The sequence below is a fragment of the Manis javanica genome, chromosome 3 (genome assembly GCF_040802235.1).
Source record: "Manis javanica isolate MJ-LG chromosome 3, MJ_LKY, whole genome shotgun sequence".
NCBI lineage: Eukaryota > Metazoa > Chordata > Mammalia > Pholidota > Manidae > Manis > Manis javanica.
Window position 1 is genome coordinate 176,884,079 of NC_133158.1, and position 288,358 is coordinate 177,172,436.

Here is a 288,358-nt window from a genome sequence, read left to right on the forward strand (position 1 = left end):
ATTTTTAAAGCCAGCACTTACTCATTCTCAATGTATGGAATGGAGGGATATGATGTCTCCTGCATGAAACATAACTATCTGTTGTTTAGGCAAACAAGACAAATAATTTCTTCATGAGACTTCTTTTGTTTTTTGGTATCTAAAGTCTCCTTTAAAAATGTAGCCAAATATTGACATTTGTGCAATAAAGTGGTTTACCAGCCAGCATTTTTTGTTTACCTAACATATCTGTGATTTCTGACCTGAAGCCTTTAACAAACTATGGAAAGACCACTGGACATGTCAACATCAGAAGCTAATCCCGAATACTGTCTACAGGAGCTGATGAGGGAGAAGATTCCCAAGTCTTTCATTAGCTTTAGCTGAAGAATATTTTACGGAGGTAATTTTTGATTTCAAATTGTGTTTAGAATCCTGCTCAAACCAATTAAAGCAGACCATTGTATACTCAGAATTTTGTCCATATTGAAATTCCTCAGAAGTGGCCACTATAAACTATTTCTGTTGAAAGTGAGCCACTAGAAAGTTATGCAGAGGTGTTAACATTACACACAGTGAGAAAACATTCAGAAAACAGGTGTTTGGTCTGAAAGAGGCAGAGTTTCAGATAAGACAGACCCTGGAGAATGGGGTTGTGTTCAGAGGTTGGTGCTCATGTAACTTTTTGTCTTGGAGCTTGTCAAAGACCAGTCATCACTAGTCAGTTTTCAAATCATTCAAGAAAAAGCCTTCATTAACACATTTTTCAAGAGCTGGACACCATGGCAAGGAAAAGTGAAATCTTACGCCTGGTAACATTCACAGCAAGCTGAGTTTCCAAGATCAGGTGGGATGAGGTAACAGAATGAGTTGACATTTCCAGGGCACCCTGCCCTTGTGTGGACAGAGGTGAGGTACAGAGGAAGGAAGCGGGGAGGCTCGCTGGGCCTGGACAAGGAGCAGGGGAGGATGAGCAGAGCCAGGCAGGGAGGAGTCAGAGGGCTTTCCCCTCACCTTCTCAGGAGCCTCTTGCTAGGGACGAACCACAGCAGTCCCTGGAAGAGTCAAGGCCACAAATGCCAATGGGGAAAAGTTGCTGGTGGCAGGCTGCTGGGCGGAGAATACTTGGAGTGTAGAGATTAATTTATCACTTAGATTGGCAGTGCTCATAGACTGCCAGACATCAGGTGGGCAGTGCCAGGTGGGTGAGGAGAAAAGCCCTGTTGGAAGACCTGGCCAAGTCTAAAAGGATGACCATTCCATCTCCTGTCAGCACCCTATGACCCAGGGCAGATGCTGGTCCGCAGAGTGGGTTACCCAGGCCAGAGGCAGTCTGGTGAGGATTCAAGGTGGGCCTGGGCTGGAGCAGAATCTCGGTTAGCAGATGGCAACCTGGGAACAGCTCTAATTCTCAGAGAGATGAGGCCATGAAGAGTGAGACCTAGGCTGAGCCAAACCCAGCGGGGTGGGGGGTGGATTTGGGACAAATTCCCTTCCAGCCCAGTAACTCCTGGCATCTATGCCAAAAATGAACTAACAAGCCAGAGGATGACATCTCCCTTGTTCCTAAGTTCTAGAAAAAACATGCTGCTCGTGGGGCCATGCAGTGGGCCTGGCAGTCAGGAGCTGCAGCACGGGCTGGGGTGGATGCCAGGGACCCCTCTGGGCTGGGGATATCAGGCACTGACACGGGGCTGGCAGAGGTGCGAGCTGTGGGTGTGGCTGCACCAGAGAGGCCTGTGATCTTGGGTGGAATCTAGCCTGGAATTGGGTAGGAAATGCTTATGCAATTAAGGTCAGGTTGCTAGGAGCCCTCAGTCTTCTAAGGCTTCTTCTCCACTCTGGAACTCCCTCTACAGACTCCTCCATCCCAGCCTTCCGACAGGTGAGCTTCAGACCCTTCACAACTTCCCAGCACACTTTCCCCGCCCCGCTGCCTAAGTATGTCCCCTGGTTAACGGCAACCCTGGTGCTGGGAACCCGGGAAGGGCGTGCTGTCTTCCCATGGCCTTGTGGACCACCGGGGCATGGTGGGGAAAGCCCTCTGCCTGGGGGCAAATTCGAGCTCCATGTAGAATGCAGGTGTCAGGGACTTGAGAGCTGGCGGTCCTGGTCGTGTGCCTTGGCATGTCTCTGGGGTGACAGTCACTGTCCGTTCTAAAGAAGGTGAAGCAGTTATCAAGCTTGACACAAAGTAGGACGAGTCCCCCACATTGGTAACAGGTCCACGCCAAAGGGGGACCTGCCCCAAGTTCAGGGAGCTTCAGCTCTGCAGCCCCTCCTGCACTGATTCTGGGAAAGTGTCCACATGGTGATGAATTTCCTTTTGCTGCTGTAACAGTGGCCACAAATTTAGCTGCTTGGGACAAGAGCCATTTATTGTCTTACAGAGCTGTAGGTCTGGAGTCTGGCAAGTGTGGCTTAGGGTCTCCCAAGACCAACATCAAGGTTTTGTCCATCCTGGTCTCTTATCCAGGAGCTCTGGGGGAAGATACACCTCGTTCATTTTGTTGACAGAATTAATTTCCTTCTTTCTCCTTAGCTCCTGTCCTCATCACACCCAGCATGGCCGGCGGGTTCTCACACTAGGCTCTCTTACTCCTGCTGCAGCACTGCTCTCACCCCGGCTAGAGGAAGCTTTCTACAGGCCTCAAGTAGATAGACTGGGCCACCTGGATAATACAGGACAATATCCCTAGTATAGGTCTTTAAGTTTCATTACATCTGCAAAGTCCCTTTTGTCATGTAAAATAATGAAACCTATTCACAGGTTCCAAGGACTAGGAAATGGCCATTGGTGGAGCATCATTCTGCTGACCACACATAGTCCTTTTTTGTAGAATTTTCGAGTGATTCTTTGTAGAAGATCCAGAATTCTCCATTCTCCTCTTGTGTAAGAGTGTTTTTCAAGCCATAGTTCATTAATCATTGTTGCTTCCTTTATAATGAGTTTAAGGAGTGGCAACCAGCATTTTTGTAAGGAATATAGTAGAATTGAGTTGCATAGAAAATATCAAGACTGTTGCCTATAACTATGATCCGTGAAACTGTTATTTACACACACACCCACTGAACAAGGTCAGGTCATAAAGCATACTTCTTAGGATACTTAAAGATTAGAAACTTTGAAAAGAAAAATTGAGAGAAAGACCCCAGCATTCACCTGGAGCCCCCAGTCAGGCTTGCTTCCGGTTCCGGGGGAATTTCTGGAGGGTGTGGAGGTGCCGTAGCCCAGGCGGATCGCAGAAGCCCAGGGGGCTGGCGGCTCCCTTGCGCCCTGGTTGCGTGGGTGACCCTCCTCGGTTCGGACGACCGAAGATGCCCTTGCCTCAGTTTCCTCCCTTGTGGCTACGTCTAAGAGTCCGTTTGGATAGGGAAGGAAACCTCTAAATACATTTTTCTGGGTAAACGAGGTACCTGGCGGAATCACCTACCCCGCCCTGAAGGCGGACCTCCCTGCGGCCTCTCCGGCCTCTCCGGCCTCTCCTGCCCAGCTCAGGGAGAGGCCCGGAGCTCAGCCCGGGAGCCCGCAGGCGTCTCCTCCCCGGCCAGGAACCTGCCGCCCTCCCTGCGGGCCCTCCCGGCCCTGGGGCTTCACCGGCAGGCTCAGACGTGTCTTTACTTTTGTTTATCCCAAAAAGAAATTTCTTTGAGCCTGAGAGTATTCGCCGGGCCGCCTCTCCCGGTCCCTACCCCCCACCGCCGTGCCCGCCGTGCGGCCGTCCGTCGCCCTCCTCAGACACTCGCGGGCCTCTCCGCGGCACCAAACGCTTCCAGACTCAATATAAATTTCACTTAAAATTGGACCCATAACGTGATCTGGACTCCCTTACCTCCCCAGCCCTCTCTGTGTTTCATGCTCACCGCTTCGGCGTCCGAGCAGCGCCCGCAGGTCCCGGCCGGAGCCCGACGGAGGCCCTTTGGCCTGGGGGGGAAGAAGCCGGGATGGACGGGCCACAGAGGCCTGGGTCCCCGGGCATAGACCGCGGGCGCCCGGAGCCGCCCTCTAGCCGGGCGGCCCCGCCGGAACGGGCTCCGGGTGGGGCTGCGGTGGGCAGAGCGCCCCTCCCAGCGCCCCGGGAGCGGAGAGGCCGCTTCGGAGCGAACCGCCCGTGTGGGGCCAGGAGGCCTCCGGCGGGGTCTCTGAGGCCCTGTTCCAGCCCGAAGTCCCCGCGAACTAAGGCCTGAGGTCCCACCCTGATTCTGAAGCCAGTGCGCCCCATGGCCCCGCCTCTCTTGCCCCAGCTTCCCTCCCTGCACAGCGCAGGGTGGGTAGGCCCGTTGGCCAGGCCTCTTCGACCCCGCAGTCTTACTGCGTTCCCAGGAACCGGGGCTGCGTGGGGGTCTGGGTGGGGCCCCCACCCCCGGGCTGGGAGGTGGCCTGGAGGGCAGGCTTAGGGTGGGCTCGGGCTGCATGTTGCAGGGCAGTGGGGAGGGCCTGTGTGAGCACCCCCCAGGCTCTACAGGGCGGCTGGTGGGCAGCGGGACGTCATCGTGCCGTGTGTCCCTGGCGTCACTGTTCCAGGACACCCACCCTCCTGCATGGTCACCCAGCCGGCAAACGATGAGCAGGTCAGGCTGAAAGGCAGCGGGGTGGGACCTTGGCGGAAATCCGGATCCCTGTGTCCCTGGTGGGAAAGGCTGGCAGAGCAAAGCTGCTGGCCTCTCAGGCAGAGTTGTTGGCCCTGGCCCCAGTCCTGACGTGGAATGGTCTCCTAGCCTCACTCTCATCCAGTCCCTGAGTCCCAACAAGTGTCTCGGAGATGCCCAGATTGATACAACTCAGAGGCAGGGAGCAGGGCTCAGTCTGTACCATCAGAGTCCCCAGGGTAATGGTGACTGTTATAAATCCCCAGGACAAACCACCCAGAGCCCTTCTGGAGCAGCATGGCGTGGTCCTCCGCCTGGTGACTTAGCACTGGGGCACTTCTGCTTCCTTGATGACTGGAGGAGTGGTGGGTAGGGAAGCTCAGGGGGCATGTAGATGCTGCAGGTCACTGGGGATCCCGGACCGACAATGCCTGTTGGGTCTGGGCAGGTAGGGTGCCTAGACCACCCATTCAGCAACCTCACTAGGTGATGTTTGGGGCAAAGTTTTTGCACAGGTTTTCCTGTTTCCCAAGCAGAACGCAAATCAGGGTGTGGGTGCCTACTGTGGGAGCTAAGGGCATTAGTAAGGGGCTCAATGTTGTTTGAGGGGTATGTCATCAGGAGGTGATTCTAAGCGAAGAGCTGAGGGTCCTAGGACTGACAGGTCTGGAGGAGGGAACACCAGTCTTCCTGTCTGTCCCACAGGGACCATGAAACCAGTGTGGGGCTCAGGGGCAGACCCAGGGGCATATTTCAGCTCCATTCATGAAGAGCTTCTGATTGTTCAGAGCTGCACCCCACCCAGGGCCTGCCTGGGAAGGCAATGATATCTCCACCACTAAAGGTATGCAAGCAGACTTTGGGCAAGCCCTGCCAGGGAGGGGGAAGTGGTGAGCCTCAAGCCTCCCAGCCTGCAGGTGCCCCTGGGGTCCTACCTGCCCCTACAGGTGGGTCTCTGCATGGGGTGGGGGTTGATCTGGGCCGAGTACCCTCCCATCTAGGGCAGGATGCCCCTGGTGTTTTCATGTGTGGCCAAACGCCTTTCAGCTCAGCCCCAGGTCACTCCTTTCACTTGCCTGCCTCTGCCCTTGCCATTTCTCCCAACCAAATGCTGCTTCTCACTCTCTCCTCCAGGCTCAGGGCCTGGGACAAGTTTCAGGTCATAGTTCTATGCCTCGGAGGCTCAAGGAGGGCTGGGCCAAGGAGCTCTCAGGAGGTGAGGCTCACAGGCACTCTGGAGACAGGCAGAAGGAAGTCCTTGTGGGACAGCCTGAGCAAGGCTGTGGAGGGAAATGGCTCCTCAAGCAGGTCAGGGTGCTGGCCCACCTGTGGTCTGGGAGGTGAAGTGAGGCAGGCAGGAAGGGCTTTGAGGGGCTCACTAAGGAGCCGCAAAAGCCCCATAGGTCCTGGGGGCCTCCGAGGGTCTTTGAGCAGAGAGTGCAGGGGAAGCTCTGGCTCAGGGGGCAGGGGTGGGGTGGGGGCGCTGCGGCTCAGGCAGGCCTATGGCTGAGGTGGTGCAGATATCTGGGAAACAGCTGGTCTGGGCTGGTGGAAGGCAGGGAGAAAGGGGGGTTAGCTGGGGTGGGGCTGACATGGAGGCCTCTGTCACCACACTCTGTGCAACAGCGCCTTTCACAAGCACCTGGGTGTCTGTCAAGGCAAGTACAGTATTGGGGTGGCTGGAACCTGGCCTGGCACCTGCCCTGGCTGTCTGTGCTCATGGTGCAGTAGCAAGACCCCAAGGCCTGTCCTAGCTGGTGGTGGGCCCTGGACTGCAGACCTTGGAGAGGCCTGTGGCTGTGAGTGGGGCTTTGCTGGGGAAGCCAGTGCCAGGAGGAGCTTTTCCTGGGTCACCCAGTGGGTGCTATGGAGAGGACACATGCAGAGAAGAGGCAGTGTGACCCCCAGAGGCAGACTGGAGGGATGTGGCAAGGCCAAGGAGCACTGGTGGCCACCAGAACTTGGAGAAGGCAGAGAAAGGAATGTTCTTCAGACCTTCTGGAGGGAGTGTGGCTCAGCAACACTGTAATTTTGGACTCCTGGTCTCCAGAACTGTGAGGGAATACATTTCTGTTTTTTTATGCCACACAGTCTGTAATTTATGTCAGCCACAGGAAACCATACATGAAGGGAAGGCTAAGTGACATTTAATGACGCCGAAGTCAACTCCTCGAAGGCAGCTGTCTTGTCTGCTTGGTCCCTGTTGTGTTCCCATACCTAGAAGCACACAGTAGGTGCTTCCCAAGTGTTTGCTGAATGACTAATAAGGAAAAGATTTTAAGAAATCTCACAGGAAAGATTTTACCTCCAAATTTAAATATCTTGCTTTTTTTGGGTGTGGATAAAAGTGAGGTACCAGGGCTCATGTGTTAACCCTGCCTCCCCATCATATTGCTCTACCCACAGCCTCTCTGCTCATCCTGCTGACCCAAAGCCTCCAGCTCAAGCATGCTGACACCAGGTTTAGGCCAGTGCCTGTGCTAGCAACAGAGAAAATGAAAATGAAATGCTCTCTCCAGAAGATTCTGAGGGTGAAATCCCACAGCCTCCTCCAGGGAGGACTATCCCCTGTGCTGAACCAGTTTCCCTCAAATGAGCTGCTGTGATGGGTTTTGGGGCAGATGTGTGCAAATGTCACTCTAAGAACAAAGATGGCAGGCACCTGTGGGGTCCCAGTGCATGCCCTGGCCTGGCTGGAATGAGAGCTGCCGCCTGGGAGTGTGGGCTCCCCTCTACAGGATCTGTGGTGAAAGGCTGCCAGGACCAGAACTGGGTCCTGCCAGGCTCCACAGTACCGATCTGACTGGTTCGTTCCAGGGAAGCACAGACAGATCTGTCCAGGGCAGCTGGGGTGGAGTCAGTGAAAGAAGCCGGGCAGTACACGGGAAGCAAGGACACCAGGATGCTGGGTCAGTGGCCTGAGTGGAGCGTTTCACCTCTGTCCTCTGAGATGTACACAGAGTCCTGAGAGGCTCTAACCGGGGCTGGCCATGATGCCCCTTGCTCCAGGCCCACCACCTCATCAGCTCAGAGGGCTTGGAGGCCGAGGCCTTCAACAGAGAAAGGAAAACAGACCAGAGAGACCTGGCCTGCAGATGAATGTGAGCACGTGCCTCCCTGACTAGGCAGACTAGGCAAAGGCTGAAAGCTCCAGGGAGCGCAGAGCCTGGTTCTCCCTTGGGGCAGCTCTGCCTGGGTCTGAAGCCCAAGCCCCTTGGGAAACTGCTTCTGACCTGAGGCTTTGTAGGTACAGGAGCTTGATCCTGTGCCAGTTTTCAGAGGTGGGACTTTTATGTTAGACTTGGAGAGAAAGTCAGACATACACAGGTCACCGATTTCTTGTTATTTCTTATTACATTGCAAGAGTTGTAAAACTATTCATAACTTGATAACAAGAAAAACAATGATCTGATTAATGTATTATTTATTATATAATAATTAGGTCTGAATCAAAGTCCAATCTAAAACATAGTACTTGAGGATCTATATTAGCTGGTTTTAGAAACGGCAAAATCCAAATCTACGTTTCCAATACATTTTCTCAGATAACCTTTAGGGAATTTTTCACTCCCATTGTTTGGCTCTGGAAAATCTTTATAGAGAACAGCATCTGTTACATTAGAAAAAAACCCCTAAGTACAGTGGTTAGGCACAGATTAAGGGGGACGATATGCACAAACTATACTAATTACAAACCAGTGCTTCTTTTAATCACACACTTGAATTTTAACAGTTTAAATAATCAGTGTTTCAGATAAATTTAAAATATACATCAAGAGGGTTTTTTAACATCTCCTTTCCTTTCTAATGCACCGTGGAAAAATGCATCAAACATTTCTTCAGTAGTAAACTAGAGCCACCAAAAATGGTGTCCTAAACTAGGACTCACCTTGTCCTCTTGAGAAAGAAGCAGAAGAGATTCTGGGTCAGGTTAAAAATAATATCCTAAGGGAATTATCTGTGGAGAGAAGTCCTGATCGTTCCCCTGAGGTTGTGCTGTGCTGTGGCTTCAGGGAGGCCCACACAACTACTGACAAGGGGGGGCTCAGGGGAGCTTACCCAGCACTCCCAGCATTGGTAGGAACAGGAAGGCCAGGGCTGAGAGGGGTAGACGGAAGTCCTGAATGGTCTGGACCATTTTATACTTGACCATCTTATTGGAACTCTTTGGGAAACAAGCATTTTCCTGCAAAGCGTTTGTCTATGAAAACAAATAGTCAAATCCTTAAATGGTTCCAAAACATTTACTGTCTGTTGGTTTAAGGCTTATCAGTACTTAACATTTTAATGAGCAGGAAAACATATGGGTTTAAAACTAAATTCTCTGTTGTCACTAAAGAGTTTTAACAAACTGGTACAGACTGTTTATGACAATGTCAACAGCATACATTCATTCAATTGTTCTTTTTCCTTCTACTTTTCTTTTAGGCAAAATTAGATTTTTGCTACCCAATAATCACCTGTTTTGGACATCAACTGTCCATTACTGGTTACAAAATACACGTGTGTACTCATATGTGAGCTGTAACTATAAAGTTGCATGTTGAATTGAGTTACATGTAGAAAAGCGTTCCATTACTTCAGAGCTAAACTGAATTCCACCTGCTGATGCCTAACCCACATTCACTCATATAAAAATAGATTATCTTTAACTCTGTAGAATCTCTCGTTTACACACCACTAATAAGGTTCTTTCATTCTAACATCTTTTTACCTAGTCTTTCCAATAAGATAAGAAACACAAGATTGGGAGATAAAACCTTTTTTAAAACACGTTGCCTAGCAGAAATTAACATTAAAAAAAAGTCTACTTTGAAAGCAGCAGTTAGAAACTTTGTTGTTATAATATGTAAATAATACTATTATGTCAAATTGTGGATTTAAATAAACTTAACAGCTTCTTTCTTATCTCTTTACAAAATAATACAATTTCTGTGTTACTTAATGGCTTCTCCATTCTTCCAATTCCAAGGAATACAAAGGTCTCCATCTTGCATAACAGAGTAAAAATGTGAAATGCATAGGTGCATCCCTTGGAGATAAGGCAGTGATTGTTCTAGAAGTCTCTTACAACACTCCACCATTTGTATACTAGAAACGCTGGGCTCCTTATAAAACTTCTCCAGAGAGAATTTCTTCGTTGAAGCCTGTATTAATTCATTTTCAATAACCTTTAACCTGTTATATTGAAAATAAACATAATATTGGCACAAGCTGTAATTGAATAAAAACAGAAAATGTAAATATATTTTTATATATTGGGGTACAGCTTTCTACTCTCCACACTGAACTGGTTTGATATCCACAGAGGTCAAATACCCCGCTTAGAAGACATGCCCATAGTTATCATGCAGTACCTATTGAATTATTTCTACATGTATCTCTAAAAGTATTTGTTAAATCTTTTTAGCAGTAATAGAGTAAAAATAATTAATACATTATTTTAGAAGTTCTTAACCTGTCTCACCAAGTAGCTGTTAGCGAATGATGCAAGCAGGTAGCTGAGCGTGTAAAATCCCTAGCTTTAGGAAGCGTCACATAGCACGACGCTGGGTAGCAATGACTTCCAGGATTCCCAATGACCAGCACGCTCAGAAGACCAGGCCCCTGAGGATACGGCTACAAAGTCTCTTTTTCCATCAAGGTCTTGAGGCCTACAAACAACTCAGGGCAGAACTCAGTATCTTAAATACTTTCTCCCGCAGGTGGAAAAAGTTTACGGATATGTTTTAGTAAATGGATTCAATCCCCAAACCTCAGGTGTGTGTAAGAGGCCCTGACTTGTCCTGCCCCACATGCATCACATGGGGAGCCCACGGGGAAAGGGGAGCAGGCAAAACTGTAGTGGTCACAGGTTCCCAAAGTAGTCTAAGTATTGTGCTGCTAAAAATACCCAAATGTGCTGTTTACCCACTCTTAATATTCTGCACAAAGGAGAAAAGTGAGTACCATACAATATCCACAAGCTGGACAACTATTTGGAAACAGAAGTGGTCACTGCAGGCAGGGGGCGTGTACGGCAGTGGTCTGGAACGCCGGCCCCCTTCTTCAGCAGCACCTGGAGCGCTCCGCAGGGGTGCTGTTTCCTCTGTGACATTCCTCCTGCCTTACCATGTTGCTTAGAAATTCAGGGAGGTGACAGTAGTTAGGGTTGACAGGATTCTTAGAATGTTCCAGTTGAACCTGCTTCTAGTCTCTCCAGGATTAGGGAGGTGCCTTGATCTGTAAAAGGCTTTTTTCACTTGCTCAAGAAAACTAAAAGGACGTGAACCATCTGGCCTGGCCGCTCTGTGGCTCCGCAGCGGCCCGTCTTCGCACGGGTCCCTGACGGGGACGCGCGGCCCTCCCACTCCTTTTGAGAGGCCTCCGGCCGACCCCCAGGCGCAGCCTTTGTAGCCCGGGGGCCCCCGCCCCACTGTGGGGCAGGGCCGCGGGCGCACCGAGCCCCGGGTAGGCGGCCCTCTAAGGGCCCCTGCGCACTGCCCGGCATACGGACAAGCCTGCAGCAGAGAGGGCCTCTGTAGTCTGCGGCAGAGTCACTTAAAAAACATTTTTAAACATTGCTTTTTGTCCTTCTTTATAATTTATTTGCTCTATTGTATTCATTCCTAAATAAAAAAAGGAGGACAAAGGGAAGCACGGTGCGCGCCGGAGGCACCGGGAGGCCAAGGGCGGCCCCGCCCCCCTGCTCCGCTGGGAAAGAGGCAGGCGGCTCCGGGGCAATGGCCCTTCCCTCTCTACAAACTCGAAGTCTACTTTTTTAAACATAAAGTCCCACCCCTCTGCCTCTGACGCGGAATGTTGGTCCCCATGCGTGTCTGGGTGCTTGCGTGGTGTCCTGCTGGTGTCTTTGGCGGTGCCTGCTCAGCACCTAAGTACTCAGAAATATTAGCTGGGTAAATGAATGTTCTTTTCAATAGTTGTTACTACTATGTGCAAGTATCAAAATTATTCAACCAATCCTCTATTGCACATTTCTATTGCTTCTAATTTGTCTAAGTGATTCTGAAATTTGTAATCTGTGATGCATGGTAGAAGGGAACATCTGAGTAGGTTCCATGAAAACCCAACACTCTGGAGAGCCTGTCCAGGGAGAGCTGGTTCACCTCTAGGCACAGGCTACTCCCCAGTTACCACCGGCCTGCATAAGAGCTGAAAACGGGTTATGCCAGCCTCCAAAGGTGGGGGGTTCCCCAGAGCACATACTTGATACCTGCCAGCCAGGGGCTATAAGCCATTCAGTCTAGAGAAGATCAGGTGGGGTCTACTCAGGACCCAGGTATTTATTAGCTTAGTACACTGGTTTTTAAACTGCCAGCATGCCAAGGGTTCTACAGAGGTTGTCAGAGGGCCTCTATGGGCATGGGTGGCCTCTAAGCTTCCTTCAAGTAGAGCACCTGTGAGCTTTTTCATTTTTATAAATGGTGTTTTTATTTAAGACTCCACTGTATAAAGAGACATGCAGCTAGAACGTGTCTGAAAACCACCCTCTAACAACACACTTCATCTAAGGAAAGCAGGTCGTCTCATAACCACTATCTAATAGAGCGAAGGCAACCTCGGTAGGGCGGGGAGGACGGCGCAGAGGAAAGAAGACATAATGGGCAGGGAAGGCTCTGGCCTGCATCCCGCAGGTGCGTGGGCACCAGCACGAAGTGGCTTCTCCTCCTGTCGTGGATGGGCCCCGGGGCCAGAGCCCAGCGGGGAGGAGGCCGGGGACAGGCAGGGAGCCTTTCCTGAGGGCCGCCTGTGCGCTGGCGCTGCTCCCGCCACTGGACGGGACAAAGCAGACAAGGTCTCCAGCCTCATAAGGCTTCTGTTCTTCCGGGAGACAGACAATACATGAATAAGGAAAAAAGTTTGTCGGGTTGATGGTGTTAAGTGCAGCACAGAGAGGCAGCCCAGGAGAGGCAGGGCGGAAGGTGCAGGGGAGGCTGACCAGCTGCTGAGCCCTGGGTGGGGTGAAGGAGTAACTGGGTGGACGTCTGGGGCCCAAGTGCTCTGGGCAGGGGAAGCACCCTGGGTGCCTCAGATACAGAGGCAAAACGGGTGAGGGAAGAGGCATAGGAGATGAGTTTGGCGGGGCTGCGGGCAGATGGTGGGCTGGGGCGTGACATGCTCTGACCCGAGTCTGCAACGGGCCACTCACTCGGATGCTCTGGAGTGAACTGACAGGCGTGGGATGGCAGGTGAGTGTGGGAGCTTGGAAACCAGAGGTCACTACGAAATGGGGGGCGCCCAGGCAGGTGGTGAAGGTGATGAGAAGCATTTGGTTCTGGGCCCACTCCAAAGGTGGAGCTGAGGGGGTCCTGAGCAACTGATAGGCTGGAACTTCCAAAAACTAACCTATGTGGATTTTATTTCTTTTTATTTTCTCCCCTCAAAATCTAGCAGCAATACTCCAAAGCTATAAAATGGTCACTAAGAAACAGAAGCAGAGGCTAACAAAATCATCAGCCCTAATAACGAAAGGTTGGCCAGAACTGTTCCCACAGGTTAAAGCTCACTTACAATTGAGAAAAGTCGTATCACAAACAAAATGCTCACCATACGCTCAGGAGGCAGGATATTTGTGACACGGGATGGAGCCAATAGAGCTCCCCCAGCTCCCCAGGCAGAGCAGAGACGCAGCTCCTTCACTCGCACAGAAAATGATCCCAGGTCCTCTTGTTAAAGGGATGGCTTCCGCACCTCTGCCCTGCTGCCACCCCTTCTACTCCATGTGCTTGGCTTTTGAAATGAGCAACTGGGGGGACCAAGGAGTGAATGGGCAGCAAGGCAGGAGAATTGCCTGACCTGCGGAGTACTGGCAAGGGTCCTCCACTGACCAGGCTCCAGTCCCTACCCTGCTCCCTGGACATGTGCTGCCTCACTCTCCTCAGCTTCCTGCCTGCAACTTGGCCACCACAGGCCCTTCCCAGACTCGGCCATGGGTCTCCCTGCTCAGCCCCACTCTGGTCCAGCTATGCCTGGCATGTGTGTGGTGCTCATGTCTCCTACTTAGAGACTGATGAGTCCTTGTATCAGTGGCACCTTTCACAGCTCTGGCACACAACGGTCAGAGCGAGTGACAGCTGAATGAATGACAGATGCTTGGTAGCCAGACCTCCTTAGACAACAACTTTAGAAAAACTCCCTTTTGAATGTAATACCCTTTCTTCATAGATACATAAAACACAATAAGGCCATATCTTACTGTCTACAAAATAGGAACTCTTGGCTATAAGATTCCTTCAAAGACATAAATAACACAAAGACAGAACTGCTTATGAACTAAAACAAATTTTCACTTCAAAATTTCTTCTTGTTTAATTAAAATGCAAATGAAGCTTGCTTTATATTAGGTTTCAAAATAGAAAAAAAATAAGATTCCTGTCATTAAAGTTTTTCCTTGCTGCCATTCTTTTCCATCTGGAGAATTTCTCTCTGATATCATCCTTCCTTCTGCTCCTGAGTTGGCTTTTATATTAACAAGCCCTGCTTCTCAGCTGGATGTATGCAGTGGTGACTTAGGTTATTATACTTAGAAAACAGCCACATCCAATCCCTGGCAGAGCAAGGGGAGGAGTAAATAAACATGCAATATTCACAAGCCAGTCCATTTCCTGAGGATGCAGTTTTACTGTCCTGTATGTATGAGTTTGAACCCCTGTTTTAAAGGCTGGGCAGAGTGACAGGACATTGCAGAGGGCCACCAGCACTTACTCTTCTTTTCTCTTCAGGTTCTCTCTTGCCTGTTGGGCTTTGGTGAGAATAAACCACTGGAGGTTTGCTGGGTCACAGAGGGTGGGGATGTTAAAATGCCCAAGTTCATGCAAGCTTGGAGTGTATCTGTCACTGGAATGAAACATACATAAAAGGGCAAGTCATTGATCTCTCCACTCCCCACTTCACCCCCAAAGAAAACACATTATTAGTCTGATTAATGAAAAAGGATTCACTAAGAAACTCCACCTTGAAAGTATACAGCAAAGTTGACTTAAAGTTTTACCGTCCCTTAAGAGGCACATTTACCAGGATAGCCACAGGCTTCCTAGTCCTGTGACCTTGCTCATCTGTAACAAGCAGGTAGTAACCTGCTTCAGGGTGAGGTGAAAAGCTAAAGAAATCATACATGTAGGCACCAAGCAGTGGTGCACATATACAATATGTGCACAAGAATGGAAAAATAGCAGAAAATAACATGCACAAAAAATGTTGGCTATTGATTAAACATTAGTTTAAGCTTATAAAGTTTTCCATAGGCTTGATTGTGCCCTGTAAGCAGCAACATATTTACAGACATGCCAGAAATTCAATCCCTCAATCCTCTCATGTTGGCTTTTGCTAACACTAAGCAGTGACATTCTTTAATTCCTAAGAATCACAAAATAATTGAATCCACTCACACACACAACCCATGTAGCTGAATGAGCAACGTAATTCTGGTTTTAGACATTTACCTGTTAAGGATCATTTGTAAGCCACGCAGACTTCGAGGGTGAAAAGGTATTCTATTTTTCACCAGTCTACTATAGAATACATTAAGAAGAGAGTAATATTCTTCAAGTGTCAAAACTGGCTGTAATTCTTCAATATAAACAACTTGTATTCCACCTAGAAGATAGCTTATTTGGTCTTCTAAAAGCATCAACCTCCTTTGAAGGTCAAAATAACTTGGTAATCTTTCAAAAAGCTACAGTATTAAAAAAAGGAAAGAAATACTTAGTTTTATGTTACTATAACCATCCAATTTTAGGATTTTAATAAATGATATTTAGAAATTTTAACAAAATTATTTTCCTAGAAGGAAAGTTTATATAAGTGATAAAAACACTTCATGTAATGCTGGAAATATTAATATTCAAAACAAACCATGTAAATCTTAGGGGTTTTTAGGTAGGAATTGAAGTTGAGGAAAAAAAGTATGCTCAGATAAGTCCTAAGTACTAATATTTAAATATTCAGGTGAAAATATTAGTTTACAATGATTAAATAGTATAATAAAGAAGGGTTTTAGAAACAGAGTACAAGTATTTCAACTCCAAGCCTTTTTTTCCAGAATTTACTCTAATTCAACTAAATTCAGTTAAATGCAATAAACATTAATGAGCACTACTATGAACTTAAGCATTAGACTGTGCATTTGGAATGTACAGATTAAAATAATTTGTCCATGGTTGCCAGGCATTCACTGTAGGGGTACAAGGAAACAAAGGTCAGAACTCGGTGTACCAAGGGCCACGCTAGGGGGGGCAGATGCAGAGGGGAGGTCCAAGCAAAGGTTTCTAAGGAAGTCTAATGTGTCCAATCTGAAAAGATAAATAGGGTTTTGAAAGGCTTAGATGCATGTGGAATGCTTTAGGGCGGAAAAAAGAGCACGTGCAGACAGGGAAGCCTGAGAAAGGCAGCACATGTGGGCACAAGGAGTCCGGCATGGCTAGAGTGTGACCCACTGGGGAGTGAGTGGGAAAGGGCTGAACACACAGGCAAGGCTAGATCAGGAAGGACCTTGTGTGCTACGTGAGTGACTCAGATTTTACACAGAAAGCTGGGGTTATACAACTTCAGATGATTTGAAAGGCACCAAAAATTCTGTTATAATAAAAGCAATAACAGTTTAAAAATTCTACACATTATTTATAATGCTTCTAATGCTGTGAAAAATAATTTTACTACCTATATTTTCAGTTTTTCTTTCAATGGGCTATATATATGAAAATGATTACATTAAATAATTTTTCATTGTGAGGTAAGTGTAGATTCATACGTCTTTCACCCAGATTCCCTAGGGTAACACCTTACAAAACTACAATACAATATACCAGGAAATTGACTTTGGTATAATCTACAGACCTTATTCAGATTTCCCCAGTTTTATTTACACTCATTTGTGTGTATTTAGTTGTATACAATTTTATCACATGTGCAGATCCATGTGACAAGACCACAGTCAAGATACAGAACTATTCCATCACAAGGATACCTCAAAGCCTCTCACAGCCACAGACACCTCTGCTCCCCTCCCCAACCCCTTAGCAACCAATAACCTCTTTCAATACTTTTCTTACTTTAAGAATGTTAAATAATAAATAGTCATACAATATGTTACCTTTTTCAGAGTGCCCTTATCTTACATCCCCACCAGCAACGGATGAGTGACCCCATTTTTCTGCATCTCACAGGCAGCTGCTGGTGTCATTATTTTCCATCTTAGCCATCTGGGTAGGAGTGCAGTAGTAGCTCATTACACTTTAATTTGCATTTCCCTATGGCTGACCACACTGAACATGTTTTCAAGTGCTTGGCATTTCTATGTCCTCTTCTGTGATGTCTGTTCATGTCTTTTGCCTTTTTGGATTTTTTTTTTTAACTGTTGAGTTTTCAGAGTTCTTTATATATTTAGATATAAAGATTTTATCAAATATATGGTTTACAAATAATTTTTACCAATTATTTGATTTGAACAGATACTTCACCAAAGATGTGTGGATGGCAAATTAGCACGAGAAAAGATGTTCACCACTATTCATCATTAGAGAAATGCAAATTAAACCTGCAGTGAGATAGTACCACACACCTAAGAGAACGGCTAAAATTAAAAAGATGACCACACTTCAGATGACCATTACAAGTGTTAGCATCTTCTCAAAAAGTTAAAATACCCTAACATATGATCCAACCATTTTACTTGTATTTACCCAAGAGAAAAAGAAATATATGTCCATACAAATGTATGTAGATGAATGTTCATAGCAGCTTTCTTTCTAATAGCCAAAACTGACATGAACCATGCCCAGCAACAGACGAATGGATAAGCAATCTATCATGGATATAACACACATGGTGATTACAAGGGTACATTCTTTACGCATGTAACAGCATGGATGAATCTCAAAATAATTACGCTGAGTGGAAGAAATCAGATTCTTCTCACCCCAAAAGTACATACTCTGTGATTCCACTTATATAAAACTCTAGAAATATAAACTATAGTGACAGAAAACACATGTGTAGAGGCCTATATAAACTATAGGCCAGTTATTGTGTGGGGAGGGGGTGGGAGGGTAGAAGAGAGGGCTTACAGAGGGACGTGAACATACTCCTGTGGATGATGGATATATTCATTACCTGGATTGTGGCAATGTTTTCATGGTATTTACATATGCCAAATATAATCAAATTACACAAATAAAAAAATATACAGTTTATTGTATGTTTTATAGTACTAAATCTGTTAAAAAACAAAACAAAAGGAGGCAGGCCTTTAGGTTGTGCTTCAGAAAGATGATAAAATATCCAAATAAAACTGACTTAAAAAAATCAGTCCTCTATTTTAACTACATTGTATTAGGCATCTGATCTGAAAATAGCCAAAACTATGATTACATTTTTAGTTTCTTTGAAATAAAAGTATGTTGACGACAAATGAGAGATTATTGCTTTTTGAAGCTTTGTCTTACTTTTGTCCAGTGATGATGGACATCCATTGTTCCTAGCATCACATGGCCCACTGCACTCATCCCAGAACGGTCTGTAAATATTAGTGTACATCCTGAAGATAAAACACAAACCCTCTGGTCACTGCCCAGAGACGCTTCATTCTCTTAGCACTGTGCAAATAATTACTTAAATTTAGTGTACAAATTCAGGATTAAATTCTGTTGAAGGGTAATTTTTAAGAAATTCAGCTGTGATAAAGTCACATCTACAAAGAATTTTAACACTTGAAGTTTTCCTTTAATTTCCAGATGTGTATAGCAGCTCAGTGATATTTTAAAAGGAAATAGGAATTATTTACCTTTTGCATTTTTAAGTGTTTCGAAGTTCTGCTGTGCTAAGCGGCCTAAGCTATGCAGCTGGCTACAGCGATGAGCCACGGCCCAGCTCCTCTGCCACCTAGTCCAAGAGAGCACAAGCACGTCACACAGCACCTGGACCCAGGCAGCCTGTATGCACCGCCACCTGCTTGCTTCCTGTGGAAGCCAAAGAGTTTCTTTCCCAAGTAGGTGTACAACATGTGTCTAAACTAGCTCATTTTTCAAGAAGCAACCAAATGGAAGATGAATTGTTTGCCAGAGGGTAAAAATATTACTATGTTCAGGTATCCAAAGATTTACAACAAGCAAATACACTATGTTGTTTCTATTTTAAAGTAAGAGAATGAATAGGAAAAATTTTGAAAAAAATCTTTACCCTTTCCACATTGTTCAAGGATGATGATTTTGTTTTAGATTTAGGTTCCAACTAGGAATTCCAGTTAGGTTTAGCAGATCCTTTTTATCTTTTTCTAGAGAAAGTGATTTTTATGACATCATGCAACCTGCTCATTTTACAAATGAACATTGAATCATAGTGACAAAATGGAACCTGATATTCATATGATGTCACAGGCACTGGTGTGTAAATGCAAAGAGCACTGGTCTTAAATGGGATCAGAAAGCCCACCTTTGAATTCTAATTCCGTGATTTACTAGTTCTGTGCTTCCAGCCTTCCTAAGGTGTCCCTTTCATATGTGCAAAGACATTCTACAGCACAGACAGTATGAATCAAAGAGAATATTCTATATGAGGGAATAAGGTGCAAAAAAACTTAGCTTCCTTCTTCATCCTAGTACTGATTCTGATAAATGTCGTTTCCAATAAAATGAAATCAGTTGTTAAAATTTTCCCTTTAACCCACATCTGAAACTAAGAATTTCAAAGAAATAATATTGTGCTAAACCTTCCAAATGTTGCTCTTATCAATAAATGGTCTTGCATATAGGCTGCTTAGAATTAGAAAGTGTCATTAGTCACAACGTTTCCATTTGTTGGAGACGTGGCTAATTTTCCGGTAAGTGGAGAAGCAGTATACATCCATGGTCCTCAAAGTTTTAGGTCTCAGAACTCCTTTGCACTCTTAAAAATTAAGACCCCCCCACAAAGAGCTTTCATTTATGTGGGTCATATTTATTGATATTTACTGCAGTAAAAATTAAAAGCTGAGAAAATTCTCCAGTGTTGTAAACTAATGCTTATTTCTTTTTATGTTTAAGAAATCCTTTAATTTTTCTGATCCCAGTCTCTTTGAGAGATCTTTTAGAATTTATACGAGAAAAAAGTTTATTTTCTCTATGTAAATTTACAAAACTTAAAAAAGTATCTTATTACTTGATTTTTAGTTACAAAAGTCTGTTACTAGGCTGTGGAATTGGAAGAACCCCCTATATCAAAATTTGGCCTAAAAACTACTGATGCAATGATAAAAGAAAGCTATCAGCACGAATCCAAACATCACACACACTCCAAGTCTAACTGCTTTCCTTTGAAATTTGGATTATTTTAGCAAACTGATTTGAATAAACAAGAGCAGAACGTATACCTGTGCTTTGTAAGCATAGGAAAAAGGTGCTATATGGCACCCAAACAGTAATTTGGTTCAATATAAAAAAAAGTTCTGACAGTGAGGGATAAAAATAAGCCAGGCTACAGCACGTGGCAGCAGAGAAGCCCGAGCTGAGACTTGGTGAGCAGTTTCCAGGGCTCTCGCACTGGGCAGTCCCCTTCCGTTTCCCGTCCTGACAGTTTTAATAGCTTTGTAAGCCTATTTTTACAGTAAACCTGAGTATGTATCTTTATATAACTGCAAGTTCCAAGTACATAAAAACTTATTTACACTTCAGAAGTCATGCCATATAACACAGAACAAAGAATACAACATTGATTTTCTCTCTTCCTCTTTTTAAACTGGAATACCAATCTTTCCTGGTGGGGGAATAATTATTTTTATATATTTATATATTTACATACAAATATATGCAATGTGCCTAGAAAAGGATACTTTTCTTACAAACTCATTGTGCAATAAAGTTCAACTGTTATGCTAAAAGTGTCAGTACTGAAACTATTAACACTATTTTAAAGAAGAACTTAAGAAAACAAGTTTTGGTTACTTTCATAAAAACATAGTTGAAAAACATTTAGTTGCCAGCATAATTAAAGATGAAAATATTTAACTGCTGGAAAGCTTTACCAACAAATACATGTTTATTTTAATCTCTAAATTAGGTTCTTTATGTTACCTGATATCTGAGAGCTGCAACTGATGAGACAGTTCATCTTTCAAACGATCTAGTTCTTTTCTAAGTGGCAAACTACTCTTCAGCTTCTTAACAGCACTTTTTCCATTGTTATCTAACCAGGATCTAGAACAAAAACCAGATATATACTTTCTAATATTAAGTATAATGCAAACACTTCTATTAAAAGATAAATGTACCACCATAATGCAGCCCCAAGGTTAAAGTGAGTTTCTAATCAAATCTTTACCAAATTTTAAAAAACAAAGGTGGGGAGACGGGCGTGGAGCCTGAGGTAATTGAGATGGCCTGAACAGCGAAGCGGCCCGGTGGGAAGGAAGGGAGGTGTAAATGAGCACCACCCCTGAAAGGAGCAGGGGTTTCCGGGGACTGTGCGGTAGAAAGACTAGATCAGGAAGGTCTGACCAACAGAGGAACTTGGATGGAGAGAAGAGGGACTGAACATCGAGAGCTCAGGTAGAATAAGGGAAGAAACTGGAGTCTACCCAGCTGGAATCCACAAAATGATCTTTGCAAAAGTCCCTTCATCAGGATGCACTCATTGCCTTTAACTGTCACCAGCACCATTAGATGTGTCTTTTGAGTCTGACTTTTCCAACTCATTAGCCCTTTGCTCTTCTAGTAGCACTGGCTCTGTCCCTACATGGTCATGACTGATGTAAGTGAAGGGCCATTACAGTTGACTGAACGTTGTAAAATAAACCTATGTGGGAGGTTTTGAAGTATCTTTAATTAAAAAAAATTATCCCATCTATAGAAATCTAGTAACAGATTTGGTGTAATTAAAAATTTTTATATACAAAGGAAGTTGTCATAACTACAAAGGATTTAACAGGTACTCTAAGAACAGACACTTTATTAACATCAAGTTGATAATCCTGGAGATAATGAAGTCATTATGCATTTATCAAATATTTATTCTGAATGCTTAATATTTGCTGTGTTGGGATATAAGGAAGAAAAAGTTATGTGTAAAGAAAGACTCATCATAAGGAATATAGAGATAAATAACTAGAACAGAATATATGAGAACAGAGCAATAATTAATTACGCCTGAAAAGTTCTATAGAACAAGTGGTACGTGACCTGGAACTGGACAGATGGAACAGATTTTTTCCAGGCAGATTAGTGACAGGGAAGGGCCTGCCAATCATGCCAGTGCATTGGAACTACAAGATGAACCAATGTGCCCAAGACTAGAGGGTGCCCAGAAGGAGGGGGGCACAGAGGAGACCAGAGGCCAAAGTCGGGGAGGACAGATCATGAATGGTTTTGCACATTGGGATAAGGAACTGGGAACTTATTCCCTAGGCAAAGGTGTTCAACATTTTAAAATTCACTAACCTTGCCACATAATTAATAATCTTTTCTACTTTCCGTTCAAAAATACTGGTAAAATTTTGTCATCTCTGCATAGTGTGAAATAAGAAAAAAATATCTTATATTACTATTATATTACAAATTTTCAGCATTTTCCTCATTTATTAATACATGCTATTCAGTTTACTTTAAATCTACAAGAGGAAGCACGATTTACTGACAAACGAATTATCAAATGGCATACGATGTTTGGTTTGGAGACCAAATGTCTTAAACTGTAGACTGAAATATAACCTTATAATTTTACATTCATGACTTGATTTTTGGAATTCTTACATCTAGTGTATAAAAGTTAACTGGTCTAGTTTGACTACACCAGTTAATTACTACACAACTACATTAAACTGGTCTAGTTTAATTCTTGTGTTTTCTTTCTGATACTGACATAAAAATGAAGGTTCTAAATATGACATTTTATATGTAGATATAGATAGATAAAGATCTATGTTTCCCAACAGTGGCCTCTGAGAGGTTCTATAGCTACTGAGTACATCTAGCACCCCAGATCTTGGTTTCTAAAAACCATTCTCTGCTAGAAAGAACTGGAGCTTTTTGGCAAAATGGTTGAACCAAATATTGGGACAGGGATACTGGGTCTGGAACATCTTGATGAACCAGAAAGTTAGGGTTCTCAAATGATAATGGGAACATAGGAGTTAGCTGGAAAGGGTGATGATATTAGAAGATTACTGTTTGGCATCCATCAGAGTAATACGTGATTCAGTCAAGAATCATCAATGAATATCAGAGCTAGGCAGTAGAAATTTGGTGAATAAAAGGATATTTACATAGCCCCCTAAGTATCTGCTCAAAAGAAATTGAAGAGAAAAACAGTAACTTTACTATGGAAAAAACTGGGAGATATTCTTGAATCAAATGATCCATGTTAGTATCACTAGTAATGGGATAAATCATCATCATATGCCTCCTATGTAATCCACTGAAAACAATACACCACCACTTCTGGGGTATCCCTGCCAGTTATGAATTACTTGGCTCTAAGGATAGTAAATACCAGATATACTCAAATTGAGGGAGAGTATACAAAATAACACCAAGGTCATTAAAGGCAAGAAAACACTTGAGGAAGCATTCTAGATTAGAGGATATTCAAGAGACATGACAATAGAATGTGGCTCATAATCTGAGATTTTCTTGTCCTAATAAAGGGCAGTGGTCAGAAAATGAGTGTGATCTAAATAAACTCTGGGGATTAGCTAATAGTATCGTTATCAAATGTTAATTTCCCTATTTTTTACAATTATTCTATAGTTGTATAAGAGGTCTGTATTTCAGAAAACACAACCTACACATTTAGAGGTAAAGGCTGCAATTTACTCTGAAATGGTTCAGAAAAAAAATGTGTCCATGTATAGAGAAAATGATAACACAAATGTGGTAAAATGTTAACATTTGGGGAACCTGCATGGAGGGAATGTAATTCTTAGTATTATTCTTGCAAATCTCCTGTAACTCTGAAGCATCACTATTGCCTGAATTTGCCATAAAATCATTTAATTTCTTAGTTTATGATCAGTCACTTATAAAATTTGAACCCTCCATTATTTTTTCTTTTGGTATCATTGATATACAATTACATGAGCTACATTGTGATTACTAGATTCACCCCATTATCAAGTCCCCCCCACATACCCCATTACAGTCACTGTCCATCAGTGTAGTAAGATGCTATAGAATCACTACTTGTCTTCTCTGTGTTGTACAGCCTTCCCTGTGCCCCCCCCACATTATGTGTGCTAATCGTAATGCCCCTTATTCCCGTTCACCCTCCCTTCCCACCCATCCTCCCCAGTCCCTTTCCCTTTGGTAACTGTTAGTCCATTCTTGGGTTCTGTGATTCTGCTGCTGCTTTGTTCCTTCAGTTTTTACTTTGTTCTTATACTCCACAGATGATTGAAATCATTTGGTACTTGTCTTACTCCGCCTGGCTTATTTCACTGAGCATAATACCCTCTAGCTCCATCCATGTTGTTGCAAATGGTAGGATTTGTTTCTTTCTTATGGCTGAGTAGTATTCCATTGTGTATATGTACCACATCTTCTTTATCCATTCATCTCCTGATGGACACTTAGGTTGCTTCCATTTCTTGGCTATTGTAAATAGTGTTGCGATAAACATAGGGGTGCATATGTCTTTTTCAAGCTGGGCTCTTGCATTCTTAGGGTAAATTCCTAGGAGTGGAATTCCTGGGTCAAATGGTATTTCTATTTTTTAAATTTTATTTTGGTATCATTAATCTACAATTACATGAAGAACATTATGTTTACTAGGCTCCCCCCTTCACCAAGTCCCCCCCAGAAACCCCATTACACTCACTAGCCATCAGCATAGTAAGATACTATAGAATCACTACTTGTCTTCTCTGTGTTGCACAGCCCTCCTGGTATTTCTATTCTGAGCTTTTTGAGGAACCTCCATACTTCTTTCCACTATGGTTGAACTAGTTTACATTCCCACCAGCAGTGTAGGAGGATTCCCCTTTCTCCGCATCCTCACCAACATTTGTTGTTTGTCTTTTGGATGTTGGCCATCGTAACTGGCATGAGGTGATACCTCACTGTGTTTTTAATTTGCATTTCCCTGATAATTAGCAATGTGGAGCATCTTTTCATGTGCCTGTTGGCCATCTGAATTTCTTCTTTGAAGAATTATCTGTTCATATGCTCTGCCCATTTTTTAAGAGGGTTATTTGCTTTTTGGGTGTTGAAGAATATGAGTTCTTTATATATTCAGGATATTAACTCCTTGTCAGTTATGTCATTTACAAATATATTCTCCCATACTGTAGGATGCCTTTTTGTTCTGCTGATAGTGTCCTTTACTGTACAGAAGCTTCTTAGCATGATGGAGTCCCATTTGTTCATTTTTGATTTTGTTTCCCTTGCCCAAGGAGATGTGTTCAGGAAAAAGTTGCTCGTGTTTATGTATAAGAGATTTTTGCCAATGTTTTCTTCTAGGAGTTTTATGGTTTCATGACTTACATTCAAGTGTTTGATCCATTTTGAATTTACTTTTGTGTATGGAGTTAGACAATAATCCAGTTTTCTTCTCTTACATGTAGTTATCCAGTTTTCCCAACACCAGTTGTTGAAGAGGCTGTCATTTCCCCATTGTATATCCATAGCTCCTTTATTGTATATTAATTGACCATATATGCTTGGGTTTATATCTGGGCTCTCTATTCTATTTCACTGGTCTATGAGTCTGTTCTTATACCAATACCATATTGTCTTGATTACTGTGGCTTTGTAGTAGAGCTTGAAGTCAGGCAGCGTAATTCCCTCTGCTTTATTTTTTCTTCTCAGGATTGCTTTGGTTATTCGGGCTCTTTTGTGGTTCCATATGAATTTTAGAACTATTTGCTCTAGATCGTTGAAGAATGCTATTGGTATTTTGATAGGAATTGCATTGAATCTATAGATTGCTTTAGGCAGGATGGCCATTTTGACAATATTAATTCTTCCTAGCCAAGAGCATGGGATGTGTTTCTATTTATTGGTTTCTTCTTTAATTTCTCTCATGAATGTCTTGTAGTTTTCAGAATATAGGGCTTTCACTTCCTTGGTTAGGTTTATTTCTAGGTATTTTATTCTTTTTGATGCAACTGTGCATGGAATTGTTTTCCTGATTTCTCTTTCTGCTAGTTCATAATTAGTGCATAGGAATGCAACAGATTTCTGTGTATTAATTTTGCATCCCAAAAACCCTTTATTTTTAATAGGGAGAAGTCCACTCAATAGTATTGAGATAAAGTAAACAAAGTATCTTATATTTATTCTTTTGGAAACCATACTGTTTATACATTATTAGTCAAGAACTTGAATGTAAAATTTCTTATATATAAAAATTTATAAAAAATGAAATTATCTAAATAAATAGTACTTAGTAATCACCAATTATTTTTAAAAAGAGGGGTGATAATTTTTCCAGCAGTTTTACTGAAATGTGGTATACATACCATACAATTCACCTGTTTTTAGTATGTTCAAAGAATAATGCAACTACCACCACAGTTGCAGGACACTCATCATGCTGAAGAGGAAGTATGCACACACTGGTAGTCACTCCAATCCTCCCTTGCAGCCCGAAGCAACTGCTGATCTATGTCTTGTTCCTACCAATTTGCTTATTCTGGACATGTCACATAAATGGAATCAGGCAGTATACAGTCTGTTGTGTCTGGCTTCTTGCCCTTAGCATACTATTTTCAAAGTTCATCCATGCTGTAGCATGGATCAGTACTTTTTGTTTTTATGGCCAAATACTATTCCTCTTTGTGAATATACTACACTTTATCCATTCATCAGTTGATGGATATCTGGATGATTTCTATTTTCTGGCCATTATGAATAATAGTGCTATGAACATTTTGTGAAGACATCTGTTTTTCCCTACACCTTTGTGAATACTGGTTATTCTCTTTGATTTGAACACCGTTGGGTTAGATGTGGAAACTCACGGGGGTTATTTGTTTACCAGACATTGCCTTGGTTTAAAAAATTATTTCATTATAGCTATAACAATAAATATATTGTATGTATTATTGTAAGATCCAGGCAAAGGGAAAGGAACCTGGTAATGGAAAGAAGCCAAAGGAAACTAGTGTAAAAAATGAATTGCAGAGATATATGCATAGGGTCTAAAGGTGGACTGAAAATTTTAGATTTTGATTAAATTCCTAAGGTCATAATGTCTTTGAGATAAAAATATTTCAGTAACTCGAGAAGTTCAGTTTTTCATAGGTTGAAGAGGATGAAAAGGACAGCCATGATCCAAACTGCAGTAAAGTTAAAATGGCATAAATTTCAAACTCCTAGGCCTCAAACTGCATGGAACAAGGTATGACATTTATACACCAGCAGCTTTCAAACTTCTTTGATGGCAGCCCATGGTAAGAAATATTTTAAATGGTGACTCAGGACAGACAGACAGACACACGTTTATACGTATCTAAAACATATTTTGAAAAACAAAATTTACTGACAATATATATTTTAAAAATTTTAAAAAGGAAAGAAGCAAAGCAAAACAATTTTGCTGATCCCATATCACTAAGCTGCGTTATGACTTACAATTTGGAAAACACTGACTTAGCCTATAAGCAAGGAGAGGAGTAAATTAATGGATGATATGAATTAAATGGTGACTATAAAATACCTGTTCTCTATAGTTTCAATGCTGTAGTTGTCCAACAAAATTTTGTGGACACTAAGATTGACTCAGAACTTAAATAGTGAAAATAAGATATAACTGAGCAAAATTCAAAGAGAAAAAAAAGGAAGTCTGACATTTACTGGTATCTTAGTAGCTAACAGAGTAGCATCTCAAGGGTCTTTCTATATATATATTTTTTAATTTTTTAATTTTTATATCATTAATGTACAATTACTTGAACATTATGGCTACCATCCCATTAACAAGTCCCCCCCACATACCTCATTACGGTCAACTGTCCATCAGTGTAGTAAGATGCTATAGAATCACTACTTCTCTTCTCTGTATATACTGCCTTTCCCATGACCCCTGCCTCCCTACCTTATGTGTGCTACTCCTAATGTCAAATATTCCCCCTTATCTCTCCCTTCCCACCCACCCTCCCTAGTCCCGGTTCCTTTGGTAACTGTTAGTCCATTCTTGGGTTCTGTGAGTCTGCTGCTGTTTTGTTCCTTCAGTTTTTGCTTTGTTGTTATACTCCATCAATAGGTGAAATCATTTGATACTTGTCTTTCTCTGTCCCGCTTATTTCACTGAGAATAATACCCTCTAGCTCCTTTCATGTTGTTGCAAATGGTAGGATTTGTCTTCTTATGGCTGAATAATATTCCATTGTGTATATGTACCACATCTTCTTTATCTATTCATCTACTGATGGACACTTAGGTTGCTTCCATTTGTTGGCTATTGAAAATAGTGCTGCGATAAACACAGGAGTGCATATGTCTTTTCAAACTGCACTGCTTTATTCTTAAGGTAAATTCTTAAGAGTGGAATTCCTGGGTCAAATGGTATTTCTATTTTTAGTTTTTTGAGGAACTTCCATACTACTTTCAACAATGGTTGAACTAGTTTACATTCCCACCAGCGGTGTAGGAGGGTTCTCCTTTCTCCACATCCTCAGCAACATTTGTTGTTGTTTGTCTTTTGGATGGTGGCCATCCTAACTGGTGTGAGGTGATATCTCCTTGTGGTTTTAATTTGCATTTCTCTGATGATTAGTGATGTGGAGCATCTTTTCATGTTGCCTGTTGGCCATCTGAATTTCTTCTTTGGAGAAGTGCCTGTTCAGCTCCTCTGCCCTTTTTTTAACTGGATTATTTGCATTTTGTTTGTTGAGGTGTGTGAGCTCTTTATATAATTTGGATGTCAACCCCTTATCAGATGTCATTTATGAATATATTCTCCCATATATGTCTTTTTGTTCTACTGATGGAATCCTTTGCTGTACAAAATCTTTTTAGTTTGACACAGTCCCACTTGTTCATTTTTGCTTTTGTTTCCCTTGCCAGAGGAGATATGTTCATGAAGAAGTTGCTCGTGTTTATATGTCCAAGAGATTTCTACCTGTTTTTCTCTAAGAGTTTTATGGTTTCATGACTTACATTCAGGTCTTTGATCCATTCTGAGTCTACTATTGTGTATGGGGTTAGACAATAATCTAGTTTCATTCTCTTACATGTAGCTGTCTAGTTTTGCCAACAACAACTGTTGAAGGGGCTGTCATTTCCCCATTGTATATTCATGGGTCCTTTATCGTATATTAATTGATGATATATGTTTGAGTTTATATCTGGACTCTCTATTCTGTTCCACTGTCTGTAGGTCTGTTCTTGTGCCAGTACCAAATTGTCTTGATTACTGTGGCTTTGTAGTAGAGCTTGAAGTTGGGAAGCGAGATCCCCCCTGCTTTATTCTTCCTTCTCAGGATTGCTTTGGCTTTTCGGGTCTTTTGTGGTTCCGTATGAATTTTAAAACTATTTGTTCCAGTTTGTTGAAGAATGCTGTTGGTGTTTTGATAGGCATTGCACTGAATCTGAAGACTGCTTTAGGCAGGATGGCCATTTTGATTCTTCCTAGCCAAGAGCATGGGATAAATTTCCATTTGTTAGTGTCCTCTTTAATTTCTCTTAAGAGTGTCCCATAGTTTTCAGGGTATAGGTCTTCCACTTCCTTGGTTAGGTTTATACCTAAGTATTTTATTCTTTTTGAAGCACTTGAGAATGGAATTGTTTTCCTGATTTTTCTTTCTGCTAGTTCATCATTAGTGTATAGGAATGCCACAGATTTCTGTGTATTAAAATTGAATCGCACAACTCTGCTGAACTCAGATATTAGATCTAGTAGTTTTTGAGTGGATTCTTTAGGGTTTTCTATGTGCAATATCATGCCATCTGCAAACAGGGACAGTTTGACTTCTTCCTTGCCAATCAAGATGCTGTTTATTTCTTTGTATTGTCTGATTCCCGTGGCTAGGACATCCAGAACCATGTTGAATAAAAGCTGGGAGAGTGGGCAACCTTGTCTTGTTCCTGATCTTAAAGGAAAAGCTTTCAGCTTTTCACTGTTATGTATAATGTTGGCTGTAGGTTTGTCATATATGGCCTTTATTATGTTGAGGTACTTGCCCTCTATACTCATTTTGTTGAGGGATTTTATCATGAATGGATGTTGAATTTTGTTGAATGCTTTTCCAGTATCTATGGAGATGATCATGTGGTTTTTGTCTGTCTTTTGTTGATGTAGTGGATGCTGTTGATGGATTTTTGAATGTTGTACCATCCTTGCATCCCTGGGATGAATCCCACTTGATCATAATGGATGAGGTTTTTGATGTATTTTTGAATTTGGTTTGCTAATATTTTGTTGAGTATTTTTTCATCTTTGTTCATCAGAGATATTGGTCTGTAATTTTCTTTTTTTGTGGTGCCTTTGCCTGGTTTTGGTAATAGAGTCATTTGGCCTCATAGAATGAGTTTGGGAGTATTCCCTCCTCTTCTACTTTTTGGAAAACTTTAAGGAGGATGGGTATTAGGTCTTCACTAAATGTTTGATAAAATTCAGCAGTGAAACCATCTGGTCCAGGAGTTTTGTTCTAATGTAGTTTTGTGATTACCAATTCAATTTCTTTCCTGGTAATTGGTCTAGTTAGATTTTCTGTTTCTTTCTGGGTCAGCCTAAGAAGGTTGTATTATTCTAGAAAGTTGTCCATTTCTTCTAGGTTATCCAGTTTGTTACATATAATTTTCATAGTATTCTCTCATAATTCTATTTCTGTGGTGTTTGTAGTGATTTTTCCTTTCTCGTTTCTGATTAGTAGACTCTCTTTTTTTCTTAGTAAGTCTGGCTAGGAATTTATCTATTTTGTTTATTTTCTCAAAGAACCAGCTTCTGCTTTCATTGATTCTTTCTATTCTTTTATTCTTCTCAATTTTATTTATTTCTGCTTTAATCTTTATTGTGTCCCTCCTTCTACTGACATTTGGCCTCATTTGTCCTTCTTTTTCTAGTTTCACTAATTGTGAGTATAGACTGTTCACTTGGGATTGTTCTTCTTTCCTGAGGTACACCTGTATTACAATACATTTCCCTCTTAGCACGGCCTTCGCTATGTCCCACAGATTTTGTGGTGGTGAATCATTGTCATTTGTCTCCATATATTGCTTGATTTGTTTTAATTTGGTCATCGATCCATTGATTATTTAGGAGCATGTTATTAAGCCTCCATGTGTTTGTGGGCTTTTTCATTTTCTTTGAATAATTTATTACTAGTTTCATTCCTTTGTGGTCTGAGAAGCTGGTTGGTACAATTTCAATCTTTTTGAATTTACTGATGTTCTTTTTGTGGCCTAGTATATGATCCATTCTTGAAAATGTTCCATGTGCACTTCAGAAAAATGTGTATCCTGTTGCTTTTTGATGGAGTGTTCTATAGATGTCCGTTAGGTCCATGTGTTCTAATACATTTTTCAGTGCCTCTGTCTCTTTACTTATTTTCTGTCTGGTTGATTTGTCCTTTGGAGTGAGTGGTGTGTTGAAGTCTCCCAAATGAATGCATTGCCTTCATTTCCTCCTTTAATTCTGTTAGTAGTTGTTTCACATATGTAGGTGATCCTGTGTTGGGTGCATAGATATTTATAACAGTTATATCCTCTTGTTGGACTGACCCCTTTATCATTATGTAATGTCCTTCTTTATCTCTTGTTACTTTCTTTATTTTAAAGTCTAACCCCTCTGATACAATTACTGCAACACCTGCTTTTTTCTCCCTATTGTTTGCATGAAATATCTTTTTCCATTCCTTGACTTTTAGTCTGTGCATGTCTTTGGGTTTGAGGTGAGTCTCTTGTAAGCAGCGTATTGATGTGTCCTGCTTTTTTCTCCCTGATAGTTGCATGGTATATCTTTTTCCATTCCTTTAAAGTCTGTGTATGTCTTTGGGTTTGAAGTGAGTCTCTTGTAGGCAGCATATAGATGGATCTTGTTTTGTAATCCATTCAGTGACTCTATGTCTTTTGATTGGTGCATTCACTTTTAGGGCGATTATCAATAGGTATGTACTTATTGCCATTGCAGGCTTTAGATTCATGGTTACCAAAGGTTCAAGGGTAATTCCCTTAGTATCTAACAGTCTAATTGAACTCAATTTGTGTGCTATTACAAACACAACCTAAAGTTTTTTTTTTCCCTCCTCCTCCTCCATTCTTTGTATGTTATGAATCATATTCTGTACTCTTTGTCTATATCTTGGGTAACATCTGTTTACCCTTAGGAATACTTCCATCTATAGGAGTCCCTTCAAAATGCAGTGTAGAGGTGGTTTGTGGGAGATAAATTCTCTCAAATTTTTCTTATCTGAAAATTGTTTAATCCCTCCTTCAAATTTAAATGATAACTGTTCCAGGTATTCTTGGTTCAAGGTCCTTCTGCTTAATTGAATTAAATGTATCTTGCCATTCTCTTCTGGCCTGTAAGGTTTCTGTTGAGAAGTTTGATGATAGCCTGATGGGTTTCCCTTTGTATGTGATCTTATTTCTCTCGCTGCTTTTAAAAGTCTGTCTTTATCCTTGACCTTTGCCATTTTAGTTGTTTTATGTCTTCATGTTGTCTTCCTTGGGTCCCTTGTGTTGGGAGACCTGTGTACCTCCATGGCTTGAGAGACTATTTCCTTCCTCAAATTGGGGAAGTTTTCAGCAGTTACCTCAATGACACTTTCTATCCCTTTCTCTCTCTCTTCTCCTTCTGGTATCCCTATAATACGAATATTGTTCCATTTGGATTCATCACACAGTTCTCTCAATATTGTTTCATTCTATGAGATTCCTTTTTCTCTTTGTGCCTCAGCTTCTTTGTATTTCTGTCCTCTGATATCTATTCCACTTACCGTCTCTTCTACGACATCTAATCTGCTTTTAAGTCCCTCCATTATATGTTTCATTTCAGATATGGAATTTTTTAATGATTGAATCTCTGACTTAAATTAGTTCCTAATTTCTTGAATATTTTTCTGTACCTCCATAAGCATGTTTGATTTTTATTTTGAACTCTCTTTCAGACAGATTGGTGAGTTCAGTTTCATTTGAACCTTTTCTGCGGTTTGTGAGATTCTGGTCTGAACCATGTTCTGTTGACATTTCATATTTCTGTGTGGTGCCCTCTAGTGCCCAGAATCTACAGTCTCTGAAGCTGCTCAGCTCCTAGTGTGAGGTTGGGGGTCGTAGGGGAGCAGCACTGGTGCCTGGGGGGAGGAAAGAGCTGTTTCCTGATTCCCGTCTGCAGTGCCTGTCTCGAGTGTCAGAGCCAGTGGGCCGAGCACACAGGTGTAAGCCTCTGTGCTGTGCGTCTCTAGCTGTTGTAGGCGGGGCCTCCCTCTTGCTGGCCTGACGCCTGCGCAGTGACTGCAGGTTTGCGAACAGGTGCTGGCAGGCCAGAAGGAAGGCTCACCAGCCTGCGTGTCACAGTGGGGTGCCTCAGAGCTGAGCAGGCAGCAAGGGGGATGGGGCACCTGAAGCTCCTCAATGTCCCAACCAGTTGGGCAGAGTGTGTTCAGACAACTTTGTCCAGCTCTCCCCTCCCCCGTGCAGCAAGCTCCATGCAAAACCCACCTCTTTAGCAGCCCTCTCGCTGCTAGGAAGCCTCTCAGACCACCTGCCTTTCCCTTGTCCCAGAGCGGCTGGGTGTGGATTCCCATCTTCCACAAATGGCGGGAATCTCAGTCTCTCAAGCACTCCACCTATCTGAGCTCCCCAACGTCCAGATCACCACACAGTGTAGGCTTATGCTCACAAAGCAGACCTCTAGGGCTGGGTGTTCAGCAGTCCCAGGCTTCCACTCCCTCCAGGCTCCATTTCTCTTCCTCCCGCCGGTGAGCTGGGGTGGGGGAAGGGCTTGGATCCTGCTGGATCAAGGCTTTGGTACGTTACCCTGTTCCGTGAGGTCTGCTCTCTTCGTGAGGTCTGTGTGCAGTCTGGTTCAGCCTTCTTTCTTGTTGTTCTTTTAGGGTTAGTTGTATCAATTAAGTACATTTTCATACTATCTGTGGTTCTGGGAGGAAATCTCCATCTCACCTTTCACATCACCATCTTGAATAGCGATCAGCAAGATCTGTCTATATGCTGCCTACAAGAGACTCATTTTAAACCCCAAGACATACACAGACTGAAAGTAAAGGGATGGAAAAGATATTTCATGCAAGTATAGTGAGGGAAAAGCAGAAGTTGCAGTACTTGTATCAGACAAAATAGACTTGAAAACAGAAAGTAACAAGAGACAAAGAAGGATATTACATAATGATAAAGGGGTCAGTCCAACAAGAGGATATAACTGTTATAAATATCTATGCACCCAACACAGGATCACCTACATATGTGAAACAACTACTAACAGAATTAAAGGAGGAAATAGAAGGCAATGCATTCATTTGGGAGACTTCAACACACCACTCACTCCAAAGGACAGATCAACCAGATAGAAAATAAGTAAAGAGACAGAGGCACTGAAAAACGTATTAGAACACATGGACCTAACGGACATCTATAGAACACTCCATCAAAAAGCAACAGGATGCACATGTTTCTGAAGTGCACGTGGAACATTTTCAAGAATGGATCATATACTAGGCCACAAAAAGAACATCAGTAAATTTAAAAAGATTGAAATTGTACCAACCAGCTTCTCAGACCACAAAGGAATGAAACTAGTAATAAATTACTGAAAGAAAATGAAAAAGCCCACAAATACATGGAGGCTTAATAACATGTTCCTAAATAATCAATGGATCAATGACCAAATAAAAACAGAAATCAAGCAATATATGGAGACAAATGACAACAATGATTCACCACCACAAAATCTGTGGGACATAGCGAAGGCCGTGCTAAGAGGGAAATGTATTGCAATACAGGTGTACCTCAGGAAAGAAGAACAATCCCAAATGAACAGTCTATGCTCACAATTAGTTAAACTAGAAAAAGAAGAACAAGTGAGGCCAAATGTCAGTAGAAGGAGGGACACAATAAAGATTAAAGCAGAAATAAATAAAATTGAGAAGAATAAAAGAATAGAAAGAATCAATGAAAGCAGAAGCTGGTTCTTTGAGAAAATAAACAAAATAGATAAATCCCTAGGCCAGACTTATTAAAAAAAAAAAAGGAGTCTACTAATCAGAAATGAGACAGGAAAAATCACTACAAATACCACAGAAATAGAATTATGAGAGAATACTATGAAAATTATATGTAACAAACTGGATAACCTAGAAGAAATGGACAACTTTCTAGTATAATACAACCTTCCTAGGCTGACCCAGAGAAAAACAGAAATATCTGAGCAGACCAATTACCAACAAAGAAATTGAATTGGTAATCAAAAAACTACCTAAGAACAAAATGCCTGCACCAGATAGTTTCACTGATGAATTTTATCAAATATTTAGTGAAGACCTAATACCCATCCTCCTTAAAGTTTTCCAAAAAGTAGAAGAGGAGGGAATACTCTCAAACTCATTCTATGAGGCCAACATCACTCTAGTACCAAAACCAGGCAAAGACACCACAAAAAAGAAAATTACAGACCAATATCTCTGATGAACATAGATGGAAAAATACTCAACAAAATAGCAGCAAACAGAGTTCAAAAATACATCAAAAGATCATACGCCATGATCAAGTGGGATTCATCACAGGGATGCAAGGATGGTACAACATTCGAAAATCCATCAACATCATCCAACACATCAACAAAAAGAAAGACAAAAACCACATGATAATCTCCATAGATGCTGAAAAAGCATTCAAGAAAGTTCAACATTGATTCATGATAAAAACTCTCAACAAAATGGGTATAGAGGGCAAGTAACTGAACGTAATAAAGGCCATATATGACAAACCCACAGCCAACATTATACTTAATAGCGAGAAGCTGAAAGCTTTTCCTTTAAGATGAGGAACAAGACAAGGATGCCCACTCTCCCAAGTTGTATTCAACATAGTAGTGGAGGTTTTAGCCACGGCAATCAGACAACACAAAGAAATAAAAGGCATCCAGATTGGCAAGGAAGAAGTCAAACTGTCCCTGGTTTGCAGATGACATGATATTGTACATAAAAATCCCTAAGGAATCCAGTCCAAAACAACTGCTACATCTAGTATCTGAATTCATCAAAGTTGCGGGATACAAAATTAATACACAGTAATGTGCTGCATTCTTATATACTAACAATGAGCTAGCAGAAAGAGAAATCTGGAAAGTAATTCCATTCACAGTTGCATCAAAAAGAAGAAAATACTTAGGAATAAACCTAACCAAGGATGTGAAAGACCTATACCCTGAATACTACAGGACATTCTTAAGAGAAATTAAAGAGGACACTAACAAATGGAAATTCATCCCATGTTCTTGGCTAAGAAGTATTAGTATTGTCAAAACGGCCATCCTGCCTAAAGCAATCTACAGATTCAATGCAATCCCTATCAAAATACCTACAGCATTCTTCAATGAACTAGAGAAAATAGTTCTAAAATTCATGTGGAACCACAAAAGACCCTGAATAGCCAAAGCAATCCTGAGAAGAAAGAATAAAGCAGGGGGAATTACGCTCCCTGACTTCAAGCTCTACTACAAAGCCACAGTAATCAAGACAATTTGGTACTGGCACAAGAACAGACCCACAGATCAGTGGAACAGAACAGAGAGTTCAGACATAAACTCAAGTAGATATGGTCAATTAATATATGAAAAAGGAGCCATGGACATACAATGTGGATATGACAGCCTCTTTAACAGCTGTTGTTGGCAAAACTGGACAGGTACATGTAAGAGAATGAAACTGGATTATTGTCTAACCCCATACACAAAAGTAGACTCAAAATGGATCTAAAACCTGAATGTAAGTCATGAAACCATAAAACTCTTAGAAAAAAACACAGGCAAAAATCTCTTGGATATAAACATGAGCAACTTCTTCATGAACATATCTCCCCAGGCAAGGGAAACAAAAGCAAAAGTGAACAAGTGGGACTATATCAAATGAAAAAGCTTCTGTACAGCAAAGGACAGCATTAGTAGAACAAAAAGACATCCTACAGTACAGGAGAATATATTCATAAATGAAATCTGATAAGGGGTTGACATCCAAATTATATAAAGAGCTCCCACACCTCAACAAAGAAAAAGCAAATAAGCCAATTAAAACTGGGGAGATGAGCTGAACAGGCACTTCTCCAAAGAAGAAATTCAGATGGCCAACAGGCACATGAAAAGATGCTCCACATTGGTAATCATCAGAGAAATGCAAATTAAAACCACAAGGAGATATCACCTCACACCAGTTAGGATGGCCTCCATTCAAAGGACAAACAACAACAAATGTTGGCGAGGATGTGGAGAAAGGAGAACCCTCCTACACTGCTGGTGAGAATGTAAACTAGTTCAACCATTGTGGAGAGCAGTATGGAGGTTACTCTAAAAACTTAGAATAGAAATACCATTTGACACAGGAATTCCACTCCTAGGAATTTACCTTAAGAATGCAGGAGCCCAGCTTGAAAAAGACATATGCACCCCCATATTTATCACAGCACTATTTAGAATAGCCAAGAAATGGAAGTAACCTAAGAGTCCATCAGTAGAGGAATGAATAAGAAGGTGTGGTACATATACACAATGGAATATTATTCAGCCATATGAAAAAAACAAATCCTACCATTTGCAACAACATGGATGGAGCTTGAGGGTATTATGCTCAGTGAAATGAGCCAGGTGGAGAAAGAAAAGTATCTAATGATTTCAATCATCTGTGGAGTATAAAAACAAAGCAAAACTGAAGGAACAAAAGTGCAGCACACTCACAGAAGCCAAGAATGGACTAACAGTTACCAAAGGGAAAGGGACTGGGGAGGGTGGGTGGGAAGGGAGGGTGAAGGGGGGAAAAAGGTGCATTATAATTAGCACACAAAATGTAGCGGGGGGTGGGAGGTCGGACATGGGAAATGCAGTATATATAGAGCAGACAAGGAATAATTCTATAGCATCTTACTACGCTGATGGACAGTGACTGTAATGGCATATGTGGGGAGGAGTTGCTAATAGGGGGAGTCTAGTTACCATAATGTTCAAGTAATTGTGCATTAAGTATATATAAAAAAAAGATACCAATAAAAAAATTTACACAGCATATCCTAAAATGTAGATTGAAATGTAATTATCAGATATAATATAAAAATGGACTAAGTGGAGTTTCATGAGCTGATAATTCTTCTATTTTGTGTTTTAAAAAACATAACTGATTTATTTTCAAGGTTCTGTGTTTATAGCACCATTGTAAGGCCTCACTTTTCCAAAAAAAAGCAAAACCCTAATTATTAAAAATTAAAATTCCACATTAAATAATACTGCCATTATATTTTCTGTTTTTAACATTATGACCTGAAATCTTAGAAATACCTTATTTCAAGAATAAAGTTTGATAAGGTGAATGCAATTTATATATCAGGTCATCAGTTTGACATACATTTGTAGACCTATCTTATATTTTCCTTTTGGACTAAGATAATTCAGCATGTGCTCCTTATGATTCCCCAATTCAGTGTTGTAAAAATACTGAATCTGTGCAGTAGATACTAGACATAGAGATGATTAAAACATGTCCCTTACTCTTAAAAACTCACTACCTAGTATATTGTAAGAAAACCTGCTTTTATTAAAGACTGAAATACAAATAAAGAAATTATAAATTCTCAGCTTGGACAAGGACCCAGTTGAATACCACTTATCTTACTGAACTGGCTTTTCACAGCATCTGTCTGTTTTCATTGGTTTGCCGGCTGGCTACCTCTGAGTTCTGGGTTCTTGGAACAGTCTTTTCATGGCTGCACATTTAATGCCAGACCAAAATTGTACCCTTTGACACAGTCAGCTCAGCCACAGGCTAACTGATTCTCTGAATTTCTTTAATGTGTATTCTTAAACCCTTTAGGTTGACTCAAGATACAACAACTCTCAGTTTTGCTTTTTTGCCTTGAGTTATCCAATCCCACTTTTTTTTTTTTGCACCCATTAGGCCAGGAATTCCCATACTGTTGTTCACTTGGACACAGTGTAATATCCTCTTCAAGGCGTAAGCAGAAGTTTCATGGGATCAATCTCAGTGGCAGCAAAGCTGGGTACCTCTCTTCTAGTTCATGCTCATAGCAATCTACTTAACTCATGTTGTAGCCTCAAACGTGTAATTTACCTTTAATTCACCCCTTGAGTTTTTCTGCAGCAATTTTAAAAATCATGAATTTCTATCCCATCATGACTTCTTTATTTTTATTGCCCTTAGTTCTTACTGTCTTGTTACTTCTGGCCTATCATTAAATTATGATTCCCATAGCCACATTTCCATCTCAGTTTTGTTTACAGAAGAGAATCTGAACAATTAAAATCTATATATTTAGGTAAGTGATGGGCCCATTGGTTAAACCTAGGGACATATGACGTAGACTGCCACTGCAGATACACACACAGAAACACACACGCCTTCAGATACTTGTCTCCCTTTCTGTACTGGACTTGGCTACCTTCTGTCTCTTCAGCCTCCTTTGGGATCTAGCTAGATAACAAGGGGAGGAATTCCTGAGTTAGTATAGATAATCCACAAAGCAAATGCTCTGCCAGTGGATAATCCAGGATGATTTACCTGGAAGTAATGAGGGACAATCTTCTGGTAAACCAGACTCTTTAGATTCAGCCACAGGACTGGCTATGGCTGGCTTGATGGAGCCCAAAAATGACTGACTAAGAAAACATTAATCGTGACTTTACAAGTAAGACAAATGATAGAGAAATATTTTGAACATGGTTTTTATAATTAAAAATTATTCTTTCTCATTCGTTCACCATGTAAGAACTTGTTCGTTATGCTTCAGAAGATTGGAGACTAGATGAATGATTACTAGAGAATTAGGCTTGAGATGGATTAATGATTGTGCATTGAGCATTGACTCCCCTATACAGAATTTTATTGTTGTTAACAACCATTTGATCAATAAATATGAGAGATGCCCTCTCAAAAAAAAGGAAAAAAAAATTTATTCTTTCTCAATCTATTCTAGGTGATAGTGATATAATTGACATACAACATTATATTGTTTCAGGTATACAACATGATTTGATATTTAAATACTGCAAAATGATCACAAAAGTAAGTCTAGTTAACATCTATCACCATACAGTTATTTTTTTTGTGATAACTTTTAAGATCTACTGTCAGCAACTTTCAAATATCCAGTAATTATTAAGTATACACCCATGCTTATATCCCCATAACTTATTTATTGTATAGGTGAGAGTTTATACTTTTTAAACCCCCCAGGTGATATTTTCAAATGTTGGTTATATGTATTTTTATTATGTGTGTATTATTTCACTAAAGTACATTACTACTACTGAACTATCTGAAGAAATTAGAAATGCTTAACACATGAAGAAGCTTAAATTTTAAAAATAGTTTTAGGTACATCTTTTTATCACATACCAGGGGTAACCTGAAGAGTAGAATTTTAAAAACTTAAAGCAAAACAGTCTTCTGCTTGTGTTTGGTATCAAAAGACCAAAAATTAAATACAGTTGGAAGTATTCTGGCAACTTTAAGAAACATGAAATACCTTTTTCATAATGATTACTAGATGAATTATATCGATAGGATCAGTTTTTCTGGAAAATTAGACTTAGATTTTATACATGAATTACAAATAAGTTTAGTTAAATAAAAACTTTTACATACGTTAGGGATGTTTCCATTCTTGACACTTGTTCAAAGTCTTCGTCAGGGTCCTTGAATCCAGTAAAGGAATAGTAAGACTTGTCCCATTTGATGGGCCTGTCAGACATCCTTTTAGCATCCTTGAGAGTCTGGGAATGCACACTTGTATTCAAGCTTTGGATGTGTTCAATAGATAAACTGCAGGCGTTGAGAATATATAATACTGTGCTTAGCAGATCTCTGGTGTGCAAAGTAAATTTGACTGCTCGAAATCCTAGAGAATATAAATCCCCCAAACAATTAATACAGATGAGTATTTGCTTTTATTTAAAAATTTTTTTCATACATTTATAAAATCAAAATCTTTTAAGACATTCCATTACTGATTAAAATTCACCCTATTGGCAAATCACCTGTAAATAGAAAACTATTTCCCTCTTCCAAAACTATGTCACACTATCTTTATCTTCATGAAACCTCTAATTGTCAGGTCCCTTCTCCAGTTTGGCACCAGTGACCAAACCCAATTCACATTCCAGTCCAAGAAGGGGATTCAGGATATTTTCAAAGCTGCCAATAATTCTGGTCTCTATAGTCTAAGAGATGGAAAAGCTCTCCTATGAGCAAGTGTCCACCAAAGATAGTTTCCAGCACTAAGATGGAGCAACAGGAAGGGAGAGGGTGAGGCCGCATGGAGACAGTGGTGTGCATGAGGAGAAGGGCCAGACAATCTAGGCCCAGTGGTGGGAGAAACCCATCTTGAATATTCTCTGTGAAACGAAGAGCCTGTCCTCACCTCACACTTGCACACCCAACTATCTAGTAACTTGTATTTTTGGAATTGATTTAAAATTCCTTCCCTAATAGTTTAAACACTAGTGCTTCACACTCTGATTTTGATACTAGGTAGTCATTGGGCTAAGAACAATAATCTAACTTGTTAAGTCATCAATAGGAAATCCACTGTTTTTTTTTTTTCTTTACTGGGTATTAGGCATGGTTCTAGCTGAATTTACACAACTTCTCAGTCAACACTCCCACCAGCTGTGCCATTATCATCCCTCTTCTCAAATGTGAAGAAACACAGGCAGGAAGGATGCAACCAGGGCTTAAATGTGAGGTGACACCAAGCAAGTATTTTCTCCACATGCCCTCCCTTCTTTTTAAAAAAGTTTTAGTTGGTCTTGAAAATTACGCAAGTATTATATCAGTATGTCCTCAATGTGAAGTTAGAGAGATATCTATTAAAAATAAAAGTCTCCTGTTGACAGGCATACAACCTCACATCCTTTTGATTTCTAAGAGCTCTTTACATACTAAGATGATCTTTTTGTCATATATGCTGATTTTTCTCCCTTTTCCAATTCATTTTTTTCTATGATCAAGTTTTGTTTAATGAATAGTTCAAAGTTAACCATTAACTGAAAGTGGAGGATTTTTGTTTTTACTCAGCCATAGCTGACTACAGCTACTTGTTTTAGCACTAACTTACAGAAGACTTAGTAAATCTTTAACTTGTTTTAAAATTTACCATAATATAGTTTACTTCCTCATAGACCACAAAAAATACGTAGGGCTGAAGAAATGATTTAGACCTTTAATTTCAGCAATGAAAATCACGAATGAATTTTCTACCTTACTACGACTGTAATAATCATTGAAAAGATGAATAGATTTCTAGTGTTCTAAAAATAAAAACTTACAAAAACCACAGTTGATGTTAATTTTATAACCAGACAGAAAGATTAAAATCCTAAAAATATTTTCAATCTTTGTCAGAGTGATAATCTTTGTCATAAAGTCAAAAGAGAAAAATGATTAATAATATTTTTAAAGAAAGTTTTTAAGTTTCCCTCTATTTGTTCCTTCCCTATCAAAGAAATTTGGTTTGTTCTTTAACTCCATGTAAACTCAATATTTAAGACAAATCCAGTTGATGGGTGGTAGCAGACGCAGCAGTTGTAGCTGTAGAAATGAGCTTGAGTCTCTCAAACACATAAAAATAAAAATTGACTGGTGATAATATTTTTAAGAATTATAAAGGATGTAATTTGCCTTTTTAAGTTTCATCTGTCGTGGGGAAATCATGAAACCTAAGTAGATCACTATGTGTAAGTATAATGTTTTTTCAATTTCTGGCCTAATCTGTACCCTGAGCAACAGCAACATGCATCTATTAAAAAATATTTATGAATATTTGGTCTTTCACAAGCAAACAGTGTATCTGTTTCTTAGGAGACTCTCATGACTAAGAACAGAACATTCATAATGATTATTTACACTTTCAAATAAAATCGTGTCGTTTTAGAGTAACAAACACATTTGTTATTACTATTGTTATTTACAGCATTCTTCAGTAGAGCTGGTCCTTCACAATAGGACTATGAGTTGACTTTTTGTCTCTGACTAAGGAAACAGGGTCTATTTTTAATAAAACTTCAAATCAGAGGTAGATGGAGAAACTGCCAAGGAAAGAAAATTATGATTCCTGATCTCCCATATTTAATCAAAGGAGAGCAAAAGATAGGGGGAAATATATCATCACCTGCTGACCACTGGAGAGACTGGGCGGGAAACCCTCTCCAGCAGAAAGACCCTGTCGCACGTGTTAGATTCAGTCCCTGCTCCTCCCGCCCGAGGACCTGAGAGCCTTGTGGGCAGTGGTATGAGAGGGCTCGTCTTCGATGCCAGTGCTTCAGGGACCCACACACAGCATGTCACCCTCTTTCATTTTGATAATGAAGAACAGGAAGTTAAGGCCCCATGCTAGGCACTGGCGGAGCCAGAAACAGATTCTAGGTCTCAAAAGACCATCAAACTGAGTTTTAAAATAGTTTGTCTCAAAAATTATAGTGTATTTTCCAATTGTTTAAACCTTAACTCACAGAAAGCTCTTAGTAAATCTTTAAATTCTTTCAAAGTTCATTTTAAAAATTAAGTTATTTACTAAAGGTTCACCAAAAGGATGCATATTTAGGGAAATGATGGACACATTTGTTCTTAATTTTAAGTATTTCTGGATCATGGCTAAAATGGTAACACAGGACCGGAAAGAAAGATGTATATTAAGACTGATTAGATTTTAGAAACTGCTTAAGGCTGGAGGTTAAAAGATCTAGGTTCAAGACCCGTATTCTCTCATCATGGTCCTGGAAAAATCAGTGGATATGACCAGGTTACACCTGGGCAAACACTACTTACTTCACACAGTGCTTTGAAGACTATATAAAAGAATAGAAGAATATAATGAAAAGTTTTACATATATGTTTAATACTTAAAACAGTACTGAAATAGGAAGTAGGCAAATAGGAACACTTCAGTTTTATGGATAAAAAGCTTAAACAAAAAAATTGGTTTGTTAAAACACATGAAGCAGGAATGGAATCTAATTCTAGCAAAACAATCAATTTAATGATATTATTTTTCTACAATCAAGGCTTCAATCCAAACATATTCTGGCAATGTCAGACTGAATGAATACATTTAACATGAAGCTTGCAAGGGATACTCTACAAATAAAACATACCAGAAGTGCTAAAGGGTTCCTGGCCATCAGAGGAATTCTGGTCTGTTTCTCTTACATAAAATGTGAGGTGAGTTGGTTTCAAAGACTTGAAGCCTGCTTTCTGGAGGTTTTCTAAGTAGACACTTAATCTCTTAAGAGAATTTTCATTGACTTCCTAGAAAAAAATATTAAGGGCATTTACACACAAAATAGAACAAGGAAACAACAGAAATTATATCCTAGCCTTTAACATTATTGAGGGTATTAAATAGTTTAGTATTAAAAAATGTTGGGATTTCATAGCTCTTTGGTAAAGGTAAAATTGGGCACTGGCAGAGTAACAGAGTACTTGCAACTGGCAGAGTACTTGCAACATGTAACAGAATGAAGTCCTATGGCTGAGATGCAAATATAAATGTAACCGTATAAATACTGGAAGATGACATAGCTGAATTCCTTTATAACTCTGGTATGCAAAAAGCCTAACAATGACTAAATATCTCAAAGTAATACATGATTAATGAATCCAATTACATAAAAAATAAAAACATATTAAAAACCACACCCACACCCACAATAAGCAGTCTACAGACAAATAAGCAATTGGGAGAAAACACTTTCAAGTTATTTCATAGCAAAGGGCTAATTTCTTTCCATATAAAGGGCTCTTGATGCCCATCCAGGGGAGATGGGCTGAATTATGGTATTTTCATTCAATGGAATACTGTACAACCAAAAAGAAAAAAAGAGAAAGAATGTGGTGTAGAAGCTAGCTGGGAACTGACATGGAGCGATTTCCAGGATTAAGTGAACAAAGCAATGCCCTTATGTGAAGGAACAGATCTACAGAATGGCACAGATACTCACGGTGCACAGATACTCAGATCCCTTAGACACATTGTCATCTCAGCTTAGAACAACTTATTTTTGTTAATTTATTATAATATGCTGTTTATAGCCAGGAGAGTCTAATGAATAGCAGAGGTATATTTCCTGCTAGTACTAAATTTAGTAGCAGGTATAAATCCTCGTCATTATTTTTTGATTTTTTTATTTATCAAGAAGAAACAGGCAGAACAACTCAGACACTAATAATGGTATCTGCAGGAAGTTAACAGGAATGGGGTAATGGAAATACAAATGTGAGTGAGACTTCTAAGAAAACTTTGTACTTAGTTTCACAGATTTTTGAAACCTATGATTACTTTACATACTTTATAACTTAACCAAAAATTAAGATGAGTAAAAACAGTAACTGTGCTTCAATTTGAGATCCTGGCCTGATGGGATGAATAGGCAGGACCTTATGTCTGTCTCCCTTGACGAGGGGCCAGTGTGTCCTGTGGTAGTGCAAAGAAGACTGGAACGAATGTGAGGGGACAAGAAGGGTGAATGGCCTTCGTGGAGCCTGCATTTTAGTGAGGCAAGAAAAATGAACCATAAGTCCAGTAAAAGAGTAAACAGGGTACCTGGAAAGGGAAGAACACAAGAACAGAAAACGTACTGCAGAATAAGGGGCATAGGGAATGGCAGGCAGGAAGGTGGTGGTGGCATTTTTCAATAGGGCAATCAGGGAGAGCCTCACTCTAAAGGTGACACACATGAGAAAGCAAAGGACAAGCCATCTTTAAGAGACTGAGCCTGGACATCAAGGCTTGGGTGGGCTTCCTGGGGATATCTGGGGGAAGGATGATGGAGCAGAGGGAGCAGCTAGTGCTAAGGCTTGGTATAGAGCAGGCACTGAAATAGGCAAGCTTAGGGAGTAAATAGAAATACATTGCACTAGAACAATTATGTTCCAGGCATACTATGTTGAGGGTTCCGGAGACTGCTCTCAGGTTTGATGATTTGCTAGGATTTACAGAACTCAGAAAAGCTATTAAACTCATGGTTATGGTTTATTACAGCAAAAGCATGCTGATTAAAGTCAGCAAAGGGAAAAGGCATGTAGAGAGGCATCCAGGAGAGCCCAGACACAGGTTCTAGGTCCTTACCCAGTGGAATTGTACAGACAGTGCTTAATTCCCAGCAACTCTGTGTGACAGTGCATGAAAGAGTTGCCAACTGAGGGAGCGCACCCAAGCCTTGGTGTCCAGGGTTTTTATTGGGGCTCAGTCACATAGCCACGCAGCACACATATGATTAACCTTAGCAACTAAGTCTCCAGTGCCCCCAGAGGGCCTCAGACATATGGAAGCAGGCATGTACCATAAATCATACTGTTAGCATAAACCATTTGGCTTGGCCCAAGGCTTCAGACATAGAAAAACATTCTTATCAGGCATGATATTCTAAGGGCTCAGAGCTCATCTCCCAGGAGGCAGTCGAGGGCCAGTATAGAAGCCAGGCATTTCTTTGGTAGGTGCAGAGCTTAAGCAACCCAAGCCTGCTGAGTTCACCTTTTATAGAACATAGAAGTTTTAATAAAAAAAAGATACACTAGTAGAGGAGGGAAAATATTTACCTACCACTAGGCTTAATTTTTCCACATGTGTTGGGTTAAAAACTTTAGGTCATTAACATCCTCAAATAAGTGATATTTTTCTGGTGATTCATTTTGCTAATTATTTAGAAACGCTCTGACTTTGAATAGCCAAGATACATCAACTATCATAATCAGAGCATTTTTCTAGATCAAAGAAGCAAAATTGATTTTTTCCCCACTGGTAAGTAGAAAAAGTAAAATAATAATGTTCTAATTTTCAAGAGCTCTAAAATCCTTTCCATGTTAAACCCCTACCAATGCTAAGGAACCAATGGAGTGACTCCAGAGCATCAGCTTTGTGATGTATTATCCGATGTTAAAAAATACTGACCTTCCTCACTTCCTAAGTTTATCTTAAGTTATTTTTCATACCCATTTGCCTTCCTTGAGCATATATTAGCTGGCATTGTAGGGAATTAATCCAGCAGCAGGCAACATAAGGGAAAAGCTTTGGGGGCATTGAAAAAACTTCCTGTATCATCCTTAAAAAAGGACTTATCATAGTAATAAAGGTCTTACATTTTCTCTCCAACTCTCAATCTTACTCTAAAAATTGATTCAGAAAACATGATTACTAACACTGTAAAGACTTTACACAATAGCTTTTTTGCCTGCATAAAAACTGACAGCTTTCATGGGAAGGAATATCCTAGTTCCATCTATCTTTGTGAATCTCCTTTACTACTCATACTGAATACCTCTGACACTTCTGGTCTCCAGATGTGTGGGGATTTCCCCCCACAATGATCAGTTCTCTGTGACAGCAGCTGGGTGTCCTACAATTTAACTCAATTCTGATAATACCTACCAGGAGAGAATGTCAGATCATACAGGTAAAGGGCTCAGTCCCACAAGACTGCTCCCCCCGCCCACCCCACATACACAGTTCAGACACCAGTTGCAGGCCCAGGCTCTTATCTGTGCTTCTGAACAACTGGCTATAGATTGGAGGCGCCAAAGACCACCTCCTTGGGTCCTACTCATTTGCCAGAGGGAACTCAGGGAAACATTAACCTACATTTACTAGTTTATTAAAGGATATGATAAAGGGTACTATGAACAGCCAGATGAGGAGACAAACAGGTCAAGGTCTGGCAGGGTCCTGAGTACAGGAGCTTCTTTCCCTGTGGAGTTGGGGTGCATCACCCTCCCAAGGTGTGGATGAGCTCACCCTGGGAGCTCTCCGAACCCTGGACTATTGGGATTTGATGGCAGCTTCACCACGTATGCAAAGTCAGCCATTAATCCCACTTCCAGCACCACCTTTCTCTATGGAGGATGAAGGTGGAGCTGAAGCTTCCACACTTATAATCAAGGCTTGCTCTTTCAGGTGATTGTCCCCCATCCAGGAGCCACGCAGGGGCCCACACAGAGCCTTTTCATTAGAACAAAAAGATGCACCTCATGCTCTTATCACTTAAGAATTTACAAGGGTTTTAGGTGCTTATGCCAGGCACTGGGGCAGAGACCAATACATATATTTCTATTCTCTCATATTTCATCATAAACAATAATTATATTTTCAATTCCAACATCTGTATTTCAAATTGGTTCAAAACACTGACCGTATCACCATGACCAGACAATCCAAATTTATAGAGCTCTGTATTGTATTGTGCCAAAGGTAAATAACTAAACAGAATGTAGACTAAAGGTTAAAAAAGTAAATAAATGTTTACCCTTTCTCTGGGGTGCTGTCCAAAGAAATCTGGATGTACTGCAAAATAGAATGGCCTCAAAGCATTGACTGCTTCAGCTCCTGATAAAGCTCTTGAGTAGAGAAACCAGTACGGAAATATCTTCTCTAGACATAACCTTTTAAAAAGATGCGGATTTATTATTCACCAAAGCACAGTCATACACACAGATCTCCAATGCATAAAGTGACAGTAACATTAAAATTATTATGTATGGAAAATACCTTAAAAACAAGACAGAAACCAAAACTTTTTGTTTTTCTGAAATCTACAAAAGTTTTAACAAGCAAACTTCCACTTAAAAGATATTAAGTCATGGGGGTATAATGTATGGCATTATAGTCAATAATACTGGTGACAGGTGGTAACTAGATTTATTCTGGAGATCATTTTATAATGCATCAAAATATTGAATCACTATGCTGTATACCTGAAATGAATAGGATATGTCAATTTTACTTCTATTAAAAAAATAATACATTAAAAAAAAGTTTTAACCAGCAGTGAGTGCCAAGTGGTTTCTAAAAACACTGGTTATAAATTCCTGACACATCAGAAAATAATATTAAGTAATAATAAAATTTCCCCCTCAAAGGCCTACTGTTAACTGGCTTCACTGAAAATAATGGCAATTTTCTATCTCACTGAAAAAATGGCAACTTTTGTCTTTAGATAAAAAAGTCCTTGATCTTTTCTTTATAGTGAAAAATATTTTGAGAATTATAATGCTTAAAAAAAATACAAGATGTCTCTTAATTCATTTCCTTATTACTAGCATGATAAAATTATTCTAGTTGGCTAACTTGACACTCTCATTATTAAATTTTGGGATAACTCACCTGACAGTGTATTTTTTTAAAGTACAGTTCTAAATCCAAATGAAATTATGTCCAATTTGTGGGAAGCATTTCCATGATTTCTATTTCTGAATGTTATACTATACTTTTTCCATTCTGTAATGGAAGAAAGCTCTTCACAGCTATATGTCATGCACATTTTTGTCTCACACATTAGCTGTACTCTTTTGAAAGGTTTTATATTTTTTAAATGGTAGGATTATTGAATCATTTATGGAAATATTTTTAACAATCTGGAAGCACTAACATATTTTCAGATTGCATTTTGTTTTTTCACATCTTTGAACCTTTTCCTCATCAATATCGGCCATGCATTAAGGATCATAACAGGAGTTTGAACAACAAAAGAAACAATAAGCAGGTCTGAAGGCCTCACTATGAGCAGCATAAGTAAAAGTCAGTGATAATTGTTTACTCCCCATTGGAGCTTCAGTTCTCATTTCCAAATGTCTGATAACACTTAGCTAGGCTGCCAGCCTCTCAAATTTTACATTTCTAAAAACAGGAGTAGAAGTTATTATTTCCCTTCTAAACTCAGCCTGGATAAAGAATGCAAGAAAGCAGACAGTTCAATCCAGGTTTGCCTTCCTTATTTCTGTCATTGTGGCACCACTTTTATCAATGTTGCCAAAGCACAAAACCTCAGATTCAGCACTGCCCAAACTGGCTTACCATCCCCACCTCATTTTCAGTTAGCCTTCAAATATGTTGTTCCTTTTCACTTTCCAGTGTCCCTTGAAATCATTCTTTCTTTCCATTTCCTCTGTTACCAATTATCACTACAAAATTGGACTGCATGGCCTCATAATCAGGCTACTTTTCAGTCTCTTTCCCCAATGCACAGTGGGAATCTTCCTATCACTGTATTCCCTACTAAAACACCTCCTGATGGTGTTTCATCTGCAGAGTAAAATCCTCTCCATCTGGTATTTCAAGTCCTCTATAATAATTTCCAATCCATTTTTCCCACTTGATTGCCAACCACTCCTTTTAGACATCGTCAGCTCCAGCCCCCATGATCCCCCTCATTCTTCCTTTTCTTCTTCTTCATTTCTAAGCACTCACACTCCTTGCCTGCCCCGACTTCTACCTACCCAGGATGTACTCACTCACTTAACAATTACTGCATATGAGTCAGGAGGCAATGTACCCATTTCCCCAAGAACCTTCTCTTTGTACCCTAATTAAGAATAGTCTTAGCCCTTCTAAATGCTAAAAAAAGAAACTATGTGCCGCACACATTTGGAACCTAGCACCATGATTTATAAACGACTGTGTTTTCATTTGTTCTTCTCTCCTGCCACCTACCCACCTCCTCACCTATCACTGCACACGTGAGGGCAGTAAACATGTTGTACATGTATTTATTGTTCTGGTTATGTTAGTTTGGATCTGCTGAAAAGCAGAGTCTAAGACAGGATTGGATGTGCAAGAGGATTATTGGGAAGGGAGGAGAAGTAGGGAGAGCTTTCAGAGCACGGTTTAGGTGTGACACCTGTGGGTAGGGAAGGCTAGGAAGCCTTGGACTGCAGAACAGTTTCAAGAAGGGGTCCCGTATGACCATGGGGAGTCCTGAGGCCAAATGCCCCCATTGGAGGAAGCCTGTGTCCTGGTGGAACGAGCCTTAGTATCCTGGCTCTCCTTGGTTGCTGACGACAGCCAAGGGAAGTGTGGCCTCAGGGCAAATACAGTGGTGGACCCAGAGGGGCAGGAGAGTCCAGTGGGTATCTCATGGCTGTCACACTACAGGGATTATTGTTAATGTACATTAAATAAATGTATAGTAGGTATTCAGTGAAAAAAAGATCCTAATCGAATCAAGAAAACTAAACTGAAAACAGTATGGTGTTGCTTTAAATTAAGCAAACTCAGCACAGGAAAACCTGTATTTATAAAAAGATGTTAGGGAAGGATTAGATTTTTGAAAAAGGAATCCCTAGGACGGGTTAGCAAACTTTGTCTATAAAGGATCATATAGTAAATATGTTAGGCTTTGTAGTCCATATGGTCTGTGTTGCAACTACTCAACTTTGCTCCATTTAAGATGTCTTTCTCTATAGGGCTTCTGATCTGTATTTTAATTACCCTATATGTCTATAACATACCAATTAAATTTCTAAATAGCAGGAAAGCAACCACGGGCAATAAGCACATGAATGAGTGTGGCTGAGGTCAAACGTGTATTTATATAAACAAGCACTAGAGGATTTCTTTAAATTATAAATATCTCAGGGACATTTAAAACACATGTACAGTTTACTTCTAATTTTTATAGAACACAGACTACTGTGTAAAATGAGAAATTTGTCAAGTAATTTAGATTTTCCCCAAAAATATTATCCTACTAATAAGAGCAATATTGCTTTAAATGAAATCAAACATACAACTATTGGCAACACTTCGGGGGATATAGGAGATTCACAGCCTGAAGTAACAGAATTAACAATGTCACTGCTAGTACCTGCTTAGAAAAATATGACTTGATTTCTAATTAACAACAAAAGATTTTGCACTGCAATTACTCTCGAGCAGTGTTTTTCATGATTCATGGTGTGTGAAATCAAATTACTGGGCCAAAACCAACATTAAAAAAAAAGAGACACAGAAAATATAACTTGTTTGGCAAAGGCAACTACTGTTACGAAACTTTCATTTCATGGGTCATGATCAAAATACAGTGTTCTGCAGGCTAAGGCCAAACAAGCCGGAGGAGCTCGGCTCCTCCGCGGCCGGACTGCAGGGCCTGGGACCGCACGGCCCGGGGCTCGTCCCTGCCGTTCCCGCGGGCTCTCCTTGGGTCGGGGCGCGAGCACGCAGCGCCTTTGCCCGCGCCTGGACGTCATCGCCGCACTGTGCACCTCCGCACAGGAACGCCTCTGGACGCTGCATCGATTAAGTTTCTCTGCTTCTCTCTCTTTTTAAATAGCTGTGTCATGAATTCAGTCAGAGAAAACCCGCCCTTTGATAATCCTTGTCATATACTGAGTTGGTGGAAAGAGGCTGTTTCCCCTAGAGAACTCCCTTAAAACAGTGACCATTTACTGAAATAAACATGCACAGCATAGTTATTTAAAGGTACTAATCATTGCCAAATAGGTTTTAGAAATCTAAAACTTCACATATCATTTTTATGTAACGGGTCAAGTTGTATTTTAGTTACACAGTTCGAGCCCAACATTTTATTTCCCTTTTCCCCCTTTCCCTGGCTACCAAGAAGCCAGGACTGAAACTGATGCTGGAGTGATTGTTTGACCAGTTCTACTTTTTAACAGGATGTCTTTCTCTATAGGGCTTCTGATCTGTATTTCAATTACCCTATATGTTTGTTATAACATACCAATTAAATTTCTATGAACTCATTAAATCCTTTCTTGAAGTAGAAAGGATTAAGACTGTATATCATAAATAGCAAATATAGTACTTGAATGACCTTACTGTACAATTTAAACAAGGTGTTTCCCATATGATGGCAATAGACTTGAGGGTGACATGGCAAAAGCTGTGCTCAGGACAGACATACCTTTTTTCCTCTTAAACTTCTCACACTGAATTATTCTGAAAGTTGGTTTTCTTTTCATCTTCAGTCCTGAATGGACTTTTATGGGGCATGGATGTTCGTATGAATTTTCTTTTTTTGTTCCCGCCCTCATCATAATATAAAGTAACTTTAGAATTTGAAAAATGACAATAAATTAAAATTAGCCAAATGCATTAACAGATTTCCCCCCAATACTAATTACAGATTGGACCATGAAGCTTACCTCCTCACAGGTCTCAGGTGGCAAAACATTTCTGAATATACATGTATGTCAACTTCCAGGCATCCATTAAGCGCTTAAAAAGCTAAACAGACACCAGCAATGAACAAGTGGAATTTGAAATTAAAAACATTACTACTTACACAGCACCCCCCCAATGAAGCACTTAGTTATAAATCTAATAACATATGTAACAAAACCTGTATGAGGAAAACTACAAAACTCTGATGAAAAAAATTAAGAGTTAAATACATGGAGAGATATTCCATGTTCGTGGATAGGAAGACTCAATATTGTCAGGATGTCAGTTCTTTCCGATTTGATCTACAGATTCAATGAAACCCCAATCAAAATTCCAGTAAGTTGTTTTATGGTATTGACAAACTCTTTCCGAAGTTTATATGGAGAGGCTATATAAGAAGAGTAAAGTTGGAGGACTGACACTACTTGACTTGAAGACTTACTGTTAAACTACAATCAAGACAGTACGGTATTGGTGAAAAAATAGATAATCAGTTCAATGGAACAGAACAGACAGCCCCGAAATAGACCCCCATAAATATAGTCAGTTGATCCTTGAAGAGGAGCAAATGCAATACAATGGAACAAAGATAATCTTCATAACAATGATGCTAGAACAACTAGACATCCATATGCAAATTAATTTTGTCTCAGACCTTACACCCTTCACAAAAATTAACTCAAAATATATGACAGACCTAAATGTAAAACACAAAACTCTTAACAAAGCTTCTAGCAGACAATGCAGGTGAAAACTTAGATGACCTGTTGATGGTTATGTTAGTGACTTTTTAATACAACAGCAAAACTTCAAACCATGAAAGACATAATTATAAGCTGAACTTTATTGAAATTAAAATACTATGCTCTGTGAAAGACTATGTAGAGAGAATAAGAAGACAAGCCACAGATTGGAGAAAATATTTGTAAAAGATATACATACCTGAAAAAGGAGTTTTACCAAAATACACACAAAAATTTTTTTAAAACTCAACAATAAGAAAACAAACAACCTGATTAGAAAATGGGCCAAGCAACCTGCTGCACTAATAGACAGTGACTGCCTTGGGGTATAGGTGGGGACTTGATAATATGGGTAAATGTAGTAACCACATTGTTTTTTCATGTGAAACCTTCATAAGAGTGTATATCAAACATATCTTAATAAAAAACTAAAATATTAAAATTAAAATAAAAAAAAAAGAAAATGGGCCAAAGACCTGAACAGACACCTCATGAAAATGTCCTTCAACAGGTGAAAGGATACATAAACCATAGTATGTCCAGACAATGGAATATTATTCAGTACTAAAAAGATATGAGGGGGGGGGATCACGGGAAGAAGGCGGTGTGAGTAGTTCAGAGGAAATCTCCTCCCCAAAACATATATATTTATGAAAATACAATAAATACAACTATTCCTAAAAGAGACACCAGTGGCTGCAGTACAACAGCCAGGATACATCTACATCTGTGAGAACTCAACATCACACGGAGGGGGTAAGATACAAGCCGCAGCCAGGCGGGACCCAAATGCTCCCCCACCCAAGAACCCGGCGGGAAGAAAGGAGTCGGAACAGGGAGTGAAAGCCCAGGACTGCTAAACAACCAGCTCTAGAAATCTGCACCTGAAACGCAGACACAAGGTGCACGGGGGGCTGAATATTAGAGAAACGGAAAAGCAAAACCTGTGGGCAGGTCCCCGCAACAGACACCCCGAGATAAAAGAAAAGCGAGTGCTTTCTGCAAGCCTTAAAGAGACAGGTACCCCATAGCGGGATGAAGTTGTCCCAGCAGCTGGGAATACTGGGGAAACTTGGGTGCCCTAGACCCCAGGGAGGCGGTGCAGCTCTGAAGCCCCTCACGACACTGGGCAGCCTGCCACTTGTTCCTACAACTGGCACGGACCCCAACACACCGGCCCAGCAGCGGGAGAGTGCAGCGCGCACCGCGGACGGCAGCACTGGAAGGGACCGAGAGCAGATCCGTGCACTGCAGGAGAGGCTTGTGCTAGCCCAGAGTGGCGCGACCGAACAGCCCAGGCATGGCTTGTGTGCACCGGCAGCAGTGAAGCCAGAGGAGCCCAGTAGAAGCCTGTGCGGAAGAGCCCAGTGAGCACCTGCAGCGGAGCCAGATGGAGCAGGCACGCTCCCAGCAGCTGACCGTAATCCCAGCCCAATGCACAGCCACTCGGGCCATACCCAAAGGCCGCTGCTGCAACACAGCTGCCTGGCACGGTCGCCGCTAGCATGGAGGAGTGCACCTGTGTGCCTGCCAGTTCCTGCAGGGCTCCGCGCTGCTCTGACGGACACCCAGCCCACAGCAGCTTAGGGGACCAACCCGGTGGCTGCTCCAGGAGTGCGGGTAACTGTCACAGGCAGCGGAGAAGGGCAAGGCATCCAGCAAGCAGGAAAGGTCTTTCTTCTCCCAGCTGACACACTCGTAACCTGCCTGCAGCCACTGCTATCACCATGAAAAGTCAAAATAATCCGGTCCAGTCCAAGATAGTTACACCTGAGAAAGGATCTGCAGAGGCAGACCTAACCAGTCTCCCTGGAAAAGAATTCAAAATAAAAATCATTAACATGCTGACAGAGCTGCAGAGAAATATGCAAGAGATAAGGGATGAAGTCCGGAGGGAGATAACAGACGTCGGGAAGGAGATTACAGAAGTGAAACAGACTCTGGAAGGATTTATAAGCAGAATGGATAAGATGCAAGAAGCCATTGATGGAATAGAAACCGGAGAAAAGGAACACATAGAAGCTGATGCACAGAGAGATAAAAGGATCTCCAGGAATGAAGCAATATTAAGAGAACTGTGTGACCAATCCAAAAGGAACAATATCCGCATTATAGGGGTACAGAGGAAGAAGAGAGAATAAGGGATAGAAAGTGTCTTTGAAGAAATAATGGCTGAGAACTTTCCCAAACTGGGAGAGGAAATAGTTGTTCAGACTACGGAGGCACACAGAACTCCCGAGAGACGGGATCCAAAGAGGACAACACCAAGACACATAATAATTAAAATGGCAAAGATCAAGGACAAGGACAGAGTAATAAAGGCAGCCAGAGAGAGAAAAAAGGTCACCTACAAAGGAAAACTCATCAGGCTATCAGCAGACTTCTCAACAGAAATCTTACAGACCAGAAGAGAATGGCACAATATATTTAATGCAATGAAACAGAAGGGCCTTGAACCAAGGATACTGTATCCAACACGATTATCATGTAAATATGAAGGAGGGATTAAACAATTCCCAAACAAAAGTTGAGGGAATTTGCCTCCCACAAACCACCTCTACAGGGTATCTTAGAGGGACTGCTCTAGATGGGAGCACGGCTAAAAAGAGCACAGAACAAAACACCCAACAAATGAAGAATGGAGGAGGAGGAAAAAAGGGAAAGAAATAATCATCAGACTGTGTTTATAACAGCACAATAAGTGACTGAGTTCAGACAGTAAGGCTGTAAACAAGCTAACCTTGAACCTTTGGTAACCACAAATCTAAAGCCTGCAATGGCAATGAGTATATATCTTTCAATAATCACCCTAAATGTAAATGGACTGAATGCACCAATCAAAAGACACAGAGTAATAGAATGGATAAAAAAGCAAAACCTGTTCATATGCTGCTTACAAGAGACTCACCTCAAACCCAAACACATGCACAGATTAAAAGTCAAGGGATGGAGAAAGATATTTCAAGCAAAAAACAGAGAGAAAAAAGCAGGTGTTGCAATACTAGTATCAGACAAAATAGACTTCAAAATGAAGAAAGTTACAAGAGATAAAGAAGGACATTACATAATGATAAAGGGCTCAGTCCAACAAGAGGATATAACCATTATAAACATATATGCACCCAAAACAGGAGCACCAATATATGCGAAACAAATACTAACAGAATTAAAGGAGGAAATAGAATGCAATGCATTCATTTTGGGAGACTTTAACACACCACTCACTCCAAAGGACAGATCCACCAGACAGAAAATAAGTAAGGACACAAATGCACTGAACAACACCCTAGAACAGATGGACCTAATAGACATCTAAAGAACTCTACATACAAAAGAAACAGTATACACATTCTTAAGTGCACATGGAACATTCTCCAGAATAGACCACATACTAGGCCACAAAAAGAACCTCAGTAAATTCCAAAAGATTGAAAACCTAGCAGCCAACTTTTCAGACCACAAAGGTATAAAATTAGAAATAAATTGTACAAAGAAAGCAAAAAGGCTCACAAACACATGGAGGCTTAACAACATGCTACTAAATAATCAATGGATCAATGGCCAAATTAAAATGGAGATACAGCAATATATGGAAACAAATGACAACAACAACACAAAGCCCCAACTTCTGTGGGATGCAGTGAAAGCAGTCTTAAGAGGAAAGTATATAGCAATCCAGGCATATTTAAAAAAGGAAGAACAATCCCAAATAAATGGTCTAATGTCACAATTATCAAAATTGGAAAAATAAGAACAAATGAGGCCTAAAGTCAGCAGGAGGGAGACATTAAAGATCAGAGAAGAAATAAATAAAATAGAGAAGAATAAAACAATAGAAAAAAATCAATGAAACTAAGAGCTGGTTCTTTGAGAGAATAAACAAAATAGATAAGCCACTACCCAGACTTATTAAGAGAAAAAGACAATCAACACACATCAACAGAATCAGAAAAGAGAAAGGAAAAATCAGGACGGACCCCACAGAAATACAAAGAATTATTAGAGAATACTATGAAAACCTATCCTATATGCTAACAAGCTGGAAAAACTAGGAGTAATGGACAATTTCCTAGAAAAATACAACCTTCCAAGACTGACCCAGAAAGAAACAGAAAATCTAAACAGACCAATTACCAGCAACGTAATTGAATCAGTAATCAAAAAACTACCCAAGAACAAAACCCCCAGGCTAGATGGATTTACCTCAGAATTTTATCAGACATACAGAGAAGACATAACACCCATAATCCTTAAAAGTTCTCCAAAAAATAGAAGAGGAGGGAATATTCCCAAATTTATTCTATGAAGCCAACATCACCCTAGTACCAAAACCAGGCAAAAACCCCACCAAAAAAGAAAATTACAGACCAATATACCTGATGAACATAGATGCAAAAATACTCAACAAAATATTAGCAAACCGAATTCAAAAATACATCAAGAGGATCATACACCATGACCAAGTGGGATTCATCCAAGGGATGCAAGGATGGTACAACATTAGAAAATCCATCAACATCATCCACCACATCAACAAAAAGGACAAAAACCACATGATCATCTCCATAGATGCTGAAAAAGCATTCAACAAAACTCAACATCCATTCATGATAAAAACTCTCAATAAAATGGGCATAGAGGACAAGTACAACATAATAAACGCCATATATGATAAACCCACAGCTAACATCATAGTGAACAGTGAGAGGCTAAAACCTTTTCCTCTGAAATTGGGAAAAAGACAGGGATGCCCACTCTCCCCATTGTTATTCAATGTGGTACTGGAGGTCCTAGCCACGGCAATTAGACAAAACAAAGAAATACAAGGAATCCAGATTGGTAAAGAAGAAGTCAAACTGTCACTATTTGCAGATGAAATGATGCTGTACATAAAAAGCCCTAAAGACTCCACTGCAAAACTAGTAGAACTAATATTGGAATTCAGCAAAGTTGCAGGATACAAAATTAACACACAGAAATCTGTAGCTTTCCTATACATTAATAATGAACAGGAAGAGAAATTAGGAAAACAATTCCATTCACAATAGCATCAAAAAGAATAAAATACGTAGGAATAAACCTAACCAAGTAAGTGAAAGACCTATACCCTAAAAACTACAAGACAGTCTTAAGAGAAATCGAAGAGGTCACTAACAAATGGAAACTCATCCCATGCTCCTGGCTAGGAAGAATTAATATCGTCAAAATGGCCATCCTGCCCAAAGCTATATACAGATTCAATGCAATCCCCATCAAGTTACCAACAGCATTCTTCAATGAACTGGGACAAATAGTTCAAAAATTCATATGGAACCATCAAAGACCCCGAATAGCCAAAGCAATCCTGAGAAAGAAGAATAAAGTGGGGGGGATCTCACTCCCCAACTTCAAGCTCTACTACAAAGCCACAGTAATGAAGACAATTTGGTACTGGCACAAGAAAAGAGCCACAGACCAGTGGAACAGAATAGAGACTCCAGACATTAACCCAAACATATATGGCCAATTAATATACAATAAAGGAGCCATGGACATACAATGGGGAAATGACAGTCTCTTCAACAGATGGTGCTGGCAAAGCTGGACACCTATATGTAAGAGAATGAAACTGGATCACTGTCTAACCCCATACAGAAAAGTAAACTCCAAATGGATCAGAGACCTGTATGTAAGTAATGAAACCATAAAACTCTTAGAATAAAACATAGGCAAAAATCTCTTGGACATAAACATGAGTGACTTCTTCATGAACATATCTCCCTGGGCAAGGGAAACAAAGCAAAAATGAAGAAGTGGGGGTATATCAAGGTAAAAAGCTTCTGTACAGGAAAGGACACCTTCAATAGAAAAGGTACCCTACAGCATGGGAGAACATATTCTTAAATGACAGATCCGATAAAGGATTGACATCCAAAATATATAAAGAGCTCACACACCTCAACAAACAAAAAGCAAATAACCCAATTTAAAATATAGCTGAATAGACAGTTCTCTAAAGAAGAAATCCAGATAGCCGACAGGCACATGAAAAGATGCTCCACATTGCTAATCATCAGAGAAATGCAAATTAAGACCACAATGAGATATCACCTCACAACAGTAAGGATTGCCATCATCGAAAAGCCAAACAACAACAGATGTTGGTGAGGTTGTGGAGAAAGGGGAACCCTCCTACACTGTTGGTGGGAATGTAAACTAGTTCAACCATTGTGGAAAGCAGTATGGAGGTTCCTCAGAATGCTCAAAACAGAAATACCATTTGACCCAGGTATTCCACTTTTAGGAATTCACCCTATGAACGCAGCTTTCCAGTTTGAAAAAGACAGATGCACCCCTATGTTTATTGCTGCACTATTTACAATAGCCAAGAAATGGAAGTAACCTAAATGTCCATCAGTAGATGAATGGATAAAGAAGTGGTAGATATACACAATGGAATATTACGCAGCCATAAGAAAAAAACAGATCCTGCCATTCGCAACAACATGGATGGAGGTAGAGAGTATTATGCTCAGTGAAATAAGCCAGGCGGAGAAGGACAAGTACCAAATGATTTCACTCATATGTGGAGTATAAGAACAAAGGAAAACTGAAGGAACAAAACAGCAGCAGAATCACAGAACCCAAGAATGGACTAACAGTTACGAAAGGGAAAGGGACTGGGGACGATGGTTGGGAAGGGAGGGATAAGGGCGGGGAAAAAGAAAGAGGGCATTATGATTAGCATGTATAGTGCGTGGGGGGCACAGGGAGGGCTGTGCAACACAGGGAAGACAAGTAGTGATTTTACAGCATTTTAGTACGTGATGGACGGTGACTGTGAAGGGGTATGTCGGGGGGGACTTGGTGAAGGGGGGATCCTAGTAAACATAATGTTCTTCATGTAATTGTAGATTAATGATACCAAAAGAAAAAAAAAAAGAACCTTGTAAAATTAAAAAAAAAAAAAAAAAAGAAATGAGCTGTCAAGCTGTGAAAAGACAGGCAGAAAACTTCCAAGGAGTCATAATTAAAACAGTATGGTACTGGCATAAACACAGATGCATGAAACAAATCAATTTGCTTTTAGTTTGTAGTCCCACTTATTTTTGGTTTTGGTGTCAGATTAAAAAAAGCATTGTCAAGACCTGTGAAGGAGCTTACTGCTAAGTCTTCTAGGAGTTTTATGATTTCAGTTCTTATGTTCAAGTCTTTAATCTAGTTTGATTTAATTTTTGTGTATGGTATAAGTCAGTGATCCAGTTTAATTCTTTTGCATGTGGCTGTCCAATTTTCCCAACACCATTTATAGCAGAGACTGCTCTTTCCTGATGGTATAGTCCTGGACTCTTTGTCATAAATTATTTGGCTATATATGCCTGGGCTTATTTCTGGACTGTCTATTCTGTTCTATTGAACATTGTGCAATTTGTGATGTACTGAATTCTCACCAAACTTCATCTTGAAGTAACCAGAATAACCTAGATTTAGTTAAGATAACACAGATAGAAGGCTAAAACTTGGAAAGAACAGATCACACGCAGGAGATTATATATATATATATTCCTATATATATATATATCCAATCTGTAACTGGCTATCTCTAGGTAGTAGGAAATTAAGTACTTTAATTTTTTTCTTCCCTTCTATAAGAACATGTAACACATGTTAAAAATAAAAAAAAATCAATGCTTTTAGCACGCATAGCAAATGAAGAAAATGAGCATAGCAGGAGTGAGTGTTGTTTATTCATGATTTAAGACAGGCCCCTACCCCTGGGATATCTATCCAAGACAATACTGGACTGTGATCCCAATCTAGCTTTCTACACGCATTGAAAAAAATGAAAAAATACAGTTTCATATTTACTAGTAAGAAAATTTATGCCATTTAACTGCAAAAATAAATGAACTAAAACTGTGGGTAAGAAATGGGCAATGAGATTTGAGAGACATATGATCATCCAAAAACAGGCATGGGGAACAGTTGAAGTAATAACACGCAGCCATTATTTGGCATAAAATGATCCCAAAAGCAGCCTTGAAAACTACTGTTACTGAGCAGTACAAAAGTACCCAGGCCTACTGTGGCAACAAGTGCAACCTGTTTTTTTTTTTAATACAAACAACACATTTATTTAGAAAAATTAACTGAAAATGCTATTTGGTACATTTTCCCATGAAGCATAGATAAATGGCTATAAAAAACTGTTAATGTCAAATACAAATTACAAATGATTTTTAATTAAGAGAACAAATAGATATCTGACACAAATGTTTAGTGTATATAGTTCACTGTATTCGACTTCTTGGCTACTGTGATATAAAAAGATCTTCACTAAAAAAACTAGATCCCTTTTTCATTCATTTGACCACACGGATGCTGTTTCATCATTATTCTGTAGTTGTTTATTAATCTGAAACAAGTTCACTTTTTACTAGATAACTGATCTTTTATAGGAGAATGAGAAACCGACATTTGGAGATTTTTAAATGTTTGCTTTTTGGACTCTTCAAAGAAACTTCTTCTTGTGGTCTCAAAACTCCTGGGACCATCTGTGCAAATAACAGCACACATCATTACCCTGAATGGAAGTGACAGTGCAAATATCAAAGTGAATTGAGAAATAATCAGTGAGAACTGACCTACCCCCTCTCTCCACCAATATGCGGTGAAGGACTGAGTGCAGAAACTTTTCAAGCAATTGACAACAATGATGTTATTCCATTATGGCTTTCAGGGTGTACATGAGCTGGCAAACATCCTCTCTGCAAACAGCAAGATTGTGTCCTAGTGCTGTGCATTGCTGCGATGCTCCTCTGTTGTTTTCTTCTTGTCTACATATTTTGAGATGCTGAGTAATTCTGGCTAGAGATACCTCTCTCTCTATACTTTCACCTTCTTAAAAGATATATCAACTTATAATTTACTAGCTTACTAGCTGAATATACATTTTCTGGGAATTATATCTGAGAATATTTATTTCCATGGTTGAAATAAGATGGGTTTGGTTTGGTTTTGGTTATTTTGGGATTGCTTGTTCAGTCCTACTTGTCATCTATTTTTTTTTTAAATCTCCTTGGTAATTTTTGAGTAAAGAGATTTAAGGCTGTGGTTTGTTTGTCCCCAGGGCACTGCTCATGGCTGTCAGACTAGAGGCAGATGATTTTATGCAGAACATAACAGTCATTATTTGTGCTCCAAAGTTGAGGGATTTGCTTCTCTGTGATGGACGGGTTCCTTGCTACTTCTAAATTAGATCTGGCCTCAAGAAGTCATAATGATGAATCTGAAGTGAGAGAAATGAGCTGACATGCCTCCAAATAAAGATATTCCATCCAACCTGAAGGAGCTTCTCCAGCCCCTCCAGAAGAAAGTCTCCAGGCCTGTCTTGTTTGCTTTTTCATCCTCAGCGGCTGGAATTGCTGCTCTGGTTTCAATTGTTGTCACAGCTTCAGTAAGATTCTATTTGACTTTCCATCCAATTTCTCTCTGTCTGCTCCTGCCTTTATCAAATCAACCCCAAGTGCAATCTATTTTAACTGTCTTCTGCAGCAATATCTGAGATGTTCATGAAATCAAAATGCCTTGAGCTGATGAACAATGTATGTGATCCAATGACGCGTTATACTCCACATTTCAAAAGCAAGACATCCAAACAAATGAAACACTGAAAAGAAACTGTTTTTACTAATTTGAAATAAAATAAATATTTTGAAGGAGTTAAAGCATGCTCAAAAGACAATTTAAAAATTGAAATCAATTTAGAAAAGACTAGTTACTTCAAAATTGATTCATCAAGAATTTTAGAGACAGGCAGCCAACTGATACTGTTCCAGTGTTTATATATCAAAACATTTATGAGTAAGGATAGGAAAAGAAGCTGATTTATCAAATAAATCAGATTAGGGGATAATTGCAAAAATTAGAAAATGTATCCTTAATGATTTTCAAACACAGAGCACAAAGTATGTTGTGCAGAGAATCATGTAGCATGTTTCAGAAATGTTTCCATCAAAAATAATCAGAGTGGGGGGACTAAAGATGGCAGCATGACAGGAGAGACAGAGGCTTCCTCCTAAAACTGGATACAATTAGAAAATTTAATTGGCAAAACGAATCCTGAGAGCAACAGCAAAGAGGATGGCATCAGACTGCACATATCTGGAGAAAAGAGCAGATCTCACTGAATGGGGAAACATACCAGAGCTGTGACTCTGCGGGACCTGAGCCCTTCCTCCACCCCAGCTTACTGGCGGGAGGAAGAGAAACAGAGCAGGGAGGGAGTGGAAGGCTTGGGACTGCTGAATACCTAGCTCTGGAGATCTGCTCTGGGAGCACAAACCTACATTTCATGGTGCTTTCATGAGACTTGCATGACTAACGGGTGGGAAAGTTAATACAGGCAGAGTTCCTGGGGAGACTGGGATTCTGGCCGCTTGTGGAAAGCAGGGATCCATATCTGGCTGTTCTGGGACAAAAACATACCAGCCCAATGGCTTAGGCAGTGGAGACAGGCACAGCAGCCAAGAGGTAGAAAACAGCTCTTTCCTCCCCCCAGGCATCAGTACCGATCCCCTGTGACCCCCAATATTGCTTCAGGGGCTGAGCAGCTCCAGAATAGAGCTTCTGGACACTAGAGGGCGCCATATACAAACATGAAACACCAAAGGAACCAGGTCCAGAGTAAAATTATTAAAACAATTCCTGAGAAAGATGTAAATGATATAGACCTCCTGACTCTTCCTGAAAGGGAGTTCAAAATAAAAATCACCAACATCCTAATGGAGCTACGGAAAGAGATCCAAGAACTCAGGAATGAATTCAGGTCAGAGATCCAATCATTGAAGAACACGATGAAGGGTATTAAAAGCAGGTTGGATACTCTGGAGGAGACAATAAATGAAATATAAACTAGAGAAGAGGAATACAAAGAAGCTGAGGCACAGAGAGAAAAAAGGATCTCTAAAAATGAAAGAATATTGAGAGCACTGTGTGACCAATCCAAGCAGAACAATATTCACATTATAGGGATACCAGAAGAAGAAGAAGAGAGAGAAAGGGATAGAAAGTGTCTTTGAGGAGGTAGTTGCTGAAAACTTCCCCACCTGGGGAAGGGGATAGTCTCTCAGGTCATGGAGATCCACAGATCTCCCAACACAAGGGACCCAAGGAAGACAACACCAAGACACATAGTAATTAAAATGGGAAAGATCAAGGATAAGGTCAGACTGTTAAAAGCAGCCAGAGGCATAAATAAGATCACATACAAAGAAGAGCCCATCAGGCTAACATCAGACTTCTCAGCAGAAATCTTACAGGCCAGAAGGGAGTGGCACGATGTATTTAATGCCATGAAGCAGAAGGGCCTGGAACCAAGATTACTTTATACAGCAAGATTATCATTTAAATTTGAAGGAGGGATTAAATGATTTCCAGATAAGCAAAAGCTGAGAGAGTTTACCTCCCACAAACCATCTCTGCAGTCTATTTTGGAGGGACTGCTATAGATGGAAGTGTTCCTAGGGTTGGATAGCTGTCACCAGAGGTAGTAAAATCATGATAGGGAGGGTGGAGCAGCTGATTGCGAGGCAAGTGCAAAATTAAATTGACTATCCCCAAAGTCAATCAAGGGATGGACAAAAAGTACAGAATTTGTTACCTAATATATAAAGAATGAAGGAGGAAGAAAAAGGAGAAATAGAAAAGAACCTTTAGATTGTGTTTGTAACAGCATACTAAGTGAGTTAAGTCTTAGATAGTAAGGAAAGTAACCTGGAACCTTTGGTAACCACAAATCTAAAGCCTGGGATGGCAATAAGTACATACCTATTGCTAATCACCCTAAATGTAAATGGACTGAATGCACCAATAAAAAGACAAAGAGTCACTGAATGGATAAAAAAAAAAAGACCCATCTATATGCTGCTTACAAGAGACTCACCTCAAACCCAAAGACATGCACAGACTAAAAGTCAAGGGATGGAAAAAAGATATTTCATCCAAACAATAGGGAGAAAAAAGCAGGTGTTGCAGTACTAGTATCAGACAAAATGGACTTCAAAACAAAGAAACAAGAGATAAAGGACATTACATAATGATAAAGGGCTCAGTCCAACAAGAGGATATAACCATTATAAATATTTATGCACCCAACACAGGAGCACCAGCATATGTGAAACAAATACTAACAGAACTAAAGGAGTAAATAGAGTGCAATGCATTCATTTTAGGAGACTTCAACACACCATTCACTCAAAAGGACAGATCCACCAGACAGAAAATAAGTAAGAACACAGAGGCACTGAACAACACACTAGAACAGATGAAGCTAATAGACATCTATAGAACTCTACACCCAAAAGCAACAGGATACACATTCTTCTCAAGTTCACATGGAACATACTCCAGAAGAGACCACAAACTAGGCCACAAAAAGAGCCTCAGTAAATTCCAAAAGATTGAAATTCTACCAACCAACTTTTCATACCACAAAGGTATAAAACTAGAAATAAATTGTACCAAGAAAGCAAAAAGGCACACAAACACATGGAGGCTTAACAACATGCTCCTAAATGATCAATGGATCAATGACCAAATCAAAGTATAGATCCAGCAATATATGGAAACAAATGACAACAACACAAAGCCCCAACTTCTGTGGGTGCAGCGAAAGCAGTCTTAAGAGGGAAGTACATAGTAATCCAAGCATATTTAAAGAAGGAAGAACAATCCCAAATGAATAGTCTAATGTCACAATTATTGAAATTGGAAAAATAAGAACAAATGAGGCCTAAAGTCAGCAGGAGGGAGACATTAAAGATCAGAGAAGAAATAAATAAAATAGAGAAGAATAAAATAGAAAAAATCAATGAAACCAAAAGCTGGTTCTTTGAAAAAATGAACAAAATAGATAAGCCTCTAGCCATACTGAATAAGAGAAAAAGAGAATCAACACACATCAATGGAATCAGAAATGAGAAAGAAAAACACCACAGTAGTACAAAGAATTATTAGAGAATACTATGAAAACCTATATGCTAACAAGCTGGAAAACTTAGAAGAAATGGACAACTTCCTAGAAAAATACAACCTTCCAAGACAGACCAAGGAAGAAATATAAAATCTAAATAAACCAATTACCAGCAAAGAAATTGAAGCAGTAATAAAAAAACTACCCAGGAACAAAAATCCCCGACAAGATGGATTTACCTTGGAATTTTATCAGACATACCAAGAAGACATAATAACCGTTCTCCTTAAAGTTTTCCAGAAAATAGAAGAGGAGGGAATACTCCCAAAATCATTCTATGAAGCCAACATCACCCTAATACCAAAACCAGGCAAAAATAGAAAAAAATCAATGAAACCAAGAGTAGGTTCTTTGAGTAAATAAGACTCTAGCCAGATTTATTATGAGAAAAAGAGAATCAACACACATCAACAGAATCAGAAACGAGAAAGGAAACATCACGATGGACCCAACAGAAATACAAATTATTAGAGACTACTATGAAAACCGATATACTAAGAAGCTGAAAAACCTAGAAGAAATGGACAACTTCCTAGAAAAATACAACCTTCCAAGACTGACCAAGGAAGAAACACAAAATCTAAACAAACCAATTACCAGCAAAGAAACTGAAACAGTAATCAAAAACTACCCAAGAGCAAAACCTCCGGGTCAGATGGAGTTACCTCAGAATTTTATCAGACATACAGAGAAGACATTACACCCATTCTCCTTAAAGTTTTCCAAAAAATAGAAGAGGAGGGAATACTCCCAAATTCATTCTATGAAGCCAACATCACCCTAATACCAAAACCAGGCAAAGACCCCACCAAAAAAGAAAATTACAGAACAATATCCCTGATGAATGTAGATGCAAAAATACTCAATAAAATATTAGCAAACCGAATTCAAAAATATATCAAAAGGATTATACACCACGACCAAGTGGGATTCATCCCAGGGATGCAAGGATGGTAAAACATTCGAAAATCAATCAACATCATCCACCATATGAACAAAAAGAAAGACAAAAACCACATGATCATCTCCATAGATGCTGAAAAAGCATTTGACAAAATTCAACATCCATTCATGATAAAAACTCTCAGCAAAATGGGTGTAGAGGGCAAGTACCTCAACATAATAAAGGCCATATATGATAAACCCACAGCCAACATCATAGTGAACAGGAAGAAGCTGGAAGCTTTTCCTCTGAGATCTGGAACAAGACAGGGATGCCCACTCTCCCCTCTGTTATTTAACGTAGTACTGGACATCCATGGCAATTAGACAAAACAAAGAAATACAAGGTATCCAGATTGGTAAAGAAGAAGTTAAACTGTCACTACTTGCAGATGACATGATATTGTACATAAAAAACCCTAAAGACTCCACTCCAAAACTACTAGAGCTGATATTGGAATACAGCAAAGTTGCAGGATACAAAATTAACACACAGAAATCTGTGGCTTTCCTATACACTAACAATGAGCCAACAGGAAGAGAAATCAGGAAAAGAATTCCATTCACAATTGCAACAAAAAGAATAAAATACCTAGGAATAAACCTAACCAAAGAAGTGAAAGACCTATACCCTAAAAACTATAAGACACTCAAGAGAAATTAAAGAGGACACTAAGAAATGGAAACTCATCCCATGCTCTTAGCTAGGAAGAATTAATATCGTCAAAATGGCCATCCTACCCAAAGCAATATAAAGATTTGATGCAATCCCTATCAAATTACCAAGAACATTCTTCAACGAACTGGAACCAATAGTTCAAAAATTCATATGGAAACACCAAAGACCCTGAATAGCCAAAGCAATCCTGAGAAAGAAGAATAAAGTGGGGGTGGGCGGATCTCACTGCCCAACTTCAAGTTCTACTAACAAAGCCATAGTAATCAAGACAGTTTGGTACTGGCACAAGAACAGAGCCACAGACCAGTGGAATAGATTAGAGACTCCAGACATTAACCCAAACATATATGGCCAATTAATATTTGATAAAGGAGGCATCGACATACAATGGGGAAATGACAGTCTCTTCAACAGAAGGTGCTGGCAAAACTGGACAGCTACATGTTAAGAGAATGAAACTGGATCGCTCGCTGTCTAACCCCATACACAAAAGTAAATTCAAAATGGAACAAAGACCTGAATGTAAGTCATGAAACCATAAAACTCTTAGAAAAAAACATAGGCAAAAATCTATCTGTTGGACATAAACATTAGCGACTTCTTCATGGACTTATCTCTGCGGGCAAGGAAAACAAAAGCAAAAATGAACAAGTGGGACTATATCAAGGTGAAAATCTTCTGTACGGCAAAGGACACCATCAATAGAACAAAAGGGTACCCTATAGTATGGGAGAATGTATTTGTAAATGACAGATCCGATAAAGGCTTGACATATAAAATATATAAAGAGCTCACACGCCTCAACAAACAGAAAGCAAATCATCCAATTAAAAAATGGGCAGAGGAGCTGAATAGACGGTTCTCCAAAGAAGAAATTCAGATGGCCAACAGACACATGAAAAGATGCTCCACATAGCTAGTTATCAGAGAAATGCAAATTAAAACCACAATGAGATATCATCTCACATCAGTAAGGATGGCCACAATCCAAAAGACAAACAACAACAAATGTTGGTGAGGTTGTGGAGAAAGGGGAACCCTCCTACACTGCTGGTGGGAATGTAAATTAGTTCAACCATTGTGGAAAGCAATATGGAGGTTCCTCAAAATGCTCAAAATAGACTTACCATTTGACCCAGGAATTCCACTTCCAGGAATTTACCCTAAGGATGCAGCATTCCAGTTTGAGAAAGACAGATGCACCCCTATGTCTATCACAGCACTATTTACAATAGCCAAGAAATGGAAGAACCTAAGTGTCCATCAGTAGATGAATGGATAAAGAAGATGTGGTACATATACACAATGGAATATCATTCAGCCATAAGAAGAAAACAAATCCTACCATTCGCAACAACATGGATGGAGCTAGAGGGTATTATGCTCAGTGAAATAAGCCAAGCAGAGAAAGCCAAATACCAAATGAGTTCACTCATCTGTGGAGTACAAGAACAAAAGAAAAAGTGAAGGAACAAAACAGAAGCAGAATCACAGAACCCAAGAAGGGACCAACAGTTACCAAAGGGAAAGAGACTGGGGAGAATGGGAGGGTAGGAAGGGATAAGGGTGGGGAAAAAGAAAGGGGGTATTATGATTAGCATGTATAATGTGGGGGGTGGGGGAAAGGGGAGGGCTGTACAACACAGAGAAGACAAGTAGTGATTCTACAACATCTTACTATGCTGATGGAAAGTAATTGTAATGGGGTTTGTGGGGGGGGACTTGGGGTAGTGGAGAGCCTAGTAAGCATAATGTTCTTTATGTAATTGTAGATTAATGATAACAACAAAAAAAGTTATAAAAAAAAACAGTAAGGCTTCACATCCAGAAAGAAAAACTGTCACTAACTGTGCGACATGATCATGAGCTATTTAGTCAACCTGCCCCACACAGATTTTGATCAGTAAAGACATCTCATCTAGAAAAAATAAATAAATAAAAATAATCAGAGTAAAAAAATGCTTCTGTACTTAATGTACAGGTTTTCAGTTGTCCAGAAAAATTATTCACCTTTCATTTTGTAATCTTAAGGTTTAACTAAACTACTACTGAACAATGACTAATAAAGGACATTCATATTTGGAAGTAGGACAACAGGTTCTCCCACTGAAAATAAAAGTCTCAAATAGAAGTCTAAACATTAAAGCTTGTTTTCTAGATTTAGAGAGAACTTTTCATTAAAAAATTAGGCTACTATGCACTGAATTAGGTGTTTTCTGTCTGTTTTATTTGCAAATAGGCTGTTCCCTAAAAAGGTTCACACTGTACTAAGGAATAAGAATCTACGTCTGTGCTGTCTAGTGAGGTAGCTAATAGCCACATGTAGCTACAGAGCAGCTGAAATGAGCTGTGATGTATTTTAAGCATAATATCCACAGGATTTTAAGGATTCAGTGTAAAGAAAGAATATAAAGTATCTCATTAATACTTTGAAATGATAATTTATTAAAATTAATTTCACTCGTTTCTTGTTGCTTTTTTAAAAGCAAAACAGAACCTGATTTTAACTGTCTTTTGAAATTTACTGCTAGAAAACAGAAAACTATTATCTGTGGCTTATATTTCTATTGGACTGTGCTGATTTAAGCCAATACAAGGTGAAAATACTTTAAGTAGCATGACATGGTCAGAGCAGGCAGTATGCACAGTGGTTAGGGAAGGGAGGCTGGCATGTCTGAGATATGTGTTAAAAATCTTAATTCCAGGGAGGCGGAGCCAAGATGGTGGCGTGAGTAGAGCAGTGGAAATCTCCTCCCAAAAACACATAGAGCTATGAAAATATAACAAACAAAACTCTTCCTAAAATAGAGACCAGAGGACACAGGAAAACATCCAGACCACATCCACACATGCAAGAACCCAGCACCTTGCGAAGGGGGTAAGATACAAGCGCCGGCTCGGCGGGACCCGAGTGCCCCTCCCCCCGACTCCCGGCGGGTGGAAAGAAACAGGAGCGCTTTTTTTTTTTTTTTTTTTGGCGAGTGCTTTTTGGAAGCCTTAAAGGGACAGGGACCCCATTGCTAGGGAGGCAGGGCGGCGGGACCGGTGAGCGGTGCCTGGGACCGATGCCTGAGGACAAAGATCGCACGTTTTTCCCTACGGGACTGGTGGGCGGGTGCCTGAGACCGGGGCCTGAGGACAGAGGAAATCGCGCGTTTCCCCCCACCTTTTTTTTTTTTTCTCTTTTTGGCGAGTGTTTTTGGAAGCCTTAAAGGGACAGGGACCCCATTGCTAGGGAGGCAGGGCGGCGGGACCAGGGAGGGGGTGCCTGCGACCAGCGCCTGAGGACAAAGATTACCACGTGTTTTTCCCTACGGGACCGGTGGGCGGGTGCCTGAGACCGGTGCCTGAGGACGGAGGAAATCGCGCGCTTTACCCCCTTTTTTTTTTCTTTTTGGTGAGTGCTTTTTGGAAGCCTTAAAGGGACAGGGACCCAGGTGCTAGGGAGGCAGGGCGGCGGGACTGGTGAGCGGGTGCCTGGGACCGGTGCCTGAGGACAAAGACTATCCCGTGTTTTTTCCTGTGGGACCGGAGGGCGGGTGCATGAGACCAGCGCCTGAGGACGGAGGAAATCGCGCGTTTTCCCTTTTTTTTCTCTTTTTGGCGAATGCTTTTTGGAAGTCTTAAAGGGACAGGGACCCTGGTGCTAGGGAGGCAGAGCAGCAGGACCGGTGAGCAGGTGCCTGGGACTGGTGCCTGAGGACAAAGAATATCACGCGTTCTTCCCTGGGGGACCAGAGGGCGGGTGCCTGGGGTGGGTGCCTGAGACCGGTGCCTGAGGATGGAGGAAATCGCGCGTTTTTCCCCCTTTTTTTTCTCTTTTTGGCGAGTGCTTTTTGGAAGCCTTAAGGGGACAGGGACCCCGGTGCTAGGGAGGCAGAGCAGCCGGACCGGTGAGAGGGTGCCTGGGACCGGCGCCTGAAGACAAAGAATATCACGCATTTTTCCCTGCGGGACCAGTGGGAGGGTGCTTTCTGGAAGGCTTGAAGGGACAGGGACCCCGGTGCTAGGGAGGCAGGGCAGCAGGACCAGTGAGCGGGTGTCTGGGACAGACGACTGAGGAAAAAAAAAAAAATCGCATGTTTTCTCCTTTTTTTTTTTTTTTTCTGTTCCCTCTCTCATTGTTGCTGTTGTTGTTTTGGTTTGGAGAGTGCTTTTTGGAAGTCTTAAAGGGGCAGGACAGGACACTTAGACCAGAGGCAGGGAATCTGGGGATCTCTAGGCACTCTAACCCCCTGGGCAACAGGGAGCACAGAGGCCCCTTACGGAGAAAAATAGCCTCCCGGTCACTCCTCCAACGGGGCTCCACCACTTTGGAGGAGCGGCCCCAGCCAGGCCACGCCCAAAGCAACAGCGGAGATAAACCCCATAGCAACCGGGCAGGAAGCAGAAGCCCTGTCTGTGCACAGCTGACAAGCATAAGCCACTAGAGGTCACTATTCTTCCAGGAGAGGAAGGCCACAAAACAACAAGAAGGGAAGCTCTTCCAGCGGTCACTCGTACCAGGTCTGCAAACTATCTCTATCACCATGAAAAGGCAAAACTACAGGCAGACAAAGATCACAGAGACAGCACCTGAGAAGGAGACAGACTTAATCAGTCCTCCTGAAAAAGAATTCAAAATAAATATCATGAACATGCTGACAGAGATGGAGAGAAAAATGCAAGAGGAATGGGATGAGATGCAGATAAAAATGCAAGAGCAATGGGATGAAGTCCGGAGGGAGATCACAGATGTCAGGAAGGAGATCACCAAAGTGAAACAATCCCTGGAAGGATTTATAAGCAGAATGGATAAGATGCAAGAGGCCATTGAAGGAATAGAAGCCAGAGAGCAGGAACGTATAGAAGCTGACATAGAGAGAGATAAAAGGATCTCCAGGAATGAAACAACACTAAGAGAACTATGTGACCAAACCAAAAGGAATAATATTTGTATTATAGGGGTACCAGAAGAAGAAGAAAGAGGAAAAGGGATAGAAAGTCTCTTTGAAGAAATAATTGCTGAAAACTTCCCCAAACTGGGGGAGGAAATAATCGAACAGACCACGGAATTACACAGAAACCCCAACAGAAAGGATCCAAGGAGGACAACACCAAGACACATAGTAATTAAAATGGCAAGGATCAAGGACAAGGAAAGAGTTTTAAAGGCAGCTAGAGAGAAAAAGGTCACCTATAAACGAAAACCCATCAGGCTAACATCAGATTTCTCAACAGAAACCATACAGGCCAGAAGAGAATGACATGATATACTTAATGCAATGAAACAGAAGGGCCTTGAAGCAAGGATACTGTATCCAGCACGACTATCATTTAAATATGATGGCGGGATTAAACAATTCCCAGACAAGCAAAAACTGAGGGATTTTTCCTCCCACAAACCACCTGAACAGGGCATCATACAGGGACTACTCTAGATGGGGGCACTCCTAAAAAGAGCACAGAACAAAACACACAACATATAAAGAATGGAGGAGGACGAATAAGAAGGGAGAGAAGAAAAGAATCTCCAGACAGTGTATATAACAGCTCAATAAGCGAGCTAAGTTAGGCAGCAAGATATTAAAGAAGCTAACCTTGAACCTTTGGTAACCACGAATCTAAAGCCTGAAATGGCAATAAGTACATATCTCTCAATAGTCACCCTAAATGTAAATGGACTTAATGCACCAATCAAAAGACACAGAGTAATAGAATGGATAAAAAAGCAAGACCCATCTATATGCTGCTTACAAGAAACTCGCCTTAAACCCAAAGACAAGCATAGACTAAAAGCCAAGGGATGGAAAAACATATTTCAGGGAAACAACAGTGAGAAGAAAGCAGGGGTTGCAATACTAATATCAGACAAAATAGACTTCAAAACAAAGAAAGTAACAAGAGGTAAAGAAGGATACTACATAATGACAAAGGGCTCAGTCCAACAAGAGGATATAACCATTCTAAATATATATGCACCCAATACAGGAGCACCAGCATATGTGAAGCAAATACTAACAGAACTAAAGAGGGAAATAGACTGCAATGCATTCATTCTAGGAGACTTCAACACACCACTCACCCCAAAGGATAGATCCACCGGGCAGAAAATAAGTAAGGACACACAGGCATTGAACAACACACTAGAACAGATGGACCTAATAGACATCTATAGAACTCTACATCCAAAAGCAGCAGGATAAACATTCTTCTCAAGTGCACATGGAACATTCTCCAGAATAGACCACATACTAGTTCACAAAAAGAGCCTCAGTAAATTCCAAAATATTGAAATCCTACCAACCAATTTTTCAGACCACAAAGGTATAAAACTAGAAATAACTTCTACAAAGAAAAAAAAAAAGGCTCACAAACACATGGAGGCTTAACTACATGCTACTAAATAATCAATGGATCAATGAACAAATCAAAATAGAGATCAAGGAATATATAGAAACAAATGACAACAACAACACTAAGCCCCAATTTCTGTGGAACGCAGCGAAAGCAGTCTTAAAGGGAAAGTATATAGCAATCCAGGCACACCTGAAGAAGGAAGAACAATCCCAAATGAATAGTCTAACATCAAAATTATCGAAACTGGAAAAAGAAGAAAAAATGAGGCCTAAAGTCAGCGGAAGGAGGGATATAATAAAGATCAGAGAAGAAATAAACAAAATTGAGAAGAATAAAACAATAGAAAAAATCAATGAAACCAAGAGCTGGTTCTTTGAGAAAATAAACAAAATAGATAAGCCTCTAGCCCAACTTATTAAGAGAAAAAGAGAATCAACACAAATGTACATAATCAGAAATGAAAATGGAAAAATCACGACAGACTCCACAGAAATATAAAGAATTATTAAAGACTACTATGAAAACCTATATGCCAACAAGCTGGAAAACCTACAAGAAATGGACAACTTCCTAGAAAAATACAACCTCCCAAGACTGACCAAGGAAGAAACACAACAGTTAAACAAACCAATTACGAGCAAAGAAATTGAAACGGTAATTAAAAAACTACCGAAAAACAAAACCCCGGGGCCAGACGGATTTACCTCGGAATTTTATCAGACACACAGAGAAGACATAATACCCATTCTCCTTAAAGTGTTCCAAAAAATAGAAGAAGAGGGAATACTCCCAAACTCATTCTATGAAGTCAACATCACCCTAATACCAAAACCAGGCAAAGACCCCACCAAAAAAGAAAACTACAGACCAATATCCCTGATGAATGTAGATGCAAAAATACTCAATAAAATATTAGCAAACAGAATTCAACAGTATATCAAAAGGATCAATCACCATGACCAAGGGGGTTCATCCCAGGGATGCAAGGATGGTACAACATTCGAAAATCCATCAACATCATCCACCACATCAACAAAAAGAAAGACAAAAACCACATGATCATCTCCATAGATGCTGAAAAAGCATTTGACAAACTCAACATCCATTCATGATAAAAACTCTCAGCAAAATGGGAATAGAGGGCAAGTACCTCAACATAATGAAGGCCATATATGATAAACCCACAGCCAACATTATACTGAACAGCGAGAAGCTGAAAGCATTTCCTCTGAGATCGGGAACCAGACAGGGATGCCCACTCTCCCCACTGTTATTTAACATAGTACTGGAGGTCCTAGCCACGGCAATCAGACAAAACAAAGAAATATAAGGAATCCAGATTGGCAAAGAAGAAGTTAAACTGTCACTATTTGCAGATGATATGATACTGTACATAAAAATCTCGAAAGACTCCACTCCAAAACTACTAGAACTGATATCGGAATACAGCAAAGTTGCAGGATACAAAACTAAGACACAGAAATCTGTAGCTTTCCTATACACTAAGAATGAATCAATAGAAAGAGAAATCAGGAAAATAATTCCATTCACCATTGCATCAAAAAGAGTAAAATACCTAGGAATAAACCTAACCAAAGAAGTGAAAGACTTATACTCTGAAAACTACAAGTCACTCTTAAGAGAAATTAAAGGGGACACTAATAAATGGAAACTCATCCCATGCTCATGGCTAGGAAGAATTAATATCGTCAAAATGGCCATCCTGCCCAAAGCAATATACAGATTTGATGCAATCCCTCTCAAATTACCAGGAACATTCTTCAATGAATTGGAACAAATAATTCAAAAATACATATGGAAACGCCAAAGACCCCGAATAGCCAAAGCAATCCCGAAAAAGAAGAATAAAGTAGGGGGGATCTCACTCCCCAACTTCAAGCTCTACTACAAAGCCATAGAAATCAAGACAATTTGGTACTGGCACAAGAACAGAGCCATAGATCAGTGGAACAGATTAGAGACTCCAGACATTAACCCAAACAAATATGGTCAATTAATATTTGATAAAGGAGCCAAGGACATACAATGGCAAAATGACAGTCTCTTCAACAGATGGTGCTGGCAAAACTGGACAGCTACATGTAGGAGAATGAAACTGGACCATTGTCTAACCCCATATACAAAGGTAAACTCAAAATGGATCAAAGACCTGAATGTAAGTCATGAAACTATTTAACTCTTGGAAAAAAACATAGGCAAAAACCTCTTAGACATAAACATGAGTGACCTCTTCTTGAATTTATCTCCCCGGACAAGGAAAACAACAGGAAAAATGAGCAAGTGGGACTACATTAAGCTGAAAAGTTTCTGTACAGCGAAAGACACAATCAATAGAACAAAAAGGAACCCTATAGTATGGGAGAATATATTTGAAAATGAGAGATCCGATAAAGGCTTGATGTCCAGAATATATAAAGACCTCACACGCCTCAGCAAACAAAAAACAAATAATCCAATTAAAAAATGGGTAGAGGAACTGAACAGTTCTCTAAAAAAGAAATACAGATGGCCAAAAGACACATGAAAAGATGCTCCACATCGCTAATTATCAGAGAAATGCAAATTAAAACTACAATGAGGTATCACCTCACACCAGTAAGGATAGCTGCCATCCAAAAGACAAACAACAACAAATGTTGGCGAGGCTGCGGAGAAAGGGGAACCCTCCTACACTGCTGGTGGGAATGGAAATTAGTTCAACCATTGTGGAAAGCAGTTTGGAGGTTCATCAAAATGCTCAAAACAGACCTACCATTTGACCCAGGAATTCCACTCCTAGGAATTTACCCTAAGCATGCAGCAATCAAGTTTGAGAAAGACAGATGCACCCCTATGTTTATCACAGCACTATTTACAATAGCCAAGAATTGGAAGCAACCTAAATGTCCATCTGTAGATGAATGGATAAAGAAGATGTGGTACATATACAAAATGGAATACTACTCAGCCATAAGAAGTGGAAAAATCCAACCATTTGCAGCAACACGGATGGAGCTGGAGAGTATTATGCTCAGTGAAATAAGCCAAGTGGAGAAAGAGAAATACCAAATGATTTCATTCATCTGAGGAGTATAAGAACAAAGGAAAAACTGAAGGAACAAAACAGCAGTGGAATTACAGAACCCAAAAATGGACTAACAGGTACCAAAGGGAAAGGAACTGGGGAGGATGGGTGGGCAGGGAGGGATAAGGGGGGGGGAGAAGAAGGGGGGTATTAAGATTAGCATGCATGGGGGGGAGGGAGAAAGGGCTGCACAACACAGAGAGGACAAGTAGTGACTCTACAACATTTTGCTAAGCTGATGGACAGTAACCGTAATGTGGTTGTTAGGGGGGGACCTGATATAGGGGATAGCATAGTAAACATAGTACTCTTCATGTAAGTGTAGATTAAAGATTAAAAGAAAAAAGAAAGAAAGAAAAGGGGGATTACTTCTTGATAGGATAAAACTATTGGTAAATCAAAGATCAAGGCATGCTTTAAGTATCCTTAATGTTGATCACTTAAAGGGTGTCAGATGATCAGCTATGGAGGTACTCTTTTCTGATAATATTCCTTTCTCTTAATAAAAAAAAAAAAAAAAAGCAGTCCCTGTGTGCTGACCTCCAATGAGTTCTGCACAGTGGTATAGAGGGCATGTCAAAGTGTGGGCAAAGGGTCTGTTTGTTTCTATGCAGATCAAGGCCTAGCTTGGATACCCAGAAAATGAACTAAGATACGATATGAGGAGGAGCTTCCAGCATCAGCACTCTCTGGAGGACTCGTGCCGGGGGATGATCATCAAAAAGCCTCCAAAGAGATCCGGGCAATGCTGCGTTCGTGGCTGCATCCACCCCACTGTTTCCTGGACTTGCCATTGGAATGAGGAGGGAGATGTTTAGGCTGGCATGTGCATACAGTGAGACAACGAATTTGACCGGATCTGTTCTGTTGGAACTCAACCAGGAGTTGGGAGGGGTGCAAGTTGTAGCACTCCAAAATCTTATGACTATAGACTATCTACGGTTAAAAGAACATATGGGATGTGAACAGATCCCAGAAATGGGCTGCTTTGTCTGATTTCTCTCAGACTGTTCAAGCACAGCTGGACAATATCCATCATATCATAGACAAATTTTCACAAATGCCTAGGGTGCCTAAATGGTTTTCTTGGCTTCACTGGAGATGGATGGTAATTATAGATTTGCTTTGTTTATGTCACCGTATTCCTATTATGTTAATATGTGTGTGCAAATTAGTTAGTACTTTAAAACCTATACATACTTAAGGTACTCTACAAGAAGATATGTCAAAGAAATAATCAATCCTCCCATGTTTTTTTCCATATGCTACCTCTATAGCTTTTCTTCTTCCTTCCTAATTACAACCCTTAAATAGAATTCGTGCCTCATATCCAAGTTACCGAGTATCAGAAATTCCTCCAGGTGGTAAAGATACCTCGAGACAAGTGCTGGGTATAGAAGCCACAGGGCATAAATCTGCAAAGAAGTAAAAAACTAACCTTTTCAAACAATATGGCTTCTCTCTCACTTACCAACTTTACATTTCCCTGTATGGCCCCGGAAGATGACTGGTTAGCCAGAGACGGGTAAGATTCCTCAAGGGAGGAACAACCTAAGACAGGCACAGTCGCAGGGGGCCATCAGGTGAGAAACTGGGGATCAACAGAGGTGAGGCTCAGAACCTCATCCCCCCTGCTTCGAGAGAAATCTTCTGCATCCGTGGATGGTTTATTGCCCTTGTCTAGCTTGGATTAACCATAGTCTACAGGAACACACCTGATCATCTACAATTGCTCTCCTACAACACTAAACTATGTTTTCTACCTTTATCTTGCATCTACCTACCACTTCAGCATTTTATTAAAAATAAAAATAATAATAAAAAAGAGAGAAATGTGGGATCATCATATAAATCAAGTATAAAAATCAAATGAATATTCATATTTGACCTGATTTTTTATAGTTCATCATGCGTGATCAAAACCGAAAGTTTCTGTGATGAATGCCCTTGTACTGTTCACCATGTAAAAATTTATTCACTATGTAAGAATTCGTTCACCATGTAAGAACTTGTTCGTTATGCTTCAGAAGATTGGAGACTGACGAGAGTTAGGCTTGAGATGGATTAATGATTGTACATTGAGCATTGACCCCCCTATACTGAATTTATTGTTAACAACCATTTGATCAATAAATATGAGAGATGCCCTCTCAAAAAAAAAAAGAAAAATCTTAATTCCATCAGTGACTGGCTGTGTGAGCAAGGGCAAGTTAATTCACCTTCCTGACCTGTTTCCTCATCTAGTAAATTATACAGGTGTCCAAGAGCAGTCTTTTCTGACCCCCAAATTTCTTTAATGTGAATTAGTTTATGTACAGTTGGTTAGTATATGCAGCCTTTTCTGAGCATATTAATAGTTTGGCTTGATCAGAGGGGGATGTTCTAAAATTTAGCTCTACTGAGAATCCCCCAGTAGTTTCTTCCTTTGGTTTAAGAAGCAGATGGCTAGTGGCTTTAAGTAACCCTGCATTTTCCACTATGTCAAGACATGTGGGAAGTTGCCCATGCAGGTGAAGAAGCTAGATTCCTAAATGTTTTGTGTACTTTGCCCCAATAAATCCTGTTATTTTAGTGTATTATTTTGCAGGATGTCAGGAATTCCAGGATGTGTATATGTCATTATAGCAGAAACACCTGAATGGTATGTAGTCAGTCCAAAACTGACCTTTAGTAAGAAATTTAAAAACTTTCATAAATTGAGAGAATACTGTGAACTAATATAACAGTCTGCTAGACAGTTAGTCTAAAGTTATCTTTGTTGTAGAAAATTTCTATTCAGTTAATGAATATTTTATTCAATTGTCTTTATAAAAAAGGAAAAATTATAATTCTAATACTTGCAATAAGCACTAAAAAATTTAGTACAAAAGAAACAATAATAAACATATGTATCATTGTTTAGTCTGTATCTGATCCTCACTAGATTAAAGTCTGCACTATATATTTAAGAAAAAATATTGAAAGATGCATGTAAAATGCTGGAAATACTCATTGAAGACTATTTCTAAAAGCTGAAGTATAACCTAGAACATTATAATTACTTTCTAGCTCCCTGGATATAGAATCTCACATTAGACTTTTGTATATTTTAAGGAGTACATTATATAGGAAAGTAGAGGCTACCTATCTCTATATTTTGTGAAACTTAAGTAAAATAACATAAGGGATTTAGTAACATCTGGCAAATAGAAAATTTATTAAAGTGTCAACTACGTATAAAATAGTGAATTCTTTTTCCCCTCTTAATAAGCACACAGAACTAGAACACGCAGTTAAATATAACACTTTATCTGAAAACAACTTTGTAATGGGAAAATTCATAATTATTGTAATAAGGGATCAGAGACTGAAAGTCTTAAAAAACAGTGCAAGACTAGTCAAAAGTAGAAATGAATTATTTAATTTCACAAACTTTAGGGGAAAAATTGAATCTATCAGAAATAAACAGGCTCTTTATTTTTATTATTCAAAGACAGAAAGTTGGTCTTTGAATTTGCTAAATAATAAAAAATCAGGTTCTCATGGTAGTAGCATTTCTCTCTTTAAACAAAAAGTGGGTAAAATAAGGTTATATTGTGCTGTGGGACTTGCCTTTTCTATGAATTAAAAGACAGTGTTTTTCAACTGGGTGGTGGAGGGCAATATGACAGAGAATGTGACTTCTTTTCCTTTGCCAACAATCCCTCCTCTCCCCCTATGGTATCCAATTCATATTTCTATAGGAAAAATGTCTATATACATAAAAACAATTCATTTGACAATTCTGAAATATGCTCAAATAATTATTCTAAGATGATCAATGCATATTTAAATGAATGGAAAACAATTAAAAATATTTTTTGTGGCTGTGTTGAACAACCAGAAGGGAAATGGATGGCTTCCTCCAAAGTCCAGGGAGTTTGTGTATTTCCCCCAAGACCTGCTTGAAGAATGAGCTCTGACAGGTAAGTGACAGGGAAGGCGTGATCAGATCAGGATCCAGTTGGGAAAAGATGAAAGGGATAAGAAGAGAAGAAAAAGAAACAAGAAACAACCTTCAGGGCAGTGGTACTAATAGAGCAATAGCACAACTTGGGAACTTGTTAGAAATGCCAGTCATCAGGCCCCACACCAGTCCTGCAGAATGGAAACTGGGGTAAGTCCAGCAATCTGTTTTAACATGCCCTTGGGATTCTGATGTAGATTTAAGAATGCAGATTTAAGAACCACTGCTTTAGGGAATTGTGATTCGATCATTTCATAGGATTGAAGTGTTTGTTAGGAAACTTTTAAGCTTTAATTCTTTAAAAATACTTGTTTTAATACAAACTTAGGTAAAGGTCTTTAGATATTTAGTTGCACGCTGAAATTTAAATGATTTTAAGTTTTGCTTGAACTAGTTCTTTTCTGTTTCCTGTATGGTTTACTCACTTCTTGAGATCTGAGTGGACACAAGGTTAAAGTCCAGCTGGCTTGCAGGTGTGGCTGGTTGCCTTTCCATGTGGTACAGATCTAGTGTAAGTCCTTGTCTTCATAAGATCAAGAACCCAATTGTATCACTTCAGCCAGAAAAAAACAGGTCCTGGGTGAAGGAAATCATAAGGGATCTGATAATTACAACATCAAGGTTTTGCTACGAGGCATATAAATGCTAAGACTAGAAGATTCAGATCTGCGGTTCTCTTACAAGACTAGCTACACAGAAAATCAAATTACTATCAGCCGATTGATCCACTGCTTCAGAGTAGAGTTGGGTGCTCTCATTTGCTAGTGAGAAATTGTCCCAAAGTGTTGAACACTCACATCAACAGCAGGGTTCTTTGTCTTCAGACAAATCCTTACGTGGGTAGGTCTTGTATATGTTAGGCTGGAGGAAGGAAAAACAAGGACATGCAAATAGAACAGAGAGATGCCATAAAAGGAGAAAAGACCAGACCCCAAGGTCCGTGCCTTATATGGAAAGGGGACAGCTCTTCCTGAATTCCATCCTTCTGATGTGCCAACTAAGACCCAGATGTCAGCCTCCTCCCTCTTGGAAGGAAAAAAAGTTTCTAGTTGTCTATTATGTCACCTTTAGCCAATCATACCTCTCCATGCCCCTAGGATAGCTTGCCCACTCCTCCCCGTCCTAACCCCTTATAAGCCCCCACCTACCTGACCGGGTGTGACTTCCCCAGCCTGTAATACCCGAACTGGGGAACATCACCTGGGAACTGCGCTCAAAGAAACTGCCTGGCCCTTTGTTGCCTCTTGTTGCCTGCTTATTTCAAGTTAAAATTTATCTTACATTTTAGAATTAATCTTACATTTGGTGCTGAAACCTGGGAAGAAGCGTGAGTGTAGGCCCCAACTGGCCATGGGTGGCCCCGCCCCCTCCTTCCCTGACCCAGTACCTCAGCCTGCTTTCCGCTGCATGGACTACTTTCCAGTGAGTCCCTCAGGTTCCCCCCGTCTGTTTTCCTTCCTAACTCCGTTTCACCTGGTCCGTTAGAAATCATAGCTACATCCAGGTTGGGGCATCCACCCCATCCTCTGCGGGCATCCAGCCCACCCCGGCCCTGCAGTGTGGGAGACATGCCTAACCCAGGCCCCAGGACGTCTGCGGGCATCCGGCCCACCCCTGACCCTGTGGTGGGGGAGACGTCCCTCACCCAGGCTCCCAGGACGTCTCCCCTGACAGTGCACATAGGATGCTGGGTGCTCCTCTCAGCGGGATTAGTGGCACAGACATGGGGAACCAGCACTTGAAAGCAGAGGCTCAGACCCCACTGCAGTGTCTCATTTCTAATTTGGCTGCTCTATATTTGTCCTGGGAAGTTTGCAAATGGTAGCTAGTCTTTCTTTGCTCTGAGGCCGGGCCTAGGTATCCCTTAGACAATCAATCCTGCTGGCCCCCTGAGGGAACTTTCAATTTTGGCCTCCTCACCGACTTGATTAATTATTGACACTAGAGTGGAGAGTGAAATCCCGTATGTGTAGGTTTTTTGGACTTTGCGATCCCACCCAGACCTTTATGTTCAGTGTTCAACGACTCAGGTTCTCCTAGCCTGATCTCCAGTTAAGGCTTGTCAGCCTCTTACTCTGCCCAGACCTTCTTCCTTTTCAGGTCCACCGGAGGACCTTAGTCTCCAGCCTCCCTCAGCTCGCAATCCCCTACCCATCTCCTTCTGCCTTCACCACCCTCTTCCCCCACCAGAACACGTCCCTCCCACCCTCTGGTTCCAGAAGCCATGGACAAAAAGCTGAAAAGAAAGCAATTAAATATCAGTAACTCAAACCTTTATATCAGTTTGTCTGTCTGTGTATATGTTTTTTGTGTGGAGGGTGTTGCTGACTGTAGTCATTGTGTCTCAGTTTGCATGGTTGTGTGTCTAGGTGTGTAGATGAAAAATATTTTCCTACCTCCAGATGGTATTAATAAAAATTTATTTAAAAACAAGTGCTTGTGAAAATTGGGCATTCTAAAACTTTCAGAAAAACTGATAAAAATGTTAAGCATTACTGCTAATTTGGGTTTGGCTGAGGCGGGCATGTCCTTGTGGTTATCAGCTCCAAAATCTACCTAAGGTCGGAGATTGGATTAAATATGGTGGCATGAGAGGAGAGACAGAGGCTTCCTCCTAAAACTGGATACAATTAGAAAATTTAATTGGTGCAACTAATCCTGAGAGAGCAACAGGAAAGAGGATGCGTCAGACTGCACACACCTGGAGAAAAGAGCAGACCTCAGCAAACGGGGTAAAGTACCAGAGCTTTGGCTCCGCAGGACCCGAGCCCCTCCCCCATCCCAGCTCACGGCGGGAGGAAGAGGATCAGAGCAGGGAGGGAGTGGAAGGTTTGGGACTGCTGAATACCTAGCTCCTGAGATAGGCGCTGGGAGCACAAACCTACATTTCATGGTGCTTTCATGAGACTCGCATGACTACCGGGTGGGACAGTTAATACAGGCAGAGTTCCTGAGGAGACTGGGATTCCAGCTGCTTGTGGAAAGCAGGGATCCATATCTGGCTGCTCTGGGACAAAAACATACCTGTGTGACCAGCCCACTGGCTCAGGCAGTGGAGACAGGCACAGCAGCCGGGAGGAGGGGAACAGCTCTTTCCTCCTCCCAGGCACCAGTACTGCTCCCCTGCGACCCCCGACATTGCTTCAGGGACTGAGCAGCTCCAGAGACTACAGCTTCTGGACACTAGAGGGCGCCATATACAAACATGAACCGCCAAAGGAACCTTGTCCAGAGTAAAATTGTTAATACAATTCCCGAGAAAGATTTAAATGATATGGACCTCGTGACTCTTCCTGAAAGTTTACCTAAGGTCATTTAAGTTGATGTTATCTGCTAAATCTTTTAAGAATAAAATGCTTAAAGGCTTGTCTTTGTCTAATATTCAGTAAAGGTCTTGTAAGTAATCTAGCATAGTTGTTACAAATGAGTGAACTAAATAAGTGTGGCAAGTGAACACCTTTTTAATTGTGTGTTACAGTGTGTATACCTACCTACAGCCTGAGAATCTTTGTGGTAACCTAAAACCTTAAAGTTTTGCTAAGTTAAGAAGATACAGATTGTATTTAGTGAGAGATTGTGCTGTAAAGCTTATAGTTACAGAAATCATAAAATGTTCATAAATTTGTCAATCTAAAGAATGCTAGTGTAACAGTTTACAACAGCCTGCTTCTCAGTGTTCACTAAAAATTAAGGTACCTAATAGTTTTAAGTTCTAATTAAAACTACTTAAGTAAGGAAAACATTTCTGCATCCTAAAGAATGTGTCTTTTGATAAAAGAAAGTAATTTTGTTCTAAAGTACAGCTGTTTTTACAGAGAGAACTCTAAATAAAAAAAGAAGGGTATAGAAAGTTTGTAGAAGAATTAATATGGTCATGCTATATAAAATTAGAGCAAATGAGTCTCAGTATCAATTACACAGCAAAATTAGAATTTTGTTTTCAGTTAAAAAGGACAAAGTTTTCTTAACTGTTAGTCTGCTCTTAATATTGAAAGATTGCAATGAGTTCTCTAATTGTTTAATCTAAGTAGTTTCTCATGCTTAAAGTCTCTGAGTTGTAGGAATATTTAAGAAAATGAGATCTTAATATTAAAAGGACTAAGAGCTAAACTTTGCTAACAACTGTGTAACCTTCTTTATTTGCCTTTAAAGTACTTTGTTGCCATTCTAGTTAAATAGATAAGTATTGCTTCATGGCAACCTATAATCCTATTTAGGCAAATGCCAAAGAAACTATCTTCTGACAACTTCCCAAAATCAAATTCAAAAAGGTCCTTTTACCTCTAGTTAACTCTGATATTTTCCAGAGGGCCCTAGAACATGTCAGAGGAACTTTTTCTCATTGGAGAAAATATCTGGCTAATTTGGCTTATTTATCTGATACATATTTACCTAGAAAGCACTGTCAAAAAGAATGCTTTGTTACTGAATGTTTTGTTACAGAAATATCCATGTTTCCTTATGACAACTGTCTTACAGTAAGCTCTCATCAGATCTTTAACCACTGTCATTTGTGAGTCTTTTGTCATCTATACTCACTGTTTATTACTCCTAAACTAGTAAGAAACTAGATTTCAGCAGAACAGGTATTAGTTACATAGGATTAAATAAACTAAGGAAGATGATTTTGTAGCTTTTTGTTTCAAATGTTGATAAAGTGTTTTAAGCTTTTTCTCTTAAGCTGACAATAATTTAGTAAATGACTGCCTTTATAAGCAGAATTGAAACTTTATCTTTCTCTCTACCTGATCCCTCCAGAATTTAAAAACCGTGACTATTTTTATATTTCATGGCGGTTATGTTTATTTGTACAAGTTCAATAAGAATCAGCTTTCCTTGTAAGAGGACCAATTAAAAACACTGGTTATATTACCAAGGCTTTGACTGGAATGCCATACCTGAGAGACACGTGTGTAAACTCAGATATGAACAGACAGCTTTAAGGAACTAAGATTGACTTTATAAAGCTAACAAAGCCCCTTAAAAGAACTGGCCTAGTACCTTGCTTACAGTTTCCAGCAGCCTTACCAGGTGAGTAAGGAAGGTCACTTCCTGGCAGGTGCAGGACACTCAAGAATGTCTTGGGAACCTCAAGAGAAGAATTCACCCAAATGTACAGGTACTGCAGGCACAACCTGATGGCAAGTCTGGCTTGGCTTTCTGGCCTCAAGAAGCCTTTAAAAGTCCAATCTGAAATTCCTTATAAAAAGTTCCAGCAAAGCACATTTAAAAGAGCCTATGTAATCAATTGCTCTTCTTGCTGCACTTATGCTAATAATCAAGCCAACTGTTAATTATTTTCTTAATCTAGCTACTTCTAATAAAAATGAGAGTCATTTTAGAGAAAAGTATTGTTTCAATAATGCAGTCTTATCTATACTAAATCCTAATACTAGTCATTGAGATGTAAACTCGATCCAGAATTCCAGTCCCCCATAATGGCCTGGCTAATGCCCCTACTGGGCCCCTTATTAACACTTTGTGGTTTACTCTTAGTTGCCCCTTATGTCCTCAGGTTCCTCCAACAGCGGCTAACCCAGATGACCCAGGTCGCCACCAACCAGATGTTACTTCACTGTTACGCCCCCCCTCCTTCGGCCTAATACCAGCCTCAAACCCCCATGATGCCCCTTGTCAGCCGGAAGAAGCCAGATCAAGTCGTCGCCCATTATGATCAAAAGGCTGGAATGTTGGGCTGAAGGAAGGAAAAACAAGGACATGCAAACAGAACAGAGAGATACCATAAAAGGAGAAAAGACCAGACCCCAAGGTCTGTGCCTTATATGGAAAGGGGACAGCTCTTTCTGAATTCCATCCTTCTGACGTGCCAACTAAGACCCGGATATCAGCCTCCTCCCTCTTCGAAGGAAAAAAGTTTCCAGTTGTCTATTGTGTCACCTTTAGCTAATCATACCTCTCCACGCCCCCTAGGATAGCTTGCCCACTCCTTCCCCTCATAATCCCTTATAAGCCCCCACCTCCCTGACAGGGTGTGACTTCCCTGGCCTGTAATACCCAGACCTAGGAACATCACCCAGGAATTGCACTCAAATAAACTGCCTGGCCCTTTGTTGCCTGCTTGTTTCAGTTAAAATTTATCTTACATTTTAGAATTTATCTTACAGTATATATTCCACGTAGGACATTATCCTTCTATGTGTAAAGGCCTCAGGCATGCTACAAAATAACTGAAAAGGCTATACTGTCTTCTCAGATTTGGGAGGCAACCTGGGTCCTTAATTCACCCAGTTCACCAACAGATATTTATAAAACACTTTTGTGCAAAGTAGCAGGAAGAGAAAAACTTTGAAGACTATTCCACCTCTTTAAAAATGTACAGTCTAGGAGAGATGGAGTGGAAAAAGAGACATAATTATAAAACAATGCAATGAATGAATGATACAGCCACGCACAGAGTACTATGGGAAACTCCCAAGTCCTCTACCTAGAATTTGTGTTCTGGAAGTTCTTTTCCAAAGACTGAACTCTCTGGACGGCCAGTGGAAGATGGGGAAGGGCACAATTCATTAACAAACCACCCACTGTACACGGCTGCTGTACTCCGTTTAGTAGTGATGTTAACTTCTGCTTTACTAAATGAAAATTTCTGATTTTATCCCAAATTCTGTGCTGAGGCATTACATCTGTGCAATTTCAAATCAAATTTGGTGCAGAGGTATCTACACTAGTGGAAAACCCAAATTGTGGGTCGTTTGTTTTGCTTACTTTTGATAATACAGAAACAGTAACAGAGTTTGTTAATAGCCCTAAGAGTGATCATTGGCCATCTGGCACATTTGAAAGTAATTCAACAAAGTTAATATCCTCAGGCTACTATCATTTAAACTGTGACTTTCCTTAATAACTTCTATAAGGTTTTAAAAAGGCAGTTTGTTCCAACAAGGAGAGTTAAAAGCAGGCATTTTGACTGCTTTTCAGTTGAATACTTCTTGGATAAGGCAAAAAAAAAAAGCAAAAGCAGCAAGTCCTTTGGATAAATTAATTGCAGCAAAGCAAAGCATCTAGATTCTTTAGCTTCCTTTTCTAAATCTTTTGCTGTGAGTTTTGAATCAACAATTTCTATGCTAAGTCAAAGACCTCGGGGAAATATAGTTGGAAATACTACAACCTAATGTTTTTGGTTTCTCATTTCTAAACAAAAGAGATGTGATGCCGGTACTCGGCCCCTGGCACTGCCTCAGTTCAAAAGCTTGCATGTAGAGCTAAGGCGACTGCACGCTCCCGGCCGGGGTCCAGTTTTCGGCTGCTAGGAGCCTGCAGGCACACTCGGACCCCTCCCGGCGCTCCTTACAGTTCTGGAAGCAGTCCGCCGCGAGGACTTTCGGCAACCAGTTCCACCTCCTACCGGAACTGGCAGGAAGAATGGTCGCAGCTCCCGCAGGGCTGCGCGTGCGGCGCGTGCGCACCAGGGCGTTAGCACGGCCCACGGGCGCGCGCCGCAGAGCCTGGCGCGTCCACCCGCCCTGGGCCTGCGGGACCAGCCCTGAGAGGCTCCTGGCCGCGATGCCCTCCGAGCCCTCGAATCCTCGGCCTACCGCGCACGGCTCCACTGGCCCACCCGGCGCCTGCTGCGGCGGGTCGCTGGAAGCGAACGCGGGCACCGGGACGGGCCGCAGACCGCGCTTTCCCCGGCTGAAGCTGCGACCTCGTCCCCGGGGCGCCTGCGTGCAGCCCGCATATGCGGACCAAACCCTTCCGCGGTCCCTGGCCATGCGCGGACAGTAGCGCCCCGGTGACCCCCCCGCCTTCCCCGCCGCTTTGAAGCCTTCGCCCCTCCGCCTTCTCACCGCCGGCCGGGAGGGGCGTCCGCACGCTCCGCTGGAAGCTTCAGGAGGCGCGGGCGAGCTCTCCGACAGATGAACAACTTCGCCGGAGGGAGGCGGAAAATGAGTGGGCGGCAGGTGGCGGGGGCTGGCCCGATGGTGGTGCAGGGAGCGGGAGCGAAGAGCAGCCGAGCACGCGCTGGGGCCCGGATCTAGGGGTGACGGGGTGGAGGGGGCTGCAGGACGCGCGCACGCGCCGGACCGCCCCCCACCCCCGGGGCGCCCTGGGAGGGGGCGAAGCTACCCCTCCGCGCTTCCGCCTGCAGAGGTTACGGAGCCGACCAATCAGGGCCACCTGCCGTTGAGAGCTCCAGATTTTGGCTTAATCGAAGTGTGTCCTTGGGCTTTGTTACATCAATATTGCCAAATTAAAAAATTTTTTTCTCCCGTTTGCATTTTACTTTTGCCTTTGGCCCTTTTGACATCTATTTTCAAACCTAAAGGATACTTTTTAGGTGTTCTACTCTTCAGCTTTTTAACTGTTTGCTTTGTTTTTGCTTCAGTGACTTTGATCTCCCTAGAAACTGCCACAGACGGTTTGACAAATACTATAACCTCTCTTTTCCCTTTTCTACCGTGTGGCACTGTTGCCTGAGGCAAAAAAAAAAGAAGGTCTCCATCTGTTCCAGCCCTAACGGCTCTTGACTTCTCATAAAAAGTCTGGTCACTTGTGACCCATTCCATCCAGTCCCATTTTTCCTAAAAGCTTAATTTATCGCTCGCATCTTCAATCCTTTCAAATGCATCCTTGCCACCAGCAACTAAACGGCCTCAACTTTCCCCTTATTCCTTTCTTTGGGTTCAGTTACCATCCATAGAAAAGAGTAATTTATAGCTGCCCACTTAGCATTCCCCACTTGTCGTCAAACCGATGGTAGTAACCTTCAAACTTAATTTATTTCCTAGATGCCACATTTAGGTAATGGCAGTCACAGTCACCCAGTTTGTTCATACTAGAGAACGGAGCACTTTTCTTTAAGTTTCTTTCTGCTCCACTTGCCTACCCAACCCACATTCATCCCGCATTCCAACACAGCAATAAGGCATTTTAATCCTGGCTAAGTGCCAGGATTTGTTTTTTAATACTGTGAAGTTTTAGACTTATTCCAAGATGCTGTCATTACTGTATTTTGGGTTGAATTCCTCTAAGAAACACTTTGTCCCCCTAGTGTGACTTACCTTCTATTATTCACCTTATTCAGACTTTTTCTCCAAATGATTTTAAGTCAAAGTATCAAATTAAGAATTGAGGATGACCACTTTGGAGAATGCCTGTGCTACAGGATTCTGAAGATGACTTCAGAAATGAGTCTAATTTCCTAAAATGGTTTGAAAGGAATCATCCTTGTCTGGACATTTAAGTTCTGGTATATTTATTTAAAATACTGTTCTCTTTGGTCATAATGTAACATTCATTCACAAATTTTCAAAATACAGTATTCTAAGACACACTAAAGGTAACTGTTCAGAGAGTAACAAACTTTTTTGATACATTTCAGAAGGTATTCTAGAATTTCAGTGTGAGTCATTTTCTGTTCTGGATTACAGATGTAGAAAAGGTTTTAGGGACTGAACTCAGTACACATTCTACCTATTTGATACCTCTAAAGGTTTTCCTGAAAACTCCAGTTAACCTCCTTGCATATTTTCCCTTTTATGTCTCCCTCTTATTAGATGCTGCACAGTATTCAGTTTGTGATTTCTTCATTAATGTTTGGATTTTTGAATAAGTAGGTATTTACCATACTTAGGTTTACCTGAAGTAAAGAGATGTTAAAAAGTAATTTGAAAAATCACTTTTCAGTGTGGTAAAGCCATTATAAACTGCATACATCGATCCAAATTTTTACTCTTTGAAAACTGGTAACTTACTGTAAATCAATAAAGGGCAAAAGCTGAATATAGTGAAAACTGTATTTTTATTGCCTTTTATTTTCAACAATAATTACTTGAACTTAAAAAAAACAATGCCTTTATTAACTAATGGTTACTGAAAAGCCAAACCTTCCCAGCCCACTTCATATTCTCTTTTAACCATTTCAGGGCAGAACAATGTTCCAAACTATAAACCTGTTCTTTATTAACATTGACGGTCATGTGTTTAATGAAAAGCTTTGGATCCGATAAACGAGCAGCCATTATTAATCTTTCCACTGCAGCTTGGTAATCATCCTTGCTCCGAGATTTGTTTTCTTCACATCTACAAAATGAACCTCACAAAGTCAGAAACTAAAAAGAAGCTATATAGTTCCTTCAAAAGATAATTATTTATACTCATTGGTATTATGAAAGTCTTTTTACTATTTTTTTCTAAAACTGGCTTTCAGACATTTGACCATAGCATATAGTAACAAGGACATATTATGATGCAGTACACACCCTCATACATAAAAACTGACAAGTTTCACAAACAAGACTTATCTTTATGACAATGTACTCTATTTTCTTGTCTCTTTCATTTTAAAACAATGGTTACAACCCCCTAAATTGTATTCATCATGCAAATGGACTACAACCTACACTTTGAAAAACACTGCTCTAGAAGAGCTAATAAATTTTTATCTTTGTATTTTCAAAGTTAATAATTGCATAATTATTCATTATCCATAAAAGAATACTGGATTTAAACACGGAGTCACCAACATTTACATATTTACCTTGACATTGGCCATTTTTAATTATAAGTATATACTTAGCATATAGTAACAGAAATTATAGCTTTATCTTTACTAAATTTCCATTATTTTCTTCACCAGTGAAGTACTTCACTAAGTGCTAGAATTTACTTTTCTAATACTTTTTCTACCAGTTCCAAATCTCATAAAATTCATACATTATGGCTGTATATATGAATTTATACATACATTTTCCTAAGGGATAAGGAGGGGGAAGCATTTACAATAGAAATGTGGTTGTTATATTAGGCAACACTTTTTCTTTGTGTTCACTGCAACTCTGCTCCTGGCACCTGTAGAGGCCAGCAGCAAGACCCAAGAATGAGCCTACCCACATTAAATGAACACCAGAGTATGGTCCACAGAATAGTGGTAATGGGAACTTTCATTTGGAATAGGAAAAAATGGTCACAGAGAGAAAAGACTGGTAGGCACCTTCTACTACATTCTGGCTTAGGAATTGGTGCCTGGCATCTGGTAGATGTGGCTTATGCCAACTATATGCAGTTTTTGAAAGTCTAAAGATGCACCAAATTCTCTCTCATGGAGGTTAATGTAATGAGGCAATGCTTAGTATGATAATAACAATAAAACTATATTGGCTTGGACAAAATAAAAAATCTAGTTATGCAATGGGGTCACAAATGATTCTCCCCAAATTTGACAATGAATAAAGAGGCTCCATATATGTGGGAAAAGCAAAACTATGAGAACACCAAACCCTCATTCAGATGATGGGGAGCCTAAATGACTCATGCCATGATAATGCACAATAATAAATAAGGAAGCTCTTAGAAAAGTACAGAGTTGTAACAAGAAGGGTTAATTTCAGTGGATTTTTGAAAAAGGTGGACCTAGGGAGATTCTAGATGGTGGTGTGAGAGGTGAGACAGAGAATTCCTCCCAAAACCACACATAGTTTGAAAATATAGTTAGTACAACTAGCCCTAAGATAGCAACAGGAAAGAAGACTGCACCAGCCTGCATATAGACTTCATCAACAGAGCAGACCTCACGAAACAGGGTAACGTACAAAAGCCTTGATCCGGCAGGACCCAAGCCCTTCTCCCACCCCAGCTCACTGGCAGGAGGAAGAGAAACAGAGCAGGGCAGGAGGTGGAAGCTTGTGACTGCTGAATACCCATCCCGGGAAGTCTGCTTTGGAGAACAAATCTACATTGTGTGGTGCTCTGGAGGTTGCTGGGGTTGGGGAGCAGGGACAGGCAAAGTGCTTGAGAGACTGAGACTCTGGCCATTTGTAGAGGACGGGGATCCACACCCAGCCACTCTGGGACAAGGGAAAGGCAGGCAGTCTGGGAGGCTTCCTAGCAGTGGAGAGGGCTGCTGAAGGGGCAGTTTTTGCATGGAGCTTGCTATGCAGCAGGAGGGATAGGTAGACAAGGTTGTCTGGGGGCACTCTGCCCCGCAGGTTGGAAACTTTGAGGAGCTTCACACACCCCATCCCCCTGGCTGCCTACAAGGAACCGAGGCCCCCCACTGTGACACGCAGCCTGCCAAACCTCCCTCCTGGCCTTCCGGCACCTACTCACAACCGGTCACTGTGCTGGCATCAGGCCAACCAGAGGGAGAGCCTGCCTACAACAGCTGGAGACACCGAGCACAGAGGCTTACATCTGTGTGCTCTGCCCACTGGAGACAGGCACCGCAGATGGGAATCAGGAAACAGATCTTTCCTGTGCCCAGGCACCAGCTCCGCTCCCCTATGACCCCCAACCTCACTCTACAGGCTGAGCAACAACAGAGACTGGAGCTTCTGGGCACCACACAGAATTACGAAACATCAAAGGAACCTGGTTCTGACCAAAATCTCACAAACCCCAGAAAAAGGGCCAAATGAAACTGAACTCACCAATCTTGATGAAAGAGAGTTTAAAATAAAAACCATAAACATGCTGATGGAGGTACAGAAAAATGTTCAAGAACTCAGGAATGAATGTAAGATGGAGATTCAATCATTAAGAAATTCCATATCTGAAATGAAACATACAATGGAGGGATTTAAAAGTAGATTAGATGTAGTAGAAGAGACGGTAAATGGGACAGAAATTAGAGAACAGGAATACAAAGAAACTGGGACACAGAGAGAAAAAAGGATCTCTAAGAATGAAAGAATATTGAGAGAACTGTGTGACCAATCCAAAAGGAACAATACCCACATTATAGGTATAACAAAAGAAGAAGACAGAGAAAAAGGGATAGAAAGTGTTATTGAGGAGGTAAGGAGATAGTCTCTCAGGCCATGGAGGTACACATATCTCTCAACACAAGGGACCCAAGGAAGACAACATCAAGACATATAATAATTAAAATTGCAAAGAATAAGGATAAAGACAGACTTTTAAAAGCAGCTAGAGAGAGAAAAACTATCACATACAAAGAAAACCTATCAGGCTATCATCAGATTTCTCAATGGAAACCTTACAGGCCAGAAGGGAGTAGCATGATGAATTTAATGCAATGAAGCAGAAGGGACTTGAACCAAGAATACTCTACCCAGCAAGGTTATCATTTAAAATTGAAGGAGGGATTAAACAATTTTCAGATAAGCAAAAGCTGAGAGAATTTACCTCCCACAAACCACCTCTATAGTGCATTTTGGAGGGACTCCTATAGATGGAAGTATTCCTAAGGCTAAATAGATGTCACCCAAGGGATAGACAAAGAGTACAGAATATGATTCATAACATACAAAAAATGGAGGAGGAAGAAAAAGGAGGAAAAAAAAAGAACCCTTAGGTTGTGTTTGTAAAAGCACACGAAGAGAGTTAAGTTAGACTGTTAGATACTAAGGAAATTACCTTTGAACCTTTGGTAACCACAAATGTAAAGCCTGCAATGGCAATAAGTACATACCTATTGATAATCACCCTAAATGTAAATGGTCTAAATGCACCAATCAGAAGACACAGAATCACTGAATGGAATACAAAACAAGACCCATCTATATGCTGCCTGCAAGAGACTCACTTCAAACCCAAAGACATGCACAGACTGAAAGTAATGGGATGGGAAAAAAATATTTCACGTAACTAATAGGGAGAAAAAAGCAGGAGTTGCAGTACTTGTATGAGACAAAAGAGACTTCAAAACAAAGAAAGTAATAAGAACAAAGAAGGTCATTACATAATGATAAAGGGATCAGTCCAATAAGAGGATATAACTATTATAAATAACTATGCAGCCAACACAGGATGACCTACATATGTGAAACAAATACTAACAGAATTAAAGGGGGAAATAGAATGGAATGCATTCATTTCAGGACACTTCAACACACCACTCACTCCAAAGGACAGATCAACCAGACAGAAAATAAGTAAAGAGGCAGAGGCAATGAACAATGTATTAGAACAGATGGAAATAACGGACATCTACAGAACACTCCATCCAAAAGCAACAGGATACACATTTTTCTGAAGTGTACATGGAACATTTTCAAGAATAGAACTTATACTAGGCCACAAAAAGAACATCAGTAAATTCAAAAAGATTGAAATAGTACCAACCACGTTCTCAGATCACAAAGGTATGAAACTAGAAAAAAATGAAACAAAGAAAATGAAAAAGCCCACAAACACATGGAGGCTTAATAACATGCTCCTAGATAATCAATGGATCAATGACCAAATAAAAACAGAGATCAAGCAATATATGGAGAACAATGAAAACAATAATTCAACAGTGCAAAAATCTATGGGACACAGCCAAGGCCGTGCTAAGAGGAAAGTATATTGTAATACAGGCCTACCTCAGGAAAGAAGAACAATCCCAAATGAACAGTCTAAACTCACAATTAATGAAACTAGAAAAAGAAGAACAAATGAGGGACAAAGTCAGTTGAAGAAGGGACATAATAAAGATTAGAGCAGAAATAAATAAAATCAGGAAGAATAAAACAATAGAAAGAATCAATGAAAGGAAGAGCTGGTTCTTTAAGAAAATAAACAAGATAGATAAACCCTAGCCAGACTTATCAAGAGAAAAAGAGTCTACACACATAAACAGAATCAGAGATGAGAGGGGGAAAATCACAACAGACACCACAGAAATACAAAGATTTATGAGAGAATACTATGAAAAATTATATGCTAACAAACTGGATAACCTAGAAGAAATTGAACTGGTAATCAAAAAACTACCTAACAACAAAATGCCTGGACTGGATGCTTCACTGCTGAGTTCTATCAAACATTTAGTGAAGACCTAATACCCATCCTCCTTAAAGTTTTCCAAAAAGTAGAAGAGGAGGGAATACTCTCAAACTCATTCTATGAGGCCAACATCAGTCTAATACCAAAACCAGGCAAAGACACCACAAAAAAAGAAAATTACAGACCAATATCCCTGATGAACATAGATGCAGAAATACTCAACAAAATATTAGCAACCGAATTAAAAAATACATCAAGAGGGTCAGACACCATGATCAAGTGGGATTCATCCCAGGGATGCAAGGATGGTACAACATTTGAAAATCCATCAACATCATCCACTGCATCAACAAAAAGGACAAAAGTCACATGATTATCTCCATAGATCCTGAAAGAGCATGTGACAAAATTCAACATCCATTCATGATAAAACTCTCAACAAAATGGGTATAGAGAGCAAGTACCTCAACATAATAAAGGCCATATATGACAAACCCAGAGCCAACATTACACTTAATAGCGAGAAGCTGAAAGCTTTTCCTTTAAGATCAGGAACAAGAAAAGGATGCCCACTCTCCCAAGTTTTATTCAACATAGTAGTGGAGGTCTTAGCCATGGCAATCAGACAACACAAAGAAATAAAAGGCATCCAGATTGGTAAGGAAGAAGTCAAACTGTCCCTGTTTGCAGATAACATGATATTGTATATAAAAAACCCTGAAGAATCCACACTCCAAAACTACTAGATCTAATATCTGAATTAAGCCAAGTTGAGGGATACAAAATTAATACACAGAATCTGTTGCTTTCCTATACACTAATGATGAACTGGCAGAAAGAGAAATCAGGAAAACAATTCTGTTCACAACTGCATCAAAAAGGATAAAATACCTAGGAATAAACATAACCAACAAAGTGAAAAATCTATATTTTGAAAACTACAAAACAGTCATGAGAGAAATTAAAGAAGATACCAATAAATGGAAACACATTCCATGCTCATGGATAGGAAGAATTAATATTGTCAAAATGGCCATCCTGCCTAAAGCAATCTACAGAGTCAATGCAATTCCTATCAAAATACCAACAGCATTCTTCAAAGAACTGGAACAAATAGTTCTAAAATTCATATGGAACCACAAAAGACCCCAAATAGCCAAAGTAATCCTGAGAAGGAAGCATAAAGCCGGGGAGAATTATGCTACCTGACTTCAAGCTCTACTACAAAGCCACAGTAATCAAAACAATTTGGTACTGGCACAAGAACAGAGTCACAGACCAACGGAACAGAATAGAGAGTCCAGATATAAACCCAAGCATATATGGTCAATTAATATATAATAAAGTAGCCATGGATATACATTGGGTAATGACAGCCTCTTCAACAGAAGGTGCTGGCAAAACTGGACAGCTACATGTAAGAGAATGAAACTGGATCACTGTCTAACCCCATATACAAAAGTAAATTCAAAATGGATCAAAGACCTGAATGTAAGTCATGAAACCATAAAACTCTTCAAAAAAAAGCATAGGCAAAAATCTTTCGGACATAAACATGAGCAAGTTCCTCATGAACATATCTCCCCTGGTAAGAGAAACAAAAGCAAAAATGAATGAGTGGGAGTATATGAAGCTAAAAAGCTTCTGTACAGCAAAGGACACCACCAAGAGAACAAAAAGGCATCCTACAGTATGGGAGAATATATTCATAAATGACAGATCCGATAAAGGGTTGACATCCAAAATACATAAAGAGCTCATGCACCTCAACAAACAAAAAGCAAAAAATCCAATTAAAAAATGGGCAGAAGAGCTGAACAGACAGTTCTCCAGAGATGAAATTCAGATGGCCAACAGACACATGAAAAGATGCTCCACATCGCCAGTTATCAGAGAAATGCAAATTAAAGCCACAATGAGATATCACCTCACACCATTAAGGATTGCCACCATCCAAAAGACAAACAACAACAAATATTGGCGGCGAGGTTGTGAAGAAAGGGGAACCCTCTCACACTGCTGGTGGGAATGTAAACTAGTTCAACCACTGTGGAAAGCAGTATGGAGGTTTCTCGAAAAACTAAACATAGAAATACCATTTGACCCAGAAATTCCACTTTTAGGAATTTACCCTAAGAATGCAGTTTCCCAGTCTCAAAAAGACATATGCATCCCTATGTTGATTGCAGCACTATTTACAATAGCCAAGAAATGGAAGCAACCTAAGTGTCCATCAGTAGATTAAAGGATAAAGAAGATGTGGTACATATACACAATTGAATATTATTCAGCCATAAGAAGAAAACAAATCCTACCATTTGCAACAACATGGATGGTGCTGGAGGGTATTATGCTCTGTGAAATAAGCCAGGTGGAGAAAGAGAAGTATCAAATGATTTCCCTCATCTGTGGAGTATAAGAACAAAATAAAAACTGAAGGAACAGAACAGCAGCAGACTCACAGACCCTAAGAATGGACTAACAGTTACCAAAGAATAAAGGGATTGGGCAGGATGGGTGGGAAGAGAGGGATAAGGGGGAAAAAGGGGCATCACGATTAGCGTGTATAATGTAGGCAGGGGGGACACCAGGAAGGCAGTATAACACTGAGGAGACAAGTAGTGATTCTATAGCATCTTACTACGCTGATGGGCAGTGACTGCTGGCTGAGGGTTGTGTGGTGGGTACTTGATAATAGGGGGAGTCTAGAACCATAATGTCCATGTAATTGTACATTAATGGTGGCAAAAAAACAATGGTGGACCTAAAATAAATTATTGCCCAATTCTTCTCCCCTTAAGTATGGACTGGATTAAAGGACTCACTATATACAGAATTAAGCAGAAATGACAGTGCAACTTTGACACTAGGTTGCGAGATGACAATTCTGCATGGTTCTCTGTATTTCTGGAATTTTTGAGACTACCCCTTGTTCTGGATTTCAAGACTGTTTATATAGTGAACAACCTTGAAATACCGTTTCTCCTTCTGGAGCAAAGGGTAGGTCTGTTTAAAGCCTTACAAGATGTAGACAGTGTTTCCCTGCATAACAAAGGAGTAGGCACGCTTATTACCCATTATAAAAGATTTGAGTTCTTTAAGTTCAGGGTTCCTCTCCTGGAATTGAATCTACTACATGTGCAGGTATCCATGTGGGCTAACTGTGGGATTTGGTAGCAAGAAGAAGAGATACAATATACAGATAATCATGCTGCTTGCTGTATTATAAACAATAAAGTTCTCTGTCTACAATCCAGGAATCTTGTGTCTTATGCTACGATTCCTGAAACTATGGCAGGCTAACCTGTAGCCTGCAAATGGGGTACAATCTCAGAGCCTTCACAGTTCTTGATATAGGGCATAAAAGGCCCTGGAGCTTCCTCCTTGCTTCTCTCTGGATCACTCAGTCTGAGAGAAGTTAGCTGTCATGTCATGAAGACCTTCAAGGAACCTATGGAAAGGCCCTTGAGGTGAGGAACTGAGGCTTCCTGCCAACAGGCATGTGAATGAACCATCTAGGAAGTGGATCTGCCAGCCCCAGTCCAGCCATCAGGTCGATGACTATACCTCTGACTACATCCTGACTCCCGATAGCAGACACTGAGTCAGCACCATACTGTGACTCCACTCCAAAATTCCTGAACCACAGAAACTAAAATAACATTTGCTGTTTTAAGCCATTAAGTTTTGGGATAACTTGCAGACAGTAATAGATAACTGACAGAATATTCAGTCTGAGGATCTGGTTTGTAACACCACCACAAAATTCTTGTCAAGAATCTCTCAAACAGGAGTACCATAAGATCTTTATTTTGTAAGTTTCCTAGGTAAGGCTGACAAGAAATTGGAGTGGTATAAGCCAAATTAAAATTAAATTCTAGACCTTTGAACAAAATTATTCAAAGAGATGCCAAGAGCTCCATTATAATATTTATGAATTTGTAACAAAAATTTAAAATATAAGAACTAGGGTGGTGGCGGCTTTATTTTCAACAGACTTCTTGACTAATAAAACTTTCTTATCATGTATTTCCCTTTTTGACCTGGTTCTTAGATCTTCTGTGTTGCCCAGAAAGATAAATAACTTTGTTACCTACCAGAAATCTATCAATTCATGATAAAAAGCGATAGCTAAAGAAAACCTATCCCTTTCAACATCTTAACAGCATCTCTTAAGTTGTTAAAGTGTTTATTAAATGCTACTAGCTTGTTTGGTTTTACATCCTAAACAAGTCAAATCCTTTCTCAATTTTAGTGTTAGCAAAGTTTGCAAATACCCATACACAAGTATATAAATATAGGGCTAATTATATGAATATATAATTAATATGTGAAAAATTATACATTTATATAAGTGAATAAAAATTATTTGTATCCCAGAGCAGGTGTGGAGAATCATGATTGCTTTTAGGATGCAGTTAGAAGTTTTATCAACCAACCTTTTCAAAACTATCTGCAGCATCTGTGTAGAAGTTCCAGGACTCTGAATACTACTAGCATTAGATACGAGGAAGATTTCAATAGCTAAAAGCATTTCAATCTCAGATAAATAAGATGGCATCAACAGAAGTTTTCGGTATAAATTTCCCTTCAGTGGTGGGTAGAAACCCAATGAAAGAGCACCTGAAAATTAAATAATAAACCAAAGTTTACTAAAATCCTAATAAGTCAAAACCTAGACTTCCAAAATAACTATAGGTAATAATTACTTACATTACATAATAATTCTTCACATCAGGAACAGATTCATTAAACAAATTATGTGGCAGTGAGTTTATTTTAGTACATTTGAAATTATTCTTTGTAAAATGCCTTTGAAACATTAAATAAGAAGTATGAAATATATTAAAAAATCTCTCTGTAAAATGACTTTTGAGCCTCATTGTGGCAACTACCCATTTATTTCAAGCCCTGTTCAACAAAACATAATTTCAGAATAACTATAAAAACTGGAATAGCTACTTGGGTTTTGTTTTAAGGGATTTGGTTTGATAAGAACTACATGTATTTATAATTATTGTCTATCTTGAATTATGAACCCTAAGTGTAGAAAGAAATGTGCAACTGTAATAGAAATTAGAAACTGTAATTTGAAAACTTTACTTTCTGTCAAATAGTTACTATAGTATTTTTGGGTGCACTTATTTAAGTGCTGTTATAGTTTGTGCAATAAATATTTACTGCTCCTACTATATATCCAGCATTGAGGTAAGCATTAGATATAAAAATGAAAAAAATACACTTCCATTCTGTAGTTGCTCAGTGTGTTGAAGCTATACTCACCAATTAATGTTCTAAAAATTTTATTTTTCAAAAGAAGAGATTTAACTTTTAAACTGCTTAGGTCCTTATCATAAGTGATGCACAGAGAAACTCCCTTAAGTCCTAGGACATCCCAGTTGTATATAGCAGCAACATTATATTGTTATATTTTACTGAAATCAATTTAAGTCTGCATGTAAAATTTGCTTAAAACATTTTTTCAGGATAAGTTTCTTCAAGAAATCTTTCTAATGTGGATAAAGATGGCTAACTTTGAGGACCTCTTATGTGCCAGGTACCTGTGCTAAGCACATAGGTTTTATCTAATTTTAACTTGACAATTTACTACCTTTGTAATTAGGTACAAGTACTCCCCTATTATAGATGAGGGGCTTTGGGTAAGCACTCTGGTCTTCTGATTCCAGAGTTTGGGTTACTAACCACTAGGTAGTCTCACCTCCTTAGGTCACTTCCAGGACTAACAAACTATGGACACATTAACTTTCCTAGCTATTGATAAGTAAAATTTACATGCATTCCTGTTTTCCTTTTCTGACCAGAAGAGGAAAACAAAAAATAACAAACTGAGTAGAAATTTACTAACATTACTTTTTTCCTCTAAAATCAAACATGAAAAGACAAACACTTCATTTGGTTTTAGGGGGGGAAAGTCGTGGAAAGACACACTGAGATCATTTCCCCTTCCTGACTTTTCAGCTTTGAGAGAAAGGCAGTATTCTTAGGCCTGGGGAGAGCAGGAGTTTCAGGAAGACAACTTCATTGTCCCTGAAAACTTTCCTTCTGATTAGTTTCAGAACAAAAGTAGAGCAAAGCCATCAAGAAAGTAAAAGGCAACTCATAGAGTGGAAAGAAGTATTTGAAATTCATATATCTGACAGGGGACTTTGGTATCCAGAGAGTTATGTATATGTCTATCAGGTATATATGTATGTGTGTGTGTATACACACACACACACTCTTATAACTCAACAATTAAAGAAGAAACCCAACTAAAGAATGTGCAAAGAAAAAAATGGGTAACAGACATTTCTCCAAAGATGATATACAAATGGTCAATAAGCACACGAAAAGGTGCCCAACATCATTAGTCATTAGGAGCATGCAAATCAAAGCCACAATGAGATCCCACTGTACATCCACCAGGAAGGCTAAAGTAAAAAATACAGTAAGAAGTGTTGGTAAGGGTGTGAAGAAATTAGAATTCCCACACATGGCTGGTGGGAACATAAACATAAAGTGGTAGAGCTTCTTTGGAAAATAAATTTTCCTCAAAAATATTTGAGCAGTTCCTCAAAATGCTAAACATAGATTTATCATATGAATGAACAATTCTGCTCCCAAGAGAAATGAAAATACATGTCCTTACAAAAATTTGTACATGGATGTTTTCAGCAGTGTTACTCATGATAACTAAGAAGTAAAAACAACTCAAATATCTATAAACTGATGGATTAAAAAAATCCATATAATGGAACATTATGCAGCAAAAAAATGAATTGATACATGCTACAACATGGATGAACTTTGAAAACACGCTAAGAAGATATCACAAAAACTACACATTGAATGATTCTCTTTACATGAAATGCCCAGAATTGGCACATCCATAGACACAGGAGATGCGTTGTTGCCTGGGGCTGAATCAGGAAATGAGGAAAGGAATGTGTTCAGGGTATCTTTCTCTGGAAGTGCTAAAGCTTTTCTAAAATTTGATTGTGATAATTGCTGTGCAACTCTGTGAATATAATAAAAACGAATGCAATGCATACTTTGAGTTAATTTTTTTGGTATGTGAAATTATCTCAATATTTTTAAAAAAGCAAAACAAAGACACTAGCACCACAGTCTTAACAGAGCCTTGATGAAAAAAACAGCAGCAAGCCCAGAATCAATACTACTAGATGTGATTGTGAAGCATTAAAAGGCTTTTCTAGCAACTATTAAGCTGTGTGTGACGATGAGCTTAAAGAGTGTTCCAATATATTTTAAATGTCAACACTGTCAGGAAATGAGATGTTCTGACGACTGATCAGTGGCTATAAGTTATTTCATTTTATAATTCAGGTACATTTAAAAAATCCCCAATATACTCTTTACCCTATAACCTCATTGCATAAATCCCAGAAGTTTCACTGCATATGAAACTAGACATAGATGCTTTAAAAAAGAGGGAAAGTGCTAAAAAGAAAGGAACTATATTGTACCTAGGCACTCACTGCTAAAAACAAAAAATCTTTAAAAATAAAATATTATTAGGGTTGGAAGGACTTAGGGGAATGGGGAGTGAATGCTAATGAGTATATGGTTTCTTCTTGGCTTGACAGAAATGTTCTAAACTGTGGTGATGATTCACAACTCTAAATATACTAAAACCACTGAATTGTACATGTTAAGTGGGTGAACTGCATTGTATCTAAAATTTTATAAATAAAGCTGTCAATAAGATTTTTAAAAATCAATAATTAAGTTTAGAAGCTTTAATACAAAATTTTATTTCCAACTAAAAAAGAGATTCATAGAAATCTAATTTAAATGTTTCCAAATTTATACTTTGTTCCTATAGCATACAGACACCTTCTGATGGCATTTTCTCCAAATTGCACAATTACCTGAAAAATAAATAACCCTATTAACATAGATTGTACCAACTAAAATCAAGAAGTTATGTAGCAAATAGTACATATGTACTTTTTGTGTGTGATTTCTACCACTCTGCAGGGAAATCGTATAAAGGAGTTGAAACAACCACAAATTGAAATGAGGTGTTATAAACAAACAATTCTACCTTTCCTCTAAATTTCTAATCCTTTAAAAGAAATTCTGCTTTCAAAACTTTTGATTATAACCTATACTATGAATACATTTTACAGAATGGTCCAGTACACACACACATATATATGTATATAACTGAGGTAAAAATTTTATCAAATAATACTTAACCTCTAATGCATACTACCTCTAATGCATATTACCTCTAATGCATACTAATGTTTTCTTCTCCATTTCATTGGGAAAAAAAGGTTACCATCTGATAAATTGATCACAGCTGATAGTGTGAAAAACACTTCCAAGTTCAGAGAGGTTTCTGTACTGGCAGGATTGGCTGGGATGTTTAACTCATCTGGCACAGTGGTAACACACAGTAGGCACTTAAATGTTTGTTATGTATATGACGGTGGTAGAAATGGAAATCTAAGACAAGTAACTGTAGGAAAGCAGAAAAGAACTGTTTTCTAGACCTAGAGTCTATACAGAATTACTTTTTAATTAATTGAGATGACTAGTACTAGACAAATCACTGGTTTTCCAGGCTTACTGGTTAGAGAGAAACAGCTGTAAATAGATTAATGAAGTTCTAATTACTAGAATCCATGTGAAAAGCTGTTATATATCTTGTTCACTGTAATGGCAGCCTCTGTAATTCCTACATGGCTTGCTGTAAAATATTTGAAGTTATAAAGACTGGGAATATGGCAGGGATAAATAACATGTAAATATTCCTTAAACTTCATTGTGCCCAGTTGTTTTACTTCCATGTAAGATATGCCAAAGTTGTTCAAATTCTGTCATTTATTTCCTTTGTGCACTATCCAGTGGACATGCTAATGGGCAAAGAAATAAAGATATGGTAATTAGCAACAAGATAAATAACAGGTTCCAAAAGAGAGCACAAATCTGTTTGGATCACTATCTTTGAATGTACATCAGCTGCTTTTTACATATTTAAGAGCCTGTTGTAAATATTATACAAGGATTCAGGGTTAGAAAATCAAGGTCAAAACCAATATATCAAAAATAAATTTAAAAATTTTAACTTACTTTTGTAGTGGGCTCTGGCTTTGATCCATAAACAACTTCTTCCTAAAGAAGTAATTAATCTTCTAAGAAAGGAAAAATCAATAGGGATGCTCTTTGAAATCATGAATTCTGCTACAGAAGATGACATACCAAGATTGTTGCTTTCTATACAGGCATCTAGAAGTTTATTAAAAAGAAGGCTATACTGTGAGACCTCCACAGCTTCTGAAAAGAAAAAATAATTGATATAATGAAATTGATGTATCTTAGTTTCTCAAATTTCTATCTTTTACACTTTCCTTATCCCTCTGCTCTCCTTGGCACTTTCCTACCTACTCCATGAGTCAACCATCATTAAAATGCAATTGTCTTACATACTTTCTAAGTGACAAATAAAAGAGCATTCAACAAAAGCAAAAATGTTCATTTACTTTACAATGAAGAATATGAAAGGAAGCTTGACAAGGATTTCAGTGGCTGCAAGACACCACACCTGCCTGTGATCCTCACATGTGACTGTGCTTGCAGAGTCCCAAATGGATGACTGCACAATTCTGTTTGCCTTCTATCTAAAGGGCAGACCTCAGACTAAAAGTAATTGATCCCCTCATAAATATTCATCCTCAAAAAAATTATTTATTGGGTATTTTTATTCCTTTCTCTTCTTAACCTAGAAGAAAGTGAAGTCACCTTAGAGACTCCCAAGTCTTTTATGCCCTATGTTCAGTCAGTTTGATCTATGACTTAGACTCCAGGTCTTTATCACTTTAGGAACTTTTAGTGGTCTAGGCCCTATCAGGAAATTAATATCCTTACCTTTAGTCTCTTCCTAAACATTACAACCAGGGGAACTTAACTACAACACCAACTTTGGCTGATAAAGCACTGAGGGGAGGCCCTCAAGTTACCATTTTCACCAAATGTCAACCCATTTCTCTGTGCCCATCCCTCAGCTCACTTCTGACCCAAAGCTTTTGCTCATGTTTCTCTTAAACATGAACTCCCTCTTCTTTTCCATATGACTTGAGCTTAAGCATTCAAGAGCCTCCTCTACCATTGCTCACACTCGTATTCTCTCTGAACTTGCCATCTGCTTAATATCCTCCATTTATTCCATGTCTACCTATGTTTCAACTTAATGAAAACTAAGTTCTCTATTTGTTAATTGACAAAAGTAGAAGTATTCTTCATTATTCCAATCAACGAATTCTTTTAAGATATGAAACTTGCTGGAGGCACTTATTATATTGTTTGCTGATGGGTTGACAGAAGTAGTGAAAGGGGAATGATGAAAATGCTTCTGATAGGAACTGCTGACAAACAACCCAAAGATAAGTATTTCTGATTTTTTAAAAACTATTAGGAAAGCATATTCAATTTGCAGAGAACACATTTCACAGAAAACAACCTGATAAAAATATATGCTGGAATATAAAACAAACAAAACAAGTAGAGAACTGTTTCTTGTTAACAGTTAAACATCAGATGGGCAAGAGATAATTAAGCTAGACTTTAAAAAACATACCTTGAGAATTTTGAAAACCTGGTAGATTTTGCAAAACTTCAAATGTCTGTCTGTAAAGGCTCTTGGCTAAGAATTCGTGTGCAATTGTACAGAGCAGATTATGTCGATTGAGTACATCCAGTCTGTCACAAGGCCACAGTGGTGTATTGATTATCCATTCTGACTCTTCCAAAAAGAAAAAAAGTACTAATATTTTATACTTTGAAAATTACACTTAACAGTGTAATTACAACTAATGTTTTAAAATATCTTTTGGAAAGTGGCAAAATCTAAATATGTGTACTCAGGAAAAATAACCATGTCTCAAATTTATTAGAAAACTTATATAGTGGTGATCATCATCCTAAGAAGACACAAGTTAATGAACACTTTGCTTTATTTACTTTTTCAATTAATTCTTCATTTTTCTAACTGTATGACTTTAGTTGATTCTGAAATCAACATTTATTTTTATATGACAAAAATATTCAGATTATATCCAACAACAAGGAATACATATTTAATTTTGGTATTCTTGGGCAACAGCTTTCTCCCTGATTCCTACCTAGTTGAAAAACAATTTTTATTATAAAATATTTGATATGTACAGAATAATATCTAACATACACATTATAAAAGCATAACAATAAAATAAACTTATATACCTATCACACAGCTTTAAAAAAAGAGAATGTTACCGATAGTGCTGAATTTTTTTGCCCTGATTTTCACATTGAAAAAAAATAGGAGACTGTAGTACAGAACACTGAGATGCTAAAATGTTAAAAATGTCAATAGTTTATTATTTACCGAATTCCCTCAATCATCATACATGAGACTCATAAACAAAACATTGCTATGTACCACTCAAATCACATTTCTGTGTTCTTTTTCAACTGGACCAACTGTAGGAGTCATATAATCTTTCTCTTTTGTGGTCTTCCCAGCACAATGAATACAAACACTATTTAAAAAATTTGATAATTCAAGCACATAATGTCAAAATAAACCCCCAAGTATCCAATATAAAACAGGAACTTGTTTTTAAATTACTTGAGCCCACCTGACTGACTATGTGCTAGGCAATGTTTTGCAAATATTAGTGCTTTGTGAATATCAACTCATTTAAACACTTTCATTAATTTACTCCTAAATATGGGAAAATTTTACCATATAGAGACATTTAAATGAATATCTTCAAAGACTGCATAAATCCTGTTAAATGTAATTCCCAACAAAGTAAATTTGCTAAATCATCATTCTTTATAAAATAAATTTTACTTTCATCAAGTAAACTGTTTTCTGTTAACCATAAGGCTGTAGATACATCAGTCACACTCATAAAAAGTAGACCATGTAGCCTTTTCTCAAAAATTCCTTTGTTTTTTTAAATTTAGTATTCATTCTTTATCCTTAAGGTAGAACAGTGGTCCCATTTTTTGAAAGAATATATGATATTTTTGGGGATTCATTTTGAAATCTTACCAAATTGGGTAGCTGTATTAAAAGATCTGAACAAATTAGTTATTTTATGTATCAAACTGAAACTAATAATTGGGGAATCATTTGGAAATTAACAGGCTTTTAACTAATCCACCAGTATATGACTCTATCAACATAAATACTTCTGTCAAAATTTTATAAGACCTCTTATGAGAATTAAATTCTCAAGAATAAAGACCAGTTTACTTCTGTACTTAGTACTAGTTTTCTGGCAATAAAAGTTTTTACACGTTAATCCTGTTTTTCTCTGTTCCACAGTTGGAGAATATCTTCCTTTTGTCTGATAATCAGAGTTAAAAGGCAAGTGGATATTCTGTAAAAGCCATTCTTTATTTGCTTATCTCTAACATATGCATATTCAATCATTACTCATGCAAGATTTTGAATGGAGGCACTGAGAATATAAACACTATTAAGACAGTTTGCAGGGAATGAATGTCCAGGGAATGAATAATGAGACCATTAGATAACTATCCTTTACCATGGTAAGTACTGATATGGGGGAATATCTAAAGATATCTTTTTCCCCTTAATGTATACATTTTATAAAATCCTCATCAAATTTCTTACAGAACTGTATTAAAACCTGCCTTGATAATTCTGAAATCCATCCAAACACTTGAGAATAGCAAAAAATAGTTTTAGAAGAGTGAGAGGGTACTCTTGCCTAAATAGAAAGATATTATTACATATTCTAAAGCTACCTTAACTAAAACAAGTATGGTGCTAGCAGAAAGAGATCACTGGGAGAGAAGACAAGTACAGAAACAGACCCAAGCAGATACAACATTTCAATATACCATAAAAGTGGCATCTCAAATAAGCAAGTGGAGGGAGACTTGGGATAACATTTTGAGGAAATGACAAAAAATTATGTTCTCACCTTGTATCAAAATTGAAAACTGATCATGGATCAAAAAATTTGAAGAACATATGGATGAATATGTAATTTTGAGATAGCTAGGGACCAAAGCATGATACAAAACAAAAATTATTAAATATTTCAAAAGCAGTTTATGTTAAGTAGAAAAAAATGTCAGTTTGACAAAAGAAGAAAACAAACAAAAATACAAAAATAAATAAATAAAATGAAGGGAAAATGTAAAGCTGAGAATGAATGTCCAGGGAATGTAAATATCCAACAGATCAAGGATTAACAGTTTTAATATGAAAAATTACTATACTATAAAAGGGCATAACTTACAGTGTGTTATTTCCTAAGTGTGATATATATATATATATATACACACATATACAGATCATTGATGGTACATTAATAATGGATTTTAAATGTTACATTATAATTTTAATAATTTGTATATTATAAAAATTATGAAAATATAAAGATCACATTAAATTTAAAATAATTAAACCTGTGATTTCAGAGATTATTGCTTAAGATAAGGCCAAGCTGGTTGATTTACTTTAAAAATGATGCTAATTTTTAAAATGTAATTTTCATTATAAAAATTTAGCAAAACAGAAAAGTACAAAGAAGAAATTAACAAAAATCTAATACTGCATCTCTGAAAATGACCAGTGCTCACATTTGGTGAAAATTATTTAGGGAAGAGGTGTGAATGACCTAAGCAGTGGCTAAATAAGCAGATTTAAGGGAAACTATGTTATTAAAACAGGCTGAAGATGGCCTGGTCTGACAACAGCGTGCTGAGGAGAGCCATCCACTGACTGAAAATGGACACAGTACAATTTTTCTTAATTATTAAAATGATTTATATGCCTATATAAGTATTTGTCCAACTGACATATAAGTACTGTAGTGTATAAGTACATATAAGTATTTGTCCAAGTTTATTTGTCCAACTGACATATAAGTACTGTAGTGACAGTTACTGGTCCAGGTGTTAGAGCTAACCTTTTCCTCGTATAAAAAAAAGAAAGAAAACCAAAGCATACACACACACATGCTTTCAAATACTCCAGTCTGTAACAATATGGATGAACTTTGATAGCATTATGCTAAGTGAAATAAGTTAACAGAGAAAGACAAATACTGTATTATCTTATTTACATATGGAATCTAACAAAACCAAACTCATGAAAAAAGAGATCAGATTTGTTGTTGCCAAGGGTGGGGGGCATTTTGGGGGCTGAGAGAATCAGATGAAGGTGGTCAAAAGGTATACACTTCCAGTTAGAAGATAGTTAAGTACTGGGGAGGTAATGACTATAATTAACATTGCTGTGTAATATATCTGAAAGATGTTAAGAGAGTAGAACCTATGAGTTCTCATCACATGGGAAAAAAATGATTTTGTATTTTTATGAGATGGTGAATGTCAACTAAACTTGTAATACTTTCACAATAGAGTTGACCCTTGAACAATGAGTTTGAACTACACAGGCCCACTTATATGTGGATTTTTTTCAATAAATTTATATTGGAAAAACCTTTGGAGATTCACAACAATTAGAAAAAACACTTTCATTTCTCTAGCTTACTTTATTGTACCTGTGATCCCTAAAAGGACAATATCTGCATAAAAGATAAACCTATGTAATAGTTCTCTAGGATTTTCTCACAAAGGGAGGCTTTCTAATAAGCTGAAAACAACTTGCCACAAATCTAAATGGGAATATGGAAAATTTGCCAACATTTACCAAAAAGCTTTAAACTGCTCTTACCCTTGAACACAGCAATTCCATTAGAATTTATACTAAAGACATAACAGAGATTCAGCAGGAATGTTTAAGAAGGGATTATTATTTATCATAGACATTTGAAAACAAGAACATTTCAAGAAAAGTGGATCAAGGATGTATTTGTATATCTATATATCTGTATATCTACATCTAGATTTATATCTATTTATTCATAAAGTGGAAAATCATGTAGCTTATTAAGTGATGTTGTAGAAGAATATCCCTTTTCAAGGAAAGATGCCCACAGAAAGAGTGCTCCCTGAAAAAACTGCCAGGCACTAAAGTGGTAACTAATTTCTGGGTTACTGAATAAGGAATTTTTATCATCAGTTTTGCTTATTCACCTGTTTTTATTTCTCTGTAATGAATATGTATTACTTACATTAAGGAAATAATAGTTGCTTTAAAGCTCAAGAGCAGTTTCTCATTAATGGCATAACTTTTTACAAAATTTGTATTCTAGGTAGTTGAGACAATTTTTTCAGCCTCCAAATCATGATTATAAAATTTTGGTTTAAAGACTTTTAAAATTTTCTGCTAAGGGGAGAAGGCAGGGTAAGAATTTGTTGCTCATTTACGAGGATACAAGCTACTATTGCTGGGAAAGAGTTTTAAATGTCAGAGCGAAAACCCAAAAGCAATAGATTTCCTCTCACCATAAAGTCTGCCACCCACAAACCAAAAAGTGTACAATATTCTGCATTTTTCAAACATGAGTAATAATATGTAACCCTTTAAAAAGTTTAGTAGGTAATAAATGCACATTTTAAGGGAAAAAATACAGGGAAACATAAAAAGTTAATCTGCCTCTCATCTCTGTCTTCTGAGCACTCAAATTCCTCTTCTAAGAAGCAACCACTATTATCAGCTTCTTGCGTATCCTTCTAAAAATATTTTAAGGGTATGTGAGCAAGTATATTGTATTTGTTTTATTATTTTTTGAACAAATCGTTGCATACTGAATATACTGCTTTACACATTCCTTTCTTTCTTCACTTGTCAACAGATCCTGGAGATCATTCCAAATGAATATCTGTAGATCTGCTTCATTCGGCTCCATCATATGGCTATAACAGTTTAATTAACTGGTTAAAGGACATTTAAGTTATCTGGAATCCTTTGTTATCATTATTGATAGTAAAAAAGATTCCAGCTAACTTATAGTACATACACCTGTAGGAGAAATTCCTAGAAATGGAGTTAGCAGATTCAAGGACAATGCATTCTTAAATTTTAACAGATATTTTGCCAAAAAGCCCCTAAAGACAGCACATGTGAATGGCCATCTCTTTACACCCTCACGAAAAGCATATCACCAAATTTTGGTATTTCCTAGTCTCCCAGCTGTTTTCTAATTTTAATGTGTATTTCTCTTATATGACTCAAGTGAGATTGAACCATTTGTATTTCCTTTCTTGAGAATGTCTTATTCACTGCAGAACCCTTTTAGGAACAACAAAATTCTGGGGAGAACTTAGCATACTTTTGTGGGCTCTTCTTTTCAAGAAATAAAATTTTACTTATGAAAATAAGTTTCAATTGAAATGGTCATTGCAAAAGAGAATCCTGCATTTATAACCTATAGAATTTTTAAAGACAATTTCAAAGTTGAAACATCAAAGTTGTAAAAATTTTAAATCTCCAGACCACTCCATGTTTCTCCCACAAACTCTCCCCCAGTCTCTAGTTTGAGAAAGACTATGCTAGAAACTTTTAAGGCAGAAGTTTTCTATCACAAGATGTCCCAAGCCCATTTTTATGAACTATCTTAACCTTTCCATTTCTTTTCATACCTGTTCTTTCTAACAAAGCTTGTGACCTCTGGCTTGCATTTTGCTAATTTCTATTTCTGTATCTTGGTTACTTTTCCCCACTTAGTAAACCTCACTGGCTGTTTGTTAAGTTGAAGAAAACCTTTTACAACAAATTTTTGATCAGGAAGTCCACTCACAACCTCTGTATTCCATAAAGTCTCGGCACTGAACAAATACAAGGTATTATATGTATATATACACACATACATGAGTATGTATGTGTGCTAGTGCAGTACATGTGTTTGTTAGTGTAAAGGTTACCTCTCTACCTTATGCATGCAGATATTCCACCTTCCCACCTAAACTCTGAGATTCTCAAGGTTTCTTAATTCATCTCCCATTTTATCAAATAAAATCTGCCTGATGGTCAGAGTAGTCAGAGCTACATTAGATACAATGCTGTGCTATTACTGTGCTCTTTAAATGTTTATTCACTTCATAGCAGACTAACCTTACTTGCCTCTGCTGGCTTAACTTCATGGTTATTTCTGCAGATGGACTGACTTACTAGGGAAAGGAAGCTTTACTTGGGTTGGCTTAAAGTCATGTTTGCCGGTACAAACAAAGAGAAAGTTTATGCAGATTGCAACTAGGATTTCCCTGTCTTAGAAGCTGAAGCCTGGGCTGTGAAGCTGGACAGCCTGCATTTGAATCCAGCCTCCACTCCTTATTTGTAACGTCTTTTTAGGCAAATTCCTTAGTGCCCCCAACAACGTTTTTTTTTAATCCACACAAAAGAAAAGGTTGTAGTAATTCTAGACTCATAGGGTTTCTATGAAGACTAATTGAGATAATACAGGTAAAGCATTTAGTATGGTGCCAAGCCCAAAGGAAGAACTACCTTTTCAACAAAGGTTCATACAATTTCTTCTTAAAGTTAGGTTAGTGCTCTCCTTTCATTTTACACAACCCCACATGATTGCTAGGATTTAAACCAAATTACCAATCACAATCAATATAAACAAGGTAATTACATAGACAAGAATTTATAACAACAAATTATTTTATGCTTGCATATATCAGAACTTACCCCTTAGTACCCAAATGGCACCATCTAGGCTTCCACTTTTTAGAAAAATTTCTGCTGCAATATTCACAATTTGACACCTTGGTGCTAACTTCTCGGGTCCTGTAAGTCCCTTTAAACTTGTAAAATGTATTTTTAATTCATAGAGTTTATCTAAGACCTTTCTTCCCTAGAGTAAAAATAAAGGATGCAATTGACTATCAATCATACAGAGTATTACAAAGATAGAAAAGTCACTGATACATACAAGCCAACTATCAATAGGAATCATCATTCTAGACTGAGAGTTCTCAAACTACTCCAAGACTCCTTCCTTAAGCCCTTCCTGCTCACCACCAAGATGGAAGGGGAAGGGGAACAAGCAGGGCTTTGTGGCACATTAGCCAACCCGGCTGCCAGCCTCCTCCAGCAGTATATAAAACTCCCTTCATGTGTTTCATATATCTGGCTTCTGCTAAAGATTTCACCTGGCAAAAGGATTTCACACCTCAATGTGGACAACTACTGATAATAAGTTTTCACACTTCTGTTGATTACCAAAATCCAGAAGTGAGAAACAGTGAAAATGATAATTCATTATCAAATTTAGATAAAGAATGATAGTGGGGAAACAAAGGATAAAATTGTTGCCTAAAAATTGTTTCTTTGATTCAAGAGACTATTTCATATAGTCCCTAGATAAGATTATCTCTAGTCTGGACATCAGAAATTGGATGTATATTATTTTATATCAGGGGTCAACAAACTTCTATAAATGTCCAGATAGTAAAACACTTAGGCTTTGCAGGTCACCTTTGGTCAGCTGTACATTTTTCAGTTGTTGTTGTATTAAATTTCTAATTCTTTAAAAATGTAAAAAATATTCTCAGGTCTCAAGACCAAAACAGGTGTGGGCCAGATTTGGCCCTTAGTTTATGGACCCTTGTTTTATATTATGTTCTATGCTATTTTGAGTCAGATGCATTATTACCACATCAAGGTACTTTCAATCTGACTATATAATGAGTGCATTTTTCAAGAGATAGCTTTAATTTATTTCAATGGTTTTACTTTTGTATTCAAATAAGAATAAGTATCATTAAAAAATTCCTACTGTATAAGATAATAAATAAAATATTTGTTCTAAATAAGATACTGACAAATTTTAATTAAAATATAGGTAAGCCTCCTCAGTTAAATTATTTCTAGGTAAAAATGGAAATAACATTATGACCCAGTAATTCCACTTCTGGGTATTTACCTGAAGAAAACAAAATCACTCATTCAAAAAGATATATCGACTCCTATTGTAGGTGTGCTATCTGCAATAGCCAAAATATGGAAGCAACCTAAATATTCATTGATAGATGAATGGATAAAATAGATGTGGTATATATATATATACAATGGACTATTACTGCCATAAAAAGAATGAAATCTGGCCATTCGTGATAAAATGGATGGACCTAGAGGGCAAGTGAAATAAATGAGAGAAAGACAAATGATTTCACTTCTAAGTAGAATCTAAAAAAAAAAGAACAAAACAGAAACAGACTCATAAATAATAGAGAACAAACTGGTGGTTGCCACAGGGGTGGGGATGGGGTGGTGGTGAAATAGGTGAAGAGGATAATTTATAAGGTAAGTTTGTCATGGGGATGCAAATGCTGCACAGGGAATATAGTCAGTAATATTGTAATCTCTCTGCATGGTGACCACTTCCTAAGTGTTTTCTACACTGAGATTCTACACAGAGCCAGTCTCATGCCACCTCCTTTCCACATTTGCCTAATACTCCATCTAATTATTCACTTAGTAGTCTAGAACTCCTTTTGTCACTTGTAATGATTATTAGCAAATTCCTAATTTGCACAGTTAACTGATATACCATTCAAAATGTAAAATTAACACTATACCAAGCTGAAACAAACATTTAATAAAGTACCTTGGACCACTGCAACAGCTTGTGATAGAAGTACATAACACTGATTCCGATTCTTCCCAGAAAAGCTTTATCTACTTCACTGTTTTGTGGACCTTTGGTAACTGAAACACAAAGTAGGCATATAAGAAAAAAAGTGAGAACAGTCACTTAAAATGACGGCAAAGGTAAATTAATGGGGAATTATTGATAATACCACAAAGACCAATGTCAGCAAACTGCAGCCTGTGGGTGAAATATGGCTTGTGGCCTGTTTTTGTATACCTGTGAGCTAAGAATGATTTTTCTATTTTTAAAGGGTTGTTTGAAAAGAGAAGAAAGAAAAAGAAAAAGAGCAAAGCAAAGCAAAGTAAAACTGTGACACAGATCATATGTGGTATGAGCAAAGCCTAAAAGATTTACTGTTTGGTCCTTCACAGAAAAAGTTTGCTGACTCCTGACAAAGAATATAGCAGTGAAGAGCTCATGTCAAAAATAAGTCTCAAGAATATATGAATTTGGGATCATACACCATGACCAAGTGGGATTCATCCCAGGGAAGCAAGGATGGTACAACATTCGAAAATCCATCAACATCATCCACCACATCAACAAAAAGAAGGACAAAAACCACATGATCATCTCCATAGATGCAGAAAAAGCATTTGACAAAATTCAACATCCATTTATGATAAAAACTCTCAACAAAATGGGCATAAAGGGCAAGTACCTCAACATAATAAAGGCCATATATGACAAACCCACAGCCAACATCATACTGAACAGCGAGAGGCTGAAAGCTTTCCCTCTGAGATCAGGAACAAGACAGGGACTCCCACTCTCCCCACTGTTATTTAACATAGTACTACAGGTCCTAGCCATGGCAATTAGAAAAAACAAAGAAATACAAGGCATCCAAATTGGTAAAGAAGAAGTTAAACTGTCACTATTTGCAGATGACATGATATTGTACATAAAAAAACCCTAAAGACTCCACTCCAAAACTGCTAGAACTGATATCGGAATACAGCAAAGTTGCAGGATACAAAATCAACACACAGAAATGTGTGGCTTTCCTATACACTAACAATGAACTAATAGAAAGAGAAATCAGGAAAACAACTCCATTCACAATTGCAGCAAAAAGAATAAAATATCTAAGAATAAACCTAACCAAGGAAGTGAAAGACCTATGACCTGAAAACTATAAGACACTCTTAAGAGAAATTAAAGAGGTCACTAACAAATGGAAACTCATCCCATGCTCTTGGCTAGGAAGAATTAGTATCATCAAAATGGCCATCCTGCCCAAAGCAATATACAGATTTGATGCAATCCCTATCAAATTACCAACAACATTCTTCAATGAACTGGAACCAATAGTTCAAAAATTCATATGGAAACACCAAGGACCCTGAATAGCCAAAGTAATCCTGGGAAGGAAGAATAAAGAGGGGGGGATCTCGATCCCCAACTTCAAGCTCTACTACAAAGCCATAGTAATCAAGACAGTTTGGTAGTGGCACAAGAACAGAGCCACAGACCAATGGAACAGAACAGAGACTCCAGACGTTAACCCAAATATATATGGTCAAATAATATGATAAAGGAGCCATGGACATACAATGGGGAAATGACAGTCTCTTCAACAGATGGTGCTGGCAAAACTGGACAGCTACTTCTAAGAGATGAAACTGGACCATTGTCTAACCCCATACACAAAAGTAAATTCGAAATGGATCAAAGACCTGAATGTAAGTCATGAAACCATAAAACTCTTAGAAAAAAACATAGGCAAAAATCTCTTGGACATAAACATGAGTGACTTCTTCATGAACATATCTCCCCGGGCAAGGGAAACAAAAGCAAAAATGAACAAGTGGGACTATATCAAGCTGAAAACCTTCTGTACAGCAAAGGACACCATCAATAGAACAAAAAGGTACCCTACAGTATGGGAGAATATATTCATAAATGACAAATCCGATAAAGGGTTGACATCCAAAATATATAGAGTCACGCACCTCAACAAACAAAAAAGCAAATAATCCAATTAAAAAATGGGCAGAGGAGCTGAATAGACAGTTCTCCAAAGAATAAATTAAGACACACGAAAAGATGCTCCACATTGCTAGTCATCAGAGAAATGCAAATTAAAACCACAATGAGATATCACCTCACACCAGTAAGGATGGCTACCATCCAAAAGACACACAACAACAAATGTTGGTGAGGTTGTGGAGAAAGGGGAGCCCTCCTACACTGCTGGTGGGAATGTAAATTAGTTCAACCATTGTGGAAAGCAGTATGGAGGTTCCTCAAAAAGCTCAAAATAGACATACCATTTGACTCAGGAATTACACTACTAGGTATTTTCCCTAAGAATGCAGCAGCGCAGTTTGAAAAAGACAGATGCACACCTATGTTTATCGCAGCACTATTTACAATAGCCAAGAAATGGAAGCATTCTAAGTGTTCATCAGTAGATGAATGGATAAAGAAGATGTGGTACATATACACAATGGAATATTATTCAGCCATAAGAAGAAAACAAATCCTACCATTTGCAACAACATGGATGGAGTTGGAGGGTATTATGCTCTGTGAAATAAGCCAGGCAGAGAAAGACAAGTACCAAATGATTTCACTCATATGTGGAGGATAAGAACAAAGAAAAACTGAAGGAACAAAACAGCAGAAGAATCACAGAACCCAAGCAAGGTTCAGGGACTGGGGAGGATGGGTGGGAAGGGAGGGATAAGGGCAGGGAAAATGAAAGGGGGCATTATGATTAGCATGTATAATGGGGGGGGGGCATGGGGAGGGCTGTGTAACACAGAGAAGAGAGTACAATTCTACAGCATCTTACTAAGCTGATGGACATTGACTGTACTGGGGTGTGTGTGGGGGACTTGGTTAAGGGGGAGCCTTGTAAACATAATGTTCTTCATGTAATTGTACATTAATGATTACAACAACAACAACAACTATATATATGAATTTGTTAACTTGTAATAGTGAAGACAGTAACAACTTTAGAGATTCAAAAATTTAAGTGCTCCCATATAATTTGCTAACAACGGTGATATCAATCTGAATGAAAAGAAAAATAACATGAAATATCTGATATTAAAACACCTTATATCATTATACTCTGACAACAATAAATAGATAGGAAAACTTAGGAAAAGAAGAAAAAGTATCTAAAAGTTGTGATATTATTTTCGGCATGGAAAATAAGAGCTTTACATTCCAGTTAACAATACTGCTGCACACTAACACACAATACTCAGACCAAAATCGTGACATTTTACCTGTTTCAGCAAATTCACAAAATGGTACACTTGGTCTCTTGTCTTCACAGACTTTTGTTAGTGTTTCGGCAATACAAGCACAAAATCTCTGGAAATCTGCAAAGTTTTCACAGCTCATTTTTATGTTAATGTATAAACTTCCCAATTTGGTCCAGTCACCTTTTTCTTTACAATGCTACCAGAATTATTAAAAACAAAACAAAACAAGAGAAAGCTGTCATTTATGCAAAAACATTATGGGGTAGGCATATGTAGGATTCGATATACAAATACTAGTAAGTACAATCTTTGCAAATCTTATCAACTTTCTGACAAGTGTTAGGACATCAATAACCTGCTACTGTATGATCTGCTTTTCTGACTACAGCAAAGCCTCTATAAATTAGAAATGGCAATGTATATTTGTTTTAATTATCTGGTTTCTAATATACTTGATGATGTCACCCTGAAACCTGAAACGCACAGTGGAGATAAATTTTGATGATTTACTGAAACAGATAATTAGGAGCATCTGTTGCTGCAGAAATAATATTTTTTTTATTACATTTAGTGGCTGCATATTACTATTACTTGGCCATTTATGATTTGGGGCCTGCATGTCATTTTGGACATTACATTTCTTTTATAAAAGGTGCTACCAAGTAAATTTCAGTAAACTTACTATTTTCCTATTATTTTCTTTTATAAATTAAGAGTTTTTCACATCAACAATTGTTCCACGAATATAAATATTAACTAAAACAAGGCCAACAATTATAAGATGAGTATAAAATGATCTAAGTTAAAAAGTAAAATCATCTTGCAAGTCTTTTTCTTATACTCTAAATGCTTAGAGAGGGCACACTGATCTTAGCTTTCCCCTCTCATTTCACATACTGCAGCCATCCATGGATCAGAACAAGAAAGACAACTTTCCTGTGCACTTAAGTGAGTCTGCCCAGAGACAATTAAAGGCTAAACTTTAGATTATTATACTTTAACATAAGTTAATTTTGAAACTGAACAACTATTCCAGAATTATTTTTAGGATAGTCCACAACTCTAGAAATTATGTTTACATTTCAAAGTATTAAAGGAATATTAAAGTTCTTTTACTTATGGACTTTCTTTATGTAACAGCCACATTTCTAAAACTTTTCCTAAAATACGGTTACTACTCAAAGTTTCTCATTCTTATTGGTTATCATGGATCCCAGCAATTTATTTAAAAAAATACGTATCATACCTCCATTTCATTCAAGGCTGAATCTAAATCACACTTCCAGTTCTTTTTAAATTGCCTCATTTGCAACCTTTAACAACAGAAAAGCATTAATTATGTTCATCCCCCAAAAGTCACTATTGCTTCTCATTCATTTGTTCTATAGTTTATACCTGAGAGATTGGGGAAAAAAGAATGCAGTAATCCACTATAAAAATTCTTTAGAGCTAAAGAAAATGGCAAATGCATAGATACCTATCTCACACTATTTCCCCCCATAAATCACAGGCAAAAGAGGGGAAAAAAACAAACTGTATGAAACCATTAAGTGCAGTGTAACTTGGAGGAAAAGAATGAAAAGCTTCAAAATAATTGTGAAAAAAAAAGAAAAAATTAAATCCTAGGACCTGATCTCTACTGCTCCCACTCCACTCTCATTTCTCCACAATGACCTGTGGCAAGCAGACAGACCAAAAACAAAGCAAAAGAATCTGTGTGGCACAATCAAAAGGTAAACTACCAGAGGGAAAATATTACCACAAATACTAAGTCCACACTACGCCTGAAAATGCCTTAAAAAAAAAAAAGTGTCTGAGTGACTGTAATGGGGTATGTGGGGGGGACTTGATAATAGGGGGAGTCTAGTAACCATAATGTTATTCAAGTAATTGTACATTAATCATATAAAAAAAACACAATGTTATCCAAAAATAAATAAATAGACGAACAAATGAACGAATAAATAAATAAATAATCTGCCTTGTGGGGTGGGGAGTAAATAAGTGTCTGGGTATATTAAAACACAGACCACACAGAAAGAACTTTTAAGTTTGTGTGATTTAAAGAAGGCATTCTGTGAAATGCACAGATTCTGGGGCAGAAAAATAGACAAACATGACAACTAGAATGAGAAAAAGAAGAAAAAGGGAATAGGGTGCCATTTAACTGACTATTGCATAAAAGTCAACTATGGTGTCAATTTTGGCAATCAGTCCCAATGTTCTATAAATTATTCCAGAGCATTGAAAAGGAAAGACAACTTCCTAATTCCTTTCATGAACCAAGTATAACATTAACACCTAACTAAAAACAATTTCTTAATTCCTTTCATGAAGCAAATATAATATCAATACCTAACTAAAGACAGAGCAAAGAAAACTAAGAATGATATCACTCATAATGGTGATGCAAAACACCAGATAAAATATTAACAAACAAATCAGTTTTACAAGATGAAGAGTTATGAGGGACAGGTGGTGGTGGCAGTTGCACAACAATCTGAATGAATTTAATACCAATGAAATGTACACTTAGAAATGATAAAAAGGGTAAACTTTATATTATGTGTATTTATCACCATAAAAATTTTTTTAAATATTGAAAAACAGAACGAAGACCATCTTAAGAAAATAATACACCATGGCAAAGTGGTATTCAAGTGGTATTTGAAGAATGCAAGGTAATTCAGTATTAGAAAATCCATCATATTAACAGATCAAAGGAAAAAATAATTTTTATCATAATAGATAATAAAAAAGACTGATAAAATTCAACATCAGGAAAGAGGTGCTAAACATGACGGTGTGAGTAGGGTGGTAGAAATCTCCTCCCAAAACCATAAACATTTTTGAAAGTACAGCAAATACAACTATTCCTAAGAGACCAGAAGATCCAGTACAACAGCCAGGCTACATCTACATCTGCAAAAACTCAGCATCCCACAAAAAAGGGTAAGATACAAAGCTGTGACCGGAGCACTGCCACCACCCCAGCTCACCAGCAGGAGGAAAGGAGTCAGAGTGGGAAGGGAGTGGAAGCACAGGACCGCAAATAACCAGCCCTAGTAATCTGCATTGGGAGCACAGACACACATCACATGCTATACTGGATACTGGAGAAATGGAAAAGTAAAATCTGAGACAGAAACTGGGCAGGTCCCCACAGTCAGCTCCCCTGGGACAAAAGAAAAACCAGCACTTTAAAGTCTTAAAGGGAAAAGGGTTTAACAAATCATCCTGGTGCAGCGAGCGCACCAGGCTGGGAATCTTGAGGAACTTCAGGTGCCTAATCCCCTGCGTGGCAATGAAGCCCCTCATGGTGATAAGCAGCCTGCCATTCATTCCCCCCTGCCGGTGCTCCAAGCAAACCGGCTGACCTGCCAGTGTTGTGAAGCAACCAGGGAGCAGCCCCGCCCAGAGCAACCACACAGAGTCTTGTCTCAGGACAGGAGGAAGAAGCCGTGCAAGTTCCGGAAGGCATGAAAGGGTGCCGTTCAGCTAGAGGGTATTATGCTCAGTGAAATAAGCCAGGCGGAGAAAGACAAGTACCAAATGATTTCACTCATATGTGGAGTATAAGAACAAATAAAAACTGAAGGAACAAAACAGCAGCAGAATCACAGAACCCAAGAATGGGCTAACAGTTAACAAAGGGAAAGGGACTGGGGAGGATGGGGTGGAAGGGAGGGATAAGGGTGGGGAAAAAGAAAGGGGGCATTATGATTAGCATGTATAGTGTGGAGGGGCATGGGGAGGGCTGTGCAACACAGAGAAGACAAGTAGTGATTTTATAGCATCTTACTATGCTGATGGACAGTGACCGTAACGGGGTATGTTGGGGGGACTTGGTGATGGGGGAGTCTAGTAAACATAATGTTCCTCATGTAATTGTAGATTAATAATACCAAAAGAAAAAAAAATCATAAAGGAAGATAGCAAGAGGAAGAAAGGAATAAAAGACTACAAAAGAGCCAGAAAACAACAAAACAGCAGTAGTAAATCCTTACCTATCAATTATTACTTTAAATGTAAATGGATCAAATTCTCCAGTCAAAAGATACAGAGTTGCTGAATGGATTAAAAAACATCACCCATTAAAGATGGCGGTGTGAGAGGTGAGACAGAGACTTCCACCTAAAACTATATAATATGAAAATATAATTAATACAACTAATCCTGAGAGAGCAACAGGAAAGAGGGCTGCGTCAGACTGCATACACCTGGTGAAAAGAGCAAACCTCACAGAACAGAGTAAGTAACAAAGCAGGACCCAAGTCCTTCCCCCAACTTAGCTCACCAGTGGGAGGAAGTGAAACTGAGCAGGGAGGAAGTGGAGGCCTAGGACTGCTGAATACCTAACTCCGGAGATCTGCTCTCGGAGCACAGGCAGAATTCCTGGACAGACTGAGATTCCAGCCACTTGTGGAAAGCAGGGATCCATATCTGGCTGCTCTGGGAAAAAAGCTTATACTTGTGTGCTTGGCCCACTGGTTCAGGCAGTGGAGACAGGCATAGCAGCCGGGAAGCAGGAAAGAGCTCTTTCCAACCCCCAGCCATGAATACCACTCAACTGTGACCCCTGACATTGCTTCAGGGGCTGAGCAGCTCAAGAGTAGAGCTTCTGGACACTAGAGGGCACCATATACAAATATGAAGTACCAAAGGAAAATGGTCCAGAGTAAAATTATTAATATAACTCCTGAGAAAGATTTAAATGACATGGACCTCATAACTCTTCCTGAAAGGGAGTTCAAAATAAAAATCATTAACATGCTAATGGAGGTACAGAAAGATATTCAAGAACTCGGGAATGAATTCCAGTCGGAGATCCAATCATTGAGGAGTAAAATGGAGGGTACTAAAAGCAGATTTGATACAGTGGAGGTGACGATAAATTAAACAGAAACTAGAGAAGAGGAATATAAAGAAGCTGAGGCACAGAGAGAAAAAAGGATCTCCAAGAATGAAAGAATATTGGGTGATCCAAACAGAACAATATTCACATTATAGGGATACCAGAAGAAGAAGAAAGAGAGAAAGGGATAGAAAGTGTCTTTCAGGAGGTAATTGCTGAAAACTACCCCAATCTGGGGAAGGGGACAGCCTCTCAGGTCATGGAGATCCACAGATCTCCCAACACAAGGGACCCAAGGAAGACAACACCAAGACATATAGTAATTAAAATGGCAAAGATCTAGGATAAGGACAGACTATTAAAAGCAGCCAGAGACAGAAATAAGATCACATACAAAGGAAAGCCCATCAGGCTATCATCAGACTTCTCAGCAGAAACCTTACAGGCCAGAAGGGAGTGGCATGATGTATTTAATGCCATGAAGCAGAAGGGCCTGGAACCATGATTACTTTATCTGGCAAGATTATCACTTAAATTTGAAGGAGGAATTAAACAATTTCCAGATAAGCAAAAGCTGAGAGAATTTACCCCCCACAAATCATCTCTACAGTCTATTTTGGAGGGACTGCTATAGATGGAAGTGTTCCTAAGGTGGAATAGCTGTTACTAGAGGTAATAAAACCACAGTAAAGAAAGTAGAACAGCTAATTACTAAGCAAATGCAAAATTAAATTAACTATCCTCAAAGTCAATCAAGGGACACACAAGCACCACAGAATATGATACCTAATATATAAAGAATGGAGGAGGAAGAAAAAGAAAAAGAAAAGAACCTTTATATTGTGTTTCTAATAGCATATTAAGTGAAGTAAGTTAGACTCTTGGATAGTAAGGAAGTAAACCTTGAACCTTTGGTAATCACGAAACTAAAGCCTGCGATGGCAATAAGTACATCCTTATCTATAATCACCCTAAAAGTAAATGGACTGAATGCACCAATCAAAAGACACAGTGTCATTGAATGGATAAGAAAACAAGACCGATCTATATGCTGCCTATAAGAAACTCACTTTAAAGACATACACAGACTAAAAGTGAAGGGATGGAAAACATATTTCATGCAACCAATAGAGAGAAAAAAGCAGGAGTTGCAGTATTTGTATCAGACAAAATAGACTTCATAACAAAGAAAGTCATGAGAGACAAAGAAGGACATTACATAATGATAAAGGGGTCAATCCAACAAGAAGATATAACCATTATGAATATCTATGCTCCCAACACAGGAGCACCTACATATGTGAAACAAATACTAACTGAATTAAAAGGGGAAAAAGAATGCAATGCATTCATTCTAGGAGACTTCAGCATTCCACTCACTCTGAAGGACAGATCAACCAGAAAGAAAATAAGTAAGGAGACAGAGTCATTGAACAACACATTAAAACACCTAATTACAATAACACATAATAGACATCTACAGAAGTCTATACTCAACAGCAGGATACACATTCTTCTCAAGTGTACATGGAACATTTTCAGGAATAGATCATATACTAGATCACAAAAAGAGCCTTGGTAAATTCAAAAAGATTGAAATTGTAACAACCAGTTCCCTCAGACCATAAGGGTATGAAGCTAGAAATAAATTATGCAAAGAAAATGAAAAATCCGAGAAACACATGGAGGATTCAGAACATGCTCTTAAATAACCAATGGATCAATGACTAAATAAAAACAGAGATCAAACAATATATGGAGACAAATGACAACAATAATTCAACACCGCAAAACTTTTGGGACACAGCCAAGACCGTGCTAAGAGGAAAGTATATTGCAATACAGGCCTACCTGAGGAAAGAAGAAAACAATCCCAGATAAACAGTCTAAACTCACAATTAATAAAACTAGAAAAAGAAGAACAAATGGGACCCAAAGTCAGTAGAAGGAGGGACATAATAAAGATTAAGAGCAATAATAAATAAAATCAAGAAGAATAAAACAATAGAAAGAATCAATGAAACCAAGAGCTGGTTGTTTGAGAAAATAAAATAGATAAATCTCTACCCAGACTTACCAAGAAAAAAAGAGAGTCTACAAACATAAACAGAATCAGAAATGAGAAAGGGAAAATTAAGGACACCACAGAAATACAAAGAATTATTAGAGAATACTATGAAGAATTATATGATAACAAACCTAGAAGAAATGGACAACTTCCTAGAAAAATACAACCTTCCAATGTTGACTAAGGAAGAAACAGAAAATCTGAACAGTCCAATTACCAGCAACAAAATTGAATCGGTAATCAAAAAACTACCTAATAACAAATCCCTGGACCTGATGGCTTCACTACTGAATTTTACCAAACATTTAGTGAAGACCGAATACCCATTCTCTTTAAAGTTTTCCAAAGAGTAGAAGAAAAGGCAATACTTCCAAATGCATTCTATGAGGCCAGCTTCACTCTAAATCCACAACCAGGCAAAGATACCACAAGAAAAGAAAATTACAGACCAATATCCCTGATGAACATAGATGCAAAAATACTCAAAATACTAGCAAACTGAAATAAAAAATAGATCAAAAAGATCATCCATCATGATCAAGTAGGATTTATTTCAGGGATGAAAGGACAGTACAACATTCAAAAATCCATTAACATTATCCACCACATCAACAAAAAGGACAAAAACCACATGATCATCTCCATAGATGCTGAAAAAGCATTTGACAAAATTCAACATGCATTCATGATAAAAACTCTCAACAAAATGGGTGCAGAGGGCAAGTGCCTCAACATAATAAAGGCCATATACGGCAAACCCACAGCCAACATTATACTGAACAGCGAGAAGCTGAAAGCTTTTCCTTAAAGATTGGGAACAAGACAAGGATGCCCACTTTCCCCACTTCTATTCAACATAGTACTGTGGTCCTAGCCATGGTAATCAGACAACACAAAGAAATAAAAGGCATCCAGATTGGCAAGGAAGAAGTTAAACTGTCCCTGTTTGCAGATGGCATGAAATTGCACATAAAAAACCCTAAAGAATCCATTCAAAAACTACTAGATCTAGTATCTGAATTCAGCAAAGTTGCAGGATACAAAATTAATACACAGAAATCTTTGGCATTCCGATACACTAACAATGAACTAGCAGATAGAGAAATCAGGAAAACAATTCCATTCACAGTTGCATCAAAAAGAATAAAATACCTAGGAATAAACCTAACCAAGGAAGTGAAAGATCTATATACCCTGAAAACTACAAGACACTCTTCAGAGAAATTAAAGAAGATACCAATAAATGGAAACACATCCCATGCTCATGAATAGGAAGCATTAATATTGTCAAAATGGCCATCCTGCCTAAAGCAATCTATAGATTCAATGCAATTCCTATCAAAATACCAACAGCATTCTTCGATGAACTAGAGAAAATCATTATAAAATTCATACGGAACCACAAAAGACCTCGAATAGCAAAATGAATTCTGAGAAGGAAGAATACAGCTAGGGGCATTACACTCCCCAACTTCAAGCTCTACTACTTCAAGCCACAGTAATCAAGACAATTTGGTACTGGCACAAGAACAAACCCATAGACCAATGGAACAGACTAGAGAGCCCTGATGTAAACCCAACCATATATGGTCAATTAATATATGATAAATGAGCCATGTAATGGGGTTGGCAAAATTGGACAGATACTTGCAAGAGAATGAAACTGGATTATTGTTTAACCACGTACACAAAAGTAAACGAATTGGATCAAAGACTTGAATGTAAGTCATGAAACCATAAAACTCTTAGAAGACAACATAGGCAAACATCTACTGAATATAAGCATGAGCAACTTCTTCCTGAACACATGTCCTCGAGAAAAGGAAACAAAACAAAAATGAACTCATAGGACTACATCAAACTATGAAGTTTCTGTATAGCAAAGGACACCATCAACAGAACAAAGAGGCATCCTACCGTATAGGAGAATATATTTGAAAATGACATATCTGACAGGGGTTAACATCCAAAATATATAAAGAACTCACATGCCTTAACACCCAAAAAGCAAATAACCCAATTAATAAATAGGCAGAGGATATGAAGAGACACTTCTCCAAAGAAGAAATTCAGACGGCCAACAGACATGAAAAGATGCTCCTCATTACTAATCATCAGGGAAATGCAAATTAAAACCACAGTGAGACATCACACCAGTAAGGATGGCCAGCATCAAAAAAACTAAGAACAACAAATGCTGGGGAGGATGTGGAGAAAGGGGAACCCTCCTACACTGCTGGTGGGAATATAAACTAGTTCAACCATTGTGGAAAGCAATATGGAGGTTCCTCAAAAAATTAAAAATAGAAATACCATTTGACCCAGGAATCCCACTCCTTGGAATTTACCCAAAGAATACAACTTCTAAGATTCAAAAAGATGTATACACCCCTATGTTTATTGCAGCACTTTTTACAATAGTCAAGATATGGAAGCAACCTAAGTGTCCATCAGTAGATGAATGGATAAAGAAGATGTAGTACATATACACAATAGAATACTATTCAGCCATAAGAAAGAAACAAATCCTACAATTTGCAACAACATGGATGGAGCTGGGGGACGTTATGCTCAGTGAAATAAGCCAGGCAGAGAAAGGCAAATGCCAAATTATTTCCCTCATTTGTGGAGTATAACAACGAAGCAAAACTGAAGGAACAAAATAGTAGCAGACTCAGATAATCCAAGAAGGAACTAGTGGTTACCAAAGGGGAGGGGTGCGGGAGGGTGGGTGGGGAGGGAGGGAGAAGAGGATTGAGGGGTATTATGTTTAGTACGCATGGTGTGGGGGATCACGGGGAAAATAGTGTAGCACAGAGAAGGCACATAGTGGATCTGTGGCATCTTGCTGCACTGATGGACAGTGATTGCATTGGGGTGTGAGGGGGGACTTGATAATATGGGTAAATGTAGTAACCACATTGTTTTTTCATGTGAAACCTTCATAAGAGTGTATATCAATCACACCTCAATAAAAATTTCAAAAAAAAAGATGTAGTAAGGGGGTATATGGAATATCAAAACAAGAAGGAAATCCTGCCTTTGCAACAATATGAATGGATCTGAAGGTATTATGCTCAGTGAAATAAGTCAAACAAAGAAATAGACAAATATCATGTGACCTCACTTATACATATAAGTAACAAGAAATTTATATTAAAATGTTTATATAAGAAATAATTTTTTAAAAATTTTAAGTGAGGTATATACCAATTATATATTAAAAACAAGAATATTAAGTAAGGCTAATGAGGTGAATTCTGTGAATATACATGTAAGTATTGGTAAGAATTAGAAACCTAAGAATATATGTAACTTCTGGGAAAATATTAATACACTAATGAAGATATGAAAATGGAAGGAGACAGATCAAATACATTTCAAGCATGAGATATATCTAATATTTTGTCACTTGCCTAAATTAGTTTGGTTTTAATTAGTCAAAATTTTAAATATACCAGAGTAGCATCCTGCCAAAGCTAAACTTTTAAAAAATATTGAGAGTAATAGTACCTTCAGTGATACAATTTTTAACACCTTGACATGATTGCAGATTCAATAAAAATATTAAATCTCAAAATAAAAAAAACAAAAACACCCAACTATGTGCTGTCTGTACGAGATTCACTTCAGCTGTAGGGATGTACATGGGCTGAAAGTGAAGGGATGGAAAAAAAGATATTTCATGTAAATGGAAACCAAAAGAGGTCAGACTATACTTTTATCAGAAAAACTACACTTTAAGTAACAAGAGACAAAGGACATTATAAAATGATAATGGAACCAATTAAGAGGCTGTAGCAATTATATAGACACAACATCTAAGCAGCAAAATATGTAAAACAAGTATTAACAAATCTAATAGGAGAAATAAACACCAATGTAAAAAAGTAAGACCTCAGTATTCCACTTTCAAGTGTGGATATAGCATTCAGATAGAAAATAAGTAAGGAAGCAATGGATTTGAATACACCTCAGACCGAGTCTGACAAGCCAACAGCAGCAGAATACAGTCTTCTCAGCACACGCGGAACATTCTCAGGATAGAACACATTAGGTCACAGAACAAGTCAACAGATTTAAGAAGACTGAAATCATATAAAGTTATTATTGAAGAAGATATGAACTCATATTAAATATGAAACTAGAAATCAGCAACCGGAAAGAAACTGGAAAAGCCACAAATACGTGAAAATTAAACAACATACTCCTGAACAACCAATGGGTCAAAGAATAAATCAAGAAGGAAATCAGAACATCTTGAACAAATGAAAATGAAAACACAAACTTAGGTAATATAGCAAAAGCAGTTCTAAGATTAAATATATAGTGATAAATGCCTACATTAAGAAAAACAAAAGCTCTTGAACAACCCACCTATAGTTACACCTCAAGGAATTGGACAGAGAACGAACTAACTTCAGTGTTAACAGGAAGAAGGAAGTAATAAAGATCAGAACTGAAATACAGAATGCAAACACAATATAGAAGATGAACAAAACTAATAGTTGGTTTTTGAAAAAATAAAACTGACAAGCCTTTAGCTATAGTAAAAAAGAGGAGGCTCTAATTAAATCAGAACTGAAAGAGGCAACATTATAACTGATAGCCCAGAAATATAAAGGATCTTAAGAGACTACTATGAACAATCACATGTCAATATAATGGAAAATGTAGAATTAGATAAATTCGAAGAAACATACAATTTTCCAAGTCTGAATCATGAAGAGATAGGAAATTTGAACACACCAATCATGAGTAAGATTCATTAAGCAATCAAAAACTCCCAACAAAGGAAATCCCAGGAACAGATGGTAGCACTAATGAATTTTTTTTTCTTCTATGGTGTTCAGGGCTCTATGACTCTGAACATGCTAAAAACATCTAAATTGTCTATTTTTAATGGTCGGTTTCTATACTTTTTTTTTTGGTATCATTATTCTACAATTACATGAGGAACATTATGTTTACTAGACTACCCCCATCACCAAGTTCCCCCCACCAACCCCATTACAAACACTGTCCATCAGTGTAATAAGATGCGTAGAAGCACTACTTGTCTTCTCTGTATTGCACAGCCCTCCCCACGCACCCCCCCCACATTATACATGCTAATCGTAATGCTCCCTTTCTTCCCCCTCAAGCCCCCTTACCCCTCCCTTCCAACCCATCCTCTCCAGTCCCTTTCCCTTTGTTAACTGTTAGTCCATTCTTGGGTTCTGTGATTCTGCTGCTGTTCTGTTCCTTCAGTTTTTATTTGTTCTTATACTCCACATATGACTGAAATCATTTGGTACATGTCTTTCTCCGCCTGGCTTATTTCACTGAGCTTAATACCCTGTAGCTCCATCCATGTTGTTGCAAATGGTAGGATTTGTTTTCTTCTTATGACTGAATAATATTCCATTGTGTATATGTACCACATCTTCTTTATCCACTCATCTACTGATGGACACTTAGGTTGCTTCCATTTCTTGGCTATTGTAAACAGTGTTGTGATAAACACAGGGGTGCATCTGTCTTTTTCAAACTGCGCTGCTGCATTCCTAGCGTAAATTCCTAGAAGTGGAATTCCTGGGTCAAATGGTGTGTCTATTTTGAGCTTTTTGAGGAACCTCCATACTGCTTTCCACAATGGTTGAACTAGTTTACATTCCCACCAGCAGTGTAGGAGGGTACCCCTTTCTCCACATCCTCGCAAACATTTGTTGGTGTTTGTCTTTTGGATGGTGGTGATCTGTACTGGTGTGAGGTGATATCTCATTGTGGTTTTAATTTGCATTTCTCTGATGACTAGCGTTGTGGAGCATCTTTTCATGTGTCTGTTGCCCATCTTAATTTCTTCTTTGGAGAACTGTCTGTGCAGCTCCTCTGACCATTTTTTTAATTGGATTATTTGCTTTTTGTTTGTTGAGGTGCATGAGTTTTTATATATTTTGGATATCAACCTGTTATTGGATCTGTCATTTATGAATATATTCTCCCATACTGTAGGATGCCTTTTTGTTCTATTGGTGGTGTCCTTTGCTGTACAGAAGGTTTTCAGCTTGATATAGTCCCACTTGTTCATTTTTGCTTTTGTTTCCCTTGCCCGGGAAGATATGTTCATGAAGAAGTTGCTCATGTTTATGTCCAAGAGATTTTTGCCTGTTTTTTTCTAAGAGTTTTATGGTTTCATGGCTTACATTCAGATCTTTGATCCATTTCAAATTTACTCTTGTGTATGGGGTTAGACAGTGATCCAGTTTCATTCTCTTACATGTAGCTGTTCAGTTTTGCCAACACCAGCTGTTGAAGAGGCTGCCATTTCCCCATTGTATGTCCATGGCTCCTTTATAACATATTAATTGACTGTATATGTTTGGGTTAATATCTGGACTCTATTCTGTTCCACTCGTCTGTGGCTCTGTTCTTGTGCCAGTATGAAATTGTCTTGATTACTGTGACTTTGAAGTAGAGCTTGAAGTTGGGAAGTGAGATGCCCCCTGCTTTATTCTTCCTTTTCAGGATTGCTTTGCCTTTTCGGGTCTTTTGTGGTTCCATATGAATTTTAAAACTATTTGTTCCAGTTCGTTGAAGAATTCTATTGGTATTTTGATAGGCATTGCACTGAATTTGTAGATTGCTTTAGGCAGGATGGCCGTTTTGACAATATTAATTCTTCGTAGCCAAGAGCATGGAATGAGTTTCCATTTGTTAGTGTCCCCTTTAATTTCTCTTAAGAGTGTCTTGTAGTTTTCAGGGTATAGGTCTTTCACTTCCTTGGTTAGGTTTATTCCTAGGTGTTTTATTCTTTTTGATGGAATTGTGAATGGAACTGTTTTCCTGATTTCTCTTTCTGTTAGTTCATTGTTAGTTTATAGGAAAGCAACAGATTTCTGTGTATTAATTTTGTATCCTGCAACTTTGCTGAATTCAGACAGTAGTTCTAGTAGTTTTGGAATGGAGTCTTTAGGGTTTTTTATGTACAATATCATGTCATCTGCAGATAGTGACAGTTTGACTTCTTCTTTAGCAATCTGGATGCCTTGTATTTCTTTGTTTTGCCTGATTGCTGTGGGTACGACCTCCAGTAATACGTTGAATAACAGTGGGGAGAGTGGGCATCCTTGTCTTGTTCCCAATCTTAGAGGAAAAGCTTTCAGCTTCTCGCTGTTAAGTATGATGTTGGCTGTGGGTATGTCGTATATGGCCTTTATTATGTTTAGATACTTGCCCTGTATACCCATTTTGTTGAGAGGTTTTATCATGAATTGATGTTGTATTCTGTCAAAGCTTTTTCAGTGTCTATGGAAGTGATCATGTGGTTTCTGTCCTTTTTATTGATGTGGTGGATGACGTTGATGGATTTTCGAATGTTGTACCATCCTTGCATCCCTGGGATGAATCCCACTTGGTCATGGTGTATGATCCCCTTGATGTATTATTGAATTCAGTTGCTAATATTTTGTTGAGTATTTTTGCATCTATGTTCATCATGGATATTGGTCTGTAATTTTCTTTTTTTGTGATGTCTTTGCCTGGTTGTGGTATTAGAGTGATGCTGGCTTCATAGAATGAGTTGGAAGTATTCCCTCCTCTAGTATTTTCTGGAAAACTTTAAGGAGGATGGGTATTAGGTCTTCACTAAATGTCTGATAAAATATATCAGGGAGTCCATCTGGCCCAGGGGTTTTGTTCTTGGGTAGTTTTTTGATTACTGATTCAATTTCTTTGCTGGTAATTGGTCTGTTTAGATTTCTGTTTCTTCCTTGTTCAATCTTGGAATGTTGTATTTTTCTAGGAAGTTGTCCATTTCTTCTAGGTGTTCCAGCTTGTTAGCATATATATTTTCATAGTATTCTCTAATAATTTTTTGTATTTCTGTGGGGTCCGTCATGATTTTTCCTTTCTCATTTCCGATTCTGCTGATGTGTGTAGATTCTCTTTTTCTCTTAATAAGTGTGGCTAAGGGCTTATCTATTTTATTTTGTCAAAGTACCAGCTCTTGGTTTCATTAATTTTTTCTATTGTTTCATTATTCTCAATTTTATTTATTTCTTCTCTGATCTTTATTATATCCCTCTTTCTGCTGACTTTGGGCCTCATTTTTCTTTTTCCAGTTTCAATTATTGTGATGTTAAACAATTCATTTGGGATTGTTCTTCCTCCTTTAAGTAGGCCTGGATTGCTATATACTTTCCTCTTAGAACTGCCTTTGCTGCGTCCCACAGAAGTTTGGGCTTTATGCTGTCATTGTCATTTGTGTCCATATATTGCTTGATCTGTTTTAATTTGGTCACTGATCCATTGATTATTTAGAAGCATGTTGTTAAGCCTCCATGTGTTTGTGAGCATTTTTGTTTTCTTTGTACAATTTATTTCTATTTTTATACCTTTGTGGTCTGACAAGTTTGTTGGTAGAATTTCAGTCTTTTTGAATTTACTGAGGCTCTTTTTGTGGCCTAGTATGTTGTCTATTCTGGAAAAAATTTCATGTGCACTTGAGAAGAAGTGTATACTGCTGCTTTTGGGTGTAGAACTCTGTAGCTGTCTGTTAAGTTCATCTGTTCTAGTGTGTTTTTCAGTGCCTCTGTGTCCTTACTGATTTTCTGTCTGGTTGATCTGTCCTTTGGAGTGAGTGGTGTGTTCAAGTTTCCTAGAATGAATGCATTGCATTTTATTTCCTCCTTTAATTCTGTTAGTATTTGTTTCACATATGGTGCTCCACATATCCTCTTGCTGGACTGACCCCTTTATCATTATGTAATGTCCTTCCTTTATCTCTTATTACTTTCTTTGCTTTTAAGTCTATTTTGTGTGATACAAGTACTGCAACACCTGCTTTTTTCTCCCTGTTGTTTGCATGAAATATCTTTTTCCACCCCTTGACTTTTAGTCTGTGTATGTCTTTGGGTGTGAGGTAAGACTCTTGTAAGCAGCATATAGATGGGTCTTGCTTTTTTATCCATTCTGTTACTCTGTGTCTTTTGATTGGTGCATTTAGTCCATTTACATTTGGGGTGATTATTGAAAGATATGTACTTATTGCCATTGCAGGCTTTAGATTCATGGTTATCAAAGGTTCAAGGGTAACTTCTTTACTATCTAGCCATCTAACTTAACTCTCTTATTAAGCTATTATAAGCACAGTCTTTATATGTGCTTCTTTATTTCTCTCCCTTCTTATTCCTCCTCCTCCATTCTTTATATGTTAGGTGTTCTATTCTGTTCTCCTTGTGTTTCCTTTGACTGCTTTTGTGAGTAGTTGATTGTATTTGTTGCCTTTAGTTAGTATTTGATTGGTCTGCTTCCTTTGCTGTGATTTTATTTTCTCTGTTGACATCTATTTAGCCTTAGGAGTGCTTCCATCCAGAGCAGTCCCTTTAAAATATCCTGTAGAAGTGGTTTGTGAGAGGCAAATTCCCTCAACTTTTGTTTGTCTGGGAATTGTTTAATCCCTCCTTCATATTTAAATAATTGTGCTGGATACAGTATTCTTGGTTCAAGGCCCTTCTGTTTCATTGCATTAAATATATCATGCCATTTTCTTTTGGTTTGTAAGGTTTCTGTTCAGAAGTCTGATGATAGCCTGATGGGTTTTCTTTCGCAGTTGACCTTTTTTCTCTCTCTGGCTGCCTTTAATACTCTGTTCTTGTCTTTGATCTTTGCCATTTTAATTATTATATGTCTTGGTGTTGTCCTCCTTGGGTCCCTTGTGTCAGTTCTGTGGGCCTCCATGGTCTGAGAAACTATTTCCTCCCCCCAGTTTGGGGCAGTTTTCAGCTATTATTTCTTCAAATACACTTTCTATGCCTTTTTTTCTCTCTTCTTCTTCTGATACCCCTATAATGTGAATATTGTTCCATTTGGATTGGTCACACAGTTCTCTTAGTATTCTTTCATTCCTGGAGATCCTTTTGTCTCTCTGCCTCAGCTTCTCTGTGTTCCTGTTCTCTAATTTCTATTACATTAACAGCCTCTTGCACCTCATCCAGTCTGCTCTTAAGTCCTTCCAGAGATTGTTTTATTTCTGTATTCTCCCTCCCTACTTGCTCCTTTAGCTCTTGCATATTTCTCTGCAGGTCCATCAGCATGGTTATGACATTTGTTTTGAGTTCTTTTTTACAAGATTGGTTAAATCTATCTCCTCAGGCCCTCTCTCGGGGGTTGTCTGGATAATTCTGTACTGGACGAAATTCTTCTGCCTTTTCATGGTGATAGAGGTAGCTGTAGGCAGGTAGCGCATGTCTCAGCTGGGAGAACAAAGTCCTTTCCTGCTTGCTGGTCGCCTTGCCCTTCTCTGCTGCCTGTGTCGGTCACCTGCACTCCTGGAGCAGCCTCTGGATTAATCCCCTAAGCTGCCGTAGTTGGAGTTGCCGTCAGGGTAGCCCAGAGCCCTGCAGGGAATGGCAGGTGCACCAGGTGTGCTCCCCTGCAAGAGGGGTGCCCCTTCGCATCTTGCCCCGGTTTCTTCTGCCTGCGCCACGTAGCTGCATGTTGGCGGCGGCCTTTGGGTCTGGCCCGGCCGGCTGCTGCTCCTCAGCCAATCGACAGCTGCTGTGCGCATGCACAGCCACTCTCGGGCTGCTCCTCCGCTCTCAGGCTACTGGGCCGCTGTGTCAGGGGCCACCCCAGCCAGGGGAACAACTGGCAGGGTGCTTATTGACTTGAGGGGCTTCAGAGCTGTGCTGCCTCCCTGGGGATTAGGGCACCTGGAGTTCCTTGGGGTTCCCAGCTGCTGGGCTGAGTTTGCTGGGATGATTCCATCCAGCTGTGAAGTCTGTGCCCTTTAAGACTTTCAAAAAGCATTTGCTTTTCTGTCATCCCAGGGAAGCCGGCTGCGGGGACCTGCTTGCAGATTTTGCTTTTCCATTTCTCTACTATCCAGCACACCATGCAATGTGTATCTGTGCTCCTGGTGCAGATTACTAGAGCTGGTTGTTTAGTAGTCCTGAGCTTTCACTCCCTGTCCTCTCCGACTCCTCTCCTCCCACTGGGGTGCTGGTGTGGGGGTGGGGGCACTCGGGTCCCACCGGGCCACGGCTTGTATCTTATCCCCTTCCTGAGATGCTGATTTCTCGCAGATGTAGCCTGGCTGCTGTACTGTATCCACTGGTCTCTCTTTTAGGAACGGTTGTATGTTGTAGTTTCAAAAATATATATGGTTTTGCGAGATTTCTGCTGCCCTACTCATGTTGCCATCTTGGCTCCTCCTTGTGATTTGCTTTTATAGTCAATAGATTTGTCTATTTTATGCTTTTCATTCTATCAGTTTTGCTTCACATATTTTGAAACTGTTTGGTGCATATGCATTTAGGATTATTAACTCTTCTTGGTGAATTGACCATTTTATCATTATGAAGTGTTCCTCTTTGTCCTTGGTAATTTTCTTTGCTCCAAAGTGTAGTCTATCTAATATTAATATAGCCACTCATGTTGCTTTTAGAACCAATGTTTGCATAGTATACTGTTTTCCATCGTTTGACTTTTAACCTCCCTGTATCTTTATATTGGACATGAATTTCTAATACAGAACATATAGTTAGATCATGCATGCTTTTATATACACTCAGCCAACTACTGACCTTTAATTGTAATTAGAACATTTACATTTAAAGTAATTATTGATGTTAAAGCTTAATTCTATCATTTATTATCTGTTTGCTGTTTGTTTCCTCTGTTTCCCCTTATCTTCTTTTGTGGTTACTTTAACACTTTAGCAATTCCGTTTTGATTATCTTTAGTATTTTGAGTATCTTCTTTGTACAGCTGTTCAGTGGTTGCACTACTGTACTTATCTTTTAACCTAGCAATCCCAATTCTAGAAATGTAACATGAAAATATACCTCCAACAATACATATACCCCAGGTTATTCATTGCTTCATCATTTTTATTGTAAAATATCGGGGACAACTTGAATACTCATACATTGTCTAAAAGACCTACAATATGTCCAGACAATGGAGTACTACTTTGCATTTATACAAGAAAAAAAGATGAATTTCTCTACGAACTGGTTTCTAGGATACTGCTTAAGTGAACAAAAATAGCAGTTGAGAAGAGTATTACTGTATGTTACACACTTTATGTAAGAAAGAAGTCACTAGGAAAAAAAAAAAAAATATATATATATATATATATCTGTTCATTATAAGGATAAATCAGAAACTAAAAGACTGGTTACCTCCTGGTAGTAAAGGGGTAGAAAGGAGGGACTGGAACTGAGGGGATAGGATAAGAAGGAGGAGCATTTCTCACTGCATACTTTTTAGTATATCTCTGACTCTCAGAATAAAAAGTAATGTTTCATATACTTCCTTAAATAATTAAAACTAACTAGGATTTGGGAGAACTGAAACATAGCTTATTAATATGAACTCATGTTTTAGTAAACATACAAATAAATATATTTTGTGTGTATGTTTTCATATACATATACACATATATTTCCTATACATGTGTATGTGCATTTATTTACATATATTCATATACATAATACATATATTTCCTATCCGAGTCCACTGAGACCTGATTGCAATGACACTGCAGCAGCAATGAGCGCATTCAATCTTGGTTTTTAAATACCATTCTCCAATAAAAGGAACCTGAATTCCTTGGAGAAGTGGTTGTTGCTAGTGTTAGGGCACAGGAAACAGAAGATGTGACATAAACAACTTTGTGGCTCCAAAGAATAAGAAAGTGGTAGAAAATGAAGAAAACATGATAAAAGAGTGTAAAAACCAATCTGAAGGAATTCCCAAAGGTCAAATCTGGAGCAATTTGAGCAACGACATAAATAAGGTAGTGTTAAATTTGAATTATATACTGGGCAAAAACCATAGTAGTAGCTGAGCCACAGGAAAGATCCATTGATGAATACTAAAAGTAATGTATAGAGGTTTGGGGAGAAACAGGATTAATGCATAATACTTAAATCTTTTTTCTAAGATATATATTTACAAAAGAACAGTAACTTTACAGTGCAGAAACCTTCCAGATAACATTTCAATTAAGTGAGTAAGGTTAAATTAAACAGTAGTAAGATATACTGACACCATATACGATCTACTACAATGCACTGGGATCTGTGGTTCCTTAATAGATTCATACCAAAGCTTATTTCCTGGTTTTGATAATTCCACTATTATTATGTAGGATGTAAACATGAAAGGAAGCCAGATAAAGGGTATATGGGAAGTCTCTATACTGATTTTTGCAATATTTCTGTAAACCTGAAATTATTTCAGAAATAAAAAATTTTTAAAAAGCTATTAAATGTATGTTAACCAATTTCCTAGATTAGACATACCTGAATTCTCACTGATGTCTTGAAAGTAAATGTTAGAATTCTTTATAGCAGGCTTATCTGCTGAAAGTGAAAGTCTTTCAGTTGAACTATAAACTACCTCATTATCAAAAAGTGTGAGCATCCCTTAAAATTTCCTGAGTTCAGAAAAGAGTAATTATTTGAAAGAGGATTAGGAAATTCAAATATAAAATAATAAATAGTAAAATATTTTTCCTCCTACCTAGAGGCCAGGTCTACTTCCCCACCCACAAACCACATCCTTAACTACCCACAGTTATTTTCCTATTCTCTCCTTCATCAAATAGGTCACCAATATTAATACCTCCTAAAAATACTAAATAATTGTTTTGAAGTTAGAGTATAGGAAGGGGTAGAGTATATAAGGATATAGTTTTCAAAATCAGGAGCTGTAACATGAACTGCAAAAATATTTGTAAAACTGTAAAAATTTGAAAACTGAGGCAGATTTGTTCTGGAGTCTTCCTATATCAAGAGACTCTTTTCCCAATCAATGAATGAAGGGTGGAGATGTGCTGCTGTCCCAGACACAAGGGTATATACTGCTGCTCCTCTTGAACCTGGATGCATACACTTCCTTGTGCCAGCAGCTACTGAATCTGGCAGGAGACTAACTGCTGCTAGCCATCTGAACCCTTTGCCATAGCTGCCACTACTCAAAATGTGAAGTTTTAGCATGTGGCTTGGGACGAATGACTTGATGTCTGGACGAAAATACCAACGCATCTTACTTATAAATGGACTATATCCCAGAACTCTATGCTAGACAAATTACATTTTTCTCACAAAAATTTATTTCCTAGGTAGTCCCAACAATCTGTTTAACTTAGTATTATTTTCATAGACAACATAAATATTATTGTCAGTAGTTAAAGAGATTTTAAAAAATCATAGAACTTGAAGAACTCAAATGTATCTTCAATGCCAGTGCTTGAAGGAAGTAGTACTACTTGGTAAAATTGCTGCAATTATCTGTGCATACCACAGCATCCAGGGCACTAGAGCTAACAGAGTTCCCACAGATTATTTTAAATTTTCAACTGGCTTCTGTCAGACGCTATCAAACTACTACTATTAACTTGTTTGGGTCTAACTACTTAATAAATGGGACTACTAACGCATTTCTTTTGGCCTGTGGACACTATGAACCAAGAAAGTTTAAACCTCTGTATTAAAGGATAATGAGAAATGAGAGTTAACAGCTGTGGAAGCTCTCTGAAGAAACTTTCTGGATATTCTCAAGGAATTTGGTGGCTGATAATATTTGTACTTTTAGCAAAGCTGATTTCATTAAAAAGAAGTTATGGTTCATTTAAATATTTACAGTTTGTATTCTTTTATCTATGTAATAGTTTAATAAAAATTTTTATAAAAATCATGGCTTCCTCTTTCTCAATACAGGTATATTATGGTACTACTCTTATAATTATCATAGGTTTTTTAAAGAAGGCCTCTGGAGGCCCATACGCTGAATAAAGAAAGAATGAAGGACAGGCATTAAAATATTTTACTTAGCTAACATGACAAGAAGTGAAAGAGAAAAAAGAATTAAAGTGATTTACATACATATGAGAGTGCGTTAAATGAATTAAGTATACAGCTGTGAAACAGAGGATAAAAGACATTCCTTTTACACTTGATGTGCCAGATACTGAGATGAAAGCAGGTACTAGAAATATTTGGTGAGGCTGGGCAGAATGGCTGGCTAGAAGAAGCTGAGTAAAGACGATGTGAGGACACAACCGAACCAAGACATCCGAGAAATACTTAACAGTGGGCAACTATCTAGATGTTCGGACATATGAACAGTGATAAGTGCTTTGCCTTCATCCTTCATCTGTGTGTGTGTGTGTGTGCGCGCGCGTGTGTGCGTGTGCACGTGCGTGCGTGTCTATAGATGTATATATATAGTTTGGCCTTAACTGTAATGGTTTTTCTTACCTGGATTCCAAACCCAGAACTGCAGTTATTTCTTGTTTGGAAGCCTGTACTTGGTATAAAAGTTTAGCAATGTAGTTAAGGTGTTCTGGGTCAAACACCATCCCAGCTTCAATAAGCTGTAGAAAAGAAAAAAAAAGGCAGTCATTCTTATGAAAACCTAAGAGTTAAAAACCTAAGAGTTAAAAACCTTAGTGTGTGCAACCACTAAGAGACAAATGGGAAACATGAAACATGGAGACACCCGACTTCAAGAATTTAAAGCAAAAGTGAAAGTAGTAATTTTGAATTCAAAACTTGAATATTTTTTCTGTTCTCCATTATCTCTACCACTTTATCTCTTGTACCTCTTGTTTGATACTCATTCTGTCTTTTAGTATAGCACTGGTGTTTATACCTTATCCTCGACTGTAAACTTTCTGAGATTCATCAAATTGATATTTTTTACAACTATTAAAGGTGATTAAGTAATTTTTTATTAAAAAACCTTCCAGGCAAGCAATCCTGCCAAGTTTTATGCAACTAGAGGTATTCACTGAAATATTTGTTCACCTGATAGAGTGGTTCCAAGCAACTGTAAATCCTAAAAACAAGGGTGTGGGTGGTGGTTTCCTGCTACTGAACTTATTCTGAAATGGATGGCTGGGTGGTACCAAATACTAGGACATATTCAACAAAAGTAAAAATTTTAGTACATTTTTAGAGACACAAAAGTTATTATTTTTTGGTTTAGTGTTAAATATAAAATTAACTCCTAGCCATTGTTTCTATCTGCTTTCTTTTAGTCATGATTTTCTACTTATGTATTGATTGTGCACTTATTTTTATTACAAATGACCTAAAGTGTTTTTGAAAAACAGAATTTTCTTTAATCATCTTTAATGTGTAGAGATGAGGGTAGTTCACGAATCAGAAAGAAGCCTGTTACAGTTCCCAGGAGGGTTTGTATTTATTTAAGGGAAGGCCAGTCAGTCACTGGAGTCTGTTTATAAATCCTATTTCAGGAGAACATTTCTGAAAATAGAATTCTTTAGCATGAAGAATGTGAATAAAAGGCAATTTAAGGGTAAAAGTATAAATGATTATTTTCTTGGTTATTCACTATCAAAGAATAAAAGAGATCAAATAAAATCATACCTTGCAAAGGATATCAATTAAAGCAGGCACAGCATTCCTTAATTTCATAGTTGCCACATGCTCAAATATTTCTAGTAATATTTTCAGAGCAGGCTGGATAAAACAAAAAAATTACACTCATTTTCATACTGTAGTAAATCTTCAGTTTCTCAAATACATTTATGCTGAAAAACACAAGTATGTGCTACAGAGTATTTAAACAGCACAGAAATTTAACTGATAATTATACAAACAAGAAAAATAACAAAGAAATTAACTGAAAATATTAAAAAATATATATTTTCAGGTTACTTACCAGCATTTTAACCATTATGCTGAGGTTCACTACCTCAAATACTTCTTTCAATAAACAATGTTTGAGTAAAGAATTTAGAAGATCATTTAGCACTTGTAAATCAAAGTATATACCTGGAGGAAACTTTCTGTAGTACTCCATAAATATATTTACTGAAAACAAAAAAATATATATATTGAAGTCATTTGCTTATTTTAAGGTGTTTTCCTAAATTAGATAAATTTTCCATATTTAAAGATCACATGTAAGTTCTTTTTCTTGAAAGGTACATTTCCAGTATCAGTATAATTTTATGAAAATAAAGCAAAGGTTGATTGTAGTAACATTTTAAGTCAACTAGGTATGTTAGGCACTTAGACTGGGAGTTAAATCCTGGGCTATCCGAAAAAAAAAAAGATCCAAACTGCCTCAGACATCAGAGTCTCAACATGAACTAGGGAGAAATACTCCCAGGGACTCTTCAGGCAATGGCCTGGTTATGTACGAAAGAATTTAATTTGGGGATAGATGCAGACTATTTTGACACACACACCCCTTCTTCTTATTTTAACCCCACCAACATGTTGACCCTGGAGGTATTTTTTATTCCAATTTATGATTATAAACATTCTACTAAAACTTGCAACATGATTTTCTTTGAGAAAGTAGTTCCTTAATGTTGATTCAATTCCTTAATCTATTTTCTATGCAATACTTAACTATTTCCAATTTTTCACCATTAATTTCACCACTAAAATTATTTTAATCAGGATCACTTCATTATTTTTTTATCCATTCCAAAATTTTGCAAGTCAAAATCTACACAGCTTAGCTGAAACTTAGTAAAAATTACTTTATATATGATTATATGATTGTTTAATTATTTCTGCCAAAGAGACTTATTACTATCTGGATTACTTGGCATTGCTTGGAAAGTCAGTAGCTAATGTAAAATTCAATAGCATAATAGAAAAATTAATGTTGAAGTTATAATAACTTTTAACAATTTAATACTATAAGAATATTCAGCTATATTCTAAAGCTTCTCTATATACAATTGCTTTTCCTGGGCATATACAGACAAATTCTTTCTGCTGCTCACTTTGTAATATCTATTCAGTTGCCTATATAAGAAAGAAAGAAAAACTGATAGTATGGGAAATTCAGTATCTGCTACTACAACATTAATAAAACTGGAACTGCAGATATTTAAAGAAGAAGACACAGTTCTTTTGAGTATATATCCAGAATGACTCATGGATCATATAGTAATTTTATTTTTAATATTTTGAGGAACTGCCATTCTGTTTTTCAGGGTCTATACCATTTTAGGTTCCCAACAACAGTGCACAGAGGTTCAAATTTCTCTATATCCTAACAATTGTTTTCTCTTTTCAGTAGTAGCAATCTGAAGAGCATGAGGTGGTATCTCACTGTAGTTTTTATTTGTATTTCCCTAATGTTCAGTGACGTTGAGCATCTTTTCATTTGCTTATTGGCCATTTATTTGCTTATTGGTATGTCTTCTTTGGAGAAATGTCTATTCAACTCCTTTACTGATTTTTAAATCAGGTTTTTTTGTTGAGTTTTAGGAGTTCTCTACATATTCTGGATGTTAATGCCTTATCAGATATATAATTTGCAAGTGTTCTGTTTGCTGTTTTACTCTGTTGATATTGATACTGTCTTTTGATAAACACTTTAAATTTTTCATCAAGTCCAATTTGTCTGTTTTCTTTTGTCTGTGTCTTTGGTGTCATATCCAAGAAATCACTGCCAAACTGTGAAGCTTTTGTTCTTATGATTTCTGCTAACAGTTTTACAGTTGTAGGTCTTACCTTAATTAAGGTCTTTGATCCATTTTAAATTAACATATATATATATATATATATATATATAGTTTTAGGTAAGATACTAATTTTATTCTTTTGCATGTGGATGTCCATTTTCCCCAGCACCATCTGTTGGAAAAACCTATCTTTTCCTCACTGAATGGTCTTGGCATCCTTGTCAAAATTTGACTACATACATGGCAGTTCATGTCTGGGATCTCTATTCTATCCAACTGGTGTATTGGTCTGTTTTTATGCCACTATCACATTCTTTTTGATGACTTTGTAGTCTTGTAGTAAGTCTTCAGGTCAGGAGGTTTTGTTCTTCAAGATTGTTCTGGGATCTTCTGGATTACATATGAATTCTATGATGGGTCTTTCTATTTCTGCACAAAATGTCATTGGGAATTTGATAGGAATTGCACTGAATCTGCAGATCGCTTTGGGCAGTAGAGACATTTCAACAATACTAGGCCTTCCAATCTGTGAACATGGGATGCATTTCCATTCATTTACCTCTTTTTTTTCTTTTGATATTAATGTACAATTACACGAGCAACATTATGGTTACTAGACTCCCCTGATCATCAAGTCCCCACCACATACCCCATTAGTCACTGTCCATCAGTGTAGTAAGATGCTATAGAACCACTACTTTTCTTCTCTGAGCTATACTGCCTTCCCCATGTCCCCCCTACATTACATGTGCTAATCGTAGTGCTCCCTTTACCCCCTTATCCCTCCTTTCCTATCCATCCACCCCAGTCTCTTTCCCTTTGGTAACTGTTAGTCCGTTCTTGGGTTCTATGAGTCTGCTGCTGTTTTGTTCCTTCAGTTTTTGCTTTGTTCTTATACTCCACAGATGAGTTTGATACATGTCTTTTCCCGCCTGGCTTATTTCACTGAGCATAATACCCTCTAGCTCCATCCATGATGTTGCAAATGGTAGGATTGTTTTCTTCTAATGGCTGAATAATATTCCATTGTGTATATGTACCACATCTTCTTTATCCATTCATCTACTGATGGACACAGGTTCCTTCCATTTCTTGGCTATTGTAAATAGTGCTGTGATTAACATAGGGGTGCATAAGTCTTTTTCAAACTGGGCAGCTGCATTCTTAGAATAAATTCCTAGGAGTGGAATTCCTGGGTCAAATGGTATTTCTATTTTTAGGTTTTTGAGGAACCTCCTTACTGCTTTCCACAATAGTTAAACTAATTTACATTGCCACCAGCAGTGTAGGAGGGTTCCCCTTTCTCCACATTCTCGCCAACATCTGTTGTTGTTTGTCTTTTGGGTGGTGGCTATCCTTACTGGTGTGAGGTGATATCTCATTGTGGTTTTAATTTGCATTTCTCTGATGATCAGCGATGTGGAGCATCTTTTCATGTGCCTGTTGGCCATCTGAATTTCTTTGGAGGTTTCCATTCAGATCCTCTGCCTATTTTTTAATTGGATTATTTGCTTTTTGTTTGTTGAGGTGTGTGAGCTGTTTATATAATTAGGATGTCAACCCTTTATTGGATATGTCACTTATGAATATATTCTCCCATACCATAGGATGTTTTTTTGTTCTACTGATGGTGTCCTTTGCTGTACAGAAGCTTTTTAGTTTGATATAGTCCCACTTCTTCATTTTTGCTTTTGTTTCTCTTAGCAGGAGAGATATGTTCATGAAGAAGTTGCTCATGTTTATGTCCAAGAGATTTTTGGCTATATTTTTTTCTAAGAGTTTTATGGTTTCATGACTTACATTCAGGTTTTTGATACATTTTGAGTTTACTTTTGTGTATGGGTTAGATAATAATCCAGTTTCATTCTCTTAGATGTAGCTGTCCAGTTTTGCCAACACCAGCTGTTGAAGAGGCTTTTATTTCCCTATTGTACATCCATGGCATCTTTATCATATATTAATTGACCATATATGCTTGGGTTCATATTTGGGCTCTCTAGTCTGTTCCATTGGTCTATGTCTGCTCTTGTGCCAGTACCAAATTGTCTTGATTACTGTGACTTTGTAGTAGAGTTTGAAGTTGGGAAGAGAGATTTCCCCTGCTTTATTCTTCCTTCTCAGAACTGCTTTGGCTATTCGAGATCTTTTGTGGTTTCATATGAATTTTAGAACTATTTGCTCTAATTCGTTGAATAATGCTTTTGGTATTTTGATAGGCACTGCACTGAATTTGTAGATTGCTTTAGACAGGATGTTCATTTTGACAACATTAATTCTTCCTATCTATGCGCACAGGATGTGTTTCTATTTATTGGTGCCTTCTTTAATTTCTCTCATGACTGTCTTGTAGTTTTCAGGATATGTCTTTCACTTCCTTGGTTAGGTTTATTCCTAGGTATTTTATCCTTTTTTTATGTAATTGTGAATGGAATTGTTTTCCTGATTTCTCTTTCTGCTAGTTCATCTTTAGTATATAGGAATGCAACAGATTTCTGTGTATTAATTTTGTATCCTGCAACTTTGCTGAATTCAGGTATTAGATCTAGTAGTTTTGGGGTGGATTCTTTAGGGTTTTTTATGTGCAGTTTCATGTCATCTGAAGAGGGACAATTTGACTTCTTCCTTGCCAATCTGGATGCCTTTTATTTCTTTGTATTGTCTGATTGCCATGGCTAGGACGTCCAGAATTATGTTGAATAAAAGTGGGGAGAGTGGGCATCCTTGTCTTGTTCCCGATCGTAAAGGAAAAGCTTTCAGCTTCTAGCTGTTCAGTATAATGTTGGCTGTGGGTTTATCATATATGGCTTTTAATATGTTGAGGTACTTGTCCTCTATACCCATTTTATTGAGAGGTTTTTATCATGAATGGATATTGAATTTTGTTGAATGATTTTTCAGCATCTATAGAGATGATCATGAGGTTTTTGTCCTTTTTGTTGATGTGCTGGATAATGTTGATGGATTTTTCAAATGTACCATCCTTGCATCCCTGGAATGAATTCCACTTGATCATGATGGATTATCTTTTGATGTATTTTTGAATTCGGTTTGCTAATATTTTGTTGAGTATTTTTGCATCAATGTTCATCAGGGATATTGGTCTGTAATTTTGTGTGTGTGTGTGGTGTCTTTGCCTGGTTTTAGTAGTAGAGTGATGTTGGCCTCGTAGAATGAGTTTGGGAGTATTCCCTCCTCTTCTACTTTTTGGAAAACTTTTAGGAGAGTGGGTATTAGGTCTTCACTAAGTGTTTGATAAAATTTAGCAGTGAAACCATCTGGTCCAGGAGTTTTGTTCTTGGGTAATTTTTTGGTTACCAATTCAATTTCCTTGCTGGTAATTGGTCTGTTTAGATTTTCTGTTTCTTCCCGGGTCTGCCTTGGAAGGTTGTATTTTTCTAGAAAGTTGTCCATTTCTTCTAGGTTATCCAGTTTATTACCATACAACTTTTCATAGTATTCTCTCATAATTATTTGTGTTTCTGTGGTGTCAGAATATTTTCTATACAGTTTTTTTTTGTGGAATCTTTAGGGTTTTCTACATATAAGATCATATCAATTGCAAACAGAAATAATTTTATTTCTTCTTTTCCAAAGTGGATATATTTCATTTGTCTTGTCTAACTGTTTTGGCTAGAACTTCCAGTTTATTGTTGAATGAAAGTGCTGAAAGCAGGCATTCTTGCCTTGGTTCTTGATTTTAGAGGAAAAGCTTTGTCTTTCACCATTGAGGATAATGTCTGGTTGCCCCTCTATATGAAAAGTTCTCTTTATGCCACTTCACTTTTATGGAAGACCTACATTAATACCTGTTTTTGCTAACTGAAAGAAATCTGAAGAGAACTTTTGCTTTTATGAAATGGGAATTGCTTCTTTGCTGTATATCAATTTGTCTTAAGAAAGGTTTCATATGAATGCTCTACTTTTGGATAGTGGGATAAATTTTTATGGCTTTTATTATGTTGGATAGTTTCCTTTTATTCCTAGGTTCTTTTGTTTTTATCTTGAAAGGGTGCTGAGTTTTGTCAAATGGTTTTTCTGCATCATTTGAGATAATCATGGTTTTTCTCCTTCATTCTGTTAATGTGATTTTTGCATCTTTAACCATCCTTACATTCCAAGGCAAATCCCAGGTGGCCATGATGTATAATCCTTTCAATATGCTGCTGAACTTGGTTTGGTAGTATTTTGTTGAGAATTTTTGTTATCAATATTCACAAAGTCTGTAGTTTTCTTTTCTTACAGTCTTTGTTTGGCTTTCGTATCAGGGTAATGGTAGCCTCAACCTCAGAATGAGTTAGCAAGTGTTCCTTCCTCTTTAACTTTTTGGAAAAGTTTGAGGATTGGTATTGGTTCATCTTTGACTGTTTGGTAGAACTCATTTATAAAGCCATTGGATACAGGATTTCTCTTTGTTAGTAGATTTTTTTCATTATTGACCCAATCTCTAATCCAATAATTATAAATCTACTCAGATTTTCTATTTTTTCATTACACAGTTAGATAGGTTTTGTACAACTAGGAATTTACCCATTTCATTTAGGTTATCTAACTTGTTTGTATACAATTATTCATACTAGTTTTATAATCATTTTTATTACTGCAGAATCATATTAATGTCCCTACTTTCATTTTTTATTTTGGTAATTTGAATCTTCTTTTTTTTCATCCGTTTAGCTAAAGGTTTGCTAATTTTGTTGGTCTTTTGAAGAACCAACTCTTTATCTTACTGAATTTTCTCACTTTTTTCTATTCTATATTTTGCTTATTTCTGCTCTAATCTTTATTACTCCCTTCCTTCTGATGGATTTGGGTTTAGTTTATTTTTCTCCCTTTAGTTACTTCAGTTGTAAAGTTAGGTTGTTGATTTGAGATCATTCTTATTTTTTAATGCAAGCCTTTACACCTACAAATTTCCGTCTTAGCACCACTTTCAATGTGTCCCATAAATTTTGGTATATTTCCTTATCATTAATCTCTAAAATAGTTTCTAATTTCCCTTGTGATTTCTTCTTTGATTCATGGTTAAGTCACTCAGTTTCTATAGCTTTTTAATTTTCCAGTTTTTCTTATTACTGGTTTCTAATGCTATCCTGTTGTGGCCAGAGAAGACAGTGTGGATAATTACTATTTTTAAAAATTAAGGTATCACTGATATACAATCTTACGAAGGTTTCACATGAGCAACATTGTTGTTACTACATTCACCCATATTACAAAGTCCCCACCATACCCTATTTCAGTCACTCTCTATCAGCATAGTAAGATGCTATGGAGTCATTACTTGTCTTCTCTGTGATCTACCTATATTGTGATTGCAAAATATAGTGCCCCTTAATCCCCTTTTCCCTCCATCACCCCCTCAACCTCCCCAACACCTTCCCTTTGGTAACCTCTAGTCCCTTCTTGGGAGTCTGTGAGTCTGCTGCTGTTTCATTCCTTTGGTTTTGCTTTATTGTTATACTCTGCAAATGATGTCATTTGGTACTTGTCTTTCTCCACCTGGCTTATTTCACTGAGCATAATACCCTCTAGCTTTATCCATGTTATTGCAAAGGTTAGGATTTATTTTCTTCTTATGGATGAAAAATATTCCATTGTGCATATGTACTGTGTCTAATTTATCCATTCATCTATCGATGAACACTTACGTTGCTTCCGTATCTTGGCTATCCTCAATTATGTGCCAATAACAAGGCTGAGCATGTATCTTTTTGAATTAGTGATTTCGTTTTCTTGAGGTAAATTCCCAGAAGTGGAGTTCCTGGGTCAAACAGTATTTCTATTTTTGTTTTTTTGAGGAAACTCCATTCTGCTTTAGAGAGTGGTTGCATGAATTTACAGTCCCACCAAAAGTATTGGAGGGTTCCTATTTCTCTGCATCATCACCAGCATTTGTTCAATCTTGTCTTTTGGATAGTAGCCAGTCTAACTGGTGTGAAATAATATCTCATTGTGGTTTTAATTTGCTTTTCTCTGATGATTAGTGATATTGAGCATATTTTCATGTGCCTATTGGCCATTTGTATTTCTTCTTTGGAGAAGTGTCTGTTCAGATCCTCTGCCCATATTTTAATCAGGTTATTTGTTTTTTGGGAGTTGAGGCATATGAGTTCTTTATATATTTTGCATGCTAACCCCTTATCAGATGAGTCATTTATAAATATATTCTCCTATACTGTAGGATGACTTTTTGTTCTGCTGATGGTGTCCTTTGCTGTACAGAAGCTTTTTAGTTTGATGTAGTCCTATTTGTTCATTTTTTATTTTGTTTCCCTTGCTGGAGGAGATGTGTCCAGGAAAAAATTACTCATGTTTATATTTGAGAGATTTTGTCTATGTTTTCTTCTAAGACAATTTTATGGTTTCATGTCTTACATTCAGGTCTTTGATCCATTTCAAGTTTACTTGTATGTATGAAGTTAGACAACAATCCAGTTTCATTCTCTTACATGTAGCCATCCAGTTTTGCCAACTTCAACCATTTGTTGAAGACGCTGTCATTCCCTCATTGTATATCCATGGTTCCTTTATCATATATTAATTGGCCAATATGTGTGGGTTTCTATCTGGGCTCTCTATTCTGTTCCACTGACCTATGGGTCTGTTCTTGTGTCTGAACCAAATTGTTTTGAATACTGTGGCTTTGTAGTGCAGCTTGAAGTTAGGGAGTGTAATCCACCCAGCTTTGTTCTTCCTTCTAAGGATTGTTTTGGCCATTCAGGGTCTTTTATGGTTCCATATGAATTTTAGAACTATTTGTTCTAGTTCATTGAAGAATGCTGTTGGTACTCTGATAGTGATTGCACTGGATCTGTAGGTTCCTTTAGGCAGGGTGGCCATTTTGACAATATTAATTCTTCCTATCTATGAGCACAGAATGTATTTCCACTTGTTGATGTCTTCCTTAACTTCTCTCATGAGTTTCTTGTAGTTTTCAGGGTACAGGTTTTTCACCTTCTTGGTTAGGTTTATTCCTAGATATTTTATTCTTTTTCATGCAATTGTAATTGTAGTTGTTTTCCTGATTTCTCATTCTTTTAGTTCATTGTTAGTATATAGGAATGCAGCAGATTTCTGTGTATTAATTTTGTATACCGCAACTTTGCTGATTTCAGTTATTAGTTCTAGTAGTTTTTTGGCATATTCTTCAGGGTTTTTTTTATGTACAGTATCATGTCATCTGCAAAACATGACAGTTTCACTTCTTCCTCACTAATGTGGATGCCTTTTATTTCTTTGGGTTGTCTGATTGCCATGGCTAGGACCTCCAGTACTATGTTGACTACAACTGGTGAGAGTGGGCATCCTTGTCTTGTTCTTGATCTTAGAGGAAAAGTTTTCAGCTTTTCACTGTTAGGTATGATGTTGACTATGGGTTTGTCATATATGGCCTTTATTATTTTGAGGTACTTGCTGTCTATATCCATTTTGTTGAGAGGTTTTAACATGAATGGACATTAAATTTTGTCAAATAATTTTTCAGCATCTATTGAGATGATTGTGTGATTTTTGTCCTTTTTGTTGATGTGGTGTATGATGCTGATGGATTTTCAAGTATTATACCATCCTTGCATTCTTGGAATAAATCCCACTTGGTCATGATGATATTTATGATGTAGTTTTGAATTCAGTTTGCTAATATTTCATTGAGTATTTTTGCATCTATATTCATCAGGGATATTGGCCTGTAAATTTCCTTTTTTGTGGTGTGTTTGTCTGGTTTTGGTGGTAGAGTGATGCTGGCCTCATAGAATGAGTTTGGAAGTATTCCCACATCTTCAAGTTTTTGGAAAACTTTAAGGAGAATGGGTATTAGGTTTTCTCTAAATGTTTGATAAAATTCAGCAGTGAAGGTATCTGGTCCAAGAATTTTGTTCTTAGGTAGTGTTTTGATTACCAACTCAACTCCATTGCTGGTAATTGGTCTGATCAAATTTTGTTTCTTCCTGTGTCATCAGTCTTGGAAGGTTGTATTTTTCTAGAAAGTTGTCCATTTCTTCTAGGTTATCCAACTTGTTAGCATATAATTTTTCATAGTATTCTCTAATAATTCTTTCTATTTCTGTGGTGTCCATAGTGGTTTCCCCTTTCTCATTTCTGATAATATTTATGTGTGTACACTCTTTTTTTTCTTGATAAGTTTGCATAGGGGTTTATCTTTATTTTCTTGAAGAATCAGCTCCTGCTTTCATTGATTCTTTCTAATGTTTTATTCTTCTTGATCTTATATATTTCTGCTCTAATCTTTATTATGTCCCTCCTACTGACTTTGGGCTTCATTTTTCTTCTTTTTCTAGCTTCATTAATTGTGCTTTAGACTGTTTATTTGGGATTGTTCTCCTTTCCTGAGGGAGGCCAATATACTTCCCTCTTAAACTGCCTTCACTGTATCCTACAGATTTTGGGTTGTTTTTTTTTTCATTTGTCTCCATATATTGTTTAATCTTGGTTTTTATTTTGTCATTGATCCACTGATTACTTAGGAGTATGTCATTAAGCCTCCATGTGTTTGTGGGATTTTTTGTCTTATTTGCATTATGTACTTATAGTTTCATACCTTTGTGGTCTGAGAAGCTGGTTGGCACAATTTCAATCTTTTTGAATTTACTGAGGTTCTATTAGTGGCCTAGTATGTGATCTATTCTGGAAAACATTCTATGTACACTTAGGAAGAATATGTATCCTGTTGCTTTTGGATGGGGTGTTCTGTAGATGTCTGTTACGTCCCTTTTTCTAATGCATTGTTCATGGCTTCTGTCTCATCATTTATTTTCTGTCTGGTTGATCTGTCCTTTGAAGTGAGTGGCGTGCTGAAGTCTCCTAAAATGAGTGCATTGCATTTTATTTCTCCCTTTAATTTTGTTAGTATTTGTTTCATATATCTACGTGCTCCCATACTGGGTGCAGAGGTAGTTACAATGGTTATATCCTCTTGCTGGACTGACCCCTTTATCATTATGCAAAGTCCTTCTTTGTCCCTTGCTACTTTCTTTGCTTTGAAATCTATTTTGTCTGACATAAATACTGCTACTTCTGCTTTTGTCTCCCTATTGTTTGCATAAAATATCTTTTTCCATCTCTTCACCTGTCTATGTCTTTGGGTTTCAAGTCTCTGGTAGGCAGCATATGATGGGGCCTGTTATTTTTTAATCCATTCTGTAACTGTATGTCTTTTGATTGTTGCATTCAATGCTTTTACAGTTAGGGTGATTATCAATTGATATGTAGTTATTGCCATTGCAGGCTTTAGATCTGTGGTTACCAAAGGTTCAAGGGCAGCTTCCTTATTATCTAACAGTCTAACTTAACTCACTTACTATGTTATTCCAAACACAATCCAAAGGTTCTCCCCCTACCTTCTTTTTTTCCTCCTTCTCCACTCTTTAATATATTTGGTGTGATATTCTGTAGTTTGTTTATTGCCTAACTTTGTGAGTAGTTGACTTAATTTTGCTTTTGCTTAGTAATTACTTGGCCTACTTCCTTTTACTGTGGTTTTATTTTCTCTGGTACCAACTATTTAGCTTTTGGAGCACTTCTATCTCAAGCAGTCCCTTTAAAATACACTGTAGAGATGGTTTGTGGGAGGTAAATTCCCTCAACTTTTGCTTATTTGGAAATTGTTTAATCCCTGCTTCAAATTTCAATGATAATCTTGCCGGGTTGCCCTTCTGTTTCACTGCATTAAATACATAATGCCACTTCCTTCTGGCCTGTAAGTTTTCTGCTGAGAAGTCTACTGATAGCCTCATGGGCTTTCCTTTATAAGTGATCTTTCTTCTCTCTGGCTGCTTTCAATATTCTCTTCTTGTCCTTAATCTTTGCCATATTAATTACTGTGTCTTCGTTTTGTCTTTCTAGGGTCCCATGTGTTGGGAGATTGCTGTACTTCCATGACCTGAGACTGGTTACTTTCCTAGATTGCGGAAAGTTTCAGCAATTATTTCCTCAAAGAGACTTTCCATCCCTTTCTCTCTCTTCTTCTTCTGGTATCCCTATAATGCGAATGTTCCATTTGGCTTGGTTGCAGAGTTCTCTTCTTATTCTTTCATTCCTAGAGATCCTTTTTTCTCTTTGTGCCTCAGGACCTTTGTTTTCCTGTTCTATAATTTCTATTTCATTTACCATCTTCTTTACCTCAATGAATCTATTTTTAAACTCCTCCATTGTATGTGTCATTTCAGATACTATATTTTTCAAAGTTTCTGTCTGTTTTTTCATGTCCTGAGGTCTTGACTATTTCTCTGTAGATCCATGAGGATGTTTATGATTTTTATTTTGAAATCTTTATCAAGAAGATTGGTGATTTTAGTTCCATTTAGCTTTCTTTCTGGCATCTTTTTCTTTATTTTTGTTTGGACAAAATTTTTTTTGCCATAGATGGCATCTTCTAGTGCCTAGTAGCTCTACTCTTTGGAGCTGCAGAGTATCTGTAGCAATGTGGGGGTCACAGCCAGGAGAAAAGAGATCTTTCCTGCCATCCTGACTGTGGGGCCTGCCTCCATTGCCAAGTCCATTGGGCCAAGTGCACAGGGAGGAGCCTCTGTGTTACACCCCTGTAGCTGCCATAGGTGTGGCCATCCTCTGGCCTGCCTGGTTATGATGGCAGGGGCAGCAGGTGAGCAGGATCAGTGCCTGCCAGGAGGAAAGAGCAGCAGGCTGTGTACCACAGTGAGGGGCCTTGGGGCTGCAATGCCAGCCAGAGAGATGGAGCATCTGAAGCTCCTGAGCATTCCCAACCTGCCTGGCTGTGTGCCAGGATGATTTTGTCTACCTGCCCTTTCTCCTGAGCAGCGAGCTCTGTGTAATCTTTAACCCTTTAGCACCCTCTTTCTGTTGGGAAGTCTTTCAAAGTTCCTGCCTTTCTTTTATCCAAGGGGGGCTGGCTGTATGTACCTATTCTCCACAAGCAGCTGTAATCTCAGTCTCTCTGCATATTCTGCTTTTACTTACTTTCTAATCCCAGTAATCTCCAGAGCACCATGTAATGACAGTTTGTGCTTCCAGAACAGATCTCCATGGTTGGATGTTTAGCAGTTCTGGGCTTCTACTCCTTCCGTTTCATTTCTGTTCCTCCCACCTGTGAGCTGGGGTCGGGAAAGGACTTAGGTCCTGCCAGATTATGGCTTTGTTACTTTACCCTTTTCTGTGAGGTCTTCTCCTTTCCCCAGATGTAGGCAGTCTGTTTGGCAGTCTTCCAGTAGCTTTCAGGATTAGTCGTATTTGCCGTGTTTTCGTGTTATATGTGGTTTGGGGAGGAAGTTTCTGCCTCACTTCTCACACTGCCATCTTTTTCCTCAGTCCTGATAACTATGTTTAAAAATCTTTTGAGACTTAATTTGTTCCCTAATCTATCAGTCTACCCTAGAAAATGTTCCATGTCCTCCTGAGAAGAATGTGTATGCTGTTATTGTTGGGTAGACTGTTCTGTATTTGACTGTTAGATATAGTTGGTATATTGTGTTAAGTCCTGTATTCCTTTACTAATTTTCTGATTGTTCTATACATTACTATGAGTGGAGTACTGACATTTCCAACTATTGCAGAACTGTCCAGTTCTCTCTTCGGTTCTAATAGTGATTACTTTATATATTTTCATTGTCTGTTATTACATATAAATGTATGTAATACATAAATCTTCCCGCTGTATGAAACTTTTATTACTTTAGTATTTTTTCTCTTGTAATCTTTTTTGACGTAGTCTATTTTGTCTGATATTAGTGTAGCTACCCCTGTTCTTTTCCGATTACTACTTCTATAGAATATCTTTTCGAATTCATTCACTTTCCATCTTTCTTTGTATGTAAATTGAATATCTTATACATAGCATATAGTTAGATCATGTGTTTTTATCCATTGTTCTAATCTCTGTCATTTGCTTGGAGAGTTTAATCTATTTACTTTAAAAGTAATTATGACACAACACAAAGCCCCAACTTCTGTGGGAAGCAGCGAAAGCAGTCTTAAGAGGAAAGTATACAGCAATCCAGGCATGATTAAAGAAGGAAGAACAATCCCAAATGAATAGTCTAACATCACAATTATTGAAACTGGAAAAAGAAGAACAAATGAGGCCTAAGTAAGCAGAAGGAGGGACATAATAAAGATCAGAGAAAAAAAACAAAATTGAGAAGAATAAAACAATAGAAAAAAATCAATGAAACCAAGAGCTGGTTATTTGAGAAAATAAACAAAATAGATAAGCCTCTAACCAAACTTATTAAGAGAAAAAGAGAATCAACACATCAACAGAATCAGAAATGAGAATGGAAAAATCACGACAGACTCCACAGAAATACAAAGAATTATTACAGACTACTATGAAAACCTATATACTAACAAGCTGGAAAACCTAGAAGAAAGGGACAACTTCCTAGAAAAATACAACCTTCCAAAACCCAGAAAGAAACAGAAAATCTAAACAGACCAATTGCGAGCAAAGAAATTGAAACAGTAATCAAAACACTACCCAAAAACAAAATCCCCGGGCCAGAAGGATTTACCTCGGAATTTTATCAGACATACAGCGAAGACATAATACCCATTCTCCTTAAAGTTTTCCAAAAAAATAGAAGAGGAGGGAACACTCCCGAACTAATTCTATGAAGCCAACATCACCCTAATACCAAAACCAGGCAAAGACCCCAACAAAAAGGAAAATTACAGACCAATATCCCTGATGAATGTAGATGCAAAAATACTCAGCAAAATATTAGCAAACAGAATTCAAAAATACATAAAAAGAATCATAGACTATGACCAAGTGGGATTCACCAAGGGATCCAAGGATGGTACAACATTCAAAAATCCATCAACATCATCCACCACATCAACAAAAAGGACAAAAACCACACGATAATCTCCATAGATGCTGAAAAAGCATTTGACAAAATTCAACACCCATTCATGATAAGAACTCTCAGCAAAATGGGTATAGAGGGCAAGTACCTCAACACAATAAAGGCCATATATGATAAACCCACAGCCAACATCATACTGAACAGTGAGAAGCTGAAACCTTTTCCTCTGAAATAGGGAACAAGACAGGGATGTCCACTCTCCCCACTGTTATTTAACATAGTACTGGAGGTCTTAGCCATGGCAATTAGACAAAACAAAGAAATACAAGGAATCCAGATTGGTAAAGAAGTTAAACTGTCACTATTTGCAGATGACATGATATTGTACATAAAACACCCTAAGGACTCCACTCCAATACTACTAGAACTAGTAACGGAATTAAGCAAAGTTGCAGGATACAAAATTAACACACAGAAATCTTGTGGCTTTCCTATACACTAACAATGAACCAATAGAAGGAGAAATCAGGAAAACAACTCCATTCATGATTGCATCAGAAAAGAATAAAATACCTAGGAATAAGCCTAACCAAAGAAGTGAAAGACCTATACCCTGAAAACTACAAGACACTCTTAAGAGAAAATAAAGAGGACACTAACAAATGGAAACTCATCCCATGCTCTTAGATAGGAAGAATTAATATCATCAAAATGGCCATCCTGCCCAAAGCAATGTACAGATTTGATGCGATCCCTATCAAACTACCAGCAACATTCTTCAACAAACTGGAACAAATAGTTCAAAAATTCATATGGAAACACCAAAGACCCCGAATAGCCAAAGCAATCCTGAGAAAGAAGAATAAAGGGGGGATGGATCTCACTCCCCAACCTCAAGCTCTACTACAAAGCCATAGTAATCAAGACAATTTGGTACTGGCACAAGAACAGAGCCACAGACTAGTGGAACAGATTAGAGACTCCAGACATTAACCCAAACATATATGGTCAATTAATATTCAATAAAGGAGCCATGGACATACAATGGGGAAATGACAGTCTCTTCAACAGATGGTGCTGGCAAAACTGGACAGCTACTTGTAAGAAAATGAAACTGGACCATTGTCTAACCCCATACACAAAAGTAAATTTGAAATGGATCAAAGACCTGAATGTAAATCATGAAACCATAAAACTCTTGGAAAAAAACATAGGCAAAAACCTCTTAGACATAAACATGAGTGATCTCTTCTTGAACATATCTCCCCGGGCAAGGAAAACAACAGCAAAAATGAGCAAGTGGGACTACATTAAGCTGAAAAGCTTCTGTACAGCGAAAGACACCATCAATAGAACAAAAAGGAACCCTACAGTATGGGAGAATATATTTGAAAATGACAGATCTGATAAAGGCTTGACGTCCAGAATATATAAAGAGCTCACACGCCTCAACAAACAAAAAACAAATAACCCAATTAAAAAATGGGCAGAGGAACTGAACAGACAGTTCTCCAAAAAAGAAATACAGATGGCCAAGAGACACATGAAAAGATGCTCCACATCGCTAATTATCAGAGAAATGCAAATTAAAACTACAATGAGGTATCACCTCACACCAGTAAGGATAGCTGCCATCCAAAAGACAAACAACAACAAATGTTGGCGAGGCTGTGGAGAAAGGGGAACCCTCCTACACTGCTGGTGGGAATGTAAATTAGTTCAACCATTGTGGAAAGCAGTACGGAGGTACATCAAAATGCTCAAAACAGACCTACCATTTGACCCAGGAATTCCACTCCTAGGAATTTACCCTAAGAACGCAGCAATCAAGTTTGAGAAAGACAGATGCACTCCTATGTTTATCGCAGCACTATTTACAATAGCCAAGAATTGGAAGCAACCTAAATGTCCATCTGTAGATGAATGGATAAAGAAGATGTGGTACATATACACAATGGAATACTACTCAGCCATAAGAAGTGGAAAAATCCAACCATTTGCAGCAACATGGATGGAGCTGGAGAGTATTATGCTCAGTGAAATAAGCCAAGCGGAGAAAGAGAAATACCAAATGATTTCACTCATCTGAGGAGTATAGGAACAAAGGAAAAACTGAAGGAACAAAACAGCAGCAGAATTACAGAACCCAAAAATGGACTAACAGAAGATCAAGGCCTAGCTTGGATACCCAGAAAATGAACTAAGATACGATATGAGGAGGAGCTTCCGGCATCAGCACTCTCTGGAGGACTCGTGCCGGGGGATGATCATCAAAAAGCCTCCACAGGGATCCGGACGATGCTGCGGTTGTGGCTGCATCCAGCCCACCGTCTCCTGGACTTGCCATAAGAAGGAGGAGGGAGATGTCTAGGCTGGCATGTGCATACAGTGAGACAACGAATTTGACTGGATCTGTACTGTTGGAACTCAACCAGGAGTTGGGAGGGGTGCAAGTTGTAGCACCCCAAAATCTCATGACTATAGACTATCTATGGTTAAAAGAACATATGGGATGTGAACAGATCCCAGAAATGGGCTGCTTTAATTTGTCTGATGGTTCAAGTACAGTTCGAAAATATCCATCATATCATAGATAAATTTTCACAAATGCCTAGGGTGCCTAAATGGTTTTCTTGGCTTCACTGGAGATGGCTGGTAATTATAGATTTGCTTTGTTTATGTCACCGTATTCCTATTATGTTAATATGTGTGTGCAAATTAGTTAGTAGTTTAAAACCTATACATACTTAAGGTACTATACAAGAAGATATGTCAAAGAAATAATCAATCCTCCCAAGTTTCCTTCATATGCTACATCTATAGCTTTTCTTCTTCCTTCCTAATTACAAACCTTAAATAGAATTCGTGCCTCATATCGAATTTACCGAGTATCATAATTCCTCCAGGTGGTAAAGATACCTCGAGACAAGTGCTGGGCATAGAAGCCACAGGGCATAAATCTGCAAAGAAGTAAAAAGCTAACCTTTGCAAACAATATGGCTTCTCTCTCACTTACCAACTTTACATTTCCCTGTATGGCCCCGGAAGATGACTGGTTAGCCAGAGACGGGTAAGATTCCTCAAGGGAGGAACAACCTAAGACAGGCACAGTCGCAGGGGGGCCATCAGGTGAGAATTTGGGGATCAACAGAGGTGAGGCTCAGAACCTCACCCCCCCTGCTTTGAGAGAAATCTTCTGCATCCGTGGATGTCTTGCTGCCCTTGTCTAGCCTGGATTAATACTTAGTCCATAGGCACACACCTGATCATCTGATCATCTACATTTGCCTTCTTACAGCACTAAACTATGTTTTCTACCTTTATCTTGCATCTACCTACCACTTCAGCATTTTATTAAAAATAAAAATAATAATAATAATAGGAGAAATGTGGGATCAACATATAAATCAAGTACAAAAATCAAATGAATATTCATATTTGACCTGATGGTTTATAGGTCATATTGCATGATCAAAACCGAAAGTTTCTGTGATGAATGCCCTTGTACTGTTCACCATGTAAGAATTTATTCACTCTGTAAGAATTCGTTCACCATGTAAGAACTTGTTCGTTATGCTTCAGAAGATTGGAGACTGACGAGAATTAGGCTTGAGATGGATTAATGATTGTACATTGAGCATTGACCCCCCTATACTGAATTTTATTGTTGTTAACAACCATTTGATCAATAAATATGAGAGATGCCCTCTCAAAAAAAAAAAAAAAAAAAAAAATATCTTAGACATAAACATGAGTGACCTCTTCTTGAACATATCTCCCCGGGCAAGGAAAATAAAAGCAAAAATGAACAAGTGGGTCTATATCAAGCTGAAAAGCTTCTGTACAGCAAAAGACACCATCAACAGAACAAAAAGGTACCCTACAGTATGGGAGAATATATTTGTAAATGACAGATCTGATAAAGGCTTAACAATCAGAATATATAAAGAGCTCACCCACCTAAAAAAACAAAAAACAAATAATCCAATTAAAAAATGGGCAGAGGAACTGAACAGACAGTTCTCCTAAAAAGAAATTCAGATGGCCAATAGACACATGAAGAGATGCTCCACATCGCTAGTTATCAGAGAAATGCAAATTAAAACCACAATGAGATATCACCTCACACCAGTAAGGATGGCTACCATTCAAAAGATAAACAACAACAAATGTTGGCGAGGTTGTGGAGAAAGGGGAACTCTCCTATACTGCTGGTGAGAATGAAAATTAGTTCAACCATTGTGGAAAGCAATATGGAGGTTCCTCAAAATAGACTTACCATTTGACCCAGGAATTCCACTCCTAGAAATTTACCTTAAGAATGCAGCACTCCAGTTTGAAAAAGACGGATGCACCCCTATGTTTATCACAGCACTATTTACAATAGCCAAGAATTGGAAGCAACCTAAGTGTCCATCAGTAGATGAATGGATAAAGAAGATGTGGTACACATACACAATGGAATATTATTCGGCCATAAGAAGAAAACAAATCCTACCATTTACAACAACGTGGATGGAGCTAGAGGGTATTATGCTCAGTGAAATAAGCCAAGCAGAGAAAGACAAATACCAAATGATTTCACTCATCTGTGGAGTATAAGAACAAAGGAAAAACTGAAGGAACAAAACAGCAGCAGAATCATAGAACCCAAGAAGGGACCAACAGTTACCAAAGGGAAAGAGACTGGGGAGAATGGGAGGGTATGGAGGGATAAAGGCAAGGAAGAAGAAAGGGGGTATTATTATTAGCATGTATAATGTGGGGGGTGGGGGAAAGGGGAGGGCTGTGCAACACAGAGAAGACAAGTAGTGATTCTACAACATTTTGCTATGCTGATGGACAGTGACTGTAATGGGGTTTGTGGGGGGGGACTTGGTGTAGGGGAGAGCCTAGTAAACATAACATTCTTCATGTAATTGTAGATTAATGATAACAAAAAAACTGGGGGATCACTCCCTGATAGGATAAAATTAACTGCAAATCAATGATTAATGCATGCTTTACATATCTTTAATTTTGATCTTTTAAAGGGTGTCGGATGATCAGCTATGGAAGTACATTTTTCTGATAATATTTCTTTCTCAAAAAAAAAAAAAAAAAGCAGTTCCTGTGTGGTGATCTCCAATAGGTTCTTAACAATGGTATAAAGGTCATATCAAAGTGTGGGCAAAGGGTTTGTTTGTGTTTATACAGAGGATCAAAGTCTAATTTGGCTACCCAGAAAACGAATTAAGAGACGATATGAAGAAGAACTTCCAACATTAACATCCTCTGGAAGAGTCATTCCAGAAGATGATCATCAAAAAACTTCAACAAAGATCCTGGTGCTGTTGCCGTTGTAGCTGCATTCATGCCACCAGTTCCTGGACTTGCCATTGGAATGAAGAAGGAGATACCTAAGCTAGCCTGTGCATACAGTAAAACAACAAATTTGGATCTATACTGTCAGAACTCAACCAAGAATTAGGAGAAGGCAAGTTGCAGTGCTCCAAAATTGTGCGACTATAGACCATCTACTGTTAAAAGAACAAATGGGATGTGAACAGTTCCCAGGAATGTGTTGTTTTAATTTGTCTGATTTTTCTCAAACTATTCAAATTCAGTTAGACAATATCCATCATATCATTGATAAGTTTTCACAAATGCCTAGGGTACCTAACTGGTTTTCTTGGTTTCACTGGATATGGCTGGTAATTGTAGGTCTGCTTTTGTTATGTATCTGTATTCCTATTTGGTTAATGTGTGTATGCAATTTAATTAGTAGCTTGTTAAAACCTATACATGCTTATGTTACTCTACAAGAAGATATGTCAAAGAAATAATCAATCGTCCCATGTTTTCTTCTGTCTGCTACTTCTATAGCTTTTCTTCTTCCCTCCTAATTACAACCCTTTAGTAGAATTCGTGCCTCATACCGAGTATCATAATTCTTCCAAGTGGTAAAGATACCTCAAGACAAATGCTGGGCATAGAACCCACTGGGCATAAATCTACAAAGAAGTAAAAAGCTAACCTTTTCAAAGAATATTGAATCTCTCTCACTTACCAACCTTACATTTCCCTGTATGTGGGATTCACATATAAATCAAGTATAAAAATCAAACGAATAATCATGTCTTGATTGTTTATAGTTCATGATGCGTGATCAAAACCAGAAGTTTCTGTGATGACTGCCCTTGCACTGTTCACCATGTAAGAACTTATTCACTATGTAATAACTTGTTCACCATGTAAGAACTTGTTCGTTATGCTTCAGAAGATTGGAGACTGTTGAGAATTAGGCTTGGGGTTGATTAATGATGGTGCATTGGGTCCCCTATACAGAATTGTATTGTTGTTAACAACCACTTGATCAATAAATATGAGAGATGCCCTCTCAAAAAAACAAAAAAAAAAAGTAATAATAAGAAAGGACTTACTTATGTCATTTTACTCTTTGTTTTTTATATGTATTCTTATAGCTTTTTTGTTCCTTCCTTACTTATTTTTTTTTACATATTTTTTGTAGTTATAGTTTAAATTACATTTTTATTTCCTCCTCTGTATAGTCTATAGCATTTTCCTTTAAGGTTACCACAGGGATTACATTTCACATCCTAATGTAATGACATTAAAATTTGGTAATATTTAAAAATTTTTTAATTGAAATGTAATTGTATATTATATTGGTTTCAGATGTACAGCAGAGTGATTCAACAATTATATACATCACTAAATGTTATGACAAGTGTAGTTCCCATGTCAACATACAAAGAGATTACACTATTATTGGCTATATTCCCTATGCGGTACTTCCATTTCTGTGACAAACTTACTTTATATTTTGAAGTCTCTACCTCTTTAACACTCAAATTTCACCCTTTCTCCACCTCAACCGCTATGGTAACTAGCAGTCCATTCTCTGAGTTCATCAATCTATTTGTTTTCTTTGTTCATTTGTTTCATTTTTTAGATTCCCACATACAAATGAAATCACATGATATTTGTCTTGTTTTATTTCACTTAGCATAATAGCATCCATATTATTGCAAATGACAAGATTTCATTTTTCTTTATGTCTGAGTTACATTCATTATATATATGTACCACATGTTCTTTATCCATTCATCCTTGGACAGTTGGGTTGCCTCCACATCTTGACTATTGTAAATAATATTTCAATAAACATAGGGGTGCATACATCTTTTTGAATTACTGGTTTTGTTTCCTTCTGGTAAATTTCCAGAAGAGGAATTGCTGGGTTGTATGGTATTTCTATTTTTAGGTTTTTGAGAGGTGTCTATACTGTCTCCCATATTGGCCGCATCAATTTATGTTCCCAAGAAGTGTAAGAGGATTTCTTTTTATCCACATCCTCACCAACACTTTTTATTTCTTGTATAATACTCTAATTTGAACTTATAACAGCTTAACTTCAATAATATAAAACTGCTCCTTTGCAACTCCATCCCCATCCCTTTCAGCTGTTAAGGTCACAAAAGTACATTTTTGCATACTGTGTGCCCCTAAACATTATAGTTCTTTTAAATGTATTAGTCCCTTAAAATTATACAGAGAAAAGGATTTGGAGATGACAACCATATTTACAATAATGCTAGTTTTTACACTAATATATATTTTTTCTTTAAACACAGTAGACTCTTAAATCATGTAGAAAACAAAAGTTATTGTTCTAATAACACTAGCTTTTATAACTGCCCATGTATTAATCTATATTGATATTTCTCAACATGACCTTGAGTTACTGTCTAGTGTCCTTTTATTTTCCCAGACAGGCCTCCTTTGAGCATTTCCAGCAAAGCAGGTCTAATGGAACTGAATTCTCGCAACTTTTGTTTATCTGGGAATGTCTTAATATCTCCCTCATTTTTGAAGGACAGCTTTGCTAGATAGAGGGTTCTTGGTTGACAAATATATTTTTTTAGCACTTTGAATATATCAGCCCATTGCCTTCTGGCATCCAAAGTTTCTGATGAGAAATCTGCTTATACTGTAATTGAGGATCACTTTTACGCGATGATTTGTTTCTCTTGCTGGTTTCAAGATTCTGTCTTTGTATTTGGCTTTTGAAAGATGGATTAAAACATGTCTTGGTATGAATCTTTTTGAGCTCATCTTACTGGGAATTTTTTAAGCTTCTGGGATATTTGTATTCATGATTTTCATCATATATGAGAATTTTTCAGCCATTATTTGTTAAAATATTCTTTCTGCCCCTTCTTCTGGGACTCCCACAACGTGCATATTGATTCTCTTAATGCTACCCACAGGCCCTCTTAAGCTGTGTTCACTTTTCTTTGATCTTTCTTCTGTTTCTCAAATTTGATAATTTTCATCATCCTGTATTCAAGTTTACTTTTTCTTTTGTCTGCTCAAATCTGCCTTTGAATCCCTGTAGTGAATTTTTCACTTTGGCTATTTACTTTTAAGCTCCAGAATTCTTTGGTTTCTTTTTAGTTTTTCTATCTCTTTGTTCATATTTCCACTTTGTTTAGGCATTGTTTTCTTGACTTTTCCTATATCTTCCCTAGTTCTTTAAGCATCTTTAAGACAGCTGTTTTAAAGTCATTGTCTAATATCTGCTATCAGGTCTTTCACAGGGTTACATCTATTAATTACTTTTACCTTTGGTGGGCCATACTTTTCCTGTTTCTTTGTATACCTTGCAATTTTTTTGTTGAAAAGTGAGCATGTGAATCCAAAATGTGGTAACTATGAAGCTCAGATTCTCTTTCTTCTTTAGGGTTTTCTGTTTTGGGTTGTTTTTGTTCATTGCTTTTGTTGTTTTGATTATTGTAGCTGTCTCTATGGATAGGATCAGCCTGAAGTATAAGCTTAAGGTCTTCTCAGGTCTGTTTAGAGCCTTTCTCTGGGCATATGTGGTCACTTTTTAATTTTCTTTGTATATGCAATTGCTTTAGAATGTCCCAGTCATTAATGCCTGACTTCCAGAAAGGGAAAAAGAAAAATGAAGGGGAGAGAAAAAAAGGGCATTAGCTCTTTCAATCCTCTGGAAGTCACTTTAGCAGAAGGGGGTAGGGCTTGCAAAAATGTAGGGAATTACAGACAAGGGCTGCCAAACTCTTTACACCTCTAGGATCAGAAGTAGCAATCAGCAGTCAGAGCACACATCCCTGACATTTGGAACACTGGGTCCCTTTGCTCCACCTGACTCCCATAAGCCATCTGCAAGCTGCTCTAGGAAGTTATCCACAGCTACCTGCCATATGACTAGGCATGGGAGATGGGGGATTTCTACTGTGCAAAGAGCTGAAATTGATCAAAATTAACCACAGTTTATCATTCATGTGTTCCCCTGGAAGTGGTAAGCTTTCCCTGGACTCCAGAGTTCCAAAATAAGCTGTATCAGATTCTGCCAGTGCAATTAGTGTCTAGGTGGAAAAACAGATTCCTGGTGCTTCCTACTCCACCATCTTCTTACATTGCTTTTTAAAAGTGCTTTGTCAATTGATAATGCCACTTCAGTAACATACCAGAATTGGGTATTTTCACTACTTTATTTTGATTAGGAGCACACAATCCTGGTGCACAAGTTAACACTAGATTTTTACTCTACAGATTTGTTTTTAATTCTCATGAAAAATAATGCTCATACTTTTGTAAACAGCTAACTGAACTCTTGTTATTCTTAAAATTGGAATATATTGTACATATTACCAGTAGTAATCCTAAAATATTTAAGGCTAACACCTTTTTTCAGTTTTAATTTATATGGTCGAAGTTGTAGCTATTGTGCTTCTTCTGATTATTTTAAACCACAGAAATTACCACCTTTCAAAAAAATCAGGTAGAAATACTTAATTCTTTCCATTGAATTGCTAATATACTGTATTGATTCATTTTGGAATATCTTAAGGAGTAATAGTTTTTAAAATGTTTTTAGTTAAAAACTTCAGAGAAGAGAATTTTTTGTGGAAATTCAAATACAAAACAAATAAAAGAGGACCTATGGATAAATAGGAGGATAGGGAGTTCCACTAGTGGCAGGACCTCCCCTTGTACACCCAGATGGCCCCTGAGACCTCTCTGTAGAGCCTGGGCAGTTATATTTATACCTTATATCACTGGTATTCAGAGTTTCTCTTTTAGTTGCTATTTGGTCATCCTAACATCATTAAAGGATCTTCCTTTCCGAAGCTGTAAGGTCTTTCTAAACATTAACCTGCTTTATACTATTGGGTCTATTTTGAGCTATCTATTCTGTTCCACTGATCTAAGTTTCTGTTTTCACACCAAACATAATTTCCATAGGTTCTTGCCAACTTCTGCATTTATTCTTCATTATAGTTCTTTATTTGTTTTCCATATTTGTTGTTTTAAAACTAAATTCACATATATATCTCCTGTTAACATACTGGATGCTTATGCAATCAAAATTACATTTATAGGAGCTTTGCATTTTTTCACATCATCCTCTTTTCTTCCATATTTCATGTTATGGAATTACTTCTGGAATATAAATGTTCTACATCTAACCTTCTGCAGCTTCTCTGCCCTTGGCTATCACAACCCTTCAGGTGTTGAGAGCATTCCTTATATAGGCTCCTATTACATTTACCTTAATCTAACTACACAAAGAGGAAATACTTAAGTCCAGATTAGCAGTTCCCTGAGATGCTGCTTCTAACCCCTGGGGAGATGATATTACCAGCAATACAAATAATGAATGTCACAGATTTATTTTTAGATGAATGAGATTTTAAGGAGATGAATATGAAGTTAAATTCATATTTAACCATCTATGCTTATATCTAATGCTGTTATCATCATACTAGATGGCTTTAGTGGCTATGTCAGGATGAGAAATATAAATAAAGCTTGGTTCCTTCCTCATGGAGCACTACATAGTGGGGAAAATGGGGGCCGAGAATGAGATGAGGCTGTGTAGTCAAATAAGGGCCTAACAAAGGAGATAATCTTATTTCCTATAATTAAGCCTTGAATGATGAATAGGTCTCTGCTATAGGGAAGGGGAACAGAAGAAAGGTATCCCAGGTAGACAGAGCACTAGGAGGAGTGGCACATAGCCTGGCCTGTTTAGGAAACTGCACGAAACTCAGCATAGATGGTGCATTGGCAAAAAGGGGGTAAGTGTGAAGAGATGAAGAAGTAATGAAGATATAATTTCTGAAAGATCCCTTCAGGAAGATTTTAAGCCAATTAACAATTGCCTATTTTTTTGTCTTACACCTGTAAATAAAATTTCTATATTCTGTATTCACAAAAACATTAGTACATAAGGGAATTAAAGTGTTATGTGTGATAATTTTTTATTAATCAAATACCATACTTACTTTCAATACTTTCTAAAGTAAAAAGAACCACACCATGGCATTCAGTTTTCATACTTAAAAGCACTGAATTTGGGCGGAGCCAAGATGGCGGCGTGAGTAGAGCAGCAGAAATCTCCTCCCAATACCACATTTATCTATGAAAATATAACAAAGACAACTCTTCCTAAACTAGAGACCAGAAGACACAGGACAACATCCAGCCCACATCCACACCTGCGAGAACCCAGCGCCTCGCGAAGAGGGTAAGATACAAGCCCCGGCCCTGCGAGTCCTGAGTGACCCTCCCCCCAGCTCCCAGTAGGAGGAGAGAGATCTGAGTGGGAGGGAGAAGGAGTGGAGGACTGCTGAATACCCAGCCCCAGCCATCCTGACCAGAGTGCAGACACAGTGCATGCGTGGGGTCCTGGATACTAGGGAAACAGGGCGGCAGGACTGGTGAGCGGGTGCCTGAGGCCAACGCCGGAGAACAAAGAAATGGGAGCAGCCTTTCTTTTTTTTTTTTTTGGGCAAGTGCTTTTTGGAAGTCTTAAAGGGACAGGGACCCTAATACTAGGGAAACGGTGAAGCAAGACAGGTGAGCGGGTGCCTGAGACTGGTGCCTGAGGACAAATAAAATTGAGTGTTTTTCTTTTCCATTTTTTAAATGATTTATTTAATATTTTTTTCTTTTGTTGTTGCTGTTGTTGTTTTGGTTTGGAGAGTGCTTTTTGGAAGTCTTAAAGGGGCAGGGCAGGACACTTAGTCCAGAGGCAGGGAATCTGGGGATCTCTGGACACTCTAAACCCCTGGGCAGCAGGGAGCACAGAGGCCCCTTATGGAGATAAATAGCCTCCTGGCCGCTGCCCCTCCAATAGGGCTCCACCATTTTGGAGCAGCGGCCCGAGCCAGGCCACGCCCACAGCAACAGTGGAGATAAACTCCGCTGGGCACCTGGGCAGGAAGCAGAAGCACTGTCTGTGCACAGCTGCCCAGCACAAGCCACTAGAGGTTGCTTTTCTCCCAGGAGAGGAAGGCCACAAACCAACAAGAAGGAAAGCTCTTCCAACTATCACTCGTACCAGCTCTGCAAACTATCTCTATCACCATGAAAAGGCAAAACTACAGGTAGACAAAGATCACAGTGACAACACCTGAGGAGACAGACCTAACCAGTCCTCCTGAAAAAGAATTCAAAATAAAAATCATGAACATGCTGACGGAGATGCAGAGAAAAATGCAAGAGCAATGGGATGAAGTCCGGAGGGAGATCACAGATGTCAGGAAGGAGATCACAGAAGTGAAACAAACCCTGGAAGGATTTATAAGCAGAATGGATAAGATGCAAGAGGCCATTGAAGGAATAGAAACCAGAGAACAGGAATGTATAGAAGCTGACATAGAGAGAGATAAAAGGATCTCCAGGAACGAAACAATACTAAGAGAACTATGTGACCAATTCAAAAGGAACAATATCCGTATTATAGGGGGACCAGAAGACGAAGAGAGAGGAAAAGGGATAGAGAGTCTCTTTGAAGAAATAATTGCTGAAAACATCCCCATACTGGGGGTGGAAATAATCGAACAGACCACGGAAATACACAGAACCCCCAACAGAAAGGATCCAAGGAGGACAACACCAAGACACAAGGTAATTAAAATGGCAAGGATCAAGGACAAAAAAAGAGTTTTAAAGGCAGCTAGAGATAAAAAGGTCACCTATAAAGGAAAACCCATCAGGCTAACATCAGACATCTCGACAGAAACAAAAAAAGGCCAGAAGAGAATGCAATGATATATTTAATGTAATGAAACAGAAGGGCCTTGAACCAAGGATACTGTATCCAGCACGACTATCATTTAAATTTGATGGCGGGATTAAACAATTCCCAGATAAGCAAAAGCTGAGGGAATTTGCTTCCCACAAACCACCTCTACAGGGCATCTTAGAGGGACTGCTCTAGATGGGAGCACTCCTAAAAAGAGCACAGAACAAAACACATAACATATGAAGAATGGAGGAGGAGGAATAAGAAGGGAGAGAAGAAAAGAATCTCCAGACAGTATATATGACAGCTCAATAAGCGAGCTAAGTTAGGCGGTAAGATACTAAAGAAGCTAACCTTGAACATTTGGTAACCACGAATCTAAAGCCTGCAATGGCAATACGTACATATCTCTCAATAGTCACCCTAAATGTAAATGGACTGAATGCACCAATCAAAAGACACAGAGTAATAGAATGGATAAAAAAGCAAGACCCATCTATATGCTGCTTACAAGAAACTCACCTCAAACCCAAAGACATGCACAGACTAAAAGTCAAGGGATGGAAAAACATATTTCAGTCAAACAATAGTGAGAAGAAAGCAGGGGTTGCAGTACTAATATCAGACAAGATAGACTTCAAAACAAAGAAAGTAACAAGAGATAAAGAAGGACACTACATAATGATAAAGGGCTCAGTCCAACAAGAGGACATAACCATTCTAAATATATATGCACCCAACACAGGAGCACCAGCATATGTGAAACAAATACTAACAGAACTAAAGAGGGAAATAGACTGCAATGCATTCATTCTAGGAGACTTCAACACACCACTCACCCCAAAGGATAGATCCACCGGGCAGAAAATAAGTAAGGACACAGAGGCACTGAACAACACACTAGAACAGATGGACCTAATAGACATCTACAGAACTGTACATCCAAAAGCAACAGGATACACATTCTTCTCAAGTGCACATGGAACATTCTCCAGAATAGACCAAATACTAGGCCACAAAAAGAGCCTAAGAAAATACCAAAAGATTGAAATCCAACCACCCAATTTTCAGACCACAAAGGCATAAAACTAGAAATAAATAGTACAAAGAAAGCAAAAAGGCTCACAAACATATGGAGACTTAAAAACACGCTCCTAAATAATCAATGGATCAATGACCAAATCAAAATGGAGATCCAGCAATATATGGAAACAAACGACAACAACAACACTAAGCCCCAACTATTCTGGGACATGGCAATAGCAGTCTTAAGAGGAAAGTATACAGCAATCCAGACATATTTAAAAAGGAAGAACAATCCCAAATAAATGGTCTAACGTCACAATTATCGAAATTGGAAAAAGAAGAACAAATGAGGCCTAACGACAGCAGAAGGAAGGACATGATAAAGATCAGAGAAGAAATAAACAAAATTGAGAAGAATAAAACAATAGCAAAAATCAATGAAATCAAGAGCTGGTTCATCAAAAAAATAAACAAAATAGATAAGCCTCTAGCCAGACTTATTAAGAGGAAAAGAGAGTCAGCACAAATCAACAGTATCAGAAACAAGAAAGGAAAAATCACGACGGACCCAACAGAAATACAAAGAATTATTAGTGAGTACCATGAAAACCTATATGCTAACAAACATGGAAACCTAGGAGAAATGGACAACTTCCTAGAAAAATACAACCTTCCAAGACTGACCCAGAAAGAAACAGAAAATCTAAACAGACCAATTACCAGCAATGAAATTGAAGCAGTAATCAAAAAACTACAAAAGAACAAAACCCCCAGGCCAGAAGGATTCACCTCAGATTTTTATCAGACATACAGTGAAGACATAAAACTCACTCTCCTTTAAGTTTAACAAAAAATAGAAGACGAGGGAATACTCCCAAACTCATTCTATGAAGCTAACATCACCCTAATACCAAAACCAGGCCAAGACCCCACCAAAAAAGAAAACTACAGACCAATAACCCTGATTAACGTAGATGTAAAAAAACTCAACAAAATATTAGCAAATCGAATTCAAAAATACATCAAAAGGATCGTACACCATGACCAAGTGGGATTCATCCCAGGGATGCAAGGATGGTACAACATTCGAAAGTCCATCAACATCATCCACCACATCAACAAAAAGAAAGACAAAAACCACATGATCATCTGCATAGATTCTGAAAAAGCATTTGTCAAAGTTCAACATCCATTCATGATAAAAACTCTCAGCAAAATGGGAATAGAGGGCAAGTACCTCAACATAATAAAGGCCATCTATGATAAACCAACAGCCAACATTATATTGAACAGCGAGAAGCTGAAAGCTTTTCCTCTGAGATCGGGAACTAGACAGGGATGCCCACTCTCCCCACTGTTATTTAACATAGTACTGGAGGTCCTAGCCATGGCAATTAGACAAAACAAAGAAATACAAGGAATCCAGACTGGTAAAGAAGAAGTTAAACTGTCACTATTTGCAGATGACATGATACTATACATAAAAAACCCTAAAGACTCCACCCCAAAACTACTAGAACTGATATCCGAATACAGCAAAGTTGCAGGATACAAAATCAACAAACAGAAATCTGTGGCTTTCCTATACACTAACAATGAACCAACAGAAAGAGAAATCAGGAAAACAACTCCATTCACAATTGCAGCAAAAAAAATAAAATACCTAGGAATAAACCTAACCAAAGAAGTGAAAGACTTATACTCTGAAAACTACAAGTCACTCTTAAGAGAAATTAAAGGGGACACTAACAGATGGAAACTCATCCCATGCTCGCGGCTAGGAAGAATTAATATCGTCAAAATGGCCATCCTGCCCAAAGCAATGTACAGATTTGATGCGATCCCTATGAAACTACCAGCAACATTCTTCAATGAACAGGAACAAATAATTCAAAAATTCACATGGAATCACCAAAGACCCCAAATAGCCAAAGCAATCCTGAGAAAGAAGAATAAAGTAGGGGGGATCGCACTCCCCAAGTTCAAGCTCTACTATAAAGCCATAGTAATCAAGACAATTTGGTACTGGCACAAGAACAGAGCCACAGACCAATGGAACAGACTAGAGAATCCAGACATTAACCCAGACATATATGGTCAATTAATATCTGATAAAGAAGCCATGGACATACAATGGCGAAATGACAGTCTCTTCAACAGATGTTGCTGGCAAAACTGGACAGCTACATGTAGGAGAATGAAACTGGACCATTGTCTAACCCCATATACAAAAGTAAACTCTAAATGGATCAAAGACCTGAATGGAAGTCATGAAACCATTAAACTCGTGGAAAAAAACATAGGCAAAAACCTCTTAGACATAAACATTAGTGACCTCTTCCTGAACATATCTCCCTGGGCAAGGAAAACAACAGCAAAAATGAACAAGTGGGACTATATTAAGCTGAAAAGCTTCTGTACAGCAAAAGACACCATCAACAGAACAAAAAGGAACCCTACAGTATGGGAGAATGTATTTGAAAATGACACATCCGATAAAGGCTTGACGTCCAGAATATATAAACAGCTCACACGCCTCAACAAACAAAACACAAGTAACCCAATTAAAAAATGGGCAGAGGAACTGAACAGACAGTTCTCTAAAAAAGAAATACAGATGGCCAACACACATGTGAAAAGATGCTCCACATGGCTAATTATCAGAGAAATGCAAATTAAAACTACAATGAGGTATCACCTCACACCAATAAGGATGGCTGCCATCCAAAAGACAAACAACAACAAATATTGGAGAGGCTGTGGAGAAAGGGGAACCCTCCTACACTGCTGGTGGGAATGTAAATTAGTTCAACCATTATGGAAAGCAATATGGAGGTACATCAAAATGCTCAAAACAGACTTACCATTTGACCCAGGAATTGCACTCCTAGGAATTTACCCTAAGAATGCAGCAATCAAGTTTGAGAAAGACAGATACACCCCTATGTTTATCACTGCACTATTTACAATAGCCAAGAATTGGAAGCAACCTAAATGTCCATCGATAGATGAATGGATAAAGAAGATGTGGTACATATACACAATGGAATACTACTCAGCCGTAAGAAAAGGCCAAATCCTACCATTTGCAGCAACATGGATGGAGCTGGAGGGTATTATGCTCAGGGAAATAAGCCTAGCGGAGAAAGAGAAATACCAAATGATTTCACTCATCTGTGGAGTATAAGAACAAAGGAAAAACTGAAGGAACAAAACAGCAGCGGAATCACAGAACTCAAGAATGGACTAACAGGTACCAAAGGGAAAGGGACTGGGGAGGATGGGTGGGTAGGGGGGGATAAGGTGGTGGGCGGAGAAAAAGAGGGGTATTAAGATTAGCATGCATAGGGGGGTGGGAGAAAGGGGAGGGCTGTACAACACAGAGAAGAAAAGTAGTGACTCTACAACACTTTGCTATGCTGATGGACAGTGACTGTAAAGGGGTTTATAGGGGGGACCTGGTATATGGAAGATCCTAGTAAACATAATATTCATCATGTAAGTGTAGATTAATGATAACAAACAAACAAAAAAAGCAGTTCCTGTGTGGTGACCTCCAATGAGATCTACACAATGGTATAAAGGGCATATAAAAGTGTAGACAAAGGGTTTGTTTGTGCTTATACAGAGGATCAAAGCCTAATCTGGCTACCCCGAAAATGAACTAAGATATGATTGAAAAAGAACTTCCAACATCAGCACTCTCGGGAAGACTCATGCCAGAAGATGATCATCAAAAACCCCCAACAAAGATCCACGCGCTGCTACAGGTGTAGATACACTCATCCCACCGGTTCCTGGACTTGCCATGGGAATGAAGAAGAAGTTATCTAAGCTGGCCTGTGCATACAGTAAAACAACAAATTTGACTGGATCTACACTGTTGGAACTCAACCAAGAATTAGGAGAAGTGCAAATTGTAGCGCTCCAAAATCTTACAACTACAGACTATTTACTGTTAAAAGAACATATGGGATGTGAACAGTCCACAGGAATGGGTTGTTTTAATTTGTCTGATTTCTCTCAGACTGTTCAAGTTCAGTTGGACAATACCCACCATATCATAGATAAGTTTTCACAAATGCCTAAGGTGCCTAACTGGTTTTCTTGGTTTCACTGGAGATGGCTGGTAATTATAGGTATGCTTTGGTTATGTAACTGTATTCCTATTATGTTAATGTGTGTGCGCAATTTAATTAGTAGTTTAAAACCTATACATGCTGAAGTTACTATACAAGAAGATATGTCAAAGAAATAATCAATCTTCGCATGTTTTCTTCCGCCTGCTACTTCTCTAGCTTTTCTGCTTCCTTCCTAATTACAACCCATAAATAGAATTCGTGCCTCATATCGAATTTACCGTGTATCACAATTCTTCCAAGTGGTAAAGATACCTCAAGACAAATGCTGGGCATAGAAGCCACAGGGCATAAATATGCAAAGAAGTAAAAAACTAACCTTTTCAAACAATAAGGCTTCTCTCTCTCTTACCAACTTTACATTTCCCTGTATGGCCCCAGAAGATGACTGGTTAGCCAGAAACGGGTAAGATTCCTCAAGGGAGGAACAACCTAAGACAGGCACAGTCACAGGGGAGCCATCAGGTGAGGAATTGGGGATAAACAGAGGTGAGGCTTAGAACCCCCCCTCCCCCCCACTGTTTTGAGAGAAATCTGCTGCATCCGTGGATGTTTTATTGCCCTTGTCTAGCTTGGATTAACACATAGTCTACAGGCACACACCTGATCATCTACATTTGCTCTCTTACAACACTAAACTATGTTTTCTACCTTTATCTTGCATCTACCTACCACTTCAGCATTTTATTAAAAATAATAATAATAAAGAGAGAAATGTGGTATCCACATATAAATCAAGTATAAAAATCAAACGAATATTCATATTTGAGCTGACTTTTTATAGTTCATAATGCATGATCAAAACCGAAAGTTTCTGTGATGACTGCCCTTGTACTATTCACTATGTAACTTATTCACTATGTAAGAATTTGTTCTCCATGTAAGAACTTGTTTGTTATGCTTCAGAAGATTGGAGACTGACGAAAATTAGGCTTGGGCTGGATTAATGATTATACATTGAGTACTGAGTCCCTTATACAGAATTTTATTGTTGTTAACAACCATTTGATCAAAAAAAATAGGAGAGATGCCCTCACAAAAATAAATAAATAAATAAATAAATAAATAAATAAATATATAAAGTACACACTTCCAATTGTAAAATAAGTAAGTAACCGGGATGTAATGTATGGCATAAGGAATATAGTCAAAATATTGTGGCAACTTGGTATGGTGATAGCTGGTACCTAGAATTATCATGTATATAAATGTTTAATCACTGTGTTGTACACCTGAAACTAATGTAATACTGTATGTCAACTACCCTTCAATAAAAAATAATTATCTAAAAAAAAAAAAGCCCTGAATTTACTTTCAAACTTTAACATTAATAAGTTTATAATAACCACTCCATTGTCTCATACCTGCACGTTGCAGCAAACACAGCTCATTGATACTTATGTACTTCTTAAACACATCCATGCAAACCTGCAAGTAACAAAAAATGTAAAATCACCTTTTTATATTTCATAAAAACTACACAAATTTCAATCTTTGCTTATTCCAATTTTTTAAAGTGAACTTAAAACAATGGAATAAGGAAGTGATAGGTTTATGCATAGATTTGAAATGTATACTGAATTCATTACAAAAACCATAGTTAGAGCAGCTCTGTCAAAGAAATAGTCAAGATTAGCAAGCAACTGGAGAAGGAAGAAAATCCTTGAATATCATGATTTTAAAAACCTTATTTAGGTCATTTAAAAAATAACTGTTTACTGGCACAACAATAAACACACTGACCAATGGATTAGGACGGAGCCTAAAAACACATCCACTCATATACAATCAGCTCACTTATGACATGGTAACTATGCAGTGCAGTGGGGAAAGAAAGGATGGTCTTTTTAGTAAATGATGTTAGGTCACCCGGGGATGCACCTGGGGAAAAAAAAGGTATCTTGGCCTTCTTCTCACAGCATAAACAAAAATCAATTCTAAATGGCTTAGAGTTCTAACTACAAAAGATAAAACAAACTTTTAAAGGAAAAACTTAGAGAACATCTTCATGATCTTGGAAAAGATTTCATCAATAGCATACAAAAAGTTAACATCATAAAATAAAAAAATTGGACAAAATTGGACTATATAAAAATTAAGAAATTATATTTATCAAAAGATGCCTTTAGGAGGGTGAAAAGGCAACTTGTAAAGTAGTAAAAGGCATCTGCAATATATATATATCCAACAAACAACCTGTATCCAGAATATATAAAGAATTCTTAAGATGGATAAGAATAAGAAAATCTTTTTTGTCTAAAGAAAATAGGCAAAATATTTAGATATTTCCAAAAGGGATATCCAAATGTCCAGTAACGATTCTGAAAGATGCTTAGCTTCATTAATCATCAGGGAAGGCATCACTCCCCACCCACAAGCATAGCTACAATTAAAAGGTTGATAATACCAAGTGTGGATGAGGATGTGAGGCAACTAGAACTCTCAGACTTTGCTGATGAGGCTGTAATTTGGTAAACCATTTGGAAATTTCTTTGGCAAAATCTATTAAAGTTAAACACACCATGCCTATAACCCGCAATTCCTGTTTTAAGTATAACCCCTCAGAATGTGTATATACGCTCCCCAAAGACCTGCAGAAGAACACTGATAACATCACTATCGTAACTACCAAACTTAGAAACCATCTGAATGCCCAACAAAAGTATTATTTTGCCCATCAACGAAATAAATTTTGATATACTCCACACAATGGAACATTCAGTATTATACAGCAATAAGAAAGAAAGGTCTACAATTAGGTTAAAAAATACTGATGAATCTGAGAAATACTGAGCAAAAGAAGCCAGAAACAAAAGAATACAGATTATATGATTTCATTTCTATAAAGTACAAAACTAGGTAAAGCTCACCTATGCTATTAGGAGTTAATGAAAGTTCTAATTAAAATACATAACTGAGATAGTTATTAAAACATTCTCTATTTCAAAGACTTTACATATTTTACCTTTTCATCCCCTTGCTCAGGCACATGAGCAAACTTGCATTGTGATCGCTCACAGCCACGTAATGTATTAAAATGAAATTTGCAATACCTATGAGGTATCATCAACCCTAGGGGTTTCTGGAACACCTAGAAAATTAGACAAATTCCCTTTCTGTATTAATTGTAAAACAATTACTATAATTAAGTTAGAAAACATTTGAAGTAACAAGAAATATCATATACCCAAAACAGTACCAAGATAAGTTTCTTCTGAGTAGACAGAAAAAAAATCTCTAAATTTATATTTTTAAAAATGAAAAAAATCAACTTAAAGTGATTTGTCTGAATTTTTGCTATTTCTTTAGTGTAAAATATTCAAAAGCTACTAGTGTTTTACTTTACATATTTTTTAAAGTTTATATATTCCCTCCTCCTCCTAACACACCTGCCCCTTTTGCTTTTACAAAAAGTTAATTCTATTACAATATGTATCATATTTCAGATGTCTTTATCAGAACCAAAATTTTCCTTAGCTATTTTTAACCAATGGAAAAAGGCAAATGACAGAGTCAAAGCTTTTTACAACCGATTTTTCCTATAAACTGCTTTCTACCACTGGTTTCCTCTTCCATCAAAGGGAGCTATTCATCCTGTATTGTCCGCTTTGGCTATCCCCCACTCTTCTACTTTCAACCTCTTACGTTAATTGTAAATATCCTCTGCATCACTACTCATTTTCTGCTTTATAACAACACCCCCCATTCTAAATCAATATAATGTCTGGAACTGCTAAAAAAATTAAGGGGAAATACAACTGAAGTATGTGCTTTATAATATTATTATTATTTAAATGGGGACTTACCCCTACATTTTTTTCCCTCTTGACTATCTCATAAGTTTCAGAATTCTGCAGCTTTAGAAGAGAATGTTTTCCTGGAAATCTGAAATCTAGAAATGATTAAGAATGAATTTACACACTAATAGGTTGTACCTTATACCCTTCATAACAATGAAACAGATGACTAATACCTGCTTTAAAGTTTCACTTTGAACTATTCATGAGCTCAATTCACAGACTGTGCTACCATTATGTTTTCCTGTGAGATACAGAATGATTTACATCTTGGATGCTCTTTAAGTATTTCTAGACCTGAATTAAAAATTTTATATTCATTATAAGCTGAAGATACTTTCTGAAAAGACTGACATGTGAGCACTGTATTCAAATGATTGTTTCTAAGTTAAACAGACAAATATTACATACAATAAACCATTCTAAGGGAAGAAAACTACTGACAAATCCAGGTGCTACAGTCTAAACAGTGACTTGATTCCTGTTCCCAGATTAATATTTTCAAGCCTTGCTACTCTAAACCCAATGTGACTTTATTTGGAGATAGGGCCTTTTACAGAAATAATTAAGGTTAAGTGGGATCATAAAAGTGAGGCCCTGACCCGACAGAATTAGTGTTTTTATGAAAAGACACCAGAGAACTTGCTCTCTCTCTTTTCATGCATATGAGCCAGGAAAAGGCCCCGGGAGAATGCGGCAAGAAGGCAGCTAGCTGTCTGTCAGCTAGGAGAAGAGCCAGAAACTGAACCTTGCCAGAACCTTGATCTTGACCTCCTACCCTCTAGAAAATGTGAAATAAATTTCTGTTGTTTAAGCCAGCCAGTCGGTGGTGTTTTGTTTTGGCAGCCTGAGCTGAGCAATATACCAGGCATCATATACCTTACTGTTATCTTTTAAATATGAGATTAGGTCATTAATTTTTTTTCCCTAAAGATAAAATAGTAAGTTTTTATTTTAAATAATTTCATTTTTTACTTCAGCAGCATCTAGATACAATATGGAAAAAACTGATGTTTTTGCTGCAGAGCTTTGCAGTAATTTCATTGAAAACTTGTTAAGGCTTTTTAAGATAAAACACATGATCATCATGGGCTTTTTGCTATAATACACAACACAAGCAGCATAAAGTTAATAATGGGAAAGTACAGAAGAGCTAAGTGTGAGCTACACAAAGGGTTTTTATTGTTTCTAAGTTCATTTTTCAATCTAGCTTATTTTCTTCAAAGCCTTATCAATTATCAAAAAAATGGACACTAATTCTAAAATACATCTTAAAGTCCTAAAACAGTCAACAAACATGATTTTAGACATAACCCGTAACTCACCTGTACTACCACTATTATATACAGATATTTCAGAAATTGTTTCATCGGAAGTACTAAGTATATGTATTAAATCTAATTTTAACAAGATATGATTGTTTCAATTTTCTTTTTAACCTTTTTTTTTTTTTTTTGGTTGAAAACTCTCCTATACTATCAAAATCCAACAGAGTTTTACTAAGAAAATAGTACCATTCATCCAGGGTTTTAGTAATGTGTCTTCTTGATGAGCATTTAGATTCAGCGGCGGCACTGATAAGCACAGAGATTTTGGGCCCAGCGCTGCTAATTCACATTCACCAACCATAATATCTGTATTTTTAGAATTTTTGCTGTGTGAGCAGAAAAACCAAAATCAGAATTTCAATTAATTCTAAAAACACTGAAGTTCAAGGTAAGCAGAAACAAATCTAATGTTATATATGGTATATATTATGCTGTATAATTATCATACTGTGATTCTTCAGTATTTTCAATAGGTTGCTCCTGCCTTCTTAACCAGAAAACCAGTGCATATTAAACAGTTGAAGTAGCGGTAGAAGTGAGGTGGTGGGGTTAAAACTAGAGCAAAATATTTTTGATCATGCCAGACAAAAGGCTTGAGGAGGAACTGGGCTAGCACTTAAATGCAGAAAAGATGATCCAATTATTCAATAGACAGTATAATTAAATAAATGAATTATATTCTTCAGGATAAGTATCTCTAATAAATGTGCACATGTACTTGAGATCTTCCGTTGGGAAGAAGATATAAAATGTGTTGTTCTGGGTTGCTGATTTAAACAGCACTGAGTATATTCTAATATGTGAGATACTATATAACCAATTTTAGAAAACTTAATCTGGAGTTTCACTTATCTAGAAAAATAACTTAACAAGCAAGAAGGAGGTGCAAGTACCTCAGAGCTGACTAACTGGTAAAAATGAATTTACTTTTTAGGAGAAAGATCAGATACTGTAATATTTTACCTTAAAAACAACACACTTTTTTAGCTGGGGCTCCCTGGTTTAGAGGAGAGTAAAAATAGAAAGTAAGAAGAGGGGCCAACAGTTAAAACAGCTGAAATTTAGTAGCACTGATGGAGTTTAAAAATCACACACACAACTTCTCTCCCCAACTTGGGACATCATTGCTGCGTCTAATTAACATAACACTCCTCCAAATAAAACAGAACAAAAGCAGTAACATAAACAAAGTAACAGGCGTTATGGAATTTTACACATGGAAAAAGTTATCCAGTAAAATTATTTCATTTTTGATTGATGACTAAAGCCCAGTGTTACACTCCTGTCATTATGGTAGAGCCAAGCAGGCAGCAATGGCACTATTCAGTCTGTATGCAAAGTGCTTTCAATAGAAAAAAATGTTAACTGTTGTCACGTTTTCTTTTAGATTTCCAAATGGTCATGAATCATGCTGGGCTTCTGTGACAATCTAATTCTTCCATAGGCTTTTCCTTAACACAGTGGTTCTCAAATTTGAGCACATATCAGGATTAGCTGGTGGCCTTGTTTAAATACAGGTGGGTGGGCCCCATACTATAGTTTCTGATTCAGTAGGTCAGGGGTGAGACCCAGTAATGTGCACTTCTGACAATGTCCTACATGCTGCCACTGCTCCAAGGATCACTTTGAAAACCACTGCCTTAATGTAAAAGGTCTTAAAACTGTCACCTGATGTATGTCTTGCCTCAACAGCAAAATGGGGGTGGAAGATGGATCAGGTGATCTCTGAGGTGTCCTCTGCCTCTATATTTGGTATCTGAGAATGTTCTACTAAATGCACTGTAACTCTCAGTACTAATCACTGCAGCCATTTCAGATACCTGCAAACTGCAATTTTCATCTGATTTCAGTCACTCTTACCTTCAAAGAATGGATATACACATTTTTTTCTTTTATGTTATGACTGTTCTTTATTCTCTCTTCAAAAAATATTTTAATAACTCAAAAAACTAGAAAAAAAAGTGACAACTTTAAGGTAACTTACAGTATAACTGACATCTGGGTATACACCTGCTACATTACTTAAATAATACCCATGTATGATTTATGGCATATAGCCCAAACACATACAACACTGAATGAAAAACACATAAGATTCAAATTGTATGAATGATGGGACTATTTTAAAGTTACATTATTAAAAATCATGTTACAGACCTTTTGCAAACTTCATAACTATTTTCTTTTTCTTCTTTAAGAGTTACCTTGTCTGAAAATCTACTCTGTGAAGAGATTATGGTTAAAAAGTACAAGTGAATATGTCTATATTCCACACTAAGCTATGAATCTTACCAGATTTATTGGAATGCATTAGATGTTAATTAAGCTACTAGCTTTGGCCAAGCCAGAAAACAATTCTACTCAATGTTTACTTACAATATTGAATATTGACTTAAAAATCTCCACTGTTGCATAAGATAAAAATGAATAAAAATAAAAATTTTCTCAGATTTTGATATCACCTTTATACAAGCCAACATTTTAAATTATTATGGATAATTCAGGAAAAAAGAAGAATGACACTGGGTAACCTTTCTGTTTTTATAGATTCATTCCTAAAGGCAAGCCCTAGTTGGAACGACATGGGAAGGCCAAAAATCTGCCTTACTGATATGAAGAACCAAAAGACAGAGTTTAGAACCGGGAAGTGAGGCTGAGAATCCTGGAAAGGAGAGCACCTGAGAGGGAGCCCTAAATTCTTGTTATAAGTTTAGTCTACATGTCTAGCTGACTCATGAACTACACATAAGGTAGACTCCAGACAGCCCAACTAAGGCTAAAATAACTGAACCAAGATTTCAACTACTTGCTACCACAGGAGAGTAATCTGGAGGCTGAGTTCATTCAAGGTAAAAATCTAAGCAGGCAATCACCATACAGCCCAGCTACTGCAGACCTAGGCATTTACTCCAAAGAAATAAAAAATTAGGTTCATGCAAAAACCTGTACATGAATGTGTTTATAGTAGTTTTATTTATAATAGCCAAAACCTAGACACAACCTAGATATACTTCAATGATTAAACAGCTAAATAAACTGTGGTAACCCATACCATAGAGTTATTACTAAGTAGTAACAATGAATGAACTGCTGATACATACAACAGACTGGAGGACTATACAGAAGATTACGCTGGGTGAAAAAGACCAATCTGAAGAGATTACATACTCTATCATCATTTATATGTCATTCTTGAAATGACAAAATTACAGAAATGGAGAACAAATTAGTGATTGTCAACGGTTATGGAGAGGTTAGTGGTAGGTAACAAGGAAGTTGGCATAGCTATAAAAGGGTAACATGAAGGATTCTTGTGGTAATGGAAATGTTCTTTATCTTGACCATACTAATCAATATCCTGGTTGTGATACTGTACTATAGTTTTGCAATGTTATTGTTGGGGGAAGCTGGGTAAAGGGTACATGAGATCTTTCCATGTTATTTCTTACAATTGCATGCGATTCTATAATTACCTCAAAGTTAAATGGGGAATGCCACTAAAGCAGTACTTATGGATAAATTTATAGCACTAAATACTTCTTTTAGAAAAAAAGGTAAGTTTCAAATCAATGACCTCAGCTGCAACCTTAAAGAACTACAAAAATAAGGGCAAATTAAAACCAGAGTTGCCAGAAGAAAGAAGAAAATAATCATCAGACCAGAAATCAGTGAAATAGGAAACAAGCAGCAATAGAGAAAAAAAATCAGTAAAACTCCAAGCTGGTTCTTCTAGAATAATAATAAAATTGATGATCTTTTAGTCAGCCTCCAATGAATCTACATTTATATCAAAGTACAAAAATTAGAGATGGAAACCAGATTAATGGTTGCTAAGGTTAGGGATTAAGTTAGGAGAGGGAGGGAGGTGTGACTAAGAGGTAGTGAAAGGGAGAGCTTTCCAGTGATGCAGTAATTCATTATCTTGATTACAGTGGTGGCTACAAAAATCTGCATACTTGATAAAATACAAAGAACTACATGCATTCATTTTACATTTAATTATCAAATTCCTGCTTGTGATATTGTATTTTAAGATGTAATCATAGGGGAAAACTAGGTGAAGGGTACAGTGTTAAGAACTTAATGAATTCTGGCAAACATCTCCCAAAACCTATCCTTGCAGGAGTGAATATATTATATCTTTTCCTCAGTTTTAAGTAGATCTCTACAGAATCTCCACTACTTTTGAAACTTCCTGTGAGTCTGTTAATTGTTCCAAAGTTAAAATTATACTAGGCGGAGCCAAGATGGTGGGGTGAGTAGGACAGTGGGAATCTCCTCCCAAAAACATAAAAATTTTTGAAAATACAACAAATACAACTATCCCTAAAAGAGAGACCAGAAGATACAGGACAAGAGCCAGACCACATCCACACCCGCGAGAACCCAGCGCCTCACAAAGGGGGTAAGATACAAGCCCCGGCCCAGTGGGACCCGAGCGCCCCTCACCCCAGCTCCCGGTGGGAGGAGAGGAGTTGGAGCTGGGAGGGAGAAGGAGCCCAGGGCTGCTGAATAACCAGCCCTAGAGATCCGTACCCAGGCGTGGGGTGCTGGATACTAGGGAAACAGGACAGTAAGACCTGTGGGCAGGTCCCCGCAGTTGGCAACCCTGGGACAAAGAAAAGCAAGTGCTTTTTGAAAGTCTTAAGGGACAGGGACCCCACAGCTGGACGCAAGCGTCCCGGGACACTCAGCCCAGTGGCTGGGAATTCAGGGGAACTCCGGGCACCCTAACCCCCTGGGCAGCAGCTCTGAGACCCCTCACAGTGATAAACAGCCCCCCCTGTCTGTTTCCACTCCAGTGTCCTGCCATAGTAGAGCAGCAGCCTGAGGCTGGCCACACCCACAGTAAGGGAGCTTCCTGAATAGCGGCGGGGCAGGAAACAAACCCAGTCTACGCGCAATTGCCCAACACAAGCTGCTAGGGGTTGCCATTGTCCCAGAAAAGAAAGGCCAGGAGCAAGTGGAAAAGGTCTTGGCTCTCCCAGCTGACAGATGAGTCAATAGCATACCACTGCATCTATCAACATGAAAAGGCAAAAAAATTTGATCCAGACCAGGCTAACCCACACACCCTCGACATCCTCTCCTGAGAAGGAATCTAGGGAGGTAGATTTAACGAATCTTTCTGAAAAAAATTCAAAACAAAAGTCATAACCATGCTGATGGACTTGCAGAGAAATATGCAAGAACTAAGGAGGGAGAATACAGAAATAAAACAATCTCTGGAAGGACTTCAAAGCAGAATGGACAAGATGCAAGAGACCATTAATGGACTAGAAAACAGAACAGGAATGCAGAGAAGCTGATGCAGAGAGAGATAAAAGGATCTACAGGAATGAAAGAATATTAAGAGCATTCTGACCAATCCAAAAAGAACAATATTTGCATCATAGGGGTACCAGAAAAAGAAGAAGAGAGAAAAAAGGGATAGAAAGTGTCTTTGAAGAAATAATTGCTGAAAACTTCCCCAAACTAGGTGAGGAAATGGCCTCTCAGAGCACAGAAACACACAGAACTCCCATGACAAGGGACCTAGGAGGGCAACACCAAGACACTTAAAAATTAAAATGGCAAAGACCAAGGACAAGGACAGACTTAAAGGCAGCCAGAGAGAAAAAAAAGGTCACCTACAAAGGAAAACCCATCAGGCTATCATAAGACGTCTCAACAGAAACCTTACAGGCCAGAAGAGAATTGCATGATATATTTAATGGATTGAAACAGAAGGGCTTTGAACCAAGAATAGTGTATCCAGCATGATTATCACTTAAATAAAAAAGAGGGATTAAACAATTCCCAGACAAGCAAAAGTTGAGGGAATTTGCCTCCCACAAACCACCTCTACAGGGTAACTTGGAGGGACTGCTCCAGATGGGAACACTCCTAAAAAGAGCACAGAACAAAACACACAACATATGAAGAATGGAGGAGGAGGAATAAGAAGGGAGAGAAGAAAAGAATCTCCAGACAGTGTATATAAAACAGCTCAATAAGCAAGCTAAGTTAGGCAGTAAGATACTAAAGAGGCTAACCTTGAACCTTTGGTAACCACAAACTTAAAGCCTGCAATGGCAATAAGTACTTATCTTTCAATAATCACCCTCAATCAAAAGATGCAGAGTAATAGAATGGATAAAAAAGCAAGACCCATCTATATGCTGCTTACAAGAGACTCACCTCAAACCCAAAGACATACACAGATTAAAAGTCAAGGGATGCAAAAAGATATTTAATGTAAACAACAGGGAGAAAAAAGCAGGTGTTGCAATACTAGTATCAGACAAAATATACTTCAAAACAAAGAAAGTAACAAGAGATAAAGAAGAACATTACATAATGATAAAGGGGTCAGTCTAACAAGAGGATATAACCATTATATAAATATATATGCACCCAATACAGGAGCACCAACATATGTGAAACAAATACTAACAGAATTAAAGGAGGAAATAGAATGCAGTGCATTCATTTTGAGAGCCTTCGACACACCACCCACTCCAAAGGACAGATCCACCAGACAGAAAATAAGTAAGGACACAGAGTCACTGAACAACACACTAGAACAGATGGAGCTAAGAGACATCCATAGAACTCTACATCCAAAAGCAACAGAATACACATTTTTCTCAAGTGCACATGGAACATTCTCCAGAATAGACCACATACTAGGCCACAAAAACAGACTCCATAAATTCCAAAAGATTGAAATCCTACCAACCAACTTTTCAGACCACAAAGGTATAAAACTAGAAATAAATTATACCAAGAAAGCAAAAAGGCTCACAAACACATGGAGGCTTAATAACATGCTCCTAAATAATCAATGGATCAACGACCAAATTAAAATGTAGATCCAGCAATATATGGAAATAAGTGACAACAACAACACAAAGCTCCAACTACTGTGGGACGCAGCAAAAGCAGTCTTAAGAGGAAAGTATATAGCAATCCAGGCATATTTTAAGAAGTAAGAACAATCCCAAATGAACAGTCTAATGTCACAATTATCAAAACTGGAAAAAGAAGAACAAATGAGGCCTAAGGTGAGCAGAAGGAGGGACATAATAAAGATCAGAGAAGAAATAAATAAAATTTAGTAGAATAAAACAATAGAAAAAATTAATGAAACCAAAAGCTGGTTCTTTGAGAGAATAAAAAAATAGATAAGCCTCTAGCCAGACTTATTAAGAGAAAAAGAGAATCAACACATATCAAAAGAATCAGAAACGAGAAAGGAAAAATGATGACGGACCCCACAGAAACACAATGAATTATTAGAGAATACTATGAAAACCTATATGCTAACAAGCTGGAAAACCTAGAAGAAATGGACAACTTCCTAGAAAAATACAACCTCCCAAGACTGACCAAGGAAGAAACACAAAAGTTAAACAAACCAATTATGAGCAAAGAAATTGAAATGGTAATCAAAAAACTACCCAAGAACAAAACCCCGGGGCCAGACGGATTTACCTCGGAATTTTATCAGACACACAGAGAAGACATAATACCTATTCTCCTTAAAGTGTTCCAAAAAATAGAAGAGGAGGGAATACTCCCAAACTCATTCTATGAAGCCAACATCACCCTAATATCAAAACCAGGTAAAGACCCCACCAAAAAAGAAAATTACAGACCAATATCCCTGATGAATGTAGATGCAAAAATACTCAATAAAATATTAGCAAACAGAATTCAACAGTATATCAAAAGGATCATACACCATGACCAGGTGGGATTCATCCCAGGGATGCAAGGATGGTACAACATTCGAAAATCCATCAACATCATCCACCACATCAACAAAAAGAAAGACAAAAACCACATGATCATCTCCATAGATGCTGAAAAAGCATTCGACAAAATTCAACACCCATTCATGATAAAAACTCTCAACAAAATCGGCATAGAGGGCAAGTACCTCAACATAATAAAGGCCATATATGATAAACCCACAGCTAACATCATACTGAACAGCGAGAAGCTGAAAGCATTCCCTCTGAGATCGGGAACAAGACAGGGATGCCCACTCTCCCCACTGTTATTCAACATAGTACTGGAGGCCCTAGCCACGGCAATTAGACAAAACAAAGAAATACACGGAATCCAGATTGGTAAAGAAGAAGTTAAATTGTCAGTATTTGCAGATGACATGATATTGTACATAAAAAACCCTAATGACTCCACTCCAAAATTGCTAGAACTAATATCAGAATTCAGCAAAGTTGCAGGACACAAAATTAACACACAGAAATCTGTAGCTTTCCTTATACACTAACAATGAACTAATAGAGAAATCAGGAAAACAATTCCATTCACAATAGCATCAAAAATAATAAAATACCTAGGAATAAACCTAACCAAGGAAGTGAAAGACCTATACCCTGAAAACTATAAGACACTCTAAAGAGAAATTATAGAGCTCACTAACAAATGGAAACTCATTCCATGCTCCTGGCTAGGAAGAATTAATATTGTCAAAATGGCCATCCTGCCCCAAACAATATACAAATTCGATGCAATCCCTGTCAAATTACCAACAGCATTCTTCAATGAACTGGAACAAATAGTTCAAAAATTCATATGGAAACATCAAAAACCCCGAGTAGAGAAAACAATCCTGAGAAGGAAGAATAAAGTGGGGGGATCTCACTCCCCAACTTCAAGCTCCACTACAAAGCCACAGTAATCAAGACAATTTGGTACTGGCACAAGCACAGTACCAGACTAGTGGAACAGAATAGAGACTCCTCACATTAACCCAAACATATATGGTCAACTAATATTCGACAAGGGAGCCACGGACATACAATGGGGAAATGACAGTCTCTTCAACAGATGGTGCTGGCAAAACTGGACAGCTACATGTAAGAGAATGAAACTGGATCACTGTCTAACTCCATACACAAAAGTAAATTCGAAATGGATCAAAGACTTGAACATAAGTCATGAAACCATAAAACTCTTAGAAAAAAACATAGGCAAAAATCTCTTAAAACATGAGTGACCTTTTCTTGAACATATCTCCCTGGGCAAGGGAAACAAAAGCAAAATGAACAAATGGGACTACATCAAGCTGAAAAGCTTCTGTACATCAATAGAACAAAAACGTATCCTACAGTATGGGAGAATATATTCATAAATGACAGATCTGATAAAGGGTTGACATCCAAAATATATAAAGAGCTCACACACCTCAAGAAACAAAAAGCAAATAATCCAATTAAAAAATGGGCAGAGAAGCTGAATAGACAGTTCTCTAAAGAAGAAATTCAGATGGCCAACAGACACATGAAAAGATGCTCCACATCACTTGTCATCAGAGAAATGCAAATTAAAACCACAATGAGGTATCACACCTCACACCAGTAAGGATGGCTACCATCCAAAAGACAAACAACAACAAATGTTGGTGAGGTTGTGGAGAAAGGGGAACCCTCCTACACTGCTGGTGGGAATGCAAATTAGTTCAACCATTGTGGAAAGCAGTATGGAGATTCCTCAAAATGCTCAAAAGAGAAATACCATTTGACCCAGGAATTCCAGTTCTAGGAATTTACCCTAAGAATGCAGCACTCCAGTTTGAAAAAGACAGATGCACCCCTATGTTTATCGCTGCACTATTTACAATAGCCACGATATGGAAGCAACCTAAGTGTCCATCGGTAGATGAATGGATAAAGAAGATGTGGTACATATACACAATGGAATACTACTCAGCCATAAGAAGTGGAAAAATCCAACCATCTGCAGCAACATGGATGGAGCTGGAGAGTATTATGCTCAGTGAAATAAGCCAAGCAGAGAAAGAGAAATACCAAATGATTTCACTCATCTGAGGAGTATAGGAACAAAGGAAAAGCTGAAGGAACAAAACAGCAGCGGAATTACAGAATCCAAAAATGGACTAACAGGTACCAAAGGGAAAGGAACTGGGGAGGATGGGTGGGCAGGGAGGGATAAGGGGGGGGGAAGTAGGAGGGTATTAAGATTAGCATGCATGGGGGGAGGGAGAAAGGGGAGGGTGGGCTGCACAACACAGAGAGGACAAGTAGTGATTCTACAACATTTTGCTAAGCTGATGAACAGTAACCATAATGTGGTTGTTAGGGGGGACCTGATATAGGGGAGAGCATAGTAAACATAGTATTCTTCATGTAAGTGTAGATTACAGATTAAGAAAAAAAAAAAGAAAAAAGAAAGAAAGAAAAGGGGGATTACTCCTTGATAGGATTAAACTATTGGTAAATCAAAGATCAAGGCATGCTTTAAGTATCCTTAATGTTGATCACTTAAAGGGTGTCAGATGATCAGCTATGGAGGTACTCTTTTCTGATAATATTCCTTTCTCTTAATAAAAAAAAAAAAAAAGCAGTTCCTGTGTGCTGACCTCCAATGAGTCCTGCACAGTGGTATAGAGGGCATGTCAAAGTGTGGGCAAAGGGTCTGTTTGTTTCTATGCAGAAGATCAAGGCCTAGCTTGGATACCCAGAAAATGAACTAAGATACGATATGAAGAGGAGCTTCCGGCATCAGACTCTCTGGAGGACTTGTGCCAGGGAGATGATCATCAAAACGCCTCCACAGGGATCTGGGTGATGCTGCGGTTGTGGCTGCATCCACCCCACTGTTTCCTGGTCTTGCCATTGGAATGAGGAGGGAGATGTCTAGGCTGGCATGTGCATACAGTGAGACAACGAATTTGACCGGATCTGTACTGCTGGAACTCAACCAGGAGTTGGGAGGTGTGCAAGTTGTAGCACTCTAAAATCTTATGACTATAGCCTATCTACGGTTAAAAGAACATATGGGATGTGAACAGATCCCAGAAATGGGCTGCTTTAATTTGTCTGATTTCTCTCAGACTGTTCAAGTACAGTTGGACAATATCCATCATATCATAGACAAATTTTCACAAATGCCTAGGGTGCCTAAAAGGTTTTCTTGGCTTCACTGGAGATGGATGGTAATTATAGATTTGCTTTCTTTATGTCACTGTATTCCTACTATGTTAATATGTGTGTGCAAATTAGTTAGTAGTTTAAAACCTATACATACTTAAGGTACTCTACAAGAAGATATGTCAAAGAAATAATCAATCCTCCCATGTTTTTTTCCATATGCTACCTCTATAGCTTTTCTTCTTCCTTCCTAATTACAACCCTTAAATAGAATTCGTGCTTCATATCGAATTTAGCGAGTATCATAATTCCTCCAGGTGGTAAAGATACCTCGAGACAAGTGCTGGGCATAGAAGCCACAGTGCATAAATCTGCAAAGAAGTAAAAAGCTAACCTTTTCAAACAATATGGCTTCTCTCTCACTTACCAACTTTACATTTCCCTATATGGCCCCGGAAGATGACTGGTTAGCCAGAGACGGGTAAGATTCCTCAAGGGAGGAACAACCTAAGACAGGCACAGTCGCAGGGGGGCCATCAGGTGAGAAATTGGGGATCAACAGAGGTGAGCCTCAGAACCTCACCCCCCTCTGCTTTGAGAGAAATCTTCTGCATCCGTGGATGTTTTGCTGCCCTTGTCTAGCTTGGATTAATACTTAGTCCATAGGCACACATCTGATCATCTACATTTGCCCTCTTAGAGCACTAAACTATGTCTCCTACCTTTATCTTGCATCTACCTACCACTTCAGCATTTTATTAAAAATAAAAATAAAAATAATAATAAAGGGAGAAATGTGGGATCAACATATAAATCAAGTATAAAAATCAAACGAATATTCATATTTGAACTGATTGTTTATAGTTCATAATGCGTGATCAAAACCGAAAGTTTCTGTGATGAATGCCCTTGTACTGTTCACCATGTAAGAATTTATTCACTATGTAAGAATTTGTTCACCATGTAAGAACTTGTTCGTTACGCTTCAGAAGATTGGAGACTGACGAGAATTAGGCTTGAGATGGATTAATGATTGTACATTGAGCATTGACCCCCCCTATACTGAATTTTATTGTTGTTAACAACCATTTGATCAATAAATATGAGAGATGCTCTCTCAAAAAAGAAAAATAAATAAATAAATAAAAGATTTTATTTTTTACAAGCTATAATTGTCATACAATGTTATTTAGTTCTGGGTGTATTACATGGTGATTTGACACTTGTATACATTATGAAATGATTATAAATGTCTAGTTATACAAAGTTAATACAGTATTACTGAGTATATTCCCATGGTGTATATTACATTCCCCTTGACTTATTTTATAACTGAAAGTTTGTACTTCTTCATCCTCTTCACTCTGTTCATCCACTACCTCTCAAACTGCCCTTCCCCTCTGGCAACCACCAATCTGTTCTCTGTATCTATGAGTCTGAGTTTTGTTTTGTTCATTGTTTTTTTAGGTTCCACATATAAGTGAAATTATGTGGTATTTTTTCTGTCTGACATTTCACTTAGCATAATACTCTTAAGGTCATCCATGTTGCCACAAATGGCAAGATTTTATTATTTTTATGGCTGAGTAGTATTCCAGTATGTATGTATGCCACATCTTCTTTATCTATTCATCCACTGATGGAAACTTAGGTTGTCTCTTTTTCTTGGCCATTGTAAATAATCCTTCAGTGAACATAGGGGTGCATATTTTTTGTTTTCCTTGGATAGATACCGAGTTGTGGTGATGGATTATGTGGTAGTTCTATTCTTAATTTTTTTAGGCCTTTCCACACTCTTTTCCATAGTGGCTGCACCAATTTACATTCATACCAACAGTACATAGGGTTCCTTTTCTCTATAGTCCTCACTAAAACTTGCTATTTCTTATCTTTTTTTTTTTTGAAGATCTAATAGGCTTTATTAAGAGACTCATGAATCAGCCAGCATCCCATCTAACAAGCAGAGAGATGCTACAAGAAGTTTTACAAAATGGAAGTTTTTTATAAGGAGGAGGGTGGGGCAAGAAGTTATTAGCAGAAGAAAAGAAGAGAATGTTCTTCGCAAAGGTCATCTTGCCTCTGGGGGAAGAGTAAATGGTTTTATCATCAGATCACCTCATCTCCTGGGGGATAGAGAGGACCACTGTAACAGATTACCTCACTGGTGCTGACCAGAAAGTTCTGACGGTTTCAGGCCACATTTCTGGGGCAGGTTGGAACTGCAGTTAGGTGTGGGATTAAGCCCTGGTTTGGTGGTTTGGCCTGGCAAAAGTGACTCCATTTGCCTCTGTGGTTTTCTTTTTGACAGTACTGTTTGTAAGAGACCTTTATGTGTGTAAGGGAAATCTCCACTTGTAAGGCTGTCTCACTGTGTAACCGGATCTGGAGTCTAGGAAGTCCAAGATCAAGTTGTTGATTGATTTGGTTCCTGGTGAAAATTCTCTTTATGACTTAGAGATGGTTGTTTCTCACAGTGTCAATTATGGAAGCTGACAAGTTCCCAGATCCAGGAGAGTTGATGGTGTGATTCCAGTCAGAAGGCCAGCAGGCTCAAGACCTGAGGATTTCAGCCCTGGGCAAGTTCACTATGAATTCAGTGAGACCCAGAAATGACAGCTGAATGTTCTTGGGGTAAAAGGGTTTATATCCGGCTTTATTCTCATGATGGTAGGCTGAGTACTATAATCACGTCTGCATCTAGCAGTCTGCAGGTTCGTATTCCACCACTCCCATCTCTGCCTCCACCTATTTCTTATCTTTCTGATACTAGCCATTCTGACAGTTATAACGTGGTATCTCCTGTGGTTTTGATTTGCATTTCCTTGATGATAGTGATACTGAGCACCTTTTCATATGCTTGCTGGCCATCAGTATGACTTCTCTGGAAAAATGTCTATTCAGATCCTCTGCTCATTTTTTAATTGGACTGCTTATGTTGTTACTGAGTTTTATAGGGTTTTTTGCATATTTTGGATAATAACTCCTTACCAGATACATGATTTGCACATATCTCCTCCCATTCAGTAGGTTGCCTTTTTGTTTTATTGATAGTTTATTTCACTGTGCAGGAACTTTAGTTTAATGTAGTCCCATTTGTTCTGTTTTGCTTTTCTTTCCCCTGTCTTTGAAGTCAGCTCAAAAAAAAAAAATCAGTAAGATTGATGCAAAGGAGCTTCCTGCCTGTTTTTTTCTGAGAATTAAATGGCTTCAGGTCTTATATTGAAGTCTTTAATCCTTTTGGTATATAGTATAAGACTGTGGTCCAGCTTCACTCTTGTATGTAGCTGTCCAGTTTTAACAAAACCATTTATTGAAAAGGCAATCATTTCCCCTTGGTATATTCTTGCATCTTTGTAAATTAATTGACCATATATGCATAAGTTTATTTCTGGGCTATTACATTTCATTGACCTATGAGTCTGCTTTTAATGTCAATACCACTGTTTTGATTATTATAGCTTTGCAGTATAGTCTGAAGCCAGGGAGCATGATACTTCCATCTTTGTTTTTCTCTCTCAAGACTGCTTTGGCTATTTGAGGTCTTTTTGTGGTTCCATCTAAATGTTAGAATTGTTTGTTCTAATTCTGTGAAAAATGTAATTGGAATTTCGAGAGAGATAGCATTGAATCTGTAGACCATGCTGGGTACTATGATCATTTTAACAGTATTGATTCTTCTAAGTCATGAGTACAGAGTACCTTTCCATTTATTGCATCTTCTTCAGTTTCTTTCACCAATGTCATAGTTTTCATAGTACAGCTCTTTCATATTCTTGGTTCAACTTATTCCTAAGTATTTTATTATTTTTGATGCAGTTGTAAATGGGATTGTTTTCTTAATTTCTCTGACAGTATGTTATTGCTATATAGAAATACAAAAGATTTTTGTATGTTGCTTTTGTATTTTGCAATTTTGCTGAATTCATTTATTAGTTCTAACAGCTTTATGTGTTGGAGTCTTCAGGGTTTTCTATATATAATATGTCATTTGCAAATAGTGAGTTTTAATTCTTCCCTTCCAATTTGGATGTCTTTTATTTTTTCTTGCCTAAGTACTATGGCTATACAATGTTGAATAAAAACAGCAAGAGAGTTCATCCTTGTCTTGTTCTTGATCTTAGAGGAAAAGCTTTCAGCTTTTCACTACGAAGTATGGTATTAGCTGTAGGTTTGTCATATGTGGACTTTATTAGGCTAAGGTACATTTCATCTATAACCACTTTGTTAAACGTTTTATAATAAATGGATGTTGAATTATGTTTAACATTTTCTGAATCTACTGAGCTGATATGATTTATTTTTTCTATTTTATTATCATTAATGTACAATTACATGAACATTATGGTTACTAGACTCTCCCCATTATCAAGTCACCCCCACATACCCCATTACAGTCCCTGTCCATCAACTCACTACATGTCTTCCCTGTGTTGTACTGCCTTCCCGTGCCACCCACCCACATTAAGTGTGCTAATCCTAAAGCCCCCCTTTCCCTCTTATCGCTCCCTTCCCACTGAGACTCCCCAGTCCCTTTCCCTTTGGTAACTGTTAGTTCATTCTTGGGTTCTTTAAGTTTGCTGCTGTTTTGTTCCTTCAGTTTTTGCTTTGTGAGCTAATATGATTTTTTTAATGTGGTATATTACATTGATTGATTTGCAGATGTGGAATCATCCTTGTACCAGTGGAACAAATCCCACTTAATCATGATACAGGATCCTTTTAATGTATTGTTCAGTTCACTAATTTTGGTATCAAGGTGATATTACCCTCATAAAATGAGTTTGGAAATGTTCCCTCTTCTATTTTTTGGAAGTTTGACAAAGATAGGTATTAAATCTTTGAATGTTTCGTAGAATTCACCAGTGAAGCCATCTGTACCTGTCCTAAGTTTCTGATTATTGATTCAACCTCTGTACTGAATAAACTGAAAAATCAGTTTATTCAGATTTTGCATATCTTCATGATTCAGTCTCAGAAGACTGTCAGTTTTTAGGATTTATCCATTTCTTCTAGGTTATCAAACTTGTGGGTATATATTTGTTCACAACAGCCTTATTATTCTTCATATTTCTGCCATTATCAGCTGTAGCTTCTCTTTCATTTCTGACTTTAATTGAGCACTGTCTTATCAATGGGTTTCAGACCCAGGCAAGTTTGCTATGGATTCAGTGTGACCAAAGAAAATGACAGCAAAACATTCTTGGGTGAAAGGGTTATACCCAAGGTTATTTCCAGGCGGTAGGTCAGTCACTAAAATCCCGTTCACTCACAGTGAATCTGTATGCAGCAAGCCAGTCTCTGCCTCTGGGCCCGTCGGTCCACACAGCTGTCCTGTGGGCTTCTCTGCACGCCATCCCACACAGCCGTCCTCTAGGCCTCTGTCCTCAGGGCTGCCACCACTCCAGCCTCTGCTCTGCTCTCCTGCAGCCTTGCAGATCTGCCACCATGTTGCATCCAGACCACTGGGTGGAGTTCCTTTACTTTTCTTTTTTTTTAAATTTTGGTATCATTAATCTACAATTACATGAAAGACATTATGTTTACCAGGCTCCCCCCTACACCAAGTCCCCCCGACATACCCCTTCACAGTCACTGTCCATCAGCGTAGTAAGATGCTGTAAAATCACTACTTGTCTTCTCTGGGTCGTAGAGCCTGCCCCGTACCCACCCACATTATACTTGCTAATTGTAATGCCCCCTTTATTTTTCCCCACCCTTATCCCTCCCATCCCACCCATCCTCCCCAGTCCCTTTCCCTTTGGTAACTGTTAGTCCATTCGTGGGTTCTGTGATTCTGCTGCTGTTTTGTTCCTTCAGTTTTTCTTTGCTCTTATACTCCACATATGAGTGAAATCATTTGGTATTTGTCTTTCTCCACCTGGCTTATTTCACTGAGCATAATACCCTCTAGCTCCATCCATGTTGTTGCAAATGGTAGGATTTGTTTTCTTCTTATAGCTGAATAATATTCCATTGTGTATATGTACCACATCTTCTTTATCCATTCATCTATTGATGGACATTTAGGTTGCTTCCATTTCTTGGCTATAGTAAATAGTGCTGCAGTAAACATAGGGGTGCATCTGTCTTTTTCAAACAGGAGTGCTGCATTCTTAGGGTAAATTCCTAGAACTGGAATTCCTGGGTCAAATGGTATTTCTATTTTAAGCATTTTGAGGAAACTCCATACTGTTTTCCACAATGCTTGAACTAATTTACATTCCCATCAACAGTGGAGGAGGGTTCCCCTTTCTCCACATCCTCGCCAACAATTGTTGTTTGTCTTTTGGATGGTAGCCATCCGTACTGGTGTGAGGTGATATCTCATTGTGGTTTAAATTTGCATTTCTCTGATGACAAGCGATGTGGAGCATCTTTTCATGTGTCTGTTGACCACCTGAATTTCTTCTTTAGAGAACTGTCTATTCAGCTCTTCTGCCCATTTTTTAATTGGATTATTTCCTTTTTGTTTCTTGAGGTGTGTGAGCTCTTCATATATTTTGGATGTCAACCCGTTATCAGATCTGTCATTAAGGAATATATTCTGCCATACTATAGGATACCTTTTTATTCTATTGATAGTGTCCTTTGCTGTACAGAAGCTTTTCAGCTTGATATCGCCCCACTTGTTCACTTTTGCTTTTGTTTCTCTTGCCCAGGGAGACATGTTCAAGAAGAGGTCACTCATGTTTATGTCTAAGAGATTTTTGCCTATGTTTTTTTCTAAGAGTTTTATGGTTTCATGACTTACATTCAGGTCTTTGATCCATTCTGAATTTACTTCTGTGTATGGGGTTAGACAGTGATCCAGTTTCATTCTCTTACATGAAGCTGTCCAGTTTTGCCAGCACCATCTGTTGAAGAGACTGTCATTTCCCCATTGTATGTCCATGGCTCCTTTATCGAATATTAGTTGATGATATATGTTTGGGTTAATATTAGGAGTCTCTATTCTGTTCCACTGGTCTGTGGCTCTGTTCTTGTGCCAGTACCAAACTGTCATTATTACTGTGGCTTTGTAGTAGAGCTTGAAGTTGGGGAGCGAGATCCTCCCCACTTTATTCTTCCTTCTCAGGATTGCTTTTTCTATTCGGGGTCTTTGGTGCTTCCATATGAATTTTTGAACTATTTCTTCCAGTTCGTTAAAGAATGCTGTAGGTAATTTGATAGGGATTGCATCGAATCTGTATATTGCTTTGGGCAGGATGGCCATTTTGACGATATTAATTCTTCCTAGCCAGGAGCATGGGATGAGTTTCCATTTGTTAGTGTCCTCTTTAATTTCTCTTAAGAGTGTCTTATAGTTTTCAGGGTTTAGGTCTTTCACTTCCTTGGTTAGGTTTATTCCTAGGTATTTTATTCTCTTTGATGCAATTGTGAATGGAATTGTTCTCCTGATTTTCTCTTTCTATTAGTTCATTGTTAGTGTATAGGAAAGCCACAGATTTCTGTGTGTTAATTTTGTATCTGGCAACTTTGCTGAATTCCAATATTAGTTCTAGTAGTTTTGGAGTGGAGTCTTTAGGGTTTTTTATGTACAATATCATGTCATCTGAAGATAGTGACAGTTTGACTTCTTCTTTTCCAATCTGGATTCCTTGTATTTCTTTGTTTTGTCTAGTTGCCATGGCTAGGACCTCCAGTACTATGTTGAATAACAGTGGGGAGAGTGGGCATCCCTGTCTTGTTTCCAATCTCAGAGGAAAAACTTTCAGCCTATTGCTGTTCAGTATGATGTTTGCGGTGGGTTTATCATATATGGCCTTTATTATGTTGAGGTACTTGCCCTCTATTCCCATTTTGCTGAGACTTTTTATCATGAATGGTTGCTGAATTTTGTCAAATGCTTTTACAGCATCTATGGAGATGATCATGTGGTTTTTGTCCTTTTTGTTGATGTGATGGATGATGTTGATGGATTTTCGAAGGTTGTACCATCCTTGCATCTCTGGGATGAATCCCGCTTGGTCATGGTGTATGTTCCTTTTGATGTAGTTTTGAATTCAGTTCGCTAATATTTTGTTGAGTATTTTTGCGTCTACATTCATCACGGATATTGGTCTGTAGTTTTCTTTTTTGGTGGGGTCTTTGCCTGGTTTTGGTATTAGGGTGATGTTGGCTTCATAGAATGAGTTTGGGAGTGTTCCCTCCTCTTCTATTTTTTGGAAAACTTTAAGGAGAATGGGTATTATGTCTTCTCTGTATGTCTGATAAAATTCTGAGGTAAATCCATCTGGCCCAGGGGTTTTGTTCTTGGGTAGTTCTTTGATTATCACTTCAATTTCATTGCTGGTAATTGGTCTGTTTAGATTTTCTGTTTCTTTCTGGGTCAGTCTTGGAAGGCTGTATTTTTCTAGGAAGTTGTCCATTTCTCCTAGATTTTCCAGCTTGTTAACATATAGGTTTTCATAGTATTCTATAAGAATTCTTTGTATTTCTGTGGGGTCCTTCATGATTTTTCCTTTCTTGTTTCTGATACTGTTGATGTGTGTTTATTCTCTTTTCTCTTAATAAGTCTGGCTAGCGGCTTATTTATTTTGTTGATTTTTTCAACGATGCAGCTCTTGGTTTTATTGATTTTTTTCTATTGTTTTATTCTTCTCAATTTTATTTATTTCTTCTCTGATCTTTATTATGTCCCTCCTTCTGCTGACCTTAAGCCTCATTTGTTCTTCTTTTTCCAATTTGGTAATTGTGACATTAGACTATTCATTTGGGATTGTTCTTCCTTCTTTAAATATGCCTGGATTGCTATATACTTTCCTCTTAAGACTGCTTTTGCTGCGGTCCACAGAAGTTGCGGCTCTGTGTTGTTGTTGTCATTTGTTTCCATATATTGCTGTATCTCAATTTTAATTTGGTCGTTGATCCATTGATTATTTAGGAGCATGTTGTTAAGCCTCCATGTGTTTGTGACCATTTTTGCTTTCTTGGTATAATTTATTTCTAGTTTTATACCTTTGTGGTCTGAAAAGTTGGTTGGTAGAATTTCAATCTTTTGGAATTTACTGAGGCTCTTTTTGTGGCCTAGTATGTGGTCTATTCTGGAGAATGTTCCATGTGCACTTGAGAAGAATGTGTATCCTGTTGCTTTTGGATGTAGAGTTCTGTAGATGTCTATTAGGTCCGTCTGTTCTAGTGTGTTGTTCAGTGCCTCTGTGTCCTTACTTATTTTCTGTCTGGTGGATCTGTCCTTTGGAGTGAGTGGTGTGTTGAAGTCTCCCAAAATGAATGCATTGCATTCTATTTCCTCCTTTAATACTGTTAGTATTTGTTTCACATATGTTGGTGCTCCTGTATTGGGTGCATATATATTTATAATGGTTATATCCTCTTGTTGGACTGAGCCCTTTATCATTATTTAATGTCCTTGTTTATCTCATTACTTTCTTTGTTTTGAAGTGTATTTTGTCTGATACTAGTATTGCAACACCTGCTTTTTTCTCCCTATTGTTTGCATGAAATATGTTTTTCCATCCCTTGACTTTTAATCTGTGCATGTCTTTGGGTTTGAGGTGAGTGTCTTGTAAGCAGCATATAGATGGGTCTTGCTTTTTTATCCATTCTATTACTCTGTGTCTTTTGATTGGTGCATTCAGTACATTTACATTTAGGGTGATTATTGAAAGATATGTACTTATTGCCATTGCAGGGTTTAAGTTTTTGGTTACCACAGGTTCAAGGTTACCTTCTTTACTACCTTACTGTCTAACTTAACTCACTTATTGAGCTATTATAAACACAGTCTGATGATTCTTTATTTCTCTCCCTTCTTATTCCTCCTCCTCCATTCTTCATATGTTGGGTGTTTTGTTCTATGCTCTTTTTAGGAGTGCTCCCATCTAAAATACCCTGTAGATGTGGTTTGTGGGAGGCAAATTCCCACAACTTTTGCTTGTCTGCAAATTGTTTAATCCCTCCTTCATATTTCAATGATAATCGTGCTGGATACAGTGTCATTGGTTCAATGCCCTTCTGTTTCATTGCATTAAATATATCATGCCATTCTCTTCTGGCCTGTAAGTCTTCTGTTGAGAAGTCTGATGATAGCCTGATGGGTTTTCCCTTGTAGGTTACCTTTTTTCTCTGCCTGCCTTTAATACTCTGTCTTTGTCCTTGATCTTTGCCATTTTAATTATTATGTGCCTTGGTGTTGTCTTCTTAGGTCCCTTCTTTTGGGAGTTCTGTGTGCTTCTGTAGTCTGAGCACCTATTTCCTCCCCCAGTTTGGGGAAGTTCTTGGCTATTATTTCTTCAAAAACAGTTTCTATCCCTTTTCGTCTCTCTTCTTCTTCTGGTACCCCTATAATGCGGATATTGTTCCTTTTGGATTGCTCACACAGTTCTCTTAATATTGTTTCATTTCTGGAGATCCTTTTATCTCTCTCTGCATCAGCTTCTATGTGTTCCTATTCTCTAGTTTCTAGTCCATTAATGGCCTCTTGCATCCCATCCATTCTGCTTTTAAGTCCTTCCAGAGATTGTTCCATTTCTGTAGTCTCCCTGTGTACTTGCTCCTTTAGCTCTTGCATATTTCTCTGCAGATCCATCAGCATGTTTATGATTTTTATTTTGAATTCTTTTTCAGGGAGACTGGTTAGGTCTGTCTCTGCAGATCCTCTCTCAGGGGTTTGCTGGACTATTCTGGACTGGACTAAATTTTTCTGCCTTTCCATGGCTGTAGGTAGGTTGTGGGTGTGTCAGCTGGGAGAAGAGTGTCGTTTCCTGCTTGCTGGATGCCTTGCCCTTCTCCACTGCCTGTGTTGGTTACCCGCACTCCTGGAGCAGCCACCAGGTTAATCCCCTAAGCTGCTGTGGGCGGGGTCTCCATCAGAGCAGTGCAGAGCCCTGTGGGGATTGGCAGGCACCCCATGTGTGCTCCTTCATGATAGCGGTGCCCCTGCTGGGCAGCTGTGTGCCAGTAGCAGCCTTTGGGTCTGGCTCGGGCGGCTGTGCATCGGGCTGGGATTCCGGTCGGCCGCTGGGAGCACGGCTGCTCCCTCTGGCACTGTTGCAGGTGCATGTAGGCCTTGCAGCTGTTTTTATAGAATCAACAGCCATGTAGTGCCTACAGGTGTTCAATGAGCTAGTCAACCACAGACAGGTCAGAATCCTGGCAACAGGAACTCTCATTATCCACAGCACTTTTTTCTTGGTGAGACTAGCTAAAGGTTTGTCAGTTTTGTCTATCTTTTCAAAGTACCAACTCTCAGTTTCAGAAATTTTTGTTGTTGTCTTTTAATTCTCTATTTCACTGATTTCCACTGTGATCTTTATTTTCTTCCTTCTAGTAACTTTGGGCTTCTTGTTCTAGTTCCTTTAGCTGTAATGTTAAATTGTTTGAGATTTCTTGTTTCTTGAGGTAAACCTGTATTGCTACGAACTTCTCTCTTAGAACCGCTTTTGCTGCATCCCATAGATTTGGCAGGTCATATTTCTGTCTTCATTTGATTTGTTTTGTGTTTTGTGACCTAACGTCATCTATCCCAGAGAATGTTCCATGTGCACTTGAGAAGAATGTATATGCTACTGATTTTGGATGGAACATTCCGTATATATCTACAAAGTTCATTTAGTATAATGTGTGAGCTAAGGCTGATGTTTCCTTATTGATTTTGTCATTGGACTAACTATCCAATTATGTAAGTGGGGTGTTAAAGTCCCCTATTATTGTATTGTTGTCTATTTTTCCCTTTAGGTCTGTTAATATGTGCTTTATATATTTTAGTGCTCCTATGTTGGTGTGTAAATATTTATTAATGTATCTTCTTGCTAGATTGACCTCTTTATTATATAGTATCCCTTTTTGTCTTTTTTTCTGTTTTAAAGTCTATGTTGTCTGATATAAGCATAGCTATACTAGCTTCTTTTTGTTTAGATTTTCATGGAATACCTTCTTCCCTCCCTTTTCTTTCAGTTTGTGTGCATCCTTACTTCTGAAGTTAGCCTCTTATAGGCAGTACACAGATGGGTCAGGAGTCCAGTTTTGAACATGTTAAGTTTGAAATACCTAATTGGACATCCAAGTGGACAAATCAAGTAGACAGGTAGACAAAGTTCTGCAGTCCAGGAAAGAAGTTCAATTGTATTGTGTGTATATATATATATATTATATATATAATATATATACAATATATTTATATATTTGAAATATAAATAAATATATAAAAGTATATACATGTTTTTAGAGTCTTGCACACACATAGCATTTCATGCACTGAGGTTGGATGAGACAATCTTAATGAGTAAATCTAGACAGGGAAGAAGAGCAGAGTCACAGTCTAAGCTCCAGGTCACTTCAGTATGTACAAGTTAGGGAGATGAGGAGAGACCAGCAAAACCAACTGGGAAGTCACAGACAGAAAGGCAGAAAGTAAACCAGGCAAGTATGTTTATACTGGAAGTGTAAAAAGTGTTTCAAGGAAGGAGTGATTAAATGTGTCAAATACTGGTAATAGGTTAAGTAAAACTAAGACTGAGATTTGTTCATAAGATTCGGCAACAAGGAGGTCATTGGAGAGTTTAGGAAGGGTAGTTCTTGTGGAGGTGAAGGCAAGTATCTTTGAATAGGTTCAAGAGAACTAGAGGGGAGAAAGTGGAGATAATGGGTACAGGTAAGTCTTCTGAGAAATAGGATGATGGCTGAAAAGGAAAATGGGACCATGAAAGGGTTTTTTTCATTTTGGTTGAAGTTGGGTGAAAAGTGTGTTGATGAGAATGATCCAATAATAAAAGAAGAATTATTGGAGGAGTATATTAAGAGAGAGAAAAGATGGACTCTAGCACACAGGTGGAGGGAGTAACCTTGGCTAGTTCACACACGGTAATAGAAGAGAAGATGGAGTTTTGGGAGCAGATACACACAGGTGGGCTAATATGCTGGTGGGGGCTTTGGAAGTTCTTTTCCAATTTAATTTTCTTGAAATAGGAAATTAGGTTGTTAGCTGTGAGGATGAATGAGGAGGAGTAAGAAGAAAGAAGAAAATACAAAATGGTTGCCTTGGAGTCAGTTTAATTATTCAAAAGTTTAAGGTAATTATACATATTATCTGGCATAAAGCAAGAACAAACTTGATATCCCAAATTACAGTGGCATGTCCCACCATTAAGTTACACTTAGCTTCAATTCCTATACCTTCTATACCTGTGGTTGAATAACTTATATTTACTTTCACAGCCCTCTGGTAGTATGATAATCTAAAATTTCAAAGATCAAATGACATTCAGTACTTTGTCTTGAACTAGGCAGGAAAATAACAATTTAGAAAGACCTACACAGGTTTGAGGTAAACTTCAGGACACAACAAAAACAAAAAAGTTAAATATACAATTAAATACTACTTCCCAACATGGGAAACCATGGTAATAGTGCACCTATGCAAAGCATTGAGCAATACACCCTATGGCCAGAGGGATGGGATTCTTTCACTCTGTAAGGAGTTACACCTGTCACCTGACAGCACTGTTGGGTCAAACTTTTGTATTACCGTATTTAGGTCAAGAAATAAGAAAATGCAAAAGATTCTCTAGTACCTTTTCATCCAAGTCTGAAACTGTTATCTTTTCACTGAAGTCTCCTGACTTTTCATTTTCAGAGGTCTCATCCGTAACTTCTCCTAAAGAAATGTTTGTACCTTTGGAATCATGTTTTAACTCATTTGCTGAAAGAAAATAATGTTCAACTGTAGAAATTTTAAATGACAGTATAAGTAAGTCATTCAAAGACTGTTCTAAGAATCACTTAGAATTCAGAGACTCTTTTAAAGGCCAGTGTGACAAAATGTAGAGTTTTCAGCAAATTATATAAGTATTCCTCCCTCTCTATCAAAATAACTCTATTATGCAGTATTAAAACAATTGGAAGTAAGACAAAATTATGGTTAGTACTACAAAAATTTTTGAAAGGATTCAGACTTACAGTGTGGTAAAAGTTAAAAATATTTCAACTTCAAAAATTGGGCTTAAAAAGTTGCTACCATTAATTGCCTATCTTTTATAGATAAAGCCTAACAAAATTGTTTAGTAAATGCCCTAATGGAAAATTTCTTGAAAACCTCATTTGCCAACCAGCCAATTAAAACAAAAAAACTGACAAACTGTGAAACATAAGGTTAACAGAACTCCCAAATGAAAAACTTCCTATTTTAATGAATTCATTTAGACTGGATATGAATGGACATATAAAAAGCTTCTTCAATATTGAGTATTGTGAAAATCTCAAATTTTACCTGCTGAGAAGGAAGCACAGATCTCTGACCTCATCAATCCAGGATCCAGTACAGGAGCCTCTCTATCATAAAGCAAACAGAGCTTAAACATTGTAACATATTCTATTCAGAACTGTTCTTCTAAACCTTACATAATACTAGCTTTAGCATCTAGTGAACATCAGCTCACGTCGTCAAGAGCAAAGCATTATCCTGGGACTCAGACACCAGCACCCCAAGTAGAGTCCTCATTGCTTCTGTAATTACAAATGCCACAACTGTGAGGAAATGGTGCTGGTCAAAATTTGTGACTCAGAGAACCTGATGATATATATGCCAAGCATTGTCTAGAAAAATTAAGGTATAACACCAATACAAGATAATGTTTAACTTATATTCTCAAGCATGAGTATGTATGTCTTAACTGCCATGTGAAAGGAAGTCAGTTTGACAGCAGTTGAGTCTTTTTTTTTTATAGTCTTGTAAGACAACATATGACTGTCTGTTTTGTATTTTGTCTATCTAAAAGTTAAGGCTATGAACATCAGAGTTAGACCAACCTAGGTTCTACTGATCTGCCACTTGCTGTGTCAACTGTGGCAAAATTATTTAACTTCTCTGAGTCTAACTGTATATGTAAATGAGAAATACACCTACCCATGAATTCATTGTGAGATTAAATGATACAGGCTCAACAAATGCAAATTACATCTCTGGAAGATACCACAAAATAAATGGCCAAGTACTATCCCATTTTTAAAAACTTAGATAAAAATATATAAAAGCACACAGGAAATATAGTAAACAACCATAACCCTACCACTTACTCCTTTAATAAATGGGTTAAACCTATCCTACAACTCGGTAACTCATTGGCTCAGGTCCTAGGCAAGAAAGAGGGAAACTAAACAAAATATTTTATAAACCATTATCTTTGAAGTTTTGGAAAACATGAAATATTTTTTCCCACACCACAAACTCAAGAAACAATCAGAAGCATAAAGTATCAGTTTAAAGAATGGAAAAAATAATATAAACAGAAGACACAAAAGAAAACATGCAAATCTCCTCCTCCTATTCATATCTCTTTAAACTCCTATCTGTCTACTAGAGTGACTCCATTTCAGGATTTCAAAGGTCTCTCCAACTCAACATGTCTAAATATGGGAAACCAGGTATTATCCTTAACTTCTCTGGCCTTATCCCCATCTGATTCATCAATCTTCACTTTCTAAATCTCTCAAATCCACTCCTACTTCTGATTGAAGTCACTATGTCTTTTTGGTCAAACTATACAACAGCTCCATCAGTTTATTCTTCACAGTAGAGCTATAATGATTTTAAAAATGTAAATCTGATCACATTTTCTCTATACTAAAGCATCCTTCAGTGAATCCCTATGTGCCCTTAAGATGAAGTTCAAACTCACCATGAATTTTAGTTTATCTACGGTGGTCTGTTTATTCTTGTAATCCTGACATATTAGTTATAAATAGTTTCCCATTTACCCCTCAAATGTTTTGCAATTCAGAAGATAAATTCTATGGTCATCCTATTTGTAAAGTCCTCCATGACTGAGCTTTCTGCATATTCTGTACTTTCATTTATTGCCATTTGAACCCTAAGCCATGGGATGTTATTTCTGTTTCTCAGTTGTGGCATGCTCTTCCCTGTGGGCCTTTATATAGGCTATATCTTCTATGACAAAATTCTATTCACTTTTCTTCACCTATTGGCCAATTCCTACTCATTCTTTAGTGTTCATCATAAACGTCACTTTGATCAGGAAGCCTTTAAGATCTTGCACTTCTCCAATCACATTTTATTGTCCTTGCTTTACTTGCCTCCCTTGGCAGACTAAAACTTCTGTGAGGACAAGGCCCATCCATGTGTGTCTACTTGCTCTTCATATACTCAGCACCTAGCAGCCTCCTGGTCAGACACTAAGGACAACCAAATAAAGATGCTTCTCTTCTGTCTAGGAACTCCCACTATAAGGGGAAGCTCACATACTAGCAGACATAATATACTGAGATATGTGCCAGGAGAACTACTGGAACAAATCCCTAGAATAACATCTCAGATGAGATTTGAAGGTAGTAACTGAATGAAAAGAAAGGGACTTCCAGATGAAGACACATGTGAAAAGATTCAAGTACATGACAGATGGTAAAAACAGTGAGCTGCTTGTTGTACTTATCTTTTATTAACCTTCCACCCTACTTTTCTCTCCATCTATACCATAGCCACCATAGGGAATGGATATAGATCTACCAAGAGCCTTAAAAAGCCATGCCAAGCAATTTAGACTGCATCCTCATGTGGCTGAAAGCCACTGAAGCAATGTAAGCAGTCACTGGCAGATCAATCCTATTTCAGAGTATCACTATGGTGGAAGATGTGAAGAAAGCTCAGAAAGATTAACCAGGAGTCACTACAATAATAACATAGCAGCAAGAATTGAGAAGAAGGAAAAACCATGAGAAATATAATATAATAGCATAAATAAGTAATCAATAAATAGAGAATAACTGAGGGATTCTTCTGTATTTTCTACTTGCCCTGAACATTACATTCATAAACAGGACTTAGCTACAGACATAAATGACGTTATTCCTAAACACAAAACCAAAAAACCCAAAGAGCATAAATAGGTATAGCAAATATACTGCTTTAATTTCAAAGTACTAAAGTAGTATTTTTACAATGCTGAGTATATGGAGAGTGCTAAGTCTTTGGAGAGCAGCTAGACACACATATTGCTGCACACAGTTTATAAGTGTGAGAAATGTTTTACTACAAATAATTAACTTAAAGGAAGGTAAAATTGCAGGTACACCTCTTGTTAGAATTTAGTTTTGTTTTGCATATGAGACAGAAAGAGGTTAAATTCAGCTAAATTATAAAAAAAATTATACACTGAGGAGATTAAATATGATGGCATGAGAGGTGAAACAGAGACCCCCTCCTAAAACCACATATAATATGAAAATATAATCAATACAACTACCCCTGAAAGAGCAACAAGAAAGAAGACTGGGCCAGACTGCATACACCTGGGGAAAAGAACAGACCTCATGGAACATGGTAATGTACCAAAGACGTGACCCAAAGAGACCCAAGCCCTTCCCCAACCCCTGTTTACCAGCAGAACAGAAACGGAGCGGGGAGGGAGTGGAGGCCTATGACTGCTGAACACCCAGCCATGGAGAGCTGATCTGGGAGGACAAACCTACAATGCATGGTGGTCTGTTGATTATTGGGGTTCAAAAGCTAGGACAGGCAGAACACCTGGAGAAACTGAGATTCCAGCCGCTTGTGGAAAACGGATCCCTATCTGGCTCTCCTGGGTGGGCATTCTGAGAGATTTCCTAACAGTGAGAGGGCTGCTAAAGGGGCAGGGATTGCATATAGCTTACTACTCAAGAGAAAGGACAGGCAGACAAAATTATCCAGGTGCACTCTGCTCAGCAGGTTAGGAACTCTCAGGATCTTCAGGAGCTCCATCCCCAGGCTGGCCATGCAGCTCCAAGACCTCCCCTGTGATATGCAGCCTGCTGTGCCTTCATCCCAGCCAGCCTGCACCTGGTTCGCAAACCGGCAAACCCTACCATAGCATCAGACCAGCCAGAGGGAAGCCCTGTCTATAAGAGCTACAAATGTAAAGCGTAGAGGCTTAAACCTGTGTGTTTGGCCCATTGGTTCCAGCAGTGGAGACAGGCATAGCAACTGGGAAGCAGGAAACAGCTCTTCCCTCTCACCAGACACTAGCACTGCTCCCCTGCAATCCCTGACATTGCTCCAGGGGCTGAGCAACTCCGGAGAGCAGAGCTTCTGGGCACGAGAGGGCACCACATACAAATATGAAAAGTCAAAGGAACCTGGTTCAAACAAAATCCCACAAACACCATAAAAAGTGAGTACTGAAACTAAACTAATCAATCTCCTGAAACAGATTTCAAAAGAAAAAATCATAAACATGCTCATGGAAGTACAGACAAATATTAAAGAACTCAGGAACGAATTTAGGGACAGAGATCCAATGGTTAAGGAACACAATGGAGAGTTTTAAAAGCAGATTAGATACAGTGCAAGAGACAATGAATGAAATAGAAATTACAGAAGAGGAATACAAAGAAGCTGAGGCACAGAGAGAAAAAAGGATCTCTAAGAATGAAAGAATATTGAGAAACCTGTGTGACGAATCCAAATGGAACAATATTTGTATTATAAGACTACCAGAAGAAGAGAGAGAAAAACAGATATAAAGTGTCTTTGAGAAGGTAATTGCTGAAAACTCCCCCAATCTGGGGAAGGAGATAGTCTCTCAAGCCATGGAGGTGAACAGATTTCCCATCAGAAGGGATCCAAGGAAGATAACAGCAAGACATATAATAATTAAAATAGCAAAGATCAAGGATAGGACAGACTATTAAAAGCAGCCAGAAAGAGAAAAAAGATCACATACAAAGGAAAACCCATAGGCTATCATCAGATTTCTCAACAGAAATCTTACAGGCCAGAAAGGGGTGGCATGATATATTTAATGCAAAGAAACAGAAGGGCCTCGAACCAAGAATATACTATCCAGCAAGATTATCATTTAAATTGGAAGGAGGGATTAAACAATTTCCAGATAAGAAAAATCTGAGAGAATTTACCTCCCACAAACCATCTCTACAGTGTATTTTGGAGGGACTACTATAGATGGAAGTGTTCCTAAGGCTAAATAGCCATCACCAGAAGTAATAAAACCACAGCAAGGAAAGTAGAATAGTTAAGTACTAAGCATATGTGAAATTAAATCAACTACCCCAAAGACAGTCAAGGGATAGACAGAGAGTACAGAATATGATACCTAGTAAATATAGAATGGAGGAGAAAGATAAACGAGAAGCAAAAAAATAAAAAAAACCCTTTCCATTGTGCTTGAAATAGCATAGTAAGTGAGTTAAGTTAGCCTCTTAAATAGTAAGGAAGTTACCCTTGAGCCTTTAGTAACCACGAATCTACAGCCTGCAATGGCAATGAGTACATACCTATCGATAATCACCCTAAATGTAAATGGCTTGAATGCACCTATCAAAAGACACAAAGTCAGTGAATGGATAAAAATACAAGACCCGTCTATATGTGGCCTACAAAAGACTCAAAGACATACACAGACTAAAAGTGAAGGGATGGAAAAAGATGTTTCATGCAATAGGGAGAAAAAAGCAGGAGTTGCAGTACTTGTATCAGAACAAATACACTTGAAAACAAAGAAAGTCACAAGACACAAAGAAGGACATTACATAATGATAAAGGGCTCAGTCCAACAAGAGGATATAACCATTATAAATATCTATGCACCCAACACAGGAGAACTTACATATGTGAAACAAATACTAACAGAATTAAAAGGGGAAATAGAATGCAGTGCATTCATTCTAGGAGACTTCAACACTGCAAGCACTCCGAAGGCAGATCAACCAGACAGAAAATAAGTAAGGAGACAAAGACATCGAACAACACATTAGAACAGATGGACCTGACAGACATCTACAGAACTCTCAACCCAAAAGCAGCAGGAGACATATTCTTCTCAAGTGCACATGGAACATTTTCCAGAATATACCACATACGAGGCCACAAAAGGAACCTCATTAAATTAAAAAAGACTGAAATTGTACCAACCAGCTTCTCAGACCACAAAGGTATTAAACTAGAAATAAATTATGCAAAGAAAACGTAAAATCCCACAAACACATGGAGGCTTAAGAACATGCTCCTAAATAACGAATGGATCAATGGCCAAAGAAAAACAGAGATCAAGCAATATATGGAGACAAATGACAACAATAATTCAACACCGCAAAATTTGTGGGACATGACGAAGGCCATGTTAAGAGGGAAGCATATTGCAATACAGGCCTACCTCAGGAAAGAACAATCCCAAATGAACAGTCTAAACTCAAAATTAATGAAACTAGAAAAAGAACAACAAATGAGGCCCAAAGTCTGTACAAGGAGGGACATAATAAAGATTAGAGCAGAAACAAAAAAAATCAAGAAGAATAAAACAACAGAAAGAATCAATGAAAGCAGGAGCAGGTTCTTTGAGAAAATAAACAAATAGATAGACCCCTAGCCAGACTTATCAAGAAAACAAGACAGTTTACACACATAAAAACAATAAAAAATGAGAAAAGAAAAATCACTATGGGCAAAAAGAAGTACAAAGAATTATTAGAGAACACCATGAAAAGTTATATGCTAGCAAAATGGACAACCTAGAAGAAATGGAGAACTTTCTAGAAAAATACAACCTTCTAAGGTTGACCCAGAAAGAAACAGAAAATCTGAACACAGCAATTACAAGCAACACAATTGAACAGGTAATCAAAAAACTACCTAAGAACAAAATACTTGGATCAGATAGCTTCACCACTGAATTTTATCAAACATTTAGTGAAGACCTAATATCCTTTCTCTTTAAAGTTTTCCAAAAAGTAGAAGAGGAGGGAATATTTCCAAACTCATTCTATGAGACCAGCATCATCCTATTACCAAAACCAGGCAAAGACACCACAAAGAAAGAAAATTACAGACAAATATCCCTAATGAACATAGATGCAAAAAATACTCAACAAAATATTAACAAACCAAACTAAAAAATACATCAAAAAGATCATCCATGAAGATCAAGTAAGATTTATTCCAGGGATGCAAGGATGACACAATATTAGAAAATCCATCAACATCATCCACATCAACAAAAAGAAGGACAAAAACCATATAATCATCTCCATAGATGCTGAAAAAGCATTCAACAAAATTCAACATCCATTCATGATAAAAACTCTCAACAAAATGGGTATAGAGGGCAAGTACCTCAACATAATAAAGGCCATCCACATATGACAAACCCACAGCCAACATCATACTGAACAGTGAGAAGCTGAAAGCTTTTAAGATTGGGAACTGACAAGGATGCCTACTCTCCCCACTTTTATTCAACACACTTCTGGAGGGCCTAGCCATGGCAACCAGACAAAACAAAGAAATAAAAGGCATCCAGGGCGGAGCCAACATGGCGGCGTGAGTAGGACAGTGGGAATCTCCTCCCAAAAACATATATATTCTTGAAAATACAACAAATACAACTAATCCGAAAAGAGAGACCAGAAGACACAGGACAACAGCCTGACTACATCGACACATGCGAGAGCCTAGCACCTGGTGAAAGGGGTAAGATACAAGCCCGAGCCTGCAGGACCCCAGCACACCTCCCCCCAGCTCCCAGAGGGAGGGAGAGGGAGCCCAGGACTGCTAAACACCCAGCCCCAGCCACCCGCACCACAGCGCAGACACAGTGCATGCGTGGAGGGCTGGAAACTAGGGAAATAGGGCAGCAAGACCTCTGAGCGGGTGCTGAAGCTGATGCCCCTGTGACAAAGAAAAGCCAGTGCTCTTTGAAAGTCTTAAAGGGACAGGGATTTAACAGCTAGACGGAAACAACACAGGTCACAGCCCAATGGCTGGAAATTACAGGGAAAACTGGGCGCACTAACCCCCTGGGCAACAGCTCTGAGACCCCTCATGGAGGTAAACAGCCAAACAGCCCCCCTCCAGTCCATTACCCCTCCCAGCACTGCGAAAGCAGAGAAACAGCCTAAGGCAAAACACGCCCACAGAAAGGCAGAAAGAAAAATTCCTACACTTCCGCTGGGCAAGACACAAAGACCCAGACTAAACGCAATTACCCAACACAAGTCACTAGGGGTCACAGTTGTCCCAGTAAAGAAAGGCCAGAAGCAAGTGAAAAGTTCGGCCCTCCCAGCTGACAGTCAATAGCACCTGTCAACACAAAAAGGCAAAAAAATATGATCCAGACAAGACTAACCCAGACAGCTTCAGCATCTGCTACATCTTCCCCTGAGAAGGAACCTGGGGAGATATATTTAGTCAGTCTTCCTGAAAAAGAATTCAAAACAAAAGTCATAACCATGCTGATGGACTTGCAGAGAAATATGCAAGAACTAAGGAAGGAGAATAGAGAAATAAAACAAGCTCTGGAAGGACTTCAAAACAGAATGGACGAGATGCAAGAGACCATTAATGGTCTAGAAAACAGAGAACAGGAATGCAGAGAAGCTGATGCAGAGAGAGATAAAAGGATCTCCAGGAATGAAAGAATTCTAAGGGAGCTGAGTGACCAATCAAAAAGGAACAATATATGCATTATAGGAATACCAGAAGAAGAAGAGAGAGAAAAGGGGTAGAAAGTGTCTTTGAAGAAATAATTGTCGAAAACTTCCCCAAATGGCCTCTCAGACCACAGAGGTACACAGAACCCCCATAACAAGGGATCCAAGGAGGGCAACACCAAGACACATAATATAAAATGGCAAAGATCAAAGACAAGGACAAAGTATTAAAGGGAGCCAGAGAGAAAAAAAGGTTACCTACAAAGGAAAACCCATCAGGCTATCATCAGACTTCTCAACAGAAACCCTACAGGCCAGAAGAGAATGGCATGATTACTTAATGCAATGAAACAGAAGAGCCTTGAACCAAAACTACTGTATCCAGCAAGAATATCATTTAAATATGAAGGAGGGATTAAACAATTCCCAGACAAGCAAAAGTTGAGGGAATTTGCCTCCCACAAACCACCTCTTCAGGGCATCTTCAAGGGACTGCTCTAGATGGGAGCACTCCTAAAAAGAGCACAGAACAAAACACCCAACATATGAAAAAGGGAGGAGAAGGAATAAGGAGGGAAAGAAATAAAGAATCATCAGATCACATGTATAATAGCTCAACAAGCAAGGTAAGTTAGACAATAAGGTAGTAAAGAAGCGAACCCTGAACCTTTGGTAACCACAAACTTAAAGCCTGCAATGGCAATGAGTCCATACCTTTCAATAATCACCCTGAATGTAAATCGACTGAATGCACCAATCAAAAGACACAGAGTAATAGAATGGATAAAAAAGCAAGATCCATCCATATGCTGCTTACAAGAGACTCACCTCAAACCCAAAGACATGCACAGACTTAAAGTCAAGGGATGGAAAAAGATATTTCAGGCAAACAACAAAGAGAAGAAAGCAGGTATTGCAAATCTGGTATAAGACAAGACAGACTTCAAAATAAAGAAAGTAACAAAAGACAAAGAAGGACATTACATAATGATAAAGGGCTAAGTCCAACAAGAGGATATAACCATTATAAATATATATGCACCCAATACAGGAGCAACAACATACCTGAAACAAATATTAACAGTATTAAAGGAGGAAATAGAATGCAATGCATTCATTTTGGGAGACTTCAACACACCACTCACTCCAAAGGACAGATCCACCAGACAGAAAATAAGTAAGGACACAGAGGCACCGAACAACACACTAGAACAGACGGACCTAATAGAAATCTACAGAACTCTACATCCAAAAGCAACAGGATACACATTCTTCTCAAGTGCACATGGAACATTCTCCAGAATAGACCACATACTAGGCCACAAAAAGAGCCTCAGTAAATTCCAAAAGATTGAAATCCTACCAACCAACTTTTCAGACCACAAAGGTATAAAACTAGAAATAAAGTGTACAAAGAAAGCAAAAAGACTCACAAACACATGGAGGCTTAACAACACGCTCTTAAATAATCAATGTATCAATGACCAAATCAAAACGGAGATCCAGCAATATATGGAAACAAATGACAACAACAACACTAAGCCCCAACTTCTGTGGGACACAGCAAAAGCAGTCTTAAGAGGAAAGTATATAGCAATCCAAGCATATTTAAGAAAGGAAGAACAATCCCAAATGAAAGGCCTAATGTAACAATTATCGAAATTGGAAAAAGAAGAACAAATGAGGCCTAAGTCAGCAGAAGGAGGGACATAATAAAGATCAGAGAAGAAATAAATAAAATTGAGAAGAATAAAACACTAGCAAAAATCAATGAAACCAAGAGCTGGTTCTTCGAGAAAATAAACAAAATAGACAAGCCTCTAGCCAGACTTATTAAGAGGAAAAGAGAGTCAACACAAATCAACAGTATCAGAAACGAGAAAGGAAAAATCACGACAGACCCCACAGAAATACAAAGAATTATTTGAGAATACTATGAAAACCTATATGCTAACAAGCTGGGAAACTTAGGAGAAATAGACAACTTTCTAGAAAAATACAACCTTCCAAGACTGACCCAGAAAGAAACAGAAAATCTAAACAGACCAATTACCAGCAATGAAATTGAAGCGGTAATCAAAAAACTACCAAAGAACAAAACACCCGGGCCAGATGAATTTACCTCAGAATTTTATCAGACATACAGGGAAGACATAATACCCATTCTCCTTAAAGTTTTCCAAAAAATAGAAGAGGACGGGATACACCCAAACTCATTCTATGAAGCTCACATCACCCTAATACCAAAACCAGGCAAAGACCCCATCAAAAAAGAAAACTACACACCAATATCCCTGATGAACATAGATGCAAAAATACTCAACAAAATATTAGCAAACCGAATTTAAAAATACATCAAAAGGATCGTACACCATGACCAAGTGGGATTCATCCCGGGGATGCAAGGATGGCACAACATTCGAAAGTCCATCAACATCATCCACCACATCAACAAAAAGAAAGACAAAAACCACATGATCATCTCCATAGATGCTGAAAAAGCATTTGACAAAGTTCAACATCCATTCATGATAAAAACTCTCAGCAAAATGGGAATAAAGGGCAAGTACCTCAACATAATAAAGGCCATCTATGAAAAACCCACAGTCAACATTATATTGAACAGCGAGAAGCTGAAAGCTTTTCCTCTGAGATCGGGAACTAGACAGGGATGCCCACTCTCCCCACTGTTATTTAACATAGTACTGGAGGTCCTAGCCATGGCAATTAGACAAAACGAAGAAACACAAGGAATCCAGACTGGTAAAGAAGAAGTTAAACTGTCACTATTTGCAGATGACATGATACTATACATAAAAAACCCTAAAGACTCCACCCCAAAACTACTAGAACTGATATCGGAATACAGCAAAGTTGCAGGATACAAAATCAACAAACAGAAATCTGTGGCTTTCCTATACACTAACAATGAACCAACAGAAAGAGAAATCAGGAAAACAACTCCATTCACAATTGCAGCAAAAAAAATAAAATACCTAGGAATAAACCTAACCAAAGAAGTGAAAGACTTATACTCTGAAAACTACAAGTCACTCTTAAGAGAAATTAAAGGGGACACTAACAGATGGAAACTCATCCCATGCTCGCGGCTAGGAAGAATTAATATCGTCAAAATGGCCATCCTGCCCAAAGCAATGTACAGATTTGATGCGATCCCTATGAAACTACCAGCAACATTCTTCAATGAACAGGAACAAATAATTCAAAAATTCACATGGAATCACCAAAGACCCCAAATAGCCAAAGCAATCCTGAGAAAGAAGAATAAAGTAGGGGGGATTGCACTCCCCAAGTTCAAGCTCTACTATAAAGCCATAGTAATCAAGACAATTTGGTACTGGCACAAGAACAGAGCCACAGACCAATGGAACAGACTAGAGAATCCAGACATTAACTCAGACATATATGGTCAATTAATATCTGATAAAGAAGCCATGGACATACAATGGCGAAATGACAGTCTCTTCAACAGATGTTGCTGGCAAAACTGGACAGCTACATGTAGGAGAATGAAACTGGACCATTGTCTAACCCCATATACAAAAGTAAACTCAAAATGGATCAAAGACCTGAATGGAAGTCATGAAACCATTAAACTCGTGGAAAAAAACATAGGCAAAAACCTCTTAGACATAAACATGAGTGACCTCTTCCTGAACGTATCTCCCCGGGCAAGGAAAACAACAGCAAAAATGAACAAGTGGGACTATATTAAGCTTAAAAGATTCTGTACAGCAAAAGACACCATCAATAGAACAAAAAGGAACACTACAGTATGGGAGAATGTATTTGTAAATGACAGATCCAATAAAGGCTTGACATCCAAAATATATAAAGAGCTCATACGCCTCAACAAACAAAAAACAAATAACCCAATTACAAAATGGGCAGAGGAACTGAACAGATGGTTCTCCAAAAAAAGAAATACAGATGGCCAACAGACACATGAAAAGATGCTCCACATCGCTAATTATCAGAGAAATGCAAATTAAAACTACAATGAGGTATCACCTCACACCAGTAAGGATGGCTGCCATCCAAAAGACAAACAACAACAAATGTTGGTGAGGCTGTGGAGAAAGGGGAACCCTCCTACACTGCTGGTGGGAATGTAAATTAGTTCAACCATTGTGGAAAGGAGTATAGAGGTACATCAAAATGCTCAAAATAGACTTACCATTTGACCCAGGACTTGCACTCCTAGGAATTTACCCTAAGAATGTAGCAATCAAGTATGAGAAAGACCAATGCACCCCTATGTTTATCGCAGCACTATTTACAATAGCCAAGAATTGGAAGCAACCTAAATGTCCATCGATAGATGAATGGATAAAGAAGATGTGGTACATATAAACAATGGAATACTACTCAGCCATAAGAAAAGGGCAAATCCTACCATTTGCAGCAACATGGATGGAGCTGGAGGGTATTATGCTCAGTGAAACAAGCCAAGCGGAGAAAGAGAAATACCAAATGATTTCACTCATCTGTGGAGTATAAGAACAAAGGAAAAACTGAAGGAACAAAATAGCAGCAGAATCACAGAACTCAAGAATGGACTAACAGGTACCAAAGGGAAAGGGACTGGGGAGGATGGGTGGGTAGGGAGGGATAAGGGAGGGGGAGAAAAAGGGGGGTATTAAGATTAGCATGCATAGGGGGGTGGGAGAAAGGGGAGGGCTGTACAACACAGATAAGACAAGTAGTGATTCTACATTTTGCTACGCTGATGGACAGTGACTATAAAGGGGTATATAAGGGGGACCTGGTATAGGGGAGAGCCTAGTAAACAAAATAATTCGTCATGTAAGTGTAGATTAATGATAAAAAAAAAAAAAGCAGTTCCTGTGTGGTGACCTCCAATGAGTTCTACACAATGATATAAAGGGCATATAAAAGTGTAGGCATAGGGTCTGTGTTTATACAGAGGATCAAAGCCTAATTTGGCTATCCCAAAAATGAACTAAGATATGATATGAAAAAGAACTTCCAACATCAGCACTCTCGAGAAGACTCATGCCAGAAGATGACCATCAAAAATCCCCAACAAAGATCCATGCACTGCTACGGGTGGAGATGCACTCATCCCACCAGTTCCTGGACTTGCCATGGGAATGAAGAAGGAGATATCTAAGCTGGCCTGTGCATACAGCAAAACAACAAATTTGACTGGATCTAAACTGTTGGAACTCAACCAAGAATTAGGAGAAGTGCAAATTGTAGCGCTCCAAAATCTTACAACTACAGACTATTTACTGTTAAAAGAACATATGGGATGTGAATAGTCCCCAGGAATGGGTTGTTTCAATTTGTCTGATTTCTCTCAGACTTTTCAAGTTCAGTTGGACAATATTCACCATATTATAGATAAGTTTTCACAAATGCCTAAGGTGCCTAACTGGTTTTCTTGGTTTCACTGGAGATGGCTTGTAATTACAGGTATGCTTTGGTTACGTAACTGTACTCCTATTATGTTTATGTGTGTGTGCAATTTAATTAGTAGTTAAAAACCTATACATGCTGAAGTTACTCTACAAGAAGGTATGTCAAAGAAATAATCAATCTTCCCATGTTTTCTTCCGCCTGCTACTTCTATAGCTTTTCTTCTTCCTTCCTAATTATAACCCTTAGGTAGAATTCGTGCCTCATAGCGAATTTACCGAGTATCATAATTCTTCCAAGTGGTAAAGACACCTCAAGACAAATGCTGGGCATAGAAGCCACAGGGCATAAAATATGCAAAGATGTAAAAAGCTAACCTTTTCAAACAATAAGGCTTCTCTCTCACTTACCAACTTAACATTTCCCTGTATGGCCCCGGAAGATGACTGGTTAGCCAGAGACAGGTAAGATTCCTCAAGGGAGGAACAAACTAAGACAGGCACAGTCGCAGGAGGGCCATCAGGTGAGAAAATGGGGATCAACAGAGGTGAGGGTTAGAACCTCCCCCCCTCTGTTCTGAGAGAAATCTTCTGCATACGTGGATGTTTTATTGCCCTTGTCTAGCTTGGATTAACACATAGTCTACAGGCACACACCTGATCATCTACATTTGCTCTCATACAACACTAAACTATGTTTTCTACCTTTATCTTGTATCTACCTACCACTTCAGCATTTTTTAAAAAATAATAATAATAAAGAGAGAAATGTGGTATCCACATATAAATCAAGTATAAAAATCAAATGAATATTCATATTTGAACTGACTGTTTATAGTTCATAATGCATGATCAAAACCAAAAGCCTCTGTGATGACTGCCCTTGTAATGTTCACCATGTAACTGTTTCACTATGTAAGAATTTGTTCTCCATGTAAGAACTTGCTCGTTATGCTCCAGAAGATTGGAGACTGATGAAAATTAGGCTTGGGGTGGATTAATGATTGTGCATTGAGCACTGACCCCCCTATACAGAATTTTTATTGTGGTTAACAACCATTTGATCAATAAATATGAGAGATGCCCTCACAAAAAAAAAAAAAAGTACACACTTCCAATTGTAAAATAAATAAGTAACCGGGATGTAATGTATAGCATAAGGAATATAGTCAAAATATTGTAACAACTTGGTATGGTGATGGCTGGTACCTAGAATTATCATGTATATAAATGTTAAATCACTGTGTTGTACACCTGAAACTAATATAATACTGTGTGTCAACTACCCTTCAATTAAAAAAAAAAAAGGCATCCAGGTTGGCAAGGAAGAAGTTAAACTGTTCCTGTTTACAGATGACATGATATTGTACATAAAAAACCCTGAAGAATCTACTCCAAAATGACTAGATCTAATGTCTGAATTCAGCAAAGTTGCAGGACACAAAATTAATGCACAGAAATCTGTTGCATTCCTATACACTAACATTGAACAAGCAGAATGAAAAATCAGGAAAAGAATTTCATTCCCAATTGCATCAGAAAGAATATAACACCTGGGAATAAACCTAACCAAGGACGTGAAAGACCTATACTTTGAAAACTACAAAATACTCATGAGAGAAATTAAAGAAGATACCAGTAAATGGAAACACATCCTGTGCTCATGGATAGGAACAATAAATATTGTCAAAATGGCCATCCTGCCTAGTCAACAGATTCCATGCAATCCCTATAAAAATACCAACAGCATTCTTCAACAAACTCAAACATATAGTTCTAAAATTCACATGGAACCAGAAAAGATCCCGAAAAGCCAAAGCAATCCTGAGAAGGAAGAATAAAGGGAAGGGGGTTACGCTCCCCGACTTCAAGCTCTACTACAAAGCCACAGTAATCAAGACAATTTGGTACTGGCATAAAAACAGACCCATAGCCCAATGGAACAGACTAGAGAGCCCAGATATAAACCCAAGCATTATGGTCAATTAATAAATGATAAAGGAGCCGTGGACATATACTAGGAAATGACAGCCTCTTCAAAAACTGGTGTTGACAAAACTGGACAGCTACATGCAAGAGAATGAAACTGGGTTATTGTCTATCCCCACACACAAAAGTAAACTGAAAATGGATCAAGGACCTGAATATAAGTCGTGAATCCATAAAACTCTTAGAAGACAACACAGGCAAAAATCTCTTCAATATAAACATGAGCAACTTTTTCCTGAATGCAACTCCTTGAGCAAGGGGACACAAAAGCAAAAATGAACACACGGGACTACATCAAACAAAAAGCTTCTGTACAGCAAAGGACACCATCAACAGAACAAAAAAGGCATCCCAAAGTATGGGAGAATATATTTCTAAATGACATATCCAACAAGGGGTTAAAATCTAAGATATAAAGAACTCACATGACTCAACAACTAAAAAGCAAATAACCCGATTAAAAAATGGGCAGAGGATATGAACAATTCTCTAAAGAATTTCAGATGGTCAACAGGCACATGAAAAGATGTTCCACATCGCTAATTATCAGGGAAATGCAAATTAAAACCACAATGAGGTATCACCTCACATCAGTTACGATGGCCAGCATAGAAAAGACTAGGAACAACAAATGCTGGTGAGGATGTGGAGAAAGGGGAACCCTCCTACACTGCTGGTGGGAATGTAAGCTACTTCAACCATTGTGGAAAGCAGTATGGAGGTTCCTCAAAAAACTAAAAATAGAAATTTCATTTCACCTGGGAATTCCAGTGGTATGAATTTACCCAAAGAATATAATTTCTCAGATTCAAAAAGACATATGCACCCCTATGTTTACTGCAGCACTATTTATAGTAGTCAAGATATGGAAGCAACCTAAGTGTCCATCAGGAGATGAATGGATAAAGATGTGGTACATATATACAATGGAATACTATTCAGTCATAATAAAGAAACAAATCCTACCATCTGCAACAACATGGATGGAGCTGGAGGATAGTATGCTCAGTGAAATAAGCCAGGCAGAGAAAAGACAAATACCAAATGATTTCCCACATTTGTGGAGTATAACAACAAAGCAAAACTGAAGGAACAAAACATCAACAGACTCCAAGAAGGGACTAGTGGCTACCAAAGCAGATGTGTGGGGGAGGGTGGGTGGGGAGGAAGGGAGGGAGAAGAGGATTAAGAGGTATTGTGATTGGCACACATGGTATGGGGGGATCATGGGGAAGACAGTGTAGCACAGAGAAGGCAAATCGTGACTCTCTGGCATCTTACTACACTGATGGGCAGTGACTGCAATGGGATATGGGAGGGACACAGTAATATGGGTGAATGTAGTAGCCTCATTGTTTTTTCATGTGAAACCTTCATAAGAGTGAATATCAATACCTTAATAAAAAAGTTGCTAAGAAAAAAAATTATACACTCAGAAGTGACTAGTGGTTACCATGGGGGATGGGTTGCGATTGGTGGATGGGGAGTGTGACGGGGATAAAGGGGCATAAAAATTCTCAATCATAACATAAATTGGTCACAGGGATTGGAAGTACAGCATGGAGAATATAGTCAGTGATTCTGTAATATCTTCCTATGTTGAAAGAGAGTAACTGGGGTGCAGATTTAATAATATGGGTAACTGTTGAACTACTGTGTGTATATTTGAAATCAATATAAGATAGTGTATCAATAATACTTCAATGAAAAAAAAGCAAAAACTATAAAGTAAGCAAAACTGTAATCCACACAAATATTTTATAGTTTTGTGTTGGAGTGGAAAGTTACAATTCTGTCTTGATGGAATAAAAAGGAAAAAAATGAAGGGCAGAAAGAGGAGATAAAACAGAAAAAGACTTGGGTGAGGGTACAGAAGTACAGAATGGTGAGAGAGAAGATCCCAGGAAAGAAGAGAGAAGAGTCATTTAAATTTTATGGCATTTTTATGTTCATTTATTGGATCTGCATGACTTCAAAATGATTGCTTATTGTATTTTTATTTATGAGAAGTATGTAAAATGCTGACTTAGGTTTCACTCAAGGGAGGGGTCTCTTTCCCATGGGCACCACGTGGACCAATGTGGCCAAGCCCAGAAGTTGCCCGCACCCCATGCGAGTTAGCCTTGACTCTGTGTGAGTCACAGCACAAAATATTCAGAGTTAGGGGTCCACTGGGAGAGGCACCCAGATTTCCTAGTGAGCAGCAAAGTAGGGCCTGGCCTGTAAAATGGAGGTGGGAGATGTTCCCAGAAGCATCACCTAGGGCAAGAGAATGAATGATCTCGAGATCTTGGCACTGAATTTCCACCTCAGAGACCACTGCAGACCCAAGGACCCTCTGTGCAGAAGCCACTGTAAGCCCCTCCACTCACCTGCACACTCTGAAGGGGGAAGCCAGGCTGGGGAGGTCTGTCAAGACTGGACAGCTCACAAAGAACAGCCAACCACTTCCAAAACTACCTGAACAGAACTGACTATGGTTTTGGGTCCCTCCCCAATGCAGAAAGGCTAGCTCAGCACAACCAGGATGAACTATATTTTTATTATGAACATCCAAGTCATAGTTTGAACAAATGTGCCACCTCTACACTTCCATGAAAAGAGCAACTTCCCTTTCTCTCAATTAGCCGAGAAAAAGGATCCTCCTAAAATAGACCACAGTCCACCCCAAGGGCCATAATCAGAACATCTGGGTGATTCTTGTGTGGTTCTTCTGACAGACTGAGGTGCATTTCCTCTTTGTGGGGGCTGAAATGGAAACTAAGAGAACAGTATTTAAAGAAAGCTTGATTAAAAATGGCTGAAATAAAAAAAAAAGAGGAGAGAAGAGAGGCTTATGAAACTTTATCCTCTACCAGGGCACTTTTCAAGGGGGTAATGAAATTTATGGGTTCCAACTAGGACTTCTTTCAAAAACACCCCAAAACCAAAAAACACGAGCAGAGTACAAAACATGATACTACATCACTTGCAGTAAGGAAAATATTGCTTTTGTAAATCTAGTTTTACATATTCATAAGCATGTATTGGATTGTAATGCAAAATGGACCTTTGCTATGGGTAATTGATAAAAGGTTTGAAGATGACTGATCTATAATAATTACTAGCAGAGCAAATTGGCAAACTATTGGCCCCCAGAAAATTCAAAAATGTCATTGCTTCCTTTTGAGAGGCTAACTAGCTAGCCAATTCAATGGACACATATTTACACATGCACACATTGTGTTTCTGCATAGGACTGCCACATATTTACTGGGACAATTATTTTGCAGGTATCAGTGGCCAAAAGCAGAGACATAGTACAGTATCCAATTCACTGGGCCAGAGGTTCCCTAGTCTGATGCCATGCTGTGAGGTGCTAGGTTTGCTGATATTACAAATGATTTCCCCATCAAGTACAATATCATATCTTCCATCAAAGACAAGAAACAGTGGTTTATGTGGTTCAAAAGAGAAAACGTTAAATTCAGCATGACATTTCTTTATACTGCCCCACCTGCTATTTTAAAGAGGAGGAAGAGATGAGAGAAGAAAAGGGATCAAAAGTAAAATAATGTTCTGTGGCAGTCTAAAGAGTAATTGAATTAAAGCCATAGAAAGAACCAAAATGCCATTCTTATAGCATGCTTTTTTGGGGAAGGGAGACAGAACTTTGCAGCAAGTTGCCCTGAGTTCAGATCTTAACCCTGTGTATCCTTTGGAAAATTAATCACTTTGACTCAATTTTAAAGATAGGGGCACTTTCAACCTCAGAATAATTTCACTAAATGAAATATAAGCAAAGCATCTAGCCCAGGAAACACACCAAGTACCACTTCTTTAATAACAGAGTGTAAACTTTTGTACTATAGAGTGCTTCAGATGTTCAGTGGAATGGGAGAATGGAGCAAGGTAAGCTTCTTAACACACAGGCCAAGGAGTTTAAATACAACAGGGAGAGAAAGAGAATGACCTTTACTTTTGGTGAAAACCTGGTTTTTGTTTTTTGGTTTTCTGGTCATTTGGTATGGTAAAATTGGTGATTAGACTACTCTACTCTAGAAGGCCAATCTCCTGGAGGGATCAACTGAGGCTAAATCAGATTCTAAGAAAGTAAGTGGGGTTGGTTACTTGAGACAATATAAGTTGCCAGGCCAGACCCATGCTGGCATGGGTCTAACAGGACGCAAATACTTGGGCAAAAGTGACAGGCTTTTATTTTCTGTGTATTGGTGCTAGGCATTCTCCCCCGCGCCCTCAACCACCCCCACCCACTCCAGCCCAGAAGTTTGCTATTTAACAGCTGTAGAATTTACAACGGCTTTTATGGATTTAGGCAAAAGTGCTATAACTGAGCCTCACTGATCACCAGCATCAATTCTCTACTGGGCTTAAATTTTGGTGCCTAACTTTCCAGTCTTCTCAATCTGACATCACCCTAACTTATCAAGTCATACTTCCCACTACTCTTCAGCATCTATTCGCTTTAGGAAAAAAGGAGTCACTGTCTCCAATTACATATACTCCAATCTAGATGCTTAAGAAACAGCCTGCAACATAGTAGGAATCAAAACCTTAATTCTCTCTCCTCCGTCAATGTGTGAGGGACTGTGCTTACAAAGATAAATGAGACATGAGCATACCCTGTTCTCAAGAAGGCCAACAGCCTAGCAAGTGAGACAGACAGAAATTATACCATCATGAAATCAGTACCATAAGTAGGTAACAAAAGCTGTTATGGAACAGAGAAGGGCTACCTCTGCCTGACGAAGTCAGGAAATGCTTCACAAGCTGCCGTACATAACCATATTCATATGTATCTTTATCTTTTGCCCACATTTTCTTCATTATTTTTCTTCCCCTACCAAACTTTTTTCCCTTTATTACTCTAAATCAATCTAAGCTTCAAGGATCAGTACAAATTTTGGGTTTCCCAAGATGGTCTTTTATTCTTTTCTAAACTACTAGTCTCCTTAGTATCTCAGTTTATATATTTTTGTTTCAAACACATTAGTTCCTCCCCAGCTATACAGTAATTCCCTTGAATTTTGGAAGAGTCTTAAAATTTCAATATACATTATCGATATTTTAGCATATAATAAAATTGTGACTGAAGATAATCCTATGTTCTAGTATAGATGAACTGTCCACTACTATTACAGACATTCTCAGATCTCCAGCTATACTTACTGACCAATTTAAAAGTTTCACCAATTTCATCCATTATACATTTCCAAGCTCATCAGTTCAAGTCTTAGTGAATTAGTTTTAATATGTGTCTACTGCTTTGGCTTTTAATATGGACTTCACCCACTATGGGGATTGATAATGAACATTATAATACAACTTAAACACCTTACAAATTCTCCCTAACCAAGTCTGAGAATATTTCCCCCAACAATTAAATCAAGTCAGGTTTACCTATCTGTTTTACCAATAAGAGGCAGTCCAGAGCATCTGACAGTATATAGGCCTAAACCTCCCATCTTCAAATTTCTATTCCTGTAAAATAGAAATTCTAACAGTCTTCAACCTCTTATGTGTTTTTGAGTGAGGAAAAAGGAATGTGTATAAACCAGCAACTGATTGGTAAAAGGGACAGAGTTAAAATGTGAAATTATATTTTAAGCTTCATTTAGTTCTAGAGTCATTAATAGCTTTCTATGCAACTATTAGCAGACCCTCTGGTTATCATGCCTCCATAATTTCTTAAGGTTTACTCTAGTACTGTGGATGATTGTGAAACTGGTATTTCCAAAACAGGAAAAAATTAAAATAACAACAGGAAATTTTTCAAGTTTATTTAAAAACCAAAATTTCAGAAGCAACTATGGAGAAAAAAAAAAGAACAGCCAGTAACAGTATAAGTGGTGCCTCTGAAGTGAAGGGAATTGAAATTCCAAGACAAGAGTATAAAAATTACTTGAAGTAAATCTGATTATTTATACATAATCCCAATTCCAAAACAAAGCAGGCAGGAAAAAAAAAAGACGGCAGTTTAGATAAGGGCAGTGGAAAATTAGTTTGGCCTCAGACTTTTCCACTACAACTCTCGAAGCCAGAAAGCAGAGAGGAGGAATGACCAGACAGTTATGATGAGGAAAAACATGAACTAAGAACTTCATACTCAAATTTCTCCTAAAACAGTCACCCTTATGTACCCAAGATCTTAGGAAACACAGTAATCATAACCTCCTTTTAAAAACAATTGCTCTGAAATCTAGCCAAGTAAGAATGGATCAAAATAGTCGAAGAACAGAGGAAAATAAACAGGGCTGGTGGTAACAAATGAGTCAATTCAAACACAGAACTAAGAGTAAAAAGTCTTTGGGGATTCAGACTATTGAAGAGAATGAAAATGGCACAAGGCACAACAATATGAAAAAAAATTTGTTTTAACAAAAATGTGGAGGCCACGATTGGGAGAAAAAGTGAATGTGTACTGATATGTTAATTTGTCATATCAGGAAAGTAAATACTGTGGTCTCAGTTAGAACACAGTTTTTAAGTCATGATAAAACTCAAACCTTTAAGTAATCCTTCTTATTAACTTGAGGGAGGCTTTTAGTAACTAATTTCTTGTAGGAGAGAAGTATATTGTTTCAACAATTCCTTTAGGTTCACATCAGCACTCCCCTCCCATTAAGTATAAATAAAACTAAATGTTTGCACTAAAAAATGGCATGGACCCATTTTTCTAAAATTATATCCATGTATATGCCTAACGAGATGTCTGGAATAATGGATACAAATTGTTAGCAATTAATTTGTTATTCTGGGTAGTGGGATTTCCTGCTCCCACCCTCCAGACCAGCCCTTTTACACTTTTAATGTAACCAACAGGTATCATTTTTACAAAACTGGCTATTATTCAAAAAAAGAAAAGAGAAAGAAAAAGAAAAATAAACTTCCTGCCTAATTCACAACATTGTTCTTTTTACCTTTGGCTCATCGTCAACATTTTGTTAGCTAACAGAGATGTTTACTCTTGAATGCAGGATTGCTCTAACATCCCTTTCTGTTCCTCAAAGGAAGCATGGTGTTAACAAGAGTTAAAATCACCTTCAATAACTACTTTTTATTGAGTTCTTCTTACTCATCCAGTGCCATGCTAAAACCTTCCCACACATTCTTTGATTTACTCCTCATAATCCTGAGGCAAGTACTTTCCCATTTTACAGATAAGGTCAAATAATTTGCCTAAAAGATCAAATAGCTATTAGGTGGCAAGAAGATTAAAAATCTACACCAGACTATAAAGGTCAAGCTCTTAATCACTAATTTCAAAGTAAGATAGGCCTAGATTCAAATCCAGATACTGTAATTAGCAGTGTGAGTTTGGACAATTGACAACTTGCCATCTTCGATTTGATATCCTCGAAAAGGGCAGAGTACCATCTTACCTAAGATAAGGCTCTTGGTCCTCCATTTAGAACATTGAAAGTACTCTACTTGGTGATAAGTTGTAAGTTCTTGTAACACTAAGCACATCAAGAAAAATATGATGTCATAAAACTAAAATTATAGAGAAACTGAAGTCATGTACCATTGAATCTAACTGGAAAGTGTTTTTGTTTCTTTTTCATTGTTTTCAAAACATTCCAATAATGAAGTATTATAACATACAAGTATAAATTAGAGCTTTAACAAATATAACAGTAAGTAAGACATGATATTAAATAACATTTGGGCAAACCGGAATAGATCACGTTCCTGAGCACAGAAGTTGTCACTTGGTTCCATTTAAAGTTGTCTTTGGCAAACTCACCATCTTTGAAGGTTATATCGTCATTTAAAACCATTATTTTAAAAAGTTAAAACAAATTTATGCTGTTTTCCTCAGAAAGTGGTTTAACTTTTAATTCTACTCTCAAGTCCTAATTACTTCAAATAAACTTTTCTAAGGCTTGTTACTTGAAATATGAAACTTTTGTCCAACAAGGAACCCAAAGAAAATGGGTTAAAATATAGTTTCTTAGTAAGTAATCTGGCTGAAATAAAAGTATGCCTGCATATTTGTAATAAAGCACATATGAAAATAAATTTAATTGAAGTTTGAAAGAAGCAATCTCGGTAATTTAAAAAGCCACTTTATAAATGACCACTTTAAATTTGAACAGGTAATCTGCTCCATTATAATTTCTAAGATATTTACAATTGCTTTATTTTGTTACTAAGCTTTAGCATAATGACATTTACAGGTCTTAGCAATAAAATGCTATATTGCAAGTAATAAACAACTGGGCTAAAAAAATAATGGAGCTTCAATGAACACCAAATAAACTAGTGACACCTAATAGCAGAAAGTGCTTTTAAAATCCCCAACAATAGTCTGCACCAAAAGGCATACCTGAACATGCATACCTCAAGTTATTGCTTGGTTCTTTTTTTTCTGGAAGTTCCATGTGCTTGGAGTCTGTTGACTGGTGCTCCTCAGTGATGTTGGGCTCCTGGCTTATCATGGGGATCTCTGCAGTAAGTAAGAACTCCCCTTCATTGGAGACTCCAAAGAGATCTGGGTCATCGTGAATTACATCAATTAAGAGGACATCATCTTCATATGCTTTAAGAATATCTAGAAACCCCACTTTAATTTCTGAGAAGTTCTTAGTCACTTCTCTGCCACTAATTTCAGAAGAAACTTGTCTGAATGTTTCTTGTTCATTAGAGAAGGCAGGACTTTTCTTTATACACCCAGGATCACAAGAAGTATTACTTTCAACTGAGACAGAAACAGCTTCCTTTTTGGAAATAAAATTACCTGGTTCAGAGAATTGATTTGATGGTTTATTATTGTTACCTTGCTTTAAAATGCTTGGAGAAATACTACAGGAATTCTTATTGCAGTACAAGTCAGAACTAGTTTGCATTGGAGTTACACTACTTTGTATGCTCAAAGATTGAGGTCCTGAAGTTACTGTGAAGACATTTTCTTTACTCCTATTCTGTCTCACCTCTGCTCCAGATAAACTGTCAAGAAGCTCTAGAGGACTATATGCTTCTCTCTCCAATGACTTGGCATTTCTTTCTTTTTTTTCTGCTTTATTCTTAAGTAAAGGAATTTTAAAATTAGTTAGCCGTCCTGTGTTCAATATTTTAACGAAGTCTGGAACCACAAGTGTTTGCTTCGCAATGCAGGCTTTTCGATGAGCAGTTTCACCTGTAGAGTTACTTGCTTGTTGGTCATTCTGGGAAGCCACTGTCGGATTAAGTTTTGTTAAATTTCCTCTATCTTTTTTCTTACTTCCCATTAAGTTTTGAGTCACCTTAGTAAACTGAGTATCTTCAGTAGTATTAGAAACTATCTCTGACAAACTTCTGCTTGGTTCTTCTGACTTCATCTTTTTATCATCGATTATAGGTTCTTTTATAACCATTAGAGAAGGTTCTACTATACTGACTGAAGATAAACACTTTAAATTAGAATCCAATTTTTCTTTATTTGAATATTCATTGTTTGTTTCTGTTATGGGACTTTGTAATGATAATTTGGAGTCAGTGAAGTGAGTTTGATTTGTTTGGTGTTTAAGAAAATCATCCTGCCTAGAATTTTCCTGAAACCCAGGAAGAAAGTTATTTGAATCTGGCAAGGAAGTCTTTTTCCAACATAGAGCAGATACTCTAGCACATGAATAAAAAGGCCAAATTCTTTTACCAGTCATTGGTACTGTTCTTTGACAGCTTAACTTTGATTCGTCAGCTTCATTTCTCAATTCTTCTTGTGAATATCTCTTTTCAATAGGATGGCAATCACTAGGTGATTTCACTACTGAGCTTTTCACAGACTTAAAATACTCTTTTGGCTCCACAATTTTACATTCCAAGGGCTCTGAAGTATTCTTTGTTTCCTCTTTCAAAAGTGGCTCAAGGGTTTTCTGAAATACAGCATTTACATGATGTTCAGGGCTTGTTTTCTTTCCTGTTTCTGGAAGACTTAATAAATGGTCTATTGGAGAGACTGTATTATGGTTCACTTTTCTAAAATGTTCTGAAGGACATTTCTTAGCCTCTGCTTCCTTACTCTCAGCAGCCATTTGGTTTCCTTGTAATACCAACCCAGGCTTGTTACATACGTTAGAGAAGTTTGCCTCAATAACTATTTCATCTCCTTTTTCAGACACCTTCATCCTTTTCCTGGGTTTTCTCCCAACATTGCTCTCCTCTACTGAGTATTTATTTTTTTCACTTTGAAGGCAGGAAAGCAAGCCATTATTTTTAGTTTGGTATAAATCATTTTCTTCAAGCAATAACTTATTTACTCCCACTAAGTTTTCTTCAGTTTGTAAAAGCTGAGGAGTATTATTTGTGTCACTCTTGTCTGCAAGACTCCTAAGGTTTTCTTTCTTTAACTTCAAGGAATTTTCTGGTATATGCGTACATCCACTGTCAGGCTTATATGTAAGGTTATTTTCATCATTACAACCCTTAGTATGGGGGAAACAATTGTAATAATGTAATTTAAAAATGGAATTAGTTTCTACTTCAGGTGACAAGCTGTTACAAGAATATTTCAGAGTATTCTTGTACAGTTCATCTTGGAATTCAACCTTAATATTTTGTGTAGCCTTATTTGCAGTTATTTTGAGAGGTGGGCTTTCTAAGTTTTCAACATTTTTAATCTGAAGTCTTCTTTTAATACCTTCTACCAAACCTTCCTTACCCAAAGACTGCAAGGAAGCTGTACTTTGAAATCCACTGCACTCCACTGTTTGGAAAGATTCCGAACTGGTTAATGATTCCTTTCTTACCAGGTCAGTCCCTGGCTGTGGATCATCACTTGAGGATTCAGTAACTTTTCTTTTTTCCTTGGCTGATCAAAACAACAAACATACCAGAAAAGATTTTATAGTGAAGAGAAAAAAGCAATACCACTTAAAAAAAAAAAAGCTATGCATTTTTACTTCCCTGAATAGCTATATGGAAATACACATTTGTTTTTAAATGAAAGACCCAATTTCTGTTAAGGAACTACATACAAACCTGTATAAATTCCACAGCAGCAGTATAAACCTCTAGCATTATCATTTCACACTAGCCAAAAATGTATCACTAGTACGAATTCCTCTCATAGTACAGCTGACAGGGCAAACACTTTAAGAGAATTCCTCGTTTTTCCCCTGGCCTAGTCAATCACGTGCACCAGTAAAGCCCACGCAGACTGAACCTAAACACTAGTGGTAAACAAGGATGGAACCTGCAGAGGTGCAAGGACTAGGAAGGGGAGGACCCCTGAGGTCTTTCTTACTGTGTCTGCAGGGCCCCCCAACACCCCTAGCGCCTCCACTCGCGGCTCCGCGTGCCTCACCCGACGCGCCCGTCTCTCCTCTCCCGGACGCCCGGCTGACCATTCTCCTCTTTTGCGAGCTCCCCTCGCGCTCCACGGCCTCAGGGCCTCCCGCCTTGCCGGGCCCCAGCCGCCGGCCTCGCTTCCTTGGGCCCCGCGCATCACCTCCACGTCGCAGGGCTGGCGCGGGGCCCGAGTCGGGCGGCCGCGGCATCCGCCTCCGGCCGCCGCCCTGCCAGCCGAGGGCAGCTGCTTCTGCTCGCAGGGGCCCGCCGGCCGTGCGAAGGTGGCACCCACACCAACCGCTCCGGCCCGCACCGCCTGCCGCCTCAGGTCGGGCCCGGAAGCGGAAGTGGGGCACGCGCGGCCCCGCGGAGCAAGCGCGGTGCGGCCCGAAGAGCGCAGGGCCTCGAGGCCGTGCGGCCCGCAGCCACCGGCGCTCCACGGGGAGCCTCCCGTCGCCCACGCACAGTCCTCCGCTGGGCCTTCCACAAGGCCGGAGCCTGGCGGGAACCGTTCACTGGGCATTCTCCCACATGCTGCCCCTTGCACCTGGCTGCTCGCAGGGACCACGCTTGGTCGATGGCTTCTGACTTCACTACAAGTGTCTTGGAGGGGTCTCAGCATCTACCTTCGCGATATGTTCACCCAGGTCTCCTGTAGGCACCTCAAACTCTGGATGTGCAAAACTAAGCTGATCTTTCCGTACAGGCTTGCCCCTCTTCTGCTGCTGGATGCATCACCATCCACCTAGGGAAGCCAGAAACCTAGAAACCATCAGACACACTTCTTTACACTCCATCCCCGACATCCGCATTGATTTGGTTCTACGTCCCGTGTTTGTCAGCCACTCTCCCTTGTTCATTACTGAGGCTCTGGCTCTCAGACTTTGCATCAGGCGACTGCATCAGCCTCCTGAGTTTCATTCCTGCTTCCGTTTTTGTGCTATTTCAGTCAAGGTTCCTTTCACCTACTGTCAGGCCATGCCCTTCAGTGAAAGGAGCTCCTGGCATTTCCCAGCTTGACCCTTCATGAACCTCCTTTGCTGAGAGACTAAAATGAACATAAGTTCAAATTGTTAAGTATGGTAATTACAGCTCTTTCTGATGTTATCATTGAGTACTTAATTTTTTTCTCCTTTTTTTATTTTGGTATCATTAATATACAATTACATAATATACAACATTACGGTAACTAGACTCCCCCATTAACATTCCCCACCACATACCCCATTACAGTCACTGTCCATCAGCGTAGTAAGATGCTATAGAGTAACTACTTATCTTCTCTGTATTGTACACACTTCCACATGCCCCCTCCGCCCTACATTATGTGTGCTAATTTTAATGCCCCTTATTCCCCCTTATCCCTCCTTTCCCACCCATACTCCCCAGTTCCTTTCTCTTTGGTAACTGTTAGTCCACTCTTGGGTTCTCTGAGTCTCTGAGCTGTTGTTTTATTCCTTTGGTTCTTGCTTTGTTCTTATACTCCACAGATGACGGAAATAATTTCATACTTGTCTTTCTCTGCCTGGCTTATTTCACTGAGCATAATACCCTCTAGCTACTTCCATGATGTTGCAAATGGTAGGATTTGTCTTCTTATGGCTGAATAATATTCCATTGTGTATATGTACCACATCTTTATCCAATCATCTACTGATGGACACCTAGGTTGTTTCCATTTCTTGACTATTGTAAATAGTGCTGCAATTAACATAGCGGTGCATATGTCTTTTTCAAACTGGTCTGCTGCATTCTTAGGGTAAATTCCTAGAAGTGGAATTCCTGGGTCAAATGGTATTTCGAGTTTTAGATTTTTGAGGAACCTCCTTACTGCTTTGCACAATAGCTGAACTAATTTATATTCCCACCAGCAGTGTAGGAGGGTTTCCCTTTCTCCACATCCTTGCCAATGTTTGTTGTTGTTGGTCTTTTGGATGGTGGCCATCCTTACTGGTGTGAGGTGATATCTCATTGTGGTTTTAATTTGCATTTCTCTGATGATCAGCGATGTGGAGCATCTTTCCATGTGCCTGTTAGCCATCTGAATTTCTTCTTTAGAGAACTGTTCAGATCCTCTGCCCATTTTTTAATTGGATTGTTTGTTTTTTGTTTGTTGAAGTATGTGAGCTCTTTATCTGTTTTGGATGTCAACACTTTATTAGATATGTCATTTATGAATATATTCTCCCATACTGTAGGATGCCTTTTTGTTCTGTTTATGGTGTCTTTTACTATACAGAAGCTTTTCAGCTTGATAGTCCCACTTGTTCATTTTTGCTTTTGTTTCCCTTGCCCGGGAAGATATGTTCATGAAGAAGTTGCTCATGTTTATGTCCAAGAGATTTTTGCCTATGTTTTTATCTAAGAGTTTTATGGTTTCATGACTTACATTCAGATCTTTGATCCATTTACTTTTGTGTGTGGGGTTAGACAATGATCCAGTTTCATTCTCTCACATGTAGCTAGCTGTCCAGTTTTACCAACACCATCTGTTGAAGAGGCTGTCATTTCCCCATTGTATGTCCATGGGTCCTTTATATGTTTGGGTTAATATCTGGACTCGCTATTCTGTTCCACTGGTCTGTGCCTCTGTTCTTGTGCCAGTACCAAATTGTCTTGATTACTGTGGCTTTATAGTAGAGCTTGAAGTTGGGAAACGAGATCCCCCCTGCTTTATTCTTCCTTCTCAGGATTTGGCCACTTGGGGTCTTTTGTGGTTCCATATGAATTTTAGAACTATTTGTTCCAGTTCATTGAAGAATGATGTTGGTATTTTGATAGGCATTGCATTGAATTTGTAGGTTGCTTTAGGAGGACCATTTTGACAATATTAATTCTTCGTAGCCAAGAGCATGGGATGAATTTCCATTTATTAGTGTCCTCTTTAATTTCTCTTAAGAGTGTCTTGTAGTTTTCAGGGTATAGGTCTTTCACTTCCTTGGTTAGGTTTATTCCTAGGTATTTTATTCTTTTTGATGCAATTGTGAATGGAATTGTTTTCCTGATTTCTCTTTCTGCTAGTTCATCATTAGTGTATAGGAAAGCAACAGATTCTGTGCATTAATTTTGTATCCTGCAACTTTGCTGAATTCAGATACTAGTTCTAGTAGTGTTAAAGTCGATTCTTTAGGGTTTTCTATGTACAATATCATGTCATCTGCAAATAGTGACAGTTTCACTTCTTCTTTACCAATCTGGATGCTTTGTATTTTTTGTTTTGTCTGATTGCCGTGGCTAGGACCTCCAGTACTATGTTGAATAACAGTGGGGAGAGTGGGCATCCCTGTCTTGTACCTGATCTTAGAGGAAAATCTTTCAGCTTCTCGCTGTTCAGTATGATGTTGGCTGTGGGTTTGTCATATATGGCCTTTATTATGTTGAGGTACTTGCCCTCTATACCCATTTTGTTGAGAGTTTTTATCATGAATGGATGTTGAATTTTGTTGAGTGCTTCATCAGCATCTATGGAGATGATCATGTGGTTTTTGTCCTTCTTTTTGTTGGGCAAAAAGACTTTTATAGAGAGGAGTAAATAAAGCTAAAAAGAACCCGTTCTGGGGTTATGGGATGAGAGCATGGCATGATCAGATAGATCAGAGGTGTCTGATGCTGAGGTGAGCCTATTCTGGGGTGCAGAGAGGAGGTATTATATGTTGACTTGGGGAGGGGGGCCAAAGTTCAGAAACTGGAGGAGAGTGAAGCTTAACAAAAGTTTGGTTAACAAGCATTTGCTCCAGTTGATCAGTGAGGACAAGGCTTTCAGCTAATCATTTATGAGGCAAGAAAGGTAATTTTGAGGGTCTGTGTCTGGCCTTGACATGGGTAAATAGAAGAGGCACATGTGAGTCTTATCTCAGTTATATGGGAAAAAGTGGTTCTTTACAGTAAGCCATTTTATGGACCAAAGGATAGGAATTTCTTAACCTTCCCTGTCTTCCTGGATCACAGGGGTCAGGTAGAATTCAATATTGTCACCACTGGAAGATAGAAGATTCCTCCCAAGTACTTACCAGTTTAATTTTTCTCATGGCACTTCCAATGTGCCATGCAGTGTACTTGTTCATTATCAGTGTCTCCAGCCCCCAGCTAGCTCAGGGCTTTTCTGCATGCCCTGTTGCATGTCTACCACTGGAAATGGTGCCTGGCACAAAGCAAGTGCTGAGTACACATTTGTTGGAGGCATGGGGCCTGGAATCCTCTTTTTTGAGGGATTGTAGAGAGCTGGCCTATAAGTTGAGGCTAAGGAAGGCTGATCTGGAGGGGCCACACAGGACAGCAGGAAGGAGGGGCCCTTGCCACAGTCCCTGTGTTAGAGGGAAATATTGCAAAGGCAGGTAACAGATTGAAGTGACTGTGAGGAAGAAAAGTTCCTCTTTGAGAACCAAGAAAGTGTTTTACTGGCCTCTCTTCTCTTTGTACTTAGTGTAAAGCCTGTCCAGTGGTCAGTCCTTAGCTGATTAACATTTATGGTGTCTCCATGTATATTCAAGGAAGGAGTTGGGAAGGATTTGTGTTTGTTCTTATGTTGAAGAACACCCAGTTAAGTTTGAATTTTAGATAACTATTTTTTTTTTTTAGTCAAAGTATGTCCCGGGGCTCTCTTCTCTCCTCCTGGGTTGAGCCAGGGGCTCTGTCCTTCTGGCTTTCTCTCTAAATAAAAGCTTCTCCCTGGCTCTCTTACCTTGAGTGTTTATGAAGTTCATTCTTGGGCTCCGTGAACAAGAACCCCGGCCTCATCTTTGGGGACTCATCTGGGATAACTTGGGAGGTGAGTATTGGTATCCAAGACTGCCTTTTCTTTCCTTGTCCTTACAGAAAGAAGCCATCGATGGCACACAGCATTGGGCGCTCGTCAACCACTTAAATGGCAGTACCCTGGCTGCCGATCTCAAAGTCTCGAGTGACAGGTTCCCCTGTGTCTCCCTCAGTGGATCCCCGTCTCCCTTGGGAGCAGGGAGAGTCTCCAGAGTGGAGACCAGGATTCCCCTTCAGAGGCCTCTCCTTGGATGCGAGGGACTGAGGAAGGCCATGGACACCTGCGAGAGTCTAGGCTGAGGCTACACTTTAGGGGCTTCTCAAAGGTCCATGTTTCTGGAATCAGACACCGACAGCCCAACTAGGTGTCCACGAGGAGTGCTTCTGTCTCTGACTCCGAGCCTGCTTTTCCAGGCCACCCTGGCCTCTGGGTGAGGCAGGGGGCGTTCCTCTCTACTAACTTCATCGATTTCACGGAACCCAATGCTCATCACCACAAGGTAGGAGATCCATGTTTTGCTCTTATTCCTAAATGCTGTGCTCTTTATCTCATAAAATGTGTCTGGGCACCAGTTAGCCACTTAAAATCCTGTTAGCAATTAAAGAGGATTAAAGATGGCCATGTGAGAGGAGAGACAGAGGCTTCCTCCTAAAACTGGATACAATTAGAAAATTTAATTCGCGCAAGTAATCCTGAGAGAGCAACAGGAAAGGGGAAGGCGTAAGACTGCACACACCTGGAGAAAAGAGCAGATCTCACCGAACGGGGTAACATACCACAGCTGTGGCTCGGTGGGACCCAAGCCCCTCCCCCATCCCAGCTCACCGACAGGAGGAAGAGAAATGGAGCAAGGAGGGAGTGAAAGGCTTGGGACTGCTGAATACCTAGCTCCGGAGATCTGCACTGGGACGACAAACCTACATTTCATGGTGCTTTCATGAGACTTGCATGACTACCGGGTTGGAAAGTTAATACAAGCAGAGTTCCAGGGGAGACTGGGATTCTGGCCACTTGTGGAAGGTAGGGATCCATATCTGGCTGCTCTGGGACAAAAACTTATACCTGTGTGCTTGGCCCACTGGCTTAGGCAGTGGAGACAGGCACAGCAGCCAGGAGGCGGGGAACAGCTCTTTCCTCCTCCCAGGCACCAATACTGCTCCCCTGGGACCCCCAACATTGCTTCAGGGGCTGAGCAGCTCCAGAATAGAGCTTCTGGGCACTAGAGGGCGCCATATACAAATGTGAAATGCCAAAGGAACCTTGTCTAGAGTAAAATTATTAATACAACTCCTGAGAAAGATTTAAATGATACGGACCTCGAGACTCTTCCTGAAAGGGAGTTCAAAATAAAAATCATCAACATTCTAATGGAGGTGCGGAAAGACATCCAAGAACTCAGGGATGAATTCAGGTCAGAGATCCAATCATTAAAGAGCCCGATGGAGGGTATTAAAAGCAGGTTGGATACAGTGGAGGAGACAATAAATGAAATAGAAACTAGAGAAAAGGAATACAAAGAAGCTGAGGCACAGAGAGAAAAAAGGATGTCTAAGAATGAAACAATATTGAGAGAACTCTGTGACCAATCCAAGCAGAACAATATTCGCATCATAGGGATACCAGAAGAAGAAGAGAGAGAGAAAGGGATAGAAAGTGTCTTTAAGGAGGTAGTTGCTGAAAACTTCCCCAATCTGGGGAAGGACATAGTATCTCAGGCCATGGAGATCCACAGATCTCCCAACAAAAGGGACCCAAGAAAGACAACACCAAGACACATAGTACTTAAAATGGGAAAGATCAAGGATAAGGACAGAGTGTTAAAAGCAGCCAGAGAGAGAAATAAGATCACATACAAAGGAAAGCTCATCTGGCTAACTTCAGACTTCTCAGCAGAAACCTTACAGCCCAGAAGAGAGTGGCATGATATATTTAATGCCATGAAGCAGAAGGGCCTGGAACCAAGATTACTTTATATAGCAAGATTATCATTTAAATTTGAAGGAGGGATTAAGCAATTTCCAGATAAACAAAGCTGAGAGAATTTACCTCTGACAAACCATCTCTGCAGTCTATTTTGGATGGACTGCTATAGACGGAAGAGTTCCTAAGGTTGAATACCTGTCACCAGAGGTAATAAAACCACAGTAAAGAAAGTAGAACAGCTAATTATGAAGCAAATGCAAAATTAAATTATCCTCAAAGTCAATCAAGGGATAGACAGAAAGTACAGAATTTGATACCTAATATATAAAGAATGAAGGAGGAGAAATAGAAAAGAACCTTTAGATTGTGTTTGTTACAGCATACTAAGTGAGTTAAATTAGACTCTTAGATATTAAGGAAAGTAACCTGGAACCTTTGGTAACCACGAATCTAAAGCCTGGAATGGCAATAAGTACATACCTATTGATAATCACCCTAAATGTAAATGGACTGAATGCAGCAATCAAAAGACATAGAGTCACTGAATGGATAAAAAAGCAAGACCCATCTATATGCTGCTTACAAGAGACTCACCTTAAACCCAAAGACATGCACAGACTAAAAGTCAAGGGATGGAAAAAGATATTTCATGCAAAGGAGAAGAAAGCAGGTGTTGCAGCACTAGTATCAGACAAAATAGACTTCAAAATGAAGAGATAAAGAGGGACATTACATAGTAATAAAGGGCTCAGTCCAACAAGAGGAAATAACCATTCTAAATATATATGCACCCAAAACAGGAGCACAAGCATATGTGAAATAAATACTAACAGAATTAAAGGAGGAAATAGAATGCAATGCATTCATTTTAGGAGACTTCAAAACACCATTCACTCCAAAGGACAGATCCACGAGACAGAAAATAAGTAAGGACACAGAGGCACTGAACAACACACAAGAACAGATGGAACTAAGAGACATCTACAGAATTCTACATCCAAAAGCAACAGGCTACACATTCTTCTCAAGTGCACATGGAACATTCTCCAGAATAGACCACATACCAGCCCACAAAAAGAGCCTCAGTAAATTCCAAAAGATTGAAATCCTACCAACCAACTTTTCAGACCACAAAGGTATAAAACTAGAAATAAATTGTACAAAGAAAGCAAAAAGGCTCACAAACACATGGAGGCTTAACAACATGCTCCTATATGGTCAATGGATCAATGACCAAATTAAAATGGAGATCCAGCAATATATGGAAACAAATAACAACAACAACACAAAGCCCCAACTTCTGTGAGATGCAATAAAGGCAGTCTTAAGAGGAAAGTATATAGCAATCCAGGCATATTTAAAGAAGGAAGAACAAACCCAAATGGATAGTCTAACATCACAATTATGAAAATTGGAAAAAGAAGAACAAATGAGGCCTAAAGTCAGCAGAAGGAGGGACATAATAAAGATCAGAGAAGAAATAAATAAAATTGTGAAGAATGAAACAATAGAAAAAATCAGTAAAACCAAGAGCTGGTTCTTTGAGAAAATAAACAAAATAGATAAGCCCCTAGTCAGACTTATTAAGAGAAAAAGAGAATCAACACACATCAATAGAATCAGAAATGAGAAAGGAAACATCACAATGGACCCAACAGAAATACAAAGAATTATTAGAGACTACTATGAAAACCTATATGCTAAGAAGCTGGAAAACCTAGAAGAAATGGACAACTTCCTAGAAAAATACAACCTTCCAAGACTGACCCAGAAAGAAACAGAAAATCTAAACAGACCAATTACCAGCAATGAAATTGAAGTGATAATCAAAAAGCTACCCAAGAACAAAACCCCTGGGCCAGATGGGTTTACCTCGGAATTTTATCAGACATACAGAGAAGACATAATACCCATTCTCCTTAAAATTTTCCAAAAAATAGAAGAGGAGAGAATACTCCCAAATTCATTCTATGAAGCCAACATCACCCTAATACCAAAACCAGGCAAAGACCCCACCAAAAAAGAAAACTACAGACCAATATCCCTGATGAACGTCGATGCAAAAATACTCAACAAAATATTAGCAAACCAAATTCAAAAATACATCAAAAGGATCATACACCATGACCAAGTGGGATTCATCCAAGAGATGCAAGGATGGTACAACATTTAAAAATCCATCAACATCATCCACCACATCAACAAAAAGAAAGACAAAAACCACATGATCATCTCCATAGATGCTGAAAAAGCATTTGAAAAAATTCAACATCCATTCATGATAGATAAAAACTCTCAACAAAATGGGTATAGAGGGCAGGTACCTCAACATAATAAAGGCCATATATGGTAAACTCATAGCCAACATCGTACTGTACAGCGAGAAGCTGAAAGCTTTTCCTCTGAGATCGGGAACTAGACAGGGATGCCCACTCTCCCCACTGTTATTTAACATAGTACTGGAGGTCCTAGCCACGGCAATTAGACAAAACAAAGAAATACAAGGAATCCAGATTGGAAAAGAAGAAGTCAAACTGTCACTATCTTCAGATGACATGATATTGTACATAAAAAACCCTAAAGACTCCACTCCAAAATTACTAGAACTAATATCGGAATTCAGCAAAGTTGCCGGATACAAAATTAACACACAGAAATCTTTGGCTTTCTTATACACTAACAATGAACTAATAGGAAGAGAAAATCAGGAAGACAATTCCATTCACAATTGCATCAAAGAGAATAAAATACCTAGGAATAAACCTAACCAAGGAAGTGAAAGACCTAAACCCTGAAAACTACAAGACACTCTTAAGGGAAATTAAAGAGGACACTAACAAATGGAAACTCATCCCATGATCTTGGCTGGGAAGAATTAATATCATCAAAATGGCCATCCTGCCCAAAGCAATATACAGATTCGATGCAATCCCTATCAAATTACCAACAACATTCTTCAATGAACTGGAACAAATAATTCAAAAATTCATATGGAAACACCAAAGACCCCGAATAGCCAAAGCAATCCTGAGAAGGAAGAATAAAGTTGGGGGATCTCGCTCCCCAACTTCAAGCTCTAATACAAAGCCACAGTAATCAAGACAGTTTAGTACTGGCACAAGAACAGAGCCACAGACCAGTGGAACAGAATAGAGACCCCAGACATTAACCCAAACATATATGGACAATTAATATACGATAAAGGAGCCATGGACATACAATGGGGAAATGACAGTCTCTTCAACAGATGGTGGTGGCAAAACTTTACAGGTATGTGTAAGAGAATGAAACTGGATCACTGTCTAACCCCATACACAAAAGTAAATTCGAAATGGATCAAAGACCTGAATGTAAGTCATGAAACCATAAAACTCTTAGAAAAAAACATAGGTAAAAATCTCTTGGACATAAACATGAGTGACTTCTTCATGAACATATCTCCCCAGGCAAGGGAAACAAAAGCAAAAATGAACAAGTGGGACTATATCAAGCTGAAGCTTCTGTACAGCAAAGGACACCATCAATAGAACAAAAAGTACCATACAGTATGGTAGAATATATTCATAAATGACAGATCTGCTAAAGGGTTGGCATCCAAAATATATAAAGAGCTTACACACCTCAAGAAACAAAAAGCAAATAATCCAATTAAAAAATGGGCAGAAGAGCTGAACAGACAGTTCTCCAAATAAGAAATTCAGATGGCCAACAGACACATGAAAAGATGCTCCACATCGCTTGTCATCAGAGAAATGCAAATTTAAACCACAATGAGATATCACCTCACACCAGTAAGGATCGCAACCATCCAAAAGAGAAACAACAACAAATGTTGGCGAGGTAGCGGAGAGAGGGGAACCCTCCTACACTGCTGGTGGGAATGTAAGTTAGTTCAACCATTGTGGAAAGCAGTATGGAGGTTCCTCACAAAGCTCAAAACAGAAATACCATTTGACCCAGGAATTCCACTTCTAGGAATTTTCCCTAAGAATGTAGCACTCCAGTTTGAAAAAGACAGGTGCACCCCTATGTTTATTGCACCACTATTTACAATAACCAAGAAATGGAAGCAACCTAAATGTCCATCAGTAGATGAATGGATAAAGAAGATGTGGTATATATACACAATGTAATATTACTCAGCCATAAGAAAAAAACAGATCCTACCATTTGCAACAGAGTGGTTGGAGCTAGAGGGTATTATGCTCAGTGAAATAAGCCAGGCAGAGAAAGACAAGTACCAAATGGTTTCACTCATATGTGGAGTATAAAAACAAAAAACTGAAGGAACAAAACAGCAGCAGAATCACAGAACCCAAGAATGGACTAACAGTTACCAAATGGAAAGGGACTGGGCAGGAGGGGTAGGAAGGGAGGGATAAGGGCAGGGAGAAAGAAAGGGGGCTTTACGATTAGCATGTATAATGTTGGGCGGGCATGGGGAGGGGTGTGCAACCCAGAGAAGACAAGTAGTGAGTCTACAGCATCTTACTACGCTGATGGACAGTGACTGTAATGGGGTTCGTAGGGGGGGACTTGGTGAAGGGGGGAGTCTTGTAACTATGATGTTCTTCATTGTAATTGTAGATTAGTGATAATAAAATGAGTATTAAAAAAAAGACAATTAGCATCGGCTACCAGTCTTAAGTCTCAGGTGAAAGGTTTCCCAGTGTCTGCTGCTCCTTGATCCCCCGCCTCCAGATAGGAATGTTGGGGAGTGGCTGAGGCAATTTCTACTTTCTTATCCTAATCTGCAGACTCCAAGGGCAAATTGGGCTAGTAGACAGTGGTCCCTGAATCTTGGCTCTGGCCGATTGATCTGATAGTGCTGATCTGATAGCTGCTGCCTATGTGAGAGTCACAGATGATCCCCGACCTCTTTGTCTGACAGGTCAGATTTCTTACAGTGGGTGACGAGTAGGACAATTCCCAGGCTATGGCAGAAACTGGTGTTTGAGAGTATAGACCCTGCCCCCACTTCATAACTGTCCATGGCAACCTCTGTCTGAATTTATCTCTGGCCTTAGAAAAAGTTCCCCTACTCCCCATTCAAAGCAGTCCTCTTAGGCCTGCACCACTTTCTCCTGTGTAATGTAAATGAAGTCTGTAATCAAGCTGAAAACTAAGCCCAACATGTAAATGGCTCTATTCTATTGACCTCCCTTCCTTAGAGGCAGCCATTCTGGGGCTATGGCATTTCCTTTTCTGTGGCCTTGGGGAAGGGGAACAGGCTTGTGACTCTGAAAGACCACTGCTCTGGCAGTGAGAAGTCACATGGTCCCTGCACTTATCAGACAAGCAGGGGCCTCTCAAAGGATGATACCGAGTGTACTATGCTAAAGCCTGTGCAGAAGAAATTAGGGTCTGGATTTGAACTTCCAAACAGCGTAAAGTAAGAGTGCACTGGTAAGATCCAACTAAATCTAGAGCTCTGAGGTGACTTTTGCTTAGTGGAAGGCAAGAGGGGAATCAAGGCAAGGTGCAGGCCACACTGGTAAGGGGTGTTACAGTCCAGTAGGCCTGGCAGAGGAGGTGATTGACCACTGTCACCCAGGCTCCAAGGCGAGGGGACATTCTCACAGAAAAGACTGACCAGGTGTTGCACAGCTGTCTTTCTCTTTCTCTCTTCCAAATGGGAACATCCTCTTCAAGTTTAAAGCCAGACACGTCTCTGGCATGCATTCTGAAGAATTTGGAGCAAATTGATCCTCAAACCCTAAAAAAAGTGCCTTATCTTCTGCACACAAGCCTGGCCTCAATACAGATGCTCTGATTAGAGAGACTTGGTGAAAGGAAAGGAGCGACACACAACAGCAATTTACCGGAGAGTTCCGCTTTATTAGGGAAAGGTGCTGGGTTATATAGGATGGGGCATAGGGTGATTGTGGTGTTACTTCTACGGGGCTGGTGGCTGTTGGCTAGGTGCTGGGATTGGGAGGGGGGCGAGAGGTGATTGGGCTTCAGGTGGCGCCGGCGGGAACCGAGGACCCCGAAAAGAAGCCGGAAGTTCGCCATCTTACTGGTGGGGACCCTTCATTCCCCCCTTTCTCCTCTATGGGTTTGTGGACGTTGCTTTCTCTCTGACTGCTTCCTGCTGAACAGGGGCGGAGAAGGGACTGAGGGTTTGAGGATTGGGAGGAAAGGGTTGATAGGACTCCCCACAGTAAGGATGAGTAGATGTGGACTTCTTCAGGTTGGAAATCAATGAAGGTTCCCTGTAACCATAGGTTGAGGACCTGTTGATTCTAATGGTGCCAAGAGGATATGGGTGTCAGGAGCCAGGCGTCTGCGGCTATTGTTTCCAGGAACAGTTTCCAGCGGAGAGAGGGGTCCATCTCAGCATGTGGTGAGGAGGTCACGTGAGGGTGAGGGGTCTTCCGTGGCCAGAAGCTGGTAGTTCCTGAGTAAAAGCTGGTTGAAAGCTTGATTAGAGATTTTCCCGACTTGGGATTTGATGAACTTTATTATACAGGGTAAGAAGAGACAGACAAGAAGAATGACTATTATGGGGCCTGCAATGGACCAGAGCCAGGTGAGGAGGGGGTTTGTTAGTATTGACGAGAATGGGTTGGAATTGGAAGCAGAGTGGAGGCTGGAGGCAAGGTCAGTGAGTTTGGTGATGTCAGTTTCTACAATGCCGGATTCGTTGATGTAATAGCAGCACTCTTCCTGGAGGAAGACGCAGGTGCCGCCCTTCTCGGCTGTAAGCAGATCTAGGGCCCGCCGGTTTTGAAGGGTGACTTTAGCTAGCGAAGTGACTTGTCTTTGGAGAGAGGCTAGGGAATCGGCAGTGGATGCCAGGGCTCCCTCAAGTTTGGCGTCGAGATCTCTAACTGCCCATAGAGAGTGACCCAAGGCTCCTCCTGAAAACCCCACCCCAATGGCTGAGGTGATTAAAGAGATACCGACCATGATGGGAAGGAAAGCAGCCCTTTTTGTGCGCGAGTGCAAGGGAGGTTGGAGTTCAAGGAATTCTGCCATGCTGTAAAGTGTAAGCTGTGGGATTAGGGTGACGAGAATGCAGGGTGTATCGGAGTTGAGAGGCAGTGAGTTGAAAAGGCTGCCATTACACCAAAAGAAGTGTCCCGGTTGTGTAAAAGTCTTAGAGCCGGAGGTAGGGGTGTAGATAGAGAGGCAGTGAAGTGCACTGGAGGGGGGTGGAGTTGGGCCTACACAGTGGTGGATGGTGAGATTATCTGGGTATTCTGGCTCCCATAGGGGTATGTCTGCCAGGGGACGGAGGGGTTGTCCTTCTGCATGGAAGGAGTAGTTGGAAATATTAAGGGGCACGGCGGCCAGCAGTGGGCGCTGTAGTGATGCGCACAAGAAACAATTGGCGGTGTTGAGGGTGTGGTTGAGAAAGATGGTGGTGTCTTGAATGAGCTGTAACCAAGAGTAGGAGGAATAAGAAGATGAAGAGGCGCCGTCAAGAGTTTGGATAATGACTTTTTCGGAATGTCTGATATCTGATGCAACTTGAGAGATCTGGGAGCGAGAGGGAACATACTCTCGAGAGATATGAAGGGTACCATGGGGGGTCGAGGACCCCTTGTAGTAAACTGAGGCTGTTACTCCAGCAGCCCATCGAGAGTCCCAGGGATCTTGGATTGATAAGGAGAATGAGCCGTTGGGATATTTCATGAAACGGTTGGAGGAGTAATACTGTGGGTACTGGAAGTCACCCATGTAGTGAATGGTGCAAGACCAGTAGGGGCATCCCCCGTAGGTGTCTGGCCATCGCCTGCAATAGGCTTGTCTTTGGTCATAGAGGAGGCAGAGGTAGGGAGAATAAAGGTAGCTGTAAATGAATACTTCAGTGGAGGGAGGAAAGTGGAGGTACAAAGGCTCAGAGCAGCCTTTCAGAGGGCAGTCTGATATGGCAATGAGGGCAGTAACTTTTGTTTGATGCTGTGTGTAAGTCTGCTTGACTTTGAATCGCCATACAAAGGAGGATGGGGCGGCAGGGAAGACAATAGGAATGAGGGAGAAAAGCGAGAGAGCAGTAAAGGAGGAAAAAGTCATGATTCAGGTATGGATGGCAAAGAGGGTGCACGGGAGATGCGGAGCTTCAAGGGATCAGAGGGATGAGGCGTGGTAGAGTAGACAGCGTCTTGGGCTGTGTCCGAAGGACTCTGGATTGTGACTGATGGGTCTTGGGTGTCCAGAGAAGGTGAGTCTTGGGTATTTGGTTTCAACCTGGAGATATGAATCCAAGGGGTGACAGAGTTATCAGGCAGTGAGAGCTTGGCAGCCGAGGGGGTGCAGAGAATAACTGGGTGTGGACCTTCCCATTTCGGGGTGAGAGAGGGCTGATCCTCTGGTGGCTTATAAAACACTAGTTGGCCGGGCTGTAAGACAGGAGGATTTTGGGAGGCGGATGGATCAGGAAGGAGCCAATCTTGATATTTCCACAATTCAGTGCGGAGGAGAGAGAGTAGTGGAAGGGCTATATTGGGAGGAATTGGTCCTTTGTGGGAAGGGAGCTCCGGGGGTAGAATCGGGCGGCCGTACATGATCTCAAAGGGTGACAAGAAGGAAGGTTTCTTTGGGAGGGCTCGAATGCGGAATAGAGCTAAGGGAAGTAAGCGAACCCAGTCAAGGTGTAGTTCTAGAGATAGTTTGGTCAGGATGTCTTTTAGAGTCCTATGGGCTCTTTCTACTTTTCCTGAAGCTTGTGGTCGATAAGGACAATGTCAATGCCAGGGGAGCGAGAGCGACTTGGAGAGGTTCTGGATAATTTGGGCAGTGAACTCAGGGCCGTTATCTGATTGGAGGGAAGTGGGCATCCCGAACCTAGGAAAGATCTGGGTGAGGAGGATAGAGGCAACTACGGATGCTCGTTTGTTAGTGGTGGGGAAAGCTTCAACCCATCCTGAAAATGTATCTACTAGCATGAGTAGGTATCTGGTACGTCGTACAGGGGGCATGTTAGTGAAGTCTATTTGCCAATCTGCAGCGGGGACATTACCCCTTGCTTGATGAGCCGGGAAGGGTCGGGCTTTGAGGGGGGTATTAGGGTTAGTGCGTTGGCAGATGGTGCACTTGCAGGTGACTTGGTTAAGTAGGGTTTTGTCTTCAGGAGAGAGAGGAAAAAAAGATTGTAAAAAATGGATTAAGGATTGGGGGCTGGGGTGGAACAGGTCATGTAAGAGGCGGAAGAGAGACTCTTTGTCCTGAGAGCAGAGGGCATCTTGTGATAAGGCTAAAACTGCAAGGGCAGACGGATTGTTGCCTGGTCCGTTTTCTGATAGGGCAACTAACCGGGCTACTCTGTCGGCCTTGTTGTTACCTCTTGCAATGGGGGAGTCATCTTTTTGATGTGATTTGCAGTGGACTATGCCTAGTCGGTGTGGGAGTTGTGAAGCCTCTAAAAGTTTAGTAATTAAGGCTGAATTAGTTATGGAATTCCCTTTTGTGGTGGGAGGCCTCGTTCTTTCCATACTGCCGCGTGGGACAAGAGAATGTGGAATACGTACTTGGAGTCAGTGTACAATGTGAGAGACGTGTCCCGGGCCAGAGTGCAAGCTCTGGTGGCTGCAATGAGTTCAGCCTGCTGATTGGTTGTACCAGGGGGTAGGGCTCATGCTTCAATGACATCTTCGAGGGAGACTACTGCATATCGTGAGTAGTGGATGCCCTCATGTTTAAAGGAGGACCCATCAGTAAACCAGATGAGGTTGGAGTGTGAGAGGGCTCCTTCGGAGATCGTGGAGTGGCATGGAAGGAAGTTGTGAAGGGCTTCTAGGCAATCATGCGAGGGAGTATGAGGAGAGTAGGGCAGAGGAAGAAGAGTGGCCGGATTTAGGGGCGGGCAGGGGAGGAAAGAAATGTTTGGATTTTGGAGGAAAGAGGACAGTAAGGTGAGGAGTCTGGAGGGGGGGAGAGTCTGTAAACTTTTGTAGGTTAAGAGATCTTTTAGGTGATGTGGGGACAGAATGGTAAGTGGCGCTCCGAATGTTAGTTTATGAGCTTCTTTCTGCAAGAGCTGTCCAGCGGCTAATGCCCGTAGGCAGGGGGCCCATCCCCGAACTGTGGGGTCTAATTGCTTGGAGAGATAAGCTCCTGGGGCAAAGGATGGGCCATAATATTGGCCTAGGACTCCTAGAGCTTGACTGGACTTCTCATGAATGTATAATGAGAAGGGTTTTGACAAATCAGGGAGATGGAGAGCTGGAGCTTTTACAAGGGCTTGACGGAGCTTAATGAAGGAGTGTCAGGGTGAGGATGATAATGGTTCTTCAGGGGGGCCCTTGCTGAGGTCGTATAGGGGTCTTGCCAACAGGGAGAAGTTAGGGATCCACGCTCTAAAATACCCAGCCAAGCCTAGAAAGGAAAGGATTTCTGTCTTGGTTTTGGGAACGGGCAGGTCAGAGTGGAGTCGTTTTCTGTCTAAGGTAATGGACTTTCTTTGCTGAGACAGAAGGAATTCAAGGTAAGTGACAGAAGGGGAAGAGATTTGAGCTTTGGCAGGGGATACTCGGTAACCTCTGGAAGCTAGAAGGTTAAGTAGAGACGCAGTGTCAATTTGAGACTGTTCCCACGAGGGACTGCAGAGCAGAAGATCATCTACATATTGTAATAAAGTGGACTCAGGGTGATCATGGTGAAACTGTTTGAGGTCTTGAGCTAGGACTTGTCCAAAAATATGGGGACTATCTCGGAAGCCTTGTGGTAAAACTGTCCAAGTAAGCTGAACAGAATGTCTGGTATATGGGTCCATCCAGGTGAAGGCAAAAAAATCTTGGGAGGAGGGGTCTAGGGGAATAGAAAAAAATGCGTCCTTGAGATCTAGGACTGAGAAGTGGGATGCAGAAGCAGGGATCTGCGATAAAAGGGTGTATGGATTTGGAACTAAGGGATGGATAGGGACAACGGCTATGTTGATGAGGCGAAGGTCTTGGACAAGGCGGAAAGATCCGTTGTTTTTTTTAACAGCTAATATGGGGGTATTAAATGGGGAGTGAGTGGGTCTGAGGTAGTTTTTGTTTAAGAGATCTTGAATGATGGGTTGGAGGCCTATGAGGGCTGAAGTGGTTAGGGGGTATTGGGCCTGACAGATATACTGAGAGGGGTCACGTAATTTGATAGAGGCAGGGGGACATAGGGCCATGGAGGGGCTTGTAATGTCCCTAACTTTGGGATTTACAGGGTGTATAAGGGCAGAACTGGAGTTCTCATTGGGTAGAGGGGGGTTGTCGGCTATAAGGGCCATCAGAAAGGGAGTACTGTGGGCTGTGGGATTGGATATAGTTATGGAAACGTGGAGGAGGGAAAGGATGTCCCGTCCTAGTAAGGGGATGGGACACTGGGGCATAACTAGGAAGGAGTGGGAGAAAGGTATGGGACTGTCTAGGATTGTGCATAAAAGGGGGGGGGGTTTAATGGGAAAATCTGTTTACCTCCTACCCCGACTATAGGAGTAATGGCTGGCGTGGTAGGGCCCCGGTATTCTCGCAAGACTGAGAAGGTGGCTCCTGTATCTAGGAGGAAGGAGATGGGGCGACCGTCTACTGTTAAAGTAACCCTGGGCTCCTGTTTGGTGATGGAAATGGTCGGGCGAGAAGCCCCCGGGCCCCGTCAATCTTCTTCTGCCAGCCCCACTACGGTGGGCTTAGGATGGGGGTTGTTCGTCCAGCCTCCCCTTCGGGTGGTTGGGCAATCAGACCCCCAGTGGCCCTTTTTGTGGCATCTGGGGCATGGGGTGGTAGGAGATCTGGGGGAGGGGCACGCCCTTGACCAATGTCCCTCTTTTCCGCACTTGAAACAGGCTCCTTGGGGGGGCTTGTCTGTAGAGGGGCGCCCAGGTTGTGGTTTTATCAGCTGGGCCAACATCTGGAAATTGGCCTGATCAGCTTTTTGTTTACGGCGTTCTTTCTCCTCCTCCCGGTTATGGAAGACTTTAAAGGCCACTGTTAGGATCTCAGTCTGTGGGGTAGCGGGGCCCTGTTCTAACTTTTTGAGTTTAGCTTTAATGTCGGGGTAGCTTTGAGCTAGGAAGTATGTCATAAGGACCTGTCTTCCTTCAGGTGTTTCTGGGTCCAGGCTGGTATACTGTAATAGGGCTTGAGTGAGTCTATCTAAGAACTCGGAGGGGGTTTCATCTCTCTTTTGAATTATGTCTTGGAGCTTTTGAAAATTGACTACTTTACGAGCTGCCTTTTTTAGACCTGCTATTAAGCAGGAGGCAAAAATATCTCGAGAGTGGAGACCCACAGCGGTGTTATAATCCCAGTGTGGGTCTTGTTTGGGGACAGCAGTGGGACCAGGGGGACAGGTGGGGTCAGTCCTGTGGGTTTCGGTAGCATGCATTTGGGCGAAGTCCCAAGCTCGTCTACGCTCCTCAGGGAGGAGAGTATTGGCCAGGAGCATGAAGATGTCATGATGCGTGAGGCTGTAAGACTGGAGGGTCCATTGAAACTCCCTGATGTAGGTCGTGGGATCAGTGGAAAAGGAACCTAGGCGTTTCTCTAGTTGGGCTAAATCTCCTAAGGAGAAAGGGACGTGAACACGCAAGATGCCTTCGGATCCTGCTACTTCCCGGAGCGGGGCGATAATTTTGGGAGGCCCTCGGGACCGAGTCTGAGGGGGACTGAAGGGTTCTGGCTCAGTCTGTGCAGGGGAAACAGGTAATGGGGGCAAAGCCGCGATAATTTTGGGAGGCTCTCGGGACCGAATCTGAGGGGGCAAAGATGGACGAGGCTCTTGGAACTTAGAGGGGGGCTGAAAGGCTCAGGCTTGATTTGCGGGAGGGGGGAAGGTGAGGGGGATGGAGGAGGAGGTGGTGAGGTGCAGGAGGAGATGGTGGAGGAGGGGGAAGGGAGAGGATGGGAGGCTTCTGCGGGGGTGGAGGCGGCCGTGGCGATAGAGGAAGGGGGAGGGGCTGTTGTAGGAGAAGAAGGGGAAGGGAGAGGATGGGAAGCTTCTGCCGCGGGGAAAGCGGCAGCGGGGGTGGCGGAGGAGGGGGGGGGGGGGGGTGTTGGAGAAGGAGGAGGGGAAGGGACAGGATGGGAAGCTTCTGCCGCGGGGAAAGCAGCAGCGGTGGCGGCGGTAGAGGAAGGGGGAGGGGCTGTTGTAGGAGAAGAAGGGGAAGGGAGAGGACGGGAGGCTTCTGCCATGGGGAAAGAGGCGGCAGTGGTGGCGGAGGGTGGAGGGGTTGTAGGAGGGGGAGGGGCTGAAGGGGGAAGTCTGTATGGCGGAGGCTCGTCGGCCGGGTCAAAGGTAATTGAAGAGGGACTGGGAGTGTGTGGAGGGGAGGGAGACGGCTTGCAGGCTAGGAGAACTTGGGGCGGGGAGCAGGTGGTGCAGAGGCTGGGATTTTGAGCTAGGAGGCGAAAAGCTTCGATATAGGGAATCTCCTTCCATTTTTTCAGGCGCTGGCAGTAGTTAAAGAGATTGCGAGTGATGTTAGGATCAAGAGTTCCCCCTGCGGGCCTTTGGTTGTTATTGTCTAGGGGTTATGTCGGCCAATCTTGAGAGCAATATTTACGGAGAAGTTTTGGTTTTATATCAGGCGTCAGGTAGAGGGTAGCTAGATGCTTAAGCAGGCATTCAAGAGGTGAACTTTCAGGGAGGGATGAGGAGGCTCCCATGGCTAAAGGACAGAGAAGGAGACAAACAGGGGAAGACAAACGGAGATCCTCAGACTGGAGGCAGACCACAAGGAGACAAAATGGCTAAAGGACAGAGAAGGAGACAAACAGGGGAAGACGAACGGGGATCCTCGGACTGGAGGCAGACCACAAGGAGACAAAATGGCTAAAGGACAGAGAAGGAGACAAACAGGGGAAGACGAACGGGGATCCTCAGACTGGAGGCACACCACAAGGTGACAAAGGGCGTCCCCGATGATCCTTGGTGGTCTGCGGAAACTCGTATACGAGTCGGAATTTCTTGGGAAGTGTGGGTCGTCACCCACACTTCCCTAAGAAGGCAGAGTGCCGGAGTCACGAGGTACCTAGCGCTAGGCGTTTTCGGCAGGCCGAACAGGTTTCGGCGGACGGAACAGAAGGAGGAGGGAGCGGGAAAAGGAGCGTTCTCATCCGCAAAGGAGTCACCTCATTTATGGCTGTTGGGGGGGGGCTGAGAGTCTGCTGCAGCTGTGAAGGCCTGAGGTGGGGGTTTATGGCTTTTGGAGGAGGGGCCTGAGGGTCCGCTGCAGCCGTGAGGGCCTGAGGCAGGGATTTATGGCTGTCGGGGGAGGGGCCTGAGGGTCCGCCGCAGCCGTGAAGGCCTGAGGCGGGGAGCGTTCCCTCCTCGTCCCCGAGCGTCAGGGCCTTGCCGGACGATCACGGTCAATGGCACTGCGATAGCTCAGGGAAGAGTGGCCCACCCCGGGGAAATTTTGCTTAAAAAGTCTCAGCTGAGGTGGGGGTTTATGGCTTTTGGAGGAGGGGCCTGAGGGTCCGCCGCAGCCGTGAAGGCCTGAGGCGGGGAGCGTTCCCTCCTCGTCCCCAAGCATCAGGGCCTTGCCGGACGATCACGGTCAATGGCACTGCGATAGCTCAGGGAAGAGTGGCCCACCCCGGGGAAATTTTGCTTAAAAAGTCTCAGCTGAGGTGGGGGTTTATGGCTTTTGGAGGAGGGGCCTGAGGGTCCGCCGCAGCCGTGAAGGCCTGAGGCGGGGAGCGTTCCCTCCTCGTCCCCGAGCGTCAGGGCCTTGCCGGACGATCACGGTCAATGGCACTGCGATAGCTCAGGGAAGAGTGGCCCACCCCGGGGAAATTTTGCTTAAAAAGTCTCAGCTGAGGTGGGGGTTTATGGCTTTTGGAGGAGGGGCCTGAGGGTCCGCCGAAGCCGTGAAGGCCTGAGGTGGGGAGCGTTCCCTCCTCGTCCCGGAGCGTCAGGGCCTTGCCGGACGATCACGGTCAATGGCACTGCGATAGCTCAGGGAAGAGTGGCCCACCCCGGGGGGACTTACCTAAAGGCCAGAGAGGAGTGGTGAGTGTGATGAGCCAGCGCCGGAAAAAGAGGACGAGGGCAAGCTGCTGCTGGTGTTGGGGGAAAACGGGGCCCAGTTGGGGTGTCCCGTCTCCCGGGTTTCGGCACCAATGAAAGGAAAGGAGCGACACACAACAGCAATTTACCGGAGAGTTCCGCTTTATTAGGGAAAGGTGCTGGGTTATATAGGATGGGGCATAGGGTGATTGTGGTGTTACTTCTACGGGGCTGTTGGCTGTTGGCTAGGTGCTGGGATTGGGAGGGGGGCGAGAGGTGATTGGGCTTCAGGTGGCGCCGGTGGGAACCGAGGACCCCGAAAAGAAGCCGGAAGTTCGCCATCTTACTGGTGGGGACCCTTCACTTGGCCCCTGAGAGAAATACAGAATATAATGTTATGCAGCTAAATTTATTTTGCTACAAGGAAGGAAAATGGTCAAAAGTCCCATGAAGTACTACCAATATAAAACTGGTTTTCTAAATCCTTTTATTGGAAAACTATTCTACTTATTGGGCTCATCATTATCCTCAAAAATTGGGAGGTTTTTTACCTAGACTTCCTGAAACAGAAATTATTCTGCAATACAGCCTGGCTTAAATCTTTCAAAAGAGCAGAATGCTTAAAGAGAGGCTTGACTTTATCATGTTTAGTGAAGGTTTGTAAATAATCAAGCATGGTTGTTAAGAACAAGTGAGCTAAATAAGTGTACTAACTGAACTTATTGGCTGCAAAGATGTTGAGTTAAGAACATTCCACACCCTGCAAACTTTTCAAGCCTCCAATATCGATGAACAAGGAGTGTTTTTCATTGGTATGATCACCTAGCATCCATTTTTATACCATCTCTTGGTTTAGGAGATATAATTTGGCATGTCAAATCCTTAACCAGTTTTACTCAAAAGATCTTAATACTAAGGTTAAACTAATGTGCCAAACAGTTACACAAAATAGAATGACACTAGACATCTTAACAGCAGCACAGGTAGAACCTGTGCTATAATTAAAGTGGTGTATTGTATGTACAGTCTGAATTATTCACAAAATGTGATTCACTCCAGGACCTCCAAAGGCAAGTCCAAGCTATGTCAGGCCCAGAAGTCCCATGGATTACTATGATACGGAGCTGGGTTTCTAAACCCTTTTGAAGCCGTGAAACAAATAGTGATGGAAATGGAACCCAAGATAGAAGTGCCCATCTTCCAAGGCTCTCTCAACTGACTGGTGAGGAAGACCTACCTGCACCCTTTACTGTACCCCCTTTTGGCATGAAGCAGCCAGAGTGGTTATCGCCCCCTTTCCACTAGCAGCAGCTAGGGTCTCCATCTGTAGAGGGGGTAATGAGACAGCAACCATGGGCTTAGACAGAGTAGGGTGAGGGCCTCCAGAAAAAACAAAGCAAGATAATCCATTGTGAGATGTGCTTTAGCCTGCTGGGGGGGGGGCCCGGCTTATTTTTCTAACTTTACCCAAGTGCTGCTCTTTTTCTTCCAGCCCTACATAAATGATTTGCAACTTGGGCAGTGTAGCAAGCAAGCCCAAAATAACATAGTAAAAACAGGAAGGATTCCATCTTGAAAATAAGATTACATCTTAAAACCCAATTAGTTAAAATAAGTTTCTTAACAAACAGACAATAACTCAGCCCACCTTGGGAGCAAAGCAGGTAGTCTTAAGTGATATGCTCCCAGACCAGGAAGCTGCTATCCTGGGAGGAAATCAGAGCAGTAAAATTCTTGAAAATAAAACTTAATGTCCATTTAAAAATAAAAATAAACAATTTGGGACCACTTAGCAGGTGTACATCCCTAGCCCTTTGTCTCTCAACTGCCTATAAAACCCCTAGACAACACACCACCCCGTGACTCTCTTGTCCCCTCCTGGCTTAAGCCAGGAGCTCTGTCCTCTTGCTTTCTCTCTGAATAAAAGCCTCTGCCTTGCTCTCCTAAAATAAATAAATAAAAAGTATGTCCAATACAATATTTGGGATATAACTTATCCTAAAAATTTGTTGTTTATCTGAAATTCAAATTTGGCTGTATTTTATCTGGCATCTCTATTGCATTAGCAACTGTACTCCCTCAACTGCTGGGCTCACTTTTTTGGAGTCATATCCTTTCCTAGATCTTGGTCTTGGTGATCCCTCACTAGGTTAGTAGGAAGACAACAGGCATGAAGAAAAGCCCTCAGCTAGCTGGGAGCTGGAGACACTGATAATGAATATGCACATTGCATGGCACATTGGAAGTGCCATGAGGAAAATTAAACTGGGTAAGCACTTGGGAGGAATATTCTATCTTCCTAGCTTCTAGGAAGTTAATTCTCATATTTAATATGGTGTTCCTAGTTACTTTCAGTAGGAGTGGTATGCTGAACCATCTGGATGTGTAAGTCCACCATCTCAGTCTTTTCCCTTCTTGCCCCTTCTCATTCTAATATCCACTGCTAAGGCAAATGTGATAAATGTAAAAAGCAGGTTCTCATGTTATTTAATAAAATAACTTTGATTATGTTACTGTCAGATACTCTTTCTCAAGAAGCATTCTCTTCCATGAGTGGAAACATCCATAGCAAGGGAAAATGCAAACCATTTAAAAGAAATAATTCTGCATTTGTAGCTAAAATGCCTATGTATAAATATTGTTAAACAAAAATAAAAATATTTAAATGCAAACTATATTCCAGGCATTCTTTTAGGCCCTGGGAATAGAGCAGAAATCTCCCTGTTCCATGGATACCACATTCCTGTGGGTAAGAATGATAATTAGCAAAATAGATGGTTCATCAAATGGTAATAAAAAGGTGTGAGATAGGTGATAATGATGCCGGGGTTCTTGTTCACGGGAGCCAAAGAATGAACTTTGAAAACAGTCAAGGTAGGAGAGCAAGGCAGAGGCTTTTATTTAGAGAGAAAGCAAGAGGACAGAGCTCCTGACCCAGGCCAGGAGGGGAACAAGAGAGCACCAGGGGGTATGTTGTCTAGGGGTTTTATAGGCAGTTGAGAGACAAAGGGCTAGGGATGTACACCTGCTAAGTGGTCCCAAATACCTGTGAAGAAACACTAAGTTTCTTAATAAAGTCTTCCTGGTTATTTGCAAGAATTTTACTGCTCTGATTTCCTCCCAGGATAGCAGCTTCCTGGTCGGGGAGCATATCACTCAAGGTGGCCTGCTTTGCTCCCAAGGTGGGCTGGGTTATTGTCTGTTTGTCAAGAAACTTACTTTTTAATTAATTGGGTTTTAAGATGCAATCTTAATTTTCAAGATGGAATCCTTCCTGTTTTAACTATGTTGTTTTGGGCTGGCTTGCTACATTGTCTAAATGGCAACAAATCATTTGTGTAGGGATGGAAGAAAAGCAGCACTTGGGTAAAGTTACAAAAATAAGGTGGGCCTCCCAGTAGGCCAAAGCAAATCTCACAATGAATTATCTTGCTTTATTTTTTTTCCCAGAGCCCCTCACCCTATTCTGTCTAAGCCTGTGGTCCCTGTCTCAACAAGGGGATAGATAGGGAGTAACAGAAGGGTGCCAGAGGGTGTGGTTGGAGATGTTGCATTTGAAATAAGATAATCAGAGAACATCACTACAAAAGTAACTTGAAACAAGATGAATTATAATGTTTATCAACTATACTTCAATAAAAAATACATCAACAAAAGAAGAAAGAAGATGGAACAAATACCTGGGGAATGAATAATCTGGACAGAGTCTACAGCAAGTACAGTAAGTGTATGCTTGCTTTAAAAAGGGCATTAGAATGCTAGTGTGACTGGACGAATGAAGAGGAGAGTAATAGGAAATGGATTCAGAATATTAGAGGATGAGTTAACACCACTAGACATCAGTGCATTCTTAAGTACCTTCTCTGAAGGCTCAAATGCAAATCGATGTAACAACAAAACCAACAAAATGAGTACATTCTATTTTAAAAATTAAATTATTTGCCAACATTTAAATAAGTGAGAAAATTCTCTAAAATTCTTGATTTCCAGTTTTTGTAAAAATTGAGAATGTGGCAACATTGTTGCCTTAAGAAACACAGGCCCAGAGGAGAGAAATTTAAGATGGCAGTGTGAGAGGTGAGACAGAGTCCTCCCAAAACCGCATATAATACAAAAATATAGTCAATACAACTAATCCGAAAAGAGCAACAGGAAAGAAAGCTGCACCAGACTGCATACATCTGGAGAACAGAGCAGACCTCACAAAACAGGGTAACGTAGCAAAGCCTTGATCTGGTGGGACCCGAGCCCTTCCGCAACCCCAGCTCACCAGTGGAAGGAAGAGAAATGGAGTGGGGAGGGGGTGGAAACCTAGGACTGCTGAACACCCAGCCCTGGAGATCTGCTTTGGGAGCACAAACCTACATTGCATGGTGTTCTGGAGATTAGTGGGGTTGGAAAACTAACACAGGCGGAAAACTTGGAGAGACTGAGATTTCAGCTGTTTGTGGAGGACAGGTATCCACATCTGCTGTTCTGGGACAAAGGAAAGGGGTGATTTGAGAGGCTTCCTAGCAGCTAGAGGGCTGCTGAAGGGGCAGGGATTACATGGAGCTTGCTGCATGGAAGAAGGAATTGGTAGGCAAGGTTGTCTGGGTGCCCTCTGCCCAACAACAGGTTGGGAATTTTTAGGAGCTTCATGTGCTCTATCCCCCTGACCTGCTACTCAGCTCCAAGGTCCCCCACTGTATTGCAGCCTGCTGTATCTTCCTCTTCCTCCTGGCCTGCCAGCACAAGCTTGCAAACCAGCAGTCCCTGCCCTGGCATCAGGCCAGCCAGAGATAGGCCCTGCCCTGCCTACAGGAGCTACAAGTGCAAAGTGCAGAGGCTTACACCTGTGTGCTAAGCCCACTGGTTCTGACAGTGGAGACAGGAACTGCAGCCAGGGAGAAGAAAGCAGCTCTTTTCTCCCCACAGGCACCAGCACTGCTCCCATATGAACCTCAACATCACTCCAGGGGCTGAGTAGCTCCAGAGAATAGAGCTCCTGGGCACTGGAGGGTGCCACATACGAATATGAAATGTCAAAGGAAACTGGTCAACCCAAAATCTCACAAACACCAGAAAAAGGGCCAAATGGAACTGAACTCACCAATCTTGCTGAAAGAGAGTTCAAAATAAAAATCATAAACATGCTTATGCAGGTACAGAAAAATGTTGAAGAACACAGGGACCAATTTAGGATGGAGATTCAATCATAAAGAAATTCCATATCTGAAATGAAACATATAATGGAGAGGTTTAAAAGCAGATTAGATGTAGAAGAGACAGTAAATGTAATAGAAATTAGAGAACAGGAATAGAAAGAACTGAGGCACAGAGAAAAAAAGGATCTCTAGGAATGAAAGAATATTGAGAGCATTTTGTGACTAATCCAAATGGAACAATATTCACATTATAGGGGTACCAGAAGATGAAGAGAGAGAAAAAGGGATAGAAAGTGTCTTTGAGGAGGTAATTGCTGAAAACTTCCCAATATGGGGAAGGAGATAGTCTCTCAGGCCATTGAGGTGAACAGATTTTTCCATCAGAAGGGACACAAGGAAGACAACACCAAGACATATAATAATTAAAATGGCAAAGATCAAGAATAAGGAAAGACTTAGAAGCAGCCAGAGAGTGAAAAAAGATAGCATACAAAGGAAAACCCATCAGGCTATCATCAGACTTCTCAACAGAAACCTTACAGGCCAGAAGAGAAGGGAATGATATATTTAATGCAAAGAAGCAGAAGGGCCTTGAACCAAGAATACTTTATCCAGCAAGATTATCATTTAAATTGGAAGAAGGGATTAAACAATTTCCAGATAAGAAAAAGCTGAGAGAATTTACCTACCACAAACCACCTCTACAGTGTATTTTGGAGGGACTGCTATAGATGGAAGCTCCTAAGGTTAAATAGCTGTCACTAAGAGAAATAAAACCACAGTAAAGAAAGTAGAACAATTAATTACTAAACAGATGCAAAATCAAATAATCTACCCCCAAAGTCAAGCAAGGGGTAGACAAAGAGTACAGAATATGATACCTAATAAATAAAGAATGGAGGAGGAAGAAAAAGGAGGAAAAAAAAGAACCTTTAGGTTGTATTTGTAATAACATACTAAGTGAGTTAAATTAGACTGTTAGATAGTAAGGGAATTACCCTTGAACCTTTGGTAACCACAAATCTAAAGCCTGCAATGGCAATAAGTACATACCTTTCAATAATCACCCTAAGTGTAAATGGACTGAATGTACAAATCAAAGATATAGAGTCACTGAATGGATAAAAAAATGAAACCTGTCTATACGCTACCTGCAAGAGACTCACTTCAAACTCAAAGACATACACAGACTGAAAGTAAAGGGATGGAAAAAGATATTTCATGCAATTTATAGGGAGAAAAAAGCAGGACTACTTGCATCAGACAAAATAGACTTCAAAACAAAGAAAGTAACAAGCGCAAAGAAGGACATTACATAATGATAAAGAGGGCAGTCCAACAAGAGGATATAACCACTATAAATATCTATGCACTGAACAAAGGAGCACCTACATATGTGAAAAAAATACTAACATATGTGAAAAAATGAATGCAATACATTCATTATACGAGACTTCAACACACTACTCCTCCAAAGCACAGATCAAACAGACAGAAAATAAGTAAAGAGACAGGAGCATTGAACAATGTATTAGAATAGATGGACCTAACGGACATCTACAGCACACTCCATCCAAAAGCAATGGCATACACATTCTTCTCAATTACACATGGAACATTTTCAAGAATAGATTATATACTAGGCCACAAAAAGAGCCTCAGTAAATTCAAAAAGATTGAAATTGTCCCAACCAGCTTCTCAGACCACAAAGGTATTAAACTAGAAATAAATTGCACAAAGAAAATGAAAAAGCCCACAAACACATAGAGTCTTAATAACATGCTCCTAAATAATCAATGAATCAATGATTCAACAGATCAAGCAATAAATAGAGACAAATGACAACAATAATTAAACACCACAAAAATCTGTGGGACACAATGAAGGCCATGCTAAGAGGGAAATACATTGCAATACAGGCCTACCTCAGGAAAGAAGAACAATCCCAAATGACAGTCTAAACTCACAATTAATGAAACTAGAAAAAGAACAACAAATGAGGCCCAAAGTCAGTACAAGGAGAGACATAATAAAGATTAGAGCAGAAATAAATAAAATAGAGAAGAAATTTTAAAACAACAGAAAGAATCAATGAAAGCAGGAGCTGGTGCTTTGAGAAAAAAACACAATAGATAAGCCCCTGGCCAGACCTAGCAAGAAAAAAAGAGTCTACACACATAAACAGAATCAGAAATGAAAAAGGAAAAATCACTATGGACACCACAGAAATACAAATTATGAGAGTATACTATAAAAAATTATATTCTAACAAACTTGATAACCTAGAAGAAATGGAAAACTTTCTAGAAAAATACAACCTTCCAAGACAGACCCAGAAAGAAACAGAAAATCTGAATAGACCAATTACCAGCAAGGAAATTGAATTGGTAATCAAAAAACTACTAAGAAAAAAATGCCTAAACCAAGTGGTTTCACTGCTGAATTTTATCAAACATTTAGTGAAGACCTAATACCCATCCTCCTTAAAGCTTTCCAAAAAGTAGAAGTGGAGGGTATACTCCCAAACTCATTCTACGAGACCAGCATCACTCTACTATGAAAACCAGGCAAACAAAACACACAAAAGAGAAAATTACACACCAATATCCCTGATGAACATAGATGCAAAAATACTCAACAAAATATTAGCAAACTGAATTAAAAAATACATGAAAAAGATCATCCAACATGATCAAGTAGGATTTTTTCCAGGGATGCAAGGATGGTACACCATTTGAAAATCCATCAACATCATGCACCACATCAACAAGAAGGACAAAACCACATGATCATCTCCATAGATGCTGAAAAAGCATTTGACAAAATTCAACATCCATTCGTGATAAAAACTCTCAACAAAATGGGTGTACAAGGCAAGTACCTCAACATAATAAAGGCCATATATGACAAACCCACAGCCAACATCATACTGAACAGCAAGAAGCTGAAAGATTTTCCTGAAACACCAGGAAAAGACATGGATGCCCACTCTCCCCACTTTTATCTGCAGGTCCTAGCCATGGCAATCAGAAAATACAAAAAAACAAAAGACACCCAGACTGGCAAGGAAGAAGTTAAACTGTCCCTTTTTGCAGATGATATGATATTGTATATAAAAAACCCTAAAGAATTCACTCCAAAATTACCAGATGCAATATCTGAATTCATCAAAGTTGCAGGATATAAAATTAATACACAGAGATCTGTTGCATTCCTATACACTAACAAGGAACTACCAGAAAGAGAAATCAGGAAAACAATTCCATTCAAATTGCATCAAAATGAATAAAATACCTAGGAATAAACTTAACCAAGGAAGTGTAAGATCTATACTCTGAAAACTACAAAAAACTCATGAGAGTAATTAAAGAAGATACCAATAAATGGAAACACATCCCGTGCTCACAGATAGGAAGAAGTAATATTGTCAAAATGGCCAAACATCCTAAGGCAATCTACAGATTCAATGCAATTCCTATCAAAATACCAACAGCATTCTTCAATAAACTAGAGAAAATAGTTCTAAAATTCATATGGAACCACAAAAGACCCAGGATAGCCAAAGAAATTCTGAGAAGGAAGAATAAAGCATGGGGGAATTATACTCCCTGACTTCAAGCTCTACTACAAAGCCACAGTAATCAAGACAATTTGGTACTGGCACAAGAAAAGACCCACAGACCAGTGGAACAGCATAGAGAGTCCAGATATTAACCCAAACATATATGGTCAATTAATACATGATAAAGGAGCCATGCACATACAATGGGGAAATGATAGCCTCTTCAACAGCTGGTGTTGGCAAAACTGGACAGCTACTTGTAAAAGAATGAAACTGGATCATTGTTTAACCCCATACACAAAAGTAAATTTGAAGTGGATCAAAGACCTGAGTGTAAGTCATGAAACCATAAAACTTCTAGAAAAAAACATAGGCAAAAATCTCTTGGTCATAAACATGAGCAACTTCTTCGTGAACATATCTCCCTGGGCAAGGGAAACAAAAGCAGAAATGAACAAGTAGGACTATAGCAAGCTGAAAAGCTTCTGTACAGCAAAGGACAGCATCAATAGAACAAAAAGGCATCCTACAGCATGGGAGAATATATTCATGAATGACATATCTGATAAAGTGTTGACATCCAAAACATATAAAGAGCTCATGCACCTCAACAAACAAAAAGCAAATAATCCAATTTAAAAAAGGGCACAGGATCTGAACAGACAGTTCTCCAAAGAAGAAACTCAGATGGCCAACAGGCACATGAAAAGATGTTCCACATCGCTAATCATCAGAGAAATGCAAATTAAAACCACAATGAGATATCACCTCACACCAGTAAGGATGGTCACCATCCAAAAGACAAACAACAACAAATGTTGGTGAGGATGTGGAGAAAGGGTAACCTACACTGCTGGTGGGAATGTAAATTAGTTCAACCAATGTGGAAAGCACTATGGAGGCTCCTCAAAAAACTAAAAATAGAAATACCATTTGACCCAGGAATTCCACTTCTAGGAATTTACCCTAAGAATGCGGGAGCCCAGTTTGAAAAAGACATTTGCACCCCTTTGTTTATTGCAGCACTGTTTACAATAGCCAAGAAATGGAAGCAACCTAAGTGTCCATCAGTAGATGAATGGATAAAGAAGATGTGGTACATATACACAATGGGATATTATTCAGCCATAAGAAGAAAAAAAGTCCTACCATGTGCAACAACATGGATGGAGCTGGAGGATATTATGGTCAGTGAAATAAGCCAGGCAGAGAAAGACAAGTACCAAATGATTTCACTCATCTGTGGAGTATAAGAACAAAGCAAAAACTGAAAGAACAAAACAGCAGCAGACTCACAGAATCCAAGAATGGACTAACAGTTACCAAAGGGAAAGGGACTCAGGGAGGATGGGTGGGAAGGGAGGGATAAGAGAGAATAAGGGCATCACGATTAGCACCCATAATGTAGGGAGTGTATGGGGAGGGTTGTACAACACAGAGAAGGCAAGTAGTGATTCTGTAGCATCTTACTACACTGATGGACAGTGACTATGATGGGCTATGTTGTGGGGACTTGATGATGAGGGGAGTCTAGTAACCATAATGTTGCTCATGTAATTGTAGATTAATGATACTGAAAAAAAAAATGAGAAAAAGCTTCGGGGAACAGACTTTGACCTGATATATACATTAAAAAAAAATTAAACAGTGAGTACTCCAGCTATAGGAAAGAGGCATGTGCTGGGATTTGCCCTCTCACATAAAATGACAAATAAATGTGACAAAATGAGAGAAGGCCGTGTTAAGATTATCCAGAGGACAACTAAGTCAGAGAACATATAAAACATACGTATTAAAAATTTCCGGTTATGTCAACAGTTTATTTGAATATTCACGAAACTTTTGTAAGCTTTAGGAAATTGGCCCCTAAAATACCATATGCTCTTTAGGCAAGAAAAAGAAAGGAGGAGGAGGCAGTGGAGCTGCACTGTAACTTGCTCTGATGAGAACCTAGAGGGAACACAGAACAAAGCGCAGTTCCCAGGCATAAGAGCTGCAGGCTGCAAGACAGCTGTAGTGTACAGGTCTGAAAGGCTTCCCAGCCACTGGGTGCTCTGCCCCCAAAGAGTCAGCTGGCAGGATTCATATTATATAATAAATTCACATAGGACAGCTTGACGACATAAACAAAAACACATGGATCCTTTGACCCAAGGATTGACCTTTTAAGTCTTTAACAGCTAACCAGAGAAAGACACAAAAATGTTTGTCGTTCAAAGATGTTCATGTCAACATTCTTTGTATGAAAAGAATGGATACTCCCTAACTGGCCCACCAAAAGAGCTTAATCAGATAATTAAGGAGTATCTATAAGATGAACTCTTACTCTGCCTTTCAAAGAAATATGCATACATAGAGTCAGTGACACATGGAAAAACATCTCCATTCATATTGTTGGGGAAAAACAAGCAACTTACAAAATGGTGTTTATGGTATGGTGTCATTTTTATTAAGTAAGATGTACAAATGATAGAGAGACATCAGGAAGAATGGTCTCCAGTTGGCAGTGGACATCTCTACGTGGAGTATTTCTTATTATTACTCCTTATTCCGTCCTTTGTTGCTCAGATATTCTACACGAGTAGGTGTGGTGCTAGAAAGAGTCGCCGGAGCGTCTGGGAAGTCCTGGGAAACCCTACGAGAATGGTCAGCGGAGGACCCGTGGATGGATCGGAGGGTGGGCAGAAAGGTTTCAATGATGTGGAAGCAAAGAGGGACCCAAAGCTGTTTATGGCAAGAGAAAGGGCTGTGACGAAGCAGAATTAACAGGTGATTGACCGAATTCTCTGCGAGGCTGCACAAGACTGTGTGTCCCCATTATTATTCATAGAATTCCTGCCATCGCAGAACCCAGTGGGCCTTTGGAACAGCCTGGCTAGCTGGGATTTTTCTCAGTTAGCCTGGAGCTTGTGTAGGGAAAGCAAAGATCAGCTAACTTTCTCAAGGGATATTACAGTCTGTAGGTGGGGAGAAACCGTTCCATAGAACACATTAAACCATCGTGTAGCGGTAGGCTGAAGACGGCCCTGAACGGCAGGGTGTTCAGCACCGTGAGCTACACTCAGCCTCTCTCTCCTTCAGAAGAGGTGAAAGGATGCATCTCTCACTATCTGTGTGACAGGAACCCAGCAGTGGTTATAGAATAGCTTTGTAACTATTGCATTTAGCTTTGAAATCTTCATAAACCAAAGATGTGAATAGCTATCTACTAAAAATTATGACAGCATAATGGCATACAATTTTCTGGGTGGATAAATGAGAAGCATTTGGGGACCAATTACTAATTTGCCTGATTGACTATTCTTTATGGAGTAGGTAGACCTAGCAACAGAAATGAAGAGTATCCACTTTTTAAAGAGTTTTCAATAATTCAATAGCTTAGTTTCTATTACCTAAATTAAAAAACAGTATTATAAGAATATAAACAAATTACTTATTAAAAGGAAAATATCTTCAAAATTATTACCCCAAAGAGTTCCTATTTAAATTCCTGTGAGAGTGACATCCTAATTTTCAGAGGGCCTTGCTATTTGGTTATTTAAAAATTTAACTGCCAAAAGAAATAAAAAATAAAACCATAAAGCAAAACCGAACTGCAACAAAGATTCCTCAAACATTTGAGCCTATTTAAACATTTTAGAACATCTCAAAGTGAAAAACCAGCATCTCTGCTCATACTAGTTAGAAAATGTTCGATATTATGACAGAGATTTCATCACGCACTTTGAGTTAACACAGAAATACAACTTAATACGATAACCATGGGTCTCCCGTGTGGGATTCTGAGAACATCAGAAATGTAGCATGCTGGCTATTTTCTTGGTTTGAATGAATAGCAATGTGTACATAAAGGATATTATTAAGATCAAGTTATTCTATGACCATTTGCTGCTTGAAATTTTCCCATTCAGCAGAATCTATACATGGCTAACATTAAAAATGAGAGGTTTTATTATGACCAAAAAAAAAAAGTATTTGGTTGTATAATCTTCAAAGTATTTAATTTGTATTAAAGCTAAATCCAAAAGCTCTGAAACCTTAGCTCTCCATGTGGATTTTCGTTCTGGTTCACACACCTTGAGACACAGGCTCATAGTCAAGATGTGGAGGAAAAAGACGCTTTTTTGTGTGCAAGATGTGGGCCAAATTTATTCCTGGGGCAGCATGGACTTCAGAAAATGGATAGAATGTCTCTTGAAGAAAGGGCCTCTAAGTAAGCTGGACTGCCACTCAAAAGATTTCCTCTGACACTTAACAAGTGGTGCGGGAAGAAAGGAAAATCTGTTGTTAGGTTTGGGGTGTTTATCAGCCCCCCTTGAGACACTTGGCCTAATGCTGCGGCCCCCCAATCAGCTGATCTGCTTGCCGTAGCCTCACAAGCTGCAGCCCACAACTGCAGGTGAAACTGCCTGGGACACTTTTCCCAGCACATCCTACTCCCCCACCTCCCTCTCTCTTCCCTCCAGCGGCTCCCCCTAAATTTAATTCTGCTCACAAATTCTGAAATAAGTTGTTTGGGCTGGATTTGTGGGGTGAATTGTCCCACTAATGAAACAGTCTGTTCATTATAACAGTTGTAGGACGTAAGATTTAGTGCTCCCATGCCCCAGGCAGGTTACCATTTTTAGACTGACCATTGACAAAAGAATGAATAGCTCTCTCCTGTCCAATCGGGCTTACAAACAGCTTGGCATACAAACAGTTAGGGCTTGTGTGCATGTGGATTTAGGGGCCCTGCCTGCTAATGCCCCAGATTTGTATGTACAAATTGGTTAGTCTTCAAACTGTTTGCAAAAGGAATAAAATGACCAAAAATTAGTTTGTTTTAGCCTTTCTCCCTCCCATCCCTGCTCCTGAAAGTGAAACATTTAAAAAAGAAAAGAAAAGAATAAAATATTGTAGAATAGTCTAATGGAATAATGTTGGGTTTTTACTTAGAGCATCAAGTTAAGAAGGACCATTGTGTGGCAGGAAACATTTTGTTTTGTTCAGGCACCCTGCTTCTCAGAAAGCAGTTGAAAAATCTAAGGGAATTAATTTAAGATGTGTAATTTTGAGAGGTGGGGTTGGGGATGCAAAAGCTTTCATTTCTATTCATTTTAGTACCTCCTTTTAACTGCATTGGTCTTTAAAAATGGGTTATTTAGATTTTGAAAACTTTTCATAGACATGTGCATGTGTAAATTGGATAAAACACGTTTTATTTTTCTATGGCAGTTTGAATTGTTCTGTGAACAAGTTAGAGTAATGCAGAATCTTTGAGGGAGAATGCTTTATAGAGAATAAGGTAAATATTTTCACTGTTATCTATCTTCAATTTGGCAATAATTTTTAGTCTAGGCTGTGTTAAAAAAAAACCTTCAGTTTATTCTAACTAATGCTGAATGGTAGATAAGAGTAATTATCTTTGTATTATTTTATAGGTGAAACAAACAGAAAAGGTACAGACTAAGAATTTTTTCAGATTCAAGCTTATTCTAACATATTTGACTTCAGAACTTTTTCCTTCTTGATCAGATCCTTGACCAACTCCTAGCAATACCGATGGTTACTCTTCCATATTTCAGTAAGTTCATTATAACGTTTCCATGTACTCTAAAGAGTATATAAATTTTAAAAATCAGACCTTTCAGCAACTTTGCAAGCAGCAGTTATAAGTTAATTAAAATATTCTTTGAAACCTTTTCCCCATTAGTGTCTAAATCCTACTGACATTTTGAATTCCAAACAATAAGTATAATCTTAACTTAGAAATGTGCAAACTCAGTGACAGCTGGCTATTGGAAATTGGAATAAAGCAAAAGCATTAGAGAAAACAGTGGGACAGCCTCTGTCCCAGATACAGTTTGATCTTTATGCTGCCATCCAAGCCCAAAGACTATATACTGCACATCTGAGCCCTTGAGGCAAGACCGGCTGTAAAGATAGAAGCACCAGGAGAAAGGGTGAGCCTGATAGACAAGCTCAGGCCTCACAAGATGAAGAGACCAACAGGTTCTGGTCTGACAACATTCCAGAGCCAGATCAGATAACACTCCCAACTAGAGCCCTTCCCCCAAGCTAAAAGATTAGTAGTAACTTTCCAGTACCCGGCTAAAGGCCAATAAGAGACACCCACATACCCTAGATGAGCCAATCCTCGCACCACTGTACACCTTTACTCTCCCTCCCCCTGCCTTCTTTAAAAACTTGCTGCCTGCCCTGCTGAGTGTACTTCCCCGGCCTGTGTTTCAGACCAAAGAACATCACTCAGAGATTGCGTTCAAATAAACTGCCTAGCCCTTTGTTGCCTCTCTTCTCTTGCTTATTTCAGTTAAAATTTATTAGAATTTATCTTACATTTGGTGCTAAAACCCAGGAAGGAGCGTGAGCGCAGGGCCCCGACCAGCCACCAGTGGCCCCGCCCCCTCCTTCCCCAACCCAGGACCTCAGCCTGCTCTCCGCTGCATGGACTATTTTCCGGTGAGTCCCTCAGTTTCCCCTGGTCTGTTTCCCTTCCTAACTCCATTTCACCTGGTCTGTTAGAAATCGTACGTATGTCCAGGGATGCATCTAGCCCCTGGGCATTCGGCCCATGCCCTGTGGGCATCCTGCATGCCCCTGGCCCTACGGTATGGGAGACATCCCTACCCCAGGCCCCAGGACGTCTGTGGGCATCTGGACCACCCCTGGCCCTGCGGTGGGGGAGACGTCCCTCACCCAGGCTCCCAGGACTTCTCCACTGACTTAGCACACTTGGGACACTGGGCACTCCTCTCAGTGGGATTAGTTGGGGGGATGACACAAACATCGGGAACCAGCCCTCAAAAGCAGAGGCCCAGACCCCATTGTGGTGTCTCATTTCTAATTTAGCTACTCTACGTTTGTCCCGGGAAGTTCGCAAACGAAGCTGGTCTTCCTTTGCTCTCAGGCTGGGCCTCAGTATCCCTTGGACAATCAATCTCGCTGTCCCCCTGAGGGAACTTTCAATTTTAGCCTCCTCACTGACTTGACTAATTATTGCCATCGGAGCGGAAAGTGGGGTGAAAACCCTTATGTGCAGGCTTTTTGGACTCTGCGCACCCACCCAGATCTGTGTGTTAAGTGTACTCCTTCCCAAGTTTTGTTAGCCCAGGCCTCCGCCAAAGACGGCCAATCTCTACCCCTCCTATGACTGGGAGGCTCTTCTCTGACAGACTCAGTGGAAGATCTCGGCTACCCCCCTTCCCGATCCTTCAGGCCCACCGTGGGGGCCAGCTACCTTCCTCCATGTATCTCTCCTCCATCTTGTTCTCCTTCTCTTCTGGTTTCTTCACCATCTCGTTCTCCTTCCCTTCCAGTTTCTACACCATTTTGTTCTTCTCTTTCAGTTTCTCCACCATTTTGTTCCTCTTCTCTTCCAGTTTCTTCACCATCTTGTTCTCCTTCTCTTCCAGTTTCTACACCATTTTGTTCCCCTTCTCTTCTGGTTTCTCCACCATCTCGTTCTTCTTCTCTTCCAGTTTCTTCACCATCTAGTTCTCCTTCTCTTCCAGTTTCTCTGCCACCTTGTTCTCCTTCTCTTCTGGTTTCTCCACCATCTTGCTCCCCTTCTCTTCCAGTCACACTGCCATCTTGCTCCACAAGTGCTGACTCCACTTCAGATAAAACAGATAAAACTCCTCCATACCCCAGTCCCCTGCCTTCAAGCTCTGCATTGATTCCCAAGTTGTATCTCCCACTGCCAAGGTCGCCCCCTCCATCCCCTCCTTTGAATCCACTGCTGTCTTACTTGCCGCAGCTGGTGCCCAAATGGTCTAACCCTCCTGTAACTCACTCTAAGTCACAGTGGTCACAAACTCACATGATGGCTCCTCTGACAGAGGTAGCGGGAGCTGAAGGGGTAGTGGAGGTTCATGTTCCTTTTTCTCTGGCAGACTTATCCCAAGTAAAACAGCAATCAGAGTCCTTTTCCTCCAACCCCATAATGTTTGCTAAGCAGTTTAAATATCTCACTCAAGCTTACAAGCTCACCTAGCACAATGTGCAATCCACTCTAACCCCAGAAGAATATGACTGTGTCACAGCAGCAGCACAGCACTGTGCCAATGAGGCCCATGCCACAGATGAATGGGAACCTATGGGCAGGGAAGCTGTTCCTCTACAGGAACCCATGTGGGATTATAATACTCCTGAGGGTGAGGCATGCCAGGATCGCTTGGTTCGCTACTTATTGGCAGGTATGAACTCAACCGCCCAAAAGGCTATCAATTATGATAAGCTTAGAGAGATTACCCAGAAGCCTGATGAAAACCCTTCAGAATTCCTCAAGCGCCTAAAAGAAACTCTAGGAGCTTTTACTAAAATTGACCCGGCCTCAGCGTTAGGTTCCTCTCTCCTAGCCATGCATTTTATAACTCAGTCAGCTCCTGACATCAGGTGCAAGCTTAAAAAGGCTGAGGATGGTCACCAAACCCCTCTAGGAGACCTAGAAGATATGGCATTTAAAGTTTTTCATGCCCAAGAAGACGAGAGTGAGAAGAATTCAGCTGCCCAAATGGCAGAACAGGCTCGCGCCATAACAGCTTCTCTGCGGCCAGCTCATGGAGATCGTTGGGGTGTCCCTGAAGATCAACTCGAACCTCCAGGCCCTTGCTTTCAGTGCAGCAAAGAAGAGCACTGGGCACAGAAGTGCCCCAACCAATCACACAGATGGACCAGACCGTTCCCCAGCTGTGGTAAGTGAAGTCATTGGAAAGTAGACTGTCCTCTCGGAAGTAGTCCTCCTCCGGCGGCAGGGCCCTGCAGGGGGCAGACACCCTAGAAGGACTACCCTTTAGACCTGCTGAGCATCCTCGAAGACTGAAGATGCCTAGATTTGGACACCCTGATCACCCTCGCTGAGCCCAGGGCCAAGCTGTGGGTAGCGGGTAAACCCATCTCCTTCTTGGTGGATCAGGGGGCTATCTACTCTGTTCTCCCCTCCCTCAAAGGGCCTTTGAACCCTGCTAAAATCTACATAGTTGAAGTCATGAGAACCCTCTCCAAGCCTTTAGAGATGGGCCCGGTGGCCTGCACCTTCCAAGGCATCCCATTTACCCATTCCTTTCTAGTCATGCCTTTCTGTCCTACCCCTCTGTTAGGACGAGATTTGCTCTATAAGTTAAGAGCCTCTGTTTCCCTCCCACCTTTTAAATACTTACAGGATGCCAAAAACTCCCTCATTGCTTTGGTTGGCGAAGGAGAGTTAGACAACAGTAACCTGAGTCTCCCAACTTCCTGAACTGCTGTCAATCCGGTCATGTAGAACATCTTCACCCCTGTGGTGGCAACACCACACCCCAGTTTTAATATGCCTTAAAGACCCATCCCGCTTCCCCTCTCAGCCTCAATTTTCTATTTCGCAGGCTCATCAAAGGAAACTACAGCCTATTGCTAATCATCTACTCTTGCAGGGGCTTTTAGTACCGACTAACTCTCCATGCAGTATTCCCATCTTGCTGGTAAAAAAGCCTTCTGGAACGTATCACCTCGTTCAAGACCTCCAAATAATTAATGAAGCTGTTATTCCCTTCCACCCAGTAGTGCCTAACTCATATACTCTTCTGTCTCAAGTCCCTTCCGGTACCTCTCATTTTACTGTACTAGACCTTAAAGATGCCTTTTTCATTATACCTCTCCACTCAGAATCACAGCCGCTATTTGCCTATACGTGGGAAGACCCTGACACCTGCCAATCTAGACAACTGACCTAGACAGTTCTACCTCAAGGTTTTAGAGATACCCCCATCTTTTTGGACAGGCCCTGGCAAAACACCTCTCATGACATTCAATGAGCGAGAGTACTCTCCTCCAATACATAGATGATCTTTTACTTTGTAGTCCCTCAAAGGAGGCCTTGGTCCTGGACACCACATCCCTTCTTAATTTCCTGGAAGACATGGGATACAGGGTATCCCCTGCCAAAGCACAGCTGTCTCTACCTCAAGTTACATACCTCGAGCTAACTCTAACTCCCACCACTAAAGCCCTGATAGCAGATCAAGTGGCTGCAATTAAAGCTCTCCTGCCACCTACTTCAAGAGCTGAGATACTATCCTTTCTGAGATTAGTAGAGTTTTTCAGACACTGGGTGCCTAACTTTGCCCTTCTGGCCAGACCACTTTATGTGGCTGCCATGGAGACTCCTACTGGGCTGCTGAATTCACCCACTGAGGTAGCTTCTTTCAATCAGTTGCGGGATGTGTTGCTTTCATTACCCCCATTAATGCTCCCCAAACTTAACTAAGCCCTTTACCCTATATATAGCAGAGAGGGCAGAAGTAGCAACCAGAGTGGTAATACAGCCAGTAGAGCTGGAGTACCATCCCTTTGTCTTTCTCTCCAAACAGTTAAATACCACTGCCAGGGGGTGGCAACCTTGCCTCTGAGGCCTAGCAGCTGTGAGAAGTCTGGCCTGAGAAGCCCTGAAATTAACCCTCCAACAGCCCATTACTGTGTATTCCCCACACCAGTTACAGGATCTTCTGAATCATAAATCTCTAGCCTTCTTGAGTCCTTCAAAAGCACAAGAATTCCATCTTCTGTTCATTGAACATCTGCAAGTAACCGTACAAGTCTCTCCACCCCTTAACCTAGCCTCCTTGCTTCCCATCAGCAATCAAGCTAATCAGCCCACTCATTCCTGTGTAGAAGTTGTAGAGACTCTTAAGAAACGTAGAGAGGGCCTACAGGACGTGCCCCTCAAAGATCCTGACTTGACTTTTTTTTTGGATGGAAACTCGGTGAAGGGGAGTGATAGGGTGCGAAGGGCGGCCTATGCAGTGGTGACTCTGTTGCAGGTGATAGAAGTAAACCTACTCCCATCTGAGACCACCTCCCAGAAAGCTGAATTAGAGGGCAGAGCCAAGATGGCGGTATGAGTAGAGCAGTGGAAATCTCCCAAAACCACATATATCTATGACAATATAACAAAGACAACTCTTCCTAGAATAAAGACCAGAGGACACAGGACAACATCCAGACCACATCCACACCTGCGAGAACCCAGCGCCTCGCAAAGGGGGTAAGATACAAACCCCGGCCCGGTGGGTCCCGAGTGCCCCTCCCCCCAGCTCCTGGCGGGAGGAGAGGAGTCAGAGCAGGAGGGAGAAGGAGCCCAGGACTGCTGAACACCCAGCCCCAGCCATCTGGACCAGAGCACAGACACAGTACATGCGCAGGGCCCTGGATACTAGGGAAACAGGGCAGCAAGAACGGTGAGTGGGTACTGGAGGCCAGCGCCAGAGGACAAAAGAAAAGCGAGTGGCCATCTTTTTTTTTTTGTTGTTGTTGTTGTTTGTTGCTGTGAGTGCTTTTTGGAAGTCTTAAAGGGACAGGGACCCCAATACTAGGGAAACAGGGCAGCAAGACCGGTGAGCGGGTATTGGAGGCCGGTGCCGGAGAACAAAAGAAAAGCGAGCAGCCACCTTTTTTTTTTTTTTTTTTTTGGCAAGCGCTTTTTGGAAGTCTTAAAGGGATAGGGACCCCAGTACTAGGGAAACAGGGCAGCAAGACTGGTGAGCAGGTGCCTGAGGCTGGCACTGGAGAATGAAGAAAAAAGAGCAGCCTTTTTTTTGTGTGTGGTCGTTGTTTTGTTTTGGCGGGTGCTTTTTGGAAGTCTTAAAGGGGCAGGGCGGGACACTTAGTCCAGAGGTAGGGAATCCAGGCATCTCTGGGCACTCTAATCCCCTGGGCTGTAGGGAGCACGGAGGCCCCTTATGTAGATTAATAGCCTCCCGGCCACTCCCCCTCCAACGCAACTCCACCACTTTGGAGCAGCAGCCCGAGCCAGGCCATGCCCACAGCAACAGCGGAGATAAACTCCATAGCAGCCAGGCAGGAAGCAGAAGCCCTGTCTGTGTACAGCTACCCAGCACAAGCCACTAGAGGTCGCTATTCTCCCAGGAGAGGAAGGCCACAAACCAACAAGAAGGGAAGATCTTCCAGCCATCACTAGTCCCAGCTCTGCAAACTATTCCTATCACCATGAAAGACAAAATTACAGGCAAACCAAGATCACAGAGACACCAGAGCAGGAGACAGACCTAACCAGTCTTCCTGACAAAGAATTCAAAATAAAAATCATAAACATGCTGACAGAGATGCAGAGAAATATGCAAGAGAAATGGGATGAAGTCCAGAGGGAGATCACAGATGTCAGGAAGGAGATCACAGAAGTGAAACAAACCCTGGAAGGATTTATAAGCAGAATGGATAAGATGCAAGAGGCCATTGAAGGAATAGAAACCAGAGAACAGAAACGTATAGAAGCTGACATAGAGAGAGATAAAAGGATCTCCAGTAACAAAACAATACTAAGAGAACTATGTGACCAATCCAAAAGGAACAATATCCGTATTATAGGGGGACCAGAAGAAGAAGAGAGAGGAAAAGGGATAGAAAGTCTCTTTGAAGAAATAATTGCTGAAAACTTCCCCAAACTGGGGGAGGAAATAATCGAACAGACCACAGAAATACACAGAACCCCCAACAGAAAGGATCCAAGGAGGACAACACCAAGACACATAATAATTAAAATGGCGAAGATCAAGGACAAGGAAAGAGTTTTAAAGGCAGCTAGAGAGAAAAAGGTCACCTATAAAGGAAAACCCATCAGGCTAGCATCAGACTTCTTGACAGAAACCCTACAGGCCAGAAGAGAATGGCATGATATATTTAATGCAATGAAACAGAAGGGCCTTGAACCAAGGATACTGTATCCAGCACGACTATCATTTAAATATGATGGTGGGATTAAACAATTCCCAGACAAGCAAAAGCTGAGGGAATTTGCTTCCCACAAACCACCTCTACAGGGGATCTTACAGGGACTGCTCTAGATGGGAACACTCCCAGAAAGAGCACAGAAAGAAACACCCAACATATGAAGAATGGAGGAGGAGGAATAAGAAAGGAGAGAAGAAAAGAATCCCCAGACAGTGTATGTGACAGCTCAATAAGCGAGCTAAGTTAGGCAGTAAGATACTAAAGAGGCTAACCTTGAACCTTTGGTAACTACAAATTTAAAGCCTTTAATGGCAATAAGTACATATCTTTCAGTAGTCACCCTAAATGTAAATGGACTGAATGCACCAATCAAAAGACACAGAGTAATAGAATGGATAAAAAAGCAAGACCCATCTATATGCTGCTTACAAGAAACTCACCTCAAACCCAAAGACATGTACAGACTAAAAGTCAAGGGATGGAAAAACATATTTCAGGCAAACAACAGCGAGAAGAAAGCAGGAGTTGCAGTACTAATATCAGACAAAATAGACTTCAAAACAAAGAAAGTAACAAGATAAAGAAGGACACTACATAATGATAAAGGGCTCAGTCCAACAAGAGGATATAACCATTCTAAATATATATGCACCCAACACAGGAGCACCAGCATATGTGAAACAAATACTAACAGAACTAAAGGGGGAAATAGACTGCAATGCATTCATTTTAGGAGACTTCAACACACACCACTCACCCCAAAGGACAGATCCACTGGGCAGAAAATAAGTAAGGATACGGAAGTACTGAACAACACAATAGAGCAGATGGACCTAATAGACATCTATAGAACTCTACATCCAAAAGCAACAGGATACACATTCTTCTCAAGTGCACATGGAACATTCTCCAGAATAGACCACATACTAGCCCACAAAAAGAGCCTCAGCAAAATCCAAAATATTGAAATTCTACCAACCAATTTTTCAGACCACAAAGGTGTAAAAGTAGAAATAAATTCTACAAAGAAAGCAAAAAGGCTCACAAACACATGGAGGCTTAACAACATGCTCCTAAATAATCAATGGGTCAACGAACAAATTAAAATAGAGATCAAGGAATATATAGAAACAAATGACAACAACAACACAAAGCCCCAGAAAGCCGAATTAGTAGGTCTTACCTGGACCTTACAGCTGGCAGCTGGGAAGAGGGCCACAATTTATGCTGACTCTAAATATGCCTTCCTAATTACACACACTCATGGTGTGATTTGGAAAGAAAGGGCCTTCCTTACCACTAATGAAACCCTGATCATCAATGGTTGGGCTATCAGTCACCTGCTACAGGCCCTACAAGACCCCAAAGAAGTGGTCATCATGCATTGTAAGGGACATCAGACTAGAAACAATCTAGTAACCAGAGGTAATGCGTTGGCAGATGCCATGGCCCAAAAATTAACATCCAAGTTGGGGCAACCCTCTATGCTGTTTCTTTCCTCCTCTCTATTGCCCCAATACCCTGATGATGAACAGCGACTGCTTCTACATCAAGGGGGGGTCATTGTCTTGTGAGGTGGGTCCTCTTAAGCTGCGAGTTAGTCATGTCATGTACAACCAGCCAGATGAATAGCCCAGTAGTCTCCAAGCAAAGTTATTCTGCATAGAAGTTTAAGCTCCAACTAATTCTTTATAGAATCAACCAAGAAGTAAGCACCCAAAGTTACCCATGTGTAATTGTCAGGCACCAAGTCAAATACCAGTACACAGAGACATCTTAACACTTTCTCAAACCCTATGCTATGCTTTCTGTATGACCAAATCTCTCATACATGTATCTTCCAGTCTGACATGTATAGAAAATGTCATCCTGAATTAAACACATGTAGAGTTCATGCAGTAGAAAAAACAGCAAGAAGAGTCTCTGACAACATGTTCTTCAGAATACAAGATAAGCTATACATTACCATTAGTGACCCATGAAATCCACGCTGGGAAAAAAGAGTACACAGCAAGCTATACGATAGTTACCAATGGTCCCCACAGAGCACAGTATATACATCAAGAGAGAATAGACCACTGTAAATCCCACTCTCATGGAAGTTCTAAACACACAGGCAAATGTATCAAGTAATATTCTAAAAACAGAACAGGCACTAAAACAGAAGATTCAGTCGGACCCCTACCCCCACTCTCTACGACCAGCAGGAGCACCACTTTTCTGGGCCGGTGTCATTAGAGAAACAGTGCGGTTTCTTAATGCTTCACATTTCCTCAGCAATGTGTCTGATTGTTTCCTCTGTGCCTCCCTCCAATGCCCCCTAGTGGCGGAAGTTCCCATTAGTTTTTTCCAAGCTCAACCAGTAAACTGAAAAAGACTGCGGCCTCCCTTTAAGTGAGGTACTGATGTGGAAAATGACCTTAAGCCCAAAGCTTGACATAAGTCCAGAGCCACCAGAAAATGGTGCCAAGAACCATCATCCCCACTAACCTCCTACGTGACCCAGCATTCCACCATCTCAGAATTGTCAATGGGAAGCCAGTGCCAATGATGGGTAACTGTAGACACTCCAATCTCCCTGCAAGGGGGCAAGTTCTTCTGCCACAATAATATGCTTACCCAATGCATCAACAGCACCATGGTAAGACCCTGCTTTTCGGTGATGCTGGTGCCCCAACTAACATTGTACAGCAAACCTGAAGTAAAACAGGCACTAGATGAATAGTCTATTTATCAAAACACTAGACAGAAGAGAGCAGTTTTTCTACCTATGCTAGTGGGAGTGAGCCTAGTTACTGCAGTGTCTGCAGCCGCCACAGGGGCAGGAGCGTTAGGACATAGCTTAGTCAGCTCTCAGAGTCCAGCAAGTCAATTGACAGCATTAGATGATAGAGTGAGCCTAACCTTGGGAAAAACCTCGACCTCCCTTATTTCCCTCCAGTGACAACTTACTTCCCTTGCCCAAGTCACCCTTCAAAATCAGCAGGCCTTAGATCTGCTTACCTCAGAAAAAGGTGGAACCTATATTTTCTTGCAAAAAGAATGCTGCTACTATATCAATAAGTCTAGAGTCATAGAACAAAGCGTAAAAAAACGACAAGAACTACAAAAAAACCTCCACAAAACACAAGTACCTGAAGGTGGCCCTTATGGGTGGCTTCAGTCCCCCTTGATGGCCTGGCTAATGCCTCTGCTAGGCCCCTTAATAACAGTTTGTGGTTTACCCTTAATTGCCCCATGTGTTTTTCAAGTTCCTTCAACAGGGCATGGCAGAAATTTCACACATAAAAGTTAATCAACTTTTGCTGCACAAGTACTCACCCCTCCCGACTGAGCCTCCTCCAGCCATCAACCAGCCTTAAACCCCACCCCCCAAGACTCCCCTTGTCTGCCAGAGGTAGCCCGATCAAGTTGTTGCTCATTATGACCAAAAGGCTAGAATGTAAAGATAGAAGCACCAGGAGAAAGGGTGAGCCTAATAGACAAGCTCAGGCCTCATGAGGCAAAGAGACCAACAGGTTCTGGTCTGACAACATTCCAGAGCCTGATCGGATAACACTCCCAACTAGAGCCCTTCACCCAAGCTAAAAGATTAGTGGTAACTTTCCAGTACCTGGCTAAAGACCAATGAGAGACCCCACATACCCTAGGCGAGCCAATCCTCATGCTACTGTACACCTTTGCTCTCCCTCCCCCTGCCTTCTTTAAAGACTTGGTGCCTGCCCTGCTGAGTGTAACTTACCCGGCCTGTGTTTCAGACTGAAGAACATCACCCGGAGATTGCATTCAAATAAACTGCCTACCCTTTGTCACCTCTCTTCGCCTGCTTATTTCAGTTAAAATTTATTAAAGTTTATCTTACATAGGCCACTGAGATCTGGGGACAGGTGTGGGAGAAAATGTTACAAACAACTGAACAATAATAAACACATTATGGCTGCACATGGAACAGACACAAGTGGCCTCCTTGCGTTTCACATGTCTCCCCACTACCTCCAGAACTTTGCCAGTATTTTCCTGTAACACCCATTCCTTTTCTGTCAAACCTTAGATTTATTTTAACTCTTCATCATGACAGCTTGGGACATTACAAAGACAGAGGCCGTGACTTGGGAGGAACCTTCCCTAAGAAAATGCATTTGTTTGGCGAAGTCACGTCGTTAGAGAAATGTCATTTCCCTATGAATTTTGTAAGGGAGTAACTACCTGACAACGGAAAGTGGTCAGAAAATGCAAGGGGTTCAGTAACCAGTCACCTGGTTGGAGCAGGCTTCTCCTTACAGTCTGCTAAGATTACAAAGAGCCGGGGGGTGAAGGGGAGAAGGCTAGTGCAAGATCCATGCACAGGTGGAAGAAAACGAACACGTACTTTACTGTCTTAACTGTTCACGAGAAACAAAAGCTGCTCACGGAAGTATTTTTTTAACAACAAACTGTGGGCTAAAATACAAAGCCTCTCGGCTCCAAAAAGGAGACCTAATGCTAGAAAAAGTAAGCTGCATAATCAGTGGGGAGGGTTGGGCATGGTGTGCTAGTTGCTGTGGGAGGAAGTGCTGTCCGCCTGTATGAAAAGTCTCTCGTGGTGCCAAGGTGAGGCCACTGAGCTCCTCCGCCCCGTCGGACTAATGGGGAGAATAGTGTCTTCTACTGCTGTTGAGTTGAATCATTTATGTGTTGAATAGTGCCTGGTCACCTGGTCTAGCAATAAAAAAAAAACATATATATCTATATATATACTTTTATAAGGTTTCTGAGCAACCTCAACTGGCTGTAGTAGAAAAATACTAGTGTCTTATTGATGCTGGGGTTCTTGTTTGCAGAGCTGAAGAATGAGTTTCACAAACAGTCAAGGTAGGAGTGCAAGGTACAGGCTTATATTTAGAGATAAAGTGAAACGACAGAGCTCCCGGCTCATGCCAGGAGGGGACAAGAGAGTCCATGGTGGTGAGTTGTTTAGGGGGTTTTATAGGCAGTTGAGGATTTTGAGAACATGAAAAAAACAGGGGTGTGAACTTGCATCACCTGCCTTGTCCTCAAGGTGGGCTGGGTCGTAGTCTGATTGCTAGGGCTGACAGCCGGGTCATGGGTTATGCTGATATCCTTGCAGAACACTCAAACATTCCAGGCCAGGTTGCTTCTGGCCTTTTGACCTTTAACTGATCTCACTGAAGATGTCTATATCTTTACCCTAGAGAATTAGTGTGACCTTAACTTTGCATAATACTTAACAGAGTTTCAATAGGGACTTCTTTGTCCATTGTTACATTGCTCTGACTGTAAATATTCCACCCTGCTTTTCCCCCCTGGAGGCCCTCACCCTACTCTGACTACACCCATCGTGCCTGTCTCATTATGAGATACCCAAGACCCCATGGAAAGCAGGGGGCCATGGTTGTAGCTTAATAAGCTGACCTGAACGGTGAACCTCATGCTGGTGCTGCACGGCCTGGTAAGACTTAAGTCATCAAACGTCAGCCCTGGATGTCTACCTTCTCCATTTCCCAGAGAGGGAAACCGAGGTTCAGATTCACGTGGAGTTACCACTCAGACCCCCAGCCTCCTGTCTAATTATGTCCTTTGCCTACAGCAGGTCATTTAAAAGGAGATGCTCTCATGCTGTGCCCTGGCTTGTCTTTTTGATACTTGATTCCTGTTTCGTCTCTATAAAGTGGAACACAGGAGTGAATTCAGTGAGTCCTGAATTGAGTGGCTTGACTACTTTGTGCCTTTCAGGTATCTTTTCAGAGCTGTAAGAGCTATTTGTAGAAGGTAAGTAAGTGTCTTATTTGTTTCCAGTTAAATAGTGAGGTGGTGGTTGCTGATGTCCTGATGAGGTCACTGAAACAAAACCAATCTATCTGTTATTTAAAAATCTTTTAAAAATTAACATAAAAAATTTTTCTCACATGAAAAATGTATCGATTTGAGAAAACGCTACCTAAACCATGGTCCAAGCATAAAGTGAATGGAGAACAAGATGCCAATCGAAATATGTTGTATGAGAAATGTACTTGCTTTGCCTTATACAGGTTTTCTAAGATGCCCTAAGGACCCCCAGAAACCCCTAAAAGGTTTTTATTTTCTCCGTTGCCACTTCCCTTCTGGGAGAGCTGCCAGACTAGCTTCATCAGTGGCACCAATTCAACATGAAGGGGCAGCGGCTGAAACGGTTCTACTCAGGGCTCAGTTTAGGGTATCCACAGCTCATGCTGGGGCCAATAGTGCCTGGCCTCAGCAGACTGCTTCTGAACTGCAAGGAGTGTGAGCACTCCAGATTGGCAGAGAGTATTTTTTTAGAGAAAGGGATACAGAAAGAGAAAGCTAAGGCCTCCAAGATGAATTTCATAATTTCACCCAGTACTAGCCCCTGGGAAGTCTGTATAACAAGCCACCACTCTTGAACTAAAGATGGGCCAGGGATTAAATCCTGAAAGTGTAGGGGTTGAAGACAAGAGCAGAGACAAAAGACAAACAGGCTGTGAGATCAGGGGACGTGGCTCTGAATTTCACTTCAGCTTCGTGGAAGCTGCGTGACCTTGGCTATGTTATGTAGCAAGGCTGTGCCCTGGTTTCTTTATCGATAAGGTGGGTGTGGTAAGATCTACCTTGTGGGGTTGAAAGTAAGGATTCAGTAAATGAACACACATCAAGTGCTTACAAGAGACCATGAGGTTGATGAGTGTGAGCTGTTACTGCTGGCTACCCTCGAGAGTCCTCAGTGCCTTGCTCTTCAAAGCATGGTCCTTGGACTGACCTATCAACACCACGTTGTCAGCAGTGCAGATTCTCAGGCCCCTGTCTCAGACCTGCTGAATCAGAATCTGTTTAATAAGACACTCTGATGATTCATAGGCACATTTACGTTTGAGGAACACTGGCTTAGAACACGCTTCTCTCTACAGTCTGCGTTTATCCCTCCGGGCTGCAGTGGCTGGCACACAAAGGGATACTGGAGTCTTCAGCGATGATCCACCATATGCCAGGACACTAACCAGCAGTGGGGGCTGCCAGGCTGGTCATTTAATGAGTTTTATGATACATTAAATCTTCCAGATCCCATAGCAATTTGACCATTAAAGAAATAACTTTTTTAAGGTAGCCCAAAACAAGCTAGTTCATGCGACTAATGGGATTTGCACAGTGATATTGAAATCAAGAGTCATACCATGTGAGGCCCTCTCCGTCAATCACGACCGCTGTCCTCACAGCTGATTATGGCACATTGTTTCATCAAATAAGCACCACACGGATGTTGTAAAGGCAACATAAGATTCTCTTTCAAAAGTAGTTAGCCTTGCATTGCAAGAGCGGCCTCACCGTGCCTATCCTGAAACCTTCTAAACCAACGCATTGAGAGTATTTACTTTTGCAAAACAATGTCTCATAAAAGTGGTTGCTTTTAATTGCAGGCTTGCTGTTGTAGGCTGCACGGCCAGGATGTGAGCTGCAAAGGCGAGTAGCTGGAATCCAGCTAGGAGGAGGAAGTCAACTGTCCATCGTGTTCTGTTCTTCCTTCACGGTCGCAGCAATTGTGGGCGAAAAGATGAAGAGGCCCCTGTTCTTGCTCCTGCAACTTGGAGGGATGCTCAGCTCTCAGACATCTATTTTTTGCCCTTTTTAGTATGCAAAGCAGACTGAGGGTAGGTTTGCTGAAAGGGAGGTTTTCTCTAATACTTAGGATAGATGGAGGACAGTGAGGAGGGGCCAGACTCAGGGCGGCATGGCAGGCTTCCAGGGAGCCCAGGAGAGCCCTCATCGTGTATGAGAAGTAGTTTATGTGTCATGGGAAGGCAAGACCCGCCAAAGACTGAATTTCAAGAGATAAGTCATTAGGCAACATTAGGAGCAATGTTTGGTTGTTATTTTGCATTTCTGTGGCTGGCCTTTCCTCTGAGGAGCATGAGTGCTCACAAAGAGCGATCCTCACAGCGCCCCTGTGAGCTTGGGGTGGGATGGTATCAAAGGCAACTGGCCATCCTCCTCTCCAACTACAACTCTTTCATCCACCTTCCTCTCAAAAAGCCTCCAGATTAAGAGGGCTTGACCAAACTGCGTGTGGGGATCACATCAAGGTTGCCATGGGTATGTCAAGGCATGATGCGGCACATCTTAAATATATACAGAGCAGCATGCCAATTATATCCCAGTGAAACTGGAGGAAAACCACCATAGGGGCAGCCCAAAATCTGTAGCCCCTTCTGTGTCTGCTCAGAGGCAAACATAACCAAGCAGGTAGGAAATCTTTGAGTCACAGCCTGAAAAAAAAATCTTATTTTTTTTGTTTTGTATTATAGAAAAACAAAACATGATTCTTTTTTAAGTTTTTCAACATATACTGAGGAGGATAAAGTAAAAAGTGAAAGTCTTACTGGTGGACCACCCTTCTGAACCATCCCCTGTGACCATCCTCCTCCCTCTGCCCAAGGGTAACAGTGTTCCTGATATGTTACCTATTCTGAAAGGGATCTCAGATGGTGCCTGATCTTTTCCCAGTGGATACTGAAATCTCCTCTGCAAGGCAGAGAATGAGCTGAAATGATCCTGTGACTTCACCCTGGGGAAAGAATTTACAAATAACACAGCTTTTTACCCTGGAGGTTGGGAGATACTGACGTACATTTTTTTAACTCTGGTAGGATCATGCAGCATTGCAAGAGAGCTATTTTAATCTTCATAAAATGGACATGGTAAAACCACCTTCCTACTGGGGGCAAAAAGTAATCAATAACTAGGTATCCAGGGGAGTACAATTTTAGTGACTTCAAATTCCAAGTTCTTTTTCTTTAAAACTTTAACTGAAACCTTTAAAACTTTAAATAAGCAGAAGTTGATTGACTAATTGTTAAAGCCATTACCTGTTGAAAAGTTAATAATATAGTAAAAGCATTATTTTATAGATATATAAAAAACTCCCCTTTGAAATTTTGATTTCAAAATTTCAGCATAGAGGGATTTCATGGTAAATGTGAGAAACACTGTGTTCCTGCTGGAATAACAGGGACATGTGTGTGTTGGAATAGAAAGTGGCCCCTCCATTACAAGGATTAGAGCATAACATCAGTCTGTGTCCTTACCTACAGCAGGGTCAGGACCTAATGACCAGGCAGCTCCTGGTGTGGGATTCATGGAGGTTGGAACACATGGACAGTCTTTGTAACTCAGCTAAAATGGATACACTTAGCTAGTTTAAATGACCTTAATAAAACTTGTAACCGTGGTGTTCTGGGCCACTTTGGTATCTGCAGTAGCTGACATGTAGCAAACAACCAACCTGCTGGAGAAAGGTGCTACTCAAAACACACATGAGAGGAATTACTTTTTGGTATCAATTTAAATCCCAAACACTGATGCAATTTGGCCCTCTATAAAGCGGGCCTTCATCAGCCACTCTCCCCATTAATTAGCATGAGCTTTAAGATGTTGCTAATAGCTGCACATCTTGTAAACATGTTGAGCAGGCCCTGCCCCTGAAGGCTCACCCTGTAAAGTGGTATCTCATCTGGGGCTGGCAGAGTCGGCGTTCCCACCAGGGAACAGCGAAAGGCAGGCAGGCTCCATTGAGAGTCAAAACAGCATGCTTGGAGCACACACTTTCTGTCCTGGTTCCCATGGAGGTGACTGCCTTTTGGTAGTAGTGATAATAATAATTATTATGAGAAGGAGAGGAAAAGGGAAGAAGAATAAGAGAAGCTGGAAAGGAAACATGCATTTACAGAATTATGGAAATCCTGGTTTCTTCCCGCAAACATGAACAGAGACCACAGCCGTAGATGATTAAAAATAGGTTTACAAAACAGCATGCAGATAGGACACTGCTAAGTGGGAAAAAAGGATAAATCAGAAGCAGAGAGGCCACATGGTTGCAGCTTTGCTTGCTAACTTTATGCTTGCATTCTTTTGCAGGATTATGTTCAGTTTTAGGTATTTGGTGGTGTCTTGCCAATGCGTTTCAGCCCTGGGCAAGTTCACTAAGGATTCAATGTGACCAAAGAAAATTGACAGTGGAACGCTCTTTGGGGTGAAAGGGTTATACCCAACTTTATTTCCAGGTCACTAGAATTCCATTCACTCAGAGCCAGTCTGTATGCAGCAAGTCAGTCTCTGCCTCTGGGCCCCTCTGTCCGCACAGCCATCCTCTGGGCCTCTCTGTCTGCACAGCTGTCCCACACAGTCATCCTCTGGGCCTCTCTGCACAGTTGTTCCACACAGCCATCCTCTGGGCCTCTGTCCTCGGCACTGCCACCACTCCAGCCTCTGCTCTGCTGTCCTGCAGCCTTGCAGCCCTGCCACCATATCATGCCCAGAGCACTGGGCGGAGCTCTTTTTATAGAGTCAACAGCCGTGTATTGCCCACAGGTGTGTGCAGTGAACTAGTCAACCACAGCCAGGTGAGAATCCTGGCCACAGGAACTCTCATTTTATCCACAGGTGGTATAGCAGGAAAGTCGATGATTGAAACCAAGCAGAGAGGAAGCCTGGAGTTAGGATGAATGCATCCCACTGTGACTAGAGGCCCAGTGTCCAGGGAAACCTTTCAGTCCTAGGCAGGCCAGGATGGTCAGTTTCCCTACCTGGAGTCACGGAAGTGCACAGTTGACAGGGACCCTAAATGCCATCCTATCCAGCTCCTTTATCTTTCATGAGGGGAAGCTGAGGCCTATAGGGTTCCATAGGCAGCACAGCATAGGGCCCAGGTCTGTAAAATCACCAGAAATTACTAAATGCAAAAAGACAAAGGACGGGTCCCAGCATCAAGGGTGACAAGGGTTCTAATCCCAGTTCTGCTACTGAATGGGAACCTCAGGTAAGGTCACTCCCACCTGCCAACCACATCCCACCAACTAGTTCATTAATGTGAATGAAGTCCTTGGAGGGAGGATTAGTGAGCCTGTTTAACAGATGAGAAATTGGTTTCAGAGAAATCAAGTAACTGGCCCAACATCCTAGTAAGAGGTGAGATTGGAAGATGAGTTCCTTTGACACTCAAGCAAATGTTCGTCCCAGAGTAGCACTTAGGCTGGTGTGAAACTATAGGCAAATGCCAGCAGGTTGCTCCCACACAGTGACTCACCAAATGGGAACAGCAATTGGAAAAGGATTTTTTCTGTTTGCGCAACACAATTAGAGAGATAAACACACTCATCACAGAATGCCCAAATTATTGATAATGGGAAGGTTACTACCCTGCCTACTTCCAAGAAGGATTTCAATTAACAAGATACATGCATTGACCTGAGCTCTTTTCTGTTGTTTTTTTTTCCTTTATGACAGACTCAGCCTATGATAGACTTAAAAACTTTTTAAAGTCACCAGTTTCTTATATGCACCAGGAGCAGAATATAAACTCCACGCAGATGGTAATTTTGTTTACTGCAGTAACCCAAGGGCACATATGTCTGGCACATAGTCAGCAGGATTTCAATGCATAGTTGTTGAATGAAAGAATGAATGAAATTTAAAATTCAACATAGAAATGTTAAGTAATTGTATTATGTATATTTATTTTATAATGTATTTCATAGTTCACCACAATTCTAAGAGGAGCCTTACAAATGAGGGAAGAGAAAACCTCTTCCAGAAAAACTTTAACCAAAAAAAATTATTGGATGGGCTCCTGAATAAATTTATGTATTTTTAATTTTTATAAATTAATTACTTCTAGTTATATTAAAGGAGCTTATACTTAAAGGCATCATCTTTTGTGGATCCTTTAATAAAATAAAATAAAGAATGTTTTTAGAGAGGGAATAATGACCATAAATTAATTTTTCTAAAAAATTTCAGGGCTTATTATGAATTTGCTTCCAGTGAAGGATTCTTTTACAGTAAAGTTAAGTCTCACTTCTCTTTGTTTATGTGATGACATAAACGTAGGGAGCACAAAACTGAATGGAGTTTATTTTACAATTATTTTGTCTCTTACATATTTTTGTCTCTTACAAGTATCTATTGTCAAACAAAATTAAATGATCAGAATTCTTTAAGCTGATTTTTAAAATAAATCTTTAGGTCTTTTCTAAATGATGAGCATTTTTTAAACTAAAACTTGCTGCAAACAAACACAGCACGTTTGTTTTGTCAGCATATATATTATACACAGGATTCCTCTGGTGCTGTGGATGAAGTAGGTATACAGTATTAGGGATTTTGATTTAAGGTTGAAGCTTTATTACCACATACCAAGTTCTATGTTCTCCAGCTAGTTAGCACTTGGAAATGGTAACACATCTTTTGTGTATATTTTGACAGCAGAAAATCAAAAGAATATAACACAGCTTCAAGAATTTTGTTAAAATAGCCTCAGCCCTTAAAGCACATTTTAGAGGGAAAAGTAAACTATTCTATGGAGCTAATCAAAATAGAGCAACATGTCAGGTTTGATGGCAGAAGATCAGAACGTAAATTTAAAAGCGATATATGGTGTTTGGAGTTTACGTATAAATATAATAGTCTGAGAAATAACTTTCTGATTGGATTGTCTGCATTACATGGGCTATTAAGATAATAATGGGATATCTTTCTTTGTGGATACACAAGAGTTCTAGTACCTAAAGAATTGATTAGATCTGTGATTATTTCAATGCAAACAGTGCATGAAGTACCCATACTACAACAAGGAAATGTGTCTGAAACAGGTTAACAGATGCATGAAATCATATGAACTCTGCTTCTTTTGACTTAGTCTTTATATTTCCTTAAAACTATGACTAATACTCTTTATTTGAAAAACTTCAAAGACTCTGATTTGACACACATGGCACACATATAACAGACAAACTTCGCCATGCCAGCAGGTCATAGAAGCAACAAAAAGGTGTGTCTTGATGAATAGCCTTGTTGTCCAAGCCACCACTTCAGTTTGTCCAACAGAAATTCTTCCTGTCACAGCCCACTGCTTGGAGGCAGAAGGAAGCCTGATTGGTAGAAGCAAAAACCTAATCTAGCCTGTCAGACTTGGAAGTTATCATTT

At 39.5% G+C, this 288,358-nt stretch overlaps 2 protein-coding genes across 7 annotated transcripts; both read right to left on the reverse strand.

The window, feature by feature from the left end:
- Positions 1–7,978: 7,978 nt before the first annotated feature.
- Positions 7,979–89,638, reverse strand: TCAIM (T cell activation inhibitor, mitochondrial). Of its 6 annotated transcripts, none has more exons than XM_017680648.3 (13): positions 89,189–89,638; positions 82,091–82,241; positions 81,806–81,956; positions 52,577–52,658; positions 47,941–48,076; positions 43,798–43,951; positions 40,292–40,544; positions 20,613–20,735; positions 18,350–18,447; positions 18,012–18,103; positions 15,012–15,244; positions 14,275–14,406; positions 7,979–9,747 (listed from the first exon to the last, which is right to left on the reverse strand). In XM_017680648.3, the coding sequence occupies exons 4-13, from the start codon at positions 52,603–52,605 to the stop codon at positions 9,507–9,509; spliced, it is 1,491 nt and encodes a 496-aa protein (XP_017536137.3). In that variant the 5' UTR covers positions 52,606–52,658; positions 81,806–81,956; positions 82,091–82,241; positions 89,189–89,638; the 3' UTR covers positions 7,979–9,506. The 6 variants fall into 6 exon arrangements, with proteins under 6 accessions (XP_017536137.3, XP_073088551.1, XP_036852156.2 ...); XM_073232450.1 differs by lacking the exon at positions 89,189–89,638 and adding an exon at positions 86,409–87,157; XM_036996261.2 differs by lacking the exon at positions 81,806–81,956 and having other exon boundaries at positions 82,178–82,241.
- A 1,488-nt stretch (positions 89,639–91,126) lies between these two features.
- Positions 91,127–232,673, reverse strand: TOPAZ1 (testis and ovary specific TOPAZ 1). The gene is made up of 20 exons (XM_073232452.1): positions 232,356–232,673; positions 229,415–231,860; positions 205,513–205,574; positions 204,818–204,945; positions 182,539–182,603; positions 180,568–180,707; positions 179,063–179,148; positions 178,222–178,347; positions 176,621–176,684; positions 142,461–142,612; positions 142,166–142,258; positions 141,032–141,147; positions 120,104–120,170; positions 118,879–119,053; positions 115,589–115,689; positions 113,668–113,833; positions 106,678–106,842; positions 105,174–105,377; positions 100,511–100,694; positions 91,127–91,424 (listed from the first exon to the last, which is right to left on the reverse strand). The coding sequence occupies exons 1-20, from the start codon at positions 232,546–232,548 to the stop codon at positions 91,205–91,207; spliced, it is 4,953 nt and encodes a 1,650-aa protein (XP_073088553.1). The 5' UTR covers positions 232,549–232,673; the 3' UTR covers positions 91,127–91,204.
- Positions 232,674–288,358: the final 55,685 nt, after the last annotated feature.

Coding starts and splice junctions, on each gene's coding strand:
- TCAIM (XM_036996261.2), bottom strand. CDS start 52,605: ATGTTTTGCCACCTGAGACCTGTGAGGAG. Junction 40,545..43,797: donor GGAACCCTTTAGCACTTCTG/GTATGTTTTATT, acceptor TATATTCTCTAG/GATTTCGAGCAGTCAAATTT. Junction 20,736..40,291: donor AGAATGGAAACATCCCTAAC/GTATGTAAAAGT, acceptor TTTTTGTTCTAG/ATCCTGGTTAGATAACAATG.
- TOPAZ1 (XM_073232452.1), bottom strand. CDS start 232,548: ATGCCGCGGCCGCCCGACTCGGGCCCCGCGCCAGCCCTGCGACGTGGA. Junction 119,054..120,103: donor CAGCCTTGAATGAAATGGAG/GTATGATACGTA, acceptor TAATTCTGGTAG/CATTGTAAAGAAAAAGGTGA. Junction 91,425..100,510: donor CTGCAGATAGTTTTGAAAAG/GTTGGTTGATAA, acceptor TTCATTTTGTAG/ATGTGAAGAAAACAAATCTC.